This window comes from Ranitomeya variabilis, chromosome 5 (assembly GCF_051348905.1).
Source record: "Ranitomeya variabilis isolate aRanVar5 chromosome 5, aRanVar5.hap1, whole genome shotgun sequence".
Lineage (NCBI taxonomy): Eukaryota > Metazoa > Chordata > Amphibia > Anura > Dendrobatidae > Ranitomeya > Ranitomeya variabilis.
This window is the reverse complement of record NC_135236.1, coordinates 478413608-478657400: the sequence shown is the minus strand read 5'-3', so window position 1 is coordinate 478657400 and position 243793 is coordinate 478413608. Positions and strand designations below refer to the sequence as shown.

Below are 243793 nucleotides of genomic sequence, written 5' to 3'. Positions count from 1 at the left end.
AACCCCCAGGTGCTTCACAAATTGATCCGCAAAAATGAAAAAGTACTTTTTTTTCACACAAAATTTCTTTTAGCCTCAATTCTTTCATTTTCACATGGGCAACAGGATAAAATGGATCCTAAAATTTGTTGGGCAATTTCTCCTGAGTACGCCGATACCTCATATGTGGGGGTAAACCACTGTTTGGGTGCACAGCAAGGCTCGGAAGGGGAGGCGTGCCATTTGACTTTTTGAATGGAAAATTAGCTCCAATCGTTAGCGGACACCATGTCGCGTTTGGAGAGCCCCTGTGTGCCTAAACATTGGAGATCCCCTACAAGTGACCCCATTTTGGAAACTAGACCCCCCAAGGAACTTATCTAGATGCATAGTGAGCACTTATAACCCCCAGGTGCTTCACAGAAGTTTATAACGCAGAGACGTGAAAATAAAAAATAATTTTTCTTTCCTCAAAAATGATTTTTAGCCCAGAATTTTTTATTTTCCCAAGGGTAATAGGAGAAATCGGACCCCAAATGTTGTTGTCCAGTTTGTCCTGAGTACGATGATACCCCATATGTGGGGGTAAACCACTCTTTGGGCGCACGGCAGGGCTCGGAAGGGAAGGCACGCCATTTGGCTTTTTGAATGGAAAATTAGCTCCAATCATTAGCGGACACCATGTCGCGTTTGGAGAGCCCTTGTGTGCCTAAACATTGGAGCTCCCGCACAAGTGACCCCATTTTGGAAACTAGACCTCCCAAGGAACTAACCTAGATGTGTGGTGAGCACTTTGAACCCCCAAGTGCTTCACAGAAGTTTATAACGCAGAGCCATGAAAATAAAAAATAATTTTTCTTTTCTCAAAAATGATTTTTTAGCCCACAATTTTTTATTTTCCCAAGGGTAACAGGAGAAATTGGACCCCAAAAGTTGTTGTCCAGTTTCTCCTGAGTACGCTGATACCCCATATGTGGGGGTAAACGACTGTTTTGGCACACGTCGGGGTTCGGAAGGGAAGTAGTGACGTTTTGAAATGCAGACTTTGATGGAATGCTCTGCGGGCGTCAGGTTGCTTTTGCAGAGCCCCTGATGTGCCTAAACAGTAGGAACTCCCCACAAGTGACTCCATTTTGGAAACTAGACCCCCAAGGGAACTTATCTAGATGTGTGGTGAGCACTTTGAACCCCCAAGTGCTTCACAGAAGTTTATAACTCAGAGCCGTGAAAATAATAAATGTGTTTCCTTTCCTCAAAAATATTTTTTTAGCCCAGAATTTTTTATTTTTGCAAGAGTAACAGGAGAAATTAGACCCAAAAGTTGTTGTCCAGTTTCTCCTGAGTACGCGGATACCCCATATTTGGGGGTAAACCACTGTTTGGGCACATGCCGGGGGTCGGAAGGGAAGTAGTGACGTTTTGGAATGCAGACTTTGATGGAATGGTCTGCGGGCATCATGTTACGTTTGCAGAGCCCCTGATATGCCTAAACAGTAGAAACCCCCCACAAGTGACCCCATTTTGGAAACTAGACCCCCCAAGGAACTTATCTAGATGTGTGGTGAGCACGATCAACCCCCAAGTGCTTCACAGAAGTTTACAACGCAGAGCAGTGAAAATAAAAAATCATTTTTCTTTCCTCAAAAAAGATGTTTTAGCAAGCAATTTTTTATTTTCACAAGGGTAACAGGAGAAATTGGGCCCCAATATTTGTTGCCCAGTTTGTTGTGAGTGTGCTGGTACCCCATATGTGGGGGTAAACCACTGTTTGGGCACACGTCAGGGCTCGGAAGGGAAGTAGTGACATTTGAAATGCAGACTTTGATGGAATGGTCTGCGGGCATCACGTTGCATTTGCAGAGCCCCTGATGTGCCTAAACAGTAGAAACACCCCACAAGTGACCCCATTTTGGAAACTAGACCCCCGAAGGAACTTATCTAGATGTGTGGTGACCACTTTCAACCCCCAAGTGCTTCACAGAAGTTTATAACGCAGAGCCGTGAAAATAAAAAATAATTGTTCTTTCCTCAAAAATTATGTTTTAGCAAGTAATTTTTTATTTTTGCAAGGGTAACAGGAGAAATTGGACCCCAACAGTTGTTGCCCAGTTTGTCCTGAGTACGCTGGTACCCCAAATGTGGGGGTAAACCACTGTTTGGGCGCACGTCGGGGCTTGGAAGGGAGGGAGCACCATTTGACTTTTTGAACGCAAGATTGGCTGGAATCAATGGTGGCGCCATGTTGCGTTTGGAGACCCCTGATGTGCCTAAACAGTGGAAACCCCTCAATTCTAACTTCAACACTAACCCCAACACACCCCTAATCCTAATCCCAACTGTAGCCATAACCCTAATCACAACCCTAACCCCAACACACCCCTAACCACAACCCTAACCGCAACACACCCGTAACCCTAATTCCAACCCTAATCCTAACCCTAATCCCAACCCTAACCCTAATCCCAACCCTAACCACAACTGTAACCCCAACGCACCCCTAACCCTATCCGTAACCCTAACCACAAGCCTAATCTTAACCCTATTTCCAACCCTAGCCCTAATTCCAACCCTAACTCTAATTCCAACCCTAACCCTAAGGCTATGTGCCCACGTTGCGGATTCGTGTGAGATTTTTCCGCACGATTTTTGAAAAATCTGCAGGTAAAAGGCACTGCGTTTTACCTGCGGATTTACAGCAGATTTCCAGTGTTTTTTTGTGCGGATTTCACCTGCGGATTCCTATTGAGGAACAGGTGTAAAACGCTGCGGAATCCGCACGAAGAATTGACATGCTGCGGAAAAAACAACGCAGCGTTTCTGCACGGAATTTTCCGCACCATGGGCACAGCGGATTTGGTTTTCCATAGGTGTACATGGTACTGTAAACCTGATGGAAAACTGCTACGAATTCGCAGCGGCCAATCCGCTGCGGATCCGCGGCCAATCCGCTGCGGATCCGTGGCCAATCCGCTGCGGATCCGCAGCCAAATCCGCACTGTGTGCACATGCCATAACCCTAACCCTACCCCTAACCCTAACCCTACCCGTAACCCTAACCCTACCCCTAACCCTAACCCTACCCCTAGTTTTAACCCTAGTTCTAACCCTAACCCTAGTGGAAAAAGAAAAAAAAATATTTTCTTTATTTTATTATTGTCCCTACCTATGGGGGTGATAAAGGGGGGGGGGGGGTTATTTATTATTTTTTTTATTTTGATTGCTGTGATAGAACCTACCACAGCAATCAAAATGTACTTTGTAATGAATCTGCCGGCCGGCAGATTCGGCGGGCGCACTGAGCATGCGCCCGCCATTTTGGAAGATGGCGGCGCCCATGATGGAGACGGACGGGGACCGGGAGCCTCGGTAAGTATAAGGGGGGGGAGATCGGGGCACGGGGGGGGCGTCGGAGCACGGGGGGGTGACATAGGAGCAGGGGGGGAGCGGGCAGGAGGACGGGGGAGCGGAGCACAGGACGGAGGGGACCGGACCCCATAACGGAGCACTGGGGGGGGGGCGATCGGTGGGGTGGGGGGGGGTCACTTCAGGTTTTCCAGCCATGGCCGATGATATTGCAGCATCGGCCATGGCTGGATTGTAATATTTCACCAGTTTTTTAGGTGAAATATTACAAATCGCTCTGATTGGCAGTTTCACTTTCAACAGCCAATCAGAGCGATCGTAGCCATGGGGGGGTGAAGCCACCCCCCCTGGGCTGAAGTACCACTCCCCCTGTCCCTGCAGAACGGGTGAAATCGGAGTTAACCCTTTCACCTGCTCTGCAGCGACGCGATCATTCCATGACGCCACATAGGCGTCATGGGTCGGATTGGCACGGGTTTTCATGACGCCTACGTGGCGTCATGGGTCGGGAAGGGGTTAATGCCCAAGTTGGGAGGTCTCTTTAACATGGCTTAAATGTAGATTTACACAGGCAGATTTCTTCCCATATGTGCCGATTGACAATATAACAAGTCGATCAGCGCTCATTCGCTAGGTTAATGCAACTGATGGAGCCCCATATAGAATACTAGATGGAGGGAGGTAATGTCGCGATGGGGGCAGGCTTTACAGCGTTGAGAATCTCTCTCCCCCCATGTGCTCACCCACCTATCCACTCTCTCTTTCCCCATGTGCTGACTTCTCCCGTCTGTGCTCTCTCCTTTGACCTGTCTACCCCAAGTGCTATCCCCCTTCTCTGCTGTCTCTCTCCTTCTAGTGCTCCCCTCCAAGACAATACTGGTAAAATATTGCTTAAAAACAGTCAGTGAAATATTTTACCTGACAAAATGAATCCTCTGTGATCCCCTGCTGAATTATCAGTATTGTCTTTTGCCTTCTCCGCTGCCCAGGAGATGTGGCATGCTCCGTACATGGTCAGACACAGACAATTTTTAAAAAGAACTTTCGTTCATGGGAAAACCTCTTTAATATGACCGGCTTTGCAACACCCCAAGTGACCGGTTGTTGCAGTGATGTTGCCTTCCTTTCGGGGAGGGTGATGTCATGCTTGGAGGCAAGGGAGATTCTATCAGGTAAGGCACTCACATTCAACACATCTGACTCTAGGCCAGGAGGGGGAGATCAGGACCCGGATTCAGGGGAGCTTCCTTACACTTTATGTATCCTGGTCTGAAGGAGGAGCCAGTCAGTCAGAGGGAGTCTGAGAGAGGAGAGCAGAAGGATGTCTGGAGCAGGTGTAGGGGCCGAGCAGCCATGAGGGAGCTACTACCCCTGGAAAGAGGGAGAATCTGAAGGAGAGTTGAATAGTGAAGGAGCTTAGAGGGAAGAAGCACAGAGGAGGAAGAGTCTCAGCAGGGGAAGAGTGGAAGGACACCCTAGGAGCCAGAGCGTAGAAGCCAGGTACCGGGAGCCCGAGGTCGTGTTGTTCTCCTGGACGCACGGCAGAACTGGAGGGCATAGGACTGTATATCAATTGCCTGCATCAAGTCTGAGGTGAAGCAGTAACCTTAGAGCCCGAGTCATGATAGAGACCCTATAAACAGGCTCGAACTGCCTATCGTACAGACATCTGTCTTAGGACAGGAGAGAGGGGACTTGCAATAAGCTTCAAGCGGCAGGGACCTAATCAACTAAATAACGCAAGTAGGAAAGCCTTATGGACCTCACCTGGGAGAGGGATCTCCTATTGCCTCCAAGCCGGCTGGACCACGGCTACCCTGCACTTGATATCCTGGACTGAGGACTATTACCATCAGTAAACCAGGTAAAGACTGCAAACCTGTGTCCTCGATCTTTGCCATACCATCCACCACACCACCGGTGCCCTACACTTGGGAAGCACTGGTGACCCCGTTTCACCTGTGGGAAGCGTAACCATCTTTCTGCATAACATCACCCCAGAGGACCCCTTTAAGCAGCGTCGGTCCCCACTGACCGAACACCACAGGTGGCGTCATGAACAATAGACTTTATTCACAAATCTCCTTAAAGACCTTTCCCTTTAATTGGGCATCCAGGGCTACGGGCCGGGTCGCAGCCACCATGACATTCCCTTTAAGAGTGACCGGACCCGGTACCGAGTACCCCGCTGCCCTGGCGGGCGCTCCAGCTTCCTCTGCCTGTAGACACGTCATGCATCTGCTGCCAGGATCAGCTGAATGATTCATTGCGCCTGCAGGGAGTTCGCACAGGCGCAGTAAATTAGATCGCTGCCATCTTTGTGCAGACAAGTAGTGGTGGTCACAATAAAACTGTGCCTGCGCTCCTCCTGTATAAAGATGGCAGCGGTAAGTGAATCATTCGGCTGATCTCGGCGGCGGCGTGTTCGTGATGGTGTTCCGCTGGTGGTACCACGCAAGAGGCTGCGTACGGCGTATACAGTGTGTGTGTGTGTGAGGCACACGGCGTATGCAGTGTGTGTGTGGGGGGGCGTACGGCATATACAGTGTGTGTTTGTGTGTGTGATGCATACCCCGTATACAGTGTGTGTGTGTGTAGTGTGACAGTGTTCCGCTGGTGGTACCGCGCAAGAGGCTGGTAACACCATCAGTTTCCATATTGAGACACCCATCACTTGGGTGTCCCAATTAGGAGATCGGTGAACTTCCGCCGCTTGGAACTCTGAGATCCGGACACATCTGAACGGAACAGGATGTGAAGACATTACAAGGTAAGTACAGTATATATTAAGATTGTCCGCAGGATATCCCAATTATACCCGAGATGTCTTTTGCACTTTTTTCTATTCACACGCCAAATTTTAAAATAGGCAGAAAAAAAATTCTCCATGAGACAAGGTTTATGCCAAATGTATAAGGCAAAGTTAAAGAGAAATGACATATGCAAATTGCCTCTTCTGAGAAAAAGAGGACTTAACTCTATAGCGCCACCTGTTGGAAGTAGCGATCCTACAAGTCACAATCAACCCTTTAACGAGTCGTGCAGTATGACTTAGGATAAAAGCCAAATCAGTATCTCAATTCGCAGACACGGTGTTTCGGGCTGTTGGCCCTCGTCAGTGTGAGAACTGATTTGGCTAGGTGAGAGGCTCTGGACTGGGGTCTAAGGGTATGTGTCCACGTTCAGGAAACGCTGCGTGTTTGACGCTGCGTGGGGCCGCAGCGTCAAACACGCAGCGTCCAGATGTTCCAGCATAGTGGAGGGGATTCACGCATCCGTCGTCCCTGCGACTCCGGACATGCTGCGCGTCTTTTAAGATCGCAGCATGTCCGTGTTCCTTGCGGCGATGCTGCGCCGCCGCAATGAATAACACAGGGCCCTATGCGAGGGGTGCGATGATCCCGGATGTGTACAATGAACACATCCGGCATCATCCCGTCCCAGAAGGGGGCGGGGCTTAGCGCTGAGCGGGTTTGCCGCTCCGACGATACCGCCGGCCATCCTGAACGTGGACACGTACCCTTAGGGGTAACGTTTCTCCTTATGGAGAGTGACATACCAGCTGGCTTGTCAAGGTAAGGAGGCTTATTCGCCGTGCAATGCTCCTCTGGGAAATTCCCAAATTTCCCAGAGGAGCATTGCATGGCGAATAAGCCTCCTTACCTTGACAAGCCAGCTGGTATGTCACTCTCCATAAGGAGAAACGTTACCCCTTAGACCCCAGAGAAATTTATGTTGAAAATTTACATCTGCTCGTAGTGACTGTACAAGTGCAGCGCCCCAGAGTTCTGGTCGTTGCAGTACTGTGGCTTCGCCGCTAAGGGGAGCCATGGTACGTTCGATGGCACCGAAGGAGTTCCTCCAATCAGGTATCACAGACACCAATATGTTTCACAGCTGGGCCTCCGGGGGGAGCTAAGGGTGCTATTCATTAGGCCACTCCCCACCATAGTGGGTAAACTGGGGGTCAGGCAGGAAGTTAGAGAGAACGCTGACGGGTTTGAACGGAGCAACACCCTGTGGCAGGGGGTGTTGTGAAGGGAGAGACTGTAGGGTCTCTGCCAGGGGTGGGATCCTGGCAGAGGCTTGGCATTGAAAGAACGTAACGGGTCCGCGCAGGCTCCTGGAAGCGGCGGGACTCAAGAAAGGACTAGAAGCGAGATAGATTGTGCTGAGTGAGAAACGAGATCAAGCAGAAGGAGAATACCAGCAGGGGTTTTGTTGAAAGAGGCAGCACCCTGCTGAGGCGCAATACCGGTGGCCGGAACGCCGAGGGAGTGGATTAGAATACAGCTTCAAGCCATACTCCAAACAGCGGCAGGACAGTCGGTCTTAGGCGGGCTGTCTACCACATATCACCTATGAAGTCTTGGGGGGCAATTGCGGGAGAGGGACGACTCTAGGGTCCCGGAAGAACTCCAGGCCTACCTGACAAACGGGTGCCATTCCAACCTGAATACAGGGAAGGGGTGGATTACAGAGGAACATCAAATCGAGTTGTGAGGGAACTTAAGAAACAGACACAACCGTTGTGGGGTTACTTTCCGTAAGCACAGCAGGGAAGGACTACAACACATAGCGCTAGAAGGAAGGCACAGATTTCCACCTGAGAGGAGAACTCTGGAGGTGCCATTGGACCGGCCGGACTTGCGTAGCCTGGTGAACCGTGTTCCGGACTGAGGACTCAGAGATCTCCAGTAAAGAGGTAAAGAGACTGCAACCTGGTGTCCTCGTTATTTGCTGCGACTTACACCCCACAACCGCTACACCACCCCACCGCTACCATTACTACCACCTATTACACCGGACGTCCCCCACTGACGGACAGGGCCACGGACCGGGTCTAGCCACCGTGACAACCCCGAGACTGAGACCCAGAGGCCCGGCTCCGGGTATCCCCTCGGCCCTGCGGCGGTGTGGGGGCGCTCCAAACTTGGCATCACGAACAGGATCTACTTAAGCCTGAAGAATCAGGTCATGTGTGCCTAGAGACTGTGATTTACTGTGCTTGGACTGTACTTTATTGTAAGACTGTGCTGCGCCATTAGCCGCCAAAAGTTCCCGCCAAAAGGCGCCGCCATTGCTACACCCAAGGGGAAGGAGGGCGTGTTATGGGCGGAGACTCCCAGTGTGGCGCGAGAAATGGCTACCGCCCCCTGCACTTCTGGCTGCAGAGGAATGACCTGCCCCAAAGCAGAAGAGAAACACCCCTTGATATGCAACGGCGGGAAGCGGGTGACGGAGAAGCCCGACCTCGGAGAAATGGCGGAGCTAGGTGCATGCACTGCCACCGACTATCAGGCAGCAATGATGAACGGCGAGTGCCTGAGCGAGGAAGAAGCGGTTCAGGCCTGCCTTTCTTCACCGGAGATGGACCGGAGGCCTGCGGATCCGACAGCGGAGTTACGTCCACCAATCCCGACCTCGGAGTTAGAGGAGGAGGAACCACAGCCAGCGGAGCCGAGTCCGAGCATCCCATTGGAGGAGCCCCGGTCCGGGCTGCAGCAGACTCCAGTGTCCTCGTTAACGGACCAGAGCAACGCCGGTGGAACCACATCAGGCGCAGGTATGGGCGGCGCCCCTACTCCCCTGGACGGTTCTGCTCTCCCGACCGATCCTCCCCACAACAGTAACCCCGCGTTTACAATCGACCGGGCGGTTCTCACCCCCGGCGCGTTGGGGAAGTTGTTACCACCATTGCCAACCAAGTGGGGAGAGCCTATAGACATGGATCCAGGAGGGGTGATGTTCCGATGGGATGTTCCCTGGGTCGAGCAGGATGGGATTCCAATGGAAGGTCTCACTATTGCGATACTTACCTGGGATCAATACAAACAATGCGTGCTCCAGCATTGGGGGCAGCGCACTGAAGTTGAAAAACGGGAACTGCAGAGCAAAAAAATGATCTATGATGGGACGGATGCTGTCAGGCGAGGGACGGTGGCGGCATTCCACCCAAAGAAGGGGTGGGGTTCCATTTGGGAGTCGGGTCTACCTACTGGCATCTTCGTTGCCGGCTATGATGTGGAGACTCCCTGCTGTGATCGAGAAGGTGAACCACTCCGGGAGGGAGATCAGGTGACGTATACCCGTCACTGGAACACACAAGGATGGCGTGCCCGGAAAGTTCAGCGATACGAGTCTGAGAGAATGGCACCTGTGGCCCCAACTGTGGTCCATCCAGGGCTGCCAGACCTTGTTACTGTTTCTACTGTACGCTTTGTAGCAGCTCCTGAACTTGCCGACAGAGTTAGGCTTCAAATTCAGACAGCAGGCGACCAGGTGGTCCCTGTGGAGCTTGCTGCTGGTATCCGTGCTACAGTGGCCGGGGTTCAGGAACCCAAGCCACCAGAAGAAGAATAAACCTCGATACCATGAAAATGTAAATAGTTACTATTTGTTCTTTTGAGTTGCTGCTAAACCCGCCCAGGGTTAATGGATCCCTCTGTTAACCCGGGATCCTCTTTGTTTGTTTGCCTTTTCTGAAGTTGTTGCACAAAAGTTACACAAACTGCAGAAATCATGGACTGTGCATGATTCGAACTTCCTTTGTAAATAGTTTGCACCTTCTTAAAGGTGCACCCTACTGGTTTTAGCCAAAGACACTTTGCGAAGATATTTGCCCTATTTGTTTGAGCCAAAGACACTTTGTGAAGATACCTTTCCTACCGGTTCTAGTTAAAGACACTTTGCGAAGATACCATGCCGGAACCTTTGCATGGGCTGGTAGGCTGAGAAGACGAGCTACCTTAGAAAGACTTGGTCTCCTCTTAAAGGGGATGTGAGAAACTGAGCTTGAGAGAGATACTGTTGCAGAACAGTAATGCCATAATGATGCTTTGAAAAGAAATGTAACTGTTTTACATGCTAAGTTATATGTGTTGAATTTGTTGAAATGTGAAATCTAAATAATGTTTTGCAGAAAGAAAAGATGCAGAGAGCCCGTAGGGGTAGAGTAGAGGTCTGCATAGTTGAAAGTAAGCGAAGTAATAATGAAGGTGAGGATAGAAGGTAAACCCCGCGTCCCCATTGAAAGTTACTTTGTTACTAAGGACAGAGAGTGAACCCGTAGGGGTTAGAGAGTGAGTCCTTAAAGGAGCCGAGTAGAGCTGGCTCAGAGTTCTTTAAACGAAAGGAATGTTATGTCTATACCATGTATAGTAGAGAAAGGCAGTAGGCCCTGGCTGAACGGGGCGGTCCTGTAAAAGAAAGGAGAGGCAGTAGGTCTGGTGCCATAGGGACAGGCGGTCCTGCAGGTTCAAAGTAGGAGAATGTGAAGTTACCTTGCCCTGTAATGTGATTATAGGAAGGCCTTTGGTAAACTAAGAGTGTATGTTTCTTAAAGGCAATGTTAATTTATTGTTCCAGAATTTGCACTAAGTAGAATACCCGGTTGGGTAACAGGAGTTATGCATAGCCTGTAATTTATAATGTTGACCATGTTTGTAACGTTAAAAGTGTCCTCACCTCCCATAAAGGGAAGCCTGTTCAAGTATACTTATTGTTTTGCACTCAACAAAATTGTATGTCTGTTTACTAATCTGTATTGTTGTTTTTCTTCCCAGTCCCGGAGTACTGTGTTTAACCAGGGGGGAGTGCAGCGCCCCAGAGTTCTGGTCGTTGCAGTACTGTGGCTTCGCCGCTAAGGGGAGCCATGGTACGTTCGATGGCACCGAAGGAGTTCCTCCAATCAGGTATCACAGACACCAATATGTTTCACAGCTGGGCCTCCGGGGGGAGCTAAGGGTGCTATTCATTAGGCCACTCCCCACCATAGTGGGTAAACTGGGGGTCAGGCAGGAAGTTAGAGAGAACGCTGACGGGATTGAACGGAGCAACACCCTGTGGCAGGGGGTGTTGTGAAGGGAGAGACTGTAGGGTCTCTGCCAGGGGTGGGATCCTGGCAGAGGCTTGGCATTGAAAGAACGTAACGGGTCCGCGCAGGCTCCTGGAAGCGGCGGGACTCAAGAAAGGACTAGAAGCGAGATAGATTGTGCTGAGTGAGAAACGAGATCAAGCAGAAGGAGAATACCAGCAGGGGTTTTGTTGAAAGAGGCAGCACCCTGCTGAGGCGCAATACCGGTGGCCGGAACGCCGAGGGAGTGGATTAGAATACAGCTTCAAGCCATACTCCAAACAGCGGCAGGACAGTCGGTCTTAGGCGGGCTGTCTACCACATATCACCTATGAAGTCTTGGGGGGCAATTGCGGGAGAGGGGCGACTCTAGGGTCCCGGAAGAACTCCAGGCCTACCTGACAAACGGGTGCCATTCCAACCTGAATACAGGGAAGGGGTGGATTACAGAGGAACATCAAATCGAGTTGTGAGGGAACTTAAGAAACAGACACAACCGTTGTGGGGTTACTTTCCGTAAGCACAGCAGGGAAGGACTACAACACATAGCGCTAGAAGGAAGGCACAGATTTCCACCTGAGAGGAGAACTCTGGAGGTGCCATTGGACCGGCCGGACTTGCGTAGCCTGGTGAACCGTGTTCCGGACTGAGGACTCAGAGATCTCCAGTAAAGAGGTAAAGAGACTGCAACCTGGTGTCCTCGTTATTTGCTGCGACTTACACCCCACAACCGCTACACCACCCCACCGCTACCATTACTACCACCTATTACACCGGACGTCCCCCACTGACGGACAGGGCCACGGACCGGGTCTAGCCACCGTGACAACCCCGAGACTGAGACCCAGAGGCCCGGCTCCGGGTATCCCCTCGGCCCTGCGGCGGTGTGGGGGCGCTCCACAAACATATGCAGCTTTTAATTTATTAGACCTACACATAATGCGTAAAGATGAGCAAACCTGAACTGTAACGTTCTGAGCTCGTCTAGACCCCTAATGTCCGATGCTGAACTTCGAAGACAGACTTCTCCCAGAAGTCCATTTTAGTGACTCTGTGGGGGCACTCTGCTTCCTTTGGCAGCCCATTAGCCCTAACTATGGCCATTTTACAGCACCAAAGTTTGGGTCCTCTTTGACTTCTATGGGGTCGGGTTCAAGTTCGGTTAGAGTTCTGGTACCTGAATGTGACTTTTGACTAAAGTTTGGCCGAACGCGACCATTCAGGGGTCCGCTCATCCCGAACAATGATTATCCTCTCCTCCCGAGGATATGTCCACACTGTGTCTTTTGACATCATTGTTTTATTTTGCCTGGCTCCCCTCATACAAAACGTAGTAAAAAGCGCTCAAAAGGATCTTCCTATTCATTTCTATGGAAATACAACCTGATGTTCATATATTCAGACTTTTCAACATCTTTAAGGCACAATCTGGAACAGCACTTTGGGGGCACTGCACGTTCACTGGGCCCAAAACGTTACCATCTATTGAATGCAGGTAAACCCGCATGTGTTCACTGAACTATGCGGATTCCCCGCGTCCAATACATTCTATTTGTGGAATTTCTCTAGCATCTCCGCAAGGGAAAATGACATGCTACGGTCTTGAAAGACGAGCCACATGTCCGTGTCCGCGGGTGAGCCGCATGGTGGACATGGGATTTCTAGAAATCCAATCCACGATGCTGTAACAGCCGGACGCTGAGGCTTGGACGCTGCATAAATACGCATACTGATCGTGTGCAAATACCTTATTAAAGGCAATAAAAGTGTAAAAGAAGTCATATCCATTGTGCAGGCGTTTTCTGCACACCTTACAGTGTAAGTCAATGGGAAGGATAAAAAGACACCTTTTTGAGAAGCTTTGTCAGCACTTTCACCTCAGAAAAGATGAGTGCTTTATTTACTGCTTAATGGATTACAAAAAAAGGCAGAAAAACACCAATGCTGAAAAACGTTTAACAAAAACTCAGCAGAAAAAAACCCAGTGAGCCTTGTAACTACTAAGTGTGAACACACCCGCATAAAAGCGATGGGTGCTCTTCTTTCCCTCCTCCTCAGCCACAGCCGTGCCGGCGGCTTGTGCTCTGCTCGCTGACCCCGGCTCCATGCTCAGCCCTGACTGGAATGTGAGGGAGAAGGAGGAGGACGGCCCGCTCCACCCACATGGGCTTTCCCTCACACAAGAGGAGAGAACAGGGGATGAAAAGGGCCTCTCTCATCAGCCGGGTAACGCTGCCCGGAGCATCACCTAGGCGAGAGGCAGGGCGGCAGAGGAACATGGCATTAGGGGAGGTGAATCAGCAGCCTGGCAGCAGGCACTGCCCGCCTCAGGGCCACGGCTCGCTCTCACCGCTCCCCGGCCATTGTACTGAGTGAGTGGGAAGAGTCGGGCACATCAGCGAGCTGTACCAACAATTGCAGCAGCAGTAGGGCACAGCTCGCCTGGGCATGGGCAGCCCTGCCATTCCCCTGTGATAGCTCTCATCGGACTGCCACCTGGCACACATCATGGGGGGCTGCTGACCACTTTCTAGTCCATGTGCCACAGGCGCAGCTGCACTAGCCACACTCTGACCAGTCTAGTGAAGTAGAGACATGGATGGAGATGCTGAGGTGGACAGGCTGGAGCCCAGCGATGATGACAAGGGGCCAGACAAGGGCACTGTGGGCATGGTGGAGCAGATGAACCTGTCCTCGCCATCCCATTCACCTTCAGAGGAGGAAGACGCCCCACAGCTGGCACCCAAACAGCATGGGGTCAAGCGGCACCATCACAAGCACAACCTGAAGCACAGGTACGAGCTGCTGGAGACCCTGGGCAAAGGCACCTATGGCAAAGTCAAGAGGGCGATAGAGCGGTTTTCTGGCCGAGTGGTAAGTGGATCCCACAACTTGTATCTAAGTTTGTCTCATGGTACTCGCCATGATTGCATCCGGATCATCTGCATAGTGGTCTTATTGTAGAAAACTGCCAGTGCATGTGCCACACCTGCCCGCCCTGGCCGCTGTACATCGCCACCTTGGAAGGCTGAGCAGACACCTTCACTTTTTCAGGAATATCCTTATAAATCGGGGTTTTCCAGTATGATGACGAGTTCTGCATTTTTCTGATGACTCCGCTCCATTTCTTTGTGTCTCAGATCCCATTCATTTGCAGGATTCTGCTTGCTGTCAGTGAAGGGGAACTCTGTTCTTTACACCCAGACGGTAAGGCTATGTGCACACGTTGCGGATTTTACTGCGGATCCGCAGCGGATTTGGCGCTGCGGATCCGCAGCAGTTTTCCATGAGGTGTACAGTACCATGTAAACCTATGGAAAACAAAATCCATGCTGCAGAAAAAAACGTGCGGAAACGCAGTGGTTTATATTCCGCAGCATGTCAATTCTTTGTGCAGATTCCGCAGCGGTTTACACCTGCTCCACAATAGGAATCCGCAGGTGTAAAACCGCAGGTGGAATCCACACAAAAACTGCGGTAATTCCGCTGCAAATCCGCAGTGCAGTTTACCTGCTTATTTACCAAAATCAGTGCGGAAAAATCCGCACACCATTCCGCAGCGTGTGCACATAGCCTAAGGTGTAAAGCAGCCGCACATGTCTATACCCTGATGATTTGTTACTGGGTAGAAAACATATTCCTTGTGTTGTTTATAAAATACATTGCCTAAGTTGGATACAACTGTAACAAGCTCTCCGCTCTATCAAAAATAATAATAAATAGCTCTGGACCTGAACAAGATTCTCTTCACTGAAGTCAAGCAGAGGTCTTGACTGGTGAGGCGTCAAGCAGTAAGTTATCAGAGTGAGGAGCACCTTGGGGAAAAGGTGTTACGGTATAGGATGGTGACCCTGCTTTTCTTTTGGACATGGTTCGGCATCCTGCCTAGCATTCTCCATCACATGAAACACTCTGTGAGGTCTCACTACAGCTTATCTAACCTTTGGACCCAATCGGGCTCCAGGCAGAGCTGTACGTACAGTAGTGTGGCTGCGGCCCCCAGTCAGTATAATGCCAAGGATACAGCGTAGATGTGACGAGCCAAGGGGGTGTCAGGTGAAAGCGTCTAAGGGAGATATGTGCAGTGACGTCCGTCACTCAGCCTCCCGCATGCCTGAAGGGATGACTGGAGAGCAGGGGCATGTTGAGTGTATTTTGAGATAATCTTCTAAATATGTGGCCTGTGATGCTGCCAAACATGCACGATATGACCTATTAAATCCTGTTGATATAACAGTCACTCAATTGCAATCCGCTTATCAGAAGTAGTTAAAGCGGATCTGTCAGGAAATTTGACAATACTACCTATATACATTAATAAATAGATCTTTTAGACCTGATGAGACTGGTGTACACACTTTGAAAATCCAAGTCAGATTGGCTGTATAATTCTTTGTAATAGTTTCCCTGCCTATTAAAATCAGAACTTTTTTTAAGCGCACCTCTAGCTGGGCTCATGAAATGCTCTTTTTAATTTGAGGATTGCATTTATGTTCACAGTAAGTACCCCAGCCTCATTAGGTATGAGATCTGTTTAATTACATATACAGCATGTATTCGCTTTCAGGGATGTTTGCATTTACTTTCGCATTATAAGGGAAATCTGCAGTAAATTAAAGAGGCTTTCTCACGAAGACAGCTCAGCATGGAAATTGGGGTTGGTTTGGCTTTTAAGCCCCATAGCAAAATGCCGTTTTCTGCAGTTGTCAGTATATTCCAGTAAAGTAAGACCATGAATGGTTTTGAGAATTGCTGTTCATTAGTAGTTCCCAACTCTAGCTGATAAGTCGTTTGAGTAGAGACCTCCACCCAAATAAGACGTCCTTAGGGTATATGTACAGAAATTATCATTAGTAAATCAAAAGGCATTTCAGCTGTAATATAAATGTCGAAACTGATCTCAGATTGACAAGTCACAATTGCAAACCCAAAAATAAGACAGTAACGACAATTAGCACTTATCATGTGCCACCAGGGCACACACCAATGGCATCTGCATAAAAAAACAAGATATTACTAAATGGTCTTATTGCGCATTAACCAATTACATTCCGACACTCATTTTCCCTGTGCAGATGAGATAACAGAAGGAATGGTTAGACTTTTTACTTGGAATAGCTGCCCACTATGTACATGCTGGCTTGTATACAAATGGTGTAGCCTTGGAAGTCAAATTCACTCCCATGCTCTGATGTGTATGGGGAACCAAAGAACCCAATGCTACTTTGGATGGCAAGGCTACTATAAATAGTTAAGAGGGTCTGGCACAGACTTTACACCAAGACCCATGAGGTGTTCAAGATACACTATGGCTTAATGGACAAAATACTGTAGTCTTTCAAGCAAAAATGAGCAACTTTTATAGTCACCAGAACTTTCGTAGATTGGTAGAAAACTACCCAGCTTTGGGTCCCTGAGTCCATTGTGCTCTGGTGTCCATCTTCATCACCAGTGATGTCAGGGATTTATAGTGAAGTCACTACTTGTATGATTACATCATAGTGCAAAAAACATGTTACATCATTATCAACTGTTATATAGGTATAGATGTGGTCATTAGAATCTACTATATAATTGTCTAAGGGTCACTTCCGTCTGTCTGTCCTTCTTTCTGTCACGGATATTCATTGGTCGCGGCCTCTGATTGGTCGTGGCTGTTTTGCGACGGGCACAGTCCGGCGGAAAAATGGCCGCTCCTTCCTCCCCGCAGTCAGTGCCCGCTCCGTACTCCCCTCCAGTCTGCCCTCACACAGGGTTAATGGCAGCGGTAACGGACCGCGTTATGCCGCGGTGTAATGCACTCCTTTACCGCTGCTATTAACCCTGTGTGACCTACTTTTTACTATTCATGCTGCCTATGCAGCATGAATAGTGTTGAGCATTCCGATACTGCAAATATCGGGTATCGGCCGATATTCGCTGTATCGGAATTCCGATACCGAGTTCCGATATTTTTGCGATATCGGGAATAGGGATCGGGATCCATATTCATGTAAAAAATAAAGAATAAAAATATAAAATATGGATATACTCACCCACCGACGGCCCCTGGCTCGCAGCGGTGCAACCGGCAGCCTCCGTTCCTAAGAATGCAGTGTAGGACCTGCGATGACGTCGCGGTCTTGTGATTGGTCGCGTGTCCGCTCATGTGACCGCTCACGTGACCGCGACGTCATCGAAGGCCCTTCACTCTCTGCATTCTTAGGAACGGAGGCAGACGCTTGCAGCGGTGACAGCCAGGGCTCGTCCGAGGGTGAGTATATCCATATTTTTTATTTTTATTCTTTATTTTTTACATGAATATGGATCCCAGGGCCTGAAGGAGAGTTTCCTCTCCTTCAGACCCTGGGAACCATCCAGGATCACTTCCGATATTTGTGTCCCATTGACTTGTATTGGTATCGGGTATCGGCGATATCCGATATTTTTTGGATATCGGCCGATCCAATCCGATACTGATACTTTCAAATATCGGAAGGTATCGCTCAACACTAAGCATGAATAGTAAAACGATCTAATGTTAAAAATAATAAAAAAAATAAAAAATCGTTATATACTCACCGTCCGTCGGCCCCCGGATCGACAACAGGCCTTTCCCGCTCGCGACGCTCCGGTAACCGGTCCATGCTGCGATCTCGCGAGATGATGACGCAGCGGTCTCGCGAGACCGCTACGTCATCATCTCGCGACACCGCAATGCACTCTTGAGACCGGAGCGCACGAGCAGTGTCGGTAAACGCTTCGCTTGGATCCGGGGGCTCCGGAAGGTGAGTATATAACTATTTTTTATTTTATTTCTTTTTTTTAACAGGGATATGATGCCCACATTGCTATATACTACGTGGGCTGGGCAATATACTACATGGGCTGGGCAATATACTATGTGGCTGGGCAATATACTACATGAACTGTGCTATATACTACGTGGCTGGGCAATATACTACATGGACTGTGCTATATACTACGTGGCTGGGCAATATACTACATGGACTGTGCTATATACTACGTGGCTGGGCAATATACTACGTGACTATACAACGTGGGCTGCGCAATATACTACGTGGACTGCACAATATACTACGTGGGCTGCGCAATATACAACGTAGGCTGCGCAATATACTACGTGGGCTGCGCAATATACAACGTGGGCTGCACAATATACAACGTGGGCTGCGCAATATACAATGTGGGCTGCGCAATATACAACGTGGGCTGCGCAATATACTACGTAGGCTGCGCAATGTACTACGTGGGCTGCGCAATGTACAACGTTGGCTGCGCAATGTACAACGTGGGCTGCGCAATGTACTACGTGGGCTGCGCAATGTACTACGTGGGCTGCGCAATATACTACGTAGGCTGCGCATTGTACTGCGTGGGCTGCGCAATGTACTGCGTGGGCTGCACAATGTACTGCGTGGGCTGCGCAATGTACTGCGTGGGCTGCGCAATGTACTGCGTGGCTGTGCAATATACTACGTGGGCTGTGCTATACACTACGCATACATATTGTAGTATACCCGATGCGTTAGAATCGGGCCACCATCTAGTAATATTATATTAACCCACCTGATTTCAGCAGACCATATGACTATCCGGTGGGAATGAAGGCCTTCTGAATCTCACTTGGCAATGGAAGTCAGTGGAGAGATCAGGCAGTTAGATTTCAAGATGCCTGATCCTTTCATTCTTAAGGAAGATAAGTCACCGCTGAAGGAATCTGGCAGCATCTTATTCCCCTTTACCTATTTAGATCACGCGCACACACATGGGCAATGTGGGCCGACAGCAGTCTAAAGTGTATGGCTATCTCAAGTGTGGTCTGCACCCTACTACACCAATGCAGTTTATTTTGATCGGACATCCTTATCCATCACTGAATTATCTGCATTGCATGATATTTTAGATAGTTTCCTCACTTTTTCAGTAGCTGCTATACATACAGCTTCTAGTTGTACTTAGAAAGACAACTGGCTCTAGGCATCAAGAACATGAGGTATTTTAATGCCTAAGCAAATTAGGAAGCTGGCCTGTTGTTATAGCAACATGACATTTTCTGCCAGAGGTATTATATTGTATAGCAGTGTGAGACTGTGTAATTATGACATTCGTCAAGAAGAGAAACCTATCATAAATATGGATTCAGCATCTGATGCAGATCATGTGCTTTTAGACAATGATGTGATTTTTTTGTCTAACCTATTTGGCCTGAAATTAAGTGCACACAGCGTCCTTCTGGTAATCTTCCTGTTCTCTCTGTGATTTTTAGGATAAAATGTACAGAGAAGGTTATTGTTATTGTAGCAATAGCGTTTCCATTGAAGGCGATCATAACATTTTATTGATGGGGACCTAAGTTGGGACTTCCACTGATGTGCTGAACATCAGCCCAATGCTCATTTGTGACCTGCAGCAGACTAAAAATGAAGAACACTGACCTGCTTTTTCAGAACTTTATCGTGGACCATAGTACCATAGGTCTACCCATACGATCTACTAAAATGTTGCATTTCGTGGTGGAGCACCACTTAATGTAACAGATGATAACTAAAGATGTCTTTCTCTCTCCAGCTCCAATACAATCCACTCTGGTCAGCTACCCCCAGCAGGCTGACTAGGTGAACCCCTAGACTGGTTATATGCAGAGCCAGCCAGGGGTACCTAAACAGAAGCTATAGAGCTAAGATTTTTACCCTAGCCTACCTGGCTTTGCTACACCCTTTAAAGGAATACTCCAGTAAAACGTTATTACCTTTCCACAGGAATGATGATTACTTCTAGATCAGTGTGGGTCCACTGAGAACTCTGATCACCAGACAATAGACCTCTAGATCTATTAGTTATCATACATTATGTAAATTAGTGATAATTTCCTCTTACTTGAATTTCCTCATATTGACTTTTAACTGCTAATCCCAAGGAAGATAATCCACCACCAGAGGTGTCTATCACAATGTTATTCCCCTCTCCCAATATAGAACACAAGCCTATTGTATGTAGGGTGAGGTGGGATAGCTATTGGATTATAGCTATCTGATATGTATGGCCACCTTGAGATTTTAGTAGACACTACTTCACTGATGCCAGAAGAGAAATTTATATGACTTATTAGGATACTTTACATTTAATCATTAATCTATAACCGATATTATAGCCATTATTCTAATAGAAAACGTCACTTTTTAGTTCTGTACCCTCACAAAGTACAGTCTAATTAATCGTCTAAGGGCTGGATTAGTCCATGGAAACCAAACCCACGGCCAAGTTACTTGGTTTCCAATTTGTCTCCTGATGTGTGTAGCAACTATATAGTATACAGAGATTGTCAATCAACAGTTGGGTACAGTTGCTGATTTGCCATGTGAGATGCCAATTAGAATAGAAACGGATACATTGCCTCCTGACAGAGCACTAGTCTGGGCTAACATTCAGTTCTGTGCAACAAAAAGTTGCTCAATTTGCAAATAAAGGGAACACAATTCCATACAGTACCTCAGAAAAGTGAGTCCACCCTTCACATTTTTTAAAAATATTTATTATATCTTCTTCATGAGACAACATTGAAGATATGACACTTTGATACAATGTAAAGTAGTCCATTTACAGCTTGTATAACAGTATAAATTTGGTGTACCCTCTACAAAACTCAACACACAGCCTTTAATGTCTAAACCACTGGCAACAAAAGTGAATACACCCCTAAGTGAAAATGGCCAAATATGCCCGAAGTGTCAATATTTTATGTGGCCACCATTATTTTCAAGCTCTGCTTTAACTCTCTTGGACATGGAGTTCACTAGAGCTTCACAGGTTACCACTGGAAAGTTCTTGTACTCCACCATGACAACATTGCGGCGCTGGTGGATGTTAGAGACCTTGCGCTCCTCCACCTTCCGTTTGAGGATGCCCCACAGATGCTCAATAGGGTTTAGACATGCTTGGCCATTCCATCATGTTTACCGTAAGTCTCTTAAGCAAGGCAGTGGTCGTCTTGGAGGTATGTTTGGGGTCGTTATCATGTTGGAATACCGACCAGCGGCCCAGGAGGGGATCATGATCTGCTTCAGTATGTCATAGTACATGTTGGCATTCATGATTCCCTCAATGAACTATAGCTTTCCACAGCTGGCAGCTCTCATGCAGCCCCAAACCATTACACACCCACCACCATGCTTGACTGTAGGCAAGACACATTTTTATTTATACTCCTCATTTGGTTGCCACCACACACCCCTGACACCATCTGAATCAAATAAGTTTATCTTGGTTTCATCAGACCACAGGAGGTGGTTGCAAAATCCATGTTGTTAGTCTGCCTATCTTCAGCAAAGTGTTTGCAGGCTTTCTTGTACATCATCTTTAGAAGAGGCTTCCTTCTGGGATGACAGCCATGCAAAGCAATTTGATGCAGTGTGCGGTGTATAGTCTCAGCCCTGACTGGTTGACCCCCCTCTTGACCTCTGCAGTAATGCTGGCAGCACTCGCATCTATTTTGAAAAGACAACCTCTGGCTATGATGCTGAGCACGTACACTCCACTTCTATGGTTGACCATGGCGAGGCCAGTTCTGAGTGGAACCTGTCTTGTTAAACCGCAGTATAGTCTTGATCACTGTGGTGTAGTTCATTTTCAGGCTGTTGGCAATCTTCTTACAGCCTAGGCCAGTAGTGGCAAACCTATGGCACATGTACCAGAGGGGACACACGGATCTCTCCCAGTGGGTGCATTTGTCATCTCCTCAGCACTACCACTGCCGCCACTCTCCTCTGCACGCGCGCCATCCCCTAATCACTAGCGCTGCGGCCACCATCACTCTCGTCTGCATGTGCGTCAGCCCATCAGGCCACGTGTGCTGAGAAGGATTAGGGTGGTGGCACTAGTGCTGAGGAGATGGTATGCATGCAGAGGAGAGTGGCAGTGCCAGTAGTGCAGAGGAGCTGGTGTGCGTGCACACATTTTAATGTGGGGCAATTATACAGTATGGAGCACTATGCGGGCCATTATACTGTGTGGGAGCATCATGTAGGGCCATTATACTATATGGAGCACTATGTGGGGCCATTATACTGTATGGAGCAGCATGTGGGGCCTTTATACTGTATGGAGCAGCATGTGGGGCCATTTTACTGTATGGAAAATCATGTGGGGCCATTTTACAGTATGGAGCACTATGTGGGGCCATTATACAGTATGGAGCACTATGTGGGGCAATCATCCAGTATGGAGAACTATGTGAAACCATTATACAGCTCTGGCAAAAACTAAGAAACCATCACATCAAAACCCTGTCATGGGCAGCCCAATCTCCAGACCTGAACCCCATTGAAAACCTCTGGAATATAATCAAGAGGATGATGATAGTCACAAGCCATCAAACAATGAAGAACTGCTTACATTTTTGTGCCAGTAGCAGTGTGAAAGACTGGTGAAAAGCATGCCAAGACTCATGAAAGCTGTGATTAAAAATCATGGTTTTTCCACAAAATATTGATTTCTGAACTCTTCATGAGTTAAAATATTATTGTATTGTTTCTAAATGATTATGTACTTATTTTCTTTGAATTATTTGAGGTCTGAAAGCACTGGTTATTTTTTTTTAATTTTGACCATTTCTCCTTTTCGGAAAAAAAATGCAAAATTTATTGCTTGGAAATTCGGAGACATGTTGTCAGAAGTTTATAGAATAAAAGAACAATTTAAGTTTTACTCAAAAATATACCTATGAAGAGAAAAATCAGACAAACTGAACATTTTGCAGTGGTCTCTTAATTTTTGCCAGAACTGTACAGTTGTGGAGCACTCTGCGGGGACATTGTACAGTATGGACCACTCTGCGGGGCCATTATACAGTATGGCTCACTCTGCGGGGCCATTATAGAGTAATGAGCACTCTGTGGGATTACAGTAGGAGAATTATACTGTGATGGGGTGACTATTATTTGATGGGGGGAATTTGGCTAGGGGGGTTACAGTAGGGTCATCAAACTGTACGTGTGGAGGGTACTGTGGATGAATTCACTGTGGGGCTATCATAATCTGTTTGGGGGCACTTTTGTTTGCATCATACTTTATTATCTGTTTTATTCAAGATTGCTATCCTTTGTTATTAAATATTTAAGTTAGGCCATTGGGCCATATGCTTCTCACTTCTCTTATATAAGATATTACATTATTCCATAATAATTCCAAAAGTTAATGGTTTTATTTGATAAGCGAAAACTTCCTCAATTGTAGACAATTTTTTAACAAATATCAAGGTTGCACCCCCAGCTTTGTCCAAGCTTTTAATTTTGGACCTCTGTAAATTTGACTTCTCTGGTTTAAAGGGTTATTTTCATCATGGTAAAGGGTTACCATTGCAAAGAGGTTGTAAAAACAAAATAACTTTGCAATTTTACTTTGGATTAACAATCCTCGCCATTCTCAAGAACAGACCTCCACAGCAGTCAGTAGCTAGTATCTTAGGCTTGGAGTGCAGCACTTACAAGCACTTTGCTATTATAGACTATATTGCGCGTTAATGTATGAGTTGTTTTTCTCAACTAAAACCTCAGTACTCAGGTTAAATTGCTGTATTGGCACTTTGAAATTACCGTAATAAGTGGGTTTTGGATTGCAGTTTGGGCACTCTGTCTCTAAAAGGTTTGCCTTCACTTGACTAGGCCATCTTTATCGAGAGTAAGTATTCTTTTTTGAATCCTCAGAGGGTTCTTTTCAGTAAGGTGCCATGTTGAACTTCCATTGACCAGTAGAAGAGAGTGTGAAAGCAATAACATCAAATTTAGCACAACTGCTCACCAGTCACACCTGAGACTTGAAACACTAATGAGTCACATGACACCAGGGAAGGAAAATGGCTAATTGGGCAAAATTTGTCCATTTTCACTTAGGGGTTGTCGGGATCACACTCAGTCGGAGCAGCCTTTGGAAGTGGGGAATCACCAGAAATAATACACAAGACACGTCTCGTATAGTATATCACTGGGAAGTCTCTGAAGCACGCCTGCCTTCAAGGTGCTATCCCCTCTTTATATAGTTGTACAGGTAGTTTCAGTGGTTATACAAGTTTTGCTTGTTTAAACAAAGAGAGAAAAGAGAAGACAAAAAAAACAGTTTCGGCTATGTGATAGTTTCACAACAAACAAAACAGTACAGTTTCGCCTAAGTGGCAGTTTCACAAACAAAAAATAGGATTTCACACTATAGCTAAAATGTCCTTGAATGGACAGGTCAATATTGATCACAAATTCTTTTTGGTTTATTGAGATAACCATTTTTGTTCCGCTCTTCACAGGGTGTACTCACTTTTGTTGCCAGCGGTTTAGACATTAATGGCTGTGTGTTGAGTTATTTAGAGGGCACACCAAATTTACACTGTTGTACAAGCTTTACCCTGACTACTTAACACTATATCAAAGTGTCAGATCTTCAGTGTTGTCCCATGAACGGATATGATATTTACAAAAATGTGAGGGGTGTACTCACTTTTGTGGTATAGTGGATAACCTAGTCTTTGAGATGTACACATAATGTATTATAAAATGTAGGACTATCCAGATCTAATCCTTTTGCGAGATAACACATACTATAACATTTCACATAGGCAGGCAGTAGCTTTACTTGGATATTATGCATTCCATAATTTGTATGATGTCACAGAGAAAGTATGCGACCTAAGCTATTGTTATAGGTGAAATACAAGTGATTTAATACATAAACAGTCTCATTTCAAGTATTACAGTTCTTTCTGTTGATCACCAGCATTAAATACTTGTAACACTTAGAATAGAATTTGTGTGATGAAAGATAGGGGGCCCATTTCCAGCAGGCATGGTGGAACTACAGAACTTTTTTCAAAACTATATTTTTCTTATTCTTAGTTTTCCCCAGGCAAAATTTTTTTAATTCTTAGTTCTCCCCATCCGAGAACAGATGCATGCTGCCAGGGGTACAGTCACATCCAATCCAGAGGCGGTATCTTAAAGCAATTATACCCCAGTTCTCAACGTAGGCCTTTTGTTTTCCATCCTCTGACCAAAGAAGTTTTAGGCTTTTCTAAAGTGAATTCATAAGCTCTGGCAAAAATAAAGAGACTACTGCAAAATGTTCAGTTTGTCTGATTTTTCTCTTTATAGGTATATTTTTGAGTAAAATGTAAATTGTTCATTTATTCAATAAACTTCTGACACCATGTCTCCGAATTTCCAAGCAATACATTTTATAATTTTTTTCTGAAAAGGAGAAATTGTCAAAATTTAAAAAAAATAGTGCTTTCAGACTTCAAATAATTCAAAGAGAACAAGCTCATAATCACTTAGAAACAACAATACAAATGTTTTAACTCAGGAAAGTTCAGAAATCAATATTTTGTGGAATAACCATGATTTTTAATCACAGCTTTCATGCGTCTTGGCATGCTTTCCAGTCCTTCACACTGCTTCTGGTGCAAAAATGTAAGCAGTTCTTCTTTGTTTGATGGCATGTGACTATCCATCATCCTCTTGATTACATTCCAGAGGTTTTCAATGGGGTTCAGGTCTGAAGATTGGGCTGCCCATGACAGGGTTTTGATGTGGTGGTCTCTTAATTTTTGCCAGAGTTATATAATAAAAAAATAAAGGGAACACTTAAATAACACAATGTAACACCAAGTCAATCACACTTCTGTGAAATCAACCTGCCCAGTTATGACGCAACACTGATTGTGAATCAATTTCTCCTGCTGTTGTGAAAATAGAACAGGCAACAGGTAGAAGTTATATGCAATTATCAAGACAACCCCTATAAAGGAATGGTTCTGCAGGTGGTGACCACAGACCATTTCTCTGTTTTCACCCTTTTTGGCTGTTGTTTTGGTCTCTTTGTATCATTGCTCTCACCCCTAGAGGTACGAATAGTAGCATGAGGCAGTGTCTACAACCCACAGAAGGTGCTCAGGTAGTGCAGCTCATCCAGGATGACACATCAATGTGAGCTGTGGCAAGAAGGGTTGCTGTGTCTGTCAGCACAGTGTGCAGAGCATGGAGAAGATGCCAGGAGACAGGCCAATACACCAGGAAATGTGTAGGGGGCCATAGAAGGTCAACAGCCCAGCAGCAGGTCCTCTACCTCCTCCTTTGCACAAGGAGGAACTGGAGGAGCAGTGCCAGAGTACTTCAAAATGACCTCCAGCAGGCCAGTAACATCCATGTGTCTGCTCAAACCGTCAGAACTAGACTCCACGAGGGTAGAATGAGTGCCCGACATCCTAAGTGGATGTTGTGCTTACAGCTCAACACTGTGCAGGGCGATTGGCATTTGCCAGAGAACACCAAGATTGGCAGATTCGACAATGACACCTGTGCTCTTCACGGATGACAGCAGGTTCACTCTGATCACATGTGACAGACATCACAGTCTAGAGATACAGCGGAGAACGTTCTGCTGCCTGCAACATCCTCCAGCATGAGCGGTTTGGCACTGGATCAGTAATGGTGTGGAGAGGCATTTCTTTGGAGGGCCGCACAGCCCTCCATGTGCTCGCCAGGGGTATCCTAACTGCCAGTAGGTACCAGGATGAGATCCTCAGACCCCTTGTGTGACCATATGCTGGTGTACTGGGCTCCTTCTGATGCATGACAATGCTAGGCCTCATGTGACTGAAGTGTCAGCAGTACCTGAATGATGAAGGCATTGATGCTATGGACTGGCCTGCCCATTCTCCAGACCTGAATCCCATCGAGCACATCTGGGAAATCTAATATATATATATATATATATATATATATATATATATATATATATATATGAATGACAGTGTTCTTGTTCATCCATTGATGTCCCATTTCTGCTAATTTAAACCCCACTCCTGTCCCATTCTAAATCTAAAAGTGACACAGTTTGTTCTTTTTCATCTACATGGTATCGGTATTTATTTTGTGCATCTTGTTTCCTTTGTTTTCTAATATACAGTATCTTAACAAACAGAGGTCTGTTTTTCTGGCACACACCTCCAAATTCCCTGCAAAGACACAGACTATAGTAGATTTATGTTGCCCAAACATGAAATACCAGCAGTCTATTTTATTACATACAACTATGTCGTACTTTGAAATTCTATGGCGTTTCAGACAAAGCATGGGGTGTAAAAACAAGCCAAACATAGGGAGAAGAATCACCTTGGGTCCTACCTATGACTTCCACCCTGATGACTCAGCTTGATTGATAAGTATTTTTCTGATTTTTTTTTTCTAATCTATTTTTATTTATTTATTTCTGATTTTAGATTTTTTTCTCTGTTCTGTGAATGATTAGATTTTGGAGGCTTCTGTGACAGCATTCAGTAATTTGCTTTACAACAGCTACAAGGATTGCAAGAGCATAGTACAATAATTTGTACAAGTTAATTGATTTCTATGGGAACATTTTTTTAAGGCATGCTCTGACGTGTACAGAGTCCATTTTCCCTAGTCTACAAACTTAGGATGCACATAAACTGGCTCTGTACCTCCTAATCCAGCTGTACAGACATGTGACTACTGCAGACAATCACTGGCTGCAGCAGTGATGCGCTGTTTACCAATATGGACAGAGTTAGCTTACTCCATTTCTGCTGAAAGAGAAAGCGTGGAGACTGATGGGGAACTTGGGCAGTGCCACAAAGAAATAACGAGGGAGATATGTATAAGTTATTTTTTATCTTTAGACCATGCAAGGCTGTTGTTTTAATTCTTTGTGGACAACCTTTGTAACATAAAGGCTTGATTTCAGCAATTGGTCATTTTCCAATAACGCATTCCTATAAAATATATAGGCAGCTACCTGAAAGCAATGATGTCTGTGATCAGATCACAAGTAGCATCTGGCTATTGACTTTGCTCTATATACCCCCATTGTTAGTATGTGTTCTGTAGAGAACATGTGCAGTATGCTAATCAGCCGGTATTCATATTTATCATATAGTTCCATACTATTCTAGATCACCGATCAACTGATTTTTGTGTTAATTTGAGCTTTAATTAAAAGGTAATTTTATTACAGATTCAAGCAGACAGGAGGAAGCCTCTAAATAATGTAAAACTGATGTATGCATTATTCATGATTTCCCATTACAGCCACCAAAACAAAACTCTAGTCCTGGTACTCATATATTAATGAGTCGTCAACGTCAGTTTATAGATTCTCTAGTTTATACCCTTCATAGGAATAAATATTTGGAAGTGTCACTTTTAAATGTATCCGCTAGCTTACGTAGTGCTTACAATGGCTTTAATGCAATAAGATTACCCTATCACTACTAATTTTCCATCCTAAAATACATATGCACACTTACAACTTGTTTTTTTAAAACAATGATCATAGAATGGACCGTATATTTTGACTTGATACATACCGTTTTATATCTGTGGAACTATATGATAGATGAAAAATAAATACAAATAAAAAACAGCATACTCAGGAGAGCAGCGGGAATAAAATACAAGCCAATAGAATCAATATAAAAATAAATAATAAACCTTGTGTATGATTTCTAACAATCAGTTTTTTTTAAATGTTTGATAATCCACTATTTTCCTTAAAGAGGTATTCAAGATCCTATCCCAATATGTAGTGGGTGTAATAATAATAATATTAGTAACTACTTAGAAATGTAGTATAGTTTTTTTGATTTGCTATGTCTCTTACTAGCAAATAACTAACTGTCACAATATCCATGGTCCTAACCATGGGTACCTAAGGTCCTGCTATGCCCGCACATGAGAAAACAGACATAGCGAATCATAAGAACTATACTACATTTCTAATTGGAAGTATTTGCTAATATTATTTTTATTACTCCAACTACATATTGGGATAGTATCTTAGAGATGGGAATACCCCTTTAACATCTCCAGTGCACACAATGTATTGGAGGTGTTTTCTAAGGCTTCAGAGACGTGACCAGTTCCCTTTTATACAGTTATTTAATTCATATACTGTATATTTTAAATATATATATATATATATATATATATATATATATATATATATACAGGTCCTTCTCAAAAAATTAGCATATAGTGTTAAATTTCATTATTTACCATAATGTAATGATTACAATTAAACTTTCATATATTATAGATTCATTATCCACCAACTGAAATTTGTCAGGTCTTTTATTGTTTTAATACTGATGATTTTGGCATACAACTCCTGATAACCCAAAAAACCTGTCTCAATAAATTAGCATATTTCACCCGACCAATCAAATAAAAGTGTTTTTTAATACCAAACAAAAAAACCATCAAATAATAATGTTCAGTTATGCACTCAATACTTGGTCGGGAATCCTTTGGCAGAAATGACTGCTTCAATGCGGCGTGGCATGGAGGCAATCAGCCTGTGACACTGCTGAGATGTTATGGAGGCCCAGGATGCTTCAATAGCGGCCTTAAGCTCATCCAGAGTGTTGGGTCTTGCGTCTCTCAACTTTCTCTTCACAATATCCCACAGATTCTCTATGGGGTTCAGGTCAGGAGAGTTGGCAGGCCAATTGAGCACAGTAATACCATGGTCAGTAAACCATTTACCAGTGGTTTTGGCACTGTGAGCAGGTGCCAGGTCGTGCTGAAAAATGAAATCTTCATCTCCATAAAGCATTTCAGCCGATGGAAGCATGAAGTGCTCCAAAATCTCCTGATAGCTAGCTGCATTGACCCTGCCCTTGATGAAACACAGTGGACCAACACCAGCAGCTGACATGGCACCCCACACCATCACTGACTGTGGGTACTTGACACTGGACTTCAGGCATTTTGGCATTTCCTTCTCCCCAGTCTTCCTCCAGACTCTGGCACCTTGATTTCCGAATGAAATGCAAAATTTGCTTTCATCAGAAAAAAGTACTTGGGACCACTTAGCAACAGTCCAGTGCTGCTTCTCTGTAGCCCAGGTCAGGCGCTTCTGCCGCTGTTTATGGTTCAAAAGTGGCTTTACCTGGGGAATGCGGCACCTGTAGCTCTGGCTGTTTCCACACCAGACTCAGTCCACTGCTTCCTCAGGTTCCCCAAGGTCTGGAATCGGTCCTTCTCCACAATCTTCCTCAGGGTCCGGTCACCTCTTCTCGCTGTACAGCGTTTTCTGCCACATTGTTTCCTTCCAACAGACTTACCATTGAGGTGCCTTGATACAGCACTCTGGGAACAGCCTATTTGTTGAGAAATTTCTTTCTGGGTCTTACCCTCTTGCTTGAGGGTGTCAATGATGGCCTTCTTGACATCTGTCAGGTCGCTAGTCTTACCCATGATGGGGGTTTTGAGTAATGAACCAGGCAGGGAGTTTTTAAAAGCCTCAGGTATCTTTTGCATGTGTTTAGAGTTAATTAGTTGATTCAGAAGATTAGGGTAATAGGTAATTTAGAGAACCTTTTCTTGATATGCTAATTTATTGAGACAGGTTTTTTGGGTTATCAGGAGTTGTATGCCAAAATCATCAGTATTAAAACAATATAAGACCTGACGAATTTCAGTTGGTGGATAATGAATCTATAATATATGAAACTTTAATTGTAATCATTACATTATGGTAAATAATGAAATTTAACACTATATGCTAATTTTTTGAGAAGGACCTGTATATATATATATATATATATATATATATATATATATATACATAATGAATGTTTTGTCCATAAGATATTAACTTTATTTCTCAGTTTATCATTCTCAAATTTATGGCATCCATTATCGCAATTAAATCTATTATTGCTGTCTGGAGCAGTTCCTGAACAATATAAAACACAGCACTTTTTCTATAACAATACCGATGCAGTACAGATTGCTGCTTATGTTCCCCTCCCCTCCTCATACTGTGCGTTTTCCTGTACAGGTGCCCAGTCGTAAATGTGATTGATCTCATCAATCATAGCAGCACTAAAGCCCAACCCCTACAACTGAATACACCGATCATATGATGCACTCATTGTTTGCACTGGGACGTAGGAGATTACCAAATTTTGATAAATCTGGTTTTTAGGAATCAAGTAAATATGTGTCAATTTCATCACAGCAACTCATAATGTGTGTATGACCCCTACGTATGCATTCCCAACAAAATCTGGGAATGTTCCTGATGAGATGGGAGATCGCGTCCTAGAGGAATGTCTTCCAGGCCTGGATCAGGACATCACTGCGTTTCTGGACAGTCTGTGGTGCATATGTAACAATAGATAATGTTACATAGGGTCTCTAAGATTCAGCTCTGGGGAACGTGAGGGCCAGTCAAGTGGCATCAATGCCTTCTTCATCCAGGAACTGCTCACACTCTGGCCACATGTGGCCCCACATTGTCCTCTACCAAGGAAGCTTTTATCAGATACCTAATAGCAATTTAGGTACCTTTGGCTATCACAGCAAGGTTTGTGTGACCTTTTGAAAATATGCCTTATCAGATCATCGCTGACATGCTGTATGATGTTGAAGGCAGCAAAATATTCACAATGGCGTCTCCAGTCTCTTTCAAGTCTTTTACATGTGCCCAGTGTGAACCTGCACTGTTCTCATTTGTGAAGAGAATTTGGGTGTCACGGGGTTACCGCAACTGATCGGAGCCAGGAGACCACAGCATCTGGTTGCTCCTACTCCACCGCTGAGAAAAAGCTCTTCTCCAGTGTATTAACATGTTTATTTCTTCCAGCAGAACAGGGGTTAATCGGCTATGTTGGAAATCCCTGTGTTCAGTTAACCACTCCTTTTCCTTATAAAATATGGGCTCTATTACCTAGTCCTTGTCAGAGTTAGCTCTTGCTGCATGACAAAAGGAAGGAGAGAAGTTGGTATGAAAAGGAATGCCGAAGGAGTTAGGCTATGTGCACACGTTGCAGATTTGACTGTGGCATTTTCTGTGCAGATTCTGCATTTCTTGGCAGAAAATACAGGTCAGAATCTGCGCCTTTTTTTGGTATGTGCACACGTTGTAGATTTTTGTGCGGATTTCTTCCTTTTTTACCCCTGCAGACTTCTATTATGGAATGGGTGCAGAAACGCAGCAGATCTGCAAAAAGAAATGACATGGTCCTTTTTTGAATCTGCTGCGTTTTCTGTGCAGATTTTTCCGCACCATTAGCTCAGCATTTTTTTTTTGCCATTGATATACATTGTACTGTAAATCACTTGCGGATCTGCAGCGTTTAGGCGCAGAAAAAAGCTGCAGATCTGCAGGAAATCTGCAACGTGTGCACATACCCTTATAAGTGACTGTTGTTTGGTTTGTATGCTTGATAATCCCTGATCCTTCCTTGTTTTGCTTTTTTCCCCTTCCTGCACACCCTGGTGGATTCCTCTGTTTAATGTGAGTGAATATTTTGTATGTGTGGAGTTTTCAGTTTCCCCTTGTCTTTGTTGCCCTGTTTATCGGGTTGGTGTACTGCGGTACACAATAGTGCTCCCTCTTCCCTGGGAGGGGGAAGGGGACAGACAAATGGCTAACTTAGGAGATAGGGCAAGGGTAGAGGCCACGGTTTCTTCACAATCTGGTTTCCCGGGTAACAGAGTGAGCTAGGGTGCCCCCTAGTGTTAAGGCCAAGAAAGGAGCCCCTGGTCCCAGGTCACTCGACAGCTGTGTCGTGACAGTGGGCCTTCCAACTCTGGTCATCTCTGGATAATGTCAATCGAATCGCAGAATGCTGGGCCATGAGGACTGATCTCACTACAGGAAGCTGTGCCCTCACGCCACCCTCATGGAATCTGTTTCTGTCTGAAACGCCCCAAATGTTTCTAGATATTCCCTAGGCATGGAACCTAAAGAAGAAGTAATACAATGGAGTGTGCTTTTAGTTAGATGAGTTTTATTAGGTCTTCAATAGGCAGACTCATATTTGTGCATGATATAAAGAAATGTCTCCTTTTGTACAGATGGTAGTAAAAGGGTCTTCTGAGTTTGTGATTTATGAGTTTTACTATGAAATTGAAAATGATTTCATTATTGGTACTTTGGTTGAGAATCCAAGTTGTGGAGTTCTCTGAGCAGTTTAGAAAGATTTCTGCCACTTTTCAGAACTTTGACAGTCTTCAGCCTTTATGATGGAATATACCATTACGGTAAATACAATTTTAGTCTAATTCTTTTAGCTGAACAATACAAATAATAACTATGCAGAATTCCAGATGTATCTTGAAATAAAACATTTAGCCAATTATATTGTAATAGCTCTGTTTAGGATTAAGCCTTTATTGAACAGTAACGCCTAGATCCTATGGGATTAGCAAGCTGTATTATTATTATTCCGTCTTTGTTACTTTTGTTGCTTGGAGTTTAACTATATTCTTTGCATCTGTAGTTATAAAGTAAAAGTGATAGACATTTCCTTTAAAATGATAATCAGTTTCTGCAGTCTATGTAAAATTGAAAATGGAAAGTTTTGGTCCTTTTCTTAAAGCGAACCTCTCAGCAAGATTTTGCAAAGTAAACTGCAGGCATTGTCATGTTGCTGCTGTTATACTGACCAAAATGGGTGATGAAATGGGGTGATGAAATTTGTCTTGTGTTTCTTGTGTAATCAGTGTTAGAAGTTTTCAGTTAACCCCTTTCCGACATTGGGCATAATAGTATGGCGATGTCGGACTCCCCCTGTTTGGTGCGGGCTCCGGCACTGAGCTCACACCTTTCCGGGCACATGACAGCTGACATATACAGCAACAGACTCGGGTGGAATCGTGACCCACCCGCGACTGCTAACCCTTTAAATGCCACTGTCAATCTCTTACAGCGGCATTTAACTCATGCCTCTGGAAATCCCACCCATCAGTGACCCCATCACGAGATCGCGGGTCACCGATAGGTTCGCATGACAACCAGAGGTCTCCAGCAGCATAGATTGCTATGAGCGCCACCGATTGTACAAATAATAATGAAGTTATGGCTCTGGGAAGAAGGGGAGCAAACAACGAAACTGCAAAAACAAAAATACCTCTGGTCGTTAAGGGGTTAATGATATACCTGTGCTTCCGGGCAGGACTGTAGGCAGAGTCTTATCTTCCTGCTCTAAGCCAGAAAAACCAAGGAAAGACCTGCCCACAGGCCACCCCGAAGCACAAACAGTCTGTCTCTATTATGAGGAGCATGTTTGTGCTTTGGGGCGGCCTGTGGGCAGATCTTTCCTTGGTTTCTGTGGCTTAGAGCAGGAAAATAAGACACTGCCTCTAGTTCAACCCCGGAGCACAAGCATATCATTAACTGAAAACTTCTAACACTGATTACACAAGAACCACAAGACGGATTTCTTCACAGCAGGTATCATTTTAATCAGTATAGCAGCGGCAATGTGACAGTGTCTGTAGATTACTTAGCAAAATCCTGCTAACAGGTTCACTTTAACCCATTTCCGACATCGGGCGTACATCTTTCCCGGGACATGTCAGCAATCTTATCATCGCCTCTATGTAGCAGAGCCGAACAGGTTGTGGCAGCTTCTAGTCTCCCATGGAGACTATTGAAGCATGCCAAAAGTTAAAGAAAAATGTTTTTAAAAATATAAAAAAGTTAAAAAAATATAGAATTTCAAGTCACCCCCCTTTTCGCCTCATGCAAAATAAAACAATAAAAAATCAAACATTCACATATTTGGTATCGCCGCATTGAGAATCGCCCGATCTATCAATAAAAAAAAGGATTAAGCTGATCGCTAAACGGCGTAGTGAGAAAAAAAAGTCAAAATGCCAGAATTACGCTAAAATTAAAATGCAGTAACGGGCGATCAAAAGATTGTATCTGCACCAAAATAGTATCATTAAAACGTGAGCTCAACGCGCATAAAATAAGCCCTCACACAACCCAAGATCACAAAAAATGGAGTTGGTACAGGCAGGGGTGGATTAAGGGTAGCCAGGGCCCCGGGCTGTTCAGACACTGTGGGCCCCCCCCGGTCATGTGATGGGGGTCATGTGACGGGGGTCATGTGACGGGGGTCATGTGATGGGGGTCATGTGACGGGGGTCATGTTATACCCGAACCAGATTATTCCAGAAAAATGGCCGGGCCCTACTCTACTGTAACCTATTAAATACTTGTTAAAATCTGCAATACAATTTAGGTATATTTTGATCAATAATATCACATACAAGGAACAAATACCACCGCACCATGACCAGACCACAAATTACAACCACAGCGATCAAATGATATCACATACAAGGAACAAATACCACCGCACCATGTCAAGACCACATATCACCACCACTTGGTGACCAAATAGCACATTCAAGGGACAAATACCACAACACCATTTCCAGACCACATATTACCACCACATAGTGACTGAATACTACAATACTGATCAGTAATTAAAAAAAACAACAAAACACAATACTATCACCATAAGTGCCAGTATTCACAGGAGATCTGTACTTAGTATGCAGTGTCTGTGTAGAGGTAATACAGAGATCACTGGTGACATTATACACAGGAGCTTTGTATATAATGTATAGGTAATACAGTGATCACTGGTGACATTGTACACAGGACCTCTGTATATAGTATACAGTGTATAGTGTCAGTGTATAGGTAACACTGACTCACCAGTGACGTCTCTAGGTGAAGTCCTTCATCTTTCATCCAGCACAGACCGCCATCATTTCTTCCAGCCATGACTTGTTTCTGCAGGAAATAACACAGTTATCTCGAGCTCTGCTTGCAGAACACATTACTTAATTTTTCACAACTTCTACATTACACCACATGGAGGAACACTACACCATATGATCTCCCCATCCTGCCCCATCTGTCTCCATCGTATCCATCCTGCCTCATGATCCAATCCTGCCCCATGTCTTTCATTCTGCCCCTTGTCTCCAATCATGCCCCGTGTCTACATTCTACCCATGCCTCCAGTCCTGCCCCCAATGTGTCCAGCAATCTGCCCCAGTGTGTCCAGCATATTACCCCAGTGTGTCCAGCATATTACCCCCAGTGTGTCCAGCAATCTGCCCCAGTATGTCCAGCATATTGCCCCAGTGTCCAGCAATCTGCCCCAGTGTGTCCAGCATTGCCCCCAGACAGTGTCTCCAGCAATCTGCCCCAGTGTCTGACTCCAGCATATTGCCCCCAGTGTGTCCAGCATTGCCCCCAGACAGTGTGTCCAGCAATCTGCCCCAGTGTGTCCAGCAATCTGCCCCAGTGTCTCCAGCATATTACCCCCAGTGTGTCCAGCAATCTGCCCCAGTATGTCCAGCATTGCCGTCAGTGTGTTCTGAAATCTGCCCCAGTGTCTCCAGCATTGCTCCAGTGTCTCCAGCATTGCCCCAGTGTCTCCAGCAATCATCTGCCCGTGTCCAGCAGTCTGCCCCAGTGTGTCCTCCAGCATTGCCCCAGTGTGTCCAGCAGTCTGCCCCAGTGTCTCCAGCATTGCCCCAGTGTCTCCAGCATTGCCCCAGTGTCTGCAGCATTGCCCCAGTGTGTCCTCCAGCATTGCCCCCAGTGTGTCCAGCAATCTGCCCCAGTGTCTCCAGCATTGCCCCAGTGTCTCCATCAATCTGCCCCAGTGTGTCCTCCAGCATTGCCCCAGTGTGTCCAGCAGTCTGCCCCAGTGTCTCCAGCAATCTGCCCCAGTGTCTCCAGCATTGCCCCAGTGTCTCCAGCAATCTGCCCCAGTGTCTCCAGCAATCTGCCCCAGTGTCTCCAGCATTGCCCCAGTGTCTCCAGCATTGCCGCAGTGTCTCCAGCAATCTGCCCCAGTGTATCCAGCATTGCCCCCAAAGTGTCCAGCAATCTGCCCCAGTGTCTCCAGCATTGCCCCAGTGTCTCCAGCATTGCCCCAGTGTGTCCTCCAGCATTGCCCCCAGTGTGTCCAGCAATCTGCCCCAGTGTCTCCAGCATTGCTCCAGTGTCTCCAGCAATCTGCCCCAGTGTGTCCTCCAGCATTGCCCCAGTGTGTCCAGCAATCTGCCCCAGTGTCTCCAGCATTGCCCCAGTGTCTCCAGCAATCTGCCCCAGTGTCTCCAACATTGCCCCAGTGTCTCCAGCAATCTACCCCAGTGTCTCCAGAATTGCCCCCAGTGTGTCCAGCAATCTGCCCCAGTGTCTCCAGCATTGCCCCAGTGTCTCTAGCATTGCCCCAGTGTGTCCTCCAGCATTGCCCCCAGTGTGTCCACCGTTAGCTTATCAAAAAACAAAACAAAAAAAAACAAACAGAGTCTCCTCACCTGACCAGCGCTCCAGGCGACGAGCTCCCTCCAGCAGCGCACACTCTCCGGCGACTGACAATGACGTCAGACGCCGGTGACGTGTGCGCTGCGGCCGACTTCAGCTGCCAGCCTCCAATTGGCTGGCGGCTGTTGTTAACTATTGACGTGCGGGCACGCACCCGCACATCAATAGGAAACCGCCGCAGCGCCGGAAGGGGCCCGGTGAGCAGATGAGAAGGGGCCCAATGCGGGCCCACTCTCTCTGCCCACCGGGTCCGGGGGCACATAAATGCCGGCGGGCATTCACAGTCACACTCGGGCGGATTATCAGAAGGTCAATCTGTGTGGTAGCCCGGGGCCCCCCCACACCACTGGGCCCTGGGCTACCGCCCATATTGACCCTCTGATAATCTGCCCCTGGGTACAGGTATCGGAAAATGGCACAATTTTTTTTTTTTTTTTTAACAAAGCTTGGAATTTTTTTTCACCACTTAGATAAAAAAGAACCTAGGCATGTTTGTTGTCTGTGAATCATAATGGCAGGTCAGTTTTAGCATTTAGTAAACCTAGTAAAAAAGCCAAACAAAAAACAAGCGTGAGATTGCACTTTTTTTGCAATTTCATTGCACTTGGAATTTTTTTCCCATTTTGTAGTACACAACATGGTAAAACAATGGTGTCAATTAGTGATGAGCGAATATACTCGTTGCTCGGGTTTTCCCGAGCATGCTCGGGTGATCTCCGAGTATTTATGACTGCTCGGAGATTCAGTTTTTGTCAATTCAGCTGCTTGATTTACAGCTATTAGCCAGCCTGAGTACATGTGGGGGTTGCCTGGTTGCTAGGGAATCCCCACAAGTAATCAACCTGTCTAGTAGTTGCAAATCATCTAGCTGTGGCAAGGAAAACTAAATCTCTGAACACTAACAAATACTCGGAGACCACCCGAGCGTGCTGGGGAAAACCCAAGCAACGAGTATACTCGCTCATCACTAGTGTCGATCAAAAGTGCAACTCATCCCGCAAAAAACAAGCCCTCACATGGCCATATTGATGAAAAATGTAAAAAGTTATGGCTCTGGGAGGAAGGGGAGCAAAAAACAAAAATGCAAAACCGAAAAAAGCTCCGGAATAACACTTTAAAGGGGAACTCTGCAGTCTCTGTCTCTAATTTGCTATTGACTCACAGCTAGTCGGTCAAGCTGCAGTGATGTCTTCCATACACCAAACACAGCAAAAGAGGGATTTCTGTTCTTCTTACCTTTGGTAGCACACAAACAGATGCAGCAACAGCATGGAGGAAATTATACAGTAAATACTAAGCAGTGTAGCTGTAAATACAGCACTGTGAAGCAGAATCTGCACAGCTGTTTCTCAGCTTCTCCATCATAGTTTCTCTTATTTAGAGAAGGAAGCAGGATTGTCTGATAAGATATATTAAGTTTCTGATATATTCTTGTACTTTTGAATAATACAATGTCTGTTGAAAGTGCAGTTCTTATTTAGGAATCCCATCCAACTTTTAAAAACTTTTTGGCTACACCTGCAAATGTTATAAAATAACAAAATAAACAATATTCACCGCTTCTTTTCCCTGGATATTCAGCGTGAATACTTCAGCAGTATTCTAGGTTTTTGCTTACAAGCAGTTTGCATTTGATGCTTATAGCCAGTCCACTGATTAGCTGCAGCAGTCACATGCTAACCGCTTGTAAACAAAGAGAGGACTGATAGATCATCACTACAAGTAGAAGACAATATGAGTATAATGTATTTTGTTATTGTAGCTGTTCAAAAAAGGTAAATGAATGAACTGATTTTTCTAAAATAAATCCTGGTGCATGTGAGTAGGAGCAATTTGTAATTGTAAGCTGTACCTGTGCTATACATTAGTGGTTCTGGATGTACTTTTAGCCACAGACTAAAAGTTGGATGGTTTCTTCTTTCCTCATTGTGAAATGAGACCTAAGCTCCAGGTTTTTGGACAATTGCATTGAAGGTCTTCTGTTCTTCTATTTTGGATTTTGAGAGAGAACAACAGCCCTTCTACACTCTATATGATATTTTATTTAGGATATATTTTATCTGTTTGTCAATCTTCTATCCATCCACTTTGTAACAACCCGGTTTTCTTTCTTTCATAATCAGGTGAGGTAATGAAAATCGTGGAATTCACTTAGCATGTAACATTATCCAAGCAATGCAATACCAAACATTGTTCATAATAAGACAAAGTATGCAGAGTACAATAGTGTTTTTGTTTCCTATCAGATTCTTTTGACAATGGGCTATGGTAATATATGCCTACTTTTACTTAGTGTTTGCTAAACAGTCAAGCAATGCATCAAAATATGGTGCTTGCACAAACAAGTAGTGTGCACATGCAAGCCATGTTTGTTCTGCACACATTTTACTCTTCTACCTTGGCGTCTGATACTATTTGTGAGTTTGATACAGAAACTACTTCTTTGTCTGTGAAGGGTCTTGATGGCAGACTGAATAGATTTTTAGTAGAAAAATATTTAGAATCGAGAGTCCTCAGTGGTTGATACCTTTTAATGGCTAACTGAAAAGATGGTAACAAATTGCAAGCTTTCGAGACTACATACGTCTCTTCATCAGGCAAAGACTAAACTGGTACTGGCTAACACGGTACCAAGATATATTTCTTTCCTAGATTTTTAGTAGAGTGTTTAGATAAATTGTGTTGATGTTGTTCTAGAAGTTTAAAGGTAATCTGTCACACCAAAAATGGCCTATAAACTAAGGCCACTGGCATCAGGGGCTTATCTACATCACTATGGTGGCTCGATTCTAATGCATCGGGTATTCTAGAATATGTATGTAGTATATTGCACAGCCACGCAGTATATAGCACAGCCCACGTGGTATATAACACAGCTCACGCGGTATATTACACAGCCCACGCAGTATATAACACAGCCCACGCAGTATATAACACAGCCCATGTAGTATATAACACAGCCCACGTAGTATATTGCACAGCCACGCAGTATATAACACAGCCCACGTAGTATATAGCTCAGCGACGTAGTATATAACACAGCCCACGCAGTATATAACACAGCCCACGCAGTATATAACATAGCACACATAGTATATAACACAGCCCACGTAGTATATAGCAGTGTGGGCACCATATCCCTGTTAAAAAAAAAAATTAAAATAAAAAATAGTTATATACTCACCTTCCGGCGGCCCCCGGATCCAGCCCAGGCCTTTAGCGATGCTCCTCGCGACTCTCCGTTCCCAGTAATGCCTTTCGTGTTGTGAATTAGACTTTTTGGCTCCCTCTTGTGGTTACTAGTGATATGACTCTGGGATTGTCTTTCCTCAGTTTGGCACCCACCTGGGTCGTTAGTCCAGGGGTGTTGCTATATAAGCTTCCTGGATCCTTAGTCCAGTGCCTGGCATCGTTGTAATCAGATCCCTTCGGTTTGCTCCTGTCTGCTGGTCGTGGTTCGTGCAAAATTAAGCTAAGTCCTGCTTCTTTGTTTTTTGGTTATTTGCTTGCTCTCATTTTTGTCCAGCTTGTACTAAATGTGATTCCTGACCTTGCTGGAAGCTCTAGGGGGCTGGTGTTCTCCCCCCGGCCGTTAGACGGTTCGGGGGTTCTTGAATATCCAGCGTGGATATTTTGATAGGGTTTTTGCTGACCATATAAGTCATCTTACTATATTCTGCTATTAGCTAGTGGGCCTCTCTTTGCTAAATACCTAGCTCATTCTTACGTTTGTCTTTTCCTCTTACCTCACCGTTATTATTTTTTGGGGGCTTGTATCCAACTTTTGGGGTCTTTTCTCTGGAGGCAAGAAAGGTCTTTCTTTTCCCTTCTAGGGTTAGTTAGTTCTACGGCTGGCGCGAGACGTCTAGAACCAACGTAGGCACGTTCCCCGGCTACTGCTATTTGTGGTGCTAGGATTAGATATATGGTCAGCTCAGTTACCACTGCCCTATGAGCTGGTTTTTTGTGTTTGCAGACTTAGTAATTATTTCTGAGACCCTCTGCCATTGGGGTCATAACAGTATGCCAGGCCAACATTGAATGTTTAATGCATTGCAGAAGTGGGATAATAAGAAAGGAAATTCTGAGTTTTTTTTTTTTTTCTTCCTCTCTTCCTCCTCTTTACCTCTGAGTGGCTTGTGCTTGCTGCAGACATGAATGTCCAGACCTTGATTACAAGTGTAGACCAGCTTGCTGCTCGTGTGCAGGGCATACAAGATTTTGTTACCAGTAGTCCAATGTCTGAACCTAAAATACCTATTCCTGAACTGTTTTCTGGAGACCGATTTAAGTTTAGAAATTTCAGGAATAATTGTAAATTGTTTCTATCTCTGAGACCCCGTTCATCTGGAGATTCAGCTCAGCAAGTTAAAATTGTTATCTCTTTTTTACGGGGCGACCCTCAGGATTGGGCTTTCTCGCTAGCGCCAGGAGATCCGGCATTGGCAAATATTGATGCGTTTTTTCTGGCGCTCGGATTGCTTTACGAGGAACCCAATCTTGAAGTTCAGGCAGAAAAAGCCTTACTGGCTATTTCTCAGGGCCAGGATGAAGCTGAAGTGTATTGCCAAAAATTTCGGAAATGGTCCGTGCTTACTCAGTGGAATGAGTGTGCTCTGGCCGCAAATTTCAGAAATGGCCTTTCTGAAGCCATTAAGAATGTGATGGTGGGTTTCTCCATTCCTACAAGTCTGAACGATTCCATGGCGCTGGCTATTCAAATTGACCGGCGTGTGCGGGAGCGCAAAACCGCTAATCCTCTGGTGGTGTTGTCTGAACAAACACCTGATTTAATGCAATGTGATAGAATTCAGACTAGAAATGAGCGGAAAAATCATAGACGTCAGAATGGGTTGTGTTTTTACTGTGGTGATTCTACACATGTTATATCAGCATGCTCTAAACGCCTAACAAGGGTTGTTAGTCCTGTCGCCATTGGTAATTTGCAACCTAAATTTATTTTGTCTGTGACTTTAATTTGCTCATTGTCTTCTTACCCTGTTATGGTGTTTGTGGATTCAGGCGCTGCCCTGAGTCTTATGGATCTGTCATTTGCCAAGCGTTGTGGTTTTGTTCTTGAACCGTTGGTAAATCCTATTCCTCTTAGAGGTATTGATGCTACGCCATTGGCGGAAAATAAATTGCAGTTTTGGACGCAGGTAACCATGTGCATGACTCCTGAACATCGGGAGGTGATTCGTTTTCTTGTTCTGCATAAAATGCATGATTTGGTCGTTTTGGGTCTGCCATGGTTACAGACCCACAATCCAGTCTTGGATTGGAAGGCAATGTCTGTGTCAAGTTGGGGCTGTCAGGGAATTCATGCTGATTCTCCGCCGGTGTCTATTGCTTCCTCTACTCCTTCGGAAGTTCCTGAGTATTTGTCTGATTATCAGGATGTATTCAGCGAGTCCAGGTCCAGTGCTCTGCCTCCTCATAGGGACTGTGACTGCGCCATAGATTTGATTCCAGGTAGTAAATTTCCTAAGGGAAGACTATTTAATCTGTCTGTACCTGAGCATGCCGCAATGCGTTCGTATATCAAGGAGTCTCTGGAGAAGGGGCATATCCGTCCATCCTCTTCCCCTCTTGGTGCGGGATTCTTTTTTGTGGCCAAGAAGGACGGATCTTTGAGACCTTGTATTGACTATCGGCTTCTGAATAAAATCACTGTTAAATTTCAGTATCCTTTGCCTCTGTTGTCGGACTTGTTTGCCCGGATTAAAGGTGCCAAGTGGTTCACCAAGATAGATCTTCGTGGTGCGTACAACCTTGTGCGCATTAAGCAAGGAGATGAATGGAAGACTGCATTTAATACGCCCGAAGGTCATTTTGAGTACTTGGTGATGCCTTTTGGGCTCTCTAATGCTCCCTCAGTGTTTCAGTCCTTTATGCATGATATTTTCCGGAAGTATCTGGATAAATTTATGATTGTTTATCTGGATGATATTCTGGTTTTCTCTGAAGATTGGGACTCACATGTGGAGCAGGTCAGGATGGTGTTTCAGGTTTTGCGTGAGAATGCTTTGTTTGTTAAGGGCTCAAAGTGTCTCTTTGGAGTACAGAAGGTTCCCTTTTTGGGGTTTATTTTTTCCCCTTCTGCTGTGGAGATGGACCCAGTCAAGGTCCGAGCTATTCATGATTGGACTCAACCCACGTCAGTTAAGAGTCTTCAAAAGTTCTTGGGTTTTGCTAACTTCTACCGTCGTTTTATCGCTAATTTTTCTAGCGTTGTTAAACCTTTGACGGATATGACCAAGAAAGGTTCTGATGTTGCTAACTGGGCTCCTGCAGCCTTGGAGGCGTTCCAAGAGTTGAAGCGCCGGTTTACTTCGGCGCCTGTTTTTTGCCAGCCTGATGTCTCACTTCCCTTTCAGGTCGAAGTGGACGCTTCTGAGATTGGGGCAGGGGCCGTTTTGTCGCAGAGAGGCCCTGGTTGCTCGGTAATGAGACCATGTGCTTTCTTCTCTAGGAAGTTTTCGCCTGCTGAGCGGAATTATGATGTTGGCAATCGGGAGTTGCTGGCCATGAAGTGGGCATTTGAGGAGTGGCGTCATTGGCTCGAGGGTGCTAAGCATCGTGTGGTGGTCTTGACTGATCACAAAAATTTGATGTATCTCGAGTCTGCTAAACGCCTGAATCCTAGACAGGCCCGCTGGTCATTGTTTTTCTCCCGTTTTGACTTTGTGGTCTCGTATTTACCAGGTTCAAAGAATGTGAAGGCTGATGCTCTTTCAAGGAGCTTTGTGCCTGACTCTCCTGGAGTCGCAGAACCAGTTGGTATTCTTAAAGAGGGAGTTATCTTGTCAGCCATTTCTCCTGATTTGCGAAGTGTGTTGCAGAGATTTCAGGCTGGTAGACCTGACTCTTGTCCACCTGACAGACTGTTTGTTCCTGATAAGTGGACTAGCAGAGTCATTTCCGAGGTTCATTCCTCGGTGTTGGCAGGGCATCCGGGAATTTTTGGCACCAGAGATCTGGTGGCTAGGTCCTTTTGGTGGCCTTCCTTGTCACGGGATGTGCGGTCATTTGTGCAGTCCTGTGGGACTTGTGCTCGAGCTAAGCCTTGCTGTTCTCGTGCCAGCGGGTTGCTCTTGCCCTTGCCTGTCCCGAAGAGGCCTTGGACACACATTTCCATGGATTTCATTTCAGATCTCCCGGTGTCTCAGGGCATGTCTGTCATCTGGGTGGTATGTGATCGCTTTTCTAAAATGGTCCATTTGGTGCCTTTGCCTAAGCTGCCTTCCTCTTCCGATCTGGTTCCTGTGTTCTTTCAGAATGTGGTTCGTTTACACGGCATTCCTGAGAATATTGTGTCTGACAGAGGATCCCAGTTTGTTTCCAGGTTCTGGCGATCCTTTTGTGCTAGGATGGGCATTGATTTGTCGTTTTCGTCTGCCTTTCATCCTCAGACTAATGGACAAACGGAGCGAACTAATCAGACTCTGGAGGCTTATTTGAGGTGTTTTGTTTCGGCAGATCAGGATGATTGGGTGACCTTCTTGCCGTTGGCTGAGTTTGCCCTTAATAATCGGGCTAGTTCCGCTACTTTGGTTTCGCCATTTTTCTGCAACTCTGGTTTCCACCCTCGTTTTTCCTCGGGACATGTGGAGCCTTCTGACTGTCCTGGGGTAGATTCTGTGGTGGATAGGTTGCAGCAGATCTGGAATCATGTGGTGGACAACTTAAAGTTGTCACAGGAGAAGGCTCAGCGTTTTGCCAACCGCCGCCGCGGTGTGGGTCCCCGACTTCGTGTTGGGGATTTGGTATGGCTGTCTTCTCGATTTGTTCCGATGAAGGTCTCCTCTCCTAAATTTAAGCCTCGCTTCATCGGTCCTTACAAGATATTGGAAATCCTTAATCCTGTGTCCTTTCGCTTGGATCTTCCGGTGTCGTTTGCCATTCACAACGTGTTCCATAGGTCTTTGTTGCAGCGGTACGTTGTACCTGTGGTTCCTTCTGTTGAGCCTCCTGCTCCGGTGTTGGTTGAGGGCGAGTTGGAGTACGTGGTGGAGAAGATCTTGGATTCTCATCTCTCCAGACGGAGGCTTCAGTATCTGGTCAAGTGGAAGGGCTATGGTCAGGAGGATAATTCCTGGGTGGTTGCCTCTGATGTGCATGCGGCCGATTTAGTTCGTGCCTTTCACGCTGCTCATCCTGATCGCCCTGGTGGTCTTGGTGAGGGTTCGGTGACCCCTCCTTAAGGGGGGGGTACTGTTGTGAATTAGACTTTTTGGCTCCCTCTTGTGGTTACTAGTGATATGACTCTGGGATTGTCTTTCCTCAGTTTGGCACCCACCTGGGTCGTTAGTCCAGGGGTGTTGCTATATAAGCTTTCTGGATCCTTAGTCCAGTGCCTGGCATCGTTGTAATCAGATCCTTTCTGTTTGCTCCTGTCTGCTGGTCGTGGTTCGTGCAAAATTAAGCTAAGTCCTGCTTCTTTGTTTTTTGGTTATTTGCTTGCTCTCATTTTTGTCCAGCTTGTACTAAATGTGATTCCTGACCTTGCTGGAAGCTCTAGGGGGCTGGTGTTCTCCCCCCGGCCGTTAGACGGTTCGGGGGTTCTTGAATATCCAGCGTGGATATTTTGATAGGGTTTTTGCTGACCATATAAGTCATCTTACTATATTCTGCTATTAGCTAGTGGGCCTCTCTTTGCTAAATACCTAGCTCATTCTTACGTTTGTCTTTTCCAGGGTGGATAAAAATCAATGTTTTTTTAAAAAAATCAAAAAAATCGGATTTTTTTGATTTAAATCGGATTTTTTTGATTTAAATCGGATTTTTTTCAGTAAACTGCTTTTTGAGGAAAATATTTTACCATCCAAAGGTTCTTCCATCATGAGATAAAGCTGAGTTTAACTCAGTAGAATAAAGGCTGTATATGTGTAACATTCACAATGCCATGCTCTTCCAGAGGTTTCTGTAGGATGCTGACTATCCAACAAGTTTGGGCATGTCAACTGAATGGAAAAAGAAACTAAACCAAAAGTGAAACCAAGCTAGAAGTGTGGAATTAAAGGGGCAGTATGAACAAAATGTGGAGGCTATTAATAGTTTATACAATTAAGACATGCTGCTTTTAAACACCTACCTATTGCCATATAGTAAAACAAAAAAGATTTTTACTTACTTTGGGGTCCCCCCCTCACCCTGGCGTTAGATCGTTGCCCCTAGTTTCGTCCGTGTAACTATGGGCGCACATGCGCACTGCTCTCACTTCTCATTTTAATCGTGATTTATATTAAAAAAAACCTTTTGATTTAAATCAGTGATTTAAATCATGATTAAAATCATGATTTAAATCGATCCGATTTAAATAGAAAAAAATCTTTTGATTTAAATCGTGATTTAAATCATGATTTAAATCGGCGTGATTTAAATCAATCCACCCTGGTCTTTTCCTCTTACCTCACCGTTATTATTTTTTGGGGGCTTGTATCCAACTTTTGGGGTCTTTTCTCTGGAGGCATGAAAGGTCTTTCTTTTCCCTTCTAGGGTTAGTTAGTTCTCCGGCTGGCGCGAGACGTCTAGAACCAACGTAGGCACGTTCCGCGGCTACTGCTATTTGTGGTGCTAGGATTAGATATATGGTCAGCTCAGTTACCACTGCCCTATGAGCTGGTTTTTTGTGTTTGCAGACTTAGTAATTATTTCTGAGACCCTCTGCCATTGGGGTCATAACACTTTCGGCAATAACCCGTGATCATGTAGCGGTCTCGCGAGGCCGCTACGTCATCATCTCGCGAGACCGCTACATGATCTCGAGTCATTGCCGCAATGCATTCTTGGAACCGGAGCATCGCGAGGAGCGGGAAAGGGTGCCGCGGACGTCAGAAGGTGAGAATATAATGTTTTTTTTTAATTATTATTTTTAATATATGTTTTTACTATTAATGCTGCATAGGCAGCATCAATAGTAAAAAGTGAAGCGGTGTTTAAATCCTGCCCCAATATTGCTGATTGGTCGCGGCCGGCCAGCTGCGACCAATCAGCGACCCAGGATTTCCGTTATGGAAGTTACAAACAAACAGATGGAAGTAACCCCTAGACAATTTTATATATACTATATGGTAGCCCGATTCTAACGCATCGGGTATTCTAGAATATGTATGTAGTTTATTTATGAAGATTTTAGAAGAATACATTGAATACACAGTATTCGGCCGGCCACGACCAATTAGCGAAGCGTAGTTCAAATCCCGCGCCTATTCGCAGCCGGACTGCGCCTGTCGCTGATTGTTTGCGGCCGGCCATGTAGTATATAACAGCCCACGTAGTAAATAGCACAGCCACGTAGTATATAGCACAGCCACGTAGTATATAGCACAGCCACATAGTATATAGCACAGCCCACGGAGTATATAGCACAACCCACGGAGTATATAGCACAGCCACGTAGTATATAACACAGCCCACGGAGTATATAGCACAGCCACGTAGTATATAGCACAGCCCACGGGGTGTATTAGAGCCCACATAGCATATAACACAGCCACGTTGTTTATAAAAGCCCACGCACGCAGTATATAACACAGCCAACGTAGTGTATAACACAGCCCACGTTGTGTATAACATAGCCCACGTAGTGTATAACACACGCACGCAGTATATAACACAGGCCACGTAGTGTATAACACAGCCCACGTTGTGTATAACACAGCCCACGTAGTGTATAACACAGCCCACGTAGTGTATAACACAGGCCACGTAGTGTATAACACAGCCCACATAGTATATTGCACAGCCCATGTAATATATAGCACAGCCCACGCAGTACATTGCACAGCCCACATAGTACATTGCACAGCCCACGTAGTACATTGCACAGCCCACGTAGTATATTGCACAGCCCACGTAGTATATTGCACAGCCCACGCAGTATATTGCACAGCCCACGTAGTATATTGCATAGCCCACGCAGTATATAGCAATATGGGCATCATATCCCTGTTTAAAAAAGAATTAAAATAAAAAATAGTTGTATACTCACCTTCCGTTGGCCCCGGATCCAGGCGAAGCGTTTACCGATGCTCCTCGCGCGCTCCGATCCCAAGAGTGCATTGCAGTCTCACGAGATGATGACGTAGCGGTCTCGCGAGACCGCTACGTCATCATCTCGTGAGACCGCAATGCATGGAGCGGTCACCGGGGCGTCGCGAGGAGCGGGAAAGGCCAGTTCTGGATCCGAGGGGCCGACGGACGGTGAGTATATAACTATTTTTTTAATTTTTTTTAACATTAGATCTGTTTACTATTGATGCTGCATAGGCAGCATCAATAGTAAAAAGTTGGTCACACAGGGTTAATAGCAGCGGTAACGGAGTGCGTTACCCGCGGCATAACGCGGTCTGTTACCGCTGCCATTAACCCTGTGTGAGCGCTGACTGGAGGGGAGTATGGAGAGGGCGGCGGGCACTGACTGCGGGGAGTAAGGAGCTGCCATTTTGCCGCCAGACTGTGCCCGTCGCTGATTGGTTGTGGCCGTTTTGCCGCAACCAATCAGCGACTTGGATTTCCATGACAGACAGAGGCCGCGACCAATGAATATCCGTGACAGACAGACAGAAGGACAGACAGACAGACGGAAGTGACCCTTAGACAATTATATAGTAGATATATAGATTCTGTAATGCTGTTGATAAGCCCCCGATGTATCCTGAAAGATAAGAAAGGCAAGTTAGATTATACTCACCCAGGGGCGGTCCCGGTTCGGTCCGGCGCCTCCCATCTTCATATGATGTCGTCCTCTTGTCTTCTTGCCGCGGCTCCGGCAGCAAGAAGACAAGGAAAGGATGACATCATATGAAGATGGGAGGTGCCGGACCCGGATCGCGACGCCCATCGGACCGGACTGCCCCTGGGTGAGTATAATATTATCTGTTTTTCTTATCTTTCAGGATACATCGGGGGCTTATCTACTGCATTACAGAATGCGGTAGATAAGCCCCTGATGGTGGTGGCCGCAGATTATGGGCCATTTTTGGGGTGACAGTTTTTCTTTAAATAATTATTATTACTCAGGCTATCTGTAGAGCCATGATGTAGTAGTAAAAAGTAATCAGTAGACCCATCATAAAGGTCTGAACGTTTCAAAATGTATCTCCAATTTTACATTAAGCTAGATGTGATTAATAATGCAGGCGGAAATGAATGAAATGGAATGAACGCTTCCAAGCTTTTCCCTGCTGTCAGTACACTTCCACCCCAGTTTTGAAGAGAACAGCTGAGTTTGTTTAAGCAAATTGGATACACTAAAATCCTTTTAAAGCACCACTCCATCCTCTTTTTTTTTTTACATTTCAGCCCTGGAGTGGTGCTACTTAATTTAAGTTTCTTGCACCTAATCTTACCAGCTGCCATCTTCAGCTGTTCCCGGCACCTCTCCGATCTCGCGCCTCAGTCATCTGACTGAACACTAGACAGAAGTACTGGTCACAAGCATTTGATGCAATTCTATGGGAGCCTCATTCTCACATTGAGTTATGACTTCCAAATTGCTCCAGCAAACAACTGGATGCTCAAAGACTGCCAAAGGGCGATAGGTGCGGCACCAATAAAAGATGAAGATGGCGGCTGGTAAGTATGAAACTAAGTTCAGGTTACTTAGATTAGTAACACCACTCCAGCACTTCAATAAAACAAAAACTTTGGGGTGGTGTTTTAAATGGCATCCCTTCAGTCTGTCTTACAGTATATTGCCCAATTCTCCATCCTAAATGAGTTTTCCCAATTCAACTTTTTTAACTAATTTTTCATGGCTGTGTTAAAAATAATAAAGTCAGCTGGTACTCACCCCTTCTGTATCCAGCTTTGGCCCTGTATTGCTTCTTTGTAGATTGTGTACAGGTTGACTGTAGTGGTGACATCATGTTGATGGCGCTGCAGCCAATCACTGGGCTAATCAGCTCTCCCAATGTAGATGGCATCAGTTTCTGTGCTGAGTGATTGACTGCAGCGCTGTAGATGTGACATCAATGTTGTAGCCTGAGCACAGTTAAGAATGCAGTGGTGGAAACACAGCAATAGACCTAAAATGGGTTAGTAGTAACGGTTTATTTTATTTTTAACACTACTATGAAGAATCAGATTAAAGAATTGAAAATCCCCTTTAAAGGGAACCTACCACCCCGTTTTTTAAAAATTAGATAAAAATAGTGTGAAATAGGGACAGAGCTGGGCTTTACATTAGTGCCTCTTTGGTGCCTTTACACCCCCGTTAGGCTGCCCAAATACCTTTGTGAAGTGTCCGTTTTCTGCTGTCACTCAAGTGGGTCAGGTCGGATGGGCGTGGTCACAGCGCTGTTTGTCCCCCAGGATCCTGCACATCATTACGTTGGTGGCGTAGTGGTGTGCGCATGTCCAAAGAAGATCCACTGCCCAGGAGATGAATAACGGCGCGGTCTTCGCTATTCAGCTGTTTACCGGTGGGCGCGGCCATCTTTCCTGTGGCCGCGCCTGCGCAGATGGAGCGCTCTGCTGCCCGGGACTTCAGGAAAATGGCCGCCGCGATCTCCATCTGCGCACGCGCCCTTTTTGCCTCAGATTAACGTGGATTAACGTGAATGGGGGCCATAGAAAGACAGCAACCCAGCATCAGGATCGCTACCTCTTCCTTTGTGTAAGGAGGAGCAGTGCCAGAGCCCTGCAAAATGACTTCCAGCAGGCCACTAACATCCATGTGTCTGCTCAAACTGTCAGAAGCAGACTCCATGAGGGTGGTATGAGGGTCTGATGTCCACAAGTGGGTGTTGTGCTTACAGCCCAACACCGTGCAGGGCAATACCAGAGAACACCAGATTGGCAAATTCGACATTTGCACCCTGTACTCTTCACAGATGAGTGCAAATTCACACTGAGCACATGTGACCTACGTAACAAAGTCTGGAGACAATGTGGAGAAAGCTCTTCTGTCTGCAACATCCTACAGCATGACCGGTTTGGCAGTGGGTCATTAATGGTATGTAGAGGCATTTCTTTGGAGGGATACCCAGTCCTCCATGTGCTAGCCAGAGCTACCCCAACTGCCATTAGGTACCAAGATGAGATCCACAGACCTATTGTGAGACCATATGCAAGTGCACTGGGCCCTGGTTCCTTCTGATGCATGACAATGCTAAACCTCAGGCTGAAGTGTGTCAGCAGCAGTTCCTGCATGATGAAGGCATTGATGCTATAGACTGACCTGCCTGTTCTCCAGACCTCAATAAAATCAAGCACATCTGGGATATCATGTCTCGTTCCATTCACCAACCCCATGTTGCACCATAGACTGTCCAGGAGTTGACTGATTCTTTAATCCAGGTCTGAGAGGAGGTGCATGCCCAGGCCTTATAGGGAGGACATGCATGCATTTGGAAGCCACACACACTACTGAGCATCATTTCCTTTTTTTGAGGCATTTCTGATTTTGAGTATCATTGCAATCAAGACCTCCATGGGATATTAATTTTATAATACTTGATTTGCAATTGTTCAAAGGACATTAGATTGCCTTGATCATATAAATCATTAACCGAGTAGACACCATGTGAGGTCCAGAATTGAGCAGACTGGTGAATTAATAGCCCCGGGAAGTACATATTATTCCATAATGGCATTTTGGCTATAATGCCATCAAAGTGGACCACCTTTTTTGCCTGTTTGCTGAACTTGCTAACCGAAGTAGTGGTAGTAATGTAGGGGCATTGGGTCTATCTGCTTCCAAAAACCCTAACGGCAATCAGTCTTTGCAGCATGGGCCAGGTGGCTCTCTGAATTTGGTAAATAACCCCCGGGAATCCATTTACCCAGAGCCCTGTTCTGTCTGGCCAAATAATGCAAAAAAAGTCTGGTAATGCCGCTCCCCCCATTTGTTTAGACCTATGTAGGGTGAATAATTTGAGTTTAGGTCTAGCTTTCCCCCATTTAAAGGTCGAGGTTAATGAGTTTAGACTTGAGAAAAAAGATCTAGGAACTGGCACTGCACTATGTTGGAGGGAGTAATTAAGCTTCGGAAGCAGTATCATTTTAATCAAATTTATATGTCCGGAGACAGATAGTGGTAGTTTACTCCATACAGCGAATTTGTGCTTGACCAGTCCAGCAGCGGGTGAATATTAAGTTGCAGATCAAGTCTACTGCACTTTAGCACATTTATTCCTAAGTATTTAAAGGGAACCTGTCACCTGAATTTGGGGGGACCTTTTTTCGGTCCGATGGGCGGTGTTTTGGGGTGTTTTATTCACCCCTTCCTTTCCCGCTGGCTGCACGCTGCCCGCAATATTGACTTGAAGTTGATTCGCTGTCCAATCTTGCCTTGCGCACGCGCAGTATGCTTTGCCCAACTGCGGGCAAAGCCGAAAAGCATTAGTGTGCATGCGCACTAATGTCCCAGAACACAGCTAAATACTTCCGGGACATGGTGCGCCGGCGTAATATTCCATACAGTACAGTCAATTTACAAACAAACATCATTGATTATTAATGCCAGCTGTTAACAATCATAGCACAAGACTCACCCCATTTATTCATAACACATTGCGCCAAAAACGGCTTCCTAATTGTTACAATGTGCATGTCAGGAAAAGGAAGAACAAATGAAGAGTTCCAGTATTGCGCAATCGCATCCGGAAGCTCATTTTTCGCCATCTTGGTACAGGGAAGGCACTTCAGTGCGTACGTTCCAGAAGGCGCAATCTTCATTGAAAACATTTCTAATATCACCAAGTTTAACCTAGTGGCCAGAATTTTAGCAAAAATTTTATAGTCCACGTTTACCAATGATATAGGGCGATATGATCCACATTCTAGGGGATCTTTCTGGTAGAGAAACCTCCCAAATCCCCTGAAACACCTTCAGAAGGAGTGGTGCTAAAATATCTCTATTTCCTATACATTTCTATGGGGAATCCATCCTGAAGCCATACCCGCTAGCTTTATTTATCTCCTCAAGAGTAAAATCTGCGTCTAGAAAGGCTTGTTGAGTGGGACTCAGTGTGGGAAACTCTTATGTCTGATAAATAGTTAAGGCAATCCAAAGTACTAAAATACCCCTTGGATCTATGTAACGTTTTGCAGTAATCATGAAAACATTGCAGTATTTCGTCTGTCGAAGTCAATGTTGAACCGTCTGATTTCCGAATTTTAAGTATAGTATTAGATGTATTATGTTGGCGTACCATAAATGCTAAAAGCTAACTGGATTGATTTCCCAGTTCAAAATATGCCTGTCGAGTAAAGAACAGTTTACCCTTAGATTTAGTGTCTGCATATTGATTATATAATCTATGAGTGCAACCACTCAGCTCTGTTCTCATTTGTTTGATTAGCTATATAAGCTGCTTCTCAGTCCCTCAAACGCTTTTCCATTACATCATCCTCTTGTGAAGTCACTTGTTTAATGTAAGATATTGTGGAGGATAGAAACACACTCAAATATGCCTTGAGGGCATCCCAAAACACATTAATATTTTGCGGCTCAGGGTGGGACGAGACAAAGCACTCCAATTGGTCTATGGTCCTGTCATTGGGGCCTATCTTCGTCAGCCAGAATGGGTTTAACTTCCAAACAAAGCTATGCTTTGCTTGGCCGAACCTAAGTTTAATTATTACCGGGCTATGATCTGAAATACCCCTGTTCCCATGTTTCACCTCTCCCACCCACACCGCTAGGTTACTGAATCCAAATATGTAATCCAATCGGGACAGAGTACGTCTAACAGATGAATGACTGGTGAATTCTCTCATGTCAGGACGGTGCATTCTCCACAGATCTAGCCAACCACTACCTTCCATGAATATTGATAGTATGGGATATTAATTTTGATTTATAGTGATCATCTGTATGTTTTATTGTTCACAGCGCATTCCGCTATGTAATGAATAAAGATTTGCAACTGGAATATTTCATTCAGTGGTATTATCAAGGATGTGGTGTTTTAGTGTTATCTTTATTTTTTTTTAGAAATATTATATTTATATATACAGTGCCTACAAGTAGTATTCAACCCCCTGCAGATTTAGCAGGTTTACACATTTGGAATTAACTTGGCATTGTGACATTTGGACTGTAGATCAGCCTGGAAGTGTGAAATGCACTGCAGCAAAAAAGAATGTTATTTCTTTGTTTATTTTTTTTTTTAAATTGTGAAAAGTCTTTTCAGAGGGTCATTTATTATTCAACCCCTCAACCCACCAGAATTCTGTTTGGTTCCCCTAAAGTATTAAGAAGTAGTTCAGGCACAAAGAACAATGAGCTTCACATGTTTGGATTAATTATCTCTTTTTCCAGCCTTTTCTGACTATTTAAGACCCTCCCCAAACTTGTGAACAGCACTCATACATGGTCAACATGGGAAAGACAAAGGAGCATTCCAAGGCCATCAGAGACAAGATCGTGGAGGGTCACAAGGCTGGCAAGGGGTACAAAACCCTTTCCAAGGAGTTGGGCCTACCTGTCTCCTCTGTTGGGAGCATCATCCGGAAGTGGAAGGCTTATGGAACTACTGTTAGCCTTCCATGGCCTGGACAGCCTTTGAAAGTTTCCTCCCGTGCCGAGGCCAGGCTTGTCCGAAGAGTCAAGGCTAACCCAAGGACAACAAGGAAGGAGCTCCGGGAAGATCTCATGGCAGTGGGGACATTGGTTTCAGTCAATACCATAAGTAACGTACTCCACCGCAATGGTCTCCGTTCCAGACGAGCCCGTAAGGTACCTTTACTTTCAAAGCGTCATGTCAAGGCTCGTCTACAGTTTGCTCATGATCACTTGGAGGACTCTGAGACTGACTGGTTCAAGGTTCTCTGGTCTGATGAGACCAAGATCGAGATCTTTGGTGCCTACCACACGTGACGTTTGGAGACTGGATGGCACTGCATACGACCCCAAGAATACCATCCCTACAGTCAAGCATGGTGGTGGCAGCATCATGCTGTGGGGCTGTTTCTCAGCCAAGGGGCCTGGCCATCTGGTCCGCATCCATGGGAAGATGGATAGCACGGCCTACCTGGAGATTTTGGCCAAGAACCTCCGCTCCTCCATCAAGGATCTTAAGATGGGTCATCATTTCATCTTCCAACAAGACAACGACCCAAAGCACACAGCCAAGAAAACCAAGGCCTGGTTCAAGAGGCAAAAAATCAAGGTGTTGCAGTGGCCTAGTCAGTCTCCTGACCTTAACCCAATTGAAAACTTGTGGAAGGAGCTCAAGATTAAAGTCCACATGAGACACCCAAAGAACCTAGATAACTTGGAGAAGATCTGCATGGAGGAGTGGGCCAAGATAACTCCAGAGACCTGTGCCGGCCTGATCAGGTCTTATAAAAGACGATTATTAGCTGTAATTGCAAACAAAGGTTATTCCACAAAATATTAAACCTAGGGGTTGAATAATAATTGACCCACACTTTTATGTTTAAAATTTATAAAAATTTAACTGAGCAACAAAACTTTTTGGTTTGTAAGATTTATGCATCTGTTAATAAATCCTGCTCTTGTTTGAAGGCTCTAACTTATTTGCATCTTATTAAACCTGCTAAATCTGCAGGGGGTTGAATACTACTTGTAGGCATTGTATATATATATATATATATATATATATATATATATATATATATATATATATATATATATATATATATATATATAGATAAGGTAAAGTTTAGGGTCACCAGGACAATTTTGTGTTTTCCATGACAACTCATACTTTATTAATCAAATTAGTTGCCAAATGAATTGAAAATCTAGTCCAGACATTAACAAGGTTCAAAAAAAAGATTTGTACTTGAAATAATAATTTTCTCCTTCAAACTTAGCTTTTGTCAAAGAATGCTCCCTTTGCAGCAATCACAGCATTGCAGACCTTTGGCATTCTAGCAGTTAATTTGCTGAGGTAATCTGGAGAAATTTCACCCTGTACTTCCAGAAGCTCCTCATACAAGTTGGTTTGGCTTGATGGGCACTTTTTGCGTTCCATACGGTCAAGCTGCTCCAACAACAGGTCAATGGGGGTGACTGCACTGACCACTCCATTACAGATAGAATACCAGCTGCCTGCTTCTTCCCTAAATAGTTCTTGTGTAATTTGTAGGTGTGCTTTGGGTCGTTGTCCTGTTGTAGGATGAAATTGGCTCCAATCAAGCGCTGTCTACAGGGTATGGCATGGCGTTGCAAAATGGAGTGATAGCCTTCCTTATTCAAAATCCCTTTTACCTTGTACAAATCTCCCACTTTACCAGCACCAAAGCAACCCCAGACCATCACATTACCTCTACCATGCTTGACAGATGACGTCAGGAACTCTTCCAGCATCTTTTCAGTTGTTCTGCATCTCACAAATGTTCTTCTGTGTGATCCAAACACCTCAAACTTGGATTTGTCTGTCCATAACACTTTTTTTCCAATCTTCCTCTGTCCAATGTCTGTGTTCTTTTGCCCATATTAATCTTTTCCTTTTATTAGCCAGTCTCAGATATGGCTTTTTTTTGCCACTCTGCCCTGAAAGCCAGCATCCTGGAGTCACCTCTTCACTGTAGACGTTGACACTGGCGTTTTGTGTGTACTGTTTAATGAAGCTGCCAGTTGAGGATCTGTGAGGCTTCGATTTCTCAAACTACATACTCTAATGTACTTGTTTTGTTGCTCAATTCTGCAACGGGGCCTCCCACTTCTCTTTCTTCTCTGGTTAGAACCTGTTTGTGCTCTCCTCTGAAGGAAGTAGTACACACCGTTGTAGGAACTCTTCAGCTTCTTGGCAATTTCTGGCATGGAATAGCCTTCATTTCTAAGAACAAGAATAGACTGTCGAGTTTCTCATGAAAGTTCTTTTTTTTCTGGCCATTTTGAGAGTTTAATGGAACCAACAAATGTAATGCTCCAGATTCTCAACTAGCTCAAAGGAAGGTCAGGTTTATAGGTTGTCTTATCAGCCAAACTGTTTTCAGCTATGCTAACATACTTGCACAATAGTTTTCAAGGGTATTCTAACCATCCATTTGCCTTCTTACACAGTTTGCAAACACAAAGTACCATAAGAACACTGGAGTGATGGTTGTTGGAAATGGGCCTCTATACGCATATGAAGATACTGCATTACAAACCAGACGTTTGCAGCTAGAATAGTCATTTACCACATTAACAATCTATAGAGTGTATTTCTGAATCATTTAATGTAAGCTTCATTGGAAAAAAACTGTGCTTCTCTTTCAAAAATAAAGAAATTTCTAAGTGACCCTAAACTTTTAAATGGTAGTGTCAATATATATATATATATATATATATATATATATATATATATATATACTAGCTGTACTACCCGGCTTCGCCCGGGGTAATAACTGCTGTTAGCAAAGTAGAATGTGTTAACAAAAATTTATTCTGCACAAAAAAAACACAAAACAAATAGATAGAAATGTAATTATCAAAAGTCAAAAACTAAGCTAATAGAAGCATTTTACAACATATATTTCAACACCAGAGATATTCCACACAGATTTAACTAAATTGGCCAAGTAATGTGAAGTAATCTTCTACTACTTATTCGAGAGCCTTTTGATAAACGACATTCTGAGTTTTTCCTTCAGGTGCAAAGACAAACAGATTTTTGGCTGTTCCAACTCTTGAACAGGCCACATAAAGTTGACCATGAGAAAAGCATGGAGATTGTAAATCTAAGCTAGCTGAAGAGCCCGGCGTTGCCTGGGCATAGTAAGTATCTGTGGTTAGTTATAGCACCTCACTTCTCTTATTTTCCCATCACGCCTCTCATTTTCCCCATCACATCTTTCATTTTCCCCCTCACATCTCTCATTTTCTCCCTCACACCTCTCATTTTCCCCCTCACTCCTCTTATTTCCCCCCTCACTCCTCTCATTCCCCCCTAACACTTGTCATTTCGACCTCACATCTGTCATTTTCCGATCACTCCACTATTTTCCCTCACTCCTCTCATTTTGCACTCACACCTTTTCATTTTCACCTCACACCTCTCATTTTCAACTCAGTATATACATGTTTGTCATCTCCCTTATATATAGTATACACCTGTATGTCATCTCCTGTATATAGTATATACCTGTATGTCATCTCCCCTGTATATAGTATATACCTGCTGTGTGTCATCTCCTCCTGTATATAGTATATACCTGTATGTCATCTCCTCCTGTATATACTATATACCTGTAGGTAATCTGCTCCTGTATATAGTATATACCTGTGTGTCATCTCCTTCTGTATATAGTATATACCTGTATGTCATCTCCTGCTGTATGTAGTATGTACCTGTATGTCATCTCCTCCTCTATATAGTATATACCTGTGTGTCATCTCTCCTGTATATAGTATATATCTGTGTGTCATCTCCTCCTGCATATAGTATATACCTGTGTGTCATCTCCCCTGTAAATAGTATATACCTGTGTGTCATCTCCTCCTGTATATAGTATATATCTGTATGTCATCTCCTCCTGTATTAGACCTTGTTCACACGTTATTTGGTCAGTATTTTTACCTCAGTATTTGTAAGCTAAATTGGCAGCCTGATAAATCCCCAGCCAACAGTAAGCCCACCCCCTGGCATTATATATTAGCTCACACATACACATAATAGACTGGTCATGTAACTGACAGCTGCCGGATTCCTATATGGTACATTTGTTGCTCTTGTAGTTTGTCAGCTTATTAATCAGATTTTTATTTTTGAAGGATAATACCAGACTTGTGTGTGTTTTAGGGCGAGTTTCGTGTGTCAAGTTGTGTGTGTTGAGTTGCGTGTGGCGACATGCATGTAGCGACTTTTGTGAGATGTTTTGTGTGGCGACATGCGTGTAGCAACTTTTTGTGTGTCGAGTTGCATGTGACAGGTTAGTGTAGCAAGTTGTGTGCAGCAAGTTTTGGGCATGGCGAGTTTTGCGCTTGGCGAGTTTTATGTGTGGTGCCTTTTGAGTATGTGCAAGTTTTGTGTGAGGCAACTTTTGCATGTGTTGCAACTTTTGTGCATGTGGCAATTTTTCCGCGTGTGCAAGTTTTGCGTGTGGCGAGTTTTCCATGAGGTGAGTCTTGCACGTGTGGCGAGTTTTGCATGTGGAGAGTTTTGCACATGGCGAGTTTTGAGCGGCGACTTTTGTGTTTCAACTTTTATGTGGCGAGGTTGGTGTATGTGTGGTGAAATGTGCGCTGAGGGTGGTATATGTGTTCGAGCACGTGGTAGTGTGTGGCGCATTTTGTGTGTGTGTTCATATCCCCGTGGTGGTGTGGTGATTATCCCATGTCAGGGCCCCACCTTAGCAACTGTACAGTATATACTCTTTGGCGCCATCGCTCTCATTCTTTAAGTCCCCCTTGTTCACATCTGGCAGCTGTTAATTTGCCTCCAACACTTTTCCTTTCATTTTTTCCCCGTTATGTAGATAGGGGCAAAATTGTTTGGTGAATTGGAAAGCGCGGGGTTAAAATTTCACCTCACAACATAGCTTTGACGCTCTCGGGGTCCAGACGTGTGACTGTGCAAAATTTTGTGCCTGTAGCTGCGACGCCTCCAACACTTTTCCTTTCACTTTTTCCCCATTATGTAGATAGGGGCAAAATTGTTTGGTGAATTGGAAATCGCGGGGTTAAAATTTCACCTCACAACATAGCCTATGACGCTCTCGGAGTCCAGACGTGTGACTGTGCAAAATTTTGTGCCTGTAGCTGCGACGCCTCCAACACTTTTCCTTTCACTTTTTCCTCATTATGTAGATAGGGGCAAAATTGTTTGGTGAATTGGAAATCGCGGGGTTAAAATTTCACCTCACAACATAGCCTATGATGCTCTCGGAGTCCAGACGTGTGACTGTGCAAAATTTTGTGGCTGTAGCTGCGACGGTTCAGATGCCAATCCCGGACATACATACACACATACATACACACATTCAGCTTTATATATTATATATATATATATATATATATATATATATATATATATATATATATATATATATATATGTAATAAATATAGATCAGGGGAGTAGCAATCCTAGGTAGTGGTGCCGTCAGGAAAAGCGTCAAATCAGCTAAAAGAAAAGCCCTCAGCACATACTGGATATCTTGCAGAAATATTGTGCGATTATTATAATCACTTATGGGAAAAATAACAGAACCCAATGTTTTGGCCTATATTGGCCTTTGTCACGGTTATCTGTATAGTGAAACTTGGTAGGAGTGCACTCTGCATATACTGATAAGTAGGAGCCATTAAAAAGCCTCCCAGGTGGTAGCACGCGCGCGTGTGTGTGTGTGTGTGTATGTATATATATATATATATATATATATATATATATATATATATATATATATATAGATGTCCCATTTCTACTAATTTAAACACTAGTCCTGACCCTTTATAAATCTAAAAGTGACACGGTTTGTTCTTAACAAACAGAGGTCTGTTTTTCTGGCACACACCTCCAAATCCCCTTCAAAGACACAGACTATAGTAGATTTATGTTGCCCGAACATGAAATACCAGCAGTCTCTCTTATTACATACTGTACAACTATGTTGTACTTTGAAATTCTACAGCATTTTAGACAAAACATGGTTTGTACAACAATCTGAACATAGGGAGAAGCTGTGGTCCTCCCTATGACTTCCAAACTCATGACCGGGCTTGAATGATAAGTATTTTTCTAATTGAGTTTTTTTTCCAGTTTGTTCTTATTTTCTGATTTTGGATTTTTTTTCTCTGTTCTGTTAATGATTAGATTTTGGAAGCGGCCATTGCAACATTGAGTAATAAGCTTTACAGCAGCTAGATTACAAGAGCATAGTACAATAAATTGGATAAGTTAATTGACTTCTGTGAGAAAACTGATGTAGGCATGCTCTGATGTGTGCAGAGTCCATTTCCTCTTGTCTACAAACTTAGGATGTACAGAAACTGGCTCTGTACCTCCTAATCCGGTCATACAGACATGTGACTACTGCAGACAATCACTGGCTGCAGCATTGATAAAGAGAGCATTAGCTTATCCCATTCCTGCTGCAAGAGAAAGCGTGGAGACTGATGGGGAACTTGGGCTGCTCTACAAAGAAATAATGAGGGATGATTTTACGTATGATTCCTAACAATCATTTTTATTAAAATGTTTAATAATCTGCTATTATCCTTAAAGGGGAATTTTATGTACTGCTGTTTGTATTGCTGCTGTAATACCATAATTTCCCCCGAGATCAATAAAGTGTATCTTATCGTAATTCCCATCTCCAAGATCCTCTCCTAATATGGATAGGAACTTGGAGATGGGATTTCCCCTTTCAGGATAATAGTGAGAATGAGGCTCCCATAGACGTGCATTGAACGCTTGTCACCGTTACTTCTGGCTTGCGCTCAGTCAGATGATGGCGGCAATCTCCTACATCACTTAGACAAGCATATCTTGTTTCTGTGCAGTTGAAAGGTGGATCTGTGCATCCGCAATTTACTTTCTTTTGTGTATAGAGATTTTCTGCACATGCAACCTGGCATTAGAAAACATGTAAAACACATTATTTCTCATCAACCACAAATTGCCTAATTGTAAAGAAATTATTTCACTTTTACTGTGTCTTAAATTTTCACATATAAACCATTGACTTATTTTTGTATTTCGGGGGCATAACCCCTTATGTCTATAAAAGAGCTATTTATGAAATTTACAAATGTGTTAGTGAAGTCTGACCACAAATGGAACCACACTTTAGACACATAGCTGATTAATTGTACAAATATGTAGCCAGCGGTGACAACACTTCCTGATCCTTCTGTAAGACACTAGATAAGGGAGAAATTGTTGCCCTCTAGTTGTTTGCAATGTCACCCCACACAGATCTTTATGTTAACTTGTCAGCAGGACTGAACCCATTCATCTGCTGCTGCCAAGTGACATCCCTCACGCCCAGCAGGAAATAATTACAGGCATCTTTAGCCTTCCTTCTGAGATGTATTAACCGCACATCTTTGGCTTTGTGCATGAAATTTAGAGTGAAATAAATATATAGTACTAATGTAAGGATCCCTTAATTGTCTATTATGTGAGCAGCCAGCAAACAGACATAGCTATGGAACATGTGCTATACAGAATGACCCACTCCCAGCATCTTGAACGAGACAGCAGAGATGAGAGGTGTGTATTTTCATATAGCCTTCCTATATCCTGGATTCTTACCAGAAATAGCCTAGCAGATGTTTAATGCTTGCTGGGTGTTTTCCCTGAGAAGACCTTAAAAGACCATTTTGTGTTTCACTCTGGGTGGTATTTAACATTCGGGCTGTGATATTTCTCGTTCCTACATTATTGAAACATTTTATCCTGGAAAGAGAAGTAGCTGGATATTACAAAATCATAATACTTTTAAAGTGAGCCTGTCATGGCTGTTAAAGTTAATCTACAAGTTAATAGAATTATGTAGGTGCCCGGCTTTTTTTCTGAAAGTTCGGCACCCTTGAGAAAATTAACTTTATTTCTTTTAGGAGCTGCTGGATTTCAGTCGTTGCTTAAGTTATCACTAACTATGCTGTCAGCAGTAGCTGTGATAACGCCACAGCACTTTGCAGTGCAGTGCATGAGTGCTGTGCCAGCTGTCAGTCAAAGTGCCCGGGTGTTCTTCTGGCACTGTAAACTGAGCAATGACTGAAGCCGAGCCAGTATGCCTTCATGACTGAAAGCCAGCGGCTCTCAGGAGAAATAAAGTTCATTTTCTCCCTGGTGCCGCAATTTCCGTACAATGGCCAGGCACCTTTCTGACGCCATTAACCTGCAGACTAACCCAATATCTGCAGGTTAGTACCATTACCAGCATGACAGGTTCCCTTTAAATGTGTCCTGTGTGGTCTTTTATGTATTATCCGATTACCCATAACATTAAAGCCACCTACCTAATATTGTCTTTCCATCCAAGGACTCCACCTAAAATTTTGCAAGCTTCGAGGTACAGATGCTCAATGGGATTGAGCCCTGTGAAATCTGAGGCCAAGTCAGCACACCAAATTATATGTAACCTCAAATCATTCTTAAACAACTTCTATAATGTGAGATTCCACATTCTTTTGATGAAAGAGGCCATTGTCATTCGGGAATACCATTGCCAGAAAGGGGTCTACTTTCTCTGCAACAATCCTATGGTGGTGTCAAATTAACAACTGCATGAAGGCCAGGACTTCTGTCTGGGCTTGACTAAGCTTGCTGGAATATGGTGAATATGGGGCTTGAAGAGAAGCGTGTTATGGACATGTTGGGTTGTATCTCAGGAATTTATGGATTGAGCTCACATGATATCGATGTACTGTTGTTTTTAAACCAACCTGTGCAATTGAGATGTTCAATAAATAAAAGAAGGCTTGAAAGTCAAGATCATGAATTGTACATTTTGATAGTTAAATGCAGGGATATATTGTTTGGAAAATCGGATGATCAATGATGACAAATTATGACCATCCTATTATGCCATCACCCCATAAGATGGGAATACCCAATTAAATCTGTGTCTTGCGTACATCGAGGATTGTACTGTATATGTCAGTTTAGACGTTAACAGTTAATGCTCTTCTACAGCAGTGACATATTTAATACCAGTAGTAAAACATCCATAGTCAGTTTATGAAACATGTCAATGTGTTTCAGCACCAAATAAACCTTGCACTGTATAACTATTGTGGCTCCCTACAATCGGACCTGTGTAATGAGGCCGACATTCTTGTGGATCTCTGCATCTAACTTGATGAGAAATTGAGGCAGAGAGAACCCTTCCAGAATTAGCCTGGCACACGTCCTTGTCATTCATTCGAGTTGGCTTCAATGTTCCAGCAAGGCAGAAAGTTTTATGAGTTTCATGAATTAACCATAATATGTTTTTCCAGCTTAGGCAGCAGTCTGGGACACCGCTGATAATTTTCCACTCATCATTATACCTCTCTTCCAAAAATGTAAATATTTCATAGACAGAACGGTAGAAGTGGAAATGTCAGTGGAATATATGCAACATGAAACTATAGCTTTTCAAGTATGACATCACTTTTTTAGAAACACCAATGTCTTGATACAAGGGGATATAGGGCTCGGGGGAATTTACATTTGCCATCATTACCTTTAGTTGGTATTTTTTGCTATTGTTAAAGTTAAAGGGAACTGATCACCAGGTTTTTGCCTTTATAAACCATTCCAGTTATCTTTAAAATCATGTAAATAGGGTTCCTACAATCCCATTATACCCTCAGAGGTGCCCCTGCATACATATAAAAAAGTGCTTTATTTATGTCCTGCGATGCATGCAAATTAAGTGGTCCAGGCCGATGGGTGATAGGCATTGTTTATAAGGCAAAAAAATGTTGACAGGTTCCCTTTAAAGTAGTTTTTGAGTTTAGAAAAAACTTCTAATAACAGCATTAGTGACGAGCGAATGTACTTGTTGCTCGGGAGTATTTGTTAGTGTTCGGAGATCTAGTTTTCTTCGCGGCAGCTGAATGATTTACAGCTACTAGCCTGCTTGATTACATGTGGGGATTCCCTAGCAACCAGGCAACCCCCACAAGTACTCAGCCTGGCTAATAGCTGTAAATCATTCAGCTGCCGCAATGAAAACTAAATCACCGAGCTGTCATAAATAATCGGTCACCCGAGCGTGCTCGGGGAAAGCCTGAGCAACGAGTACACTCGCTCATCACTAAACAGCATCACACTTGTCCATGAGGCAAGTGTGGGCCGAGCTGCAATACCACTTGCAAGCCTTGTATAGGCTGAAATCTACACAAAGCTCAACTTTCTAAAATGCAGCAATGTCCTAATCTTACATCTATACGATGATCCCATGTAAGAACATGCCTTGAACGTTGCATTCTGATTTTCATTTTTTTCACGTGCAGAAACACCTGTACTATAATTATATCACACGTGGCATATATTACAATTGTGCCAACAACATTTCATGTTTTTCACATAAAATATATGGCAAATAAAACTACTCAACTTTTTACATTTTTAGGGGGTTCGAGTTTTCCGCAACCATTTTTGAGTTTCCAGTTACTTCGGCAACCCTGTTCATTCTCCTATTCTCTCTTGTCTCCATGCCCTATACATTTTCTGAAAATCTCTTCCTCATGTCAGACATTCCTCATCTCAAACATTCACAGTATTTTAATGACTTTTATCGTTGTCTCTGAAATCTTATCTGAACGTACCTCCATCATACCTGTCCTCCGTTGCTTAATGTATCAGACTTGGGCTCCCCACTTTAATATTTTTTTTTACATGTTTCCACTTGGCTTATCTCATCATTTCTACAGAGATTCACATTTCAAGTGTTCATTGTTAATTTTAGTAATGTATACTTTGTACAGTGCCTCAACAGATGTTGGTACTGTGTAAATCATAATAATAAATGATAAAACAAAGTTGATAACTGTCATAGGAGAACAAAACCTGTGTAATGTTCTTCATACTGTATCTTTTTTGTATTTAGCATTCTATTGCCTAAAAGTATTTTAGAAGAATATATTATTATAAGAGTTCTTCATTTTGGACAATCCTATCTTGTTAGCAAGGTCTCTGAACTATGCACAAAGTGCTCCCCTGCTTGGAATCCTAGTGTTGAGTTCTTATTTATGGCAGTAAGTGTATACCGTAATGTCCCTTCAGTGCCACCACAGGAGGAATTAAAGAGGAACTGTCATGTATGTGTACAGTACATCGAGAAAAATACAATTTTTGACGACTACAGTTGTGGCCAAAAGTATCGACACCCCTGCAATTCTGTCAGACAATACTCAGTTTCTTCCTGAAAATGATTGCAAACAAATTCTTTGGTATTATTATCTTCATTTAATTTGTCTTAAATGAAAAAACACAAAAAGAATTGTCCTAAAGCCAAATTGGATATAATTCCACACCAAACATAAAAAAGGGGGTGGACAAAAGTATTGGCACTGTTCGAAAAATCATGTGATGCTTCTCTAATTTGTGTAATTAACAGCACCTGTAACTTACCTGTGGCACCTAACAGGTGTTGGCAATAACTAAATCACACTTGCAGCCAGTTGACATGGATTAAAGTTGACTCAACCTCTGTCCTGTGTCCTTGTGTGTACCACATTGAGCATGGAGAAAAGAAAGAAGACCAAAGAACTGTCTGAGGACTTGAGAAACCAAATTGTGAGGAAGCATGAGCAATCTCAAGGCTACAAGTCCATCTCCAAAGACCTGAATGTTCCTGTGTCTACCATGCGCAGTGTCATCAAAAAGTTTAAAGCCCATGGCACTGTGGCTAACCTCCCTAGATGTGGACGGAAAAGAAAAATTGACAAGAGATTTCAATGCAAGATTGTGCGGATGTTGGATAAAGAACCTCGACTAACATCCAAACAAGTTCAAGCTGCCCTGCAGTCCGAGGGTACGACAGTGTCAACCCATACTCTGTCGGCATCTGAATGGAAAGGGACTGTATGGTAGGAGACACAGGAAGACCCCACTTCTTACCCCGAGACATAAAAAAGCCAGGCTGGAGTTTGCCAAAACTTACCTCAAAAAGCCTAAAACGTTTTGGAAGAATGTTCTCTGGTCAGATGAGACAAAAGTAGAGCTTTTTGGGCAAAGGCATCAACATAGAGTTTACAGGAGAAAAAAAGAGGCATTCAAAGAAAAGAACACGGTCCCTACAGTCAAACATGGCGGAGGTTCCCTGATGTTTTGCGATTGCTCTGCTGCCTCTGGCACTGGACTGCTTGACCGTGTACATGGCATTATGAAGTCTGAAGACTACCAACAAATTTTGCAGCATAATGTAGGGCCCAGTGTGAGAAAGCTGGGTCTCCCTCAGAGGCCATGGGTCTTCCAGCAGGACAATGACCCAAAACACACTTCAAAAAGCACTAGAAAATGGTTTGAGAGAAAGCACTGGAGACTTCTAATGTGGCCAGCAATGAGTCCAGACCTGAATCCCATAGAACACCTGTGGAGAGATCTAAAAATGGCAGTTTGGAGAAGGCACCCTTCAAATATCAGGGACCTGGAGCAGTTTGCCAAAGAAGAATGGTCTAAAATTCCAGCAGAGCATTGTAAGAAACTCATTGATGGTTACCGGAAGCGGTTGGTCGCAGTTATTTTGGCTAAAGGTTGTGCAACCAAGTATTAGGCTGAGGGTGCCAATACTTTTGTCTGGCCCATTTTTGGAGTTTTGTGTGAAATGATCAATGTTTTGCTTTTTGCTTCATTCTCTTTTGTGTTTTTTCATTTAAGACAAATTAAATGAAGATAATAATACCAAAGAATTTGTGATTGCAATCATTTTCAGGAAGAAACTGAGTATTATCTGACAGAATTGCAGGGGTGTCAATACTTTTGGCCACAACTGTATATGACTATCCTACATTTTTTTCTAATTGTTCCATTGCAGGCTCTATCTCTTAATTTGAAATTGGCTTTGACCTGGTGGGTGAATACTAAATGCTATCATGTCTTCCATACAGTAAAGACAGAAAATGTAATCCTGCTTTTTTTTCCATTGGTAGCACACAGACAAAAGCTGCATATACATGGATGACTCTATCCAGTAGTATAGAGTAGTGTAGCTGTGAATCCAGCTAGAATCTATACATCTGTTTCTCTGGCTCTTACTTTTACTTACTTTTCAATCTGGTCCTGGCTCCTTCCCTCTGTTTAGACATAAATTTTCTCTGTAAAAAATACCTCACTGTGCTTTCCGTCCATTTTGAGAAAGATATATTTAAACTGTTTTTTTTTAAATGAAAAATCGTGAGTACAGGAGGCAGGCAAGAGGGGGAAAATGGCTCATAATTAGAGAAAGAAGCATTTTTTTTGCTAAGTTGTATTACACATTTTCTTCGATTTCTTTATACTTTTGATTTATATTCAAAGTCCAATTCACATTTAGGCATTACATAGTACCCATCCATATCAGAACAGTTCCTCTATATCAGTGATTCCCAAACTCCTGTCCTCATGGCCCCCAACACGTCATGTTTTCAGGATTTCTTTAGTATTGCACAGGTAATGGAAATATTATTCAGGCATCAGAAATAGCCAGAGGTTCTGTCATCTGTACAATACCAAGGAAATCCTGAAAACATGATGTGTTGGGGGACGTGAGGACGGAGTTTGGGAAACATTACTCTAGATAGAGAACTGCTCTTATATAACTACTCTTTGCTCTGGTCAAGTGATGAGACTTGTGAACAGAGGACCTCTATATTTCCTAACTTGGGTATATGAAAATAACTTTCTAAACTGGAGAACCCATTCATTTTTGCTATCATTCGTATTGATCTCATTATATCTCAAAACACAGCTACAGTGTTCTTAGAGCATTGCTATCAGAAGACGGCAAGAACGTAGAGTTGCCATTTATGTGATCTCTATTGGTGCTTAGATCACCTATTATATAGCCTTGTGAGCCATAATTAAAGCACCACAGTAGCGGGTTTTTTTCCAGCACTGAAGTGGCGCTTTAAATGTAAGTACCCTGCCCCTGTCATATACTCACCCTGCAGCGTCTTCAATTTTGGCATCACTCCAGTCCTGCAGCACCATTTTGTTAGCTGAGCGCAGCTTCTGACTCGCCAGAAGTCAGAAGCTACGTCACAAGCTCTCAATGCAAATCTATGAGAGCCAGAACGAGACTCTCATAGAGATGTATTGAAAAGTGACGTACTACAAGAAACACTGGAGCTGTGCCTGCTGGCAGGTTTCTTAGCCGGAGACCGACCTGAATGACTCTGGAAAACGATGAAGGCAGCGGGTGAATATGAGACAGGGCAGCGGAATTACATTTAAAGTACCACTCCAGCAGTGCGATAAAAAAACTAGGCGGAGTGGTGCTTTACTAGGTGTCGAACTTTCATATCTGTTTACATTACTTAGCTCTTTGCTGCATACACTGTGAAAGCTACCAGCATAAAATGATAAAATATATCTAGAGGGCTAAATATTCATGGATTGGTGTATGTCCGAAAACTATTTTTTTTTTCTTGTATAGTCAATGGAGATAAGAAAATAAATTTCAGTGGAATTGAATTCTACTAAAAGTTTACAATAATTCGAACTGCTAAAGCTGCAATTTTCCTGAACTGTAAAGTGTGATCGAAAGGTTAAAAAATCATTTACCTTACTGTTCTCCTCTCCAGAACCTTCACTCCTCACCCTTCACATCACCTGTCTGGTTCTTGTCACATCTTCTGATCCTGTTGCATACACTGAAATCCCCAAGGTCACGTTGCAGGTTTGACATTATGACTTTCCCTGGGAGTCCAGGCTGAAGAGATAAAGGTGCATTTCTTATTTTCTGCATATTACGTTTATTATGCTCTGGGATCTGTAAAGACACCAGAGCTTCTTAGGTGACATTAAATTAATGGAAAATAACTTCTATGTAAATCAAATTTCCTGGGGAAAAAAACACCCAAACAGGTGAATTTGAATTTTTCCTTATCCGCTCATCTCTAATAGTCAATTACCCTATTCTACACCCATACAGACGAAAAAAAACAACTTTTGTTTGTTTTTAACAGTAGGCGATGTATGCCATGGACTGTATGTCGATACAGTGTGTAAACCTGATGGAATGCTAAGATGTGATTTGAACAGTTGATGAATTTGATTGAAAGAGAGATGCTATGAAAAATGGATACTACCTAGGAAGATATAGTGATACTGTATAAAATCGGAGATAATGTAGACTTTTACAGACTTTTATCAGTTACTTTTGTGTATCATTGAAGGAGAAATGTTACCCCTTGGATCCAGGTCAGACGTGTCTCACCCAGCCAAACCAGATCTCCACTTTGTACTGATGAGGGGCAGTACCCCGAAACACAGTGTCTGCAAATTGAGATTCTGGTTTTGGCTTTTATCCTATGTTATGAGACAAGGAAGGAGCCTTGTGAACATTGACTTTTTGGATTGCTACTTCCTATAGGTGGCACTAGAGTTCTAGTCCTCTTCCTCTCTGAAGAGACAATTTGCATCTTGAGTAATTGAATGGCACAATTCAGGTCTTTGTTATGGATATGTCAATGTAAACCCATCATATCCACTTCGGCATTTACGATAGGAAATGCAGCCAAGCGCGTGGCTCATGAGAGGGCTCTTGCTAGGCAGCATGAACTTTCTTCACGACACAGCCTCATTTTTGCTAAAATTTAAATGTCCTATTGTTGGATGCTGGTTTGAAAATCTTTATTAAAGTAAAAGAATTTCTTCTGTGACACAATCTTATGCAGAATTCTCACATTTCTCCTTAGTTGAACCCCAGCATGATCAACAGGGAACAGATATAGTATATAATATACTGTATGAAAGATTTGTGTTCTACATGACTTTAATAACTTTATACGAAAGAAAATCTAATCATATCCTTCTAATTTAAGGTTGTAGACAGGGCAGTCTGACCTGGGACACCGTAACATTTTCAAGGGGTTTCATTAAGTGTCTTGAATGGCAAGTATTGCTGATAGTTACACATTTATTCCACTACTTGTGACATGTGTTACACTTTTATAGCTTTTAGTCTACCTTCTTATCCAGTGATTGATTGCCTAACTTGCGTTTAACAGCCATCGTAAAAATATTTGAATGCTAAAGTCATGTAGCTTTAATGTAAACTATATATTACATGTAAAATACATTTTCTTTTATAAAAGAATGGGAGCAGCAATTATAACGTGTTGTATTTTTTTGTTGAACTATATCTCCCAGCATTCACTTTCTGCAGTGCATGTGCATTATAGTACATAGTTCCCCCTTTTGTAGATTTCATGAATACAGCAGCATATAATAATTACGTAGACACAACTGAATTGGTTATTTGAGTCTCATAAAGAAAAAGAGTGTCAATAGGGAAATTTTCAAAGTAGAGATGAGGAAATTTATTTCAATTCAAATTCACCTTCAACAAATTTTTCACCAAAATTTAATTTGTAACAAATTGATCAACCATAAATTACAAATACTGCAAAGCCTCCAATTGCCCTGAAAAGATGCTTGAAACACTCTGAGGTCTCCTAGTACTGTATTCCACCCCTTTTGAGCTCTTTTATACAAACACAGCCTTAGTAATGTCAAAGTGACTTCAGCATATACACAAATAGTAATCAGTAGTACACAATATCCTGTTTAATAACACAGCTTAAGGACAGACTTTCATGTTGTTGATTTGTTTTGTCATTAAATTATTAAAAAACAGTCCAAAAATTATCCCTCTTTGTCTTCTCTGATCAGCCAAACCGTTCTGTCGCTGCCTGTAAGTCCAAGACAACTACTGAAATTTCCCGCTAAGGAACTGTTCCTAGGTCATCAAACCTGGTTTGACGTTGTATTTTATGAACAAGGCTTGCATGGGCCTGGACTTGAGGATAACCATCAAATCTTGTGTCAGCGTTCTATCAACTTTTGTGTTGCTTTCTTTGTCCATGATAAAACATTGCAAAGTATAAAGTCAGGGTTGAGCTCCTGGCTTGCTTACCCTCTAACTGTATGAGTTAGTTATGAGAAATAATACTACATCAGCCTTTTATGGACCAGGTCCTAGGCTGGGGTCATCCTGCCCAGGGGCCTACAGAAATCACACTAGTCAAGGCACCAAAAATCCTCATTTTAACCCATGAAGTTTTGTTTAACAAAAACAATTGCCTTTGGTGCCTAGTAAATTCCCCAAAAATGCTAATTTTTGCAATAAAAAAATTTCAATGATGGTAAAGAAAATTGTACTTATGAATGGCTACCCATACATTTTAGTTTGAACTTTTTGTTTGCCTTTTGTTCACAATCAAATTGAGGATACTGTAAGAAAGCAGGAGGTAAAGGCCTAAATGGCAGGGGTAGTGTCAATGAGGCGGCTAGCCTCTGTAATGTAAAGTCTGTGCCAATAGCACTAGATTACTGAGAGGGTTTTTATTCCACTGGATTTTGGGTCCGGAAAGAGCCTGGATGGGAAAGGTCACTCCAAAACTCCTGTCCTGGTCTTACAGGTGTAATAAAAGACAGCTGTGGTAGCTTAGCAGAGTGCGTTGTGTTGGACCTGGAGAAAGACAGTTAAAGGTGGACAGTCTATGCTAGAGACTGAGAAGTGCCTGTAATGCCAATTGGTGAGACTTTTGATCTTCTTTGCCTTACACAGGGAAAGGACTGTTTTGTTATTCATTTGTGCTAAAGAAAGGACCGTTTGTTTTTCATTTGTGCTGAAGAAAGGCTGTTTTCAAATTGGAGCTGTAAAGTTTATTAAGGACTTTCTTTTTTTTTATATAAACTCTCTGTGTCTGCTCTGTGCCTGTGCGTATCCAAGAGGCTACCAGAGAGCAGAAATCCCTACAGTGCGTATCTTATGCAATTAGCATATGTTACTTTGCAACCATGATGTTTTGGCATTATTGCCTACTAAGTTGCCTAGTTGTAGTTGACAAAGAGCCATCTAGTGTGACATTGGATACAACAGTCTGCCCAGTTGCGTTTGGATACAGGAAAATTTTAATTAAGGAATATGTGAAATATACAAGGTGTGGAGGTGTCTTTAGTAAAATCTGAACCACTTGTAATAGTGCATTGTCATTGTTCAAAGCACTGAGTCAATGATCATGAAAGTAATTTAAAGTAGTTTTCCGGTCCAAATCGATGAGTTTACAGTCCCTCTGTGTGACTGCAGACTTATAAATTCTCCCCAGCGCACACACTGCAGAGATTCGCCGGTTTCTGAGTCGGGCCGGAGCATATGTATGAGTTCTACATACTCACACCCACTGGATGGCCACGTCACTGGACGGGGTGTGGCCTTGTTCAATACAAGAGTATGGAGCATGCCATGCCCTCTTGACGGGCTCTGGGCAGGAGTGACTGCAGACTTACCAATTTGGAGCGGACAACCCCTTTAAATTCGCTAGCCTTAATTGCTGATGTCTTGGTGGAGTGGACCTTGCAGCACAACATCCATTCCAAAAAGCAGCTCATGGTCTCTACCATATGAGATTACAAAGTACGGATTTATTTCTTCAAGAAATACTGGCAGATAGGTGTTTCAGAACAATGCTATGCACATGCAGTCATTTCGCAAAAAGCAGTACAATCTACGTGGTACAACAGTGGTTGTGATGAACTTAGATATTTATAACTTGAGTTTCCAAACAAGTGGATGATTGTATGCTTCTTTCCTGGGCACACATATAGCTGAGTACGGAAAGCAATAGATGAGGAAGATGATGATAATAATGATGACAGTACCAGACACTATTTGAGGAGGTGGACTGGCTAAAAGAGAGATAAGCCTTGCTCTTATTGCGGAACAGCTTGCTTTTCCCATGTAATATCACTTCATGTGCTGATGGAAAGCCATAGTTCCTAGTCTATTCGAGCCTAGATTTCCAAGATGTATTTTTCTTCTGCAGAGGCTGCACACTGCCAGGAATGTGGAAAATAATTCTCACACCCAAGATGTCTACACATGGGACTCACCACAATCTTCTTTCAGGCGATGTTGAGCACCCTCCACCAGCAGCTGTTGTTGCATCACCTGCTCCTGAGCTGACTGAAGAAGAAGCCCCCAGAAGATTTTTTTTCCAAACATAGGCTCCTCTCTTTGTTGTTGATACCATCACTCTCCTCCTCCAATGGCTTCTTTGTCACCCCAATCTGGTTCCCAGGTCTTGTCCACCAAACAATCATCATCATCCATTGCTCGACTGATTGTTGCTTCAGTGTGGGAAATGTCCAGAGCTCTTTGCGCCCCACCCGCTTTCCACTTTTAGATTTGCCCTGACAGGGTGCTACTGCCACCTTGGCAACCAAAGCCACTGCCCCTAGTGCCACAGTTGAGAGCCGTCAACACAGCTAGACATTTGAATTGTGTTCTCCACCTTCTCTGACCCTAAGTCTTCTGAGTGTAAAGGCTGACTGTTCAACTCTTAGAGTCAACTAGTAGAAATATCTTCCTTAGCTCCTTCACCACCACCCTCCCCATGAAGTGTTGCGATTTAGGGGATTAAGATGATGTCACATTGAGATGGTCTCCGGTAAGGAAGGGGGCCTCAAACTGTCCATAGAACTGGGATACTAACTATCCCTGTCTCGGGGGTACTCTTTAAGGTAGAGAGGCTGAGTCTGTGACCTTACTATGCTCTTGTTAAACCCTGATCTGTTCCCTCTCCCACCCCTTGAGGTATGGGACAGAAATGTAATGTAAGCAAGACACAAAGACAAAACAGGGATAGCAGAAAACCTCTTTCATACAAAAGCACTAACCAACAATAGGGAGGTCACTAGGGACAGGGAGGAATTAACTAAATGGAAACAGGTACCAGGAGATGAGCACACGTACTACAGCAAACCACAGGACACTTCTACAGCAACTCTACTTCAATCACTTAGCTTTCACCAGCAGGGACAAGAAAGTCCGACCAGTTTATATAGGAAGAGGTAATTACCTGATCAGAAGCAGCTGAAATGGAGCTGCATGTGTCTGGCCACATGGAAAGGGTCATTAATCTCTTCAGCACCAGAAGAAACTAAATCCATTTAATATGGGACACAAATCACACCATCACTAAAGAAGACCTGCGATTCATTACCCAACTTGACCCTCTAACTTCAGGTCTTCCAGGGGGACCTGACACATTCGTGACAGATGCAGAACAGATAGAGGTGTGATAACGGAATTGAAAGTCTGCAGTGTGAAAGATTACATGAACATTTCCAGTGCACAGTTGCCTGACATCAATTAAAAACTTGCTCTTTTTTTTTTTATACCAATGGGTTTTAAAAGCATCCCTTGCGGCAAAGCATGTTGAACATGATTTTTTTTCAAAGCATGAGGGAGAGTCTTATATGACCTGTTGGAATTAAGTAAACATCAATTTTTAATTGATATAAGGCAACTGAGTTCTACAAATTTTTTTGTTTTCTTTTTCTTTGCTGGATAAGTGTTCCCACATAGCCATGCACCATAGAAACAAATGTATGCAAACATAAAACTGACATCTTTCATCTTAGGCTGGGTTCACATCGCGTTAAACCCGTCCATTAGACGGACTACGTTACACCGCGGCATAACGCGGTGTAACGCAGTCCGTTAATGCAGCCATTGACTGCAATGTCGGACGCATCACTAGCGTACGCCCACAATGGGCGTGCGCTAGCCATATGCCGTCATTGAGTGACGGACCCCGAGACGCGGTCAGCAGCGTTTACGGGTCCGTCACCGCTAGCGCAGATAGAGCTAGCAGATGCTCTATCTGCGCTAGCGCGCTGCCATACCGGCACTTGCGTTAACAGCAGCCCGTTAACATATGTGTTGAACGGGCTGCTGTTAACGCAATGTGAACCTAGCCTAAGTAAAAGATTAAGTGTTATGGCAGTGGAGGATTGTGCAGAACACTGACTCAAACTGGCAGTGTCACTGTCAGAGGTAACATCATCCTACAGTGGCAGAGGCGAATTATGTGCTATATATTCCATAATGCCCTCTGAGGCTGAGGCATAATGCCCTCCACTCTTGCTGCAGGCAAAGGAGGCCATTTGAGTCTTGCACTTGGCAATACTAATACAACTGCTATTATGAATAGTTGTGCTGATGCTTCTTAGTCATTAAATGCATTTTCTTCTCTTTTACATTACCCCATCCTTTGCTATTGCTACTTTTTCTTTTACCAGTTTTACAACTGTGCAAGGAGGCGGTGTGCAGGGACATCATACTGCATGGGGAGCTGTTTGGTGACATCATATTGTGCAAAGGGCCTGTTTGAGGACATAATACTGTTCAAGGGGGTTTGTTGGGGACATTATACTGTGTAAGGGGGTTATGTGTGGGGCATAATACTGTGCAAGAGGGCTGTGTGAGGACATAATATTTTGTAATCTGGTTGTGTGGGGAAATAATACTATATGGGGGGCTGTGTAGGGATATCATACTACATGGGGGGCTGTGTAGGGATATCATACTACATGGGGGGCTGTTTGGAGGTATAATACTGTGCAAGGAGGCTGTGTGGAGGCATGATATTATGCAAGGGAGCTTTGTTGGGCCACAATACTGTGCAAGGGGGCTGTGTGGGGAAATAATACTATATAAAAGGACTGTGTAGGGACATCATACTGTACAAGAGAGCTGTGTGGGAACATAATATTGTGCAAAGGCGGCTGTGTGGGGGCATAATACTGTGCAAGGGGACTATGTTGGGGCATTATAACAGTTAACAGACTTAATTCTGTTCAATATTAAGTGATAAAAATGAATAATAACGAGCAGAATTAAATTGCACCTGATTCGTTCGACTCTTATGCGACCCCTTGGGAAAACAAATTGCCCACACCTGCCATAGAGTAGAGGATGCTAATTTTGCCAATATGCAGCCCCTGGGAGGCCCCATGGTCAGCCCAATCTCATTGTGAGTCTCAATGGTCAGACCTGCAACTGACAAATTAACCTCTATCAAATTTATCAGGGTTTTTTGGGGGAATAACAATGTAATTCTTATGGGTTTTCAGCAGAAGAATACTTCTACCTTCTAAAGCCTGTAAGTCATTATTTTTGCTTAGTGCTGAGATGTTTAGAAATTCCTCTGAATGACTTTTGTTCTCATTTTTTAATGTTCCCTTGTTTAGTAGAGACGGAGATGCTTTTGATGTTGTTTTAACAACATGAGAGTAAGTCTAACACATAGCAGTATTCACACTCTATATATATCCTGAAGAGCTCGTTGCCAGACATGATACTGGCTCCCCTTACCAGAGTCTAGCTATCTAGACATGTTTTGACATTGGTGTGGAACAGAGTCGTTGTTTCTCATTTTATTCAGCATATATAGCAGCCAAGATTATTTTGCCTGTATGGAAAATGGAATCTTATAGAATGTTTGTATATGCTTTTACGTGCTTTTTAACAGAATGCAAAGTCATGCACATAAACAAATGAAGCATACAACAGAGACATTTTCAGATAAAATCTAAATAGTATAGCACCCTGATGGGTAATAATAGGATAAAATCAGAAAATATATTCTGCAAATTTTATGGAAATGAAGCATTGTCTCAAACATCTCACTAGTATAGAGCTCAAATCCTACTAATAGTATATTGTTTATAAGGCTTTAGACTGTAGTTTTCTCCATGTACCTCATGCACCTTTACTGTAGCTCTGTATGAGGCTTTTGTGCGATCCTAAAAAAACACTGTCGGAACACAGGACCAAGGGATCACAAATTGCCTAGAGTGAATTATAGTGAATGATTCCTTTGGGGGTTTCATCCAGATCCTGTGTTTCAGATCTTCAGACGGAGGCCCCAACTGAGCTACAAGTGTGGCCAAAATACAATGTGAACATAGCCTAAGCAAGACAGATCTGATACCAGTTTTCTCCCTTCTTCCTGTTGAGAACTCAGGCATGTTCGGCCAAATAACTCATGCATGTGTATGTCTACAGAAGAAATAGCTCTTGGGTCAGCCGTCCAGTGATCTTTCTCATTTTCTTTTTACACCTATGCCTGCAAAGATGACAAGGGGAGACCCTCTATGTCTAGAGGAAAGAATCGCCATTATCACAGATGGCGATTCTTTACTATAAAAACAGTAACATTGTAGAACACTCTGCCACATGATACTTTAATGGCCGATTCACTAAAAACCAAGACCAAGGAGGGCATGGTCACTTTTCTTGAAAAATATAATATTACAGCTTATGAGACGCTGATCCTGGGAATTAGTCGGCTTGCTGAATGTAGATTTGGAAATTAAGTTTTTACCTAATATCGGTCAATTAGCATCTGCCTCATGAGGTTTTTGACTTCCACTGGATCAACATGTTAAGTAAAATGTTGAAGTCGATGGAATTATCTACTTTCAATATTAAAACTATGAAAATATTGAATGTACTTGGTCAGTTTAATGCAGCAGATGATGCCACCATGGCTGTATAATAAAGATCTTTAACGGTTCTGGGTGTGCCATTCAGGCTTTGATCATCGATTTTGTAGTGTGCTTGAGACCTAACAGGGAACTTTAAGTCTCATTATATACATGTAAAGTGCTAGGGACATATGTTGCTGGAGAAGAACATAGAGGGGCTTAACTGACATGCTGGAAGAACTCTGTGTGACATTAAACAAATGATTAACTTGATGACATCTTTGATCGATGGACTCTGGCAGCTATAACCACTTGATGTTACAGAGAAGAAGATGCCATTCCTGATGAAGAACCAGCTCTACTTAGTGACTCTTCATTGGCTTTAGTAGGAGTTGTGGAAACCTCCATGTGAGAGGTCTAGTAGGATGTTATAACTTTAATTTACTTTACTGTGTGTGTCTGCATTGTTTTATGAAGATTATATTTTATATTGATTAGCTTTTTTGTGTATATTTAGTATATTCAATTGATAGTCCATTTCCTTGTTACGATAGTTATCTGATTTGTAGACAATCCAGTAAACATTGAGTAGACTGGGGCAAGACTATAATCTCTTCTGCAGGTAGGACAACTAGAAATACTTTGCATGCCTGCATTTTTTCGTTAATAAATGACCTTGTATTTGGAGAAGACAGTGTCCCATGATTAAAACAAACATTTTCCAATCACTGAACAGCTAGCTAAAACAGTAGAATAAAAAAATACACCATCCCTGAACATGTCCATTTTCTACTGTGAGCATAAATGCTTGATAAGGTTCCCATCTCTGGGATGGCTGTCATGTCTGCATCTCTCTCCATTTTTGGCTATGGGAGTAATAGAAGCAGCTGAGCTAGTTTTAGTCAAGTCCATCCCAAGTTCATATGCGAGTACTTACATGTGCTTTTATTTTTTCTCACGGTGATCTAATTGCTTTTTGTGAATAACATTTTTTTTAAATAATAAAGTGGTCATTCTGAAATAATGTATAGATTGGTTTTACACACAGAATTTTTGGAAACAACTGACTATCTTGCCCAAAATCTATGTCCTCAGATGCTACATGAAATGCTCATGTGGTCTCTCAGAAATCCAGCAGGGTTGTTGTTAGATTTCAGTTTCCAGGTCATTACAAACCACATTCACTATGGTTAGTTACAATATAGTAACACGAGATTGCGATCTTATGCCTTCTGACTACAAGTCATGGTGTGCCCTAGCCAAAGGACATTTTTCCTATGCACTGTATTTCCACAAGAAAATCCCATGACAGACGGATATTCTCCACTAAATGTCACTTTGCATGAAGAGGTTGTCCGACCGTGAAATCCAATGTATTTTTTTAAGCTAATCTGTGCTGTATTATGATATACAACACCCCCATAAATTTTGTACTTTGTTTCTACCTTTCCTTCCTCCTGAATTTCACATCATTCCCTGCACCCACTTTGTTTAGGCCCCTTTCACACATCAGGGTTTTGCCATCAGGCACAATCCGTCGAATGTTGAAAAAACGGATCCAGCAAAAGTTGCCGCCGGATCTGTTTTTATCTTATAGACTTGTATTACCACCGGATTGCGACGGATGGCCTCACGTTTCATCCGTTTTTTGCCAGATCCGTTGAAAATTAGTTTTCCGGCAGCCAGAGAAAACATACAGAAGAACGTTTTTTCTGTCCAGCGAAAAAACGGCCAGCGATGGATTCGGTGAAAAACTGATGAAACGTGAGGTGAAATGATGGAATCCGGAGACCGATTCAGTTTTTTAAAAGAAATCATGCATTTTCCATTCTGGAGTCTCTCTCTCCGGAACAGGAAGTTTATCTCTCTCTCTCCGGAACAGGAAATCCAAAAAAAAAAAAGTCGGATCCAGTGGAAAAATAGATCAGTCGCATCAGTTTTTCACTAATTGCAACGGATCCGTTTTTTTCTAAATTAGCCGGATTGTGCCTGATGGCTAAAAACTGATGTGTGAAAGAGGCCTTACTTGCAAATCTACCAAACTTGACAGCTCCCTGTGCTTTATTACCTAACTTCACAGCCAGACCTGGTACCGCCCAACCTCAGTGCCCAGCCCCACCTTCTACACACTCATTGGCTGTTAGTAATCTTCCCCTGCGCTGACGTTTATAATCATTCCAGTATCAGAAATAACAGAGCATGGACCGTATGTCCTCACATGTGGAAAGCAGCACAATCACCACCCACAGTGGTGACAAAGCTTCAAATGTCTCCACATAAGATCCACAGTGGTGATAGCTTCACATTCTCCACATCATATCCACAGTGGTGACAGAGCTTCACATGTCTACACATCACATCTACAATGCTGATAGCTTCATGTGTCCCCACATCACATCCACAGTGGTGATAGCTTCACGTCTCCACATCACATCCAGGGTGGTGATAGTGCTTCACATGTCTCCACATCATATCCACAGTGGTGACAGAGCTTCACATGTCTACACATCACATCCGCAATTTTGATAGCTTCATATGTCCCCACATCACATCCACAGTGGTGACAGAGCTTCACGTCTCCACATCACATCCAGGGTGGTGATAGTGCTTCACATGTCTCCACATCATATCCACAGTGGTGACAGAGCTTCACATGTCTACACATCACATCCGCAATTTTGATAGCTTCATATGTCCCCACATCACATCCACAGTGGTGATAGCTTCACATGTCCCCACATCGCATCCACAGTTGTGATGTTGCGTCACATGTCCCCACGTCACATCCACAGTGATGATAGAGCTTCACATGTCCCCACATCATATCCACATTGGTGGTAGAGCCGCACATATCTTCACATTACATGCACAGTGGTAACAGAGCTTCACATGTCTCCACATCACATCCACAGTGGTGACAGAGCTTCACATGTGTCCACATATCATCCATAGTGTTGATAGCTTCACATGTCCCCACATTACATCCACAGTCATGATAGCTTCACATGTGTCCACATCACATCCATAGTGGTAATAGCTTCACATATTTTCTCATCACATCCACAGTGGTGACAGAGCTTCACATGTCTCCACATCAGATCCACAGTGGTGACAGAGCTTCACATGTCCCCACATCACTTTCACAGTGATGATAGAGCTTCACATGTCCCCACACCACTTCCACAGTGGTGATAGAGCTTCACATGTCCCTACATCACATCCACAGTGGTACTAGTGCATCACATGTCCCCACATCACATCCACAGTGGTACTAGTGCATCACATGTGTCCACATCACATCCACAGTGGTGCTAGCTTCACATGTGTCCACATCACATTCACAGTGGTGCTAGAGCTTCACATGTCACATACTACCCATGACATACAAGTACTGTGAAGAGTCTATAGTGATGTGTGTGTATTTCTACATATATAGCACATAATACTTTTCAGCTGCTGCAGAACCTCAGTGTCTATAGTGATGTATGTGTACATATCTACATATATACCACATAATACACTTCAGCTGCTGCAGAACCTCAGTCTATAGAGATGTATATCTACATATATAACTAATAATATACCTCAGCTGCTGCAGAACCACAATCTATAGTGATGTGTATATGGATGTGTGTGCGGATGGATGGATGAGAGGTGGATGGAGGTATGGATGGATGAAGGATTGATGGATAAGGGAGGAAGAGATGCACACAGCACATTATACTCACCTATATAGAAGCCATTTCTTTCCTGGTTCCTCCAATCAACTGAGTCATTCCCCTGCTTCCTTGCACTGTGTGCTGCATGGGGAGGCTGGAGCAGGAGCAAGGGGAGGGTCTGGCAGAGGCTGGTGTCTGTTGTGACATCACTGACTAGTCTCTGTCACACAGAAAAACACTAGTCGGTGAGTGAGCAGCTCCTCCAGACTCGGGAAAGAGCTGCTCACCAAACTAAGTGATACCTAGGACACCATGCAGAATGCTGACAGGGAGTATATTACAAACTAGGTACACACACAAATTAAACAAAACTCTTAGTACAGTGTCACCTCAAAATCACTAATGTAGGTAGATGACCCCTAAAAAATACCTTTCATCTCACTTAGGCTGGGTTCACACTGCGTCTGTGGCGTCCGTTAGACGGACTACGTTACACTGCGGCATAACGCGGTGTAACGCAGTCCGTTAACGCTGCCATTAATTCCTATGTCGGACGCATCGCTAGCGCACGCTAACAATGGGCTTTCGCTAGCGATGTGCCGTCATTGAGTGACGGACCCTAGGACGCGGGCTGCAGCGTTTACGGGTCCGTCACTGCTAGCGCAGATAGAGCATCCGCTAGCTCAATCTGCGCTAGCTCGATGGAATGTCGGCACTTGAGTTAACAGCAGCCCGTTAATGCATGTGTTGAACGGGCTGCTGTTAACACAATGTGAACCTGGCCTAGTGATACTAGAAATGTCTCAGTGTAGTGTTGACCTTAAATACACTACAAAATGTTTTGGTTCCTAATGAATTTCTGGGATATTTTTAAGTCAGTGCCATTTTTCAGAATGCAGTATTCCTTAAAGACGTCTTAGCTCTTTTTTTTTTAAAGTATCCTTTTCCAGGTTGGTCATAACTATCATGCAAAAGTTGCTCTGAAGGGCGCTGAGCTCCTGAATGAGCATGTGAAGAGTGGTGTAAGGCTCATAATATTTCTATTAATCCCTTACACCACCCTGTGCTCGTGGTCATACAGGAGTTGAGTGGCTTTGCCTGCTGATGAGCACTTTTTAGAGCTTTTTTGAGCAAAAAAAGGTATCCTTTAAGTATAGTGTTTCTGGCATTTCTCTAATATGCTTCTGAATAGAACTTAAAAAGAGCAAAAAATACTTCATATATGTAATGATGTGGCAGTATAATTCTTATATATTCTTCAACATAGATGGCAGTGTCAGAGCTGGTCGTAACATAGCTCTCGCCTTGTCAAGCCGTCATGTCCAATTTCGTGTTTGAATCTTTCAAAAAAAAACAAAAACGTGTCCCTCTTTGGATTTGCCTTCCTTAGGAGATCAGATACTTTATGAGCTGTTGTTCCATAAAGGATCATAAATCCTTAAGAGATCATAAATCAAGAAATACCTTTTAATTTACACTTAGTGTTTTATCTCCCAGCAGATGGGGGATATGTAAGGAAATTGTAGTCAAATGTCTAAATACTTTCAGCTGGACTGATTTTTTTTTTTTTGAGTGGAAAGAGAATATATTTTTGTTCTTAATGTGTGTAGCTAACATCTGGCAAACGTTTGCTTTTTGTATGCATGAATAGAAAGGAAATCTCATCTTCAATTTAGCTGGGATGTGGTCAGGAATATGACAGTGTTTAAAGGATATGTCTTGTGATGTACTGCCATAAGAAGCCTGTACAAACTTGGATGATTATTTGTTGCAGTGTTTCTCCCCACTCCTCCCTTTGTCTGCCCAGCATCTCTCATTAAAATGCTCTAATGGCTTTGAAGCCCACTTCAGAACTGGCACACACTTTAGGTTTCACCCACAAGCCAAATATACCCTTGTATATCTTGAAATTAAAAATGTTTGAAAGTAAGAGTGCAGCCCTCCATAACAAGACTAAAGCAAAACATTAATAATAACTTTCTTCTGTGGCTATCTGACAGGTTTATAAGGTATGTGGAAAAGTTTCTGTATATGCCGTGTGTTAGAAGAGCCCTCCTCTGTGGCCAGTTCATTTAGTAAATGGCTTTTTAATTTGGATGTGTATCTACAGAATCTGACTGGTGGGGCAAATGCCCATCAGTAACATTGACTCTAGGGGCCCACTAAACTACATGCAAATATTACATTGCTCTCTATAAAATAATAATACGTTAGGTAGTTCTTTACATGAACAATGAGATGCTGCTTTTGTTTGTACATCAAGAATCAAATGTATTGGTACAACTAATGCTAATATTGAGGGGTAAGTGGCTGGTGGGGCCCACCAGGAGGTTCACCTGTTCCTCCGTGGGCCAGTCCAATCTTGTGTTTCTATTACTTCTGTGGAAAAGTTGGCAATCTTGGAAGAGGAATTAACATGTGACCACCGATAGATTGAATACAGATTCCTAATAGTGGAGAGCAGCAAGTGAGCATGCAAGTATCATTATTATTAGAGAGTATTGTAGATCGATGTTTTTGGAAGGGAGCTTATAAATGGCACTGTAGATGGCTGTCATTCACTCTCCCCACACACATCAGTGGTTGCACTTGACTGTCACAAGTTCAAAGCTTTTCCATCCTGGAAACCTTTTTCGTAGGTACTATATACCTAGAACATCCCATAGAACATGCCATTTGGGGGAAGTTCTCATCCAGTACATACATTTGCCATATATTTCTCATAGACAATATGGAACAACTTCACCCTGTAACCTCATTGAACTACAAGTTGTACAAGTTACTGTACTTACATAAATAATACTTTTGCAGATTACCCTACCCAAGACTTGTCCATCCTAAAGATATGAACACAGAGTTTGCAACCAAGCGTTGATAATGATAACTAAAATAGATTAATGTGGTGGTAATCTTAGCTTATGATATGTGCCTGGAAATAATGGATACTGTTGTCCAAATGCTTGATACACATGTTGGTGGGACTCTAAAGCGTACATGAATCTTCACATCTTCAGTTCCATACAGAAGTTGGCGCAAGCCATTTACTGTATGTGCCAGTTGCGGGGGACTTTCCAGTTTTTCTTATATTGATGTCCATTTTATGGATAGACAATCAATATCAGTTTAGTGGGGGCACGATGCTCAGCGCCCCCACCAATGAGCTGTTTTTATCTTCGGCAGTGGCCAATATAAATAGTATTGAAGTGAATAGGAGCTGAGCTGCAGTACCGGGGAACGGCTACTACACTGTGAACGCAGCTGGGCTATTTGGCTCACTCTTTACATCCACCCGCCGGTGGAGCTGAAAACAACTGATAATGGGGGACTGGGTATATGTCCCCCACCAATCTGATATCTATCCCACAGACAAGTCATCACTGTAATAAGCCTGGAAAGCCCTTATAAATACGTCTTTGCAGCAAATGACTCATTGTCTGGGCCCTTAAATCTAGATGCATGATATCTTATGCTTTTTTTAATGCATCTCTCTAGAAAGAAGTAATAAACATAGTAAATTATGTAGCTCAAGTGATTTGCACATTTTAATACCAGACGGATTGAAAGTTACCCAGGCCATTAGAAAAAAACTGTGGTCATACATCAATACTGAGAAGAACAAACTTCTTCAAAATATTTACTTGTCTCTGTATACTTTGTATACTTTCTACTGTGTGCCACTTGCTTTTGTGACTTTTTTCTTCTTTGATGGCTGATAAGACCATAAATAAATAATTAACTCCTGTATAGGTTTTCTCGACGTGTACCTGCTTGCCCAGCTGTACATGTTGGTGCAGCTGTAGGTTTGGGAACATCACCATTTGTCTTGGAAAACATTCCATTATTGACATATATAAACACATATTTCAAAAAGAAACTTCGCTCCGATAAGACTTATCTTGGCAGTGCCCCAGCGGGTTGTGATCAGGAGGCTAGCCCATTCTATCTCCACTTACTGCTAATTAAATGTCGCTAACTTTGTAAGGTGATAGATTACTTATAATAATAGTTGATTCATTACACATTGAAGTATATAAACCAGGGCCGGACTGGGACTAAAATTCAGCCCTGGCATTTGAAGTTACACAGGCCCACTTGTCACATGGTGACTGTATAATATCTTTGTACACTTGTAGGCAGGGCCGGTTTTAGGCAAAGTGGGGCCCTAGGTAAAGTTTAAAATGGGGCCCCAAATGCTAACATATTGCACATCACACAAAAGCATTTCTGTTGTATTTACGTGCGCTGAGTTCAGGCCGCTAAATGAGTTTGATCGACAATACGGAAGTTGTTCAACGCTTGTTTCCCGGCCTCTTTCCACCAACTGAGGAATAATGATGGGACAGAACGATCACTAATAGATCACTAACAGATCACCATACAGTATCATGTTATCAGCAGTACATCTACAGTTTACGCTGGCGATGTGCTGCTGAGAACAATGATTTTTGTTCCAGCAAGAACAATCTGAATATGCAGCATTTTACTTGTTTAGTAAAATACACCCCATAGTCCTCCATATATTATAATGTGCCCCACAGTCCTCCATATAGTATAATACACTCCCTATAGTCCTCCATATTAAAATACACTGCTCAGTCCTCCACATAGTATAATACACTCCTCACAGTGCTCCATATAGTATAATGCACCGCCATAGTCATCCATGTACTACAATTCACTTCCCATAGTATAATGCACCCCATAGTTCTTCATATAGTATAACGTATTCCCCATAGTCCTCGATACAGTATAATGCAGCCCACATATAGTATAATGCAGCCACCCCACAGGGTATAATGTAACCCCCATAGAATATAATACAGCCCACCTCCCCATAATATATAATGTAGCCCCCCATAGAATATAATGCAGCCCCCCATAGTATATAGCACAGCCTCCCCCATAGTATATAACACAGCCTCCCCCATAGTATATAATATACCCCCACAATAGTATATAACACAGCCACATAGTACATAACATGGCCTCCCCCATAGAATATAATATACTCCCCATAGTATATAGCACAGCCAGCATAGTATATAGCACAAACCGTATAGTATATAGCACAGCCTGCATAATATAGCACAGCGCGTGTAGTAGATAACACAGCCCACGCAGTAGTATACAGCACAGACCAAACAGTAGTATACAGCACAGCCCACAGAGCACTATATACAGCACAGCCCACAGAGCACTATATACAGCACAGCCCACAGAGCACTATATACAGCACAGCCCACAGAGCACTATATACAGCACAGCCCACAGAGCACTATATACAGCACAGCCCACAGAGCACTATATACAGCACAGCCCACAGAGCACTATATACAGCACAGCCCACACAGTAGTATACAGCACAGACCACACAGTAGTATACAGCACAGATCAAACAGTAGTATACAGCACAGCCCAGAGTACTATATACAGCACAGCCCAGAGAGCACTATATACAGCACAGCCCACAGAGCATTATATACAGCACAGCCCACAGAGCACTATATACAGCACAGCCCACAGAGCACTATATACAGCACAGCCCACAGAGCACTATATACAGCACAGCCCACAGAGCACTATACAGTACAGCCCACAGAGCACTATATACAGCACAGCCCACAGAGCACTATATACAGCACAGCCCACAGAGCACTATATACAGCACAGCCCACAGAGCACTATATACAGCACAGCCCACAGAGCACTATATACAGCACAGCCCACACAGTAGTATACAGCACAGACCACACAGTAGTATACAGCACAGATCAAACAGTAGTATACAGCACAGCCCAGAGTACTATATACAGCACAGCCCAGAGAGCACTATATACAGCACAGCCCACAGAGCATTATATACAGCACAGCCCACAGAGCACTATATACAGCACAGCCCACAGAGCACTATATACAGCACAGCCCACAGAGCACTATATACAGCACAGCCCACAGAGCACTATACAGTACAGCCCACAGAGCACTATATACAGCACAGCCCACAGAACACTATACAGCACAGCCCACAGAGCACTATATACAGCACAGCCCACAGAGCACTATATACAGCACAGCCCACAGAGTACTATATATACAGCACAGCTCACAAAGTACTATATACAGCACAGCCCACAGAGCACTATATACAGCACAGCCCACAGAGTAATATATACAGCACAGCCCACAGAGCAATATATACAGCACAGCCCACAGAGTAATATATACAGCACAGCCCACAGAGTACTATATACAGCACAGCCCACAGAGTACTATATATAGCACAGCCCAGAGTACTATATACAGCACAGCCCAGAGTACTATATACAGCACAGCCCACAGAGTATTATATATAGCACAGCCCACAGAGCACTATATACAGCACAGCCCACAGAGCACTATATACAGCACAGCCCACAGAGAACTATATACAGCACAGCCCACAGAGAACTATATACAGCACAGCCCACAGAGCACTATATACAGCACAGCCCACAGAGCAATATATACAGCACAGCCCACAGAGCAATATATACAGCACAGCCCACAGAGTAATATATATAGCACAGCCCACAGAGTACTATATACAGCACAGCCCACAGAGCACTATATACACCACAGCCCACAGAGCACTATATACAGCACAGCCCACAGAGTAATATATACAGCACAGCCCACAGAGCAATATATACAGCACAGCCCACAGAGCACTATATACAGCACAGCCCAGAGTAATATATACAGCACAGCCCACACAGTAGTATACAGCACAGACCAAACAGTAGTATACAGCACAGCCCAGAGTACTATATACAGCACAGCCCACAGAGCACTATATACAGCACAGCCCACAGACCACTATATACAGCACAGCCCACAGAGCACTATATACAGCACAGCTCACAGAGCACTATATACAGCACAGCCCACAGAGCACTATATACAGCACAGCCCACAGAGCACTATATACAGCACAGCCCACAGAGCAATATATACAGCACAGCCCACAGAGTACTATATACAGCACAGCCCACAGAGCACTATATACAGCACAGCCCACAGAGCAATATATACAGCACAGCCCACAGAGTAATATATATAGCACAGCCCACAGAGTACTATATACAGCACAGCCCACAGAGCACTATATACAGCACAGCCCACAGAGCACTATATACAGCACAGCCCACAGAGCACTATATACAGCACAGCCCAGAGTAATATATGCAGCACAGCCCACACAGTAGTATACAGCACAGACCAAACAGTAGTATACAGCACAGCCCAGAGTACTATATACAGCACAGCCCACAGAGCACTATATACAGCACAGCCCACAGACCACTATATACAGCACAGCCCACAGAGCACTATATACAGCACAGCTCACAGAGCACTATATACAGCACAGCCCACAGAGCACTATATACAGCACAGCCCACAGAGCACTATATACAGCACAGCCCACAGAGCAATATATACAGCACAGCCCACAGAGTACTATATACAGCACAGCCCACAGAGCACTATATACAGCACAGCCCAGAGTAATATATACAGCACAGCCCACACAGTAGTATACAGCACAGACCAAACAGTAGTATACAGCACAGCCCAGAGTACTATATACAGCACAGCCCACAGAGCACTATATACAGCACAGCCCACAGACCACTATATACAGCACAGCCCACAGAGCACTATATACAGCACAGCTCACAGAGCACTATATACAGCACAGCCCACAGAGCACTATATACAGCACAGCCCACAGAGCACTATATACAGCACAGCCCACAGAGCAATATATACAGCACAGCCCACAGAGTACTATATACAGCACAGCCCACAGAGCACTATATACAGCACAGCCCACAGAGTAATATATACAGCACAGCCCACAGAGCAATATATACAGCACAGCCCACAGAGTACTATATACAGCACAGCCCACAGAGCACTATATATAGCACAGCCCACAGAGTACTATATATAGCACAGCCCACAGAGTACTATATACAGCACTGCCCACAGAGCAATATATACAGCACAGCCCACAGAGTACTATATACAGCACAGCCCACAGAGCACTATATATAGCACAGCCCACAGAGCACTATATACAGCACAGCCCACAGAGCACTATATACAGCACAGCCCACAGAGTAATATATATATATAGCACAGCCCACAGAGTACTATATATAGCACAGCCCACACAGTAGTATACAGCACAGCCCACAGAGTAATATATACAGCACAGCCCACAGAGTAATATATATAGCTCAGCCCACAGAGCACTATATACAGCACAGCCCACAGAGCACTAAATACAGCACAGCCCACAGAGTAATATATACAGCACAGCCCACAGAGCAATATATACAGCACAGCCCACAGAGCACTATATACAGCACAGCCCACAGACCACTATATACAGCACAGCCCACAGAGCACTATATACAGCACAGCTCACAGAGCACTATATACAGCACAGCCCACAGAGCACTATATACAGCACAGCCCACAGAGCACTATATACAGCACAGCCCACAGAGCAATATATACAGCACAGCCCACAGAGTACTATATACAGCACAGCCCACAGAGCACTATATACAGCACAGCCCAGAGTAATATATACAGCACAGCCCACACAGTAGTATACAGCACAGACCAAACAGTAGTATACAGCACAGCCCAGAGTACTATATACAGCACAGCCCACAGAGCACTATATACAGCACAGCCCACAGACCACTATATACAGCACAGCCCACAGAGCACTATATACAGCACAGCTCACAGAGCACTATATACAGCACAGCCCACAGAGCACTATATACAGCACAGCCCACAGAGCACTATATACAGCACAGCCCACAGAGCAATATATACAGCACAGCCCACAGAGTACTATATACAGCACAGCCCACAGAGCACTATATACAGCACAGCCCACAGAGTAATATATACAGCACAGCCCACAGAGCAATATATACAGCACAGCCCACAGAGTACTATATACAGCACAGCCCACAGAGCACTATATATAGCACAGCCCACAGAGTACTATATATAGCACAGCCCACAGAGTACTATATACAGCACTGCCCACAGAGCAATATATACAGCACAGCCCACAGAGTACTATATACAGCACAGCCCACAGAGCACTATATATAGCACAGCCCACAGAGCACTATATACAGCACAGCCCACAGAGCACTATATACAGCACAGCCCACAGAGTAATATATATATATAGCACAGCCCACAGAGTACTATATATAGCACAGCCCACACAGTAGTATACAGCACAGCCCACAGAGTAATATATACAGCACAGCCCACAGAGTAATATATATAGCTCAGCCCACAGAGCACTATATACAGCACAGCCCACAGAGCACTAAATACAGCACAGCCCACAGAGTAATATATATAGCACAGCCCACAGAGTACTATATATAGCACAGCCCACACAGTAGTATACAGCACAGAGCACAGCCCGCATCTTTTCTTTTCCTCCACCCCCCCCCCGAGAATGGCCCCACACAGTCCAGTAAAAAAAAAAAAAAAAAACTCTCCTCACCTCTCCTCGTGCCCCGCGTTGCTTCCTGGTTCCTGCTCCTGTCTCAGCAGCTGCAGTCTGCCCGGGGGACACAGCAGGTGCGCGATGATATGACATCATCGCGCACCCGCAGTGTCAGAGGCAGAGCGGGGAATGATGGGAGAGGGAGCGTCTGTAGACGCTCTCTCCTCCATCATTGCATTCAACTGTACCGGCTTCTGTACGCCGGTATAGTTGAACGCGACGGCGGGGGCGGGGGGAGGCGGATCGAGCGGCCCACTACTGACACCGGCCCTTCTGGCATTTGCCAGAAGTGCCCAATGGCCAGTCCGGCCCTGATATAAACTCTCTCTTTGGCCATCCCTATGGAAATGACCTACTGTTTGTAAAACACTGTCCTATCTGTGTTTTTCCTGGATAGCTCTTGCACCTAAAATAGTGAATGGGGTCATTTGCATGTCCGAGTGGTCCACAGAAAATCACGCAGACATGTCCAATTTTGATCCAAGTGTTGGATTAGAGTCAGCAATGACTCTATGGGTCCATGAGAAAATTGGGAAGCACTCTGTTGCCATCACGACTGTTAGGAGAAAGTAGTGAAACTCTTTTTTGTGAAATCACTTATGAAACTCATTCAGTTTTTATTGTACTTGAAAAACATGCAAATGAGCCCTTACCTTCGAAGCTCCAGTCTAGGGTTAAACGTGTGTTCTACAAGATTCTCATTTGTCAGTACACTCATTTTTTTTCCATATCATAATCAGTAGCTAAATATAAATGGAAAATCATACAATTTTCACACTGGTGACTTGGGCTGTTTTAAGACTCCTATTTCATGTTCTTTACAGATCACTTCTCTGTAGTTTTATTATCATCAGAGGTAGGATTACAGTGCCAGATAACATCTGTATACAAAACTGATAACACAGGACCCACTATTCACAATTTCCTGGCCCTTTCCTCACTTTACAATGACTTGCACATGCTCATTAGATGCTTTGATGCAAAAAATGGGGTCTGACTCAGTCTATTGCTGCTAATGTACCGGTATATGTGCATTTTCTGAAAGATCAGTAAGTAGGAGTCTTGAATGGCCACAGTGGCTAGTGTGAAAATTGCAAAATACAGATTGTTGCATGAAAAATAAAAAAATGTAACAAAAAATGTTTAAAAAGTGCAATTATCCAAAACTATATAAAGACCCTCACTGTACTTTCTGGGAATCTGTCGTGTATAGACAATTGTATCTCCAAATCCACAGTTATGACATTAAAAAAAACTACAAAAACACGCAATGTGGAAAACATTTTTCTTCAATGCCTTTTTATAGACATATTCAAATAGAAAACATACTATGAAGTGCAGAAACAGAAAACAAAACATTCCCCCCGATTAGGCAACAATGAACTTCTTCCTGCTACCCCTATCTCCATTATTCATCGCTGTACCATGTTCGGTAGGGTTGAGGATCTTCTATAGGGCCCAGTCATTGGTGCCTAATCAGGGCGAGTATTTCGTTTTCTGTTTCTGCACTTCGCAGTTTGTTTTGTTTTATTGGAATATGGCAGTCAAGAAAAACATTCTCCACATTGTGTGTTTTTACTGTGTTTTTTTTTTTTTTTGTTCAACTGACCGCTGGTCACTAAGAGTTTTGTGAACTGATATCACCAGGTTTTTTTTTATCTAATTCATTGGATATAATTAATTTACTGTACTTTGTGTTTGAGTGAGATTGGACTGGGACATCCTGTCTGAGAGAGAGGGAAGGAGAGCAGCTTCATTTAGCAAATGGCCACAGAGCTGTTCACATGTGGTAGCTGCAGGGACACATTGTGAAATGATAAAAGTAGGATATGGTAGATCTGACATGGGACTGACAGTAGTAATTTCAGGGGGGAAGTTATTTTTAATCCCTTCAATATGCATCTGAATTAGTTTTCATGGGTAACGTTTCTCCTTGTGGAGAGTGACATACCGGTTTTGGCATGCCAATGTAAGGAGGCTTGTTCGCCGTGCAATTCATGAGGAACTTAAAATAAGATCATCAACCATTTTGTATCTATATATTACATATCCTTGAGATTCCGGACAAGCGTACATATAGTGGTGATTAGTGTTGAGCGATACCGTCCGATACTTGAAAGTATCGGTATCGGAAAGTATCGGCCGATACTGGCAAAGTATCGGATCCAATCCGATACCGATACCCGATACCAATACAAGTCAATGGGACTCAAGTATCGGACGGTATTCCTGATGGTTCCCAGGGTCTGAAGGAGAGGAAACTCTCCTTCAGGCCCTGGGAACCATATTAATGTGTAAAAGAAAGAATTAAAATAAAAAATATTGCTATACTCACCTCTCCGACGCAGCCTGCACCTTACCGAGGGAAGCGGCAGCGTTCTTTGTTTAAAATTCGCGCTTTTCTTTCCTTTACTGAAGTCCCGGCTTGTGATTGGTCGCGTGCCGACCATGTGGCCGGGACGCAACCAATCACAGCAAGCCGTGACGTAATTTCAGGTCCTTCAGGATTTTAAAATTACGTTCCGGCGTTGTGATTGGTTGCGTCGCAGTCACATGGGCAACGCAACCAATCACAGCAAGCCGTGACGTAATTTCAGGTCCTTAAGGATTTTAAAATTACGTCCCGGCTTTGTGATTGGTTGCGTCGCAGTCACATGGGAGACGCAACCAATCACAAGCCGTGACGTCACGGGAGGCTGGACACGCGCGCATTTTAAAATGAGCGCGTGTCCAGCCTCCCGTGACGTCCCGGCTTGTGATTGGTTGCCTCGCGGTCAACCAATCACAAGCCGGGAGGCTGGACACGCGCGCATTTTAAATTGCTGGTTTCGAATTTCCCTCTCAATCTCTGTTCTTTCTCCGTCGGATTATTACCGGCCCCTCTGCTGTAGCGGCGGTCGCTGTGTATACCGGTGGGGGCAGCTCTACCCCGCTGATAATACCGGGTCCTGTCCTTCCAGCTGTCTGCCCCCAAACACGGCCTCCCGTGACGTCCCGGCTTGTGATTGGTTGCGTCGCGGTCAACCAATCACAAGCCGGGAGGCTGGACACGCGCGCATTTTAAATTTTTTAAAATGCGCGCGTGTCCAGCCTCCCGGCTTGTGATTGGTTGACCGCGAGGCAACCAATCACAAGCCGGGACGTCACGGGAGGCTGGACACGCGCTCATTTTAAAATGCGCGCGTGTCCAGCCTCCCGTGACGTCACGGCTTGTGATTGGTTGCGTCTCCCATGTGACTGCGACGCAACCAATCACAAAGCCGGGACGTAATTTTAAAATCCTTAAGGACCTGAAATTACGTCACGGCTTGCTGTGATTGGTTGCGTTGCCCATGTGACTGCGACGCAACCAATCACAACGCCGGAACGTAATTTTAAAATCCTGAAGGACCTGAAATTACGTCACGGCTTGCTGTGATTGGTTGCGTCCCGGCCACATGGTCGGCACGCGACCAATCACAAGCCGGGACTTCAGTAAAGGAAAGAAAAGCGCGAATTTTAAACAAAGAACGCTGCTGCTTCCCTCGGTAAGGTGCAGGCTGCGTCGGAGAGGTGAGTATAGCAATATTTTTTATTTTAATTCTTTCTTTTACACATTTTTACATTAATGTTGTTTCGATACCGATACCCGATATCACAAAAATATCGGATCTCGGTATCGGAATTCCGATACAGCAAGTATCGGCCGATACCCGATACTTGCAGTATCGGAATGCTCAACACTAGTGGTGATATAATGTAGGTAACACAGACTTTAACTTCTAAACACCTCTAGTTTTCTATTTGTAATTATCGTAAAGATTTTTTGTAATCTTGATTCACAGTTTCACTACAAGATGACATTTTTTGAAGCCCTTAGACAAAAATGGTTCCAATAGGTCGTATATATAATGTTTAATTTTCTCTAATGTCAAAAAAAGTCTCTTTAGCAAGGGTTGTGCTGCCTTTGGCTTCATTCTCACCTCAGGGAGCTTGGGTTATTACAGTCTGCACCATCTGTTTCTCGGGCTTTCAACTAGAGCATGTAATTTTCTAAGAGTGGTAAAATAGAATATTCAGCTTTGATTTGTAGAGCCACATAGTTAGTCCTTTACAGTTCAATGGTTTTTGCATTTCACTTTTGTTCAATTGATGCCTATTATTTAATTTCGTAGTGTATCATCCTTACACTGTATCACTAGAACATAGCAGTAGTCTTTCAGCAAGGTGACAAAACTATTTGGCCATTCTTTACTTACTATAAAGGTCAGAGAAATGCAAACGCTTTCAACAAACATTCACAGAGGAGCTGGAAAGGTTTCTGGAATGCCTTTTAATCCTTTTTATGGCCTTGAAACCAGGAGCTTTTATGTGAAAAGTTGCATTTAAGGTTTGTTCGCTACTAGAAGATGAATTTACCAATGTCTCAGTTGCCTGTTCTGTCAATGGGAGGTTGATTGCCACCATATGTATGAAAGGAAAGCTAAGTAGAAACAATATAGTTCTTGGAAATATTTTATCATTTTAACTTACTCCTGTCAGCCTGTTATTCCATGGATGTCAGTGCCTTGTTTCTTACCTTATTTTACCTTTCTCTTTTCCTATGTAACTTATAGTTGAGGAAACTGGAGGCTACTCACATTATATATCGCTATGAGTCAGGTTCTTAAACATCTAGGAGACCACCCCAAATCAGCTAGACACCCAGCTGCAGGATAGTTACCCATTCTGAATAACGAAGGCTCGTTAACAGAGTGTGACAGCTCTGCCATCCGTGGTGATGGAATCCCTGCACACTGCAATTGGCCAAATAATGTGGCCTCAACATGAAAGATACGATATATCTGAGCCAACAGTCATGGGTCAGCCAAACTTTTTATATACCGCACCTCAAACTTAAAGGAATTCTACACATAGTTGTTTCCATCAGTACTGTAGTCTTTGAATGAAGTGCAAGGCTCATGGTTGACTGCTGCTCCATTTCCTATCGTTTTAGCATGGTCTCACTGTTAGGAGAATGGTAGATCAGGGCCACCTGTTTTACCAATAGATGGAAGTCCCTTTGATCAGTCCTCTATTAATTTAATTTAATGTTCTTCTTCTGTTCAGTGCATAAGTAATAAATGCTTCTGTCTAGAATACTTCTCAAAGGTGTTGTTCAGTGAAAATAAGCATAAGTGATGTCATTCTGATCAGTGGGTTCACCATCGCTGGGACCCCCATCGATTGGCAGTTCATGGAAGTTTTCATCCTCAACAGGGATCAGTTATAAAATGATGCGTCAACTTAGATCGCACCATTCTTTTTCTTCGGATTTGCTGGAAAAAAACACGCACAGTATTCAGCAGTCCCGTAGAGAATGAATTGAGTGCAGGTTGAGCATGCACACTGCCGCTTCATTTTAGTGGACATAAAAGGTCCTTGTTCTCTCAATCCAAGCAGGTCTGAGCAGAAGGACTCCCACTAATTACCACTAATTAACAAGCGATAACTTAACTGTGAATCAGAAAATACTGTCGGTTGCTACACAAAGAGGTTACAATGTGGAGGTCACAGAACACATTTGGCACATGTGGAATACAAGCCAAAGGCCATTACCAAAAATCAGTGTGCACATCACCAGAAGTTGCACCAGGGTGAAATAGTGCAGTAGATGGTTGTGCCACCATAATCTTTAGATTCATCTGACTTGTATGGTCAAGTGTAGAATGCAGACAGCAATGCTGGCTTCTAACTCCGGGTCACAGTACACAAATACCTTGCATGCTAGAATGTTAAGTGAGTGCTGCAGCTTTAGTAGTGGTTTATTCCACTGCTGCAAGAGTTTATTACGTGAACAGGCCCATCTCTATGCTTGTTAGGCTTCATTCACATGTCCATGTTTCACAGTCTGAGGTTTCCTGACCAACCATGTTTTCTGACCCAAACTCAGCTGCCTCATATATAATGACACGTGAATCCAGCCTTATTGTGAACAAATAGAGATCAATGGGTGTGGTTGATCCATTTATACCTTTGATATACTGCATGTCTATGGACATTATCATGGCAGACTATATCATCAGATAACCTCAGACATGGATGACTACCAAGCATAATATAACCTTATGATCTGAATTCTTCCATCTCTTTCATGATGTATGTTTAGATGTGGTTTTGTCAGTATAAAATGTGGTATCATTTCTTGGTAATATTCACATTTGAGGAATATTCTTAGAGGAGGTCTTTAAGGTTTGGTCTGATCCATTTGCTGTGTGTTTATTGCCAGCAAACTACATCTGTGTTGATTTTTGAGCAGTTCTAATTGTTGCCTAACATCTGTTTCTGTTCCCAAAGTAACGCTTAGTCTTTTAAATATTCTAGGTTGCCATAAAATCTATCCGTAAGGACAAAATAAGAGATGAACAAGATATGGTTCACATCAGACGAGAGATTGAAATAATGTCATCACTCAGCCATCCGCATATCATAAGTATCTATGAAGGTAATATTGTCTCATAAATTCTGTGAATTTTGTGTGGTCCATTGTTTCAGTTCACCCCAATTGCTTGTCAGCCTTTCTTGTGCTTGCGTGGGTTGCACATCGTTAAACTGTACAAATACTGATGTTTAGCATCATAGGACATGATCATGTAAAGTACGCAGGTCACACTCAGTACACTCAGTGCAATGTTGTGTGAGCGCAAATGCAAATCTTACCCAGATCATAAGTGTGAACTTTGCAAGTAAGTGTTCTAAACATGACATTCTCAAAATGACCATTTTAGCAGTTTGCCTAAAAAGTGCAGTTGTGCTCAAAAGTTTACATACCCCTGCAGAATTTTTGCTTTCTTGGCCTTTTTTTCAGAGAATATGAATGATAACACCAAAACGTTTTCTCCACTCATGGTTAGTGGTTGGGAGAAGCCATTTATTGTCAAACTACTGTGTTTTCTGTTTTTAAATCATAATGACAACCCGAACTATCCAAATGACTCTGATGAAAAGCTCACATACCCTGGTGATTTTGGCCTGATAACATGCACAGAAGTTGACACAAATGGGTTTGAATGGCTACTAAAGGTAACATGCTCACCTGTGACCTGTTTGCTTGTAATCAGTGTGTGCATAAAAGCTGAGTGAGTTTCTGGGATCCAGACAGACTCTTGCATCTTTCATCCAGCCATTGACATTTCTGGATTGTGAGTCATGGGGAAAGCAATAGAAATGTCAACGGATCTATGGGAAAAGGTAGTTGAACTGTATAAAACAGGAAAGGGATACAAAAAGATATCCAAGGAAAATACAGTAGTTTGACAATAAATGGCTTCATCCAACCACTATTGACTTGTACAGACAATAAAAAACATTACAGAATAACAATAATCACATAAATCAACAGATACAGTAGGAATGAGAGCCCTATTCACAAGCTTACAATCTATGAGGAAACATCGAAGACACAAAAGGTGGATGGTAACAATAGCTTTCATTGTTTTGACCAGCCATAATGTAAGAAAGCTGGCGTTCATGTAATGCTGCATGAATAGGTTACCAACCAGTATGTGTAAAACTACAGACACAGAGGGCTATTAAATGCATAAAGCTTGTGAGAACAAGATCCAAGGATCCTGGTTATGATGAAAATTTTGAATTGGGCAATACAGAGATAGTTAAATAAATGTGTTGAGGCGGTAGGCCAGTCTGAAGAAATGCATTTTTAGGGCATGCTTAAAACTGTGGGTATTGGGGATTAATCGAGTTATCCTGGGTAGTGCATTCCAAAGAATTGGAGCAGCATGTGAGAAGTCTTGGAGATGGGAGTGGGAGGTTCTGATTATTGAGGATGTTAACCTCAGGTCAGTAGCAGAACGAAGGGCACGGGTAGGGTGGTAGACTGAGACCAGGGAGGAGATGTAGGGTGGTGCTGAGCCATGGAGCGCTTTGTGGGTGAGAGTGAATAAAAGCTGCTGTAAATTATGTCAGCAAGAAATACATTTTACAGTTAGAAAATGAACTTAGCTATCCCAAAGTAACCTGAAATGTTACTGCCAAAAAATGAGCTTGCTGCTCCTTATGGGAAAGTGAAAGGATCACAGTAATTCATCCAGAAGGTTCCTGATAGTTTATATGAGGCTAGCCCATACCAGCTCAGGAAAGCAGCAGCCAAGAAGAGGTGACAGGGGTGTGTTGTGTATTGTGTCACAAGAAGCCAAGTTTATAAGGGTCAGGCAAAGGAGGTCACTTCAGTCACTGAAGTTACAGAAAAGCGTCATAGACACAAAAAAAGGGAAGTGTAGAAGCGAGCAGTGCGTACAATGGTGTCTTGAAAAATGATGATTGAAGTACTGCACACACCCTAATCCAGGGGCAGCACTTGCCAAGTGCGCCAAGCCAAGTAGAAACACCTAATGGGGATTTCCTTTCACTCTGGAGGAAAACCAGAATCAGCTGAATAGACCGTTGAAATACAAATTCATACAGAATTGTAGAAAATGAGATTTTATTTCTTGATGACAGGTCCGTAGGGAGAAATACTGAGTTGCTGCCAGATAATTAAGCGCTGACCTCACATTGTCTCGGGTTAAAAGCATAGGGGCTAGTCACTGGCATTTCACACATGCTAAACTCACTGGATTGGATGGATTATTTATTATTGCTAACATAGCACTTTGGTTCTGTAGGATTCCAGCAATGATAAGCATCTGCATTGAAGCTTGCCTTTTTAGAAATCGGACATCATAAGATCAAAACGACCTATACATGCATACAAGTGACATCAAGTGAAAAAAGTAGTTGCTTCATGTATACTGACCAATGTCCTCGTGTAGAATTGTGGTCTCAGCCTACGACTACATACTGAGAGAAATGCCAAATAGTGGAACAAGCTCTTAGTTCAGTAGGTTCATCTGGTAACAAGTTCATGACCGGATCATTTTCCCCCACTCCTGATCAGGCACATTTTCGTGTTAAATTGTACATGCACTTTCAAATACTCATTTGAACATTACAAATTTTTTTACCCTCTTGTTCGTGATGCATTAGGCTTAATCTTTATGTCATTTTTATATTCCTTTTTTTTCTACGCAGAGAAAATATAAAAAAAATACGTGGCTATTTTTCACATTATTAATATTTTTTTCATGACCACAAAGGGTCACTAAAAATATTTCAAGTTGGGTTCCCTTTTCCACAGAAATTATTTTTATATATTGGACATATTTTTTTATGGTTTTTAGAAACAGCAATTTTACCAGAAAATTTAGATTTTTTTATTTTCTTAGCTATATGTTATAAACTTCTGTTAAACACCTGGGATTCAGGGTGCTCACTACACATCTAAATAAGTTACATGAGGGGTCTGGTTTCCAAAATGGGGTCACTTGTGGGGGGTTTCCACTGTTTAGGCACATCAGGGGCTCTCCAAACGTGACATGGCGTCCGCTCTCGATTCAATCCAATTTTTCATACAAAAAGTCAAATGATGCTCCTTCCATTCTAATCCCTGCCATGTGCCTAAACAATGGTTTTCCTCCACACGCGGGGTATGGACATACTCAGGAGAAATTGCACAACAATTTTTGGTGGCCATTTTCTCCTGTTACCCTTACTAAAATAAAAAAATGGGACTCAAAGATCATTTTTGTGGAAAAAATTAGATCTTATAAGAGATGTCATGGCAGGCAACAGCCATCGTTATCCTCCGAAGAAGCACAACACAACCTCTGATATTTTTCCTATTTATGAAAACACCGTGGTATCGCAGTATATAGACTTATTCCCAATTCATTTTTACAAGACAGTTTTTTTCTGATGGCGACAGCCCTGTGACTGCTGCAGTCAATGACTTGCTGTAGTGGTGATGCCATGGTCTGCAATATATACCCTCCATCTGCCAATGGCCATATTCCTCTGGATGGTTAGGTAAATATGTGTGGCATGTTTATGGTTGTTAACAACAGTTTTAGAATAAAGCTTGCTATATTTGCAATTACATTCTGTAACCCAATCACAGCTCATTTATTTCCAGAAGTAACTGGAAGAAGTAGACCTTCATTCTCAGGCTGGAGAAATTCCATCCGCTCAGCAAGACAGAAGTTGGCAATTGGCTCTGTACAGCTGGGAGGAAAATACTCTTGAAGTGACTTAAAACATCTTGAATAGTAGTGAACAGCTAGGCCTGTACTTGCCAGAATCTTTACTTCTGAGAGTATAAATTTAATCTTTGAAAAGCTTGGTTCTTTCATGAAAATCCTTTGCACTACATGTCGAGTCTACGAATACCAAAGACAATGTATTCTCGTCCTTGCAAGCCAAAGTCACGATATACTATTGTTTAAAATTGTCTTTATCGTTTCCATTATATTTTTAGGATTACCTTTGGTTTTGTCAAAATGTATTAGAAAATATAGCAAGCAGCACGAACTTTTCAAAATGGTTTCTGGATACATATGACGACTTTTCGGTTCATAGTGTGAACCTTTCTCTAGCAGCATAACAAATGTACATACCAGATACTTAAAGCACCGCTCCAGTGTTGTTTATTTATTACTTTAAATGTAATTCCTCTGCTTTTCATACTCACTTGCCGCCTTCATCATTTTCCGACATCACTCCTGTCAGTCTCTGGCTAAAAGTGACCTGCCGGCAGCTCCAATGTTTCATGGAGGGGAGTGAAGGTCTCTTTTCAAAACTTCTCTGTGAGAGCCTTGTTACGGCTCTCATATACTTGCATTGAACTCTTGTGAAATAACTTCTGTCTTCCGGTTAGTCAGAAATCACTGGCACAAGATGATGCTGCTGGACAGGAGTGGCGTCGGTTGTACAGAGCTCCGCATTCAGATAATTAGTAGATCTGCAGCAGATAAAACAGTGATTTTATCAAAAATACAACACACAGCCCTGTAACTGATACATCGCTGGAATCAGGGTCTCTGCCCCTACATTATGCTGTTCTCAGCTGGGTAGCATAAACCCCTGGTTTCCTATAGCTGAAAATCAAAACGCTCTTTAGGAGTTCCATGCAGTTCAGTTTCTTCTTTCTCCTTTTCATCGTCCATCTTGATTCCTAGATTTCACCCTGTGTTATATTGCTCTGTGCTCTGCTATAAACCCCATAATGCATCAGCATTATTAGCCTCTCTGACCTTTCCTGGCGCCTGCGCACTGCAGTACTTTACTCTGCCGTCAACAGAGTAGATAAAGTACGCCTGCGCCGGAGCTGCAACAGAAGCAAGGAAGAGGACGTCATCGTATGAAGATGGGAGGTGCCGGAACCGGACCTACGAAGCCCATCGGACCTGGACCGCACCGGTCCGCCCCTGGGTGAGTATAATATAACCTGTTTTTCTTATCTTTCAAGTTACATCAGGGGCTTATCTACTGCATTACAGAATGCTGTAGATAAGCCCCTGATGGCGGTGGCCGCAGTTTATATGCGAAAAATGAGGTGACAGATTCCCTTTAAGGGTACCGTCACACAGTACCATTTTGATCGCTACGACGGTACGATTCGTGACGTTATAGCGATATCGTTACGATATCGCAGTGTCTGACACGCAGCAGCGATCAGGGATCCTGCTGAGAATCGTACGTCGTAGCAGATCGTGTGGAACTTTCTTTCGTCGCTTGATCACCCGCTGACATCGCTGGATCGTTGTGTGTGACAGCGATCCAGCGATGTGTTCGCTTGTAACCAGGGTAAACATCGGGTAACTAAGCGCAGGGCCGCGCTTAGTAACCCGATGTTTACCGTGGTTACCAGCGTAAACGTAAAAAAACAAACAGTACATACTTACATTCCGGTGTCTGTCCTCCAGCGTCTCAGCTTCTCTCCACTGTGTGAGCGTCTGCCAGCCGGAAAGCGAGCACAGCGGTGACGTCTGACGTCACCGCTGTGCTTGCCGGCTATGGCGCTTACACAGTGGAGAGAAGCAGAACGCCGGGGACAGACACCGGAATGTAAGTATGTACTGTTTGTTTTTTTATTACTTTTACGCTGGTAACCACTGTAAACATCGGGTTACTAAGCGCGGCCCTGCGCTTAGTTACCCGATGTTTACCCTGGTTACCGGGGACTTCGGCATCGCTCCAGCGCCGTGATTGCAACGTGTGACCGCAGTCTACGACGCTGGAGCGATATTCATACGATCGCTGCGACGTCACGGATCGTGCCGTCGTAGCGATCAAAATGGTACTGTGTGACAGTACCCTAAGGAGTGTGGTGTTGTTGACCATCACCAAAAGGGATGTCATGTTAATATTGACTCTTACCCCCTCACCTCTATGAACTATAATCTGGTCATTGCTCAAAGCTAGTGATTTAACAATCCCTCCATGTTGGTAGCTCACCTGTAGGCCGCATTCACACATTCAGTACTTTATATCAGTATTTGTAAGCCAAAACTAGGAGTGGGTGAAAAATACAGAAGTGGTGACGTGTTTCTATTATACTTCCGTCTGACTTTTCCACTCCTGGCTTTGGCTTACAGATGCTGACCAAAAACTGACCAATACTGAATGTTTGCACATGGCCTGAATACAAGGTATAGCTGACGCAATGGTTGGGACAAGTCATTTAATCTTTCATACTGTCTTTTTCTATCGTCTAGTTAGTGATATCTAATGAATACGGAAAAGTGGTGGCCTTCAGTGTCTTCTCAATATATTTTTTGCACAATTTCTCTTTTATACATAAGGAATTATTACAAAAAAAAATGTGTATCTCATTTTTAGGTCACACGTTCCTTTTTTTTTTCTCCTTCCATGTTATAAAAAGTATTTGACTGGTTTTACAAATTATGAGAACCATTGTATATTCCCACCGAGTATTCTGGAATGAGGTGACCTTACGTGAGGAAGAAAATGAGCTGAAAAACAAATAATGAAATGATCAGCGGACTCTTAACATAGAAGCAGGATAATAAATCCGGCTTCATTTTACCTCTCAATTAGACTGTGCTTCTAATTAATTTCCTGTCTGGCTGAGCAGTGACGTCAGAGTGCTAAACTTCTCATTGTTTTCCGTTGATAGCACCCTGAACCTTGTCATCTCATAGACCATACTGGCTTTAAATCAAGAACTTAATCCCTCTGTTACATTCCACCTATCTTGGATTTCCTTACATAATTATTCTACACTTCTATGAACAGTCCAGAAAGGAGACTTTCTAAAATAACAGTTGAAGAGAACATTGTTGAAAGCAGATTTTCATTACAGCCTGCACAGAGTTTGATAGCTATAAAAGAAAAATAGTTGCATAACCATTAGCATCATATATTTACTTCTGAAGACTATGGGTCCGAGTCATCAAGATTAGCGTTTTTCACCTGTCTTGATGAGGGAGCAGGAGGAGTACGAGGCTCCTGATTCATTAAGAGGCGTATACAATTCTTAGTCCACTCCCTAATGGAGTAAGATTTGTGGTTTATCAATCGCTGCCACCTGTCAGAAATTTGTTGAGTGCTGGGCAAAAGTGGCGTTAAGACGTCAAAACATTGCTAAATTTTTGTGCAACCTCACATTGCACAAAAAGTTGAAGAATTCTCAAAGCCTTTTAGGTATATATACATATATAATAAGTATTATATATAACAGAGGCTCTGATTCATCATTTCCAGGGTTTTTTCAGGTCATTTTTTTTGTTTTCTCTTGCTTCAAGCACTGGCAGAGTTTGCACCAAATTAATAAAAATGTGCACACAATGTTTGCTGATTTAGCGTAAAGATACTTATTTTTTTGGCTATTTTGCTGTTTTACATCTTTTGTAAAAGTCTTTTAAAAAGATTTAAGATGTCTCACGTTAGTCTTCAGTTGTTCAAAAAAAGTGGGTGCTAGAGTATAGTTGAGCAAAAATTTGGTAATATTTTTTCGTAAAGTGCATCCAAATAGCTAAATCCACGTCCATGATGTTGAAGAAAAGAAAACAGACAAACCAAGAAAAATTCAACTAAAAGGCACAAATAATATAATGAATAAGGTTCAAGTAAAACAGTCACTACAAGGGCTCGCTCACAGTTCTCACTATATGCACTCGGACCAATGTTATTCTGTTATATTTCTTCTACATATTTGTTTGAGTATTGGATCAAACATGGGCATCCTGTGATTCATTTTACCCATGTGTGTTCTGTACAAGGGAAAAATCATCGAACGCGTGCATGGCGCCATAGACTAACATGTGGATGAGCGCTATCTGGCAAAACGACGGAGAGTATAGTTGATTTGATCTGTCTAAAAATTTGTGGCAATCACTAAAAGTGATTATTATAATACATTGACCTCTGGATGTACCAGGCAAATGTAGGCTTCTTTCATGCCGCTTTTATCACATGTAGTTTTTTAGATACAATGTTCTTTACAAAGCGCAGGCAGCAAGAACAATTTATCGGTTGTTACTTTAAGAAGTTAACGGGGCATTAACCGGTTTTATTGGCTATATGGCTATTTTAGCTCCATACAGTTAAAATTAAACACATGTAGGCCTGTACTGTTTGTTTGGCGACTCTTTAATAAAGAACCACTTTGTAACTGTGCAAAGGTACTGCTGTCTGCGGTTGCTAGAATAGTAATAAAAATACCAACGCATGGAAAGACACCAGATGGAAGGAATGTCAACATACTGGAACTAATTTAGGTAGATTACTCACATTGAGACAGAAAGCATAGGGAGAATTCCCGCAGATTCATTGCTAGACCTGGGCTGTCCCTTTGAACCAACAAACTGAATTTTTCCCTTATGGTCACAAGCAAGCCAAAGAATAAGCAGAGACTGAGGTATTCCATTGTCAGCTACAGACGGCATTTGCTTCAGCCTTATCGGACTGCATACATCAAGCCAACAATAACTTTAGCTTCATATTTTCCAAGATGTAGCAAAGCAAACACAGTTCTTTCTTTATACAGCCATCGAAGTAGTAGTCCTGCAGACTCAGCTGGTGGTTTTTTTTCCCGATTCAAAAGATTGTGTCTTTCATTAAAATCTGTGATGGCTGTTTTCTAAATTTTCTTACTTTTTATGTATTTTCCTCTTCCCCTTAGGTTGTGTTTATGGCAGAATAATATCCTATTAATAAAAGTGACATAATTGCCATCTTTAATTCATCTGTATTGTCGTCGTTAATATTCTTTATGTCATATTAGCATATCTTTCATTAACTAGACTGCATAGCCTTAAATTAGATGACATAATGGGAACGTAAATGTAGTCAAGAACTTTTGTTTTGTGTTTTACAATGAAAACAGTGGACACACAAAGTGTTACAAACTTAGGAAAAGAGCAGCCTGACCAGGTCATGCTTATGGATAAAAAATAGTGGGGCATCTACACATGACTGGTACATGAGATTGTATGATAGCACAAATCCAATCTATATGTAATAATATGGAGTTTGAGCCATCTTTGTAGAAAAAAACAGCTAGTCTTCTGGGAAGGCTTTCTACAAGATTTTGGAGTGTCTGTGAGAATTGTTGCTCATTCACCCAGAATAGCATTTGCGAGGTCAGACCCTGATGTTGGAGTAGAAAGCCTGGCTTGCAGTGGTTAGCACAGCAGCCTTGCAGCGCTGGAGTCCTGGGTTCAAATCCCACCAAGGACAACATCTGCAAAGAGTTTGTATGTTCTCCCCGTGTTTGCATGGGTTTCCTCCGGGTTCTCCGGTTCCTCCCACATTCCAAAGACATACTGATAGGGAATTTAGATTGTGAGCCCCAACGGGGACAGCGATGATAATGTGTGCAAACTGTAAAGCGCTGCGGAAAATGTTAGCGCTATATAAAAAATAAAGATTATTATTATTTATTAGGCATTTGATGGAGTTGAGGTCAATGCTTTGTGTGGACCAGTCACCAGTACTTCCACACCAAACTCACCCAACCAAGTCTTTATAGGCCTTGTGCACTGGGGCACAGTCACACTTCCTCTAGAGTCTTCCCAAAACTGTACCCACAAAAATGGAAGCTACAATTGTCTATCACATCTCTATTATTAGTTTAGCTTTCCTCACCAATAGTGATGAGCGAATATACTCGTTACTCGAGATTTCCCGACCATGCTCGGGGGTCCTCGGAGTATTTTTTAGTGCTAGGAGATTTAGTTTTCATCGCCGCTGCTGAATGATTTACATCTCTTAGCCAGCTTGATTACATGTGGGGATTCCCTAGCAACCAGGCAACCCCCACATGTACTTATGCTGGCTAACAGATGGAAATCATTCAGCTGCGGTGATGAAAACTAAATCTCCGAGCACTAAAAAATACTCAGAGGACACCCGAGCGTGCTTGGGAAATCTCGAGTAACGAGTATATTCGCTCATCACTACTCATCAACTGACCAGCGCTTCTGTCCATAACATGGGTGCCGATGGAGGAGCATGTGACCACACGTTTTTTTTAATGACAGCGTGATTACAGCTAATTACAAAATAAAGCAGTTAGAATAGGTTGATGTGGTGCGGAGGAGCAGCAATGTGAACTAGATGGGTATTTCCTGAAGGAACTACAGATAGTGCTTTGGAATGGTGCCCGGGCTGCCCCTGCAAGACTTTCACACTTGGGTGCCCCTCAGGCGGTCCGATTTGGTGGGTTGGGTCAATCTGGGTCTGATTTTGTGGGCGGGGTAAATCTAGGTCCGATTCGGTGGGCGGGGTCACTTTTGGTCCGATTCTGTGGGCGCGGCCACTCTGGGTCCGATTCGGTGGGCGGAGCCACTCTGGGTCCGATTTGGTGGGCGGGGCACCTTAGGGACCAATTTGGTGGGTGGGGTCACTCGGTCCGATTTGGTGGGCTGGGCACCTCAGGGTCTGATTTGGTGGGCTGGGCACCTCAGGGTCCGATTTGGTGGGTGGGGTCACTCTGGGTCCGATTTGGTGGGCGGGGTCACTCTGGGCCCGATTTGGTGGAAGGGGTCACTCTGGGTCCGATTTGGTGGAAGGGGTCACTCTGGGTCTGATTTGGTGGAAGGGGTCACTCTGGGTCCGATTTGGTGGGCGGAGCCACTCTGGGTCCGATTTGGTGGGCGGGGTCACTCTGGGTCTGATTTAGGGGGCGGGGTCACTCTGGGTCCGATTTGGTGGGCCGGGCCCCTCGGGGTCCGATTTGGTGGGCCGGGCCTCTCGGGTTCCGAATTGGTGAGCGGGGTAATCTACTATCTAATTATCTAAGGGCACTTCCGTCTTTCTGTCTCACAACACCGCTACGTCATCATCTCGTGAGACCGCAATGCACTCTTGGGACCGGAGCGCGCAACAAGCATCGGGTACCGGCCACTCCAGGTGCAACAAGCATCGTGTACCGGCCGCTCTAGGAGGTGCAACAACCATCAGATACCGGCCGCTCCAGGAGGTGAGTATGTAACTTTTTTATTTTAATTCTTTTTTTTTTTAACAGGGATATGCAGTATACTATGTGACTGGACAATATACTACGTGACTGGGCAGTATAACTACGTGGCTCTGCGCTGTATACTGCGTGGCTCTGTGCTGTATACTGCGTGGCTCTGCGCTGTATACTACGCGGCTCTGCGCTGTATACTACGCGGCTCTGCGCTGTATACTGCGTGGCTCTGCGCTGTGTACTGCGCGGCTCTGCGCTGTGTACTGCACGGCTCTGCGCTGTGTACTGCGCGGCTCTGCACTGTGTACTGCGCGTTCTGCGCTGTATACTGCGCGGCTCTGCGCTGTATACTGCGCAGCTCTGCGCAGCTCTGCGCTTTGTACTGCGCGGCTCTGCGCTATATACTGCGTGGCTCTTCGCTGTATACTACGCGGCTCTGCGCTGTGTACTGCGCGGCTCTGCGCTGTGTACTGCGCGTGTCCGTGCTGTGTACTGCGCGTGTCTGCGCTGTATACTGCGGGGCTCTGCACTGTATACTGCGGGGCTCTGCGCTGTATACTACGCGGCTCAGCGCTGTATACTGCGCGGCTCTGCGCTGCATACTGCGTGGCTCTACGCTGCGTACTGCGCGGCTCTGCGCTGTATACTGGGTGGCTCTGCGCTGTGTACTGCGCGGCTCTGTGCTGTGTACTGTGCGGCTCTGCACTGTGTACTGCGCGGCTCTGCGCTGTGTACTGCGCGGCTCTGCGCTGTGTACTGCGCGGCTCTGCGCTTTATACTGTGCGGCTCTGCGCTCTGTACTGCGCGGCTCTGCGCTCTGTACTGCGCAGCTCTGCGCTGTATACTGCGCGGCTCTGCGCTGTGTACTGCGCGGCTCTGCGCTGTGTACTGCGCGGCTCTGCGCTGTGTACTGCTCGGCTCTGCGCTGTGTACTGCGCGGCTCTGCGCTGTGTACTGCGCGGCTCTGCGCTGTGTACTGCGTGGCTCTGCGCTGTGTACTGCGCGGCTCTGCGCTGTGTACTGCACGGCTCTGCGCGGTATACTGCGTGGCTCTGCGCTTTATACTGTGCGGCTCTGCGCTCTGTACTGCACGGCTCTGCGCTGTCTACTGCGCGACTCTGCGCTGTGTACTGCTCGGCTCTGCGCTGTGTACTGCGCGGCTCTCCGCTTTATACTGCGCGGCTCTGCGCTTTATACTGCGCGGCTTTGCGCTGTGTACTGCATGGCTCTGCGCTGTGTACTGCGCGGCTCTGCGCTGTGTACTGCACGGCTCTGCGCTGTGTACTGCACGGCTCTGCGCTTTATACTGCGCGGCTCTGCGCTGTGTACTGCACGGCTCTGCGCTGTGTACTGCGCGGCTCTGCGCTGTGTACTGCACGGCTCTGCGCTTTATACTGCGCGGCTCTGCGCTGTGTACTGCACGGCTCTGCGCTGTGTACTGCGCGGCTCTGCGCTGTGTACTGCGCGGCTCTGCGCTTTATACTGCGCGGCTCTGCGCTTTATACTGCGCGGCTCTGCGCTGTGTACTGCGCGGCTCTGCGCTGTGTACTGCGCGGCTCTGCGCTGTGTACTGCACGGCTCTGCGCTTTATACTGCGCGGCTCTGCGCTGTGTACTGCACGGCTCTGCGCTGTGTACTGCGCGGCTCTGCGCTGTGTACTGCGCGGCTCTGCGCTTTATACTGCGCGGCTCTGCGCTGTGTACTGCGCGGCTCTGCGCTGTGTACTGCGCGGCTCTGCGCTGTGTACTGCACGGCTCTGCGCTTTATACTGCGCGGCTCTGCGCTGTGTACTGCACGGCTCTGCGCTGTGTACTGCGCGGCTCTGCGCTGTGTACTGCGCGGCTCTGCGCTGTGTACTGCGTGGCTCTGCGCTGTGTACTGCGCGGCTCTGCGCTGTGTACTGCACGGCTCTGCACTGTATACTGCGTGGCTGTGCAATATACTACGTGGACATGCATATTCTAGAATACCCGATGAGTTAGAATCGGGCCACAGTCTAATAATCATAAGACTACGGATAGTGGTTTGGAATTGTGCTGTACTGTCACTTTAAGAGCTGATATTATCTGACAAAACTTGTGACCTGGTGAGCTGATGTAGATTTCATAGGAGTTGGCATAGTAACTGTGTCTGACTGCGCATATCAATGAGCTAATCGGCCAGGTGGCAGTTATTTTTAGAAATTGCCTCAGAAACCAGCCCATTATAAACGTATAGGAAAATTTCTCCATTGAAACGCATTGAAAGACTTTTTTCAAACACAAATTGCGCAAAAACTACAAATCCGATCGACACGAAAAATACTTAGCACACCTCTCAGGAACGCTGGCTTCGAAATGACACCTCACTGGAGTCTGTGAGTTTAGCGGTTCGGGCCGCATTACGTGCGGACTGAATAATAAGAATAAGAAGAAGTTTACCACGGTGGAATAACAGTATAGTGCTTTGTTCCAAAGCACTATAATTACTTTCCCCGTACTTGCTGCAATTGCTGTTTTGCCTCACAGCACACTATTGCCCATCGTCTACACGGTGTGAACCCACCCTTATACAGCCGTATGCAGGAGCCTGTATGTAAAGACCAGTTGATTGGAATTTTAATGTTACAGAGGAAACATCCAAAAGGCCTTTCTGCCATTTTCTGAGCAAATGCCCAGGAGAACAGACCCTCTTTCTAGTTCTAGCTTATGGTTGCCATACAATGGTATGCTGCTCTTGTAGCAGTCTTGCTTTTTTGTTCGTAGTGGTGTTTTTATTGCGAGCACGGCATTCCACTTATTTTCTTTTTATTAACTTTATTTTCTTTTCCTGTTAGAACATGGAAAATGAAAGCATTGCATTTGTGAACCCTGGCTCCGAATATGCACTGCCTTAGCTTATGTGTGTGCTTATGATTAAAACATGTGGAACATAAAGCATAATCTGTTATCTGCAAAGCCACATTGTTGTCCATAATAAAATACATGGAAAAAAAATATGAGCATTGTATTACAGAAGTTTCCATTTGGACACATAAAACAGCTCAAAAAGGAACTAATTATGTGCGGTTCTTTCTAAACATTTTACCATTGACTGTAGATTGTAAACTTATGAAAGAAAACTGGCTGACATTCCTTCCGACCATAATTTTATAAATAGTTCTTTGGATCATGCAATTTCTTTCAACGGCGTAATGAATATTTTATTGGAAAGGTGTCTTGACCTGGTAATAATATACTAAATATAGTACTGTGATTTACCATACTTTATGCAATGTCCAGCGTTTTGCTGAGAAAAACCATGTTATTTGCTGGCACCTTACCAATAACAAACAAAATTAGAAGACATACGCCTGTGAAACTCATTATCCCGGCTGTAAAAAAAAAATAATAATGTGCTCAATTTTGGAGAACTTTATGGATCAAGTAATCCTTCCAGAGACAGCTCCTTCTGGTTTTAGAAGTCTTTGCTATAATGAGGATTACACAGTTGGGAATCTCAAAGTAGAGGACGAGCTGGGCCTTCAGGGCACGGTACACGGCATGCCTCTGCTTCCTTTCTTTATCAGATCTTCTTGGCTGGTCGCACAAGGGTGGGAGCATTAAACAGATTTTGGCATGCAGCCCAAGACAAATAATGGGGCGAGGAGGGGAAATTAGAACTTGAAAGATCACATCTCTACACCTAAGATTGTGCAGTGAGTCATGGTTGGCTGATCTTGAAGATTGCATTACTGCATGCTGCAAATGCTGTATGCATATAAATAGCAAGTGCATTACTTTCTGCTTATATAGTGGCAGCATATTCCATAGCGCTTTACAGAGGCTGACATTAGTCTCTGCCACTATCTCTTACAGACTAGGCCAGAAGCCTGTGGGAAAAAGCTCTAGTACCTGGAGAATATTCACACAATCACAGGAAGAACATGGATATTTCATGCAGATGTTGCCGTATGTGTTTTGTACATGGTAAATTATAACAGGCTGTCATTAAAGGGGTTGTTCTCTTTCAATTATATTTGTCCCCTTGTTGCAATATGCTATAAAAAAGGCAAAAACCGCACTGTGCTCACTTTCCTTGGGACCTCCGGCAAGTCTCCTCCGCTGTTCCCTGTGTCTTGCACAGCTCAAGTGAGCTTGGCAGCTATAAACGGGGCATTCTGTCTACATGGGAACCCCCCTAGAGCCGCTGAGCTCATTAAATGGCTGCCACTCTTTCAAGGTGACATGAGGACTACAGCCAAGGCCAGCTACCTGAATTTAAAGTGGCAGAGACTTGCCGATGGACCTGGGGAAAGTGAGTACAACGCAGTTTGTTTTTGTTTTGTTTTTTATAAAAGTAAAAATATAAAATTTAATTGAACTGGAGCAAACCCTTTAAAAGGGAGTATGTCAGCAAAAAATGACTGTTCAAACTATGCACAGGCGCTCGAGGCATCCTTAGCATGACCAAACAGTTCAGTGCCCCTTTCCATCTACTTGTTTTGCATCTATCCTTACTGCCCTCTTCATTTATTAACTGCTCTGACTTGGTAGGAAGCAAAGGAGGGTGCAAATAGATGGAAAATAAGTTGTTGGGAAGGTGCCCTGAATTGCTTGACCATGGCACTGGTGTACTGAGCATTTTGGGATGACAGAGACCAGTACTATACATGGACAATGTTGAGATCCTGATTGTGATTTTCTTCCCCCTCACTTCAATAATAGCACATATGCACAGAAAAAATTTTTAGAAATTTTAATTTTTAATTTTTAGCAAAAATCGCTTGACATGTGAGGCAATAACAACATTTTTGCTTTCTTATTTCAGAAGTGTTTAAAATCATCAGTTGGGCATTTATTTTTAAGAAAATAGAAAGGGACATTTTTTACGTAAGACCAGGTCCAAACCACATGGTATGCAGGCTTTTATTGTAGATGTAAGAGAAATGAAATGATCGTTTGTATATATTTCTCACACACATAGGTGAGATATTTTGCACTAGCATATTAGTGCGTTAGTAACAGTGACATAGTAGCAACATTTTACACATATGGTCCAGACATGATTACATTGTATTGCTTCCTGCACCTTTAAGCTGTCTTACAGTAGTGAGTAAAACTTACTCAGGAAGTCATATTTGCTATTCAGTTTTATAAACAGGGTAGTATTATGCATTGCCTGTATAGCACCATCATATTCTGCTGCGCTTTACATACATTATCATTGCTGTCCCCATTGGGGTTCACATTCTGGATTCCCTATCAGTACAAACTCCTTGCAGATGTTGTCCTAGATATGAACCCAGGATCCCAGCACTGGAGAAGTGCTAACCACTGAGCCACCGTGTTTTAAACTTTTGTGTTACTTTTCTCTGCATCTTGTATAATAATAATAGAGATAAAATTAGTAACTGTAGTTAAGGACCTTTCACATGGAGCAAATTAGGTAAAATATTGTAAGATTGAGATAAACTGTGGGCACAGACAGGCTTGTATTGTTATGCTATTTTAGATTATTTTGTTGTTAATAAAGATGATTTAGTTTTACTTTTTTGGCGTTTACTTTCTTGTTCTGTTTCAATTTATTACTAATTTGGGAAGTGCCTTTAATCTAAGCCATCTGCTTGTAGGTTTATGTGGAGCGAGAAATTTTTTATCGTTGATGAAATCTTTAATTGCTTGCAAGCCACCCATAGACTGTAAATGTCCAGGAGATCCGACTCCTACTCTGCAGCTATATGTGATTGTGTTGCTGCCTAAGCGCTGGATCTGGCTGCCAGAGGCAGTCGGAGTCCCAGTAGAGAAGGGACTAAAGTAGTGCCTTGTATGTCTTAAGAGGAAGCGCTGACTGGGCTTCCTTCTCCATACTCAATGAGCAAGTGATCGCTGTGTACAGGGATTGGCTGGGTCTTACGAGACCCAAACAGCTCTGCTATGCAGTGAGGAGGCTGCATTTCCCTTGTAACTGGGGCTCATATATCAGTACCAGCTACAAGGGAAATAGGATGAAAATAAAAACATTTAAATATTCAAATGTGTCCCCAAGAGTCTTTTATGACCTTATGAGGCGCCCAATGTTTAATAAATAATGGAAAAATAAAATTAATAAACAAATGCAAAAAATAATAAAAAATGTCAAAGTCAATACAAATTGCTGCTACGAGCCCAACCCCTAAAAAAGGTGTTTGATGTATAAAATTAATTGTGAAAGAATGACTCACAAATTGATAGAAGGTATTTAATGGTCCTTTGTAGTCATAACAATAATTTTTAAAAATCTGGTAAACAGACACTTATTTCCCTTATTTCCCCATTGATTTCTCCCGATATCATAAAAAAAAAGAGAATATGACAGCGACATAACAATGAAGACCCATGTATCATGAAAAAAAGCTGAAAAAATTACATGAACATCCGAACTTGAGAAAAATGTTACAGCTCTTTAAATTGAATGGAGGAAGGAAAAAAATATGTGTTTGGTTGGAAATGGGAGTAGATGACCTGCTCTTGAACTGGTGAAAAAAGCATTGCCAGTTTTTTTATTTCCTAATCTCTTCCAAATATGTTTTCAATGCAGTGTAAGTATATGAAAATATTTGGTGATCATCTTCTCCGGAATCCAGTGCCGCTCCAGTCCTCTTCTGGATTTCCATTCTATTGTGGCTCACACACAGTCTTATATGTGGGGTGATGCTGCTTTCCCAATGTACGTCTATGAGACTCAGAGCAAGACCCCATAGATTTATAGTGAGAATGCACACATAAAGCGGTCTAGTCTGATATGAGGTCACATGACCCATGAGATCGTTTTGGTGCTGTAAGGATAGAAGAATGTGATTGGTAAGAATTATAATGCACTAGTCCTACACTAGAGACAGACTTAGAAGGGATTAGGTAATAACAGTTTTAGGTGGGAGTGCCTCTTTAGTGGTGATATAAAAATTGTTAGCATTATATTTCCTTATGTAAACAGGTATCTGTTTGATGTTGGCATATGAGACAAGAGAAACAACAACCAGTTTCGAAAGCAATCAAAGTTTCTAAAAAACATTTGAAGACTGGTATTTGTTTCATACACATGTCAGTCTGCAAATGTTAATTAATTAAAACACTGTTGATTGGTTCTTGTGTATAGCAATTTATCTTCATGTGAAATTTAGCCCTTAGAAATGAGCTAGAGCATCTCGAGTTTTAAAATAACTGGACTTCACTTGGTGGTTTAACAACATCTCGTGAGTTGATTATGCTTTTCACCATTATTGCTTCCAACCAAAATCATACAGTTTTGCCACTCCAGCCAAGTAAAGGTTGGGTTTCAGGTTGCGTGGACAGATCTATCACAAAGAGACTTACTTTTGCTGTGATCATTTGCCATAGACTGAAATCATCTGGGATCATTGGGTATAGAGGTTTAAAGAGAATCATAAGGTTTTTGCTATAAATATGAGAACAGCATGATTTAGGAGGATAATCTCCTGCCGATAAAACACTGATTTTATTAAAACTACATCAAGCAGCCCAGTAAGTGTTGCATTGCTAAATCAGGTTCTTTGTTTCTTCTTTATTTTGCTTTCCGATTAGGAGGCAAAATCCTGGTGAAAAATTCATTTAATGGCATGTTCAAATATAATCTCATCAAATCTGATTACTGGATAACGTTGGTCATTTTGAAGGTCACTCTCCACTGTTCAGCTGGGTGATCATAACTGCTATAGATAGAGAAATTGGTCGCCTATTGCCAAGGTAGCTAGAGTGTCTGACCTGTTTGTCCGTGAAATAAATATTCATGGAGACGGAACAGATTTTTGCCTTCTATATGTTATTTCAAGACTCTGTCTACAAATGTAATATTATAAGTCTGGAGATATTATCCTACACTTTTTTATATACATTTTAATAACATTGTTATCTCTACCAGACATTTCAACATACAGATAGGATGAAAGAACTACAGAGCATGCATCCTAAGCATTTCTAGAATTATAGGAATGTTTTACAGGAAATACCTAAGGGTTTTATAGATTTTATTTCCATTCAATGATCATAAACAAACTGTTCAAATGTATTTTAGCTGTCCTTCGGAATCATAATAATAGAAAATATCTAAGGGTTTTATAGATTTTTTTTCCATTCAGTGATCATTTTCTACATGAAAAACATTCTGAGACATTAAAGGGGTCGTCCACTTTTGGGGACGATTTTGATTTTTCTTAAATGCATGTATTTGGAGCTAAAAATCATTTCTGCAATTGTGTTTCACTCAAATTCTAATGGCTCTTTGTTTCCCTGCACATTTGACTTTGATGTGGTCTGTGGTCAGCGGTCATAAATCAGCTCGAAGGAGCTCAGAAAAAGACTGAGAGAAAGGAGTTCCAATCTCCCTGTCAGAGCATTGAAACAGGTTGACAGATGGATTCTCAGCTAAGCCAGCGCAACACAGACGCTATAGAAAGTAGATACAGTAGTTCAAACCTTTTGAAATTCGAGTTTGCCAGGTTTAATGAATGTTTCCCCAAAATTTGGTTTAAAGCAAATGTATTTGCTGCGAATCTCAAGTAGTCCAATGGCCTTGGAATGATACTTAGAACATTTTGCCATCAATACTGTATCTAATCTGTTTTATTATTAATATAGCCTAAAGGAAAGAGGAGAAGGGAGAGAGGGTAGAAACGATAGATATGAAAATTGTATTAATCAATTACACTGGCACTGCCATCTCTCCCTTTTGATCGAACTTAATCTTTTGCAATGGACCAGTGGTTTTCAGGAAATTAGAGATGAATTCAATCCGATGATAACTACAAATGATGCAAAATCGTTAATGAAACCCAATAACAAAATTGATGTTTTACCTCAATTATGAGCAGTTGAGTAAGAAAAAAATCCCCAACGGTAAATAATGCCCTTAAGTGTGTTATGTGAGCGGTAACATTTGTGTTAGATTGTGTTGATGTATTTGTGGGTATGTAATGTATGGAATTGCATGTGTTCTTGGGCTTGACCTGGAGTTAGAACATGCATGATGACTTCATTCTGTTCTTCTTCCAGTGTTTGAGAATAAAGATAAGATAGTGATCATCATGGAATATGCAAGCAAAGGAGAACTATATGATTACATCAGCGAGAGGAGAAGACTGAGTGAAAGGGAAACAAGGCATTTCTTTCGTCAGATTGTTTCCGCTGTGCACTACTGTCATAAGGTAAGAAGGCAACATGTTGGGATTTGCTAGGCTAATTCTTTGGCTGAAGTTTTGGTGGTTTTGGATTCACGTCTCCTTTGCCGTAAAAGGTGATTTATGCCTCAGTCCTTCAGCATGAGGTTATGCTGCCATATTTCACATATCATATTGCTCACCATATGCTGTGTATTTTTTCTCTTTAGTCAAGCCTCTACTTTTGCCAAGGTGGTCCGTAAAGTGTTGTCCTGATATAAACGGCAGATCCTTGCAACATATAAAAAAAGGGAATACTAAGAATTCGCCCTTACTCTATGAAGTAGATAGAACAAGGCAGGATCTGCTGCAGAAATCCAGGCTGAGCGTATTTTTAGTTTTCCGACAGTCAGCCCAGACATTGAAAATATCACACACACACACACAAAATTCATGGATGCTTTCACTGTGCAAATATTTGTGCAGATAAGAAGCCTTTCAGATCCTGCTGACCTTTCAGGAACAGTACTGGAGTATACAAAGCTTCAGTATTTTATGGCCGTGAAGTATGAAGCTAACTGCATTTGCAGAAACCCATTTCATGGTGCTGAAAATACAATTTATGGTGAGAAAGTGGAAAATAGGAGGACAGCTATGTTTTTCTTATGGCTTCTTTCTTTCTACGTAAGATGGAAGGCTCACATGTGTTGTGAATAGATCCTAAAGATCTTGGTATAACACATGAGATGACTTTTACTTAAAACACCTTATTGCTAAGAGGTAATGGGTTTATATGACACTATAAGGAAAGGGTTACAGCTTCCGCCCTTTCCCATGTCCATTATGACAGCTTGTGCACATTCACTTGAATGGAGCTGATCTTTTTTCTAATCTCCTACAGCCCCATTAATCCTCCAACTCCTTAACATTTAGATGTGTCTTGGTACCACATATCTGGACATGGAGATATCTTTATATTATTAATTCAAAACACAAATGTATGATCACATAATGATTCTGCTTTATGTTTGGCACATATGGCAGGAAAATCTCCCAAAAGGTGCCCAAATGATATTTTCAAACCCACAGGCTACCGTTTACAAGAACAGAACACCACACAGTATACACTTTGATCAGCCTTGGTATCATAGAATATAACTACAGTTTTTGATACAGCTGACAAAAAGGTACATTTACACATATACTCAATTGCCTATGTGCCAAAAGAATACTTTTAGACTCATTAAGCCACCCCTGTTTCCTTTGAGTATGGCAGGAAAATTCTGTAGCCAGACTGATGCAAGAACTAGTCCCATAGTTTTCTGTAGGATTGTTCACACTCATCCAGTGCTTCAGCTGCTACACCAGTACCTTGAAAGAGGTGGATCAGAAAACACTGCGACCTCGATTCATCATTGTCGGAGGTTTTTTAAGTCCCTTTCCTTTTTTGTTTTGTGGTATTAGTTGTTGTTTTGGTGCCAAAGTCTTCAAAACAGCATGCGATTCATGATTTTGGCAGTCAAAAATGGTCTTTTTTTTTCCTGTCTTGAACTTTTTTTGTTAGTTTTTGGTAAAAAAAAGTGGTACATTTTGAAAAACTGAATAAAATTGCCCCCCAAGTTCTGGAGGATTTTAAAAAAATGCCTGGAGGGTGGACTAAAGTGGAGCCACCTTCAGCTTTGAGAGAGGGTCGCGAATCACATTTAGGTCTAAGAGTTCCTAGCCGCATCCAGTTCCCACCCTCCTCACAGTAGCGACAAACAGAGCCCCCATTACAGGTAATGACAGACAAAGCTTTTCCACAGAAATCACACCGAGTATACCAAGATCCAGAGGTTTCCACAGTACCCCCATTCAGTATTCTCGCATTAATCACTTCCACCACACTGTTACATCTGGCTTAAAGCACCTCCTCTATCAGTTAGCATCATCCTGCTCCAGCTTACCATACTTAAATTATTTCTAGCCACCCAGAGCCAGAATATGCATATTCAGATCTGCTCTTTTCGCTGAGCTAATCATAAAATTCACCATCTGGAGACCTGCGTTTCATAGTTGTTTGCTAGACCTGGTGCTTATATACCAAGCTGTCAGGTGGCCGCGAGCCACACATAGTGGCCCGCGAGCCACACTTCATGGCCCGCAAGCCACACATCATGGCCCACGAGCCACACATCATGGCCCGCGAGCCACACATCATGGCCCGCAATCCAGACATCAAGGCCCGCGAGCCACACATCATGGCCCACGATCCACACATCATGGCCCGCGAGCCACACATCATAACCCGCGAGCCACACATCATGGCCCGCGATCCAGACATCATTGCCCGCGAGCCACACATCATGGCCCGCGATCCAGACATCATGGCCCACGATCCACACATCATGGCCCCCGATCCACACATCATGGCCCGCGAGCCACACACCATGGCCAACGAGCCACACATCATGGCCTGTGAGCCACACATCATGGCCCCGAGCCACACATCATGGCCCCCGATCCACACATCATGGCCAACGAGCCACACATCATGGCCAACAAGCCACACATCATGGCCAACAAGCCACACTCCATGGCCTGCGAGCCACACATTTTACATTTTAATTTTAAATTAAAGTCTGTGGAAACATGAAAGAGTCGGACAGCACACTGATGGCGTCTTGGTTGCATCCTAGTGCTGTCCGTTTTCTGTGTTTCATTGGAGAAGCTTCATCAGTTTTTTTTGAATAAGAGAAAAACTGATGCAAGACTGAACTGACAATCGGACCAAATACTAATGAAAATTGGTCTATTTTTTCTTGTACGAGAAAGCAAGCGTCTTAAGGGTTACTTTTCCTATCTCAAATGAGAAAGGGAAAGTAACGCTGAGCATACATGTCCTACATACATCCTCTCCTTTATTGTTCATTTAGGTCAGCGGTTTGCTTTCTACATATTACATTTCCACGGAACCGAGTGACAAAATTGTATTTGTATTATCGCCCAGTTTACATGACTATCTGTCGGCTATTCTTTTTATAGAAGATCCTTCCTGCTGTCTCGCTCACAGACTAAACACCACAAGACACTTCTTCTTGCGGGGCTAAGATTCTTGTGTGCCAACTGAAAATCTTAAAGCTTGGATAATCTTAACTTTCAGCTATAACACATTTTTCCTCCATAATCAAAGCATATCTTTGTGAAATGTTTATCGCATATCTGAGAGGCACCCAAATGGAATTAGACTTGCACTTCCAGATCTTGGCACTAAGCTGCAGATTATATTACTCCTGCACACTACAGACCAAGGGAGTTGAAATAAGGTACCAGAAGAATCTTCTGTTGTTTCATATACTTTGTAGGAGGATGGATTCCACTCATTCTTGTCTTAACCGCATAGCAAGTGACTAATAGATAGCCTGCTGATAGACTTCAGGTTGGTAATAGCATAGTGAAGGATTTTTTTCAGTTTTACTAAAACCATTATGTTTCTATATTATTTCATTTATTCCTTTTTTCTTCATTTATCTAGAATGGTGTTGTACACAGAGATCTCAAGCTGGAAAACATTCTTCTAGATGAAAATGGTAACATTAAGGTAAGGGAGACTTATTTGTATGGAAGTTTTAATAGTGATATAAAATAAACTAGTATTTAAAGGGAATTTGTCACCAAGTTTTTCCAATGCAATGAGAGTAGCAGAGGCAGAGACACTGATTCCTTCTGAATTCTAATCGGGGCACGTGGTGATACAGAGCAGGAAGATTGCATGTCACCAAACAACTAGTTCTCTAGTGATAATCTCCTGCTGATAAAACACTGATTTTATTGAAGCTGCAATAAGCAGCCCAGTAAGAAGAAGCCAAATGGAGAAATGATAGGTAAAGGAGACAGCAGCGCCCCAGGGTCAGTATATGTTGACCACTTGGAGGGAGACCTTAATGGAAGTCATCTGCAGCTAATTAGTGGGTCCTGTTAGGCTATATGCCCACGATCCGGAAGTGGCAGCGCTTTGGACGCAGGGTATGTTTTCTGCATCCAAAGCGCTGACTTCTATTGAAAGTGAGTAAATCCACATGTTTTCATTGTACCATACGGAATTACTGCATTCAAAACATTCTATTAATTACATTTCTGTTGCGGAGACTAGTGTCTCTGCAAGAGCAATTGACATGCTGTGGTCTTGAAAGACGCGCCGCATGTCCATGTCTGCAAGCGTGCATGCATGCATAGTAGACATGGGATTTCTAGAAAATGCGCAGCCTTACACCTGCAGCAATTCCTGATCGTTTCCGAGTTTTTGTTCTGTGTCTATGTTTTTTGTCTATTTCTAAAAAAATACGGTAGCACTACGGTTATTGTGCAGAAATCTTTCGTCACATATCCATTACTCATTCCTTTTAATAACAAGTTTTACATTTATACCAATAAATCACTCAAACCAAAAGTTCAATACTGGCACCCATATGTAATGTAGTCATGTAGAAACGTGAAACCCACACACCCATGCCAGCAGCCAAGTACAAATGTGCCACCCACACCACTCGCACACATCATGTTCTGTACACACATCATCTCTTCCTTCTCATCCCACCTCCAGTTGATTACAAAATGTTGTTATCGCTCATGTATCACATTCTGCCCCAGTGTAGCCTGCCAGCACTGTCCACTTTTTGGATGATACAGTCATTATCTCAGTTAGTGGAGGATGTGCTATTCGCATGTGGTAGCCTGAGGCGACCTTGTCCCTGATTATAATGTGATTCATTATTTTAATGTCATCTTAATAGACTTACAGATCGCTGTCCAGCAAGCAGACTGCTTTGCATCATTTTCAACATAATATTTGAAAATGCAGAATGAAAGCTTTCCTGACTAACAAACGTCAAAGACCTCCTCGTTGTTGTAGCAAGCTCATGAGTCAGAAATGACAAAAATAGGGCAATAGTTTGTACTCTGCGTAGTGCTAAGTATGCAAATATCTCCTTTTTTAATCGGGGTCAAGGTCAAGTCAACCACTGTGACCGAGTAAGAAAACAACTGCACCTTGTACATTCAATGAATGGTGGATTGCATGAACACTTTGTAATAATTAATCCTAATTGCATTTTTCAAATAACATTAAGAAGTAAACATTTACCTGAAATTCTTTTCTCTAAAATAGAAGTAAAGTTTATCAGGAGTAGAAAATGTAAGCTTTCCCTAAGGGCTTATCCACACTACTGTATTTTGACTTTGTCTTATTTCCGATTTACATATGTATGTCCATATTCCTATATTGTACAGAGGGTTTTTTCATCTTATTCTCTATGAAGTCGAACAGGGATGCTAAAATCATTGATAATTTTACCATAGAAAGTTACTATGTACTACTCAAGTAACACTTACTTAAAGGGGTTGGCCATTTTTGGGGACAAATTCTTTTACTTAAATACATGTATTTTTTGGGGAAAAAAGATACTTTGTACAATTAGGATTCATTACAAATTTTGCCCCGTTTAGCCTTTACAGGGTCTTTGCTTCCCTGCCCATTCAACTTTAATGTAGTCTGTGGAGATCAAATCTGCTGAGGCAATCTCAGAAAAAGGCAGATAAAAGCTACAGACTTTCCTGTTCGACAGTCACAGCGATCTTGCCGACAGATTCTCAGGTAAAGACGATGGCCATCTTTTCTGCACAGAAGCTGGGCAGCTTTCCTCACAGACAACCCAGCACTTTTGTCCATGAAGTGGCTGCTGGTGGTGGGTCATGTGACCAGATCACTTATCACTTCCTCCAATAGTATAGCAGCTTTCTCATATGAGGTGCTTTTACAATCGGAGTAGACTCATAATAATAATAATAATTTTTATTTATATAGCGCCAACATATTCCGCAGCATTTTACAATTAAGCGGGGACTCAGTAATGCAAAATAATGACCAAAATACTGAAATTAGAAATTGGTCCTTTACCGTCCGCATTTTAACTTCCATATTATGGCCAGAGCTTTCTCCTCAGTGGTTTTATTGAACCAGACTAAGATCACCAAACTTTTTTTTTTGGGTGGACTACTGTGTCAGGTCTAGGTAAGGTAAAGGTGTTGCAACCACAAAGTTCTGTCTACATAGCAACTTTGATCACACGACTTAAAATCTGAAGACAAGTGGCATGACCAAACTACATGTGGATTTATATGGGCCTGTCTAAAACATGCTGCCAATCACCCAATGAATGAGCACAATGCTTGTTTGGTGAAATGATTTTTACGGTTGCTTAAAAATTTTCATTCTCGACAAAACATCGTCCTGTGAAAACAGAACATGTGCTACAGATAATAATGATACACTATGGCCACAGGAGGAGCATATTATAGTTGTCAGTCAGTCTAAATGGGCAATTAAAAGACCACTGATCGGCTTGTATGTAGCCAATCAGCCATAGTTTGTTCACTGTATGTCGGCTAGTGTAAGCCCACCCTTTCCCCTTCTCTTTATCCTCTCCCATCACTCAGGGGAACTTGATGGTCTTATATCTTTTTGCACATAGATGTGCGATGTAGCTATGTAACGTGCAATCTCACAACCTTTTTAACCTTTTAGAAAGCATTTTCTCTTAATTTATTGTACTCACTTATATAGCGCCAATAATTCCATAGCGTTTTACAGACATTATCAATGCTGTCCCCATTGGGGCTCACAATCTAAATTCCCTATCAGTATGTCTTTGGAGTTTCGGAGGAAACTGAAGAACCTGGAGGAAACCCACGCAAACATGAAGAGAACATACAAATTCCTCATAGATGTTGTACTTGGTGGGATTTGAACCCATGATCCCATCGCTGCGGAGAAACAGTGCTAACTACTGAGCCGCCAAAGCAACCAAATAGTAGCAAAATCACAAGCAAGTCACAGCCGTTTACAACTTACATTGGTTGAGAAAGTGTGTGGTTCATTATAGTACAGTTTTCTACCATGTTCCTGAAAATCAATGGAAATGTGGACATATTCTAAAATTAGTTAAACCTATAATATTTCTCTAAAATCCTAGCCTGTTTTTGACTCTTTGTAAATAACTAAATTGCTGGGTTTTAAGTGCCAGACCTTTAAGCAATCTGAAATCCTATTAATCTTGTTTCAAGGAGTCTGACAAGTTTAATGGGAAAAGCCGATAAGCATCAGTCTGTGAGGATGGGAGTGGACTTTAATGTAAATACTTTTTTCCTGAATAGCCATAATGAAAACATGGCTGCAGAAACCGCTCCTTCATGAGAAAACAAATATATTATGCCTCGCATTTCATGTTTCATACATTCCTAGCCATTAAGAACTACGTGTTTTTGTAAGGAAAGCATAGAGCGCAACTCTAAGGGAAAATGCTCCGAGTATTGAGAGTCTGGACAAAGGTCAGGGTCTAGCATGGATTCATTAGTAGTGTCAATGTTTCATTATTTTCTTCTTGACTGGCAGGACACACGTCTAAAGGCTTAAGAGCAACGTCCTGCAGCCAGTGAGAAATGATAAGAGGAATTCAGAGAAATGTGTGTGTCTGAGAATTAAGTTTGAACACAGGCCAAAGGCTTATTTTTTAGTTCTGAAAGTAATGATTAGTTATTAATGTATATTAAATATATAATAGTTTTTAATTGAGTGTAAGTACAGTATCGGTATTGTTTTTTTGCACACTAGTGGCACAATTGTAGTTGTATGCTATTGTCTAATACAATACATTGCTTCATCAACCATTGCTGTTATTGTTCTCCGGGATTTATCTTTAGGGCCACATTTTGTATAGTAGAATGGTGCAATTACTATACCTGCAATAGAAAGTATAGGGAAATAAGGCTGATAGAAGGGTTTTTCATCTGCACAAAGACAATAGATAAAGCTAGTAGTTAAAAAAATGAATCATTTGCCTGTTATTGTTTTATGGCTAAATCTCTGTATTACGAACTTGATAGCATAGGCATTGGATATATAGGCAAAACATATGAAAATGTATACAATAAGTGTTTTCATCTTGTCTTACAGATTGCAGATTTTGGCCTGTCAAATCTCTACCAAAAAGACAAATTTTTGCAGACATTTTGTGGCAGTCCCCTTTATGCATCCCCTGAAATTGTAAATGGAAAGCCCTATCGAGGCCCAGAGGTAAGTGGTGCCTGGTGTCTGCAGAGATAGAGATAACCTGCAGATAAATCTACAGTGGACTGGCACATGAGTCCTAAGGCTGTGTGCACACGTTCCGGATTTTTCGCTATAAAACGAATAAAATGCATCCATTAAGCATCCTGTTTAATAGAATGCCATCCACAATTTTTGTGCATATGTTGCTTTTTCTTCCGCAATAAAAACGCATCACGGAAAAAAACGCAGCATGTTCATTAATTTTGCTGATTTGTTTCACGGATTTCCCGCTATTTAATGCATTGGGAAGCTCAGGAGAAAAATTGGAAAAATCCGCACAAACACGCGAGAAAAACGCATGTGGATTTCCTGTGCAAAAAGTCTGGTTTTGTTCAGGAAATTTCTGCAAATAATCCTGACGTGTGCACATAGCTTTAGGGTTGCACAGCCACTGCTCTTCAGTTGTAATTGAACAACCCTGTTCCATGTTAACAACTGTGTATACAGGTGTTATGTTTCATGGTAATCCTAGCTGATGATGATGAGACTGCTGAAAAGTCTACTGTAATGAACAGAAAGCGAGAGTCCGGTACAAGTAATCAGTGTGAAAATTGCAAAATTTCAGATTCTATTTTTAGAATATATAGTGATATGAAAAATTTGAAGAAAACAAAAGAAAAAAAAAAGAAAAATAATACATTAAATTTAGAATAAAAAAATAATTTAAAGAATTTAAGCAAAATTAGATTTTCCTATGACATACCATATTCCCTTTTAAAGGTTACAGTGCTCCTGATAACTCGGAAGTGCAAATTTAGCATGACAGTATGCAACACTTAAATTGAAATATTCAGAAATGTTCCTTTTTGTTTCAGGTTGACAGTTGGGCACTTGGAGTACTTCTCTATACTCTGGTGTATGGCACCATGCCATTTGATGGGTTTGATCATAAAAATCTAATTCGACAAATAAGCAGTGGAGAATATAGAGAGCCAACCCAGCCATCAGGTAATTAATGGTGGGAATGAGAATACTGGTATTAGTTGGAACTGTTATATGACCCTGTTTCAATTGAAAGATTTATTTTTTTTATGGCATGCACTCACTAAAATTATAACTGTAAATATAAGATGTGCATTATGACACATAAAGGATTTAGAGTTTTCATATTTTTCTCTGCAGATGCTCGTGGACTAATCAGATGGATGTTAATGGTTAATCCTGAGCGTCGAGCAACCATTGAGGATATTGCAAACCATTGGTGGGTTAACTGGAGCTACAAGACTAGTGTGTGCGACTGCGATGTCTTAAAGGACTCAGAATCTCCATTGCTTGCCAGGTTCATTGACTGGCATAATCGCTCCACTAACCGGCAGATGGAATCGGAGAACAAAACCAAGTGCCTTTCAAAACCATCTGAAGCATCTCTTGATCGACAGAGGTCTTTGAAGAAATCCAAAAAGGACAATGACATTTCTCAGGCATTACAAGAAGAAACAACCATATCAAAGAGGCCTAAGAGCATCTTGAAAAAGAGGAGTAACAGTGAACACCGCTGCCACAGTGCTGGTTACATAGAAGGGGTCATCAGCCCAGTATTGTCTCCTACATGTAAACCTGACACTGAGAAAGTGCTCTCAAGTCCATCTTCTAACAGTACAAGGGAGCTTGAGAAATCAGTACTATATAGCTCAAAGCAGTCTACACCAGTGCCAAAGAAAGGCATTTTAAAAAAGACTCAGCAAAGGGAATCTGGCTACTATTCATCACCAGAAAGAAGTGAGTCTTCAGAACTATTAGACAATGATGAAACGGAGAGCAACGAGACATCTCAAGTTGTTACAGAAACAAAACGAACAGTTTCTCACAGTCTATCATACAGGCGAAAAGGAATCTTAAAGCACAACAGTAAATATTCTAATAGCAACACAGACTCCTCAGTGGCTGGTTCTGCCACAACATCACTGGAATCAATGGAGCAAGGTCTTGCACCAGGAGAAGGTCTTTCTCGAAGCTACAGTCGTCCATCTAGTGTCATTAGTGATGACAGCATTTTGTCTAATGACTCTTTTGAATTGCTTGAATTAACAGCTGGAAGACCAAACAGACAAAGAATACGTAGTTGTGTTTCAGCTGAAAATATCCTCTTTATTAAAGATTTTGAAGGACTTCCTAAAAGTCCTCGGCCTCAGAATCTGAAACGTTACCGCAATCGCTTTGCTGACAGCAGTTTTTCTTTACTTTCAGACATGGATGACGTCACTCAGGTTTACAAAAAAGCTTTAGAGATCTGCAACAAGCTTAAATAGTTACTGAGGGACTATAAACTTTTATGGCACAGAAGTTACATTGCTGACAGTGATAGTTGAGATTGTCACATACTGTTAAACACACCAAAACAAAAGGAGTATTGTGAAACAATTCCTTACATTAAAAGTGGGATGTTACCTGTGAAATACAGTGTTTACTTCATTTGAGGAAATTGCGGGAGAAATTGTGTAGAAGGACTTACATAAATCGGTAATAAGTTGGCCAGTTTTGACCGATTTTCTTTTTTCACTTTTTAGTTTAGAATTAATTATTAGCATGTGATTTGCTCAAAATAGATTTTTATCGAACAATAAAATAATCGTTTATACCTTTTCTAAGAATAACATAATATACTCTAACTCGTAAGGAGAGTACCATAAGACATATATTAATGCCTTAAAGACCACCAATACATCTTTTTACTGACCTGCGATATAAGAGACTAGCATCCCCCGACAGGTGACAATCCTGTATCTGTCAGCTATACACTATACCTGACAACTTGCTGCATCAGCCACGATCAATGTTGGCACTGACCATGGCTGTTTTACCCTTTAAATGCTGCTGTCAATAGTGACTACATCATCTAAATGGTTAGCAGAATGCGGAAGCTCCCTCTTTCTTTCTTAGATCGTGAATGAGTGTTCCTGATGTTTGCCATGGCAGTTCATGACCAAATAGCAGCATTAGAGTCTGCCGGCTATAGCGGCCTGTGAAGAAGTAATCAAAAGTTCGGTGGTAAAAATAAACGTTTTCATTCCTGTCATGCCACTTTGCATTAACTCCTGAAAAGCACCTGAAGGGTTAATGAAATACTTGAAAGCAATTTTAAATACATTTAGGGGTGCGGTTTTTAAAATGGTATCACTTTTGGGGCTTTCCAATATATAGCACCCCTTAAGTCACTTCTAAACTGAACAGGTCCCTATAAAAAATGAGTTTTGTAAATTTCCTTAAAAAAATGAAAAGTTACTGCTACATTTTTAAACCTTCTAAAAGGCTAACAAAATAAAAAAAATTTACAAACGGTGCTGACGTACAGCAGACATGAGGGAAATATTATTTATTAATGTTTTTGTGTGGTATGACTATCTGGAGAATCATTCAAAGTTGAAAAATGGCAAATTATTTCAAATCTTTGCCAAATTTTTGATATTTATATAAATAAACGCAAAACATACCAACCTAGGTTTACCATTATCATAAAGTGTAATGTGTCACGAAAAAAAATAGTGTCAAAATCAGTGGGATATAAAGAAACTTTCCAGAGTTATTACTACATAAAGTGACACTGGTCAGATTTTTAAAAAAAATGACCCGGGAGCTAAGGGGTTAAAATCCATTTGGCATGTTATAAAAATATTAAAATGATCTCTAAATCTAAGTTTCTTGTGCTGAACTCTCAGAAGATGAAAACAACTGAGCATAAGAATAATATCAATATGTTTGGGGGTAAATGCACACTTACGGAAAAGCTGCACTGTAATATAGTACAGCTAAGTAGATGAGATTTTAAAAATGTAGACATTTTCTACAGAAATTGTCTTGGATTTTTTTTTTTACCTCTACATCTATTTTTATGATTTTCTTCAAAGAACTTACCCTTTGTAAAAGTTCTCAGCAAATTAACGACAGAACCCCCATGTTGCAGAATAACTGCAGAAAATTGGAAGAAAATCTGCTCCGCATTCAAGTAGCCTTAACAGTTTTAGTAGAATCTTTAAATGACACATTGCATGTCGGAACTGGGAGTATGGAACGGGCTCACGCAGGACCTCCCACTAACAATTGCGGGTGGAGCAGTGCTCCGCCCACAGTTGTTAAGTTGTTAAATGCCACTGTCAATCTCTGATAACAGCATTTAGCATGCGCCAGCGTATGCATGTAATTTTCTCTGCCCATTGGCGCCTCCTTGACGTAATCGCAGGTCGCCGATGGGTTGTCATGATAGAGAAAGGTTAGCTAATCACCCTTGTGCTTGTTATTATGGAGCCTCTTTGAAACCCTGCCTGTGGCCAGGCTTTAAAGAAGACCGTGATTTCTGATAAACTCAGTGAAGCTCTCTCATTGCTGTATACAGCACAAGCGATCAGACCATCGTATCTACAAGTCCCCTAAGGAGGATAACGACAATCGTAACAAAAAAAAATTTGAAAAAATAAAAAAAACAACTAAAAATTCAAATCACACCCTTTTTCCCCTCATTGAAAATAAAGATATAAAAAAATGCACATATGTGGTACTGCCACTTTCAGAAAAGTCAGATCTATCCAAATATAAAATAATTAACCCTATCAATAAAAATGTAAAATGGAAAAAATTAAAGAACGCCAAAATTACGTTTTTTTGGTCTCCGCAATTCCACAAGAAAAGGCTGTAACAAGCGATCACAAACTCACATCCCAAAATGGTTATAACAAAAACGTTGTCTTGCCCTGCAAAAAAATAAACCAATGCACAGCTCTATTGGTCGAAAAAAAAAAATGTTACGGGTTTCAGAAAATGGCAACACAACACCCAATTTTTTTTTCTAAACTTTTGAATTTTTGTTTCACCACTAAAATAATACAAAAACTGGACATGTTGGGTATCGCCGTAATCGTAATAATGAGGAGAATCATATTGCATGGTCATTTGTACCACAAAATGTACACCGGAAAACCAATTCCTTAAAAACAATGTCAGAATTGTGTGGTTTTTTCACAATTTCACTGCATGTGGAATTTTATATTCCCTTTTTCCAGTACACTATGTGGTAAAATGAATGGGGTTATTCAAAAGTATAACTCGTCCCGCAAAAAAAACAAGCCTTCATATGTCTATGTGGACAGAAAAATAAAGGAGTTATGACTCTGGAAAGAAGGGGAAGAAAAAATGGAAATGGAAAAACGGAAATTGGCGTGAAGGGATTAAAGGGATTGTCTAATGAAGACAACCCTTTATCACCTGCTAGGTAAGGGCTTATAAACATGATACAGGGGCTATCGCTACTTTTACAATGTTGTTACCTCTTTGTGCTTTTCTTCACCTTGCAGAGCATATATGCTTTGCAGTAGCAGATTATCAGAGGCGGATTACATATTAAAGGCGACATAAATCTATGTGTTTAGGCTCTGAGTGTAGGAGCAGACATTAAGAAAAAGCAGACGGTCTTAGATTTATAGGACCCATTATGACTTTTCATTAAATGTTTAAAATATAGCTGGAACCTGCCAAATACTTCACTGCCACAGTTGTTTTTTTTTATCATGTCTGTTTTCAGAATTTATGGGATTCTTAAAAAACCCCAATCAATTAGAAAATGTAGTGACAGGTGCCCAAGCATTTTGGTATGGGTGTTCCCTGCTATTATGTTTTCTTTAGGATCTAAGACATATTTGCAAATATATGCCAAATAAAATTTGAGAACGCCTAGCTAAAAATGAAAGAGGCACTCTCCTTGGTTGAGTTGTAGCTGAGACACACTTCCAGATGTATTTCACATGAAGAACCCATTACAACCATTTTTGTTGGCAAATACTCAGTGGAGCATACAGTTCACATTTCTTTACTCTCACTGTCAGCAAATAAAAGATGTGAAATATTTATGGGTTCAGAGTAGGATATGTGACCTTGGATCAGTCTGTTTATAAAATGTTGATGGAAGGGGCTCAAGGCAAGTAGAAAAGCTGCATACGTGGAATGTAAGGGGATGTCTTTTCAGAAATGAGATTGGAATGGTAAGTGGAAAGCATATCGATGGTACTGGAAGACAGAAGACGTAGTACAATTATTGTGGGTCTATGAAAGATGTTAGTTCTGAGAAAGTGATTAAAGTAACTTCTGCCATAAAAGTGTTCAGTGGCCAACTGGATCTCTTGAAAACATGCACGCATTGGATAACAGGCCTGGGCAAACTAGATGTGGAAACTTGTATTGCACATACTAGTAAGGACTCTTTGTGTATGGTAGACTTAAGTATAGTGATTAAAAGGTTTTTATAGTAACCAAAGTGGTTTTCTTGGTCATTCTAAGGATCTGTTCACATTAGTTCACATTAGTGCCATGGGTTCCATTAATGAGGTTATCTGTGACTTTGGGATTCTTGGCTATGGGGCTAAGAACTTATCGTCAGGTAGTTATTAACTACCTGCCTGTTCTGCCGTGCCACGATCTGTTCCATCTTGAAGATTCTCCTGCTTCTAGTGGCATTACATTGCCAGAGCAGTGTTTTTTCTACCGTTCTGTACAGTCGATAGGGCATCACTGCTGATGTCATGCTGATGGACAGTCGACTTTCTGCTCCCTTCATGGAACTGGCTGTCAATCAGCATGACATTGGCAGCGACTCTCTGTTGAAAGAGCAGACTGAAAATTAAAGAGATGCTCTACTGATGTTAGGTAAAATGAAGTCTGCTCCGGGACACATCATCACAGGGCAGAACAGGCAGGTAGCTGCTTGGCCCTGTAGCCAAAAAAAATAACAATGAAGTCCCTAAGTCCCTTATAACTCCTTTAACAGCTATGACAGATTACTGTGAAATGGATCCTGGCAAAAACAATGCTGTGGTCTACGCTGTCCACTGTAAAGGAAGAGAAAACCAATGAAATGGAGGCTAGCTCTCAAATATAAGTTTTAAGTGATTATTAATTTTTCCTGAGTAAAATGACTAGAAAATCTTGCATCGGGAGATCTTTGATAATGTTTAAAACATGTATAAATCTTGCAGGATAGCTGTTTATGTCATAGTGGAGCCTTCTTTATTGTCAGGCAATGTAGTAAAAAAGTATCTCAGCTAGCAAAAAAATATCTACTGCCCTGTCACTCAAAAAAGGATGCTTTTTTAAAATATATTACTACCATGTCTGCTAGATCACGCCATATGATGTCTGAGGCCAGTAGGTTACAATTGGCACAGCTTTAGGATATGAAAGTAGAAGTCAGCTGCAAGTTCTGTAAGTTATTTTGGGGAAATTATGTTTTTTTTTTATTGCTATTGACACTTAAGGCAATTTTTATAGTCCCATAACATAGTAAGTGGTACATTTACGGTAACAACTAGCATCCATTTTTATTGATGATGCAGGAACAACTTTTTATTGTCTAATTAAGACCATTGATTTTACATGACAGCTATAGACAACAGATGTGTGACAAACCATTATTCTTAATCAATTTTCTTGTAGTCATGTTTACGAATGATTTTATAATTAAGATGTACTTTACAAAAGTATTTTATAATTGTTTTTGACCTTTGTATTCTGCGCATTTTGTGCCCTTTCACTGTGTTTTTTATGTTTGGTCAACTGGGCATATTTATGGTATTTATTGTGTTTGCTGTTTTGTATGGTTTATGTAATTTTCGTGTTTGTCACCATAAATAAAATGAACAATCCTAAAGCAATATATAGTACTTTGAGGGTGCGATCGTACGTTGCATATTTGAGGATTTTATGTCCATCAATTTCTTAACTGAAATTCACAGCATTTCTGCATTTAATATCTGTGCACAATTTCCGCCCTTAATCATGCAGTTTTACGTGCATTTTGTTGTTGCGGAGAGAAAAATTAACATGCTATATATTTTTTATTTTTTTTTAAAAAGCAACAAAAGCCAATTTACACACGGATTATGCACAGACAAAAATGCCACCTATAGATGAAGTTAAGTTAGAACTCATCACTTTGTTTATAATCTAAAATGCTGCAGAATTTATGTGCATAGAATCTGCTCTTAAAGTGAATGTATCACCAGGTTTTTGCTATGTAATCTGTGATCACCATAATTTAGGAGCAGAGATCCTAACTCCAGCGATGTGTCACTTGCTGGCCTGTGTTTTGCTGAATCAAAACAATCAGTGTTTTATTATCAGCAGGAGATTATGACTACAGGACAACTGGCCTTGTGCATCCTAGTCCAACCACATCCCCACCACTGATTACCAGCTCTCTGTCACTATACATTCTACACTCATTCTACACATGCATTCTGGTGTAGGTGGGGTTATACACAGGGCTCTGCATTCAGAGCTCTGCCGCAGAGAAAACTTTGACTCTACCACAACTGCTGCACCCAGTAAACTTAAGTCATACATCGCTGGAATCAGGGTCTGTGTCCTAATGCTACTGTCAGATTACATAGCAAAAACCTGGTTACAGATTCCCTTTAAGTTTCAAATATGCAATGTGTGAGTATAGCCTCAAAGGTTCTCTCATGAAGATCCCTATGAGAGCATATGGATGTTATAGCGAAATCCCATGCTCAGGACCCTTATTTATGAGCTAGAATAGAGAGCGTCACACAAACAGTGTTTCTCCTCTGGCAGACCAAGCACGTCCATATAGTCCATGGCTAGATATGCTTTTGAATGACTTACATATACATACAATACTACATTTTCCCTGCAGCTTTTCTGGGGATAAAAGCTGACTATTCGACTAGCTTAAATCCAAAACGGCGTCTTCATGAGAACTCCTTTAACATGACCAGATCTTGGATTTATTAGTACAGTACTACTATATTTAAAACTGCACTAGTTTGGGACAACTGTTGTAGTTGTTGTCAATGGACTTTACAACGACAGTGTAAGAATTTATTCATAGATCTAGATTTTGTTTACTTAGATAGCTATAAAGTGTAACGTGTAATAAGTGGATACTATTTTCTATATGCTATTATAATTCTCTAGGATTTTATATATACTTATAGAATACATGGGGGAGAACTATACAGTAACTAGAGGCCATATTTCCCTGATGAATGTATTCTTTGTAATGTATTCCTGAAAGGTGCATGCTACCAAAGAATTGGTACTCTGTACAGACGGTGTTTGCCCAGGCCTTTTGTTTTTTTGTAAGTGGACTTTTGTGAATGAGCAGCAATTTTAAGTGCTTATTGCCAAACTGGAAATGTTATTTAGAGACGTACTGGCATGTTTTCATTCCTAGAAGACACAAAAAAAAACTTGACTGCACATTACTAGCATTTGTTATTTTATTTAATATTTGTGTAATGCAATTGTGATTTTTTTTATTTGAGTCTGCCTTTTATTTATTGCTCTTAAATCAGTTTCAAAAGTATAATATATTTGGTATAATTTAATTGGTGCAACTTTCTACCAATTTTTGGTTTATTAATTAAAGTTGAATTTGTACTCAAGGATGTTGCCTAGGAAGTGTTAACCGCATAAATGTTGGTATATTTACCTGGTTTTTATATTGAATAAAATACCATGATTACTGTTTTTTGTTTGTCTAAGATATTATTTGTTAAATACGAGTAAGTGCAAGAGCATTAAGCTGTATTTAAGATATACATAACATTTTGGAAACTGAAAATAGCTTGGCCATTGGTACTAGATCAGAGGTGTCAAACTGCATTCCTCGAGGGCCGCAAACAGGTCATGTTTTCAGGATTTCCTTGTATTGCACAGGTGATAATTTAATCACCTGCACAGAATGATTCCAGCACCTTGTGGAATGCTAAGGAAATCCTGAAAACATGACCTGTTGGCGGCCCTCGAGGAATGCAGTTTGACACCTCTGTACTAGATCATGTTTTATACAAGTACCGTATATACTCGAGTATAAGCCGAGATTTTCAGCCCAAATTTTTTGGCTGAAAGTGCCCCTCTCGGCTTATACTCGAGTCATGATCGGTGGTGGGGTCGGCGGGTGAGCACTGTCAAATACTTAACTAGTCCCGGCGATCCTGGCGCTCCCCCTGCCTGTCACACTGTCTTCGGTGCCGCAGCCTCTTCCCCTGAGCAGTCACGTGGGACCGCTCATTAGAGAAATGAATAGGCTGCTCCACCTCCCATAGGGGCGGAGCCGCCTATTCATTTCTCTAATGAAGCGGTGCCGGTGACCGCTGATAGAGAAAGAGGCTGCGGCACCGAAGACAGGCAGGGGGAAGGAGCGGGACGCCGGGAGCAGGTAAGTATGACATATTCACCTGTCCTCGTTCCACACGCCGGGCGCCGCGCCATCTTCCCGGCGTCTCTCCGCTCTGACTGTTCAGGCAGAGGGCGCGATGACGCATATAGTGTGCGCACCGCCCTCTGCCTGATCAGTCAGTGCGGAGAGACGCCGGGAAGATGGCGCCGAGGAGCTGCAAGCAAGAGAGGTGAGTATGTTTTTTTTTTTTTTTTATTGCAGCAGCAGCAACAGCTATGGGGCAATAATGGATGGTGCAGAGCACTATATGGCACAGCTATGGGGCAATGGTGCAGAGCACTATATGGCACAGCTATGGGGCAATGGTGCAGAGCACTATATGGCACAGCTATGGGGCAATGGTGCAGAGCACTATATGGCACAGCTATGGGGCAATAATGGACGGTGCAGAGCACTATATGGCACAGCTATGGGGCAATGGTGCAGAGCACTATATGGCACAGCTATGGGGCAATGGTGCAGAGCACTATATGGCACAGCTATGGAGCAATAATGGACGGTGCAGAGCACTATATGGCACAGCTATGGGGCAACGGTGCAGAGCATTATATATATGGCACAGCTATGGGGCAACGGTGCAGAGCACTATATGGCACAGCTATGGGGCAACGGTGCAGAGCATTATATATATGGCACAGCTATGGGGCAACGGTGCAGAGCACTATATGGCACAGCTATGGGGCAACGGTGCAGAGCATTATATATATGGCACAGCTATGGGGCAATGGTGCAGAGCACTATATGGCACAGCTATGGGGCAATAATGGACGGTGCAGAGCACTATATGGCACAGCTATGGGGCAATGGTGCAGAGCACTATATGGCACAGCTATGGGGCAATGGTGCAGAGCACTATATGGCACAGCTATGGGGCAGTGGTGCAGAGCACTATATGGCACAGCTATAAGGCAATGGTGCAGAGCACTATATGGCACAGCTATGGGGCAATGGTGCAGAGCACTATATGGCACAGCTATGGGGCAATAATGGACTGTGCAGAGCACTATATGGCACAGCTATGGGGCAATGGTGCAGAGCACTATATGGCACAGCTATGGGGCAATGGTGCAGAGCACTATATGGCACAGCTATGGGGCAGTGGTGCAGAGCACTATATGGCACAGCTATAGGGCAATGGTGCAGAGCACTATATGGCACAGCTATGGGGCAATGGTGCAGAGCACTATATGGCACAGCTATGGGGCAATGGTGCAGAGCACTATATGGCACAGCTATGGGGCAATAATGGACGGTGCAGAGCACTATATGGCACAGCTATGGGGCAATGGTGCAGAGCACTATATGGCACAGCAATGGTGCAGAGCACTATATGGCACAGCTATGGGGCAACGGTGCAGAGCACTATATGGCACAGCTATGGGGCAACGGTGCAGAGCATTATATATATGGCACAGCTATGGGGCAACGGTGCAGAGCATTATATATATGGCACAGCTATGGGGCAACGGTGCAGAGCATTATATGGCACAGCTTTATGTGGAGTATCTATGGGGCAATGGTGCAGAGCATTGTATATATGGCACAGCTTTATGTGGAGCATCTATGGGGCCATAATGAACGGTGCAGAGCATTATATATGGCACAGCTTTATGTGGAGCATCTATGGGGCCATAATGAACGGTGCAGAGCATTATATGTGGCACAGCTTTATGTGGAGCATCTATGGGGCCATAATGAACGGTATGGAGTATCTATTTTTAATTTTGAAATTCACCGGTGCCTGCTGCATTTTCCACCCTAGGCTTATACTCGAGTCAATAATTTTTCCCAGTTTTTTGTGGCAAAATTAGGGGGGTCGGCTTATACTCGGGTCGGCTTATACTCGAGTATAATGGAAGAGACAAAGAGCTAGCACTCGTTGGTGGTGTTCGATGGTGCCGGTGAACGGAGCCAGGAGCCCCCTAAACACTAGAGATAAAGTCAAATCACCGCACTCATCATGTTGATTTTTGCTAACGTGAAAGTTTATTCAAGACGAAGATGAAAAACAACAGGGCAATAGTATTTTTAGGGCAATCGTATTATAACGTTTCGGCCACTCAGTGGCCTTGGTCACAAAATACGTGCTGTAACAAGATAGAAAAAACATGGATAAATACAAAATATATACAGTGCTATAATATACAATATATACAAAATTTGTTGTATAGGTTATATACAAAATAAAATTTACAAAGAAAACATGCCAGATGTCTATGGACTATAAACGAGCAAGTAAAGATTTATCAAGGTTCTTTAATCCTATGTAGGATAAGGCATAGTTAGACCAGGGTTGAGTATAAATCCGAAAAGAGACTATAAGTAGTAAGATACAGGAGGTAAAGACAGATCAACGTACCCTTTGTGGTTGTTTTGTGTTTCGTCATGTGATATTTAGATATTCTACTGAATTCATAGGTGGAGACGACCCCGTATTTCCCTACACAAGGGTGGCAGGAGAACATGAGACAAATATATATATATGTGTCATTATGTTAATGGTATATAATAGCATTTAAAACACAAGTCCCACCAATTGTCATGTTAAAGGGTATATGGACTAAACAAAGTCTGTGAAAGTGGCAAAATAGGTGGTACATAGGAGTGTAGACATATATATGAAAAGGAATATTTACCAAGGTTGGAAAAAACAGGCCTTAGGTCCAATGAGCGATTAACAGGGACAGGGTATATATGATTCTAGTACCTCCGTATAGGTTAGGTCAGCTGTAATAAAGATACATATTGTATGTATATAAACATGTATCCATATGCCCATATGTATGTGGCCCCTGGATCTCAGCCAGAGTAGTAGGGTTACGCATATAGAGAATGGTAATACCTTGGTATTAGTTTATGTGTCCCAATCTAATTGTAGGATCCAATACAGACGCAGTGAGGGTTCTGTTTATTGGGAGCAAAACAGCTCCAAGGTGTGTGGATCCACTTAGACAGAGTGGAGGAATCTGCACAGATATCAAAAAAGTACATATTACAAATCACTACCAGTACAAATGTGTGTATGACTTATCTGTGGCGGAGCTGTAGCCTCACATACAGTCACAGGGGAAGCGCAATCCGAGAGCCTGGAATCTGCGTTGGTGGTAAGGTGGGAGAAGCCGACACAGAATGTGTCCTGGCGGTGAAGGCGGCAGTGCCAGAAGCGGCGCAGTGCCGCTTTTTAATGGTGCTCTGACCGGTCCTGTGACCGGAAGTATGGGGGACGCCAGCGCTTGCGCCGTATGTTGGGAGGAATCCGGAGTCTGGTGAGCGCCTGCGCAGTAGGATCCCACACAGCGCAGGTGTCAGGCGGTGTTTGTCTTGCGCCTGTGTAGTAGAGACACCGTTGGCGCATGCGCCTGGCGGGATGAGAGAGACAGTGCCTGTATAGGCTTGGTTACGGTGATAAAGAGTATTGCCGGCGCCTGCGTACTAGACGCGCTACCTGCGTCTGTGCTGTATATAATAGAAGAGTACTAGTTAGGAGCTAATGTGAGGTTATGGAGCCAACTGGGGTTTATTAAGAGGGGAATACGAACAATAGTGAGCCCTACTAGGTCTGTGTGGTATAGCCTAGTATGAAGATAGCTTGGTTAGAGGAAATCCATATAGAGGACATGCATATACCAACGTGTCAAACATGTACAGGGCTAGTAGAGCGATATCACATATCATGGCATAATAAAACAATAGGAAGTAGGAGTCCAAGCATGATTATTCAATCTAAAAAGGAGACCTTGAGTTGAAAAATGGGGATAAATGAATGGATAATGAAATAAAATGAAGAAAAAAAGAAAAAGAAAAAAAGAACAAGGGGGGGGGGAAAGGGGAAAAAAATATAAAGAATAAAAATAAAAAATAAATAAAAAAATAAAAAATAAAAATAAAAATGAAAAAAAGAAGAAAGGGTAAATGAAAGATCAAAAATAAAAATAAAAAATAAAAAAATAAATGGGAAAAATGAAACTTGGAAAAATAAAAATTCTAAGGGGTACAAGTCTTACCATCCTGCGTAAATAGGGTATGGATTCTATAGGTGCGGTGGGTCAGTTCGCCTAAGGAAAATAAAAGCCTGGTTAGATCAGCCACTCAAGTTCCCTGTTGAGACCTCTAGGATGGAGTGTGTCAAGCGTATAAATCCAGAAAGTTTCTCTTTGTTTAAGTAACTGGATGTAATTACCCCCTCTCCTTGGGCGATGAACTTTTTCTATCACTTGAAATCTTAATTGAGCGACACTATGTTGTGCTTCTTTGAAGTGAAGGGGAAGTGGTAGCCAAGTCTTATTGCACCTTATGGTGGATTTGTGGCTCGAGATCCTATCCCTGATTGCCTGGGTGGTCTCGCCTACATACAGTAATCCACACGGACACTTGACAATGTATACCACAAAGTTAGACTCACATGTGTGATATTCCCTAATAGGGAAAGCCTTACCAGTGCGGGGATGTAGTATTTCATTGCCCTTGATGATGTTAGAACAACACCTACAATTTAGACAAGGGAAGGTGCCCACCCTTTTGTGTCCTGTTTGTGTCCTGTGTAGAGGTGCTTTAGCTGTCCCTAGGTCTGCTCGGACCACTTTGTTCCTTACGTTCTGTGGACGCCTCATGCTCATCAGGGGTGGTTCTTTGAAGATTTGGATATGTGGGTAGGCTTTAGTCAAGAGGGGCCAGTGTCCTCGGATGAGGTTATGGATTCTACGCATGGTGGGGTGATGGTTATGAATGAAAGGAAGTCTAGGATTCTTGTGTGTGGTTAGGGCTACATTATCAATGTTATTGAGGGCCCTGGACGTTTCCGATTCAAGGAGCCTTATCGGATAGTTGCGTGCCCTGAATTTGTCGGCCATTTCATGTACTCTGATATTTCTAGTCTCAGGATTGGAGACAATCCTAGTGACTCTACTGAATTGAGATCTAGGGAGGCTATCCCTGGTAGACTTAGGGTGGCAGCTATTGTATAACAGTAAACTGTTACAATCAGTAGGTTTCACGTATAAGTCTGTGCTCAGATTTCCAGAAGTATCTTTCAAGATTTTGGTGTCAAGGAATGAGATCTCCTCATGATGGTGAACCAGAGTAAATGATAGCTCTGGTCTAGCAGTATTGATGGTGTTGAAAAATTCCAGTAGGCTAGTTTGATCTCCTCTCCAGATACAAAAGATATCATCTATATATCTATACCATGTCAGGGCATTTTGTTGGAAAATGGGGTTTGAGTAGACATTGGTACGTTCAAAATGGTCCATATACAGATTTGCGTATGTCGGGGCCACATTGGACCCCATGGCGGTCCCGCAGATCTGTAGGAAGAAATCATCCTCAAACATAAAGAAGTTTTCCCTCAAGTCAAGGTTGAGTAGATCAATACAAAGTTTTTGTGAGTCACTGTCAATGTTGGCCTCACGGAGGGTTAACGCTACTGCTTCTATACCCCTATCGTGTTGGATGGATGTATAGAGACTGTTTACATCCAGGGTACATAAAGTACTTTCAGGTGGAACATTTTTGATTTCACGGATTTTCTTAAGAAAATCCCCTGTGTCTAGAATGTAGGACCTAGTAGATCGAGCAAAAGGGGTGAGGACTTTCTCAAGAAAAATGGATAAAGGATTAAGTATGGAATTGGTAGATGCCACTATAGGGCGGCCGGGAGGGTTATGGAGATCTTTGTGGATTTTAGGGAGAATGTATAACACTGGAGTTATTGGGTGGTGATTTATGAGATACGTTCTAGTTTTGGTGTCGATGGTTTTGAGTTGTAGATGTTTGTCCAATATCGTATTAATTTTCTGACGTATGCTGTAAGTAGGGTCAGAGGGTAATTTCCTATAGGTACTGAGATCAGAGAGTTGGCGTCTAATTTCCGCGATATATTGGTTCTTGTTCATAACTACCGTGGCCCCACCCTTGTCTGCTGGCTTTATAACAATATTTTTGTTTCTGCTTAGTGAGTCTAGAGCCTGTTTCTCAGGGGTACTGAGATTATTGCGGACCGGGAGGAAACCTAGACGTTGGTCGTGAATGGTACTTTTGATGTCTCTATCTAGTAGACTGATGAAGGTTTCCACCGCATGGTGGGTTTTTGGTGGCATAAATGTACTAGGGTTCCTGAGTCCTAGGGAATCAATAGTAATTTTGGGTGTAGGTTGATCAGATATTGTGCCTAAGGTGTTAACCCTGTTTGTACAGTTTGTGTCAAAATGTACCTTCAATCTGATGTTCCTATAAAAACGCTGGAGGTCTTTCTCTAGTTGAAATGCGTCCCACCTTGGTGTGGGACAAAAGGATAAACCCATATTGAGAACTTTCAACTCAAGGGGAGACAGAGAATAATCAGAAATATTAACTACCGAGTTTGGACTCCTACCTGGGATCTGAGGGTCATGTGCCGATCTGGGATTCTTCCTCCTTGACCTCCTGGTAGGTGTCCGTTTGGTCCTAAAAAACGAGGTCCTGGTGATGGAACTTCGCTGCCAGATCCAGATCATTTACTCTGGTTCACCATCATGAGGAGATCTCATTCCTTGACACCAAAATCTTGAAATATACTTCTGGAAATCTGAGCACGGACTTATACGTGAAACCTACTGATTGTAACAGTTTACTGTTATACAATAGCTGCCACCCTAAGTCTACCAGGGATAGCCTCCCTAGATCTCAATTCAGTAGAGTCACTAGGATTGTCTCCAATCCTGAGACTAGAAATATCAGAGTACATGAAATGGCCGACAAATTCAGGGCACGCAACTATCCGATAAGGCTCCTTGAATCGGAAACGTCCAGGGCCCTCAATAACATTGATAATGTAGCCCTAACCACACACAAGAATCCTAGACTTCCTTTCGTTCATAACCATCACCCCACCATGCGTAGAATCCATAACCTCATCCGAGGACACTGGCCCCTCTTGACTAAAGCCTACCCACATATCCAAATCTTCAAAGAACCACCCCTGATGAGCATGAGGCGTCCACAGAACGTAAGGAACAAAGTGGTCCGAGCAGACCTAGGGACATCTAAAGCACCTCTACACAGGACACTAACAGGACACAAAAGGGTGGGCACCTTCCCTTGTCTAAATTGTAGGTGTTGTTCTAACATCATCAAGGGCAATGAAATACTACATCCCCGCACTGGTAAGGCTTTCCCTATTAGGGAATATCACACATGTGAGTCTAACTTTGTGGTATACATTGTCAAGTGTTCGTGTGGATTACTGTATGTAGGCGAGACCACCCAGGCAATCAGGGATAGGATCTCGAGCCACAAATCCACCATAAGGTGCAATAAGACTTGGCTACCACTTCCCCTTCACTTCAAAGAAGCACAACATAGTGTCGCTCAATTAAGATTTCAAGTGATAGAAAAAGTTCATCGCCCAAGGAGAGGGGGTAATCACATCCAGTTACTTAAACAAAGAGAAACTTTCTGGATTTATACGCTTGACACACTCCATCCTAGAGGTCTCAACAGGGAACTTGAGTGGCTGATCTAACCAGGCTTTTATTTTCCTTAGGCGAACTGACCCACCGCACCTATAGAATCCATACCCTATTTACGCAGGATGGTAAGACTTGTACCCCTTAGAATTTTTATTTTTCCAAGTTTCATTTTTCCCATTTATTTTTTTATTTTTTATTTTTATTTTTGATCTTTCATTTACCCTTTCTTCTTTTTTTCATTTTTTTTTTAATTTTTTTATTTTTTATTTTTATTCTTTATATTTTTTTCCCCTTTCCCCCCCCCCTTGTTCTTTTTTTCTTTTTCTTTTTTCTTCATTTTATTTCATTATCCATTCATTTATGCCCATTTTTCAACTCAAGGTCTCCTTTTTAGATTGAATAATCATGTTTGGACTCCTACTTCCTATTGTTTTATTATGCCATGATATGTGATATCGCTCTACTAGCCCTGTACATGTTTGACACGTTGGTATATGCATGTCCTCTATATGCATTTCCTCTAACCAAGCTATCTTCATACTAGGCTATACCACACAGACCTAGTAGGGCTCACTATTGTTCGTATTCCCCTCTTAATAAACCCCAGTTGGCTCCATAACCTCACATTAGCTCCTAACTAGTACTCTTCTATTATATACAGCACAGACGCAGGTAGCGCGTCACAGCACAGACGCAGGTAGCGCGTCTAGTACGCAGGCGCCGGCAATACTCTTTGTTATCACCGTAACCAAGCCTATACAGGCACTGTCTCTCTCATCCCGCCAGGCGCATGCGCCAACGGTGTCTCTACTACACAGGCGCAAGACAAACACCGCCTGACACCTGCGCTGTGTGGGATCCTACTGCGCAGGCGCTCACCAGACTCCGGATTCCTCCCAACATACGGCGCAAGCGCTGGCGTCCCCCATACTTCCGGTCACAGGACCGGTCAGAGCACCATTAAAAAGCGGCACTGCGCCGCTTCTGGCACTGCCGCCTTCACCGCCAGGACACATTCTGTGTCGGCTTCTCCCACCTTACCACCAACGCAGATTCCAGGCTCTCGGATTGCGCTTCCCCTGTGACTGTATGTGAGGCTACAGCTCCGCCACAGATAAGTCATACACACATTTGTACTGGTAGTGATTTGTAATATGTACTTTTTTGATATCTGTGCAGATTCCTCCACTCTGTCTAAGTGGATCCACACACCTTGGAGCTGTTTTGCTCCCAATAAACAGAACCCTCACTGCGTCTGTATTGGATCCTACAATTAGATTGGGACACATAAACTAATACCAAGGTATTACCATTCTCTATATGCGTAACCCTACTACTCTGGCTGAGATCCAGGGGCCACATACATATGGGCATATGGATACATGTTTATATACATACAATATGTATCTTTATTACAGCCGACCTAACCTATACGGAGGTACTAGAATCATATATACCCTGTCCCTGTTAATCGCTCATTGGACCTAAGGCCTGTTTTTTCCAACCTTGGTAAATATTCCTTTTCATATATATGTCTACACTCCTATGTACCACCTATTTTGCCACTTTCACAGACTTTGTTTAGTCCATATACCCTTTAACATGACAATTGGTGGGACTTGTGTTTTAAATGCTATTATATACCATTAACATAATGACACATATATATATATATTTGTCTCATGTTCTCCTGCCACCCTTGTGTAGGGAAATACGGGGTCGTCTCCACCTATGAATTCAGTAGAATATCTAAATATCACATGACGAAACACAAAACAACCACAAAGGGTACGTTGATCTGTCTTTACCTCCTGTATCTTACTACTTATAGTCTCTTTTCGGATTTATACTCAACCCTGGTCTAACTATGCCTTATCCTACATAGGATTAAAGAACCTTGATAAATCTTTACTTGCTCGTTTATAGTCCATAGACATCTGGCATGTTTTCTTTGTAAATTTTATTTTGTATATAACCTATACAACAAATTTTGTATATATTGTATATTATAGCACTGTATATATTTTGTATTTATCCATGTTTTTTCTATCTTGTTACAGCACGTATTTTGTGACCAAGGCCACTGAGTGGCCGAAACGTTATAATACGATTGCCCTAAAAATACTATTGCCCTGTTGTTTTTCATCTTCGTCTTGAATAAACTTTCACGTTAGCAAAAATCAACATGATGAGTGCGGTGATTTGACTTTATCTCTAGTGTTTAGGGGGCTCCTGGCTCCGTTCACCAGCACCATCGAACACCACCAACGAGTGCTAGCTCTTTGTCTCTTCCATTGTATAGCTTATTTTGAGTTTTGAGCACCGACCGAACTCATGTCAGCGGAGACCCACGTTTACGATGACGTCACCGGTTCTGCATACGCAAATCTGTATATGGACCATTTTGAACGTACCAATGTCTATTCAAACCCCATTTTCCAACAAAACGCCCTGACATGGTATAGATATATAGATGATATCTTTTGTATCTGGAGAGGAGATCAAACTAGCCTACTGGAATTTTTCAACACCATCAATACTGCTAGACCAGAGCTATCATTTACTCTGGTTCACCATCATGAGGAGATCTCATTCCTTGACACCAAAATCTTGAAAGATACTTCTGGAAATCTGAGCACGGACTTATACGTGAAACCTACTGATTGTAACAGTTTACTGTTATACAATAGCTGCCACCCTAAGTCTACCAGGGATAGCCTCCCTAGATCTCAATTCAGTAGAGTCACTAGGATTGTCTCCAATCCTGAGACTAGAAATATCAGAGTACATGAAATGGCCGACAAATTCAGGGCACGCAACTATCCGATAAGGCTCCTTGAATCGGAAACGTCCAGGGCCCTCAATAACATTGATAATGTAGCCCTAACCACACACAAGAATCCTAGACTTCCTTTCGTTCATAACCATCACCCCACCATGCGTAGAATCCATAACCTCATCCGAGGACACTGGCCCCTCTTGACTAAAGCCTACCCACATATCCAAATCTTCAAAGAACCACCCCTGATGAGCATGAGGCGTCCACAGAACGTAAGGAACAAAGTGGTCCGAGCAGACCTAGGGACATCTAAAGCACCTCTACACAGGACACTAACAGGACACAAAAGGGTGGGCACCTTCCCTTGTCTAAATTGTAGGTGTTGTTCTAACATCATCAAGGGCAATGAAATACTACATCCCCGCACTGGTATGGCTTTCCCTATTAGGGAATATCACACATGTGAGTCTAACTTTGTGGTATACATTGTCAAGTGTCCGTGTGGATTACTGTATGTAGGCGAGACCACCCAGGCAATCAGGGATAGGATCTCGAGCCACAAATCCACCATAAGGTGCAATAAGACTTGGCTACCACTTCCCCTTCACTTCAAAGAAGCACAACATAGTGTCGCTCAATTAAGATTTCAAGTGATAGAAAAAGTTCATCGCCCAAGGAGAGGGGGTAATCACATCCAGTTACTTAAACAAAGAGAAACTTTCTGGATTTATACGCTTGACACACTCCATCCTAGAGGTCTCAACAGGGAACTTGAGTGGCTGATCTAACCAGGCTTTTATTTTCCTTAGGCGAACTGACCCACCGCACCTATAGAATCCATACCCTATTTACGCAGGATGGTAAGACTTGTACCCCTTAGAATTTTTATTTTTCCAAGTTTCATTTTTCCCATTTATTTTTTGATTTTTGATTTTTATTTTTGATCTTTCATTTACCCTTTCTTCTTTTTTTCATTTTTATTTTTATTTTTATTTTTTATTTTTTTATTTTTTATTTTTTATTTTTATTCTTTATATTTTTTTCCCCTTTCCCCCCCCCTTGTTCTTTTTTTCTTTTTCTTTTTTTCTTCATTTTATTTCATTATCCATTCATTTATCCCCATTTTTCAACTCAAGGTCTCCTTTTTAGATTGAATAATCATGTTTGGACTCCTACTTCCTATTGTTTTATTATGCCATGATATGTGATATCGCTCTACTAGCCCTGTACATGTTTGACACGTTGGTATATGCATGTCCTCTATATGCATTTCCTCTAACCAAGCTATCTTCATACTAGGCTATACCACACAGACCTAGTAGGGCTCACTATTGTTCGTATTCCCCTCTTAATAAACCCCAGTTGGCTCCATAACCTCACATTAGCTCCTAACTAGTACTCTTCTATTATATACAGCACAGACGCAGGTAGCGCGTCTAGTACGCAGGCGCCGGCAATACTCTTTGTTATCACCGTAACCAAGCCTATACAGGCACTGTCTCTCTCATCCCGCCAGGCGCATGCGCCAACGGTGTCTCTACTACACAGGCGCAAGACAAACACCGCCTGACACCTGCGCTGTGTGGGATCCTACTGCGCAGGCGCTCACCAGACTCCGGATTCCTCCCAACATACGGCGCAAGCGCTGGCGTCCCCCATACTTCCGGTCACAGGACCGGTCAGAGCACCATTAAAAAGCGGCACTGCGCCGCTTCTGGCACTGCCGCCTTCACCGCCAGGACACATTCTGTGTCGGCTTCTCCCACCTTACCACCAACGCAGATTCCAGGCTCTCGGATTGCGCTTCCCCTGTGACTGTATGTGAGGCTACAGCTCCGCCACAGATAAGTCATACACACATTTGTACTGGTAGTGATTTGTAATATGTACTTTTTTGATATCTGTGCAGATTCCTCCACTCTGTCTAAGTGGATCCACACACCTTGGAGCTGTTTTGCTCCCAATAAACAGAACCCTCACTGCGTCTGTATTGGATCCTACAATTAGATTGGGACACATAAACTAATACCAAGGTATTACCATTCTCTATATGCGTAACCTTACTACTCTGGCTGAGATCCAGGGGCCACATACATATGGGCATATGGATACATGTTTATATACATACAATATGTATCTTTATTACAGCCGACCTAACCTATACGGAGGTACTAGAATCATATATACCCTGTCCCTGTTAATCGCTCATTGGACCTAAGGCCTGTTTTTTCCAACCTTGGTAAATATTCCTTTTCATATATATGTCTACACTCCTATGTACCACCTATTTTGCCACTTTCACAGACTTTGTTTAGTCCATATAACCTTTAACATGACAATTGGTGGGACTTGTGTTTTAAATGCTATTATATACCATTAACATAATGACACATATACAGTGCCTACAAGTAGTATTCAACCCCCTGCAGATTTAGCAGGTTTACACATTTGGAATTAACTTGGCATTGTGACATTTGGACTGTAGATCAGCCTGGAAGTGTGAAATGCACTGCAGCAAAAAAGAATGTTATTTCTTTGTTTATTTTTTTTTTAAATTGGGAAAAGTTTTTTCAGAGGGTCATTTATTATTCAACCCCTCAACCCACCAGAATTCTGTTTGGTTCCCCTAAAGTATTAAGAAGTAGTTCAGGCACAAAGAACAATGAGCTTCACATGTTTGGATTAATTATCTCTTTTTCCAGCCTTTTCTGACTATTTAAGACCCTCCCCAAACTTGTGAACAGCACTCAAACATGGTCAACATGGGAAAGACAAAGGAGCATTCCAAGGCCATCAGAGACAAGATCGTGGAGGGTCACAAGGCTGGCAAGGGGTACAAAACCCTTTCCAAGGAGTTGGGCCTACCTGTCTCCACTGTTGGGAGCATCATCCGGAAGTGGAAGGCTTATGGAACTACTGTTAGCCTTCCACGGCCTGGACAGCCTTTGAAAGTTTCCTCCCATGCCGAGGCCAGGCTTGTCCGAAGAGTCAAGGCTAACCCAAGGACAACAAGGAAGGAGCTCCGGGAAGATCTCATGGCAGTGGGGACATTGGTTTCAGTCAATACCATAAGTAACGTACTCCACCGCAATGGTCTCCGTTCCAGACGAGCCCGTAAGGTACCTTTACTTTCAAAGCGTCATGTCAAGGCTCGTCTACAGTTTGCTCATGATCACTTGGAGGACTCAGACTGACTGGTTCAAGGTTCTCTGGTCTGATGAGACCAAGATCGAGATCTTTGGTGCCAACCACACACGTGACGTTTGGAGACTGGATGGCACTGCATACGACCCCAAGAATACCATCCCTACAGTCAAGCATGGTGGTGGCAGCATCATGCTGTGGGGCTGTTTCTCAGCCAAGGGGCCTGGCCATCTGGTCCGCATCCATGGGAAGATGGATAGCACGGCCTACCTGGAGATTTTGGCCAAGAACCTCCGCTCCTCCATCAAGGATCTTAAGATGGGTCGTCATTTCATCTTCCAACAAGACAACGACCCAAAGCACACAGCCAAGAAAACCAAGGCCTGGTTCAAGAGGCAAAAAATCAAGGTGTTGCAGTGGCCTAGTCAGTCTCCTGACCTTAACCCAATTGAAAACTTGTGGAAGGAGCTCAAGATTAAAGTCCACATGAGACACCCAAAGAACCTAGATAACTTGGAGAAGATCTGCATGGAGGAGTGGGCCAAGATAACTCCAGAGACCTGTGCCGGCCTGATCAGGTCTTATAAAAGACGATTATTAGCTGTAGTTGCAAACAAAGGTTATTCCACAAAATATTAAACCTAGGGGTTGAATAATAATTGACCCACACTTTTATGTTTAAAATTTATAAAAATTTAACTGAGCAACAAAACTTTTTGGTTTGTAAGATTTATGCATCTGTTAATAAATCCTGCTCTTGTTTGAAGTTTGAATGCTCTAACTTATTTGCATCTTATTAAACCTGCTAAATCTGCAGGGGGTTGAATACTACTTGTAGGCACTGTATATATATTTGTCTCATGTTCTCCTGCCACCCTTGTGTAGGGAAATACGGGGTCGTCTCCACCTATGAATTCAGTAGAATATCTAAATATCACATGACGAAACACAAAACAACCACAAAGGGTACGTTGATCTGTCTTTACCTCCTGTATCTTACTACTTATAGTCTCTTTTCGGATTTATACTCAACCCTGGTCTAACTATGCCTTATCCTACATAGGATTAAAGAACCTTGATAAATCTTTACTTGCTCGTTTATAGTCCATAGACATCTGGCATGTTTTCTTTGTAAATTTTATTTTGTATATAACCTATACAACAAATTTTGTATATATTGTATATTATAGCACTGTATATATTTTGTATTTATCCATGTTTTTTCTATCTTGTTACAGCACGTATTTTGTGACCAAGGCCACTGAGTGGCCAAAACGTTATAATACGATTGCCCTAAAAATACTATTGCCCTGTTGTTTTTCATCTTCGTCTTGAATAAACTTTCACGGTAGCAAAAATCAACATGATGAGTGCGGTGATTTGACTTTATCTCTAGTATACTCGAGTATATACGGTAGATATTTCATGGAGTATGTGTTAGTATTGTGAAAAAAATAAAAACTGGAGACTTTTTTTAGTGAACTTGTATATCAAAAAGTCCAGAGAGATTGAATAAACACATTATAGAGGAATTGGTAACATACAGTTTAGCCCCTTAAGATATAATACAAGTTGCATTTTATGGTGTTGGCATGTAGCTCAAATCTTGTTCTACTTTTATAGACCTAAAACATAAAGTACAGTTGCAATCAAAATTGTTCATTATCTATTGCAAATTAGGTTTATTAGAAACATTTACAAACTTTCTTCTGTTTTCAATAAATCAATAAAGAAAAAAATTACCTTTTCAACACAACTAATATAACAAGTGGTTTCTCCAAATTCAAAACCAAATGCTGCTTTTAATGGCAACTGCAGTTTCTGAATGATTCAACCATCTGATCAGAATCCCTCATAAGGGCACACAGTTTGTAATCTGTTGGGTGGTGGAACCACTGTGCCGAAGCCCAAGGAAGACCTGGAGGGACATAACTAGGAGCCTCAACCAATCTGAGCACGGATACGCAGCAGCTAACGACACCGAGATCCGAGGAGAGACAAGGGAGGTGGTTCAGGTGTTACTCTAGAACTGACCTTGGGTAAATGGCAGCTGACCCCTAGGAATGAGTAGCTGGGGTGGCCTGAGGGAAGGTCCACCAGGTGCAGGCAGGAAGAGTAAGGACAGGAACTGCAGATGCAGACAGGACCGGCTAATGGAGAGACAAGAACTGGCAGGTGCAACAGAACCAGCTGCCATTGAGGTGAGCATTGGCAGGTGCAACAGGACCTGCTGCCATTGAGATGAGCACTGGACGGTGCAACAGGACAGGCTGCCGTTGAGGTGAGCACTGGCAGGTGCAATAGGATCGGTTGCCGTTGAGGTTAGCATTGGGTGCAGCAGGCTGAGATACAAGCTCTGGGACCTGAGAACTCAGAAGAGTGTTAGGAAAACAAACTCGCAACATTGCAAAGGCACCTCCATGTTGGAGGAGGTGCTTTAAATAGTAAATGTCCTACAGCTATTGGCTGTGGACAGTTGAGAAGAATCCGGGAAACAGCATACCGGAAGGAGCAGGACTGGAGCCATGGCGGTGAGTACGCTCGTGTCTCTGCAGGGAGAGAGGGACTGCAGCCAGAGATGCGAGCGCTACGCAGTTGCTAATCAGATTGTGCCTCATGCACATCTGCTGACAAATAAGGGTTTCAATAGTTAGAACCAGTGTGCTTGAATTAAGCAGAATCATAGATCCCAATTTATTAAAGCTTTTACCCCAGAATTCTGGGGTCAAAGGTTTTGAAAAGTGGCAAAATTTTGATGCAACGCGAGGCTGCACTAAAATTTTTTAACTTTTGGCATTCTCACACCATTTTTGCGCAACTACAGTGGGTACGGAAAGTATTCATACTCCTTTAAATTTTTCACTCTTTGTTTCATTGCAGCCATTTGGTAAATTCAAAAAAGTTCATTTTTTTCTTATTAATACACACTGCACCACATCTTGACTAAAAAAACAGAAATGTAATAATTCTTGCAAATTTATTAAAAAAGAAAAACTGAAATATCACATGATCATAAGTATTCAGACCCTTTGCTCAACATTGAGTAGAAGCACCCATTTGAGCTACTAAAGCCATGGGTCTTCTTGGGAATGATGCAACAAGTTTTTCACACCTGGATTTGGGGATCCTCTGAAATTCTCCCTTGCAGATCATCTCCAGTTCCGTCATGTTGAATGGTGAATGTTGGTGGACAGCCATTTTCAGGTCTCTCCAGAGATGCTCAATTGGGTTTAGGTCAGGGCTCTGGCTGGGCCAGTCAAAAATGGTCACAGAGTTGTTCTGAAGCCACTTCTTTGTTATTTTAGCTGTGTGCTTAGGGTCATTGTCTTGTTGGAAGCTGAACCTTCGGCCAAGTCTGAGGTCCAGAGTACTCTGGAAGAGGTTTACATCCAGGATATCTCTGTACTTGGCCGCATTCATGTTTCCTTCAATGACAACCAGTCATCCTGTCCCTGCAGCTGAAAAACATCCACATAGCATGATGCTTCCGCCACCATCTTTCACTGTTGGGATTGTATTGGGCAAGTTATGAGCAGTGCCTGGTTTTCTCCACAAATGCCACTTAGAATTATTACCAAAAAGGTCTATTTTCATCTCAGCACACCAGAGAATCTTATTTCTCATAGTCTGGGAGTCCTTCATGTGTTTTTAGCAAACTTCGGGCTTTCATGTCTTGCACAGAGGAGAGGCTTCTGTTTCGCCACTCTGCCATAACGGCCCGACTGGTATAGGGCTGCAGTGATAGTTGACTTTGTGAAACTTTCTCCCATCCCCTACTGCATCTCTGGAGCTCAGCCACAGTGATCTTGGGGTTCTTCTTTACCTCTCTCACCAAGGCTCTTCTCCCACGATTGCTCAGTTTGGCTGGACGCCCAGGTCTAGGAAGACTTCTGGTGGTCCCAAACTTCATCCACTTAAGGATTAAAGAGGCCACTGTGCTTTTAGGAACCTTGAGTACTGCAGAAATTCTTCTGTAACCTTGGCCAGATCTGTGCCTTGCCACAATTCTGTCTCTGAGCTCCTTGGCCAGTTCCTTTGACCTTATGATTCTCATTTGGTCTTACATTCACTGTGAGCTGTGACGTCTTATATAGACAGGGTTGTGTCTTTCCAAATCAAGTCGTATCAGTTTAATTAAGAAGACCTGGACTCCAATGAAGGAGTAGAACCATCTCAAGGAGGATCACAAGGAAATGGACAGCATGTGACTTATATATGAGTGTCTGAGCAAAGGGTCTGAATACTTATAACCATGTGATATTTCAGTTTTTTTTATTAAATTTGCAAAAATTACTGCATTTCTGATTTTTTACATCAAGTTGGGGAGCAGAGTGTACATTAATGTGAAAAAGATGAACTTTTTTGAATTTACTAAATGGCTGCAATGAAACAAAGAGTGAAAAATTTAAAGTTGTCTGAATATTTTCCGTACCCACTGTATGTCAAAGTAAGCAGAGCTGTAATGGCATGTGGTAATGGCTACCCCCACTCATTAAATTAATGAACAACAGCAGACTGGTAAGATTTGTAGAGCCTCTTAATGAATCAGGAACATCTAACTCCAGCATGCACCTTCATCAAGTCCACCGTAAAAATTGAATCATGTCTTGATGAATCAGGGCTATAATTCACATACTTGCTGCCATTATGCCATTAAATTCCTGGAGGAGGCAAATGGTCAAAAATCATTGAGTGATTTCAAAAGACCAACATCAAGATTTGTTGACAAAATGATTTTATTTTTTTTTGACAGGGAGGATTTGATGTGCCAACTGTTTTAACAGGTATGATGCTTTTTACGCCAATATGTTTTTTTTATTAAGATCAGCAGAACATACACCGGGCTAAATAAATGTCCCCCACTATATGACATCATCATTGGTTCTGTTGACATAGCACTAACAAATAAGATCTGGTAAATAGAAGGAAACAATGCAGGAGAAAACACATGACATTAAGGCTATGTGCACACGTCTGAAATTTCCGTAGCAATTCCGGAACTCCCTGCCTCTGGAAAAACGCATGCGGAATTAGCATGCATTTTCCCGCTAAACACTAGCGTTTTGCAAGCGTAATTAGCTTGCAGAATGCTAGCATTTTCCAAGCGATCTGTAGCATCGCTTGGAAAACTAATTGACAGGTTGGTCAAACTTGCCAAACAGTGCTTGACAAGCGTGACCAACTTTTTACTATTGATGCTGCCTATGCAGCATTAATAATAAAAAGATAGAATGTTAAAAATAATTTAAAAAAATGGTTATTCTCACCTTCCGATGGCCCCCGATCTCCTCAGAGGCGCAAAGCATCCCTGGGAACGGAAGCCGCCGCGTGCACCGCTGAGAGGCGGCAGGACTCTGGGGGCCATCGGAAGGTGAGTATAGGACTATTTTTTATTTTAATCCTTTTTTTTAACAATTATATGGTGCCCAGTCCGTGGAGGAGAGTCTTCTCTCCTCCACCCTGGGTACCATCCGCACATGATTCCTTTACCTCCCACATGGTGTGCATAGCCCCATGTGGGAAGTAAGCGGCTCAATGCATTCCTATGTGTGCAGAATCCCCACGATTCCGCAAAATTAATGAACATGCTGCGTTTTTTTCCGGAATGCGTTTCAGCTCCGGAAAAAAACGCAGCGTGTGCACAAATATTGCAGATTGCATTCTAATAACACTGGCCAACAGTGAAAATGTGTCTGAAATGAAAATAGCTGGTTTGTAATAATTTTAGCATCCTAAAAACGAATATGTTACTTAAAAATCATTATTAGCTCTTGTTGCTGAGATACATGTCATCCCTTCACCCCCGGAGCTTTTTCCGTTTTTCCGTTTTCGTTTTTCGCTCCCCTCCTTCCCAGAGCCATAACTTTTTTATTTTTCCGTCAATTTGGCCATGTGAGGGCTTATTTTTTGCGGGACGAGTTGTACTTTTGAACGACATCATTGGTTTTACCATGTCGTGTACTAGAAAACGGGAAAAAAATTCCAAGTGCAGTGAAATTGCAAAAAAAGTGCAATCCCACACTTGTTTTTTGCTTGCCTATTTTGCTAGGTTCACTAAATGCTAAAACTGACCTGCCATTATGATTCTCCAGGTCATTACGAGTTCATAGACACCTAACATGACTAGGTTATTTTTCACCTAAGTGGTGAAAAAAAATTCCAAACTTTGCAAAAAACAAAACAAAACAAAATTGCGCCATTTTCCGATACCCGTAGCGTCTCCATTTTTCGTGATCTGGGGTCGGGTGAGGGTTTATTTTTTGCGTGCCGAGCTGGCGTTTTTAATGATAGCATTTTGGTGCAGATACGTTCTTTTGATCGCCCGTTATTGCATTTTAATGCAATGTCGTGGCGACCAAAAAAACGTAATTCTGGCGTTCAGATTTTTTTTCTCGTTACGCCGTTTTGCGATAAGGTTAATGCTTTTTTTTTATTGCTAGATCGGGCGATTCTGAACGCGGCGATACCAAATATGTGTAGGTTGGGGTTTTTTTTTATTTATTTATTTTGATTGGGGCGAAAGGGGGGTGATTTAAACTTTTATGTTTTTTTTATTTTTTTCACATTTTTAAAAACTTTTTTTTTTTACTTTTGCCATGCTTCTATAGCCTCCATGGGAGGCTAGAAGCAGGCACAGCCCGATCGGCTCTGCTATGCAGCAGCGATCATAAGATCGCTGTTACACAGCAGAATTGCAGGTGTGCTGTGAGCGCCGACCACAGGGGGGCGCTCACAGCCACCGGCAATCAGTAACCATAGAGGTCTCCAGGACCTCTATGGTTACCTTCCTGATGCATCGCCGACCCCCGATCATGTGACGGGGGTCGGCGATGCACTCATATCCGGCCGCACGGCCGGATGCGGTAGTTAAATGCCGCTGTCTGTGTTTGACAGCGGCATTTAACTAGTTAATAGCGGCGGGTGATCGCGATTTCACCCGCCGCTATTGCGCGCACATGTCAGCTGTAAAAAACAGCTGACATGTCGCGACTTTGATGTGCGCTCACCGCCGGAGCGCACATCAAAGCGGGGGTCCCGACATGTGACATACTATACCGTCACATGTCGGGAAGGGGTTAAGATTATTATGCAGGAAAATAGGGAAATTTTGAATTTTCAACAAATGTGTATTGGTAAACCTGATTACAGACCTGTTGAACCAATGTCAGCCATTTTATTCATTGTGTCTGCATAGTTTGTACTAATTGAAGTCTCTTTCTCTTGTTGCAGTAATTTTGTGGAGAGAATTTACACTTTGAAAATGCCTCGTAAATGTGCAAATATTGTTAACAATTTTTGTTACGTGTGTGGTTATGTGACATTTGCCAACCAAAGAAGACCAATTACTCCACTTGTGAAGACTGCTTACCATCATTACTTTGGTGTAAAGGTTGGTGATCAGGAGAAGCCCTGGGCTCCACACATTTGCTGCAATAGTTGTTCAGTAAATCTGGTTGCATGGTTGAAGAATAAAGGACGTTCTATGCGTTTTGGTGTGCCAATGATTTGGAGGGAGCCAAGAAATCATGTAGACGACTGCTATTTCTGCATGGTTGCTCCTCTTCAGCATGGCATGTCAAGAAAAAAGAAGGGGACTATTGAGTACCCTAACATCCCCTCGGCTATAAGACCAGTCCCACATGGGAAAGATCTTCCCGTTCCTCGCCCTCCAAAGGAATATGTACTGGAATCAGATCAGGAGGAAGAATCGCCCGGAAGTTCATCACAAGATCTTGAATATGATTCACAGTCTGCATCAAATGAACCACATTTGCTTTCTCAGGGTGAACTCAATGATCTGATACGCGACCTGGACCTGTCGAAAGAAAAGGCAGAGCTTCTGGCTTCAAGATTAACCCCTTCCCGACATTTGACGTACTATCCCGTCGAGGTGGGGTGGGCCCGTATGACCGCCGACGGGATAGTACGTCATCACCGATCAGCGGCGCTCACGGGGGGAGCGCGGCCGATCGCGGCCGGGTGTCAGCTGCATATCGCAGCTGACATCCGGCACTATGTGCCAGGAGCGGTCACGGACCGCCCCCGGCACATTAACCCCCGGCACACCGCGATCAAACATGATCGCAGTGTACCGGCGGTATAGGGAAGCATCGCGCAGGGAGGGGGCTCCCTGCGGGCTTCCCTGAGACCCCCGGAGCAACGCGATGTGATCGCGTTGCTGCGAGGGTCTCCTACCTCCTTCCTGGCTGCAGGTCCCGGATCCAAGATGGCCGCGGCATCCGGGTCCTGCAGGGAAGGAGGTGGCTTACCGAGTGTCTGCTCAGAGCAGACACTTGGTAACCCTGCAGCCCTGCACAGCAGATCGTCGATCTGGCAGAGTGCTGTGCACACTGCCAGATCAATGATCTGTGATGTCCCCCCCTGGGACAAAGTAAAAAAGTTAAAAAAAAATTTTTCCACATGTGTAAAAAAAAAAAAAAAAAAAATCCTAAATAAATAATAAAAAAAAAATATATATTATTCCCATAAATACATTTCTTTATCTAAATAAAAAAAACAAAACAATAAAAGTACACATATTTAGTATCGCCGCGTCCGTAACGACCCAACCTATAAAACTGCCCCACTAGTTAACCCCTTCAGTAAACACCGTAAGAAAAAAAAAAAAAAAACGAGGCAAAAAACAACGCTTTATTACCATACCGCCGAACAAAAAGTGGAATAACACGCGATCAAAAAGACTGATATAAATATCCATGGTACCGCTGAAAACGTCATCTTGTCCCGCAAAAAACAAGCCGCCATACAGCATCATCAGCAAAAAAATAAAAAAGTTATAGTCCTGAGAATAAAGCGATACGAAAATAATTATTTTTTCTATATTTTAGTTTTTATCGTATAAAAGCGCCAAAACATAAAAAAATGATATAAATGAGATATCGCTGTAATCGTACTGACCCGAAGAATAAAACTGCTTTATCAATTTTACCAAACGCGGAACGGTATAAACGCCTCCCCCAAAAGAAATTCATGAATAGCTGGTTTTTGGTCATTCTGCCTCACAAAAATCGGAATAAAAAGCGATCAAAAACGGTCACGTGTCCGAAAATGTTACCAATAAAAACGTCAACTCGTCCCGCAAAAAACAAGACCTCACATGACTCTGTGGAGCAAAATGTGGAAAAATTATAGGTCTCAAAATGTGGAGACGCAAAAACTTTTTTGCTATAAAAAGCGTCGCTGGTTTCACACTTGCGTTTTTGTCTGCAGCGTTTTTTGCACAAAAAAACGCATGCGTTTTTTCCCTATATTTAACATTGAAAACGCATGCGTTTTTTTTGTACGCGTTTGGTCGCGTTTTCAAACGCATGCGTTTTTTTTCTGCATGCGTTCATTTTCAGAAATACAACCTGCAGTATTTTCTTGCGTTTTTAAGCACATGCGTTTGTTTGCGTTAAAAACGCATGCATTTAAACACACTGAAAAGCCACCCACCACCATCAAGGTGATAAAGGGATCCAAACCCTAACCCTAACTCTACCCCTAACCTCACCCCTAACCGTTTAATGAACATTTTCTGACAGTCATAGTGCCACGTATTTCAGTGCCACGTATTTCAGTGCCACGTATTTCAGTGCCACGTGTTTCAGTGCCACGTATTTCAGTGCCACGTATCACATACTTCAGTGCCACGTACCACGTATTTCAGTGCCACGTATCACGTATTTCAGTGCCACATATTTTAGTACCACGTATTTCAGTGCCACGTATTTCAGTGCCACGTATTTCAGTGCCACGTATTTCAGTGCCACGTATTTCAGTGCCACGTATTTCAGTGCCACGTATTTCAGTGCCACGTATTTCAGTGCCACGTATCACGTATTTCAGTGCCACGTGTTTCAGTGCCACGTATTTAAGTGCCACATATCACGTATTTCAGTGCCACGTATTTCAGTGCCACGTATTTCAGTGCCACGTATCACGTATTTCAGTGCCACGTATTTCAGTGCCACGTATTTCAGTGCCACGTATTTCAGTGCCACGTATTTCAGTGCCACGTATCAGTGCCACGTATCACATATTTCAGTGCCACGTATTTCAGTGCCACGTATTTCAGTGCCACGTATTTCAGTGCCACGTATTTCAGTGCCACGTATTTCAGTGCCACGTATTTCAGTGCCACGTATCAGTGCCACGTATCACATATTTCAGTGCCACGTATTTCAGTGCCACGTATTTCAGTGCCACGTATTTCAGTGCCACGTATTTCAGTGCCACGTATTTCAGTGCCACGTATCACGTATTTCAGTGCCACGTGTTTCAGTGCCACGTATTTAAGTGCCACGTATCACGTATTTCAGTGCCACGTATTTCAGTGCCACGTATTTCAGTGCCACGTATTTCAGTGCCACGTATTTCAGTGCCACGTATTTCAGTCACGTTTAGGGTTAGGGTTAGGGGTAGGGTTAGGGTTAGGGCTAGGGTTGGAGGTAAAGTTAGGGTTGGGGCTAAAGTTAGGGTTGGGGCTAAAGTTAGGGTTAGGGTTTGGATTACATTTACGTTTGGATTAGGGTTGGGATTAGAATTATGGGTGTGTCAGGGCTAGGGGTGTGGTTAGGGTTACCGTTGGGATTAGGGTTAGGGGTGTGTTTGGGTTAGGGTTTCAGGTAGAATTGGGGAGTTTCCACTGTCCAGGCACATCAGGGGCTCTACAAGCGCGACATGGCGTCCAATCTCAATTCCAGCCAATTCTGCGTTGAAAAAGTAAAACAGTGCTCCTTCCCTTCCGAGCTCTCCCGTGCGCCCAAAAAGGGGTTTACCCCAACATATGTGTTATCAGCGTACTCGGGACAAATTGAACAACAACTTCTGGGGTCCAAGTTCTCTTGTTATCCTTAGGAAAATAAAAATTTGGGGGGCTAAAAATCATTTTTGTGGGAAAAAAAAGATGTTTTATTTTCACGGCTCTGCGTTATAAACTGTAGTGAAACACTTGGGGGTTCAAAGTTCTCACAACACATCTAGATAAGTTCCTTGGGAGGTCTAGTTTCCAATATGGGGTCACTTGTGGGGGGTTTGTACTGTTTGGGTACATCAGGGGCTCTGCAAATGCAACGTGACGCCTGCAGACCAATCCATTTAAGGCTGCATTCCAAATGGCGCTCCTTCCCTTCCGAGCTCTGTCATGCACCCAAACAGTGGTTCCCCCCCACATATGGGGTATCAGCGTACTCAGGACAAATTGGACAACAACTTTTGGGGTCTAATTTATCCTGTTACCCTTGTGAAAATACAAAACTGGGGGCTAAAAAATCATTTTTGTGAAAAAAAAAAAGAATTTTTATTTTCACGGCTTTGCGCTATAAACTTTAGTGAAACACTTGGGGGTTCAAAGTTCTCAAAACACATCTAGATAAGTTCTTTGGGAGGTCTAGTTTCCAATATGGGGTCACTTGTGGGGGGTTTGTACTGTTTGGGTACATCAGGGGCTCTGCAAATGCAACGTGACGGCTGCTGACCAATCCATTTAAGTCTGCATTCCAAATGGCGCTCCTTCCCTTCCGAGCTCTGTCATGCGCCCAAACAGTGGTTCCCCCCCACATATGGGGTATCAGCGTACTCAGGACAAATTGGAAAACAAATTTTGGGGTCCAATTTATTCTGTTACCCTTGTAAAAATACAAAGCTGGGTGCTAAAAAATCATTTTTGAGAAAAAAAATAAAAATTATTTTCACGGCTCTGCGTTATAATCTGTAGTGAAACACTTGGGGGTTCAAAGCTCTCAAAACACATCTAGATAAGTTCCTTAGGGGGTCTACTTTCCAAAATGGTGTCACTTGTAGGGAGTTTCAATGTTTAGGCACATCAGGGGCTCTCCAAACGCAACATGGCGTCCCATCTCAATTCCAGTCAATTTTGCATTGAAAAGTCAAATGGCGCTCCTTCCCTTCCAAGCTCTGCCATGCGCCCAAACAATGGTTTACACCCACATATGGGGTATCAGCGTACTCAGGACAAATTGCACAACATTTTTTGGGGTCCAATTTCTTCTCTTACCCTTGGGAAAATAAAAAATTGGGGGCGAAAAGATCATTTTTGTGAAAAAATATGATTTTTTATTTTTACGGCTCTGCATTATAAACTTCTGTGAAGCACTTGGTGGGTCAAAGTGCTCACCACACATCAAGATAAGTTCCTTAGGGGGTCTACTTTCCAAAATGGTGTCACTTGTAGGGGGTTTCAGTGTTTAGGCACATCAGGGGCTCTCCAAACGCAACATGGCGTCCCATCTCAATTCCAGTCAATTTTGCATTGAAAAGTCAAATGGCGCTCCTTCCCTTCCAAGCTCTGCCATGCGCCCAAACAATGGTTTACACCCACATATGGGGTATCAGCGTACTCAGGACAAATTGCACAACATTTTTTGGGGTCCAATTTCTTCTCTTACCCTTGGGAAAATAAAAAATTGGGAGAAAAAAGATCATTTTTGTGAAAAAATATGATTTTTTATTTTTACGGCTCTGCATTATAAACTTCTGTGAAGCACTTGGTGGGTCAAAGTGCTCACCACACATCTAGATAAGTTCCTTAGGGGGTCTACTTTCCAAAATGGTGTCACTTGTAGGGAGTTTCAATGTTTAGGCACATCAGGGGCTCTCCAAACGCAACATGGCGTCCCATCTCAATTCCAGTCAATTTTGCATTGAAAAGTCAAATGGCGCTCCTTCCCTTCCAAGCTCTGCCATGCGCCCAAACAATGGTTTACACCCACATATGGGGTATCATCGTACTCAGGACAAATTGCACAACATTTTTTGGGGTCCAATTTCTTCTCTTACCCTTGGGAAAATAAAAAATTGGGGGCAAAAAGATCATTTTTGTGAAAAAATATGATTTTTTATTTTTACGGCTCTGCATTATAAACTTCTGTGAAGCACTTGGTGGGTCAAAGTGCTCACCACACATCAAGATAAGTTCCTTAGGGGGTCTACTTTCCAAAATGGTGTCACTTGTAGGGGGTTTCAGTGTTTAGGCACATCAGGGGCTCTCCAAACGCAACATGGCGTCCCATCTCAATTCCAGTCAATTTTGCATTGAAAAGTCAAATGGCGCTCCTTTCCTTCCGAGCTCTGCCATACGCCCAAACAGTGGTTTACCCTCACATATGGGGTATCAGCGTACTCAGGACAAATTGTACAACAACTTTGGGGGTCCATTTTCTCCTGTTACCCTTGGTAAAATAAAACAAATTGGAGCTGAAATAAATTGTGTGTGAAAAAAAGTTAAATGCTCATTTTTATTTAAACATTCAAAAAATTCCTGTGAAACACCTGAAGGGTTAATAAACTTCTTGAATGTGGTTTTGAGCACCTTGAGGGGTGCAGTTTTTAGAATGGTGTCACACTTGAGTATTTTCTATCATATAGACCCCTCAAAATGACTTCAAATGAGATGTGGTCCCTAAAAAAAAATGGTGTTGTAAAAATGAGAAATTGCTGGTCAACTTTTAACCCTTATAACTCCGTCACAAAAAAAAATTTTGGTTCCAAAATTGTACTGATGTAAAGTAGACATGTGGGAAATGTTACTTATTAAGTATTTTGCGTGACATATGTCTGTGATTTAAGGGCATAAAAATTCAAAGTTGGAAAATTGCGAAATTTTCAAAATTTTCGCCAAATATTCGTTTTTTTCACAAATAAATGCAAGTTATATCGAATAAATTTTACCACTAACATGAAGTACAATATGTCACGAGAAAACAATGTCAGAATCGCCAAGATCCGTCAAAGCGTTCCAGAGTTATAGCCTCATAAAGGGACAGTGGTCAGAATTGTAAAAATTGGCCCGGTCATTAACGTGCAAACCACCCTTGGGGGTGAAGGGGTTAAAACAATGGAACTTTCTACTGTACAATGTTAAAGTGACTGCCTATAGGCATCGACAAAGAGATTTACATGTTTATTTTAAAAAGCAAGACAATCTCGTTTTCTGCACCAGTGTTGATGGTTTAATGTCCGCTATGAATGTTCAGTACAACCCACTAGATTGGAGACTTTTCATCGACGGTTCAAAGGTTAGTTTAAAAGCTGTACTATTGCACAATGGAAATGTTCTTCCTTCCGTTCCTGTAGGCCATGCTGTTTGCATGAAAGAAACCTACAACAATATGAAACTGCTTCTGGACGCAATAAAATACAGTGACCACCAATGGCAGATCTGTGCAGACTTGAAAGTGGTTGCAATATTGTTAGGCATGCAGTTGGGATACACAAAATATTGCTGTTTCCTATGTGAGTGGGACAGCCGTGCTAGATCTTCTCACTACAATATAAAAGTGTGGCCTACAAGGGACAAAATGTGTCCTGGAATTAAGAATGTTCAACACTGTCCACTTGTTGAACGCAGTAAAATCATTCTGCCGGCGCTACACATTAAACTTGGTCTTATGAAAAATTTTGTTAAGGGAATGAACCAAGAAGGAAATGCTTTTAAGTACCTCAGAGGGAAGTTTCCACAACTCAGTGATGCTAAAGTGAAAGAAGGTGTCTTCATTGGTCCTCAAATTCGTGACCTACTTAGGGATGGAAATTTTGACGAGATCCTACAAGGCAATGAGAAGGCGGCATGGCAAGCCTTCAGAGATGTTGTACGTGGCTTCTTGGGAAACAGACGAGTTGATAACTATGTTGATATTGTGAATAACCTTCTTACGAAGTATCATAAATTAGGCTGCAACATGTCATTAAAAATACACTTTCTGGACTCTCATCTGGATTTCTTCCCGGACAATTGTGGTGCAGTAAGCGATGAGCATGGTGAGCGATTCCACCAAGATATTTTAAATATGGAACAAAGATATCAGGGCAAGTGGAATGCTTCCATGCTTGCAGACTACTGTTGGACATTAATCAGAGATGTACCAGAAGAAAACTTCAATAGACAAGCAAAAAGAAAGCGTTCTCGTGAATAGGTCTTGTCTGAACTGTTGTGTTCAGTTAATGTATTGTGTTCTTGCTATTTTAATCATATTTTAAACAATATTTCAAGTTTGAACATGACATTTGTGTGCAATTTATACTCTTGTAATGAATGCTTCTCGCTACCTACAGCACATACATCCATGGCGTGTATCTAAAAAACGAGAGCTAATTAAACAATTCTGTGGGTATATTTGAGTTTCTCGACCCAAAATTAGTAATATTTGCCTATTTTCATCAAAGAAACATAAAAAAAGTTGTTTTTTGTTGGCCTGTGTAATAGGACGTTTAATGTATGCGGTGTTTTTCACAGTTTTATCACATTTTTATAGCGAAAAAACATGAAAAATCCAGAACGTGTGCACACAGCCTAAAAGGAAAAATTTGACTTAGAAGAAAACACAGCTGTGGGAAAAAGTGTTTGCCCCAATCCTGATCTGCTAGTCTTTTGCATGTCTGTCACACTTAAATGTTTAATATCACCAAACAAAATATTAGACAAAGAAAACACAAGTAAACACAAAATAAGTAAACACAAAATGGAGTTTTTAAATGAAGGTCTTTATTATTAAGGGAAAGATAAATCCAAACCTACAGGGTCCTGTGTGAAAAAGTGATTACCCCCTAAACCTAATAACTGGTTGGGCCAACCTTAGCAGCAACAACTGCAATCAGGAGTTTGCCATATCTGGCACTAAGTCTTTTACAAGGCTCTGGAGGAATTTTGACCCACTCATCTTTGCAGAATTGTTGTAATTCAACCACATTGGAGAGTTTCCAAGAATGTACCGCCTCAGATGCCACAGCATCTCAATCAGATTAAGGTCAAGACTTTGACTTGGCCACTCCAAAAACATACCAGTGCTACTATAAACATAGCTTAAAAAATGCCATAGATGGTGAAGCCCTGTATAGCATATGTGATACATGCAGAGTAAATACCATAGGATAATCTGTAATGGAAATGTTTATTCCTTTCTTGTTTTAGAATAGTTAAAAGGATGCAAAACATTTCAGGAAAATTAAAAAATGTTCTAAAAAAATGTTATACTTCAAATTCTTAAATTATCTTTTTATATGTATGATTTATCTGAAATAGTTACTATGTAAAAGTAAGCATTTTGCTATGTCCTTAAATAGCTTTTCCTTCCATGAAGGTCAAGGCTATAAATATACAAAATGTTTAAGTAAGTGGATATATTCTGTTTGGAGGCATTGTCTAGCATTTCTTTTTCTTTGTATTTAGTTGAGCGTTGTTAACCTGCCCGCTGTGCAGTAAAGACCCAAATTAAAAACAGATGCTACCAACGAATGGTAAAAAGGAAATGTGGGTTACATAAATGAGCATTGTAATGTGTACAGAAAGAAGATTAGATAAATAAGTCAGGAATTCTATCAAATGGGCAGGAATTCTATCAAATTTAACATTTTTATTCATTGGCTTCTGATCTTTTTTCTTTTTGGTGTACTTTCAAGAGATGTGTTCGGTGAAAGCATTTTTTATTGGTTAAAGATGAAACGATTAAAACATGTTCTGCAAAAGAAGATCACATAGCTGCATTGCTTCATTTAAAATCAGTCTTGCTTTATGTAACATTGCTTTATTTTCATGTAGAGAAAGTTAAACATTGCAGCAATTTATATTACTTTGTATCCATATGATCACTGGACATTTTGGACCCAATTCATCAAGAATGGCATGTCTCCCACCAGTCTTGATGAGGAAATGAGGTGGAGTCAGATGCTCCTGATTCATGAAGAAAATATGAAAAAGTCCAACTGTGTGTGTGCTTTGCCACAAATCCTACTCCAGTCCCTTCTGGATCAAGATTTGTGGTGTAGCACTCACGCTAATGAGTTCATGTCCGGTCAGGCGGGGAGGCTGCACAGGCAGCTTTCATTCATTCCTCCCTGGTTTACAGCCCGGCAGGTAGCATTAGCACCTGGGGACAGATGTTTTTAGCCAGGGGGGTCAATAACCATGGTCCCTCTCTAGAAAAATCTAATTGTTCTGCAATGGTTTAAGGTATGTAAACCATGTCTCATATCCTGTCGGGGTCTGCAATGATTTTACAGAACCCGGCAATTGAATTATCGGCTATTCTGCTATCTAACTCTCTATGAAATATAAGGATATATATATATATATATGTGTCAATGACTTAGGAAGCAACACTGTTTGACAATCAATTTTACATGCTGTTGTGCAAATGGAATAGGCAACAGATGGAAATTATTGGCAATTATCAAGACACACTCAATAAAGGAGTGGTTCTGTAGGTGGGGACCACAGACCACATCTCAGTACCCAGTCTTTCTGGCTGATGTTTTGGTCACTTTTAAATGTTGGCTGTGCTTTCACACTCGTGGTAGCATGAAACGGATTCTACAACCCACACAAGTGCCTCAGGTAGTGCAGCTCATCCAGGATGGCACATCAATGCGAGCTGTGGCAAGAAGGTTGCTGTGTCCCATCAGCATAGTGTCCAGAGGCTGGAGGCGCTACCAGCAGACAGGCCAGTACACCAGGAGATGTGGAGGGGGCCATAGGAGGGCAACAACCCAGCAGCAGGCCCGCTACCTCAGCCTTTGGGCAAGGAGGAACAGGAGGAACACTGCCAGAGCCCTGCAAAATGACCTCCAGCAGGCCACAAATGTGCATGTGACTGCACAAACTGTTAGAAACCGACTCCATGAGGATGGTCTGAGTGCCTGACGTCCACAGATTGGGGTTGTGCTCACAGCCCAACACCGTGCAGGATGCTTGACATTTGCCACAGAACTCTAGGATTGGCAAATTTGCCACTGGTTCCCTATGCTCTTCACAGATGAGAGCAGGTTCATACTGAGCACATGTGACAGACGTGACAGAGTCTGGAGACGCCATGGAGAGTGATCTGCTGCCTGCAACATCCTTCAGCTTGACCGGTTTGGCAGTGGGTCAGTAATGGTGTGGGGTAGCATTTCTTTGGAGGGCCATACAGCTCTCCATGTGCTCGCCAGAGGTACCCTGACTGCCATTAGGTAACGAGATGAGATCCTTAGACCCCTTGTGAGACCATATGCTTGTGCGGTTGGTCCTGGGTTTCTCCTAATGCAGGACAATGCCAGACCTCATGTGGCTGGAGTGTGTCAGCAGTTCCTGCAATATGAAGGCATTGAAGCTATGGACTGGCCCGCCCATTCCTCAGACCTGAATCCGATTGAACACATCTGGACTAGGGTTGAGCGGCTTTCATTTTTTAAAGATCGAGTCGGGTTTTGCGAAACCCCGACTTTGTCCAAAGTCGAGTCGAGTGAAGTCGGCCGATTATCGCGAAAAGTCGGGGATCGACCGAAACATGAAACCCAATGCAAATCAATGGGGAAGCATAGTCGGCAGTGAGTGGAGGCCAGGAAAACACCTACAGTGCCCATTTTAATGCCAAAAACATCCATTCTTGTTTCTGAAGCTTGTCAATCTTAATTAACTTTATAATAATAGCTGGGCATTGGAAATTGGGGGGCATTTGGCAAAAGTTGTGGGGGGTAAGGCTGCTTCAAGGTTTTAGTGGGCCCAGGAAACGTGGACTACGTCACGGCGGTGGAGCAGTGAGAGGTATTTCAACTTTGCAAGTGCTGTGATCCTGAGCAAGCAGGGAGGCCCACTCGTTCGCATTGGCACTGGCACAGGGCCCCTCAAAGTACGGTGGTGTGTTTGCACGGCGTGGGCGCCTCCCACCGGCAGTGACACTTTTGCGTACTCTGAGGGGCCCTGTGCCTGTGACGTCGCCAACGAGTATGCCCCCCTACCTGTTGAAGAAACCTGCACTTTCATCTGCACCTTCCTCTTTGTCCCTGTGTAAGGTGGTATAGTATGCGGGAAGGGGAAACTGACTTTCAGCAGGGTCAGATTGTGGCTGTGTAGCGTGCAAGGGGAATGTAGTGGTCTGGGTCAAAGTACCACAAGACTCATCTAGCACCGGCTGGGCAATGGGCAGGATGAGGCGGAAACACTGATATAGGGCCAAATAATAAAGTGGGTAAAATGCAGGTCAAAATTGGTAACAGGACTAACCAGGTGGCATTGCTTAGTTCAGTGGAGTAGAAAACCCAGGAGCGGCAGACAGACACCATTAGTAGGGCCGAACCACACAAGTAGGCCCTATGCAGTTTAATATTACAAATGAAGGCCGAAAGCCTGAAGATTAAAGGTCAGGAAAATAACACAGGACAACACCAAGGTGTGGCACACACCGTTACTAGGCCCAACCAAAGTAGTAGGCCAACTGCAGTTTAATTATTTAAAATGTAAGCCGAAAGCCTGAACATTGAAGGTCGGGACAACAAAACAGGAGAAAACCCAGTAGCGTCAGACACCGTTTTAAGGGCCCAACCACACATTTTAAAAACAACTACTTAACGAGAGCTTTAAGATTGAAGCTCAGCTTTATACAGTGGAGGACAACACCAGGGAGCGGCACTCACCGTTAGTAGGGCCCCAACCACCAATTTTTACCAACAAATACTTAATGAGAGCCAGAAGGTTGAAGCTCAGACAAGGAAACCTGGAGGAGAACACCAAGGAGGAGGAGAACACCAAGGAGGAGGAGAACACCGTTACTAGGCCCCAACCCAAGTAGTATGGCAACTGTAGTGTTACATTTAAAAATACTTAATGAGAGCCTGAAGGTTGAAGCTCAGACAAGGAAACCTGGAGGAGAACACCAAGGAGGAGGAGAACACCGTTACTAGGCCCCAACCCAAGTAGTATGGCAACTGTAGTGTTACATTTAAAAATACTTAATGAGAGCCTGAAGGTTGAAGCTCAGACAAGGAAACCTGGAGGAGAACACCAAGGAGGAGGAGAACACCAAGGAGCGGCAGACACCGTTACTAGGCCCAAACCCAAGTAGTATGGCAACTGCAGTGTTACATTTAAAAATACTTAATGAGAGCCTGAAGGTTGAAGCTCAGACAAGGAAACCTGGAGGAGAACACCAAGGAGGAAGAGAACACCAAGGAGGAGGAGAACACTGTTACTAGGCCCCAACCCAAGTAGTATGGCAACTGTAGTGTTACATTTAAAAATACTTAATGAGAGCCTGAAGATTGATGCTCAGATTTATACAGTGGAGGACAACACCAGGGAGTGGCAGACACCATTAGTAGGCCCCAACCACCAATTTTTACCAACAAATAATGAGAGCCAGAAGGTTGAAGCTCAGATTTATACAGTGGAGGACAACACCAGGGAGCGGCACACACCGTTAGTAGGGCCCCAACTACCAATTTTTAAAAACAACTACTTAATGAGAGCCTGAAGGTTGAAGCTCAGATTTATACAGTGGAGGACAACACCAGGGAGCGGCAGACACCGTTAGTAGGGCCCCAACCACCAATTTTTAAAAACAACTACTTAATGAGAGCCTGAAGGTTGAAGCTCAGATTTATACAGTGGAGGACAACACCAGGGAGCGGCAGACACCGTTAGTAGGCCCCAACCACCAATTTTTACCAACAAATACTTAATGAGAGCCAGAAGGCTGAAGCTCAGACAAGGAAACCTGGAGGAGAACACCAAGGAGGAGGAGAACACCAAGGAGAAGGAGAACACCGTTACTAGGCCCCAACCCAAGTAGTATGGCAACTGTAGTGTTACATTTAAAAATACTTAATGAGAGCCTGAAGGTTGAAGCTCAGATTTATACAGTGGAGGACAACACCAGGGAGTGGCAGACACCGTTAGTAGGCCCCAACCATCAATTTTTACCAACAAATACTTAATGAGAGCCAGAAGGTTGAAGCTCAGACAATGAAACCTGGAGGAGAACACCAAGGAGGAGGAGAACACCCAGGAGAAGGAGAACACCGTTACTAGGCCCCAACCCAAGTAGTATGGCAACTGCAGTGTTACATTTAAAAATACTTAATGAGAGCCTGAAGGTTGAAGCTCAGACAAGGAAACCTGGAGGAGAACACCAAGGAGGAGGAGAACACCCAGGAGAAGGAGAACACCGTTACTAGGCCCCAACCCAAGTAGTATGGCAACTGTAGTGTTACATTTAAAAATACTTAATGAGGCCTGAAGGTTGAAGCTCAGATTTATACAGTGGAGGACAACACCAGGGAGCGGCAGACACCGTTAGTAGGCCCCAACCACCAATTTTTACCAACAAATACTTAATGAGAGCCTGAAGGTTGAAGCTCAGATTTATACAGTGGAGGACAACACCAGGGAGCGGCACACACCGTTAGTAGGGCCCCAACCACCAATTTTTAAAAACAACTACTTAATGAGAGCCTGAAGGTTGAAGCTCGGATTTATACAGTGGAGGACAACACCAGGGAGCGGCAGACACCGTTAGTAGGCCCCAACCACCAATTTTTACCAACAAATACTTAATGAGAGCCAGAAGGTTGAAGCTCAGGCAAGGAAACCTGGAGGAGAACACCAAGGAGGAGGAGAACACCAAGGAGGAGGAGAACACCGTTACTAGGCCCCAACCCAAGTAGTATGGCAACTGTAGTGTTACATTTAAAAATACTTAATGAGAGCCTGAAGGTTGAAGCTCAGACAAGGAAACCTGGAGGAGAACACCAAGGAGGAGGAGAACACCAAGGAGGAGAACACCCAGGAGCGGCAGACATCACTAGTAGGCCCCAACCAAACTAGTAGCCCAAATGCAGTTTCCTATTTTTTTAAAAAGCCAGAAAACCTGAATTGAGTACAATTTTAATTAGGGACTGCAGACAGACTTAGTAGGCTGCCCCCTGTGGACCATGCATCCACCACATTAACCCATTGCGCTGGAATGGACACGTAACCTTCCGTGGCCATGCCTACAGGTCCATGCGTCTGTTGTCAGGTGCACCTTTGTACTCACAGATTGCCAGAGTGCATGGACAATGCGGTCTTTTACATGCTGGTGGAGGGTTGGGATGGCTTTTCTCGCAAAAGAAGTGTCGACTGGTTAGCTTGTAGCGTGGTACAGCGTAGTCCATCATGGCTTTATTCATATTAAATAAAATATTTAAATAGGCTCTATGAACTTTTAAATTGGTTCCAGGGGTACACGGGCAGCATTGGTGTGGTCAGCGGAGGACGATTGCAAGGAGGGACCGCAGACAGACTTACTAGGCCTAAAATAATAAAATAGGCTCAATCCAGTTTTAAATAGGTTACATGGGTACACAGGCAGCATTGGTGTGGTCAGCGGAGGACGATTACAAGGAGGGACCGAAGACAGGCTTACTAGGCCTAAAATAAATAAAAATAGGCTCAAGGCACTTAGAGTTATCTCTCGCAGGGGTACACAGGCAGCATTGTTGTGGTCAGTGGAGGAGGATTGCAAGGAGGGACCGCAGACAGATTTACTAGGCCTAAAATAATAAAATAGGCTCAATCCAGTTTTAAATAGGTTACATGGGTACACAGGCAGCATTGGTGTGGTCAGTGGAGGAGGATTGCAAGGAGGGACCGCAGACAGACTTACTAGGCCTAAAATAAGGAAATAGGCTCAATCCAGATTTAAATAGGTTACATGGGTACACAGGCAGCATTGGTGTGGTCAGTGGAGGAGGATTGCAAGGAGGGACCGCAGACAGGCTTACTAGGCCTAAAATAAATAAAAATTGCCTCAAGGTACTTAGAGTTATCTCGCAGGGGTACACAGGCAGCATTGTTGTGGTCAGTGGAGGAGGATTGCAAGGAGGGACCGCAGACAGACTTACTAGGCCTAAAATAATAAAATAGGCTCAATCCAGTTTTAAATAGGTTACATGGGTACACAGGCAGCATTGTTGTGGTCAGTGGAGGAGGATTGCAAGGAGGGACCGCAGACAGGCTTACTAGGCCTAAAATAAATAAAATAAAAATTGGCTCAAGGTACTTAGAGTTATCTCGCAGGGGTACACAGGCAGCATTGTTGTGGTCAGCGGAGGACGATTGCAAGGAGGGACCGCAGACAGGCTTACTGGGCCTAAAATAAATAAAAATAGGCTCCATGCAGTTTTAAATAGGTTACATGGGTACACAGGCAGCATTGTTGTGGTCAGTGGAGGAGGATTGCAAGGAGGGACCGCAGACAGGCTTACTAGGCCTAAAATAAATATAAATAGGCTCTATGCTGTTTTAAATAGGTTACATGGGTACACAGGCAGCATTGGTGTGGTCAGCGGAGGACGATTGCAAGGAGTGTCTGACACAGTTAGTACTCCCAAAAAATAAATAGATGTTAATGTCTCGCAAAACAACAAAACAAAAAAAACAAAAGTGTGGCATACTTAGGTACAGGGGTGGGCTCATCTGCTGAGTTTCTGACATAGTAGTTTGGCAGTAAGTATTTACTGGTGTCAATATAGGACACTGACCCAGACTATTTTAACTAGCATCATAGATGTCAACAAATTGTTATTGTCAGTGCCAGGCATTGAATGATGTCAGCGCATAGACTAAACATTGGTGGAGCTGTGAGAGATAATTTTGCACGTGGTAGAGCACAGTTTGAGCTGGGGGGGGTGAACTCTCTTGTGGCGGGCGGTACCGTCCCAGGGCCCCTCATGTTACAACGGTGTGTCTGACGTTGGGTGCGCGCCACCACCGCCAGAGACACTTTATTGTACTATGAGGGACCCAGTGGCAGTGCCTTCGACCAAAAGCGGGCACACCCACCTCTTCAGACAAACGGCACTCTAACGGGTGCTTGCGCCAAGTGGTGAGACCACGGTCCCGTGGGGGGAGTTTTCCCATTGAGGGAGGTGTAAACATGTCGTATGCTGGACAAACAGCTGCTGCAAATTAAGAGATTGGAACACTCAGTAAGACCAGTCCACAAGCAAGACCTTTTTATAGGAAAGCTAGGTGTCAGCCGGGAAAGGTGGGGCAAAATAATTTGAAATCCTGGAGTGGTTCATTTTAATGAAGGTTAGATCATCCACATTTTGGGTAGCCAGACGAGTCCTTTTTTCGGTTAATATTGAACCAGCAGCACTGAATACTCTTTCTGATAGCACACTAGCTGCTGGGCAAGCAAGCTCCTGCAATGCATATTCTGCCAATTCAGGCCAGGTGTCTAATTTGGATGCCCAGTAATCAAATGGGAATGACGGTTGAGGGAGAACATCGATAAGGGATGAAAAATAGTTAGTAACCATACTGGACAAATGTTGTCTCCTGTCACTTTGAATAGATGCTGCAGTACCTGTCCTGTCTGCGGTCATTGCAAAATCACTCCACAACCTGGTCAGAAAACCCCTCTGTCCAACGCCACTTCTGATTTGTGCACCTCTAACACCTCTGCCCTGTAGCCCCCTGCAGCTCGTGTGAGAATCATCACCGGCGCTGTGTGCTGGGAATGCCTGAATCAAATGGTCTACAAGAGTTGCTTGTTTGGTTGCTAATATTTGTTCGAGGTTCTCATGTGGCATAATATTTTGCAATTTGCCTTTATGGCGAGGGTCAAGGATGCAGGCCAACCAGTAATCGTCATCGGTCATCATTTTAATAATGCGTGTGTCCCTTTTGAGGATACGTAAGGCATAATCCGTCATGTGGGCCAAAGTTCCAGTTGTCAAATCTACAGTTGTGCTGGTCTGAGGGGCAGTTACAGGCAAATCTACGTCACTTGTTTCCCTTAAAAAACCAGAACCCGGCCTTGCAACGCCACTAATTTCTGTTGGCCCAGAAGAAGCTTCCTCATTAAAAAAGTACTCATCCCCATCATCCTCCTCGTCCTCCTCATCCTCTTCGCCCACTACCGCGTCCTCTACACGGCCCTGACCAGACAATGGCTGACTGTCATCAAGGCTTTCCTCTTACTCGGCTGCAGACGCCTGCTCCTTTATGTGCGTCAAACTTTGCATCAGCAGACGCATTAGGGGGATGCTCATGCTTATTATGGCGTTGTCTGCACTAACCAGCCGTGTGCATTCCTCAAAACACTGAAGGACTTGACACAGGTCTTGTAGCTTCGACCACTGCACACCTGACAACTCCATGTCTGCGATCCAACTGCCTGCCCGTGTATCCTCCCACAAATACATAACAGCACGCCTCTGTTCGCACAGTCTCTGAAGCATGTGCAGTGTGGAGTTCCACCTTGTTGCAACGTCGATGATTAGGCGATGCTGGGGAAGGTTCAAAGACCGCTGATAGTTCTGCATACGGCTGGAGTGTACGGGAGAACGGCGGATATGCGAGCAAAGTCTGCGCACTTTGAGGAGCAGGTCGGGTAACCCCAGATAACTTTTCAGGAAGCACTGCACCACCAGGTTTAAGGTGTGAGCCAGGCAAGGAATGTGTTTCAGTTGGGAGAGGGCTATGGCAGCCATGAAATTCCTTCCGTTATCACTCACTACCTTGCCTGCCTCAAGATGTACAGTGCCCAGCCATGACTGAGTTTCTTTCTGCAAGAACTCGGACAGAACTTCCGCGTTGTGTCTGTTGTCACCCAAACACTTCATTGCCAATACAGCCTGCTCACGCTTGCCACTAGCTGTCCCATAATGGGACACCTGGTGTGCAACAGTGGCAGCTGTGGATGGACTGGTCGTGCGACTGCGGTCTGTGGACGAGCTCTCGCTTCTGCTGGAGGATGAGGAGGAGGAGGAGGGGGGGCGAACGCCTACAGCCAACTGTTTCCTAGACCGTGGGCTAGGCAGAACTGTCCCAATATTGCTGTCCCCTGTGGACTCTGCATCCACCACATTCACCCAGTGTGCCGTGATGGACACATAACGTCCCTGGCCATGCCTACTGGTCCATGCATCTGTTGTCAGGTGCACCTTTGTAGTCGCTGACTGCCTGAGTGCATGGACGATGCAGTCTTTAACATGCTGTTGGAGGGCTGGGATGGCTTTTCTAGAAAAGAAGTGTCGACTGGGTAGCTCGTAGCGTGGTACAGCGTAGTCCATCAGCGCTTTGAAAGCTTCGCTTTCAACTAACCGGTAGGGCATCATCTCTAATGAGATTAGTCTAGCAATGTGGGCGTTCAAACCCTGTGTACGCGGATGCGAGGATGAGTACTTCCTTTTCCTAACAAGAGTCTCATGTAGGGTGAGATGGACTGGAGAGCTGGAGATCGTGGAACTAGCGGTGGTGCCGGTGGACATGGCAGACTGAGAGAGGGTTGGAGATGGTATTCTTGCCGGTGCCCTACATGCAGTGTTTCCTACTACGAACCTGGTGATTCCCTGACTGCTTTGGCCTGGAGACAAAAGCTGCACAGATACTGCAGGTGTTGCGGGAAATGGTGGGCTTACAGTGAGGGAAGAGATGTAGCGTTGCTGACTAGCTTCATTGGCCGAGGGTGCTGCAACCTTTAGGCACGTTTGGTAGTTAGTCCAGGCTTGCAAATGCATGGTGGATAAATGTCTATGCATGCAACTTGTATTTAGACTTTTAAGATTCTGACCTCTGCTTAAGGTAGTTGAACATTTTTGACAGATGACTTTGCGCTGATCATTTGGATGTTGTTTAAAAAAATGCCAGACTGCACTCTTTCTACTATCGGATACCTTTTCAGGCATTGCAGACTGAGCTTCTTTAACCGGATGGCCACGCTGTCCTCCAACTGGTTTTGGTTTTGCCATGCGTTTTTGGCCAGATACGGGCCCGGCAGATGGAACCTGTTGTGATGTTGATGCCTGCTGCAGCTCCTCCTCCTCCTCCACTTCAGAACTACTGCCGCCTGCACCCTGTTCCCCCAATGGCTGCCAATCGGGGTCAACAACTGGGTCATCTATGACCTCCTCTTCTATCTCGTGTGCAACTTCGTCTGTGTCACCGTGTAAGCCGGTGGTATAGCGTTCGTGACGGGGCACCATAGTCTCAGCTGGGTTTGATTCTGGCTCAGTACACTGCGAGGGCAATGTTCTGGTCTGAGTCAAAGGAACAGCATAGTAATCTGGCTGTGGCTGTGCATCAGTGCACTCCATGTCCGATTCATCTTGTAATGGGCATGGCCTGTTAACAATTTCCCTTTCTAACCCAGGCACGGTATGTGTAAAGAGCTCCATGGAGTAATCCGTTGTGTCTCCTGAAGCATCCTTCTCTCTTGTTCTGGGTGAAGAAGACAAGGAAGCAACTTGTCCCTGACCGTGAACATCCACTAACGACGCGCTGCTTTTACATTTAGCACTTTCAGAAGAGGAGGCAAAAGAGCTAGAGGCTGAGTCAGCAAGGAAAGCCAAAACTTGTTCTTGCTGCTCCGGCTTTAAAAGCGGTTTTCCTACTCCCAGAAAAGGGAGCGTTCGAGGCCTTGTGTAGCCAGACGACGAACCTGGCTCAACAACTCGAGACTTAGGTGCTGTACTGCTTTTACCACGACCACCTGATGCTCCACCACCACTACCATCATTACCAGCTGACAATGACCGCCCACGGCCACGACCTCTTCCACCAGACTTCCTCATTGTTTGCAAAACGTAACCAAAGTAACGGTATTTGTTACTGTAAAACAACTTATAAGATGAACTCAAACTTCTGTAGGATTTATATACACCTTTATTAACAGTATGACACACTAGGTTTTCTGTGCCCCAATAATTTGAGACAGATGGCACACACAGGACCGGCACTCTAGCAGAAATGCCAATCTTAATCTCCCACTATTTATTTTTTTCAGGGAGAATAAATAAAAAAAAAAAAATGGCCCAGTATTACACACTAGGTTTTCTGTGGCACACAATGAGAGACAGATGCCACACACAGCACTGGCACAGAGGCAGACTTGCCAATCTTTATCTCCCACTATTTTTTTTTTTTTCAGGGAGAATAAAAAAAAAATAAAAATGGCCCAGTATTACACACTAGGTTTTCTGTGGCACACAATGAGAGACAGATGCCACACACAGCACTGGCACAGAGGCAGACTTGCCAATCTTTATCTCCCACTATTTATTTATTTTTTTCAGGGAGAATAAATAAAAAAATAAAAAATGGACCAGTATTACACACTAGGTTTTCTGTGGCACACAATGAGAGACAGATGCCACACACAGCACTGGCACAGAGGCAGACTTGCCAATCTTTATCTCCCACTATTTATTAATTTTTTTCAGGGAGAATAAAAAAAAATAAAAAATGGCCCAGTATTACACACTAGGTTTTCTGTGGCACACAATGAGAGACAGATGCCACACACAGCACTGGCACAGAGGCAGACTTGCCAATCTTTATCTCCCACTATTTTTTTTTTCAGGGAGAATAAATAAAAAAATAAAAAATGGCACAGTATTACACACTAGGTTTTCTGTGGCACACAATGAGAGACAGATGCCACACACAGCACTGGCACAGAGGCAGACTTGCCAATCTTTATCTCCCACTATTTATTTATTTTTTTCAGGGAGAATAAAAAAAAATGGCCCAGTATTACACACTAGGTTTTCTGTGGCACACAATGAGAGACAGATGCCACACACAGCACTGGCACAGAGGCAGAGTTGCCAATCTTTATCTCACACTATTTATTTTTTTTTTCAGGGAGAATAAATTAAAAAATAAAACTGGCAAAGTATTACACACTAGGTTTTCTGTGGCACACAATGAGAGACAGATGCCACACACAGCACTGGCACAGAGGCAGACTTGCCAATCTTTATCTCCCACTATTTATTTATTTTTTTCAGGGAGAATAAAAAAAAATAAAAAATGGCCCATTATTACACACTAGGTTTTCTGTGGCACACAATGAGAGACAGATGCCACACACAGCACTGGCACAGAGGCAGACTTGCCAATCTTTATCTCCCACTATTTTTTTTTTTTTTCAGGGAGAATAAAAATAAAAAAAATGGCCCAGTATTACACACTAGGTTTTCTGTGGCACACAATGAGAGACAGATGCCACACACAGCACTGGCACAGAGGCAGACTTGCCAAACTTTATCTCCCACTATTTACTTATTTTTTTCAGGGAGAATAAAAAAAATAAAAATGGCCCAGTATTACACACTAGGTTTTCTGTGGCACACAATGAGAGACAGATGCCACACACAGCACTGGCACAGAGGCAGACTTGCCAATCTTTATCTCCCACTATTTATTTATTTTTTAAGGGAGAATAAATAAAAAAATAAAAAATGGCACAGTATTACACACTAGGTTTTCTGTGGCGCACAATGAGAGACAGATGCCACACACAGCACTGGCACAGAGGCAGACATGCCAATCTTTATCTCCCACTATTTATTTTTTTTTTTCAGGGGGAATAAAAAAAAATGGCCCAGTATTACACACTAGGATTTCTGTGGCACACAATGAGAGACAGATGCCACACACAGCACTGGCACAGAGGCAGACTTGCCAATCTTTATCTCCCACTATTTATTTATTTTTTAAGGGAGAATAAATAAAAAAATAAAAAATGGCACAGTATTACACACTAGGTTTTCTGTGGCACACAATGAGAGACAGATGCCACACACAGCACTGGCACAGAGGCAGACTTGCCAATCTTTATCTCCCACTATTTTTTTTTTTCAGGGAGAATAAAAAAAAAATAAAAATGGCCCAGTATTACACACTAGGTTTTCTGTGGCACACAATGAGAGACAGATGCCACACACAGCACTGGCACAGAGGCAGACTTGCCAATCTTTATCTCCCACTATTTATTTATTTTTTTCAGGGAGAATAAATAAAAAAATAAAAAATGGACCAGTATTACACACTAGGTTTTCTGTGGCACACAATGAGAGACAGATGCCACACACAGCACTGGCACAGAGGCAGACTTGCCAATCTTTATCTCCCACTATTTATTAATTTTTTTCAGGGAGAATAAAAAAAAATAAAAAATGGCCCAGTATTACACACTAGGTTTTCTGTGGCACACAATGAGAGACAGATGCCACACACAGCACTGGCACAGAGGCAGACTTGCCAATCTTTATCTCCCACTATTTTTTTTTTCAGGGAGAATAAATAAAAAAATAAAAAATGGCACAGTATTACACACTAGGTTTTCTGTGGCACACAATGAGAGACAGATGCCACACACAGCACTGGCACAGAGGCAGACTTGCCAATCTTTATCTCCCACTATTTATTTATTTTTTTCAGGGAGAATAAAAAAAAATGGCCCAGTATTACACACTAGGTTTTCTGTGGCACACAATGAGAGACAGATGCCACACACAGCACTGGCACAGAGGCAGAGTTGCCAATCTTTATCTCACACTATTTATTTTTTTTTTCAGGGAGAATAAATTAAAAAATAAAACTGGCAAAGTATTACACACTAGGTTTTCTGTGGCACACAATGAGAGACAGATGCCACACACAGCACTGGCACAGAGGCAGACTTGCCAATCTTTATCTCCCACTATTTATTTATTTTTTTCAGGGAGAATAAAAAAAAATAAAAAATGGCCCATTATTACACACTAGGTTTTCTGTGGCACACAATGAGAGACAGATGCCACACACAGCACTGGCACAGAGGCAGACTTGCCAATCTTTATCTCCCACTATTTTTTTTTTTTCAGGGAGAATAAAAATAAAAAAAATGGCCCAGTATTACACACTAGGTTTTCTGTGGCACACAATGAGAGACAGATGCCACACACAGCACTGGCACAGAGGCAGACTTGCCAAACTTTATCTCCCACTATTTATTTATTTTTTTCAGGGAGAATAAAAAAAATAAAAATGGCCCAGTATTACACACTAGGTTTTCTGTGGCACACAATGAGAGACAGATGCCACACACAGCACTGGCACAGAGGCAGACTTGCCAATCTTTATCTCCCACTATTTATTTATTTTTTAAGGGAGAATAAATAAAAAAATAAAAAATGGCACAGTATTACACACTAGGTTTTCTGTGGCGCACAATGAGAGACAGATGCCACACACAGCACTGGCACAGAGGCAGACATGCCAATCTTTATCTCCCACTATTTATTTTTTTTTTTTCAGGGAGAATAAAAAAAATGGCCCAGTATTACACACTAGGATTTCTGTGGCACACAATGAGAGACAGATGCCACACACAGCACTGGCACAGAGGCAGAGTTGCCAATCTTTATCTCCCACTATTTATTTATTTTTTTCAGGGAGAATAAATTAAAAAATAAAAAATGGCAAAGTATTACACACTAGGTTTTCTGTGGCACACAATGAGAGACAGATGCCACACACAGCACTGGCACAGAGGCAGACTTGCCAATCTTTATCTCCCACTATTTTTTTTTTTTTTCAGGGAGAATAAAAAAAAATAAAAAATGGCCCTGTATTACACACTAGGTTTTCTGTGGCACACAATGAGAGACAGATGCCACACACAGCACTGGCACAGAGGCAGACTTGCCAATCTTTATCTCCCACTATTTATTTTTTTTCAGGGAGAATAAATAAAAAAATTAAAAATGGCACAGTATTACACACTAGGTTTTCTGTGGCACACAATGAGAGACAGATGCCACACACAGCACTGGCACAGAGGCAGACTTGCCAATCTTTATCTCTAAACTATTTATTTATTTTTTTCAGGGAGAATAAAAAAAAAGGCCCAGTATTACACACTAGGTTTTCTGTGGCACACAATGAGAGACAGATGCCACACACAGCACTGGCACAGAGGCAGAGTTGCCAATCTTTATCTCCCACTATTTTTTTTTTTTTCAGGGAGAATAAATAAAAAAATAAAAAATGGCCCAGTATTACACACTAGGTTTTCTGTGGCACACAATGAGAGACAGATGCCACACACGGCCGTGGCACAGAGGCAGACTTGCCAATCTTTATCTCCCTGCAGTAATCTCAGAAAAGTATGGCAGGCAGCCATAAAAAGGACTGCTGCACACAAAAGTATGGAGAAACAAACAAGATAGCTGTGCAGAAAGGAAGGAACAACAGGATTTGTGCTTTGAAAAAAGCAGTTGGTTTGCACAGCGGCGCACACACACAGCAACGCAGCTATCAGGGAGCCTTCTAGGGCAGCCCAATGAGCTACAGCGCTGAGGAAAAAAAAATGTAGCTTCCACTGTCCCTGCAAACAAAAGGTGGTGTTGGACAGTGGAAATCGCTACAGCACAAGCGGTTTGGGGGTGAATGTACCCTGCCTAACACTATCCCTGCTTCTGAAGAAGCAGCACCTCTCCCTACGCTCAGATCAGCAGCAGTAAGATGGTGGTCGGCGGGAACGCCCCTTTATAGCCCCTGTGACGCCGCAGAAAGCAAGCCAATCACTGCAATGCCCTTCTCTAAGATGGTGGGGACTGAGATCTATGTCATCACGCTGCCCACACTCTGCGTCCACTTCATTGGCTGAGAAATGGCGCTTTTAGCATCATTGAAACGCGACTTTGGCGCGAAAGTCGCGTACCGCATGGCCGACCCCACACAGGGATCGGGTCGGGTTTCATGAGACGCCGACTTTGCCAAAAGTCGGCGACTTATGAAAATGAACGATCCGTTTCGCTCAACCCTAATCTGGACATCATGTCTCGCACCATCCACCAACGTCACGTTGCACCACAGACTGTCCAGGAGTTGGCGGATGCTTTAGTCCAGGTCTGGGAGGAGAATCCTCAGGAGACCATCTGCCGCTTCATCAGGAGCATGCCCTGGCATTATAGGGAGGTCATACAGGCACGTGGAGGCCACATACACTACTGAGCATCATTTCCTTGTCTTGAGGCATTTCCACTGAAGTTGGATCAGTCTGTAACATCATTTTCCGCTTTTATTTTGATCATGATTCCAACTCCAGACCTCTGTGGGATATTAGTTTTGATTTACGTTGATCATTTTTAGGTTTAGTGTTCTCAACACATTCCACTATGTAATGAATAAAGATTTACACCTGGAATATTTCATTCAGTGATATCTAGGATGTGGGATTTTAGTGTTCCCTTTATTTTTTTGAGCAGTGTATACATATATATATATATATATATATATACACTTATACTATGTGTAGATGTGTATTTTATCTATTCTATTCTAACCTGTCAGTGTGATTTTACTGTACTCCGCAATGAATTGCTGGCTTTTCTAAAGGACACCGATGCGTATTTCTTGCAAGTCACACTGATGGTCCGTGTGGTGTGCGAGTTTTTCTCGCACCCATAGGCTTTCATTGGTGATTCTCGGCCGATATATGGTGCAAATCGCAGCATGCTTTTATTTCTCTCGCACGTAAAATACGGCCGAGAAAACATCAGATGATGGGAGCTGCCCCATAGATTAACATTGGTCCGAGTGCTATGCGATTTTTTATCGCATAGCACTCGTCTGTATTACATTCTAGTGTGACTCCAGTCTAACCATGACTTTGACGAGCAGTGACTGCCTTCCCCATCCCACCCAGCTCGGTCCACTTTGTTGGAAATGGCATGAGAATATGAAAAGTCACAAAATTTTTATCACAGCCTTAAGTTGTGCCAAAATAATGCAACTTTTCAATACTTTTTATTCCAGAATAGCGTAAAAAGCTTTAAATTGGTCCCTATGTCATTATTAGGTCCTAAATATAGCACCAGATCAAAAAGCTGAAAAAGATATGTAAACTGATGTTAAATAGTAAATGCAAGTTTTTATAGAAAAATATCCAATATATCCCCTTTCAGAACAGATTTTCAGAAATCCTTTATAAAATAGAGTTATTGTTGAAATAACCAGCTTAAAGGGCCACTGTCACCCCCCTCCAGCCGTTATAAACTAAAAGAGCCACCTTGTGCAGCAGTAATGCTGCATTCTAACAAGGTGGCTCTTTTAGTTTTAGGTTCAAGTATACCCCAAATAAAGCGTTTTTATACTTAGCCACAATTCCTGTCTCTAGCCACGTAGGCGGGTCCTCACTCCCCAGCTTGACTAGCTCCTCTGCCGTCACTCCAATCTTCCTGCGCTTTCGGCGCCACCCCTTCAGCGCTGTTATCGGTTCAAAACCGGCGCCTGCGCAGTGTACTGCTGTGCTGCGCAGACGCAGTAAGTACTGCGCCTGCGCGGGCATTGCGGCCACCCACCTTTGGAATCCCAGCCCCGCACTATGTGTTATGCATTATGCACAGTGCGGGGCGGGGATTCCAAAGGTGGCTGGCGCAGTGTGCAAGCCTGGCTGGAACGTCAGACGGCCAGAGCTTACTGCATCTGCGCAGCCCAGCAGTACACTGCGCAGGCGCCGGTTTTGAACCGAAACAGCGCTGAGGGGGTGGTCAAGCTGGGTGGCGCCGAAAGCGCAGGAAGATTGGAGTGACGGCAGAGGAGCTGGTCAAGCTGGGGAGTGAGGACCCGCCTACGTGGCTAGAGACAGGAATTGTGGCTAAGTATAAAAATGCTTTATTTGGGGTATACTTGAACCTAAAACTAAAAGAGCCACCTTGTTAGAATGCAGCATTACTGCTGCACAAGGTGGCTCTTTTAGTTTATAACGGCTGGAGGGGGGTGACAGTGGCCCTTTAAAGCACTGAAAAAAAAAACAACTTATGAACTTGTCAGGCTCTAGTTGTAATGGGGGTGTACTGTAAGTTGAAGCCTGGCAGCTATTTATAAGACTTTAGACTTTGCACTAGCCACTCCATTTCACTGATTCGAGGGGGTGTCCTGGCCTTCACCGTTTAACACCTTACAGGGATTTGTACTTACATAGGTGCCCCTGGGTTGGGTATTTTGAGTGGCTGCTGGTCGATGGAGAGAGCTGATACGAGGGTAGTCAGATTTCTGCATCAATTCCAGGAAGTCACGGACAGAAACAGAATTGTCAGGCTAAAGTATAGTCAAAACACGAGTCGAGGTCAAAACAGGAATCGAACAGGCTGAACAAGAGCTGAAGAAACAGGTCTGAGACAGAGCAAGTATAAACTATAACTGGCACCTCCCACCAGTATGCAAGGTAAGTATGGTGTGGTGATGTTCCATTGGCTACAGCAGGGAGCTGATTACTCACACCCATACTGCTAGAATGGGTCGCACTACAGGTTCCAGCCATATTAACATCTCTGGCTGGACAAAGCTTGCACTGCCTAAAGCTTTTAGCTCTGATATCTCCTTCACCAGTGCCGCCCACAAAAAAGACTAATGTGGGGAGTGGTGACAGATGCAGATGCAGTTCTTGTAGGTCCAGTTGGAGATATGACAGTAGCCCCCGTTTATGAAAGGCCTCTGGTCTCTTAGGATCAGGTTTATCTAGGAGCTATGTATGAAATCTGATTAGGTTGTGGACATTGATATTCACCCTAAGATCCTCTAAGAACTCTCCTCAAGAACATAACCTTGCCAACGCACCAGATATTGCAATGACGCAATCACACAAGAATCTAGAAATTTCTATACCTCATAATCCAATTAGCCATTGAGCACAACAAGTAAAGGAGGATCTCTGAGGGTGAATTAGTGACAGATACACCTTGAGTAGGGTCTTGTGAAATACATTAGGCATCCTAAATGGTGTAGGAAGTTTCAAACGAAAAGCTACAATAAAACAGTTTCTAAACAATACAAAAATAATAGAATGTTAAAGTGGTTGTCCGCTTTTGTGGACATTTTTTTCTTACTTAAATTCATGTATTTGGGTCTAAAAATGATTTTTGCAGTTGGGTTTCATTAAAAATGCTGCACTGTTTACCTCCTATAGCTGCTGTATTACACTGTCTATTTCTGACTGCAGAATGCGTTACTGAGGTTGGCTACATTATCTTTAATTTACAAGATGTGTTGGGGACATGATTTTGTGGCACTTACAATAATATAGGTATGACAGGTTCTCCTCCTGCTCTTGTTACTGCAGCTTTCCTCACAGACTGCACAGTTCTCTCCATACAATGGCTGCTGGCGGAGGAGCATGTGACCAGACCCGTCCATCAGTCTCCTCCAATAGAAAAGCAGTTTTGACATGTGAGGATTTCAATTGGACAAGGTTGATGGACGGGTCTAGTCACATGCTCCTCCAGCAGCAGCCATTTTATGGTCTGGAGATCTGTGCTGTCTGTGAGGAAAACTGCACTAACAAAAGCAGGAGAACCTGTCATACCTATAAAATAGTGCCACTAAATCATGTCCCCAACACATCTGTTAGAATAAAGATAATGTGCAACATTTTGAATGAAATCCAACTGCAAAAATGATTTATAGAACAATTTCATGCATTTAAGTGAAAAAACATTGCCCCCAAATGTGGACATCCCCTTTAAGGTAGTGCAACTTTTTTACTAGTAAGATTTACAATCATAGGCCCCACAACAATACTGCTGGCTGCTGCAAAATACTTTCCGTTCTTGTACCCATGCAGTGACCTCTTAATATAGGGTTAATAATTTTTTGCTAATGATGGCAGAATTTTAAACCAAAAATATAATCACCCTCTCCCCTTTCCAAAAAGAAAAGAAAAGTGAAAAAAAAAATTTGTTACAATTGTTTTACTTTTTGCCTACCGATTTCAATATTCCATTTTGGGAATAGTGTACCAAATAACTTTAATATGGTCTGTTGCAGCATTAGTTTTTCATGTAGTCCTTTATGGCCAAGAGGAATTTGTGCCTTACCCCCAAAATTGTAAATTATTAGAGTAAACGGGCATTTAACTGTGCAGGTCTGTATTGTCACGCTGGTTTAACTTGTTAAATACACACTACATGTATTTCAAGGGCAGGCTGCCGTGGGATTATCCTGTCATGTGAACTCTTCCAGTGCAATTCTAGTTGATGTCATATTTTTCCTTGGTTTTCTGTGTTTGTCAAATTAGTTTAGAAACTAATTAAAAATTATCTTTATGTCCAAAATGTAGGCTAAACCCTAACATGGCATGGGCAACAGATATAGTAGCGCGATAGAAAAAAAAATGAATATCATGGATACGAACGTGTTAGCCGCTAGCAGCACCACCGACGCTGTTGTTATCATTCATCTCTATAGTAGTGGTATCAAATGCAAGTCATATTTGACCTTCTTGGGCTCTGGAAAGAATACTGGTGGAGAGGAAGTGGAGGCCGTAATGAAGCATGTGTCCCATCACTTATCTCAATCACTGCAGGATGATGTAACCTCTGACAGTGACAACATCAACTAGAGTCAGTCCACCTCCTTCACTGTCATAAGACTTAATGTTGTTCATAGCAGAATTTCCTCTCTCTCAATGACACCCGTTTCTGTTCTGCCCCATAGTCCCCTTACCCACCGCACTCTGGGGATGAAGGAACTCTTGCAGTTGCCTCTGATATCAAAAGACATGGTGCCAAAAGAGATGAACACACTGCCTGAGGTGGTAGCACTCTGAGCAAGAGCAAATAGGGGAAAACTCAAGTGGGGGGCAAGGAGCGCTTGCCATTTCACATACAGAGGCACGGCAGCTGAATCAGGGATGGGGATGAAGTTAATGATAATGATGATTCTGTGGTGGACAAAGCCTAGGAACCAGACAGGGATAATGACAAGATAAGGTATCAGAGGAGGAGGTTGCTGGCATTGGCAATTACAGCACAGGCAATATGCATCAAATAGATCCTATGGGGACAAATCAACGTTTTCTGCTGTGGAGCAGGTGATGCCATTGGTGGAGGAGGCTGTTTAGCATCTGAAAGGTCCTGTCAAGGTGATGACGAAACGTACATCTTGGCTTCTCATGAGTGAGAGTACTTCTGCACTTCTGATTCAGACAATTCTTTTGCAGTCTGCATGCTCTCCAATAGAAAAATAAGGTGTGGATATGCCGGCTCATATAGATTAGGAATTACAACTCTTCATGAAATATGAAGCCACATCAACAGTTTATTTGGCAAAGTTAAACCAGTCAGCAATCAGAGCAAGTCATCCTCAAGTTGTCTTCCTCCCCTTTCTTGCCACACTCATCTTTCTGTCACCTACACACGTGGTCAAAATTGTTGGTGCCCCTCGTTAAATGACAGAAAAACCCACAATGGTCACAGAAATAACTTGAATCTGACAAAAGTAATAATAATTAAAAAATTTATGAAAATGAGCAAATGAAATTCAGACATTGCTTTTCAACCATGCTTTAACAAAAAAAAAAACTTAACTTAATATTTTGTTGCACAACCTTTTGAGGCAATCACTGCAATCAAACGATACCTGTAACTGTCTATGTGACTTCTGCACCTCTCGACAGGTATTTTGGCCCACTCCTCAAGACCAAACTTCTCCAGTTGTCTCGTGTTTGAAGGATGTCTTTTCCAGACGGCATGTTTCCGCTCTTTCCAAAGATGCTCAATAGGATTTAGTTCAGGGCTCCAAGAAGGCCACTTTAGAATAGTCCAATGTGTTCCTCTTAGCCATTCTTGGGTGTTTTAGCTGTGTGTTTTGGGTTATTATCCTGTTGCAAGACCCATGACCTGCGACTGAGACCAATCTTTCTAACACTGGGCATCACATTTCTCTCTAGAATCCCTTGATATTCTTGAGATTTCATTGTATCCTGCACAGATTCTAGATGCCCTGTGCCAGATGCAGAAAAGCAGCCCCAGAACATAACAGAGCTGTCACGTCACCGCTCCGTGCCGTCGCGTCTGCTGCTCCTCTCCCTACTCCCCGGTATACTTACCCATCCCGGCGCGCTCCTGGTATGTCTCCTCTTGTCCAGACTCGCCGCCGGTCCCTGGGTCTCGTCGGGTGCGTGTGCGCACTCTCCAGCCTCTTCAGCACACGTGCACTTCCTCGGTCTGGCCTGCGGTCGCTCCGTTCCTCCACTCTATGATTCTGGAGGATCCTGACCCGGAAGTCCTGCCGCACGCAGCCTATTTAAGCTAACCTCTCCCTCTGCTCCATGCCTGACTGTCATTTGTGTTTCATGTGACCCAGGTCCCACGTTTCTCTGCATTCTTTTTGCTGTCTTTGCCGTACCCAGCCTGTCCTGTGTCTTTGCCATACTCAGCCTGTTCTGTGTCTTTGCCTTACCCAGCCTGCCCTGTGTCTTTGCCGTACTCAGCCTGTTCTGTGTCTTTGCCGTACCCAGCCTGCCCTGTGTCTTTGCTGTACTCAGCCTGTTCTGTGTCTTTGCCGTACCCATCCTGCCCTATGTCTTTGCCGTACCCAGCCTGTTCTGTGTTTTTGCCGTACCTAGCCTGCCCTGTGTCTTCGCTGTACTCAGCCTGTCCAGTGTCTTTGCCGTGCCTGTCTGCCCTGCATCTCCGCCGTGCCTGTCCGTCTTGTGTCTTAGCCGCGTCAGCTCCACCGTGGGTTCCCAGCCTCGGAAATCCCTTCCTTCGGTTCCTGCTTAAGTCTCCTACCTCCTGTCCCTGGGTACCAGCTTCCGCTGCAATAGTCTCCCTTGGGCCTGCCACTAACGCTCCCTGTATTGGGGGTGGTCCACCAGGTCAGCTCACTCTTGGGAGGTTCATTGTCGTGGTCCTGCGGGTTCACTTTAGGAGTCCCAAAAATCTCACAAGAGCCTCCTCCATATTTCACAGTAGGGACAGTGTTCCTTTCTTGATATTCTTCATTTATCCGCCTGTGAACATACAGCTGATGTGCCTTGCCAAAAAGTTCCATTTTTGTCTCATCTGTCTATAGGACATTCACCCATAAGCTTTGTGGCTTGTCAACATGTAGTTTGGCAAATTCCAGTCTGGCTTTTTTATAATTTTTTTTCAACAATGGTGTCCTCCTTGGTCGTCTCCAATGAACTCCACTTTGAAGGATACTGCAGGAAAAAAAGCGCAATAGGGTCTTATCTGATGGAGATTTTGAGATATACAATGAGATTGCACTCACCTAGTGTTTCCAAGAATATAGCATATGTGACACCCCAGGAATCCGGTTTTCACAGTGGTATTGTCTTCCTCACGGGGAGGGTGATGCCATGCCTGGAAGCGAGAAGGATCCCCTTAACAGGTAACACTAACATGCAACACTTTTTTCACTCCAGGCCAGAAGGGGGAGCTCTAGACCCGGTTTCAGGGTAGCTTCCCTATATATATTCAGGCTGGAGGAGGAGTTAGGGGAGATTGTAGAAGACAGTGATGGGAAAAAGGAGCACAGGAGGAGAGAGAAACTGGAGTGGAGCTGCAAGTGGGCTCCCTCCAGGTTCAAGCGCAAGAAACTGGAGGCCGGAAGTCCGAGGTTGTGGGGAAACTGTATGCCCCACAGCAGAAACTGGCTGGCAGGAGATTCCAAGTCTCCTGGCCACAATTACACCCAAAGGCACAGCAGCAGATTAGAGCCCAGAGTCACCACGAGAAGGTACACCTGTAAAAGGGCTCAAGTTGCCTGCCATGTGGGTAGTGTCCACCTAAAATGACAGATTGAGAGAGGACCTTGTGTGAAGCCTCAGGCGGCAAGCGACTGAGAATACAGCGCAGAAAGGAAGGCTTCCAAGCCCACCAGGCTAGGGGGATTCCAAATCGTTCCAGGCTGCCCGGATTCCAAAGATCACCTGTAACCTGTACCTGAACTTCACCAGTAAAAGATAAAGAGACTGCAACCCTGTGTCCTCCAATTCTTTCCTGCACTTCACCATCTATCATCCTTACCAACTGCACTTGGAGCCCTAGGGACCAAGCTCTACCTGTGGGGAGTTATATCACCTCTGCTGCAATACCATCATCCCCAGTGGACCCCTTTAAGCAGCATCGGCCATCCCTGGCTGAGTACCACAGGTGACGTTACAAACACTACTACATTAGACTTTATTCCTATTTTCATTAATCACCTTTTACTGGACGCCCAGGGCCACAGACCTGGTCATCTCTACCGTGACACATCCCTTTAAGAACCAGCCCGAATCCGAGTACCCCACGGTCCTAGCAGGTGCTCCATCTTGGCATCACGGTCAGGATTATGCAGACCTGAGGACCTACCCTAGAAAAATAACAATGAGGACACCCCGGTGCGGGGTCTCACAACCTGCCACATAAACTTGTTTAAAATGTTATGTTTTGCACCTTCTACATGTTTGCACTTTTTGGATTTTTATAGTTATGCAACATTCAAGCAAAGTAACCTCCCATAAAGGGAAGAAAAGTTTATATTACCTGTTACAGTTAAAATGCATATTTAAAAAATGTTTGCATATCTAAACCTGCTTATTGTTTATGTTTTTCCCAGTCCAGGAGTACTGGATTTAATGGAGGGAATGTGACACCCAAGGAATCTTGTTGTCACAGTAGTATTGCTTCCTCACGGGGAGGGTGATGCCATGCCTGGAAGCGAGAAGGATCCCCTTAACAGGTAACTGTCATGATCTCTGCAGGCAGAGATCATAGCAAGCCTATAGAGGGACAAGCTCTCGGAAGATGGAACTATACTGACCATGAACTAAGCCTGCCGCGCAACTAGAAATAGCCAGGTAGCATTTCCTATTTATCGCTAGATGCCCAGCTCTGGCCTAAGACCTAAATAGCTAGCAGAGGGAAATATAAGACCTGGCTCACCTCTAGAGAAATATTCCAAAGAAGACAGTAGCCCCCCACATATAATGACGGTGAGTTCAGATGAAACAACAAACGCAGCAGGAAAATAGTCTTAGCAAATTTGAGGTCCGCTTACTAGATAGCAGAAGACAGATAGTATACTTTCATGGTCAGCAGAAAAACACTAACAAAACACCATCCAGAGATTACCTTAAACTCTGGCATTAACTCATAACGCCAGAGTAGCAATCCCTGATCAACGAGAGCTTTCCAGACACAGTAACAAAACTTCAGCTGTGAACTGGAACAAATAGGCAAAACAAAACATGGACAAAAGTCCAACTTATCTAGTAGTTGTCTAGAAGCAGGAACAAGCACTGAGAGGCATCAGATAACATTGTTGACCGGCAAGAAACCACCAGAGAAATGAGCTTAAATAGCGACACCCACTACTGATGGAACCAGGTGAAACAGGAAAGAGGATGACAAGTCCAATTCCACAAGCGGCCACCGGGGGAGCCCAGAATCCAAATTCACAACAGTACCCCCCCCTCAAGGAGGGGGCACCGAACCCTCACCAGATCCACCAGGGCGACCAGGATGAGCCCTATGGAAGGCACGAACAAGATCAGAAGCATGAACATCAGATGCATTGACCCAAGAATTATCCTCCTGGCCGTAACCCTTCCAGTTGACCAGATACTGGAGTTTCCGTCTGGAAACACGAGAGTCCAAAATTTTCTCCACAACGTACTCCAACTCACCCTCAACCAACACCGGAGCAGGAGGCTCAACTGAAGGTACAACAGGTACCTCATACCTGCGCAATAACGACCGATGAAAAACGTTATGAATGGAAAAGGACGCAGGGAGGTCCAAACGGAAAGAAACAGGATTAAGAATCTCCAATATTCTATAAGGGCCGATGAACCGAGGTTTAAACTTAGGAGAAGAGACCCTCATAGGGACAAAACGAGAAGACAACCACACTAAATCTCCAACACAAAGCCGAGAACCAACACGACGATGACGGTTGGCAAAACGCTGAGTCTTCTCCTGGGACAACTTTAAATTGTCCATAACCTGCCCCCAGATGTGATGCAATCTCTCCACCACCGCATCCACTCCAGGACAATCCGAGGATTCCACCTGACCGGAGGAAAATCGAGGGTGAAACCCCGAATTACAGAAAAACGGGGACACCAAGGTGGAAGAACTGGCCCGATTATTGAGGGCGAACTCTGCCAATGGCAAAAAAGCAACCCAATCATCCTGGTCAGCAGAGACAAAACACCTCAGATATGTCTCAAGGGTCTGATTAGTCCGCTCGGTCTGGCCATTAGTCTGAGGGTGAAAAGCAGATGAAAAAGACAAATCTATGCCCATCCTAGCACAGAATGCCCGCCAAAATCTAGACACAAATTGGGTACCTCTGTCAGAAACAATATTCTCAGGAATACCGTGCAATCGGACAACATTCTGAAAAAACAGAGGAACCAACTCAGAAGAAGAAGGCAACTTGGGCAGAGGAACCAAATGGACCATTTTAGAGAAACGGTCACAGACCACCCAGATGACAGACATCTTCTGGGAAACAGGCAGATCTGAAATAAAATCCATCGAGATGTGTGTCCAAGGCCTCTTAGGAATAGGCAAGGGCAACAGCAGTCCGCTAGCCCGAGAACTACAAGACTTGGCCCGAGCACAAACGTCACATGACTGCACAAAGACTCGCACATCTCGTGACAGGGAAGGCCACCAGAAGGATCTTGCCACCAAATCCCTGGTACCAAAAATTCCGGGATGACCTGCCAATGCAGAAGAATGTACCTCAGAGATAACTCTGCTGGTCCAATCATCCGGAACAAACAGTCTATCAGGCGGACAACGATCCGGTCTATCCGCCTGAAACTCTTGCAAGGACCGCCGCAGATCAGGAGAAACGGCCGACAAAATTACTCCCTCCCTAAGGATACCTGTGGGTTCAGAATTACCAGGAGAGTCCGGGTCAAAACTCCTAGAAAGGGCATCTGCCTTAACATTCTTAGAACCCGGTAGGTATGACACCACAAAATTAAAGCGAGAAAAAAATAAAGACCAGCGCGCCTGTCTAGGATTCAGGCGTCTGGCAGTCTCAAGATAAATCAAATTTTTGTGGTCAGTCAATACCACCACCTGATGCCTAGCCCCCTCGAGCCAATGGCGCCACTCCTCAAACGCCCACTTCATGGCCAAAAGCTCCCGATTCCCAACATCATAATTCCGCTCTGCGGGCGAAAATTTGCGAGAAAAGAAGGCACAAGGCCTAATGACGGAGCAGTCGGAACCTTTCTGCGACAACACTGCCCCAGCTCCGATCTCCGAAGCGTCAACCTCAACCTGAAAAGGCAGATTCACATCAGGCTGACGCAACACAGGGGCAGAGGCAAAACGGCGCTTAAGCTCCTGAAAGGCCTCTACAGCATGAGGGGACCAATTAGCAACATCAGCGCCTTGTCTGGTCAAATCAGTCAGTGGTTTAACGACATCCGAAAAACCAGCAATAAATCGGCGGTAAAAGTTGGCAAAGCCCAAAAATCTCTGAAGACCCTTAAGAGAGGAGGGCTGAGTCCAGTCACAAATAGCTTGCACCTTGACGGGATCCATCTCAATGGAAGAGGGAGAAAAAATATACCCCAAAAAGGAAATTTTCTGGACCCCAAAAACGCACTTAGACCCCTTCACACATAAAGAATTAGACCGCAGAACCTGAAAAACTCTCCTGACCTGCTGGACATGAGAGTCCCAGTCATCAGAAAAAATCAGAATATCATCCAGATATATTATCATAAATTTATCCAGAAAATCGCGGAAAATATCATGCATAAAAGACTGGAAAACTGAAGGGGCATTAGAAAGACCAAAAGGCATGACCAAATACTCAAAGTGGCCCTCGGGCGTATTAAATGCGGTCTTCCACTCATCCCCCTGCCTGATCCGCACCAAATTATACGCCCCACGAAGATCAATTTTAGAGAACCACTTAGCACCCTCTATACGAGCAAACAAATCAGTAAGCAATGGCAATGGGTATTGATACTTAACAGTGATCTTATTCAGAAGCCGATAATCAATACATGGTCTCAAAGAGCCGTCTTTTTTTGAGACAAAGAAAAACCCAGCTCCCAAGGGAGAAGAAGATGGACGAATATGTCCCTTTTCCAAAGACTCCTTTATATATTCCCGCATAGCAGCATGTTCCGGCACAGACAAATTAAACAAACGACCCTTTGGATATTTACAACCCGGTATCAAATCTATGGCACAATCGCACTCACGGTGCGGAGGTAACGACCCAAGCTTGGGTTCGTCAAAGACGTCTTGATAATCAGAGAGGAACTCAGGGACTTCAGAGGGAATGGACGACGAAATAGAAACCAAAGGTACGTCCCCATGAATACCCTTACATCCCCAGCTCAACACAGACATTGCTCTCCAGTCCAAGACTGGGTTGTGAGACTGCAACCATGGCAATCCCAGTACCAAATCGTCATGTAAATCTTGTACTTTCGTGATGAGATTATTCAAACCCGCAGTTACACTCTGGAGATCCATTATTATCAGGTGCACACAGAGCATACAGAGATTAGGAGGAGAGAGAGAAAAAAGACTGCAGCAAGGCAGACTGGAGGAAAAGAAAAAAAAAAAAAAAAAAAAAAAAATTCCAGCAGACTTCTTATAACTCTCCTTTCTCAACCTGGGTCTTTAACACTTTATTGGCCGGTCAAACTGTCATGATCTCTGCAGGCAGAGATCATAGCAAGCCTATAGAGGGACAAGCTCTCGGAAGATGGAACTATACTGACCATGAACTAAGCCTGCCGCGCAACTAGAAATAGCCAGGTAGCATTTCCTATTTATCGCTAGATGCCCAGCTCTGGCCTAAGACCTAAATAGCTAGCAGAGGGAAATATAAGACCTGGCTCACCTCTAGAGAAATATTCCAAAGAAGACAGTAGCCCCCCACATATAATGACGGTGAGTTCAGATGAAACAACAAACGCAGCAGGAAAATAGTCTTAGCAAATTTGAGGTCCGCTTACTAGATAGCAGAAGACAGATAGTATACTTTCATGGTCAGCAGAAAAACACTAACAAAACACCATCCAGAGATTACCTTAAACTCTGGCATTAACTCATAACGCCAGAGTAGCAATCCCTGATCAACGAGAGCTTTCCAGACACAGTAACAAAACTTCAGCTGTGAACTGGAACAAATAGGCAAAACAAAACATGGACAAAAGTCCAACTTATCTAGTAGTTGTCTAGAAGCAGGAACAAGCACTGAGAGGCATCAGATAACATTGTTGACCGGCAAGAAACCACCAGAGAAATGAGCTTAAATAGCGACACCCACTACTGATGGAACCAGGTGAAACAGGAAAGAGGATGACAAGTCCAATTCCACAAGCGGCCACCGGGGGAGCCCAGAATCCAAATTCACAACAGGTAACACTAACATGCAATACTTTTCTCACTCCAGGCAAGAAAAAGGAGCTCTAGACCCGGGTTCAGGGTAACTTCACTATATATATTCTGGCTGGTGGAGGAGTTAGGGGAGATTGTAAGAGACAGTAAGGGGAGAAGGAGCACAGGAAGAGAGAGAAACTGGAGTGGAGCTGCAAGTGGGCTTCCTCCAGGTTCAAGCGCAAAAAAACGGAGGCCGGAAGTCTGAGGTTGTTGGGGAACTGTATGCCCCACAGCATAAATCAGCGGGCAGGAGATTCCAAGTCTCCTGGCCACAATTACACCCAAAGGCACAGCAGCAGATTAGAGCCTGGAATCACCACGAGAAGGGACACCTGTAAAAGGGCTCGAGTTGCCTGCCATGCGGGTAGTGTCCACCTAAAAGGACAGATTGAGAGAGGACCTTGAGTGAAGCCTCAGGCAGCAAGGGACTGAGAATACAGAGCAGAAAGGAAAGCTTACAACCCCACCTGGCTAGGGGGATTCCGAATCGCTTTCAGGCTGCCCAGAATCCAAAGATCACCTGTAACCTGTACCTAAACTTCACCAGTAAAAGGTAAAGAGACTGCAACCCTGTGTCCTCCAATTCTTTCCTGCACTTCACCATCTATCATCTTTACCAACTGCACCTGGATCCCTGGGGACTAAGCTCTACCTGTGGGGAGCTATGCCACCTCTGCTGCAATACCATCATCCCCAGTGGACCCCTTTAAGCAGCATCGGCCATCCCTGGCCGAGTACCACAGGTGGCGTCACAAACACTACTACATTAGACTTTATTCCCATTTCAATTAATCCCCTTTTACTGGATGCAGGGCCATAGACCTTGTCACCGCTGCCGTGACACATTCCTTTAAGAATCGGCCCAGTTCCGAATAGCCCACGGTCCTAGCGGGCGCTCCACATAGAAAACTCATCAGAATTTAACAGCTGCCGCAGATCCACTAGTCAAACTGGTGACCGACTCAGGATATTCATTTTAGAAATTTTGTGGATATCATCCACGCTGTTGTGAAAAATGAATGTCTAGGTGTATTGGAGATAAAGGATGATGGTTTATTCTCAACTCGCTTCAAAGTCACTAGGACTTCTTCCTCAGGAGATTCCTGAGGAAGAAGTCCTAGTGACTTTTAAATGGGCTGAGAATAAACCATCATTCTTAACCCCTTCACCCCCAAGGGTGGTTTGCACGTTAATGACCGGTCCAATTTTTACAATTCATACCACTGTCCCTTTATGAGGTTATAACTCTGGAACGCTTCAACGGATCTTGGCGATTCTGACAATGTTTTCTCGTGACATATTGTACTTCATGATAGTGGTAAAATTTCTTCGATATAACTTGCATTTATTTGTGAAAAAAACAAATATTTGGCGAAAATTTCGCAATTTTCCAACTTTGAATTTTTATGCCCTTAAATCACAGACATATGTCACACAAAATACTTAAAAAGTAACATTTCCCACATGTCTACTTTACATCAGCACAATTTTGGAACCAAAATTTTTTTTTGTGACGGAGTTATAAGGGTTAAAAGTTGACCAGCAATTTCTCATTTTTACAACACCATTTTTTTTTAGGGACCACATCTCATTTGAAGTCATTTTGAGGGGTCTATATGATAGAAAATACCCAAGTGTGACACCATTCTAAAAACTGCACCCCTCAAGGTACTCAAAACCACTTTCAAGAAGTTTATTAACCCTTCAGGTGTTTCACAGGAATTTTTGGAATGTTTAAATGAAAATAAACATTTAACTTTTTTTCACACAAAATTTATTTCAGCTCCAATTTGTTTTATTTTACCAAGGGTAACAGGAGAAAATAGACCCCAAAATTTGTTGTACAATTTGTCCTGAGTACGCTGATACCCCATATGTGGGGGTAAACCACTGTTTGGGCGCATGGCAGAGCCCGGAAGGAAAGGAGCGCCATTTGACTTTTCAATGCAAAATTGACTGGAATTGAGATGGGACGCCATGTTGCATTTGGAGAGCCCCTGATGTGCCTAAACATTGAAACCCCCCACAAGTGACACCATTTTGGAAAGTAGACCCCCTAAGGATCTTATCTAGATGTGTGGTGAGCACTTTGACCCAACAAGTGCTTCACAGAAGTTTATAATGCAGAGCCGTAAAAATAAAAAATCATATTTTTTCACAAAAATGATCTTTTCGCCCCCAATTTTTTATTTTCCCAAGGGTAAGAGAAGAAATTGGACCCCAAAAATTGTTTTTGCAATTTGTCCTGAGTACGCTGATACCCCATATGTGGGTGTAAACCATTGTTTGGGCGCAGGGCAGAGCTCGGAAGGGAAGGAGCGCCATTTGACTTTTCAATGCAAAATTGACTGGAATTGAGATGGGACGCCATGTTGCATTTGGAGAGCCCCTGATGTGCCTAAACATTGAAACCCCCCACAAGTGACACCATTTTGGAAAGTAGACCCCCTAAGGATCTTATCTAGATGTGTGGTGAGCACTTTGACCCAACAAGTGCTTCACAGAAGTTTATAATGCAGAGCCGTAAAAATAAAAAATCATATTTTTTCACAAAAATGATCTTTTCGCCCCCAATTTTTTATTTTCCCAAGGGTAAGAGAAGAAATTGGACCCCAAAAATTGTTGTGCAATTTGTCCTGAGTACGCTGATACCCCATATGTGGGTGTAAACCATTGTTTGGGCGCAGGGCAGAGCTCGGAAGGGAAGGAGCGCCATTTGACTTTTCAATGCAAAATTGACTGGAATTGAGATGGGACGCCATGTTGCGTTTGGAGAGCCCCTGATGTGCCTAAACATTGAAACCCCCCACAAGTGACACCATTTTGGAAAGTAGACCCCTTAAGGAACTTATCTAGATGTGTGTTGAGCACTTTGATCCAACAAGTGCTTCACAGAAGTTTATAATGCAGAGCCGTAAAAATAAAAAATCATATTTTTTCACAAAAATGATCTTTTCGCCCCCAATTTTTTATTTTCCCAAGGGTAAGAGAAGAAATTGGACCCCAAAAATTGTTTTTGAAATTTGTCCTGAGTACGCTGATATCCCATATGTGGGTGTAAACCATTGTTTGGGCGCAGGGCAGAGCTCGGAAGGGAAGGAGCGCCATTTGACTTTTCAATGCAAAATTGACTGGAATTGAGATGGGACGCCATGTTGCATTTGGAGAGCCCCTGATGTGCCTAAACATTGAAACCCCCCACAAGTGACACCATTTTGGAAAGTAGACCCCTTAAGGAACTTATCTAGATGTGTGTTGAGCACTTTGACCCAACAAGTGCTTCACAGAAGTTTATAATGCAGAGCCGTAAAAATAAAAAATCATATTTTTTCACAAAAATGATCTTTTCGCCCCCAATTTTTTATTTTCCCAAGGGTAAGAGAAGAAATTGGACCCCAAAAATTGTTGTGCAATTTGTCCTGAGTACGCTGATACCCCATATGTGGGTGTAAACCATTGTTTGGGCGCAGGGCAGAGCTCGGAAGGGAAGGAGCGCCATTTGACTTTTCAATGCAAAATTGACTGGAATTGAGATGGGACGCCATGTTGCGTTTGGAGAGCCCCTGATGTGCCTAAACATTGAAACCCCCCACAAGTGACACCATTTTGGAAAGTAGACCCCTTAAGGAACTTATCTAGATGTGTGTTGAGCACTTTGATCCAACAAGTGCTTCACAGAAGTTTATAATGCAGAGCCGTAAAAATAAAAAATCATATTTTTTCACAAAAATGATCTTTTCGCCCCCAATTTTTTATTTTCCCAAGGGTAAGAGAAGAAATTGGACCCCAAAAATTGTTTTTGAAATTTGTCCTGAGTACGCTGATACCCCATATGTGGGTGTAAACCATTGTTTGGGCGCAGGGCAGAGCTCGGAAGGGAAGGAGCGCCATTTGACTTTTCAATGCAAAATTGACTGGAATTGAGATGGGACGCCATGTTGCATTTGGAGAGCCCCTGATGTGCCTAAACATTGAAACCCCCCACAAGTGACACCATTTTGGAAAGTAGACCCCTTAAGGAACTTATCTAGATGTGTGTTGAGCACTTTGACCCAACAAGTGCTTCACAGAAGTTTATAATGCAGAGCCGTAAAAATAAAAAATCATATTTTTTCACAAAAATGATCTTTTCGCCCCCATTTTTTTATTTCCTCAAGGGTAAGAGAAGAAATTAGACCACAAAAGTTGTTGTGCAATTTGTCCTCAGTACGACGATACCCCATATGTGGGGGTAAACCACTGTTTGGGTGCATAGCAGAGAAGGAGCGCTATTTTACTTTTCAATGCAAAATTGACTGGAATTAAGATGGGATGCCATGTTGCGTTTGGAGAGCCCCTGATGTGCCTAAACATTAAAACCCCCCACAAGTGACACCATTTTGGAAAGTAGACCCCCTAAGGAACTTATATAGATGTGTTTTCATTGCTTTGAACCCCCAAGTGTTTCACTACAGTTTATAACGCAGAGCCGTGAAAATAAAAATTCTTTTTTTTTTTTCACAAAAATGATTTTTTAGCCCCCAGTTTTGTATTTTCACAAGGGTATCAGGATAAATTGGACCCCAAAAGTTGTTGTTCAATTTGTCCTGAGTACGCTGATACCCCATATGTGGGGGGAACCACTGTTTGGGCGCATGACAGAGCTCGGAAGGGAAGGAGCGCCATTTGGAATGCAGACTTAAATGGATTGGTCTGCAGGCGTCACTTTGCATTTGCAGAGCCCCTGATGTACCCAAACAGTACAAACCCCCCACAAGTGACCCCATATCGGAAACTAGACCCCCCAAGGAACTTATCTAGATGTGTTGTGAGAACTTTGAACCCCCAAGTGTTTCACTACAGTTTACAACGCAGAGCCGTGAAAATAAAAAATCTTTCTTTTCCCACAAAACTTATTTTTTGGCCCCCAGTTTTGTATTTTCCCAAGGGTAGCAGGATAAATTGGACCCCAAAAGATGATGTCCAATTTGTCCTGAGTACGCTGATACCCCATATGTTGGGGTAAACCCCTGTTTGGGCACACGGGAGAGCTCTGAAGGGAAGGAGCACTGTTTTCCTTTTTCAACGCAGAATTGGCTGGAATTCAGATCGGATGCCATGTCCCGTTTGGAGAGCCCCTGATGTGCCTAAACAGTGGAAACCCCCCAATTATAACTGAAACCCTAATCCAAACACACCCCTTACCCTAATCCCAACAGTATCCCTAACCACTCCTCTAACCCAGACACACCCAACCCTATTCCCAACCGTAAATGTAATCCAAACCCTAACCCTATCTTTAGCCCCAACCCTAACTGTAGCCCCAACCCTAGCCCTAACCCTAGCCCTAACCCTAGCAATAACCCTAGCCCTATCACTAGCCCTAACACTAGCCCTAACCCTAACCCTAGCCCTAACCCTAGCCCCAACCCTAGCCCTAACCCTAGCCCTAACCCTAGCCCCAACCCTAGCCCTAACCCTAGCCCTAACCCTTGCACTAACACTAACCCTAGCCCTAACTCTAGTCCTAACTCTAGCCCTAACCCTAACCCTAACCCTAATGGGAAAATGGAAATAAATACATTTTTTTATTTTTTTATTTTTCCCTAACTAAGGGGGTGATGGAGGGGGGTTTGATTTACTTTTATAGCGGGTTATTTAGCGGATTTTTATGATTGGCAGCTGTCACACACTGAAAGACGCTTTTCATTGTAAAAAATATTTTTTGCGTTACCACATTTTGAGAGCTGTAATTTTTCCATTTTTGAGTCCACAGAGTCATGTGAGATCTTGTTTTTTGCGGGACGAGTTGACGTTTTTATTGGTAACATTTTCAGACACGTGACAGTTTTTGATCGCTTTTTATTCCGATTTTTGTGAGGCAGAGTGATCAAAAACCAGCTATTCATGAATTTCTTTTGGGGGAGGCGTTTATACCGTTCTGCTTTTGGTAAAATTGATAAAGCAGTTTTATTCGTCGGGTCAGTACAATTACAGCGATATCTCATTTATATCATTTTCTTTATGTTTTGGCGCTTTTATACGATAAAAACTATTTTATAGAAAAAATAATTATTTTGGTATCGCTTTATTCTCAGGACTATAACTTTTTTATTTTTTTGCTGATGATGCTGTATGGCAGCTCGTTTTTTGCAGGAAAAGATGACGTTTTCAGTGGTACCATGGATATTTATATCAGTCTTTTTGATTGCGTGTTATTCCACTTTTTGTTCTGCGGTATGATAATAAAGCGTTGTTTTTTGCCTCGTTTTTTTTTTTTTTTTTTTCTTACGGTGTTTACTGAAGGGGTTAACTAGTGGGGCAGTTTTATAGGTTGGGTCGTTACGGACGCGGTGATACTAAATATGTGTACTTTTATTGTTTTTTTTATTTTATTTAGCTAAAGAAATGTATTTATGGGAATAATATATTTTTTTTTTCTTTATTTAGGATATTTTTTTTATTTTTTTTTTACACACATGTGGGGAATTTTTTTAAACTTTTTTTACTTTGTCCCAGGGGGGGACATCACAGATCATTGATCTGGCAGTGTGCACAGCACTCTGCCAGATCTGCGATCTGCTGTGCAGGGCTACAGGCTTACCAAGTGTCTGCTCTGAGCAGACACTCGGTAAGCCACCTCCCTCCCTGCAGGACCCGGATGCCGCGGCCATCTTGGATCCGGGACCTGCGACGAGGAGGGAGGTAGGAGACCCTCGGAGCAACGCGATCACATCGCGTTGCTCCGGGGGTCTCAGGGAAGCCCGCAGGGAGCCCCCTCCCTGCGCGATGCTTCCCTATACCGCTGGTACACCGCGATCATGTTTGATCGCGGTGTGCCGAGGGTTAACGTGCCGGGGGCGGTCCGTGACTGCTCCTGGCACATAGTGCCGGATGTCAGCTGCGATATGCAGCTGACACCCGGCCGCGATCGGCCGCGCTCCCCCCGTGAGCGCGGCCAATCGCGTATGACGTACTATCCCGTCGGTGGTCATACGGGCCCACCCCACCTCGACGGGATAGTACGTCAGATGTCAAAAAGGGGTTAATCTCCAATATGCCTGGACATTCATTTTTCACAGCAGTGTGGATGATATCCACAAAATTTCTAAACTGAATATCATGAAGTCAAGTTTGGCTCATACAATGATCGATGCTGCAGTCTGACACTGATGTTCCTTGAGCTTGAAGTTCACCTTTAATCTGTTTAGAAGTTTTTCTGGGCTCTTTTGTTACCATTCGTATTATCCGTTCCTTTGATTTGTCATCAATTTTACTCCTGCAGCCATGTAAAGGTTGGCTACAGTCCCATGGATCTTAAATTTCTGAATATGTACAACTGTAGTAGTCACAGAAACATCAAGCTGCTTGGAGATGGTCTTATAACTTTTGCCTTTAACATGTTTGCCTATAATTTTCTTTCTAATCTCCTGAGACAACTCTTTCCTTTGCTCCCTCTGGTCCGTGTTGAGTGTGATACACACCATGTCACCAAACAGCACAGTGAGTATCTGTAGCCCTATATACAGGCCCACTCACTGATTCCAAGATTGTAGACACCTGTGATGCTAGTTAGTGGACACACCTTGATTTAACATGTCCCTTTTGGCACATTATTTTCAGGTGTACCATCATTTCTGTACAGGCCTATTTCATGAGTTTTATTTTTTTTTTAATTCTGTGGAAGCATGGTTGAAAAGCAATGTCTGACTTTCAATTGTTCATTTTCATAGATCTTTTATTTATAAATTATTATTACTTTTGTCAGATTCAAGTTATTTCTGTGACCATTGTGTGTTTTTCTGTCATTAAACGAGGGGCACCAACAATTTTGACCACGTTTGTATAAGTAGCACTGCACTCTAAGGCCACTTTCACACTTCCGTCTTTCAGCTCCCATCACAATCCGTCATTTTTTGAGAATGCAGGATCCTGCAAAAAAATTTGCAGGATCCTGCATTTTCCCATAGACTTATATTAGCGACGGATGGCCATCTCTCTCTCTCTCTCTTTTCCCCGGACTTTTGATTCCCGGAACTTTCTCCATTGAAATTGTGGCAACAACACAAACGACGCATCCGTCATCACACTGGATGCGTCGCACACGTTTTTCACTATTTTTCTGACGTCCGTCGATACGTCATTTTACTCCACAACGACGCACAGCAGAAGACCGAAGTGTGAAAGAAGCCTAAGACTTCTGAAGCAGCAACTAAGGCCAGATATAATTTCACAGCTCACTAGATGAATGTTTTCAGCAGCAGCCATGCACCACTGCATCTGAGACATTTGGTGAGGCCTCTGTGACTGGGAGCTACTATGTATGTTTCCACCATCAGATGGCAGCTACAGTGGGGCAAAAAAGTATTTAGTCAGTCAGCAATAGTGCAAGTTCCACCACTTAAAAAGATGAGAGGCGTCTGTAATTTACATCATAGGTAGACCTCAACTATGGGAGACAAACTGAGACAAAAAAATCCAGAAAATCACATTGTCTGTTTTTTTATCATTTTATTTGCATATTATGGTGGAAAATAAGTATTTGGTCAGAAACAAAATTTCATCTCAATACTTTGTAATATATCCTTTGTTGGCAATGACAGAGGTCAAACGTTTTCTGTAAGTCTTCACAAGGTTGCCACACACTGTTGTTGGTATGTTGGCCCATTCCTCCATGCAGATCTCCTCTAGAGCAGTGATGTTTTTGGCTTTTCGCTTGGCAACATGGACTTTCAACTCCCTCCAAAGGTTTTCTATAGGGTTGAGATCTGGAGACTGGCTAGGCCACTCCAGGACCTTGAAATGCTTCTTACAAAGCCACTCCTTCGTTGCCCTGGTGGTGTGCTTTGGATCATTGTCATGTTGAAAGACCCAGCCACGTTTCATCTTCAATGCCCTTGCTGATGGAAGGAGGTTTGCACTCAAAATCTCACGATACATGGCCCCATTCATTCTTTCATGTACCCGGATCAGTCGTCCTGGCCCCTTTGCAGAGAAACAGCCCCAAAGCATGATGTTTCCACCACCATGCTTTACAGTAGGTATGGTGTTTGATGGATGCAACTCAGTATTCTTTTTCCTCCAAACATGACAAGTTGTGTTTCTACCAAACAGTTCCAGTTTGGTTTCATCAGACCATAGGACATTCTCCCAAAACTCCTCTGGATCATCCAAATGTTCTCTAGCAAACTTCAGACGGGCCCGGACATGTACTGGCTTAAGCAGTGGGACACGTCTGGCACTGCAGGATCTGAGTCCATGGTGGCGTAGTGTGTTACTTATGGTAGGCCTTGTTACATTGGTCCCAGCTCTCTGCAGTTCATTCACTAGGTTCCCTCGTATGGTTCTGGGATTTTTGCTCACCGTTCTTGTGATCATTCTGACCCCACGGGGTGGGATTTTGCGTGGAGCCCCAGATCGAGGGAGATTATCAGTGGTCTTGAATGTCTTCCATTTTCTAATTATTGCTCCCACTGTTGATTTCTTCACTCCAAGCTGGTTGGCTATTGCAGATTCAGTCTTCCCAGCCTGGTGCAGGGCTACAATTTTGTTTCTGGTGTCCTTTGACAGCTCTTTGGTCTTCACCATAGTGGAGTTTGGAGTCAGACTGTTTGAGCGTGTGCACAGGTGTCTTTTTATACTGATAACAAGTTTAAACTGGTGCCATTACTACAGGTAGTGAGTGGAGGAAAGAGGAGACTCTTAAAGAAGAAGTTACAGGTCTGTGAGAGCCAGAAATCTTGATTGTTTGTTTCTGACCAAATACTTATTTTCCACCATAATATGCAAATAAAATGATAAAAAAACAGACAATGTGATTTTCTGGATTTTTTTGTCTCAGTTTGTCTCCCATAGTTGAGGTCTACCTATGATGTAAATTACAGACGCCTCTCATCTTTTTAAGTGGTGGAACTTGCACTATTGCTGACTGACTAAATACTTTTTTGCCCCACTGTATCTGCCTCCTACCTATACCTTCTCCAGATCCTGTTCATCTAACATGACCCCATAGCCCACAGCCACTGGACACATTGTTGATTTCACCCACCAACTGCTTTTTTTTCGCTTATGCAAGGCAAAACACAACCAAGCTGTTTTACAGCTTGAAAGTCTAGGGGAGAAAAGCCATAAGGGAGATGTATTGCTGCTGTCAACTCACCCATGTGCTGACTCCCTGTGATCGCAATTATTGTGAGTGACCATGTTGGAATATTCTTGCCTCCTTACTGTCAAATAAAGTAACTCATGCTCCAATAATCGCCCATGTCCTAGATTTAATAGTACAACATATCTTTCACAAATAAACCCGCTTGAAGAAAGTGGTAACTATTGCTAGAATAGTGTTTGCCCATTTCATTAGATCTTAAGTGGCAAAGCACTTGCTCATGGCTTAAGGGCTGTCAGAGCGCCACCTGGTTTGCGATATCGCAACTTGCTGGAATAACAGGTGTGTACAGTTGCTTACAAAGAGTAGCCATGTTCATATATAAATAACAAAATAAAGTGGCACTCTATAATGAAATAGCATGCAAACATGAAATATATGAAATTTGAATTGCATTACTGCTCTAGAAAAAAGAGTGCTACTTTATTTGCTGGTTGTATATGGAGATGACTGCTCTTAGCAAGCACCTGTTCACACCTGATTTCTGTTTGGAAGTGACCGTCAATCTTTTGATATTTGTATACATAAGCTTCCTGACTGAGCACTCCGCCCCTCGACCTCTGGCGGTTTTAATTACAGCAAGATTCTGCTCTCATATAAATGTAGGTTATCAGCCCATGAGAAGAGTCTCAAGTAGGATAGGTCCCAGCAACAAGAATCGCCTTATCATGGCTGATGGGTACACATGAATAGGCCAATTTATGCACTAAGTTGTCTAAATTTTTCCTTTTTTCTAGAGCAGCAATGCAATTCATACTTCATATATTTCATGTTTGCATTCTATAGTGCTACAGAGTGCTACCTTATTTGTTAGTTAAATATGGAAATGGCTACTCTTAGTAAGCACCTGCTCACACCTGATTTCTGTTTGGAAGGAACGATCTGTCTTTTGATATTTGAATTCATAGTCATAGGTCATCATCTTTTTTACCAACCAAAAAGAAACTTGTAACAGTTGGTGAAATGGATTGTCTGATGAATGTTTTTTGCTATATAATCTTTCATGGTCTGAGGTTCTGAGCCAAAAGATTATATACCGTATATACTCGAGTATAAGCCGAGATTTTCAGCCCACTTTTTTGGGCTGAAAGTCCCCCTCTCGGCTTATACTCGAGTCATACCCAGGGGTCGGCAGGGGAGGGGGAGCAGGGGCTGTCTAATAATACTCACCTGCTCCTGGCGCGGTCCCTGCAGGTCCCTGCTTCCCGGCGCTGCAGTTTCTTCCTGTACTGAGCGGTCACATGGTACCGCTCATACCAGTAATGAATATGCGGCTCCACCTCCCATAGAGGTGGAGCCGCATATTCATTACTGTAATGAGCGGTAATGGTGACCGCTCAGTACAGGAAGAAAATGCGGTGCCTGGGAACAGACGTGCAGCGACGGCGCCAGGAGCGGGTAAGTATGATGGGGGCAGTGCGCGATAGTCACCTGCTCCTCGTTCCACCGTCGGCACCGCTGTGACTTCCGCAGTGACACTCAGGTCAGAGGGCGCGGTGACATGATTAGTGCGCGCCGCCCTCTTCCTGAATGTCGGTGCAGAAGATGAAAAGACACAGCGGTGGTCAGCGGTGGAATGGGGAGCAGGTAGTACTATAGCAAGTGCCGGGGGCCGGAGAGGTGAGTATGTAATTTTTTTATTTTTTTAATTGCAGCAACAGCATATGGGGCAAATATCTGTATGGAGCATCTTATGTGGCCATGTGAACCATTGGGGCAAATATCTGTATGGGGCTCCTTATGTGGCCATGTGCACCATTATATGGGGGCAAATATCTGTATGGGGCATCTTATGTGGCCATGTGCAGCATGATATGGGGCAAATATCTGTATGGGGCATCTTATGTGGCCATGTGCAGCATGATATGGGGCAAATATCTGTATGGGGCATCTTATGTGGCCATATGCAGCATGATATGGGGGCAAATATCTGTATGGGGCATCTTATGTGGCCATGTGCAGCATGATATGGGGCAAATATCTGTATGGGGCATCTTATGTGGCCATGTGCAGCATGATATGGGGGCAAATATCTGTATGGGGCCATGTGCAGCATTATATGGGGCCCTGTGCAGCATTATATGGGGCCATGTGCAGCATGATATGGGGGCAAATGTCTGTATAGAGCAGAGGTGTCAAACTGCATTCCTCGAGGGCCGCCAACAGGTCATGTTTTCAGGATTTCCTTAGCATTCCACGAGGTGCTGGAATCATTCTGTGCAGGTGATTAAATTATCACCTGTGCAATACAAGGAAATCCTGAAAACATGACCTGTTGGCGGCCCTCGAGGAATGCAGTTTGACACCTCTGGTATAGAGCATCTTATGGGGTCATAATCAACATTGTGCAGGATTATATGGGGCATATTTTAATATGGAGCATCTTATGGAGCCCATCATAAACTGTATAGAGCATTATATGGGGCTCCTGATTCAATATGGATATTCAAAAACAGTTAAACTACTGATGTCTCAATTAATTTTACTTTTATTGGTATCTATTTTTACTTTTGAAATTTACCAGTAGCTGCTGCATTTTCCACCCTAGGCTTATACTCGAGTCATTAAGTTTTCTCAGTTTTTTGTGGCAAAATTAGGGGGGTCGGCTTATACTCGGGTCGGCTTATACTCGATTATATACGGTATATTACTCTTGGAGAGATGGGAGTTTGGTTCCCTTATCAATAGTACAATAATAATCTGTGTTTAAGGTAATTTTTCAGATTCAAAATGTATAAATCTTTCAGAAAACCACTGAGTATAGCTTTTGACAAGTTCACAAATAGAGACATATTTGTTCAGACACTCAGGGTTCCAGAGAACAATATCCCTTTTTTCCAGGTTAATAACTGGGCTATGTTTATGTAACCATGGCATGCCTAATACCCCAGCTGCATACAATAGAGAAGAGTTGATTGTTTGAAATTTGAGTTTGCAGACTTCTCCAAATTTTACCAAAAGATTTACTTTGCATAAAATAAATTAACTACAAATTACTAAAGAGACAAACATTGATCAAGAAAACATTGTCAACACTCTGAGGTCTCCTAGAAGTATATTGAACCGATTTTGAACCTATTATACTATGGAGGAAGCACATTTTCTTTGACACACAAGCCTTGGATTCAAGATTTTGTCTTAGTAGCAATACTTTCACTGATTGTTTTTATATTAATTGTTTTTAACCATTTTAGTGTTTGTGTACCGGTGGTGAGCGGATTGACGCTGGAGGGAGGCGCACGGGTAGTGTGTCCTTCTTAAAGCGTCATTTCCTGCACACACACTGAACCCGTTGAAGCACCGGATAGGTGCGAAACGATCGTCGTTCAGCCGCCGCATAACCCAATATACACACCCCTGTGCCGTGTAAATACGGACTGAATAAAGTGACCTGCATAAGAAGGTTGGTGAGTGCAGCCGTTTTCTTTTAATCGTATACTTTCACTGATAGGTACAGTACTACCCCCCTTGTTTGTAATGTGTAAGGAAAATTAAGGTTGTTATTAAGGTGTTGCTGCAGTAAATTTCAGATCAGTCTATTCAGAGTCACAAAGAGTAACTATACAGGTACAGCACTTCCCTATATCACTTGAATATTTGAATTAATATTAACAGACTGAGACTACCATTCCAATTTTTAATCTGCTTTAGCACTGAAGTAGTACACACAATCAGATTAAACCTTTTTCTATCCCTATGTGGAATGGGCTGTGCAGTCTGACCACATATCCCTACACTGTACTAGCATAAAATGGCAATCCTTGACTGACCGACTCTCGACTTTTATACTGGCTGTCATAGCCCCTCTTATTAGGTTTGATCGTATGATGTGATAGCTGCAGTCCCTTATGAGGAAGCCTGCGCAGCTTCTCTTGATGTCATTGGTCCACTCTCTGAGTCTTCAGTGTTTGAGATGGTCTCTCTCAGGCATTTTTCCTTTTTTTGCCAATCCTCAGTAATTAAATTGTAGAATGATCAAAATAGCAGGAGCCTTCCAATTTCAGAAAATTGGACTCAAATTTGATACTCAATTGATCAATCCATTCATCTCTAGCAGACAGATTTTAAAGAACAAAATAAAAAATAGTGTGAAAGTGTAAGATAGTGTAGTGTAAAGTGTAAGATACTAATAACCTCCTTTGTAGTGTACTTCACCATACACTTGATGTTGTCAATAACAGTGACATTTATAGGAAAACATAATTTTAACATCAATAAAACGAAATCATTTGCCACTTTGGCATTAACAAAATTTTCTTTGAAACGGCAATCAATAAAGACTAATTTTTCAAGGTAATATAAACTAACAGGGATCAATAATTTTGCAGAATCCTAGGGAAATACCTGTGTACCTAGGTGAACACCCACAAACTCACCAAGTACTGACACTCTTCTTGCAGTGACTGTCTAGGTCTAGGGTAAGTACAAAACTAATATCCAGACCCTTCATAGTTGCTACAAAGATCCAGTTTTTATCACTTGACTCCTTTTTGATGGCAGCAAATGTATTAGCTATACAAGTCATCTTAGGTAGAGGTGCAAAGTAAGCACAGTCTGCTTTCCCCCAGTAACCTATCAAGACGGATTGCCATCGAAATGACTGCATCAGTGGAAACTACAGTAGAGGACAAAACTGTATTAGAATATATCCATTCGAGCAGAAAGTTCAGTATTGCGTGATGGTGAAGGGCCTTTTCAGTCCACAGAAAGTGTTTGGCCCAGCTGCATTAAGTCACCCTGGTCAAAAGCTGTGGGCCTGAGTGGTTCCATAATACCAACTCTGTTCTACCAGTTTGTGGACCAACTGCATTTAATTAGCTACTGCTTGGAGGTGATCTATAATTTGGGCCAAATATACTGTAGTGGGGGAGCACTGAGGAAGCCTGTCATCTCTTAATAGGGCTTCCATGGAAAGGCCTTGTGCTAGTCAGCAGATCTAGCATATGCCAAGGATTGCCCTGTACAGAAATCTGGACTTACAGTCATAGCCAAAAGTGTTGGCACCCTTGAAATTGTTGCAGAAAATGATGTATTTCTCCCAGAAAATTATTGCAGTTGCACATGTTTTGTTATTCATGAGTTTTTTTACTTTTTTGTGTATTGAAACAATACAAAAAAAACAGAAAGAAAAAAGGCAAATTGGACATAATTTCATACAAAACCCCCAAAGTGGGCCAGACAAAATTCTTGGCACCGTCTGTTGGGCACTGGGATTCTCCCGCTGCGTGGGATAGATCCCAAGCATCGTCTGGTGCTGTGGTCTTCCATTCTGGTCTGGCCACTGGGATTGCTGCTCAGCATAGTCGGTCCCAGCGTCCTGCTCAGGCTCGTGATATACGTTTGGTTACTGGGGTCTCTCCAGTCAAGTCTATGGTAACCAGTGTTATGCAGGTGCAACCTTGCGCTCTGGAGTCTAAGTATAGAGATCACCTTACTGAGCATGTCCGTGATGTGGCGTCTACTCATTGGTGGTCAGATATTAACTGCTCTGGTGATGTGGCAGCTCTGGAATGACCCGCGGGTGATGTGACGGCTGGCTGGGCGTGAGTGTTTGGGGTGGAGCCTAGGGTTTAAAAGTCTGTCAGCGGCGCACTAGTATTATTTATGTTTGGTTTGTGTGGGTGGATACTCTACCACTCTAGTAGGCAGGTTGCACACGTATGCAGTTTCATACCGTTGGCTCAACACCTGAGTCTCTAGTCTGCTACATGCTTGGGGTTCCGGTCAGGCACACGTTCAGTAGTGTCAGGACTGGGGTAACTAGCCGTTTGGTTTAGCATCTGTTTCAAACATGTGCACGATTGGCACAGTTCAGTTACAGAGCAAGCTCAACCTTTATGCTATATTTCTCTGTGAAGGCAACAGGGTATTGTACCTAGCGTTATATGAGTTCTTTCTCTTGGCTTAGCATTTGCTTCATTCATGTGTGCTGTTAGTGCTGTTTAGTTGCAGAGCAAGCTCTCTTCATGTGCTAGCATCCCTGTGAAGTTTAGCAGGGTATAATATTTAGCAAACTCGGAGCTCTACCTCTCTGTGAAGCTAAGAGAGCTAGGTATTCTGTGTCCTATTCATTCCTGCGGAGATGAACATGCGGCGCATCTTTCCAGACTGCAGCATGTCTGTTTATCTTGCGGAGACACTCAGTCTTCGTAACATAAATATCATCCGTACAATGTATTGGGCGTGGTGATTCTGTACTGGCAGCGCTTTGGTTGCAGCGGACATGTGCTGCGTCTAAAGTGCTGCCTAATACTGAACGTGTGGACATACCCCAAAGCAATTGACCATATGATATCTTCAGTGACTAATGTTTTATGAGCATGTTCATACCTTATAAATGAAATATCTGAAGATAAGTAAAACGGATATGTATGTGCTCTTAAAGTTCACTTCTCCTATTCAAGAGGAGTCAAATTATGGGAAAAGTTTGGATCTATAATTTTTCTAGATTATTATTAGCAAGTAGAATCTTTTAAAAGTATATGTAACACCCCAGGGTCCTGGTTGCTACAGTGGCATTGCTTTCCTCACAGGGAGAGTGATGTCACGCTTGGAAGAGAAGGAAGATCTCTTTCACCAGGTAAACACAAGCATACAACATGTTCACACTCCAGGCCATAAGGGGGAGCTCTAAACCTGGATTAAGGGGAACTTCCCTATTGATAAATTCTGGTCTGGAGGGAAAGTTAGTTAGTGAGAGGACAGTGAAACAGGCAGATGTGCTAAGTTGGAGCTCCCTGTCAGAGGGGGCTAGAGAGAGAGAGATTGCCAGAAGGGAGCTTGTCGAGGAACATCAGCTAGGCAGAGCTGGTAAGAAAGGAGTATAGCTGACCAGATGTGGGAGTCTGCAGCTCCTGGCAGAAAGAGAGATAAAGGACTGAGGGGCCGTGCAGCCACGAGAAAGAGCTGCAGCTCCTGGACAGAGATAACACAGAAAGAAGAACAGATTTGTAGTGAGCGTGCAGGAGAGCGAAGCACAGGCGAATGACAACTGGGGAGGACAGCAGCGATTGGGCTACCTCCCTGAAAAGTGCAGGTACCGGTAGCCGGAAGACCAAAATTGTGAGGGACTCCAAGACTTACAGCAGAAACCGGCAGGACAGTTGAACTAAACGTAACCTGTCCGCCCTAATACCCAGGAGAAACAATGGTGCATAGAGCCCGGGTCGTGATAGCAGAACTTGATATCCACTGTCCCTCCCACTGAATCTGAATAGGAAGAGAACAATGTGAACAATGTGAATATTTCTCCCCTTGATCTTTAGGGGAAGTCAGCATCACTGTTAGGGGAACCACAGCACCTACTGTAGATGTAAACTGGTCTCCGAAACCTCTGACTCAGTGTCCGTATTGTCATAATCCCCTACTGCCGCCAACACCTTATTAGGTCGCCTGGGACATTTAGGACAATTAATGAGGAAATGATCTGATTGACCGCAGTAAAAATATAAGCGCTCACGAAAACGATATTCACGGCGTTCATTACTCTCACGTTTTTGTAGTGAGTCCACTTGCATAGGCACCTCCTCAGCCTCCCGCGGGTTCTTGCTGGTAGTTTCCCTAGACGGAAAAGCAAAATTAGTGATGTGATTTAAAGCTGCCTATTTCTCTTGTCTGCGTTCAGTTAGGCGGATATCAATATGCACACAGCGTTGCAAAAATAACTCAAACTCCTGTGGAGGCTCTGAGCGTTGTACTGGACAACCCTTTCTTAAAAATTGGCAATAAGGCATTGCTATCCCAGTTGGTATCCACTACTAACCTCTTAAATTCAGTAATATATTCTATGACTGAACGTTTCCCCTGGGATAAGGAAAGCAAGGCTTTTTCAGCGGAGGCACGGCGGTTGGGATCATCAAACATTTGTGCCATAGCTGCCAGAAAATCATCCAAATTATTTAGACGCACATCCCGACTTTCAACCATAGGATTTGCCCAAGCCAGTGCCCGTGATGTCAACAACATAATGATGCATAGTACCTTAGATCTATCAGAGAGTAGGAGGCATGTACATCAAAGAATAATATGCACTGATTAACAAACCCACGGAATTGACTTCGGTCACAATTAAACCGGAATGGAGGCAATTTAGGCATACTGGTGGGTGGTGTATGCCGAGCAGGTGAGGTCTGCTGAGCTTCTATCAATGTACGCAAATCTTGGAGAGCTTGACCAAACACCTGCGCATTGTGGCCAGCCCGGGAGTCCATTTCTCTAATCATATTTTGTACAGCCTCCACCTCCTGCTGCAAGGAGTTAATCATAGCAAACATTTTGTCTACCCGTGTCTCAGTCATTGCCCCAGCAGAATCCTCTGTTGGCTGGAGTATCCTGTAATAGTATTGTAGGAACTCAAGGATTCTGGTAGCGTGGGGCAATGAACAGACAGAGACGGGTTTCTTTAGTGCGAATAGTGTATTTGTACAACAGCAATGACACCCAAAACAATATACTAATAACTCACAATGAAACAAGTCCTAGAAACATATACAGCAAATTGGCAGAGTTCTTAAGGCAGAGTCCTCGGCAAGGTGATCAAAAGGTGAGTGTGACAGGTGACCTGGTGCAGATCCAAAACACTGTCGGTGCAGAAAGAGTCAAATCTAGGTATGTAGTAAACACAGGGAAGTCCAGAACAAGTCCACAGGTTAATCCCTGGTGTGGCATGAACACGGGTAAGTCCAGAAACTAGTTCACAAGTTGATCTCAGTTGTGGCATAAACACGGGTAAGTCCAGAAACAAGTTCACATTAAAGTATTAAACTGGTGTAGATTCCAGTAGCTCCCACCGGGGGGAGTAAATGAAGGATTAAGGCTACTTTCATACTAGCGTCTTGCACTGCACGTCGCTATGCGTCATTTTGGAGAAAAACGCATCCTGCAAAAGTGCTTGCAGGATGTGTTTTTTCTCCATTGACTTGCATTAGCGACGCATAGCGATGCATTGCCACACGTCGCAACCGTCGTGCGACGGTTGTGTCGTGTTGCGTCAGACCGTCGCCACCAAAAAACGTTGCTTGTAACGTTTTTTGGTGCATCGTTCCCGTCTTTTCCGACCGCGCATGCGCGGCCGGAACTCCGCCCCCGCCTCCCCGCACCTCACAATGGGGCAGCGGATGCGTTGAAAAACAGCATCCGCTGCCCCCGTTGTGCGGCGCACAGTATGCATTGGTGCGCTGCAACGTTGCATTGCGACGTGCAGTGCACGACGCTAGTGTGAAAGTAGCCTAAGTAGCAAAAACACAGTCCAGCAACATAGTTCAAAACACAGTTCAAAAACAGAGTTCTTACCAGGAGAAGTGAACCAAGGGTTAAGTTCCAAAGTCAACAGACTAAAGATAACTGATAGTGTAGCTTACATAGGCAGAGAATGTCCAGAGCCACGGATAGAAGCACAGTAGAACAAGCTGCTGAGCTGAAGGGGAAATGGATGCAGAATACTCCAGCAAAGAAGCTGACACCTGAGCCGGGTTTTAAACAAGCGAACAGGAAATAGGGCAGACAAAAACAACAAACTCCATCTTAACAAAGGGCAAGATCAGTCACAAGGTGACTTGGAAAACCCAGAATACTGACACCTAACCTTTATGGAGGACAGAGAGAACTATGAGGACCTTGCCAGAAGCCATAGACAGTAAGGGACTACTACACCATGGCACTAATTGGAAGGCTTTTAACTCCACCTGGTAAAGGGGTCTCTGAATTCACTTCCTAGCCGGCCAGACCCTGCCTGTACCTGTGATCTGGTGCCCTGGACTGCGGTTGCCTGAAGCCTTCAGTAAACCAGGTAAATATACTGCAAACCTTTGTCCTCTGTTTTTTACTGCACAACTCACCATCCTCATCTATACACCGGGAGCCCTGGGGACCTACTTCACCTGTGGGAAGTTATACCAACTAGCTGCCATAACATCACCCCAGAGGATCCCTTTAAGCAGCATTGGTCCCCACTGACCAAACACCACAGGTGGCATCACGAACATAAACTTTATCCACCAAACCCCTTTAAAGACTTTTCCCTTTAACATGGGCACCCAAGGCCACGGATCAGGTTGCCGCCATTGTGACATGCCTCTTTAAGTACCGGACCCGGTACCGAGTACCCCACGGCCCTGGCGTGCCACTCATTTTTGGCGTCACAAACAGGATGGACTGACCCATTGAAATGGGTCCTGTGCATCATGGATTGTAATGGACTGTGTGAAATTGTTTATTGGCCACCATTATTGCACCATGAGGCGGATAGAGAATGAGGAGAATGTGTTGCCATGGGTGGAGCTCAAGAACCAGCGCGAAAGCTGGATCCATCCCCTACAGAGACTTTAATGCCACCAGAACATGTTCGCCAGGAGGATGGATCCGCCCCCGGAGATGGCCGGCGGGAAAGTGGAGCAGAGACCACCCACGAAGTGAAGAGAAGGAGGAAGACGCAGGAAAGAGTGGCCGCAGCATGGCTGCACGCTACCTGGTGAGAGCAATGGCGGACATCAGTGGAGAGCCACCGGGACCAGAGCTCTTCAGTGCAGAGATGGAGGAACTGGCCCGATGACTCCTGCCGACCCAGATGACAGTGGTGGCTGCATGGAAGGAGTCCCTGCTAAAAAGGATGACAACCGCACAGCAACGGAACTTACCACCAGTGCTCACAACCCCGGCGGAGCCAGAAAGAGCGGCACTGCTGAAAAAGATGGTGGTGCCGACGAAAGACCTGGAGCCCGCACCTTTGACTCCAGCAGAGCCGGAAAGTCAGACACTCCAAAGGAGACGACAACATCTCAACACCAGGCCCTGCAACCAGCGCTCCTGACCTCAGCGGAGGCGGAGAAGGACATCGGCACCAGAGAGACAGGTATGCAAACTGCCTCGATAGCTGAGGAAACCCTGGTGGGACCCCTAGAACCCCCGCCAATCCTAATGCCTGGCCAGGTAGCAATTAAAGTAACCTGGGGCTGCATGACAGATCTGATGGATTCACTTACTGACCCACTGGTGCCTCAACCCTCACCCCTGAAAGCGTGCAGATAAAAAGAAACCATACACTGGAGGCACCCTTAAACTGACCTTATGGGATTCCCAGCAAGTAGGCCCTGGTATGCCATCCCAGTAGAACGTTATGATCCAGAAATGTCCCAGTCAGGGAGTAGCAGTTACCAGGAGCTTCCCTGTCAAAGGAAATAGACAGTTCCTAAATGTTCCAATGACTGCTGAATGTTATAATTGTTGAAGTTTGAAAGTCAAAAGCTAACCTGGCAAGGTTTCCACTTTAAAAGTTGGTTTATTAGAAAAGACACTGAGGCCATGGAGAGTGAATGGTCCACAAACTTTCCTGTAAATAGTTGGCACCTTCAAGGTACACTTTTGGTTCTACCCACATTGCCAGCATGGGTAGGGCCTTGTTTGTTCCTGAGACCTGAAGAGCAAAACCGTCTGGCATGGCTGAACACGGGGTATGGATATACGCCTTGTAGCCCACCCAAGCCTATGTTTGGGGTTAATGACGGGTCCCTTGCCTCGATGCTGCTATTATACAGTTAAAATGACTTGATTATTGATTGCACTTTTGAATAGGAAAATGGTGATTTGTTGCACTTTGTTTAATGGAGTGTTTTATATGTGAGATAAAGTATGCAGACAGTCTTAAATATTAAAGTAAGAGTTTTTTAGATAGGAAGTAAAAGTTAATACTTTGGTACTTCAGTGTAGAAAGTCCTAAAGATAGTATACCTGTAAAGGCTAGTTGCCATTTCATAGTATATTATAGTAAAGTTCTATATTTTTGAAAAGTTATCTATACCATGTATATATGTTCCTGCAATGTTTAAAGTATTAATTACCTCTCATAAAGGGAAATCATAGTTTAACCTGTTTATAAGCATTTAAACAGTTTGTATGTCTTTATTAACCTGTTGATGTTGTTCTTCTTTTCCCAGTCCAGGAGTACAGGCTTTAACAGGGGCAGTGTAACACCCCAGGGTCCTGGTGGCTACAGTGGCATTGCTTTCCCCACAGGGAGAGTGATGACACGCTTGGAAGCAAAGGAAGATCTCTTTCACCAGGTAAACACAAGCATACAACATGTTCACACTCCAGGCCATAAGGGGGAGCTCTAAACCCGGATTAAAGGGAACTTCCCTATTGATACATTCTGGTCTGGAGGGAAAGTTAGTTAGTTAGAGGACAGTGAAGAAAGAAGATGTGCTAAGTGGGAGCTCCCTGTCAGAGGGGGCTAGAGAGAGAGATTGCCATAAGGGAGCTTGTCAAGGAACATCAGCTAGGCGGAGCTGGTAAGAAAGGAGTATAGCTGAGCAGATGTGGGAGTCTGCAGCTCCTGGCAGAAAGAGAGATAAAGGACTGAGGGGCCGTGCAGCCACGAGAAAGAGCTGCAGCTCCTGGACAGAGATAACACAGAAAGAAGAACAGATTTGTAGTGAGCGTGCAGGAGAGCGAAGCACAGGCGAATGACAACTGGGGAGGACAGCAGCGATTGGGCTACCTCCCTGAAAAGTGCAGGTACCGGTAGCCGGAAGACCAAAATTGTGAGGGACTCCAAGACTTACAGCAGAAACCGGCAGGACAGTTGAACTAAACGTAACCTGTCCGCCCTAATACCCAGGAGAAACAATGGTGCATAGAGCCCGGGTCGTGATAGCAGAACTTGATATCCACTGTCCCTCCCACTGAATCTGAATAGGAAGAGAACAATGTGAACAATGTGAATATTTCTCCCCTTGATCTTTAGGGGAAGTCAGCATCACTGTTAGGGGAACCACAGCACCTACTGTAGATGTAAACTGGTCTCCGAAACCTCTGACTCAGTGTCCGTATTGTCATAATCCCCTACTGCCGCCAACACCTTATTAGGTCGCCTGGGACATTTAGGACAATTAATGAGGAAATGATCTGATTGACCGCAGTAAAAATATAAGCGCTCACGAAAACGATATTCACGGCGTTCATTACTCTCACGTTTTTGTAGTGAGTCCACTTGCATAGGCACCTCCTCAGCCTCCCGCGGGTTCTTGCTGGTAGTTTCCCTAGACGGAAAAGCAAAATTAGTGATGTGATTTAAAGCTGCCTATTTCTCTTGTCTGCGTTCAGTTAGGCGGATATCAATATGCACACAGCGTTGCAAAAATAACTCAAACTCCTGTGGAGGCTCTGAGCGTTGTACTGGACAACCCTTTCTTAAAAATTGGCAATAAGGCATTGCTATCCCAGTTGGTATCCACTACTAACCTCTTAAATTCAGTAATATATTCTATGACTGAACGTTTCCCCTGGGATAAGGAAAGCAAGGCTTTTTCAGCGGAGGCACGGCGGTTGGGATCATCAAACATTTGTGCCATAGCTGCCAGAAAATCATCCAAATTATTTAGACGCACATCCCGACTTTCAACCATAGGATTTGCCCAAGCCAGTGCCCGTGATGTCAACAACATAATGATGCATAGTACCTTAGATCTATCAGAGAGTAGGAGGCATGTACATCAAAGAATAATATGCACTGATTAACAAACCCACGGAATTGACTTCGGTCACAATTAAACCGGAATGGAGGCAATTTAGGCATACTGGTGGGTGGTGTATGCCGAGCAGGTGAGGTCTGCTGAGCTTCTATCAATGTACGCAAATCTTGGAGAGCTTGACCAAACACCTGCGCATTGTGGCCAGCCCGGGAGTCCATTTCTCTAATCATATTTTGTACAGCCTCCACCTCCTGCTGCAAGGAGTTAATCATAGCAAACATTTTGTCTACCCGTGTCTCAGTCATTGCCCCAGCAGAATCCTCTGTTGGCTGGAGTATCCTGTAATAGTATTGTAGGAACTCAAGGATTCTGGTAGCGTGGGGCAATGAACAGACAGAGACGGGTTTCTTTAGTGCGAATAGTGTATTTGTACAACAGCAATGACACCCAAAACAATATACTAATAACTCACAATGAAACAAGTCCTAGAAACATATACAGCAAATTGGCAGAGTTCTTAAGGCAGAGTCCTCGGCAAGGTGATCAAAAGGTGAGTGTGACAGGTGACCTGGTGCAGATCCAAAACACTGTCGGTGCAGAAAGAGTCAAATCTAGGTATGTAGTAAACACAGGGAAGTCCAGAACAAGTCCACAGGTTAATCCCTGGTGTGGCATGAACACGGGTAAGTCCAGAAACTAGTTCACAAGTTGATCTCAGTTGTGGCATAAACACGGGTAAGTCCAGAAACAAGTTCACATTAAAGTATTAAACTGGTGTAGATTCCAGTAGCTCCCACCGGGGGGAGTAAATGAAGGATTAAGGCTACTTTCATACTAGCGTCTTGCACTGCACGTCGCTATGCGTCATTTTGGAGAAAAACGCATCCTGCAAAAGTGCTTGCAGGATGTGTTTTTTCTCCATTGACTTGCATTAGCGACGCATAGCGATGCATTGCCACACGTCGCAACCGTCGTGCGACGGTTGTGTCGTGTTGCGTCAGACCGTCGCCACCAAAAAACGTTGCTTGTAACGTTTTTTGGTGCATCGTTCCCGTCTTTTCCGACCGCGCATGCGCGGCCGGAACTCCGCCCCCGCCTCCCCGCACCTCACAATGGGGCAGCGGATGCATTGAAAAACAGCATCCGCTGCCCCCGTTGTGCGGCGCACAGTATGCATTGGTGCGCTGCAACGTTGCATTGCGACGTGCAGTGCACGACGCTAGTGTGAAAGTAGCCTAAGTAGCAAAAACACAGTCCAGCAACATAGTTCAAAACACAGTTCAAAAACAGAGTTCTTACCAGGAGAAGTGAACCAAGGGTTAAGTTCCAAAGTCAACAGACTAAAGATAACTGATAGTGTAGCTTACATAGGCAGAGAATGTCCAGAGCCACGGATAGAAGCACAGTAGAACAAGCTGCTGAGCTGAAGGGGAAATGGATGCAGAATACTCCAGCAAAGAAGCTGACACCTGAGCCGGGTTTTAAACAAGCGAACAGGAAATAGGGCAGACAAAAACAACAAACTCCATCTTAACAAAGGGCAAGATCAGTCACAAGGTGACTTGGAAAACCCGGAATACTGACACCTAACCTTTATGGAGGACAGAGAGAACTATGAGGACCTTGCCAGAAGCCATAGACAGTAAGGGACTACTACACCATGGCACTAATAGGAAGGCTTTTAACTCCACCTGGTAAAGGGGTCTCTGAATTCACTTCCTAGCCGGCCAGACCCTGCCTGTACCTGTGATCTGGTGCCCTGGACTGCGGTTGCCTGAAGCCTTCAGTAAACCAGGTAAATATACTGCAAACCTTTGTCCTCTGTTTTTTACTGCACAACTCACCATCCTCATCTATACACCGGGAGCCCTGGGGACCTACTTCACCTGTGGGAAGTTATACCAACTAGCTGCCATAACATCACCCCAGAGGATCCCTTTAAGCAGCGTTGGTCCCCACTGACCAAACACCACAGGTGGCATCACGAACATAAACTTTATCCACCAAACCCCTTTAAAGACTTTTCCCTTTAACATGGGCACCCAAGGCCACGGATCAGGTTGCCGCCATTGTGACATGCCTCTTTAAGTACCGGACCCGGTACCGAGTACCCCACGGCCCTGGCGTGCCACTCATTTTTGGCATCACAAACAGGATGGACTGACCCATTGAAATGGGTCCTGTGCATCATGGATTGTAATGGACTGTGTGAAATTGTTTATTGGCCACCATTATTGCACCATGAGGCGGATAGAGAATGAGGAGAATGTGTTGCCATGGGTGGAGCTCAAGAACCAGCGCGAAAGCTGGATCCATCCCCTACAGAGACTTTAATGCCACCAGAACATGTTCGCCAGGAGGATGGATCCGCCCCCGGAGATGGCCGGCGGGAAAGTGGAGCAGAGACCACCCACGAAGTGAAGAGAAGGAGGAAGACGCAGGAAAGAGTGGCCGCAGCATGGCTGCACGCTACCTGGTGAGAGCAATGGCGGACATCAGTGGAGAGCCACCGGGACCAGAGCTCTTCAGTGCAGAGATGGAGGAACTGGCCCGATGACTCCTGCCGACCCAGATGACAGTGGTGGCTGCATGGAAGGAGTCCCTGCTAAAAAGGATGACAACCGCACAGCAACGGAACTTACCACCAGTGCTCACAACCCCGGCGGAGCCAGAAAGAGCGGCACTGCTGAAAAAGATGGTGGTGCCGACGAAAGACCTGGAGCCCGCACCTTTGACTCCAGCAGAGCCGGAAAGTCAGACACTCCAAAGGAGACGACAACATCTCAACACCAGGCCCTGCAACCAGCGCTCCTGACCTCAGCGGAGGCGGAGAAGGACATCGGCACCAGAGAGACAGGTATGCAAACTGCCTCGATAGCTGAGGAAACCCTGGTGGGACCCCTAGAACCCCCGCCAATCCTAATGCCTGGCCAGGTAGCAATTAAAGTAACCTGGGGCTGCATGACAGATCTGATGGATTCACTTACTGACCCACTGGTGCCTCAACCCTCACCCCTGAAAGCGTGCAGATAAAAAGAAACCATACACTGGAGGCACCCTTAAACTGACCTTATGGGATTCCCAGCAAGTAGGCCCTGGTATGCCATCCCAGTAGAACGTTATGATCCAGAAATGTCCCAGTCAGGGAGTAGCAGTTACCAGGAGCTTCCCTGTCAAAGGAAATAGACAGTTCCTAAATGTTCCAATGACTGCTGAATGTTATAATTGTTGAAGTTTGAAAGTCAAAAGCTAACCTGGCAAGGTTTCCACTTTAAAAGTTGGTTTATTAGAAAAGACACTGAGGCCATGGAGAGTGAATGGTCCACAAACTTTCATGTAAATAGTTGGCACCTTCAAGGTACACTTTTGGTTCTACCCACATTGCCAGCATGGGTAGGGCCTTGTTTGTTCCTGAGACCTGAAGAGCAAAACCGTCTGGCATGGCTGAACACGGGGTATGGATATACGCCTTGTAGCCCACCCAAGCCTATGTTTGGGGTTAATGACGGGTCCCTTGCCTCGATGCTGCTGTTATACAGTTAAAATGACTTGATTATTGATTGCACTTTTGAATAGGAAAATGGTGATTTGTTGCACTTTGTTTAATGGAGTGTTTTATATGTGAGATAAAGTATGCAGACAGTCTTAAATATTAAAGTAAGAGTTTTTTAGATAGGAAGTAAAAGTTAATACTTTGGTACTTCAGTGTAGAAAGTCCTAAAGATAGTATACCTGTAAAGGCTAGTTGCCATTTCATAGTATATTATAGTAAAGTTCTATATTTTTGAAAAGTTATCTATACCATGTATATATGTTCCTGCAATGTTTAAAGTATTAATTACCTCTCATAAAGGGAAATCATAGTTTAACCTGTTTATAAGCATTTAAACAGTTTGTATGTCTTTATTAACCTGTTGATGTTGTTCTTCTTTTCCCAGTCCAGGAGTACAGGCTTTAACAGGGGCAGTGTAACACCCCAGGGTCCTGGTGGCTACAGTGGCATTGCTTTCCCCACAGGGAGAGTGATGACACGCTTGGAAGCAAAGGAAGATCTCTTTCACCAGGTAAACACAAGCATACAACATGTTCACACTCCAGGCCATAAGGGGGAGCTCTAAACCCGGATTAAAGGGAACTTCCCTATTGATACATTCTGGTCTGGAGGGAAAGTTAGTTAGTTAGAGGACAGTGAAGAAAGAAGATGTGCTAAGTGGGAGCTCCCTGTCAGAGGGGGCTAGAGAGAGAGATTGCCATAAGGGAGCTTGTCAAGGAACATCAGCTAGGCGGAGCTGGTAAGAAAGGAGTATAGCTGAGCAGATGTGGGAGTCTGCAGCTCCTGGCAGAAAGAGAGATAAAGGACTGAGGGGCCGTGCAGCCACGAGAAAGAGCTGCAGCTCCTGGACAGAGATAACACAGAAAGAAGAACAGATTTGTAGTGAGCGTGCAGGAGAGCGAAGCACAGGCGAATGACAACTGGGGAGGACAGCAGCGATTGGGCTACCTCCCTGAAAAGTGCAGGTACCGGTAGCCGGAAGACCAAAATTGTGAGGGACTCCAAGACTTACAGCAGAAACCGGCAGGACAGTTGAACTAAACGTAACCTGTCCGCCCTAATACCCAGGAGAAACAATGGTGCATAGAGCCCGGGTCGTGATAGCAGAACTTGATATCCACTGTCCCTCCCACTGAATCTGAATAGGAAGAGAACAATGTGAACAATGTGAATATTTCTCCCCTTGATCTTTAGGGGAAGTCAGCATCACTGTTAGGGGAACCACAGCACCTACTGTAGATGTAAACTGGTCTCCGAAACCTCTGACTCAGTGTCCGTATTGTCATAATCCCCTACTGCCGCCAACACCTTATTAGGTCGCCTGGGACATTTAGGACAATTAATGAGGAAATGATCTGATTGACCGCAGTAAAAATATAAGCGCTCACGAAAACGATATTCACGGCGTTCATTACTCTCACGTTTTTGTAGTGAGTCCACTTGCATAGGCACCTCCTCAGCCTCCCGCGGGTTCTTGCTGGTAGTTTCCCTAGACGGAAAAGCAAAATTAGTGATGTGATTTAAAGCTGCCTATTTCTCTTGTCTGCGTTCAGTTAGGCGGATATCAATATGCACACAGCGTTGCAAAAATAACTCAAACTCCTGTGGAGGCTCTGAGCGTTGTACTGGACAACCCTTTCTTAAAAATTGGCAATAAGGCATTGCTATCCCAGTTGGTATCCACTACTAACCTCTTAAATTCAGTAATATATTCTATGACTGAACGTTTCCCCTGGGATAAGGAAAGCAAGGCTTTTTCAGCGGAGGCACGGCGGTTGGGATCATCAAACATTTGTGCCATAGCTGCCAGAAAATCATCCAAATTATTTAGACGCACATCCCGACTTTCAACCATAGGATTTGCCCAAGCCAGTGCCCGTGATGTCAACAACATAATGATGCATAGTACCTTAGATCTATCAGAGAGTAGGAGGCATGTACATCAAAGAATAATATGCACTGATTAACAAACCCACGGAATTGACTTCGGTCACAATTAAACCGGAATGGAGGCAATTTAGGCATACTGGTGGGTGGTGTATGCCGAGCAGGTGAGGTCTGCTGAGCTTCTATCAATGTACGCAAATCTTGGAGAGCTTGACCAAACACCTGCGCATTGTGGCCAGCCCGGGAGTCCATTTCTCTAATCATATTTTGTACAGCCTCCACCTCCTGCTGCAAGGAGTTAATCATAGCAAACATTTTGTCTACCCGTGTCTCAGTCATTGCCCCAGCAGAATCCTCTGTTGGCTGGAGTATCCTGTAATAGTATTGTAGGAACTCAAGGATTCTGGTAGCGTGGGGCAATGAACAGACAGAGACGGGTTTCTTTAGTGCGAATAGTGTATTTGTACAACAGCAATGACACCCAAAACAATATACTAATAACTCACAATGAAACAAGTCCTAGAAACATATACAGCAAATTGGCAGAGTTCTTAAGGCAGAGTCCTCAGCAAGGTGATCAAAAGGTGAGTGTGACAGGTGACCTGGTGCAGATCCAAAACACTGTCGGTGCAGAAAGAGTCAAATCTAGGTATGTAGTAAACACAGGGAAGTCCAGAACAAGTCCACAGGTTAATCTCTGGTGTGGCATGAACACGGGTAAGTCCAGAAACTAGTTCACAAGTTGATCTCAGTTGTGGCATAAACACGGGTAAGTCCAGAAACAAGTTCACATTAAAGTATTAAACTGGTGTAGATTCCAGTAGCTCCCACCGGGGGGAGTAAATGAAGGATTAAGGCTACTTTCATACTAGCGTCTTGCACTGCACGTCGCTATGCGTCATTTTGGAGAAAAACGCATCCTGCAAAAGTGCTTGCAGGATGTGTTTTTTCTCCATTGACTTGCATTAGCGACGCATAGCGATGCATTGCCACACGTCGCAACCGTCGTGCGACGGTTGTGTCGTGTTGCGTCAGACCGTCGCCACCAAAAAACGTTGCTTGTAACGTTTTTTGGTGCATCGTTCCCGTCTTTTCCGACCGCGCATGCGCGGCCGGAACTCCGCCCCCGCCTCCCCGCACCTCACAATGGGGCAGCGGATGCATTGAAAAACAGCATCCGCTGCCCCCGTTGTGCGGCGCACAGTATGCATTGGTGCGCTGCAACGTTGCATTGCGACGTGCAGTGCACGACGCTAGTGTGAAAGTAGCCTAAGTAGCAAAAACACAGTCCAGCAACATAGTTCAAAACACAGTTCAAAAACAGAGTTCTTACCAGGAGAAGTGAACCAAGGGTTAAGTTCCAAAGTCAACAGACTAAAGATAACTGATAGTGTAGCTTACATAGGCAGAGAATGTCCAGAGCCACGGATAGAAGCACAGTAGAACAAGCTGCTGAGCTGAAGGGGAAATGGATGCAGAATACTCCAGCAAAGAAGCTGACACCTGAGCCGGGTTTTAAACAAGCGAACAGGAAATAGGGCAGACAAAAACAACAAACTCCATCTTAACAAAGGGCAAGATCAGTCACAAGGTGACTTGGAAAACCCGGAATACTGACACCTAACCTTTATGGAGGACAGAGAGAACTATGAGGACCTTGCCAGAAGCCATAGACAGTAAGGGACTACTACACCATGGCACTAATAGGAAGGCTTTTAACTCCACCTGGTAAAGGGGTCTCTGAATTCACTTCCTAGCCGGCCAGACCCTGCCTGTACCTGTGATCTGGTGCCCTGGACTGCGGTTGCCTGAAGCCTTCAGTAAACCAGGTAAATATACTGCAAACCTTTGTCCTCTGTTTTTTACTGCACAACTCACCATCCTCATCTATACACCGGGAGCCCTGGGGACCTACTTCACCTGTGGGAAGTTATACCAACTAGCTGCCATAACATCACCCCAGAGGATCCCTTTAAGCAGCGTTGGTCCCCACTGACCAAACACCACAGGTGGCATCACGAACATAAACTTTATCCACCAAACCCCTTTAAAGACTTTTCCCTTTAACATGGGCACCCAAGGCCACGGATCAGGTTGCCGCCATTGTGACATGCCTCTTTAAGTACCGGACCCGGTACCGAGTACCCCACGGCCCTGGCGTGCCACTCATTTTTGGCATCACAAACAGGATGGACTGACCCATTGAAATGGGTCCTGTGCATCATGGATTGTAATGGACTGTGTGAAATTGTTTATTGGCCACCATTATTGCACCATGAGGCGGATAGAGAATGAGGAGAATGTGTTGCCATGGGTGGAGCTCAAGAACCAGCGCGAAAGCTGGATCCATCCCCTACAGAGACTTTAATGCCACCAGAACATGTTCGCCAGGAGGATGGATCCGCCCCCGGAGATGGCCGGCGGGAAAGTGGAGCAGAGACCACCCACGAAGTGAAGAGAAGGAGGAAGACGCAGGAAAGAGTGGCCGCAGCATGGCTGCACGCTACCTGGTGAGAGCAATGGCGGACATCAGTGGAGAGCCACCGGGACCAGAGCTCTTCAGTGCAGAGATGGAGGAACTGGCCCGATGACTCCTGCCGACCCAGATGACAGTGGTGGCTGCATGGAAGGAGTCCCTGCTAAAAAGGATGACAACCGCACAGCAACGGAACTTACCACCAGTGCTCACAACCCCGGCGGAGCCAGAAAGAGCGGCACTGCTGAAAAAGATGGTGGTGCCGACGAAAGACCTGGAGCCCGCACCTTTGACTCCAGCAGAGCCGGAAAGTCAGACACTCCAAAGGAGACGACAACATCTCAACACCAGGCCCTGCAACCAGCGCTCCTGACCTCAGCGGAGGCGGAGAAGGACATCGGCACCAGAGAGACAGGTATGCAAACTGCCTCGATAGCTGAGGAAACCCTGGTGGGACCCCTAGAACCCCCGCCAATCCTAATGCCTGGCCAGGTAGCAATTAAAGTAACCTGGGGCTGCATGACAGATCTGATGGATTCACTTACTGACCCACTGGTGCCTCAACCCTCACCCCTGAAAGCGTGCAGATAAAAAGAAACCATACACTGGAGGCACCCTTAAACTGACCTTATGGGATTCCCAGCAAGTAGGCCCTGGTATGCCATCCCAGTAGAACGTTATGATCCAGAAATGTCCCAGTCAGGGAGTAGCAGTTACCAGGAGCTTCCCTGTCAAAGGAAATAGACAGTTCCTAAATGTTCCAATGACTGCTGAATGTTATAATTGTTGAAGTTTGAAAGTCAAAAGCTAACCTGGCAAGGTTTCCACTTTAAAAGTTGGTTTATTAGAAAAGACACTGAGGCCATGGAGAGTGAATGGTCCACAAACTTTCATGTAAATAGTTGGCACCTTCAAGGTACACTTTTGGTTCTACCCACATTGCCAGCATGGGTAGGGCCTTGTTTGTTCCTGAGACCTGAAGAGCAAAACCGTCTGGCATGGCTGAACACGGGGTATGGATATACGCCTTGTAGCCCACCCAAGCCTATGTTTGGGGTTAATGACGGGTCCCTTGCCTCGATGCTGCTGTTATACAGTTAAAATGACTTGATTATTGATTGCACTTTTGAATAGGAAAATGGTGATTTGTTGCACTTTGTTTAATGGAGTGTTTTATATGTGAGATAAAGTATGCAGACAGTCTTAAATATTAAAGTAAGAGTTTTTTAGATAGGAAGTAAAAGTTAATACTTTGGTACTTCAGTGTAGAAAGTCCTAAAGATAGTATACCTGTAAAGGCTAGTTGCCATTTCATAGTATATTATAGTAAAGTTCTATATTTTTGAAAAGTTATCTATACCATGTATATATGTTCCTGCAATGTTTAAAGTATTAATTACCTCTCATAAAGGGAAATCATAGTTTAACCTGTTTATAAGCATTTAAACAGTTTGTATGTCTTTATTAACCTGTTGATGTTGTTCTTCTTTTCCCAGTCCAGGAGTACAGGCTTTAACAGGGGCAGTGTAACACCCCAGGGTCCTGGTGGCTACAGTGGCATTGCTTTCCCCACAGGGAGAGTGATGACACGCTTGGAAGCAAAGGAAGATCTCTTTCACCAGGTAAACACAAGCATACAACATGTTCACACTCCAGGCCATAAGGGGGAGCTCTAAACCCGGATTAAAGGGAACTTCCCTATTGATACATTCTGGTCTGGAGGGAAAGTTAGTTAGTTAGAGGACAGTGAAGAAAGAAGATGTGCTAAGTGGGAGCTCCCTGTCAGAGGGGGCTAGAGAGAGAGATTGCCATAAGGGAGCTTGTCAAGGAACATCAGCTAGGCGGAGCTGGTAAGAAAGGAGTATAGCTGAGCAGATGTGGGAGTCTGCAGCTCCTGGCAGAAAGAGAGATAAAGGACTGAGGGGCCGTGCAGCCACGAGAAAGAGCTGCAGCTCCTGGACAGAGATAACACAGAAAGAAGAACAGATTTGTAGTGAGCGTGCAGGAGAGCGAAGCACAGGCGAATGACAACTGGGGAGGACAGCAGCGATTGGGCTACCTCCCTGAAAAGTGCAGGTACCGGTAGCCGGAAGACCAAAATTGTGAGGGACTCCAAGACTTACAGCAGAAACCGGCAGGACAGTTGAACTAAACGTAACCTGTCCGCCCTAATACCCAGGAGAAACAATGGTGCATAGAGCCCGGGTCGTGATAGCAGAACTTGATATCCACTGTCCCTCCCACTGAATCTGAATAGGAAGAGAACAATGTGAACAATGTGAATATTTCTCCCCTTGATCTTTAGGGGAAGTCAGCATCACTGTTAGGGGAACCACAGCACCTACTGTAGATGTAAACTGGTCTCCGAAACCTCTGACTCAGTGTCCGTATTGTCATAATCCCCTACTGCCGCCAACACCTTATTAGGTCGCCTGGGACATTTAGGACAATTAATGAGGAAATGATCTGATTGACCGCAGTAAAAATATAAGCGCTCACGAAAACGATATTCACGGCGTTCATTACTCTCACGTTTTTGTAGTGAGTCCACTTGCATAGGCACCTCCTCAGCCTCCCGCGGGTTCTTGCTGGTAGTTTCCCTAGACGGAAAAGCAAAATTAGTGATGTGATTTAAAGCTGCCTATTTCTCTTGTCTGCGTTCAGTTAGGCGGATATCAATATGCACACAGCGTTGCAAAAATAACTCAAACTCCTGTGGAGGCTCTGAGCGTTGTACTGGACAACCCTTTCTTAAAAATTGGCAATAAGGCATTGCTATCCCAGTTGGTATCCACTACTAACCTCTTAAATTCAGTAATATATTCTATGACTGAACGTTTCCCCTGGGATAAGGAAAGCAAGGCTTTTTCAGCGGAGGCACGGCGGTTGGGATCATCAAACATTTGTGCCATAGCTGCCAGAAAATCATCCAAATTATTTAGACGCACATCCCGACTTTCAACCATAGGATTTGCCCAAGCCAGTGCCCGTGATGTCAACAACATAATGATGCATAGTACCTTAGATCTATCAGAGAGTAGGAGGCATGTACATCAAAGAATAATATGCACTGATTAACAAACCCACGGAATTGACTTCGGTCACAATTAAACCGGAATGGAGGCAATTTAGGCATACTGGTGGGTGGTGTATGCCGAGCAGGTGAGGTCTGCTGAGCTTCTATCAATGTACGCAAATCTTGGAGAGCTTGACCAAACACCTGCGCATTGTGGCCAGCCCGGGAGTCCATTTCTCTAATCATATTTTGTACAGCCTCCACCTCCTGCTGCAAGGAGTTAATCATAGCAAACATTTTGTCTACCCGTGTCTCAGTCATTGCCCCAGCAGAATCCTCTGTTGGCTGGAGTATCCTGTAATAGTATTGTAGGAACTCAAGGATTCTGGTAGCGTGGGGCAATGAACAGACAGAGACGGGTTTCTTTAGTGCGAATAGTGTATTTGTACAACAGCAATGACACCCAAAACAATATACTAATAACTCACAATGAAACAAGTCCTAGAAACATATACAGCAAATTGGCAGAGTTCTTAAGGCAGAGTCCTCAGCAAGGTGATCAAAAGGTGAGTGTGACAGGTGACCTGGTGCAGATCCAAAACACTGTCGGTGCAGAAAGAGTCAAATCTAGGTATGTAGTAAACACAGGGAAGTCCAGAACAAGTCCACAGGTTAATCTCTGGTGTGGCATGAACACGGGTAAGTCCAGAAACTAGTTCACAAGTTGATCTCAGTTGTGGCATAAACACGGGTAAGTCCAGAAACAAGTTCACATTAAAGTATTAAACTGGTGTAGATTCCAGTAGCTCCCACCGGGGGGAGTAAATGAAGGATTAAGGCTACTTTCATACTAGCGTCTTGCACTGCACGTCGCTATGCGTCATTTTGGAGAAAAACGCATCCTGCAAAAGTGCTTGCAGGATGTGTTTTTTCTCCATTGACTTGCATTAGCGACGCATAGCGATGCATTGCCACACGTCGCAACCGTCGTGCGACGGTTGTGTCGTGTTGCGTCAGACCGTCGCCACCAAAAAACGTTGCTTGTAACGTTTTTTGGTGCATCGTTCCCGTCTTTTCCGACCGCGCATGCGCGGCCGGAACTCCGCCCCCGCCTCCCCGCACCTCACAATGGGGCAGCGGATGCATTGAAAAACAGCATCCGCTGCCCCCGTTGTGCGGCGCACAGTATGCATTGGTGCGCTGCAACGTTGCATTGCGACGTGCAGTGCACGACGCTAGTGTGAAAGTAGCCTAAGTAGCAAAAACACAGTCCAGCAACATAGTTCAAAACACAGTTCAAAAACAGAGTTCTTACCAGGAGAAGTGAACCAAGGGTTAAGTTCCAAAGTCAACAGACTAAAGATAACTGATAGTGTAGCTTACATAGGCAGAGAATGTCCAGAGCCACGGATAGAAGCACAGTAGAACAAGCTGCTGAGCTGAAGGGGAAATGGATGCAGAATACTCCAGCAAAGAAGCTGACACCTGAGCCGGGTTTTAAACAAGCGAACAGGAAATAGGGCAGACAAAAACAACAAACTCCATCTTAACAAAGGGCAAGATCAGTCACAAGGTGACTTGGAAAACCCGGAATACTGACACCTAACCTTTATGGAGGACAGAGAGAACTATGAGGACCTTGCCAGAAGCCATAGACAGTAAGGGACTACTACACCATGGCACTAATAGGAAGGCTTTTAACTCCACCTGGTAAAGGGGTCTCTGAATTCACTTCCTAGCCGGCCAGACCCTGCCTGTACCTGTGATCTGGTGCCCTGGACTGCGGTTGCCTGAAGCCTTCAGTAAACCAGGTAAATATACTGCAAACCTTTGTCCTCTGTTTTTTACTGCACAACTCACCATCCTCATCTATACACCGGGAGCCCTGGGGACCTACTTCACCTGTGGGAAGTTATACCAACTAGCTGCCATAACATCACCCCAGAGGATCCCTTTAAGCAGCGTTGGTCCCCACTGACCAAACACCACAGGTGGCATCACGAACATAAACTTTATCCACCAAACCCCTTTAAAGACTTTTCCCTTTAACATGGGCACCCAAGGCCACGGATCAGGTTGCCGCCATTGTGACATGCCTCTTTAAGTACCGGACCCGGTACCGAGTACCCCACGGCCCTGGCGTGCCACTCATTTTTGGCATCACAAACAGGATGGACTGACCCATTGAAATGGGTCCTGTGCATCATGGATTGTAATGGACTGTGTGAAATTGTTTATTGGCCACCATTATTGCACCATGAGGCGGATAGAGAATGAGGAGAATGTGTTGCCATGGGTGGAGCTCAAGAACCAGCGCGAAAGCTGGATCCATCCCCTACAGAGACTTTAATGCCACCAGAACATGTTCGCCAGGAGGATGGATCCGCCCCCGGAGATGGCCGGCGGGAAAGTGGAGCAGAGACCACCCACGAAGTGAAGAGAAGGAGGAAGACGCAGGAAAGAGTGGCCGCAGCATGGCTGCACGCTACCTGGTGAGAGCAATGGCGGACATCAGTGGAGAGCCACCGGGACCAGAGCTCTTCAGTGCAGAGATGGAGGAACTGGCCCGATGACTCCTGCCGACCCAGATGACAGTGGTGGCTGCATGGAAGGAGTCCCTGCTAAAAAGGATGACAACCGCACAGCAACGGAACTTACCACCAGTGCTCACAACCCCGGCGGAGCCAGAAAGAGCGGCACTGCTGAAAAAGATGGTGGTGCCGACGAAAGACCTGGAGCCCGCACCTTTGACTCCAGCAGAGCCGGAAAGTCAGACACTCCAAAGGAGACGACAACATCTCAACACCAGGCCCTGCAACCAGCGCTCCTGACCTCAGCGGAGGCGGAGAAGGACATCGGCACCAGAGAGACAGGTATGCAAACTGCCTCGATAGCTGAGGAAACCCTGGTGGGACCCCTAGAACCCCCGCCAATCCTAATGCCTGGCCAGGTAGCAATTAAAGTAACCTGGGGCTGCATGACAGATCTGATGGATTCACTTACTGACCCACTGGTGCCTCAACCCTCACCCCTGAAAGCGTGCAGATAAAAAGAAACCATACACTGGAGGCACCCTTAAACTGACCTTATGGGATTCCCAGCAAGTAGGCCCTGGTATGCCATCCCAGTAGAACGTTATGATCCAGAAATGTCCCAGTCAGGGAGTAGCAGTTACCAGGAGCTTCCCTGTCAAAGGAAATAGACAGTTCCTAAATGTTCCAATGACTGCTGAATGTTATAATTGTTGAAGTTTGAAAGTCAAAAGCTAACCTGGCAAGGTTTCCACTTTAAAAGTTGGTTTATTAGAAAAGACACTGAGGCCATGGAGAGTGAATGGTCCACAAACTTTCATGTAAATAGTTGGCACCTTCAAGGTACACTTTTGGTTCTACCCACATTGCCAGCATGGGTAGGGCCTTGTTTGTTCCTGAGACCTGAAGAGCAAAACCGTCTGGCATGGCTGAACACGGGGTATGGATATACGCCTTGTAGCCCACCCAAGCCTATGTTTGGGGTTAATGACGGGTCCCTTGCCTCGATGCTGCTGTTATACAGTTAAAATGACTTGATTATTGATTGCACTTTTGAATAGGAAAATGGTGATTTGTTGCACTTTGTTTAATGGAGTGTTTTATATGTGAGATAAAGTATGCAGACAGTCTTAAATATTAAAGTAAGAGTTTTTTAGATAGGAAGTAAAAGTTAATACTTTGGTACTTCAGTGTAGAAAGTCCTAAAGATAGTATACCTGTAAAGGCTAGTTGCCATTTCATAGTATATTATAGTAAAGTTCTATATTTTTGAAAAGTTATCTATACCATGTATATATGTTCCTGCAATGTTTAAAGTATTAATTACCTCTCATAAAGGGAAATCATAGTTTAACCTGTTTATAAGCATTTAAACAGTTTGTATGTCTTTATTAACCTGTTGATGTTGTTCTTCTTTTCCCAGTCCAGGAGTACAGGCTTTAACAGGGGCAGTGTAACACCCCAGGGTCCTGGTGGCTACAGTGGCATTGCTTTCCCCACAGGGAGAGTGATGACACGCTTGGAAGCAAAGGAAGATCTCTTTCACCAGGTAAACACAAGCATACAACATGTTCACACTCCAGGCCATAAGGGGGAGCTCTAAACCCGGATTAAAGGGAACTTCCCTATTGATACATTCTGGTCTGGAGGGAAAGTTAGTTAGTTAGAGGACAGTGAAGAAAGAAGATGTGCTAAGTGGGAGCTCCCTGTCAGAGGGGGCTAGAGAGAGAGATTGCCATAAGGGAGCTTGTCAAGGAACATCAGCTAGGCGGAGCTGGTAAGAAAGGAGTATAGCTGAGCAGATGTGGGAGTCTGCAGCTCCTGGCAGAAAGAGAGATAGAGGACTGAGGGGCCATGCAGCCACAAGAAAGAGCTGCAGCTCCTGGACAGAGATAACACAGAAAGAAGAACAGATTTGTAGTGAGCATGCAGGAGAGCGAAGCACAGGCGAATGACAACTGGGGAGGACAGGAGCAATTGGGCTACCTCCCTGAAAAGCACAGATACCGGCAGCCGGAAGACCGAGTTTGTGAGGGACTCCAAGACTGACAGCAGAAACCAGCAGGACAGTTGAACTACACGTAACCTGTCCACCCTAATACCCAGGAGACACAGTGGCGCATAGAGTCCGAGTCGTGTTAGAGACCCTGTAAAAAGGCTTGAGACACCTGTCATAGGGGTTAGTATCTTAACCTTTATGGAGGACAGAGAGAACTATGAAGACCTTGCCAGAAGCCATAGACAGTAATGGACTACAACACCATGGCACTAATAGGAAGGCTTTTAACTCCACCTGGTAAAGGGGACTCTGAATTTGCTTCCTAGCCGGCCGGACCCTGCCTGTACCTGTGATCTGTTGCCCTGGACTGCGGTTGCCTGAAGCCTTGCGTAAACCAGGTAAAGAGTCTGCAAACCTTTGTCCTCCATTATTTACTGCACCACGCACCATCCTCATTTATACACCGGGAGCCCTGGGGACCTACTTCACCTGTGAGAAGTTATACCATCTAGCTGCCATAATGTCACCCCAGAGGACCCCTTTAAGAAGCGTCGGTACCCACTGACCGAACACCACAGGTGGCGTCACGAACATAAATTTTATCCACCAAACTCATTTAAAGACTTTTCCCTTTGACATGGGCGCCCAGGGCCACGGACCTGGTCGCCGCCACCGTGACATCCTTCTTTAAGTACCGGACCCAGTACCGAGTATCCCACAGCCCTGGCGGGCGACTCATATATCCTATTTCAGTCTGAAAATGTGGATGTTTTTTCCCCTAATGACATTATAATAGGGATGGTAAATTTGAATATTAACAATATGTGTAGCTTTCACCATGTTTCATGGATGATTTTTTTATTGTCAGTTTATCATATTGTACACTGTAGAACTAAAACAATCCTAAAGTTACAGCATTTTCATCCATCATGAAATCATACCATACTCATTCTCAATCTACTCTTACAGTAGAGTAAATTTAATAGGCAATAGTTTTGATTAGCAGTATTAATATGAACCTCACGGCAAAAAATGTCTGTCTGAACAGGGGGACCTTATTAGAGGATAATAGAATGAATTTGTGCCAACCAAATTTTTACTGGAAAGTTAGCGTGTTGCTTCAAAGTTAAAACCAGACATAATATGAGATCTATAAAAGGGACCAAATGCACTTTTGGCTTAATAAAGTCTTACTCATATGCCACATACCCGCACATGTTCCAGACACTTGGGTAGCAGACAAGTTGACATAGTGCAGATGGAATGGATCAAGCTGTGGTTATGGCCGCTGGTCAATCTTACCTTTAAAATATATTCAAATGAAACTCAATTTTTGTTCAAAATTATAAAAGTGCACAGTAAGGAATTTTACGGTGTCCCTAAAAACACGTCTCTATCTTAACTCGTTTATAGACACTGGTAGTCCACAATGCTAGTATTATTGTTAATTGTAATAAGACATACAGTGGCAACCAAAAGTTGCATTTTTTTTAAAAAAAAGTGTGATTACTTCTGTCTGGTTGTTGTGATACCATATTCCTGGTGATTTTAGAAGAAAATGGTTGTCAGCTATAAGAATGAAAATTGTGTTTGACATAGGGATAAAACAATATGTGTCAGTTTTCAACAATTTCTGGGCCAAATGTTTTGCATATTTTGTCATGGGTAATGGAATTTTACTTAAAATTTTTATTTATTTTTTGTTTGTGTGTCTTTCGGTTAAAACATGGCAAAGACAAAGCCACATATATCTCCAGATGTCATGACACTTATTATTCTGAGAGTGGAGTCAGGCAAAAGCCAAAAATAGGTAGCTATGGAATTCAACTGCTCTCAGAGTCAAGTGTCATGCATTATAAAGAAAGAAAAAGAAGGCTATGGTAAGGCTGACAAAACTAGAAGTGAACAACCACAAAAAACAAAGTTGATCACATTATTAAGAAAAAGTCTGTATCTGATGTCTATAAAAGTGCTGAGCAGATTTTGCATGAAATTAATGAAAAATATGGGGTCAAAGTGAGTCGCCAAACTGTGGCGCGACGGCTAAGAGCATTAGGGTTGAATTCCAGTCAAGAAGCTTTTCATCTCTGCAAAGAACTGGAAGGTCCGACTTGACTTGGCCAAAGAACACAGCCAATGGAAAGAGGCAGATTGGTCTAAGGTGTCCAAGTTCAATCTTTCAATCTGTTTATTAGCGATGGCAATCCCTGTATATACCACCCAATTGGAAAACGTAAAGGTGAAAGGTACCAAACACCTACAGTGAAACATGATGGTGGCAATGTCATGGTTTGGGGCTGCTTTTCTGCATCTGCCATTGGCCCTCTGCATAGAATTGATGGAAATATGAATGCTACCATGTACAAAGATGTACTGGAGAATGTAATGCTGCCATGTGGTAAAATCAAAGTAGGCAGGGTCTGGAAATTCCAGAAAGACAATGATCCTAAGCACACATCCAATTTAGTAAAAATTTGGTTAGCAAAGAAAAATGTTTGCCTGTGGCAATGGCCAAGCAAATCATCTGATTTAAATCCTATAGAGCACCTTTGGGATGAGTTAGGCGATGAGTTGGGGCCCGTACCCATAGCAATAAAATGGAATGAAGCAAGATCCCTCAGGATGTCTTGAATACCCTAGTGGCTTCAATGCTCTGTTGGTGTGGTCCAGTAATTAAAGCAAGAGGTTATGCTACAAAATACTGTTATAAGCAAAGCATAACCTGGCACTCAACTTAGCGGTGAAATATTGAGAAGATTTATTTATCCCAATGTATGACAAAGACGTTTCGATCCCAATCCGGGACCTTCATCAATAACTGTAAAAATGTATACAGACATGTACAGTAAATTAAAAAAAATACATAGGTAGGATAACGAAAAAAGAAAACGGAGGAAAAAAACAATGTATATACGAGAGAATATCCAAAGATAAGCTCATACGGAAATATTGTGGCTAAATACCAGAAGTATGCGAGAAAATTATAAGGAAGACTAATACTATTCAAGGCATAATACAACATTATATCAAAATGCAAGAACATACCGCATAAAGGGATATGCTGTGATAAGAGGCAGCTGTGCAAGCCTATAGGGAAAATAATAGTGATGGTGTTTTTGAAGTGCCTATATGTTAGGTTAAAGAGGTATAAGTAAAATGGCTTAATCTTACCAGTAATAAAGGCAGAAGTTATTTGGAAGGATTTCCAATAATGACAAGGACATAGCCTGTATAGAGGTATATATGATGATTAGGACATTGCCTACATGAAGGAATATGCACGATGTCACAGGAGCAGAGCGCGCTTCACAGGGAACAATGTATAGTATAGCATGCAGTGAAACTGGATCGTTGAAGTACCTGTGTCCCGAGGGCTGCCGCGGCATCCACCGCTGTAGTGTGAGCATGAGGAGGTGTGCCCCTTGTTTTATATCAGAATGCAAGTACATGGCCGGCGTGTAGTTCCGGTTACCTGTGAGAAGACCGGATTGCTCTGCGCAGATGCGGAAGTGACACGAAAGTGGGCGTGTCGTTAAATGCGTTCCACCGCTGGTAAGGGATAATATGGAGGTGCGTTCCACACTGCAATGATGAGGTACATGTACATTTATACAGGGAGCTTTGGTGTGGGTATATGTCCGCAATGTGGTAGTGTGGAATGTAATAGACTCATACATGTATTGGGAGCGGGTGACAAATTAGAAGGAAAAAATAATCGATTTTTTTCAATGTCATCTCGTATGGTATGGAAGGAATCCTGAACAAAACTTATAAAAGTCTCTACCGCATGAGAACCCTGAGGTGGGCGAAAGGAACTCTTATTTTGGAGGCCCAGGTTTAGAATAGACATGGAATTAGGAGAAGGTAGGGTAATTGCAGTAGGGGTGGGTGATGAGGCAAAATGGGCCTTGAGTCTGAGGAAGCGAAAGAAACGCTGTAGGTCCTTTTCAAGTTTGAATGTTTTGCACTGATAAAAAGGACAAAAGGATAGGCCCTTTTGAAGGACATTCAATTCAGCAATGCTCAGAGACCTAGAGGAAATATTAACCACTATAGATTCTATACCTTGGATCTCGTGACTCTTATTTGATCTGAAGCATTTCTTCTTTCTGTGGCCCCGTCTGGTTTTTTTTCTTGGAAAACGTCGACGTGGTCCTAAAAAAGGGGCTGAGGTAGAAGGGAGAGAGTTCCTGTCTGGCTCCGAACCTGAGGTGGAGTAGTCCTTAGAGGGTCTTAGGTTGCGAGTAGATTGACGTTTTGATGAGGAGCTGTCCTGCCATCGATATACGTGGTTGGTTTCGTAGTCAATTGTGTCCCTGGCGAATTTGCTGCGCTTGCGATTCTCAGTGTCCCTTTTATGAAGGTTAATGCGATCCTGGATCTGGGCCCTGAGGGTTTGAAGTTCGTCCGGTGTTCCTGCAGAAGCTGGCAATAGGTCAATATTACTGAAAAAACGAGAGGCTTTTTGGATTCACACATTAGAAACCCTTTCCCCTAAGGGTCTCAATAAAGATTATGACCTGATGGCATTTATATAAGCATATTTGTATGTTATTATTTTCAGGCATTAACACCCTTTTCTCTATTCCTCCAGACTCGCCTCTATTGATCTTCGGACACCGCTGAGCACGAATATAGACCTTCACGTTTAGCACATCTCTTCTCTGCTTTCCAGTGCTCTTCATGAATCGATATACACCACCTCCATCTGATAAGTGCACTCTTGAACCTATTATCTGGCTAATATCTTTTCATTTACTCCCCTGTGTCACAGTAGATTCACGGTTTAGTCACTCAGACTTACATAAGCGTTTTATTGTTATTAATTTTCCCCTATATCAGCTTCCATCTTGTCTCACCCGCTCCCAATACATGTATCTATTACATTCCACACTACCATATTGCGGACATATACCCACACCAAAGCTCCCTGTATAAATGTACATGTACCTCATCATTGCAGTGTGGAACGCACCTCCATATTATCCCTTACCAGCAGTGGAACGCATTTAACGACACGCCCACTTTCGTGTCACTTCCGCATCTGCACAGAGCAATCCAGTCTTCTCACAGGTACCCGGAACTACACGCCGGCCATGTCCTTGCATTCTGATATAAAACAAGGGGCACACCTCCTCATGCTCACACTACAGCGGTGGATGCCGCGGCAGCCCTCGGGACACAGGTACTTCAACGATCCAGTTTCACTGCATGCTATACTATACATTGTTCCCTGTGAAGCGTGCTCTGCTCCTGTGACATCGCGCATATTCCTTCATGTAGGCAATGTCCTAATCATCATATATACCTTTTTACAGGCTATGTCCTTATCATTATTGGAAATCCTTCCAAATAACTTCTGCCTTTATTACTGGTAAGATTAAGCCATTTTACTTATACCTCTTTAGCCTCACATATAGGCACTTCAAAAACACCACCACTATTATTTTCCTTATAGGCTTGCACAGCTGCCTCTTATCACAGCATATCCCTTTATACGGTATGTTCTTGCATTTTGATATACTGTTGTATTATGCCTTGAATAGTGTTAGTCTTCCTTATAAATTTCTCGCATACTTCTGGTATTTAGCCACAATATTTTCGTATGAGCTTATCTTTGGATATTCTCTTGTAAATACTTTGTTTTTTTCCTCCGTTTTCTTTTTTCGTTATCCTACCTATGTATTTTTTTATATTTACTGTACATGTCTGTATACATTTTTACAGTTATTGATGAAGGTCCCGGATTGGGACCGAAACGTCTTTGTCATACATTGGGATAAATAAATCTTCTCAATATTTCACCGCTAAGTTGAGTGCCGGCTTATGGTTTGCTTGTCACTACAGTTTGGGAACCTACCCGAGCACCGCTAAGTTGTTGTGCACACGTCTCTCTATCACAAAATACTGTTATGGCATTGTGATCAATAAATAGTATATGCAAAACTTTGAGCAGTCAGTTTTCTTTAATTAAATGACCATACTTATATTCTAAAGCACTTTGAAAAAATGAAGGCCTTTCATGATGACAACTTCATGCACTTTCAATTCATCACCAGGAAAATGGCATCACAACAGCCAGACAGAAGTAATCACACTTGCTAAACTTTTGGTTGCCCCTGTATGTAAATCACTGCCAATTTTGCAAGTTTTTCCACCTGAAAAGAATGGAGAGTAGTGTTGAGCATTCCGATACCGCAAGTATCGGGTATCGGCCGATATTTGCTGTATCGGAATTCCGATACCGAGTTCCGATATTTTTGTGATATCGGAAATCGGAATCGGAAGTTCCCAGTGTATGGTTCCCAGGGTCTGGAGGAGAGGAGACTCTCCTTCAGGCCCTGGGATCCATATTCACGTAAAAAATAAAGAATAAAAATAAAAAATATGGATATACTCACCCCTCCGGCGGACCCTGGACCTTAGCGGTGTAACCGGCAGCCTCCGTTCCTAAGAATGCAGTGAGTGTAGGACCTGCGATGACGTCGCGGCTAGGGTTGAGTGACCTTTACTTTTATAGGATCGGGTCGGGTTTCACGAAACCCGACTTTTTCAAAAGTCGGGTCGAGTGAAATCGGCCGATCCTATAAAAAAGTCGGGGTCGGGGTCGGCCGAAACTCGAAACCCAATGCAGTGCATTGGGTTTCCAATGGTTCCCAGGGTCTGAAGGAGCGGAAACTCTCCTTCAGGCCCTGGGATCCATATTTAAGTGTAAAATAAAGAATTAAAATAAAAAATATCGCTATACTTACCATCTGACGGGCCCTGGTACTAACCAGGAACCTTCCTTCCTTAGAATCAGCCTTCCAGGACCTCGCTGTGACGTCGTGGTGACGACGCGGCTTGTGATTGGTCGCGCGGCCGCCCATGTGACCGCTCGCGCGACCAATCACAAGCCGCGACGTCACCGTGACGTCACCGAAGGTCCTGGAAGGGCTGATTCTTAGGAAGGAAGGCTGCCGGAAAGAAGCAGGGCGTGTCCGAGGGTGAGTATATACCTAATAGGAATATACTCACCCTCGGCTTCGTTCCGGCAGCCTTTATTCCTAAGAATCAGCCCTTCCAGGACCTCCGGTGACGTCACGGTGACGTCGCGGCTTGTGATTGGTCGCGCGAGCGGTCACATGGGCGGCCGCGCGACCAATCACAAGCCGCGACGTCACCGCGACGTCACCGCGAGGTCCTGGATGGCTGATTCTAAGGAAGGAAGGTTCCCGGTTAGTACCAGGGCCCGTCAGATGGTAAGTATAGCGATATTTTTTATTTTAATTCTTTATTTTACACTTAAATCTGAATTCCGATACCAATTCCCGATATCTTAAACATATCGGGAATCGGTATCGGAATTCCGATTCCAGATTCAGAAGATCGCCGACTTCATGGCCGACCCCACACAGGGGTCGGGTCGGGTTTCATGAAACCCGACTTTGCCAAAAGTCGGCGACTTCTGAAAATTGCCGACCCGTTTCGCTCAACCCTAGTCGCGGCTTGTGATTGGTCACGTGAGCGGTCACATGAGCGGTCACGCGACCAATCACAAGCCGAGACGTCATCGAAGGTCCTTCACTCTGCATTCTTAGGAACGGAGGCTGCCGGTTACATCTGTATGGAGGAGTGAGCCAAAATCTCTGCTGCAGTGGGTACAAACTTGGTCAAGAACTACAGGAAATGTCTGACCTTTGTAATTGCAAACTAAGGTTTCTCTACCAAATTTTAAGTTCTGTTTTTCTATTACATCAAATACTTATTTCATGCAATAAAATGCAAATTAATTATGTTTAAATCATGCAATGTGATTTTCTGAATTTTTTTTAAGATTCTGTCTCTCACAGTTGAAGTGTACCTATGATAAATATTAGGGTATGTTTCCACGTGGCGTATTACATCAGGATTTCCTGCAGATTGGACGCTGCATACAGCCTCAGCGTCCAATCCGCAGCATCCAGATGTTACAGCATAGTGGAAGGGAATTTATGAAATCCCATCTCCACTATGTGCGCAAATGTGGCGTGTCTTTCTAGACCGCAGATTGTCTATTTATCTTGTGGAGATGCTCCTTCTCCACAAGATAAATAACCCAGTCTATGGATAGGATGCGGTGATTCCGCATGTGTTCAATGAACACATGCGGAATCACTGTGCGTACAAAGGGGGGCGGCACTTTGGGTGGAGCGGGGTATCCGTTGCGTCCAAAACACAGAGCTTCCAGACCATGGAGACATACCCTTACAGACCTCTCCCCTCTATGTAAGTGGAAAAGCTTGCTAAATCGTCAGTGTATCAAATACTTATTTTCCACACTGTATGAGTGTATGTTCAAATGTTCTGTGCCTCATTCCTTGCATCTGCATGGTATTATTTCTATTGACATGAATTTTTGGTAGCAACTCATCCAAGAAGTCCATAACTGACCTTTGTAGACTGTACAATGTTGCAGTTGTTTCACTCAGTTCAGAGCTGATTCCACGGCTGGATTTCATGCATGTGTCATGTTTGACATCACAGAGCATTGCATGTCTCCTTCTGAACCTTGCCTGTTTGTTTGGAATAGTCTACAAGAGCTCAAACATCTGTAATCTCCTTTCTGGCTCACAATTCCTGTTTGGGAAAGACTGATGTAATACTGACACATTTTTCAAGTACCATTTTTACTCACTATAGATAATTTAGTTATGAACACATGTGACTACAGAAGCACCAACAAGTTATCACTGTGAAGTTTGCTCTTTGTAATTCTTCATTTTCCATGTGATGGTGATGCAGGCACTTCTTTTGGTGTGTACTGCACAGTGGCGCTCCTACCTGAGGTTCTAGCTAGCAGCAAATAAGTGTCATGCACAGTGTGGGAAGACTAAGTGCAACACGAGGGGAAGAGGGAAGGAAGACCAAATGCTAGGGAAAGGGTGAGTGGAGACCCTTAGGCAGATCTAATAGCACCCTTCCTCCTCTAACATCCTTATGTTGGTTCCACAACAATCGCCGAGTAGGAACCTAAGCCCTGTATATCCCTAGACCTATGCCCTGAATAGGGAAGAGGGGAATGAGCACTGAGAGACAAAAAAGGGGGAAGCAACTTATCTTGAGCAGTCTTAAAGAGGTAACACCAAACGTATTCTATCAGCACGAGACGAAGTTAGCCAACAGCTATTGTTCCAAGCCTTCACAAGGGAAAAAGTGAATATCATTGGCGACTCCTTGAAGCAGACTGGGAGTCTATAAACACCCAGGTGTAGGTGTGTAGAGCAGGAGGGAGGTTGACACTAGGTCCAAAAGTCAGATGGATTAAGAAGGTGTGTACAATGCCAAATGCAGAGACCTTCTATAGCCAGATGCAGAGCAACTGTCTGTAGCATCTGACACTCCTGTGACAGTATCCCCCTTCTATGAGTGGCCTCCGGACACTCAGGACAGGATTTATGAGGATAAGAGGTATGGAATGAACG

The 243793-nt window shown here is 43.5% G+C and overlaps 1 protein-coding gene and 1 long non-coding RNA gene across 2 annotated transcripts; one reads left to right on the top strand and one right to left on the bottom strand.

Moving 5' to 3' along the window:
- The first annotated feature begins 13311 nt into the window (after positions 1 to 13311).
- Positions 13312 to 135460, top strand: NUAK1 (NUAK family kinase 1). The gene is made up of 7 exons (XM_077265508.1): positions 13312 to 14071; positions 97781 to 97901; positions 117737 to 117888; positions 121355 to 121420; positions 125831 to 125950; positions 126802 to 126934; positions 127109 to 135460. The coding sequence occupies exons 1-7, from the start codon at positions 13793 to 13795 to the stop codon at positions 128233 to 128235; spliced, it is 1998 nt and encodes a 665-aa protein (XP_077121623.1). The 5' UTR covers positions 13312 to 13792; the 3' UTR covers positions 128236 to 135460.
- LOC143773750 (uncharacterized) lies at positions 61483 to 82023 on the bottom strand. The gene is made up of 3 exons (XR_013215346.1): positions 81913 to 82023; positions 69467 to 69614; positions 61483 to 61835 (listed from the first exon to the last, which is right to left on the bottom strand). It is a non-coding gene; the product is annotated as an uncharacterized LOC143773750 (long non-coding RNA).
- Positions 135461 to 243793: the final 108333 nt, after the last annotated feature.

Bases quoted from the DNA above. Each gene is read 5' to 3' on its own strand.
- NUAK1 (XM_077265508.1), top strand. From the start codon at position 13,793: ATGGATGGAGATGCTGAGGTGGACAGGCTGGAGCCCAGCGATGATGAC. The intron at 97,902-117,736 runs GTAATATTGTCT...TTCTTCTTCCAG, and splicing joins TATCATAAGTATCTATGAAG to TGTTTGAGAATAAAGATAAG. The intron at 126,935-127,108 runs GTAATTAATGGT...TTTTCTCTGCAG, and splicing joins AGAGCCAACCCAGCCATCAG to ATGCTCGTGGACTAATCAGA.